General features: G+C 40.5%; 1 protein-coding gene across 2 annotated transcripts; it reads right to left on the bottom strand.

The window, feature by feature from the left end:
* Positions 1-86,494: 86,494 nt before the first annotated feature.
* Positions 86,495-252,142, bottom strand: tafa3 (TAFA chemokine like family member 3). Of its 2 annotated transcripts, none has more exons than XM_008109846.3 (6): positions 251,864-252,142; positions 206,528-206,616; positions 204,195-204,310; positions 132,664-132,813; positions 102,745-102,869; positions 86,495-88,496 (listed from the first exon to the last, which is right to left on the bottom strand). In XM_008109846.3, the coding sequence occupies exons 3-6, from the start codon at positions 204,307-204,309 to the stop codon at positions 88,485-88,487; spliced, it is 402 nt and encodes a 133-aa protein (XP_008108053.1). In that variant the 5' UTR covers position 204,310; positions 206,528-206,616; positions 251,864-252,142; the 3' UTR covers positions 86,495-88,484. The 2 variants fall into 2 exon arrangements, with proteins under 2 accessions (XP_008108053.1, XP_062834735.1); XM_062978665.1 differs by lacking the exon at positions 251,864-252,142 and adding an exon at positions 251,102-251,323.
* Positions 252,143-288,358: the final 36,216 nt, after the last annotated feature.

Below are 288,358 nucleotides of genomic sequence, written 5' to 3'. Positions count from 1 at the left end.
ATAGCAGCGGTGAAGATGAATATTCTTCCAAGAATGCTATTCTTATTTCAATGCCTCCCCATACTGAGATCTAATAAAAGTTTTATACACTGGAAAAGAGATCTAAGCAGATTTATCTGGCAGGGAAAGAAACCCCGAATAAAAATGAAGAGTCTAACAGACGATAAGAGAAGAGGAGGCCTCGCGATGCCAGATTTAAAAATGTATTACGAAGCCAACAATTTAATTTGGATAAAAGATTGGATACTCTTAAAAAATAGGAAGTTACTAAATTTAGAGGGATGGGACCTTAGTTCCGGATGGCACTCATACTTATGGTATGAGAAAACTAAAAAAGAGAAGAGCTTTAACAATCATTTTCTCAGATCATCGCTAATCAAAACATGGAGTAAATACAAGTTGAGAATGTACAACAGAACACCCAGATGGCTTTCCCCCCTAGAAGCATCCCAGAGAAGACTTCTCGGGTGGACAGACTGGCCTAGATATGGAGAAATAATAAAGAAAGAGAGACAAGAACATGAGCTATTATCACAACAAGAAATAAAAGATAAGTACAGTAATATTACGTGGTTGCAATATTGGCAATTAAAAGAATTCTTTAATAAGGATAAAAGTCACGGCTTCATGGACAAGGAGAATAAGTGGGACAAAGTATGGATCTCAGACAATAGAACTCTCTCAAAAATTTATAAATATCTAAACGGGTGGAATACTGAAACTGAAATAGTGAAAAACTGTATGACTAAGTGGGCTAAAAATATTGGAAGGAGCATTTTAATGGCAGAATGGGAAGACTGTTGGAATAGGAAGATCAAATTCACGTACGCTTATAGTATGAAGGAAAACTGGTGGAAGATGTTTTATAGGTGGCACTTTACCCCTAATAAATTAGGCTCAATAAATAAAAACAATAGTACAAAATGCTGGAAATGTGGAGAGACAGAAGGAACATACCATCATATGTGGTGGACTTGCAGAATTGCAAAGGAATTCTGGATAAAGATTCACGAATACACTCAAAAAATATTAGGCAAGAAGCTACCCAAACTGCCAGAAATATTCTTATTAAATATATCAAGAATCCAAGCAGGTTCGAATGATGAAAAGATCTTAACATTCCTTTCGACTGCAGCCAGAATAGTGTATGCTAGATATTGGAGACAGAGCAAAGGTCCTACAATAGAAGAATGGCTAATAAAGGTAGCGGAAATCAAGAATATGGACAGATTGACCTATTTATTGGCCAAACAACAAGGAAGACCAAGAAAGGAAATGGATTGGAATAAAGTAGAAAGTTTTTTAAATAGAAAGAAAATCTTATAATGCATGAGGAAGAATTAACCTTAGGAAGAAGTACCGGACCGGAACCAGAGAAGAGACAATTGAAGACAGCGGATAAGAAGAAGAAAAGAAAGGTAGAATGCAAAATGACCCCGGAGCAGTCCTGGAAGTACACATCATCAAATGCCTCCCCCCGCACACTGACCTCATCCATACCCGCACCCTCTCCCCCCCCCCCCAGTATACCTATCCTACCCACACCTACCCCTTCCATGCACAACCCCCATGGACAATTCTTTTTTGCTTCTTTTCTTTTAACATCTGTTAATAACTAAAAGTTAATAAAGATTATTTTAAACAACATGCAATGCAATGCCTTTTCAGTTGACTGCAATTGATGGTGCAGTTCTGCAAAAGCCAGCCACAGCTAGCTGGAGCCCGAAGCCCAACCACCCACTATGCGCATGCCACTTGGGCACTTTTCAAGGAGACCCGTACGGAGGCACGCGAAGGATGTACAACCTCCCCCCCCCCTTACATTAACTTGCACTGGTCAGGGAGGCAAGGCCATGCTAAGCTGCGCTCTGCTCCCAAACAAGTTTGGTTGCATTAAAAATAATTTTAAAAAATATTTTTAAATTTTTAAAAAACATTTTTTAAAATTAAAAAAAACATTTCCAATCAAATTTCAAAGCCACTTAAAACATTTGGCTAGAACACTTCGAAATCGATTTTAATCCGAATTATGAGGGATCCGATGATTTCGCTCATGCCTAGCACTCATTAGTTGTTTTTTATATACCACTACACCCTATGCTCCCATGTTTTGTTAACCAGTTGATTTCAACCATCAGCTTTTCATAGTTGAAAACAGGGATATGCTTGCTAAAGATCCCTACACAAGGACTATTGTTGTATTCTAGATTTATTTAATCTGCGAGACCTTACTCTTCAATGCAGTGTTTATTCTTTGATTTAAGGGTATAAGAAAATATTCTATTTTTAAAGAAATTGTTAAGAAAAGAGTTAACTGAAACATGTGGTGCTCTCCCATTCCATCTCTTTGTTGGAGGGTCTAAAAGTTCTTTTCCTTAGGCATGTGTGTGTATAGGCCTGCAAGTCACCTGTTGATTTATGGCAATACTATGACTTTCACGGGGTTTCATTAGGCTAAGAATACTCAGGTGTCATTTGCCAATTTCTTGGACTTACTCCTTTGGTTATCTACCATTGCTTGGTTATGGGAGACTTCAACAAACCATTCAAATACTACCATATCATGATGAATGCACTTGATCTCATCTGATTTTGGGTGCTAAAAAGACCAGACCCAGTTAATAATTGACTGATAGACCACTATGGCTTACCAATTAACTCCAAGTAGGCTAGGAAAGAATCCTGTCTGAAATACTGAATAGTTGCTGCTAGATTCAATTAATGATCCTAGTGTGACTGAACCTACAGTCTGAGTCATTATTATGCAGAGTCCTGTACACATATGTTTGTATATTTATTTCTGTATTTAAAATATCCTGACCTACATCTGTAAAATGTTAAATGGTTTAGGTGTAGACCAGGAGAGAATAATAGTACAAGGCTTGACATTTATGTGGTGATCAGCTTCTTATCTTCTTCAACCATAAACAGGCTAGAAGGGCTGCTTTTAAACTCCAGATAGTGGATTTCTGGAAGAGGGAGAAAGGGAAATTTAATTCATTATTTCTTGAGAAGAGATCGTAGCTAAGTAATAGAACAGATTCCCTTCATACACAAAATATCAGTCCAATATCTGGAATGTCCTATTTAAAAGATTAAGTAGCAGATAAGTCTAAAGTTACAGTTCTAGGATAGATGAATTAAAGATCACATACTCATACATACTTTCTTTCTTTTTGGAAAGAAATATTATACATTTTTGAATTGAAGGATGAAGAATGTTTGGCATACATGTATAGCTAGAAACTCAAATACCATACTGTTGGTGCTGGGAATTTGTCCCTCCTTTATATAACCTTTTTCCATGTGTTTACCCCATCTGTGGTCCAATGTCAAGTACTGCCACTCGTTCCTCATTTGACATAAGGCCTTGATTTTAGGGTTGTTTCATTAATGCTGAATTTATTCCACCGAGTGTTTAAAATATTCATTACTAGTCTTGTCACCTTTAAAATTTTGCTCTCCCAGTGTACTGTCAATAATTGTTCACTGCAGGGAGAGAACTTTAGAATGTCAATACCATAGGAAAAAAAGTCTCAAATGAAAAAGGTGCTAAGAAAAAAAAAGTCAATCAAAAGTTGCCAAAATAGCTCATGTTGGAATGAATTTCTACTTGGGTGCATTCTGAGCAGAGAAATTATTAGCACATGCATCTGGAGCAACTATATTATGAAGCAGTCTGTAGAAAGACAAAATTAATATATATGTATATTACTAAACATATGAAATTGTAAATAAAAACACTGAGCAACAGGGCAGAAATAATTCCAAATGGATTCTTTGAAAAAGAAATAAAAGCCTCCTAGCTGCCGTCATGAATACCAGCCAAAAATGGCATATATGCCTATTACAACTATTATCCATGGTGAGAATGCTACCACGCTTTTAAAAAATTATTTCATGCCATTTTATTTTACTTAGCAGATTTGGGTTCTGCCCTTTTCCCAAAGAATTCCTGGGCTGGTTTGCAATAAATTAAAACAATCAAAACAAATGAAAGACAAATGGTATAATCAATGTTATACTTAAATAACACTCAGGTGTTATTTGACAATAAAAAAGCATAAGATCTGTGTAGATTAAGCAATTACCAAAAAAAATGGTTTTATAATAAACATGGTATTGTTCAAATAGGGTGGTGAACAGGAGGCTTCCATTTTGCTTCCAAACTAATGCAGCAATAACATGTAGTTAAAAACGCAAGACATAACTAAACAATTGAAGGTTCTGCTGCTAAATGCTAGGTCTATGAATGGTAAAACAGCTGCCATTCAAGATTTAATCCTGGATGAAGTAGCAGACCTAGTATGCATCACTGAGACCTGGTTGGATGAGCTGGGGGGGGGGGACCTCATCCAGCTCTGTCCTCCAGGTTTTGGGGTGCATCAGTAGGCCAGACCTGGGGGGCAGAGAGGCAAATTTGCAGTGGTCTATCATGATTCCATCGCCCTAACCAGGTGCCCTGTTCCTCAATTTTCTGGGTTCGAATGTGTCCATCTGAAAGTGGGTAAGCGGGACAGTTTGGGGCTTCTGCTTGTGTGCCGGCCACCCCACGACACAGCAGTCTCCCTGCCAGAGCTTGCAAGGGTGATCTCCTACCTGGTGTTGGAGTCTTGATGGCTAATCATGCTGGGAGATTTCAACGTCCATGTAGTTGGCCACACTTTGGACCTAGTTTTCATTGCAGATGGGGGAAATGTCAGTGTGGAAGAGAAAAAATTCTTCCATTGTCATGGACCGATCATCACCTGTTCAGCTTTAGACTCACCGTAGCCTCTAATCTCTACAGGGGTGGAGGACCCATTAAGTTGGTCTGCCCCAGGAAACAATTGATCCAGATGGATCCCTGGGGATTTTCCTGCCATGCTGGCTGACGATCCTGTCAATGCCCTGGTAGACCTCAATAACTTGGAGGTCTCTAGGGCAGTAGACACGATTGCCCCTGAGTGTCCCCTCTTGTCACAATGGTCCAAACCAGCCCCCTGGTTTACCAGGGAGCTGGTGGTGATGAAGCGTATGAGGTGGGGGCTAGAGAGCTGCTGGCAGAGGACTCAGAGAGCATCCAACCGAACACGGGCTAGAGCCTCTCTTAAAACCTGCTCCATGGCAATGCGCACAGCCAGAAAGACTTTCTCGACTGCCCGCATCGCGTCTGCAACCAATAGACCGAGAGAGTTGTTTCAGGGAACTCCTCCATCCCCTTGAGTGGGAGGGGCTCCCTGATCACCTGACAACTCAATGTGGCGACTTCACACATCATTTTGCAGACAAAGTCACTCGAATACGCTCCAACTTAGACACCTGTGTTAGTGCAGAACCAAGTGATGTAACTGAGGCAACTGTCTGTCAGGTTTTGTTGGATTCATTTTGACTTGTTCAACCTGATGACGTTGACAAGTTTCTTGGAGCGGTGAGGGCAACCACTTGTGCTTTAGACCCTTGCCCAGACTGGATTACTGCAATGCTCTCTACATGGGGCTGCCCACGAAGACGGTCCAGAAATTCCACTCTACTGTATATTTCTAATCTTATATTATCTGCTCAGAACTGGATTATATGAGGCTCCTTCTTCACAGCTGTATAAAATGCACACTGAAGTGGATTATATGGAAGTGTGGAGTCAAGATAATCCAGTTAAAGCAGATAATATAAGATTATAAATGGGTTATATAGCTGTGTGGAAGGGCCTTGAGTCTACACTGCCATATAATCCAGTGCAAATTAGATAATCTGTGGAAGAAGTCTAAGTGAGGCCTAAATTGGCCTGTCCCCTAACTGAAACCTGGCTGTCCCTTGGTTGCTAGGCAACCAAGTGGGCAGAGATTAGCCCTCTAAACTGGCAGCAATTGGATAAAAAAAATTATTGCTCTCCCTCTAATTAGGACTTTATTTTTCTTTTCTTTTTGTTGTATCAACCTTGAGGCGTGGATGATGGGTTGTGTTGTCAAATTTTGAGGTTGGGGGGCCTGTAGTTTTGTTGTTTTGTGAATTGCCGTGATGCCATCACTCTTTTATTTATATATATATATATACACACACACACACACACACACACACACACAAGATCAGGATACGTGGATCCACTTTTCTTGTACTTGCAAACAATCACAGTAATCAAATAATCACATACAGAACATAGGCAGATACTCACACTGAGCCACACAGGAGATAGAAAGATGGATTCTTCTGCTGATAGGTCATCAGTAAGGGACACTGGCTGATGCAACCTTTTTGCATTAACCCTCACAAGGTTATAACTGAGTCTCTTCGGGTGAGAAGGGCGGGATACAAATATTGGAAATAAAATAAATAACTCAGCCATGACCACATTCCTTTAGGTCAGCATTTCTCAACCTGGGGGTCAGGACCCCTGGGGGGGTCACAAGGGAGGTATCAGAGAGGTAGCCAAAGACCATCAGAAAACATATTTCTGATGGTCTTAGGAATCCCTTTGGCAGAGAAGGTTGACGGGTGCAGAGCCATTTGGGCTGGGTTCAGAGTGCGCTTTGATTTTAGGTTAACAATCCCAGCAACTCCAAAATGTCAAAATCAATCCCTGCCAACCCCACCAGTATTCAAATTTCGGCGTATCAGGTATTTGTGTCAAATTTGATCTAGATCCATTGTTTTGGGGGGTTCACAGTGCTCTCCGGATGTAATAATAATAATAACAACAACAACAACAACAACAACAACAACTTTATTTTTATACCCTGCCTCTATCTCCCCAAAGGGAACTCAGGGTGGCTTACATGGGGCCAAGCCTGAATAAAAACAATAGCAATATAAAACACAACAATAGACAAGAGACATGCACAATTATAAAAATTTAAACATTAGCCAATAAAAACAAATGCCAAGAACTAATAAAAACATGGATTAAAATGGAGAGGTTGTAAAAGTAGACTGGGTAAGGTGCACCATATAAATATTGTAAACACGAGGTGACTGATAAAGTGCTGCAAATTCTTGGAAGTGCAAATTGGGATGGGAATAGACCCTATGTCTATATCAAGTTGACAAAGGTAAAAAGTGCAAACCGGTACAAGAATGGTCACAGATACAGATTGTTGTGGGGATGAGCAATAATTATCTAAAGGTCTGAGTAAAGAGCCAGGTTTTCAAGCTCTTTCTGAATACTACCAGGGTGGGGTCTTGCCTGATTTCCCTGGGGAGCGAGTTCCAGAGCCGGGGGGCCACCACGGAGAAGGCCCTCTCTCTCGTCCCCACCAACCGTGCTTGTGACGGAGGTGGGAGCGCGAGGAGGGCCTCCCCCAACGAACGAAGAGATCATGCAGGTTCGTAGAGGGAAATGCGATCACTAAGGTAGGAGGGTCCCAAACCGTTCAGGGCTTTGTAGGTGATCACCTGCACCTTGAATTGGGTCCAGAAGGTGAACGGCAGCCAGTGGAGCTCCTTAAGCAGGAGGGTTGAACGCTCCCTATAATTAGCTTCAGTTAGAAGCAAGGCTGCCGAACGTTGGACTAGTTGGAGTTTCCGGGCTATCTTCAAGGACAGCCCCACGTAGAGCACATTGCAATAGTCCAGTCTAGAGGTAACTAAGGCATGGACCACCATGGCCAGATCAGACTTCACGAGGTAAGGTCACAGTTGGCGCACGAGTTTTAATTGTGCAAAGACCCTCCCGGCCACCGCCGACACCTGAGCATCAAGCGTCAGCGCTAAGTCCAGGAGGACCCCCAAACTGCGGACCTGCGCCTTCAGGGGGAGTGCGACCCCGTCAAGCACAGGTTGCCACCCAATACCCCGATTGGACATACGACTGACCTGGAGACCTCTGTCTTGTCGGGATTAAGCTTTAGCATTAAGTGAACTACAGCTCCCTAAATCACTGTCAATTCCTCCCAAACCCCTCCAAATCCCTCCAGTATTTTATGTTGGTCATGTGGGTTCTGTATAGGAAGTGTGTCCCTATTCTATCATTGGTGGGGTTCAAGGAGCTCTTTGATTGTAGGTGAACTATACATCCCATCAACTACAACTCCCAAATGTCAAGATCTATTTTCCCCAAACTCCACCAGTGTTCACATTTGAGCATATTGAGTATTCGTGCCACGTTTGGTCCAGATCCATCATTGTTTGAGTCCACTGTGCTCTCTGCATGTAGCTGAACTTCAGCTCCTAAACTCAAGGTCAAAGCCCATCAAATGCTTCCAGAATTTTCTATTGGTCATCAGAGTTCTGTGTGCCAAATTTGGTTCAATTCCATTGTTGATGGAATTCAGAATGCTCTTCGATTATAGGTGAACTATAAATCCCAGCAACTACAACTCCCAGATGATGAAATCAATCTCCTCCCCCCCGCCCATGCCAGCAGTATTCAAATTTGGGTTTATCAGGTATTTGTGCCAAATCTGGTCCAGTGAATGAAAATACATCTTGCATATCAGATATTTATATTACGATTCTTAACAGTAGCAAAATGACAGTTATGAAGTAGCAAAAAAAAATTATATGTTTGGGGGTCATCACAACATGAGGAACTGTATTAAAGGGTCACGGCATTAGGAAGGCTCAGAACCACTGCCTTAGGTATTGCATTATGACATTCACAGTCATACCCAGGTGCTATCAATATACTACATGCTCATCAAACAATATTTTTTATTTAATTAGAGATGCTTTATCATTTCTGTATCTAACATGGATACGGATTGTTTTTTATTAGAAATATTTTTCTGCTCTGCAAAAATTGAAACCTCTTAGGAGACCAGTGTGTCCTGTGCTATAAGCATCTGTTTTATCGCAGATTTATTTAAAGCAGCACTGAACATATATTTTGACGTGAGGCTGACCGGATGGTAATCCTTTTTTCCACTTCTTGAAAATAGGGTGTATTAGTTAAAAGAGCAATGTTTCCAAACTAAATGATAAAAATGCCCCCCCCCCCCAATATACATACACATATGTCATGCTGCAGGTCTCTTGATAGGTTTATCTGCTTGACATATCCATAACAAAACCCCACCATTTAAAAATGGTTCATGAACAAAAACATGTGTATGTATGGAATTTGAATGACTCATCTATACTTCTCAAAAAGTTTTTTAAAAAGTCTCCAGTAAGTGGGAAAAAAGATGGAATTAACACCAAAAATGCAGGATTACAAATAGATGTCATCATTGCATGAGTGTACAAGTCATGGGGATTGAAAAATAAATCCTCAACAACTAAGGGCCAAAAGTGGTGAGGGAGGAGTCTATAATTTATTCAATTGCAAATTTAAATTGCAAATTGGGTTTGAAACTACTTATCCAAAAGGTATGGAAATGGCCTACAAATTTTGAAGCAACTGCCTGTGTGCCTTTAATTCAGAGAAAATGTGTCCTTGACTATTTCCCACAAATATCTAAACCCAAAGGATTCTTTCATCTATTATATATCTAGGGGCAATTTAACAATGATTACTCAGACAAATTCAAAGAGCTAATGAGCCCAGAAGCCATCCTCACCCATAGACAGTGTGCCAATTCCTTCAGGGTAATTTCCATTTTGCTTTCTGATAAGAGAGAGGGCTCTTTCTCCCCATTTTTTTCAATCAGAGTTTTCCTTGAAAAGGATTTTCATTGGGTTAAAGAAAGCAACAAAGTCCCTGCAGTGACCAGGGACAGGGAGTCGTATAGGTCAGCTAGCAGTGACTTGTTTAAATAGTGTGAAATTGTTCTTTATGAGGCCGCTCACCTTTTGGCCAGGGAAGCTGGCCTTTCACAGTATCTAATGTTCTCTTTTATCCTAGATGTTATTTGTAAGAGAAAGGACAAGAAAGCAAAAAGAGAGTCCAATTTAGGCCCAGTTGTTCAGCATTTAGATTGCTAAATGTTAAGAGCTTAAAGATAAAATGGCCTGCATTGTAGGTGAAAGATTGACAGGTATGGAATTCACGGGTGGTTAATCTTTCGGTTCCCTGCTGGGGATTTTAACAGCATTTCCTTTTTAGAATTGCAATTTGTACTGTTTATTGCTCTTGTATTTGGTGTCTTGTAGCATCTTTAGATCCAAGCAGAAGGGACTGTAGAAAAGACGGTCTTTCAGTTCAGTGAGAAACAAAGCACAATCATTTGCCACAATATCTTTGTCCTTTTAGGACAGGCATTCCCCCAAAACCTCAGGCAAAACGGATGAATGCTACTAAGAACAAATATTAATAACAATTCTCATTGAGGCAAGGTCACAGCTCCAGTTTTTGGCTAGGATATGTGAAATGTTTGTGTAGGATAAAGCAATATTAGGTTAAGATAAAGGTTATGCTTTTTTATTCTATACTTACTTATGTAAGAACCATATCAATGCCATCAGCAGAGGTAAGCCTGCCACTGTCCTTTAAGGCATTCATATAACTTTAGAAACCTAACATTGCTCCTGAATCACAGCACTAGGATCTAGCAGAGATTTCTAAGTCATTAACCAAAACAAATATTCCCAATTTCATATACTAGAGCTTTTGCAATTTACTTAATTTATGTATCTACACTGGACAATTATTGTGGTTCAATCTAATAACTTAATTGTGGTGGAATGGAATTTTGGTGAGGTAGTTAAAAGTTTGGTGAGATAGTAATTTTTTTTCTCAAAGTTCTGTTTGTGTTTCTGTAAAATACTGCAAATAATTCTTAATACCTTAGCCAAATTACAAATTCCAGGATTCCATAGAATGGAACAGAGCTGTTATAATTGTATCAAATAGCTATGAACTATACAATGTGGATAAACCCAAAGAATCAGTCCCATAGCCAGAAAAAATGGGGGGAGGGCACACTCAAGAGTGCAAGTCCAGTCAGTCTTTCTTGTTTCTTATGTACAGTTTCAAATATTTAAGAGTTGAAAACAACTTTCATTTGTAGCTGTTGACACTGGTAATATTGCAGAAATCTGAAGAAGTTTCTTCACATTTGGAAAAACTGTCTATGACAGACAATATATGCTTCCAGTGCATTTGATGATTTTTCTGCATGTGTAGTCTTTTTCATTTGCTACACCACAGGTCAAATTTCTTCCATCAGTGTGTCAGTATCTTGAAGGAATTCATAGTAAAGTTCTGTGCACTTGTTCAAGTTGGATTTTAAATGGCCACAATTAATAGAAAGGAATACTAGCAATTCCTAAACTACTTCCCTGTGCCTTATAAACCTTTCTTGAAGCTGACTGAAGAAATGTCCAGAAATGGTCTGTACACATTTAGCCTATAATATTCCATTGCTGTTGATGAAGTTGCCTGGATGTTTCTTTTACAAGTCTGTCTTGAACAATTGCGAGGAATCCTGACTGCTCCTTCCAGAGACTCCACCTGTCAAGAGTCAGACGCCAATTAACAAACAAAACAGAGTTTATTCAGGAGATAGGCCAAAAAGTAAACATAAACACAGAAGATAGCTTTAAACACTTAACTATCAGTGTTTAAAAAGCAGTCCAAACAAAAATATATATCAAAAGTATGTTTTAGCAAGCCAACCGGATTATCCACGCAAGTATTAAGATAAAACTAAAAAGATGCTTCAATTCAGCTTCAAAAACAAATTGAGTTGGCTTATAAAAATAGACAAAACAAACAAGGACTTGGAACCTTACAAAAACCTTCCAAGAGCTACAATTAGTAGCTTAAATCCAGAACAAGAAAATAAAGCCAAGGAAAAACAAACTTAGAGCCGGTGCAAAAGGCACTTTGGGTCCAAGCCCTTACTGTGGCAGCCAGCCGGCTCTGTGGAATTAAAGGGACAGTTCCCAAAAGAATCTCTAAACTGGTCTGAGAACAAATAAACAAGAACTGCAGCAAACTGCTTCAACGATGCTGAAAATGCCAGAAGCTCCAAGGGAAAGGCGAAGAGGCGTCGTCAGGGTGATCCAGGGTCAGGGCAGGAGACAGGAGGGCAAGCCAGTGGTCAAGAGCCGTGAGTAGTCATCCATCAAAGGGCAAAGGCAGAAGCAAGGTCGAGTAACAGTCCAGGGTCCAAAAGGGTGCAGTCATCAAAACCAGGTCCACGAAATGGCACAAAGAGCCAAGGCAACGATGGTAACAGCAGATCAGAAGCAAAGTCCCAGTCCAGTCTTCTTGAACGAACAGAAATCCCAATGGCGCTTCAGCAACACCTTGCCACACGCAAAGTGAAGTGACCAAACATTCCCAATGTATTCCCCTTCCTCTTGGGTGTCCAAACACTCACACCCAAACAACAAGTGTCCCAGATCTTACTCAGAATCAGAACTCCACACAGCTAGAGCTCGTGGATCAGGAGTGCCTAATTGCTCATCGGAGTTCCAATCATCCTGCCCATACTCAACCCCATGCACACTTAAAGAACCATCCTCCAAGCATCCCAAGTGGGATCTGCTCCTGAAGATACCCCAGGTTCAGTAGTATCCATAGGCCCCAATTCCCCAGACATCTCCAGTGGCTGTGCCCATTCAGTGCCCACTTCCCCAGCCACCACCTGTTCACCAGCATCCATTTCTTCCCCAAACTCCCCATCTGAATCTTCCTCAGGAGATTCCCCATTGTCAGGACCCAGGCTGCAGAGCACCAATAACCATGCGCAGAGACCAGAATCTATCTAATATCTTTATTAAAGGAATATATAAAGTCAATAAAAACAAGTGAAGAATATAGTTCAGAAGTAGACCTTTCAGGAAAGGTCAAAAATAGTCCAGGGAAACAATGTCCAATATGTGATATTAGAGTCCAAAGTTGTAATCCCAAAACCGAAACACACACTTTGCCAAGCAAAGTGTGGGGAAATGACAGGGTCCTTAAGTCCAATGGAGCTTGACAACAAGGCTGGAAGCAAACTAGACTCTTGGCAAACAAGGCTTGATACGTGGGTACAAAAGACAAGAAGCAAGAACAGGGTCCGTGGCGAGGTCCGTGGAAACAAGGAAAGCTTGATGCTAGAACAAGGTCCGTGAAACAAGGCTTGGAACTTGGTCCTGGAGGCAAGGGTCTGGAGTAGCGTAGTCCACACACGATCTCACTCCACAAGGTGACGAATTGACTCCGCAAGGATTTCTTTGCGGGCAAACACCTATATAGGATCTTGTTTTCCCGCCAAGGAACACTTTCCCTGGGGAACAAGAAACGAAACCTATACTGTGTCCAGATGCATGACTCCTTAAAGTTTCCCAAGGGAAACAGACTTAATCAGCTAATTGTCTGGCAGCTATCCTGGCGCTCCTGCGAGTTGCCTCCCGAGCGCTTCTATCTTGATTATAATAATCCCGGCGAGAAAATGGGGGAGATTTCTGCTCAAGGCTTGTTTGGCTGACTTCCTGTGGACAAACATCTCACAGGTGCAAGGGCTCCAATTCTGGCTGAAACGGTTGGAAACCCAAGTTTTCCTCTTCATCAGCCACAATAGTACTAGGAACGGGACTACATGGCCCATGAGTCATCACACCCATTGAGCTCTCTAATCCGTTTCCTGCGCAACTCCTCCAATGAGCCCTCCTTGCGAGGGTTTTTCCTTCCTCTTCTAATCCCACCACCATCATCCATAATCTCCGAAGGCGCAGTCACAACACCACCATTGATCTTGCTGTGTCAAAGATGTCCTGAAATGTTTTCACAGATTCTGTGCACATATCCTGGCTTTTTCTAAGAGACTATTGACATGTTGCAGACTACCTTTACCCCCAACATCTCCCCCAAACACCACGCTGTACTTACAGAGTGCACCTTGTACATGGAATGAGTAGGCTAACCAGGGAAATCTTTTGAACCATTTGGGTTGAAAACTTAGATGCTTCTTTTTATCCAAAGGAAATGCATATCCTAGCAATGGAGTCTGTGGATTTTGCACTAATTGAGCTTTCACTTGCTCACCAGAAACAGTCTTGTTCATATAAGGTCCAAGATATAACAGTGACATAGCTTCTTGTCTTTGCTCCTCTTCCATGGTTTCTTTAGCAGCACTTGGATTAGATGAACCTGTGGTAGACGCCTCAGTTTCCTCAATTTTCACCTTCAGTTCAGCTGTGTATGTTCTGGGGTCTTCATCAGTACTACCTGCTGCAATGGTTATCAACCTGCTGCCCTCTTAGTCTTCTATGTTTGGCCTTTTTTGCCATAAAGTCAAAAATGTTCAGTTGCTTTGATAGATATTTAGTCATCTTTTGGAGTAAGGTGGATGAAAGGAAACACTAACAGCAACTAACAGGACTTTAAGTCTTAGAACAGCAACCCACAGCTGCTTTCAAGGGCATGTGAGAGAGAGCTCTGAAAGGGAGAAGAGCAAGAGAGCAATGACTACTTTCAGTTGTTTTTAATAATATTTCAAAAACTATTAATGATAAAAACACAGGGTGGAAAACAAATGAAACTGCATACTAAAATCCATAATTGTGTTCAAATTTCATTAAAAATGTTGATTAGAATCAAATATACAGCATTTTGAATGATCTCATACATATATTTTAATTTTAAATTGGAATATCTAAAATCAAGTTCTATGACCCACACATATTATTACATTTTTAGAAACTACATAAAATACCTTTAATCTGCTACCTAGTTATTCCAAAATAATTGATAGTTTAGGAGAAATTGAAGTATAAACTTTTAAAGCAGGCAGAAATTATGATAGTTGTTGTATACCCAGAAACATCATAAATTGTATTTAAACTTAAGTTTTTCTTATGGGGTTTAACCTGTGGAGTTTGATTCTGATGTCAGTTTCAGTGGATTATGTCGTCTTCACATCAAAAATGTTGATTAAACATCTGTGCCATCAAAACTTGGTCTCTTCCACGATGTTGGTTATTGCTACTATTGCAATGTAAATTGGCGAAAGGTATGAATGATAATGTGAATAAATTATCAATATTTGGTTGAGATAATGCTTGCAGTTCTGGAGGAACTCTAATGTTTGCCTCTCATAGACTTAGCATGGGGATTTGATTAACCAGTTAAAATTTATGAGTAAACCAGGGTGTTTATTTTAGCCTGAAAAATGGGGGGGGGGGGGCTGAATCCATCACACACACACACATACACTCACACCTTGGCTACCGGCGTGCCAAGTAGCATCAATAGACTCTAGCTGCATAATGTAGAATACCCTCTAAGGATGATGTGGAGCCTTAATCGTACACTGGAACATTAATCATACAATGACTTGAAAACCAGTAGTAGTAGAGTTCATTCAGACAAGTTTACTAAGCATACAACATACCGTATATACTCAAAGATAAGCCGAGTTTTTCAGCCCTTATTTATGAGCTGAAAAAGCCTCCCCGGCTTATATTCGGGTCAAGGTCAAGCCAGCAGCGGAGCCTGGAGGCCACAGTATATTTTATTTTCCAAAACCTCCCTTCTTCGCTTCTCCTCCCAGGCTGGTTATCTTTTTTTGAGAGAGAGAGAGACAGAAACAAGAAGCAAATGTTTTCAAAAGCGAAAGGAGACTGAGAGAAACCATTGTATGCCAGATTGCATGGGTAGAAGGGGGAGAAAAAAAGATATTCTTGCAAATTTGCACAATTCATTACTATTACTATTATTATTATTACTACTACTACTATTATTGCAAGAACATTTGAGTCCAAAGGGAGGAAAGGAGGGAAAAGAGAGCAACAGAAGGTGTGTATTTCTTTTTATTCCTAAGGAAACAAAAATTGGGTGGGGTTTTTTGGGAGGGGGAGAGAAGTTTTAAAAAGCCTTTTCTGGCTACTTTTAGAGTTTGAAAAAGGGAGAAAGAAAAGAGGTGGGAAAGGGCAGGAGAAAAAGTTGTTTTTAGGGGGACTTTGCTTGCATTTCTTCCTTGGGTAAATGCATGCCCCAAAGCTTCTAAATATTTATATAGATGTTCCCCCTACAAATACATTAATATATGAATTTTCCCCTCATATGTTTACAGGTCTTTGCAAATCCGATGTAAATATAGATAACTTGAGATTTCCATGTACCTGTATATCTGTTCCTATATGTATACATTAATTTTATATATGAATTTTATATGAATCTTACCCTCACATGTTTGCAAGTGCAGAGGGAAAATGCGCATAAATAAGGCTTGGAAATATTGCAAGAGGAAAATGTACATAGAGGATTTGCAAAGGTTTCAGTATATATATTGAAATTAGTATATATAATGATAGATCTATATCTAGCCCTGCATTGTTTATGTAGGCATTATATGTTTGCCTGTTACTATGTTGGAAGCTGGCCTGAGTCCCCAGGGGGAGATAGATAGGGCAGGGTACAAATGAAGCTGTTGATGATGATGATGATGATGATGATTATACGGTTATTGTTGCTTTTCCACTTATAGAGTTAGTTTACTATTTTTCTTTGAAATACTGTAAACATTCAAAACATTTAACCCACTGATGCCTCAATTAATATATTTTTTATTGGTATGTAATTTTATTTTTGAAATTTACCAGAAGCTGCTGCATTTCCCACCCTCAGCTTATACTTGAGTCAATAAGTTTTCCCAGTGTTTTGTGGTAAATTTAGGTGCCTCGGCTTATATTCAGGTCGGCTTATACTTGAGTATATCCGGTACATTGTAAGAAAAAGATCACTTGGGTTAGAGTGGAATTTTTCCCAGACTATGAGTCTCCAGCAGACTTTGCTCTTTATTAGTAATGAAAATACAGTATGGCTCCGATTCCTCTCTAGGAATCTTCTAGTCCTCCAGGGAATCTATTTTATACTTCTGCCAGAAATTACCATCGAGTTGATCAGAAGGACCTAGCAAATTCCTAGAGATGATACCTCTCTGAATTTTCTAGATTCTTCAGGCAATTTTATGGTAAACTCCACAGGGAGTCATTAATTGTAAGAGGGTTTGCTGTTATCCATGGTTTCCAGTTTTCATTATAAGTTAAAGAACATATCCTCCACAGATAAAATGGATGTATTGTATTTGGCCTTGTCTATACTGGATCCTATACCCAATTTAGATCAAAAGTTGAACCTGGATGTCCAAACAACATCCAAGGACTTCTGGTCCATAACATAAGGTAAACTAGGATAATTTGTGATAAGTGGAGTTAGAGCATGCTCCGTACTTCAAGGTGAATGTGGATACCACAACCACCTCTAATATGAACCAGTCTGTTGTCCATGTGGGCTGGCATTGATATCTCCTTTTCCCTGTGCTTGGTGATGCTGGGTAGAGGGAATAAATAAAGCCTACATTATCCCTCCCACTACCACCATCCCCGCATTGTGGCAAATGGCCATAGATCTTTGGGGAGCTCCTAGCCATCCCTGCGTGCCTTTACTGGCATCACCTAAGGTGCATGCATGATCAAAGAGCTGGATTGGTAAAGGCATCTGGCGATGGCCAGGAACTGTCCCTGAACTCTGTGACCATTTCGCAGCAGCAAAGGTAACAATAAGTGTAAAATGATAGTCCGGTGAGGCCAAACTGGTTTTGGCCCCATTGGATAGTCTGGACTCTGCTTTGCCACTACTGTGGGACAGACCCAGTTCAGTCCAGAGAATTTCTACTGAGGACTGGCCTGAGATTTAGTGGTATATGTACATAAGCCATTTGATGGGACTCTCCGTCCTGTTTATTTGAAGATAGTTTAAGGGTTGGGAACTAGTCCTCTCTATTTCTAACATGCTCTTTTGCAGAACTAGCGGAAACTATAAAAAGGCAGATTAGATGTTTAAGTAAATATAATGTTTAGCTGCCCTAAACATCCTAATGGAAGAATGCCTGCTTTCTCCATTCTAGTTGTGGCCCAATCTATTTTTTTATCCCTGTTTTCAATGATATAATGACACTGCAATTTGATCCTGTCTTTGCAAAATAGGATACAGATTTCATTCCTCATATTTATTTTGTCTGGGGACCTGACAGACCTGGCATTCCACTTTGATCAGTAAATCATTGGACTGACCTCTCAGGCCCCCTCACTTGATTCCTTTTTAATGAAACTGTCCTGAGGAAAACAAAACTCTTTAAAATTTCTGGCAGAGACAGCAACATCATCATATCGGGGGAGCACATATAGATATACCCTCACCTTACATGGCCTCGTATTCTATGCATCTGAAAGCAGCACTTTCTATTGTCAGCCCAACTTTTGTATAAAAAGATGCACTGCTGAAATGAGTAAAAATGTTGAAGTTGTGTGAAAACTAATAACAATGAGCCACACTTAGGGTACTTTCACAAGTCACATTGTGCAAACAGCAGGGAATGTTTCTTTTCATTGCCTTTTGCAAAAAAGCAAAAAAAATGTTCAGGAGATTTAGCAGCTGTGAAAGTTGAAGAGACTATCTGGTTCTCATAAACTAGAGAACTGGGGCTCTTGCAAACACCAGAACTATGAACTAGTGCAGTATTTTCAAATTTTTGATTTTCCATGCAAACAAAGGAATCATTTGTGGTGGCAGAGGCAGCTTAGTTTCATTTTCAGCACAAGACAACATATTTTGGGAAATTGATGTGGATGTTACTGCAAGAATTTTGGGCAAAATTCAAGGCCAATTATAAAGGAACTGGTGGTCATGCATTTTACAATGATATTTTTGTGAATGGTTTCAGCTCTTTGTGTGTGTGTGTGTGTGTGTGTGTGTGTGTGTGTTTATACATATCTATATCTCTATCTCTATCATCTATCTATAATCACAAACACATTTTTCATCAGTACCTCTTTTGCTTACATATCCTGTATCAATATATCAACAAAGTTAAAACTTGTTGTTAATTTGAATGCCCTGATATTAAAAAAAAATCCCAAAAGCAAACCTTGATTTTGCCATTTTATATAAGGGACATGGTCATGCCATTGTCTATAAGAGGACTTGAGCATCCATGGATTTTGGTATCCATAGAGGGGAGGGGTCCTGAAACCAGACCCTTGCAGATACCAAGGGCTCACTGTACCAGTCTCATACTTCCTAAGCTGTTGAAGAAGTTAAGCTGTTGAGTAAGGAAAAGACAACAAATCATCTAAAAGTGTTTCTGCTTTGAAAGTGATATTCAGATTCATAACCTCCCACTGATTTACCAACAAAATATTCTCAAAATCCACCAGGGTGTCTTGGCAAAGAGTAAGTCTCTTTCCTTCTATTTGTCAGAACTGTGTGAACATGGTACATAGCTTGCAGGGCCTATAACCACAGACTCACTCACATTTAGTACAGAAACAGATGAAAGCATTTAGCTAAATGCATAGTGTATGGCTGGGGTTTGGAATACTAATAACTCAGGACAGCGGTTTACAGAGATGGCGATCTGCCACTCTGGCTCCTTTTCCTGAAATAAAGCAGCAAATTGCAAAGTGGGTAAGTCAAGTGAATGCCAAAAATTAAGGTCTGCCACCTGTCTGATGGCCTTAAGCCAAAATGACTCTTTCTCTTCTTTTCTTCTACACGTCAAGGGAGTACTTTTATTTTTGGTTGTTTTATAAAATGAACTTGTGAAAATTAGAAAAAGAAAATGCAGAAAACTTATGGAAAGAGAGAAACAGGGCAATGTATCAGAGGCATAGTTCAAAAGTAGATGTAGGCAAATAAATATTGCAACTCTTACCTATTTCAACCAGCATGATCAATGATCAGGATTATGGAAGCTGCAATCCAAAAACATTTGAAGACCACCAGAGTCCCTCAAAGAAAAGTCTATCCAAAACCCCATATCAGCCATTGTTCCAATTGATGACTTCTGGCAAGTCACTTATTGACACTGCATCACCCACTATTGCTGCTTCACAATCTGGAGATAATAATCCTATAATATAAAACCTGCTATAAGTAAGTATAGCATCTAAGCTTAACACTTAGGTTGGTATGGAAAGTGATCAGTCCTGTGGAGTCTGATAGAAATTAAACTGAGGCAAAGCTACTTAATGCTCCTTTATCCTGAGTTAAAAATAAAACTCCTGAAGCAGGTGTTGGGTTGTTCCCCAGGTAAGAGACAGTGCAGAACCATCTGCAGATGTTTTGACAGCCACCCGCACCACTTGGGTGGCCTGGGAATATGGACTGGCAATAATAATAATAATAATAATAATAATAATAATAATAATAATAATGTCACTATCTCCCATTGGGACTCAGGGCAGCTTACAAAATAGCACACAAAGATGCCATACATAAAATACATAATAGATAAAATAAAATACATCAACATGAAAACAATAATAACATTACATAAATATAATCATAATTTCTCCCCAGCCCAGACTCATGAGCCATTGAATCTAATATGCACCTCAATTTTCAAAACCCTGAAGCCAAAACAAGTATTTGCTGGCGAATGTAATGTGCAGCAGCAAAAGGTGTACTCTTTGTCTTGTGGCCATTAGAGTGACTGCCTGCTTAGGATTCTTTCTTTAAAAACAAAAGTGTTAGGACACTTCAGCTTCCAGTTATGGAAAAAAAAACCTTGGGGTGCATCTATGCTGTAGAATAAATCCACTGTAACTGCCCTGGCTCAGTGCTATGGGATCATTGGGGGGGGGGGTGTAGTTTTACAAGGTCTTGAGCCTCCTCTGCCTCACCGAACTACAAATCCCAGGATCCCATAGCGTTGAGCCATGACCATTAAATGTGAGATGACACCCCTCAAAGAGTAGCTTCTGAAGCAGCATCCCCTTTGGCTTTGGCTCAGATTATTGCACTACACGAATCTAATGTGCACCCTAATTTTGAGAAGATAATTTAGTCAAAAAAAGATAAGTGTTAAGATTCAGTAATACACATGGTTTTAATGAGGCAGGAACAAGGCTAAACGGCGAGGCTGAGTCAGACAAAAGGCGTGAAGAGGAGAACCAATGCCCGGCCACTGCCCAACTTTCACATTCCTTCTCAATAACAGGAGGGGCCTTTGCTTTACCTGAGGCACAGGGCAGAGCCATTCTGGAAAGCGATGACAGAAGCTATCCCCTCCCATTCATTCCCCAGTGTTGCTGCTGGCTATAGCAGCAACATGAGCACCTACCTAATCCTTGGGGCTTTTCCTGCCTACTACCAGATCATCCCTCTCCCTCCTCCCATACTCTTTCATGGGTCACATGACCCAGGAGTAGGAAGTAGAACCCCCCAGGATAAGGTAGAAGGTTGTATTGCTGCTATAGCCAGCAGCGACATGGGGGAGGGGGAAGCAGTTGGGCTCCTGCCCAACCACACCAATCGTTTTCAGCACAGCTGGGCCATGGGAGCTTCCTGCTGCTGCACAGAAGTACCTGTCTGGCCCTGGGACCTGACATGTAGACTTTGTCTAGCAAATGGTTTTCAGGTCTCTCCCCTTGACCTTTTATCTGGAAATGCCAGGGATTATACCTTTCCACACTTCACAGATGAAAACCAGGGAACATGTGGTGAAGCAACATTAAAGTGTGATTAAGATAGACAAATTATTAATGAGGAAGCCAGGAGAAATTGCTGCAGTTTGCTTTTGCCTGAGTCTACAAGGAAGGGAAATATTTCTTTCCATCATCTCCTTTCACACAGCTGGGTTGAGTGCAAACTACTTTTGCACATTGAGCTTCAAAAAATTGAACTAAGCCACGAAAGTGAGAGGAAGACAGAGAATATGAGACATTTTGAAAACAGCTGAAAGATTGGACGAAAAAGGTGTTAATCAGTATGGTCCTTGTTACTTTTGGGAAAGTTGGAGTGTACGTTGAATCTGGAACCTTCTGAATAGTTTGACCACTGACCTATTTTCCCATAGTTCTTGAAGGAATCCTGGACGTCGAGTCAGCCTGCCCAATCCTTGATGTATTCTTCTGAACATCTGTCTTGAAAATCTATCCCATTCTACTTCATTTGTTTTGAGTAGGTATGGAAGGAGACTCCCCCCCCCCCCCCCCAAAAAAAAAAAAAAGCAGTAGCACTCCAAGCCTAATACCAGGCTTTCACAGATTTATGTGCTGTTGTTTGGGCGTGCATTTGGGAACAGGCCCAGGTTATTTTCATATGGGAAGATTTTAGTGTGCATGTGTGGTATTATTTTCCTAAGTGCTTAGAACTGGGATATTAAGCAGTTGAAATCTGTCAAAGAAAAAAAAATCTGTCAAAGAGATAACCAAGCAAAAGAGACACTGAGGTCTATTTTAAACATGCTCAGGCATTTTTTATTTCATATGACCTACTTTTTTCTAAAATAATTGAAGGAAGCAAGCATGTGACTCCCATCCTCATGGGGAACTACCAGTACCTTATGCAAACCAGGCCTGTCATGGTGACTTGTGAATAATGAGCCATGCTTATGCCTTGGGATGCAGATTCAAGAATGTTATTGTGACACTTTTTTCCAATTTTTTTAAAAAGTTCTAATTTGGATGTATTCCTGCCATAAGTGGCAGAGGATGCCATAAGTGGTAATCTGGATGCAAAATCAAGCCAACCATTTTCTGAATAACCTAATTCAGAGTCAGCCGCTAGGCAAATGGTCAAGGAAGGAAGCTATAGCTTTACAAAGTAAAGCACAATCACTTTTCAGAACTACATTAGACAGAGACATAAAGAAAATCTTATATGAACATTTTTTTAAAGTCAACCTAACCCCAAGCACCCAGAGTTCACAACAATCCCGGAAGTCTATTGAAACAGTGTTCCATTGGAAGAAGTAATGGGTTTTGGCATGTCCATTGCCTAGTGTTGTTTATGATGGCTCTTATGAGACCAGTTATTCATTTCCTGAGGACACTTGTAGTAAAAATGTTTATTTGCTGAGACAATGAGCTGAAGAAACATCTTCAGGCACTTGATAAAGGATGAAAACTCTGCTTTAATTCCCCTTCTAACTTAAACTTTACAGGCAATGCAATGGCCCTAAATGACCACTCCTTTAAAAGATTAGGAATAACCCATGTTACCTGGCAAAATCCGCCACCAAGAAATAACATTTAATAAGGGAATCATAGAGTTGAAAGAGACCACAGAGTCCATCCAACCATTTCTCTGTCATGCAGAAACACTCAATCAACGCACTCCTGACAGATGGCCATCCAGTCTCTATCTAAAAATGTCCAAGGAAGGAGATTCCATCAGACTTTGAACAGCTCTGACTATCAGGAGGTTCTTCCTAATATTCAGATGGAATCTCATTTCCTGCAGTTTGAATCCATTACACTGTGTCTTAGGGCAGTTCTACACTGACCTCTTTGGTTGTTGTGAAATCAGCAGAGAAGGAAGCATGCACTGTGCAGATGATTACATATGAAGTCCTGGAACTAGTTTCAAGCCTGAATGCTGCTTATACATACCTCACAGGCTAGCTTTGAACTTGTTCCAAGATCTGCAGTATCCAAGGCTTCATGGCTGTAATGACCTACAAGTCTTATTATCCCTATCACAATGCACATGTGAGGAACACTGAAGCACTCATCCTTTAATTGGTTTCATCATGCAATGTGGTTTACACTTAAGTGTGCTGATGCCCATTACGGACTCTGTTTTGGAATATCTCCCAACTTTGCTTCTCCCAGTTTAAAGCTCTTAATGTGCATCATCTCAATACTGTGCTGTCAAGCTGTCTTCAAATTGTATTGAGTGTTCACTGTAGATGTTCCCAAAGTATCTAGTGCAGTTGAAAACAAGCTTGGTCCATCTTCAATATGACATCCTTTCAAATGTTTAATCGTGGCTATCATGTTAGCTTTTAAGTTTTCCTTCTCCAAACTAAACATACCCAGCTCCTAAACCACTCCTCATCATGTCATTGCCAACTAGTTAATTTAATTTGTATTTCAAAAATTTCAAAATTCTCTTTTCCTCAGATACCCTTGTTGTCTTACATGTGTTTTATTGTATCAAGAAATGAGAATCTTTGTTGTTATAAGAAATGTATGGAGTTGCTCGGAAACCTCTCAATAAAAATTAATTAAAAAAAATCAAAATTCTTGGTGTATGCAAGTATAGTATTCCAGATATTTTTGGAGTACTGTTCCAGAATCCCCATCTTGATGTTTTCATTATGTTGATAACTTGGGCAGAAATATATTAATTTTGGGAAAACATTGGCTGCACATTTGAGTTCCTCTGCACGTCAATATCTAATTAATCTTCAAGAGGTTTTGGAATCAGAATTGGTCTCTGGAGGAACACAGCTTTCATTAGGACTTCTCCTGAATGTGTTTGAATAAGCCAGGGACTGGAATCAGGCAGCCTTCCAGATGTAATTGAATATACCTTTGAGCATTCCTCATCACTGGTTTTGCTAGCTTGGACTGTTGGAAGTTGCAATCCGACATCTGGAGACCTGCAGAATTCCCGATCTTGAAATAAGTCTGATTGGTTAGAGGCTCAACTGAATCTGAAGCACCCTCCTAAAACCTTGGTATCCATTTTCATCAGGCAGTCCTCAATTTCATCGAAGTGTGACAGGGAGCTGCTTGTTAGATAAGGCTATGAAAGAAAGTTGATGTTTTACTTGAGGATCAACTAATTAACCTAGTGTTCTTTTCAAACAAAATATCACAGCCTTTAATTATTTCTTTCCCCTGCTAACTGTGTGCAAATATTATCCATTACTTAAACATGACATAGCTGCCTTTTTGTGAGTCACTGGAATCATATTCAGTGTCACTCTTTGACAGGAGGACGGTAAAACTGCATTATTCAAATTGCATATCAGTCACAAAAATTGAAGAGTAATTTGTCAAAGTCACAGCCAGGCTCAATAACCATTTGGAGACGACTAAGTAATTAATCAATAATGCATTCTCACCTTTTCATTTCCCTAGACTGCAGGCACTGCTGCGCTGGATGCCTTGAAATAACAGGATGAAATGCTTGATGTCTGCTGTGTTGGCAGTTCAGATTTGCAGACTGGAACATTTAAGGCTGCTTCCTTACACCGAGGACTAGGATGTTGTTAGAATGCCATTTGTAATTTTGTCGTCATAAAAATATCACGATCACTATTAGTTATGGAAACTAATTCAATAAAACATGCAACTAAATGTTTCCACTGATTCTAGTGGGGTAGCACTAGTATCTAGTCATATCTTTTTTGTTGTAATGTATTGCATCTAAACTGTTTATCAACAATATTAAGACTCCATCTACTTTTTCCAACTATTTCCTGATTGCTGATTGTGTTGTATCCACTAGAAAGAAAGAAATGAGACTGTTAGTATCAATGCAAACATTTCTAATGGGATTTTAACACTTTTAGTCATGTATTATCATTACATTTGAAATGTTCAGGGGTGACCTCTTGGTGCACCCTTGTAAATTCTGAGACCATATTTACTGAATGTTATAATCTGGATTAAGGATTAACGGATATATATAGATAAATATATAAAATGGAGAATGCCTAAAATAAAAAAGCTGTAGAGAAAAAGGCTCTTTGAAAGATGTCAGTTTTGTGTTTTTAAAAGAAATACATTCAAATGTATACTTTCAAACACTTATAAAGATTTCCATATAATTGACTGTAAATCTACCATATAAACTTGAACTTTAGTATGAGATGTGCATAAGACACAGAATCATAGAATTATAGAGTTGTAGAGCTGAAAGAGATCAGAAGGATCAGCTAAAGTCCAGTCTCCTGACAGTGTAAAACAGCCATTCAATCTCTGTTATAAAAAACCCATCACGGCAGAGACCATCAATTTCCAAAATAGCCTATTCTACTATCAAATAGATTTTATCATAAGGAAACTCTGCTTGATGTTTAAGAAGTGGGAATCATGCCTTTCCCAGAAGACTCAGGCAAAAGCAAACTGCTTTCGTTCTTCCATATCAGGGGTCCCCAAACTAAGGCCCATGGGCCGGATGTGGCTCTCCAAGGTCATTTGCCCAGCTCTCATGCAAAACTTTAGACTTAAAGTTGCCCTGAGCCTGAAATAATTTGAAGGCACACAACATTCCTAATTAACTTGACTATCTCTCATCAACCAAAAGCAGGCTCACACTTCCCATTGAAATACTGGTAAGTTTATGTTATGGTTGAGCCTTATGGCTCCGATACTGGGAGACGTGGTCGTAAGACACCTCGGGAGTCAGACTCTCTTGAGGAGCGAGAAAGGAAACGGCTGCGGGACTTATTTGCAGAACCAACTGACGAAGACTCCTTTGAGGGTTTTACCGAGGGAATGGAGGAAGAGATGGTTAGCTCAGAGGAGGATGATATGGAATGGACTCGTGTGAGGGAGGATTTGGGTGCCACCGGCAATGATAGTATGGGAGGCGACTGGGGGGTTGCAGGATTAGACCCGTGGACGAGCTGGAGGGATGGGACGGGATCCACAGCTGGGGATGCTGTGGGGCGTAGTCAAAGGTGTTTTAGCTCTGATGAGGAGGAGGATGATGAGGCACCTGGAATTAGGGTAACAGCTGACAGCGATGAGGAGTTGTAAACTGGCATAAAATGGGGTCTAGAATCCAGGGCTAATTGCGTTGGGCAAGGTAATCTGGACGAACGCTTGGGCTCTTGTTGGGAATTTCCTGAAGACGGGTGTGATTCGTTTGCTGAATACGTAAGTTACCAAGGACACTGGGCATAGACAGCGGGAGGAACTGTGTGGGCTTTTCCTGTGCAACTTGTGTTTAATCTTAATAGCTTGGACCTCCGTCGTCTTTTTGACGGACATTAATTGCCTACTCTGGATTGACGCTGGACTGACTGACTGACTTCGACCTTGGACTATCCCTTCTGTGATTATCGGTGGAACTGGTGAACTAAAGACGTCTGTACCTGGCCTTCGACCTTGGACCGGATTGGGACCCCGCTGACTGCTTCTGCCCTGATTGATGTGTTTGGACCCGGAGTTCGCTTGCTGCTCGGAGGAGTAACAACTTAGTTAATCAACCACAGCTGTTGAGTAGCAGAGAGTAATCTGCTGCCAGTTATTTATGTTTCATTGAATCTTAGTTTACCAGTTTTGTTTTTTTTAAGAGCCAGGCTGAAGTAAGCATTTTTGGTTTAACGGGAGTTTAATCCGGTTTATCTTTTGAACTGTTTTTTAGTGTCTTTTCATATTGAAGGCGAGTTTTTGCCTAGCCCTTTGTCTTTTACGGGCATTTTTGGTTCTGTATCTTTAATAAACTGTGTTGAATCTTATCTGGTGGCGTTCTGTCTGTGACAGATTGCCCAACGCCAGAAAAAAAAAGTTTTCTAGTTAGGTAATTACGTCAAGAAGACGATGGAGGAGCTTAAGGCTCGTTTTGACCAGCTGCAGGCTGCATTTTACGCTGCACAAGCAGCACAGCCAGCTAAAGGACATGTAATGACTCCCGAACGTTTTGACGGGTCTCGAAACAAACTGCCTACTTTTTTGGCGCAAATTGAACTTTATTTTTCCCAGATTAGTGCACAAGCTTTCCCTACAGGCACCAGTAAGGTGGCATTTATTTTGAGTTTACTGACCGGTCCTGCAGGACAATGGGCCACTAATTTGATTTTGGGTAATGACCCAGTCAAGGACAATTTAAATGATTTCAAAAAATTATTATCTGACACTTTTGGGGATCCCCTCCGTATGGAAAATGCTAGCTGGGCTCTTTATCGGCTAAAACAGGGCAAGGGGTCTGTTTTGGACTATTTAAACAAGTTTAATTCTTATCGGCATCAATTAGACTGGGGGGAGAACGCGTTTATGCTTCTGTTTATTGCTGGCTTGAATGACTACCTCCAGGATGAATTGGCACCTTTAGAGCCGGCAGAAAGCTGGGACGCTTTGGTAGCTAAGGTGTTGCGTTTGGACGCCCGGTTCGAATCTCGCAAACAGTCTAGGGCAATGTACGCGCCATCTGTATCTGCGCCTAGGGCACCTGTGACGAAAGGGGAGGAACCTATGGAGCTCGGAGTGTTTAGAAAACTGTCTATGGCAGAAAAAGACCGTAGGAGACAATTGGGATTGTGTTTGTATTGCGGGAATGCTGGGCATTTTGCTAGGAATTGTAATGTTAAGCCTTCTCAGCTTTCAGGAAAAGGCCAGCCCTAGTGCGACGTGAGTCCAACGCATTAGGGCTTCTAAAGCAGTCACTTGAGGGGAAGAAACATGTCTTTGTACCCATTTCTTTATCTGTTGGGGGAAAAGAACTTGCTTCTACTCTGGCACTGCTGGACTCAGGGGCTACGGTCTCATATGTGGATGTTGGGTTTGCAAGGAAGCATGGGCTTCCTACCGTACGTAAAGCATGCGATATATGGGTGGAAGGAGCGGATGGGAAACTACTGGAGTCTGGGGTGGTTAATCGTGAGACCTCAGAAATAACGTGGGAGGTACAAGGAGTAACTGGAAAGTTTGTATGGGACATTACACGGTTACCAAGATACAATGTAATCCTGGGAATGGATTGGTTAACTTTAGTAAATCCTCAAGTGGATTGGGTGAAGCGTACTATAGCTTTTAAGAGGCAGGAATATTTTGCTCTTAATCCTTCTCAGCTTGACATGGAGGGAGTGCCTGCTGAATATAGAGAATTTCAAGACGTGTTTTGTAAGAAGGAAGCGGATAAATTGCCGCCTCATAGACCATACGATTGTGCCATTAGACTAGTAGAAGGCGCTAAGTTGCCAGCAGGAAGGTTGTACGCGTTAACGGTACCAGAAAGACAAGCCTTGAGGGAATTTCTTGATGAGAACCTGGCTAAAGGGTTTATTCGCCCATCTAGTTCTCCAACTGCTGCACCTGTGTTTTTTGTAGCTAAAAAGACAGGAGAACTCAGATTAGTATGTGACTACCGGATTCTTAACAAGCACACCATTCGTGATAGATATCCGCTACCTTTGATTTTGGAATTACTGTCAAGAGTGCAAGGGGCTAAGATTTTCACCAAACTTGACCTACGGGGGGCGTATAACTTGATTAGAATACGGGAAGGTGACGAATGGAAGATGGCATTTAACACATGTTTCGGATGCCAAGAGTTCCGTGTAATGCCTTTCGGACTTTGTAATGCGCCTGCTGACTTCCAAAGATTCATAAACGATGTGTTTAGAGATTTAATTGACCAATTTGTAGTAGTTTATTTGGACGATATATTAATTTTCTCTAAGGATGAAAGAGAACACCAGCAGCATGTTAAGCAGGTATTACACCGTCTACGGGGTAATGGGCTTTTTGCTAATGCTTCCAAATGTGTTTTTCACGTGCCTGAAGTTGAGTTCCTGGGACATGTAGTTTCGGGAAAGGAACTAAAAATGGATCCACATAAAGTTGACGCAGTCAACTCATGGCAAGAACTCAAATCCAAAAAAGATGTACAGCGATTCTTGGGATTTGCTAACTATTACCGAGAGTTTATCCCAAACTTTGCCAAACTCACTGTACCTTTAACGCAACTTTTGTGTAAGAAACAACCGTTTGTGTGGGGACGGGAGGCTCACGATGCATTTCTACAATTGAAGTCTAGTTTCCAGGCTGACAATATACTAATCCATCCAGACATTGATAGACCATTCATAGTAGAAGCAGACGCTTCTAGCTATGCGCTGGGGGCTGTATTATCTCAAAGGGATTCATCAGGGACTTTGCGTCCCTGTGGATTTTATTCCAGACAACTAACACCTTTTGAACAAAATTATACCATTTGGGAAAAAGAATTGCTGGCAATCAAGGTGGCTTTTGAGGTGTGGCGGCACTGGTTAGAGGGCGCACGTCATCAAATTGTGGTCAGATCTGATCACAAGAATTTAGAACATTTACAAACTGCCAAGAAATTGAATCAACGTCAGATTCGATGGGCTTTGTTTTTCTCTAGGTTCAATTTTAAAGTTCAGTTTGTAGAAGGGAAGGTAAACTTACGGGCAGATGCGCTATCTCGTAAGCCTGAGTTCAAAACCTGCGAGCAGACAGTGTGCCAGACCATTTTGCCTACTGCCTCTTTATGTGTGGTGAAAAATGAGGCTGGGTTACATGCTCAAATCTTAGAGACTCAGAAAGAGGATAATTGGACTCAAGAGCAACTCATACTACTGTCGGTAGGGAATAGAACTATGCTGCCTCATTTACAAGACCAGGAGGGGGTATTGGTACGCAATGGACAGGTTTATGTACCGGCAGGTGCACTTAGGTTGGAAGTTATTAGGGCACATCATGATGAACCAATGGCTGGGCATTTTGGCAGGTTTAAGACCATACAACTCATTACCAGAAACTATTGGTGGCCAAAAATGCGACAGGACATTCTCCGATTTTGTGATAGCTGCGCAGTTTGTCAACAAAGTAAGACGCCGGTCGGGCGCCCTAGGGGTTTATTATCTTCCTTGCCTGTTCCTGATAGACCTTGGCAGATTATTTCCATGGATTTCATTTCTGATTTGCCTAGGTCTGGGGGTTATACATGTATTTGGGTGGTGGTGGATCTGTTTTCTAAAATGGCTCATTTTATACCATGTTCAACAATTCCAGCGGCTCCTACATTGGCTTTACTATTTACCAAACATATTTTCCGTTTGCATGGGGCTCCTGAGGTTATTATTTCCGACAGAGCTCCTCAATTTGTGTCTCGTTTTTCGAGGCATTTCCATGAGTGTTTGGGAACCAAATTGAATGTCTCCTCTGCTTTTCATCCACAAACGGATGGTCAATCTGAGAGAGTTAATGGGTTGTTGGAGCAATATTTACGTTGTTTCTGTCTGGAACAACCAAGTGCTTGGGTAAAATGGCTGTCGGTGGCTGAATTTGCCTATAATAACGCTGTACATACGTCTAGTCAACACACCCCATTTGAATTAACTTACGGTTTCCATCCATGGGGAGGGGTGGCACCGTCAACCAATGTGGTTTCCTCTGACCCAGTGTACCGTTCCTCTGAAATGGCTGCCTTACATGATGTTGCTCGTCGGTTGCTATTAGAAGCTAAGGCAGCGCAGAAAACTCAAGCCGACCGCCATAGACAAGCCGGGGAAGAGTTGGAGGAAGGGGATCTGGTCTGGTTATCCTCTAAATATATTAAACATGCTGGGGGAAAGTTTGCGCCACGGTATTTGGGACCTTTTCCTATTATCAAAAAAATCTCTTCTGTGGCATTTAGACTGCGTTTGCCTTCTTCTTTCAAGATTCACCCTGTCTTTCATCGTTCTTTGTTGAAGTTAGATACTTCTGGGCGCCGTAACACTGTAGCTGAGGAAATCACTGCTGTATCTCCACCTTTGGAGGAGGAGGCCTTTGTGAGAGGGGATAGTGTTATGGTTGAGCCTTATGGCTCCGATACTGGGAGACGTGGTCGTAAGACTCCTCGGGAGTCAGACTCTGTTGAGGAGCGAGAAAGGAAACGGCTGCGGGACTTATTTGCAGAACCAACTGACGAAGACTCCTTTGAGGGTTTTACCGAGGGAATGGAGGAAGAGATGGTTAGCTCAGAGGAGGATGATATGGAATGGACTCGTGTGAGGGAGGATTTGGGTGCCACCGGCAATGATAGTATGGGAGGCGACTGGGGGGTTGCAGGATTAGACCCGTGGACGAGCTGGAGGGATGGGACGGGATCCACAGCTGGGGATGCTGTGGGGCGTAGTCAAAGGTGTTTTAGCTCTGATGAGGAGGAGGATGATGAGGCACCTGGAATTAGGGTAACAGCTGACAGCGATGAGGAGTTGTAAACTGGCATAAAATGGGGTCTAGAATCCAGGGCTAATTGCGTTGGGCAAGGTAATCTGGACGAACGCTTGGGCTCTTGTTGGGAATTTCCTGAAGACGGGTGTGATTCGTTTGCTGAATACGTAAGTTACCAAGGACACTGGGCATAGACAGCGGGAGGAACTGTGTGGGCTTTTCCTGTGCAACTTGTGTTTAATCTTAATAGCTTGGACCTCCGTCGTCTTTTTGACGGACATTAATTGCCTACTCTGGATTGACGCTGGACTGACTGACTGACTTCGACCTTGGACTATCCCTTCTGTGATTATCGGTGGAACTGGTGAACTAAAGACGTCTGTACCTGGCCTTCGACCTTGGACCGGATTGGGACCCCGCTGACTGCTTCTGCCCTGATTGATGTGTTTGGACCCGGAGTTCGCTTGCTGCTCGGAGGAGTAACAACTTAGTTAATCAACCACAGCTGTTGAGTAGCAGAGAGTAATCTGCTGCCAGTTATTTATGTTTCATTGAATCTTAGTTTACCAGTTTTGTTTTTTTTAAGAGCCAGGCTGAAGTAAGCATTTTTGGTTTAACCCGGATTAAACTCCCGTTTAATCCGGTTTATCTTTTGAACTGTTTTTTAGTGTCTTTTCATATTGAAGGCGAGTTTTTGCCTAGCCCTTTGTCTTTTACGGGCATTTTTGGTTCTGTATCTTTAATAAACTGTGTTGAATCTTATCTGGTGGCGTTCTGTCTGTGACAGTTTATGTTGGTTAACATTGATCTTCATTTTAAATATTGTTCTTTCATTCTTATTTTTTGCACTACAAATAAGATATGTGAAGTGTGCATAGGAATTTGTTCTTTTTTTTCTTTTTCTTTTTCCAAACTATAGTTCTGCCCCCCAACAGTCTGGGGAACTGTGAACTGGCCCTCTGTTCAAAAGGTTTGAGGACCCCTATTCCATATTAATAATGTTTGCCATCTTGATCACGCTGGTGTTGATCAGATGTGTCCCAGTTTGAACCCCTGATTTGGATCCTCTGAAATAGCAGAGAACAAGCTTGCTCCATCTTCCACATGACAGCCCCCCAGTATTCAAAGATGTCTATCATATGAGCTCTTCATATTTTCTTCTCCAGGCTAAACATAGTCATCTCCTTTAGCCAGTCCTTATGGTGCTTCTTTACAGACCCATCATGGTTGGAAGAAGTCAGACTCTGCAATTTAAGTACTGTGCAAATTTCACACAAATAATGACTTTCAATCTATTTTTGAACATTCCTTTTAGGCCTTCTGGAGCTATGCACAGCTTTTCTACGTTTCCTCATAACCATAGACTCTGTTTAAGGTACGTCAGCCAATTTCCATTTTTTGTGTAATTTCCCCCTAATCCAAGTTCTCTTGGAAAGCTTTTTGCATGCTTTTGGAGGACAGCTGCATACAAATTATTTAAACCAGCCAGAGATAATTAAATCGAATGAATCTAGATTCTGCCCAGGTTATAGCTCTACTAAGGCATTAATCTTACTAATTAACAAATTTTACTAACACTCTATTCAGCGAGTTCAAAAATGCATTCAATGAATTTAACACAGTGGAATGAATGTATCACAATTGATTTTTTTTTTTAGTTTAAAAGCACTTTGGAATTGCAAATCTCAGTATTTTATTAATCAAATCATCACTTTTAAGAGTATTTGAGACAAAATGTCTCACAGTGTCAAATGCAAGATCATTTTATTACTATAGTACATTATTCTACTTCAGTACATTAAAAACTAAATAATTCAGTTGCATTTAACATCCTAGCTATTAAGATAACTGAAAGAACTAAGAGGTTAAACCATTGTTTCATCACTATGTTTTCAGCTTCCACTTCCATATTACCTTCTGGTGGCTGGTGTGTTTCTTCATTGTAGGGGAAAAAAATAGTAATGTTAATTTAGTATTTCCTTTGGCCAAAGTGCAGTTATGTTTTCTGTACTTGAAACCACATTTGCTTGGAAATCTAATTATTTCAGTAAATTAAAACTGTGCACCTAGTATTCCTCAGCTTTGGTTAGTTTGGCCATAGCTCCTGGGACTGAAAGGGATTTCAGTTTTGGTATACCTGATTTAGGCCTTTATGCCTAGAAGTCTATACATTTTGCAACTCGGAAATCTGGTGGATTGATGATTAACTCCCACACTGAATTTTTCACGCCTCCTCTAGATTGCTACACTGATCAAAACAAAAGACTAGACAAATAGAAAAGAATGACATTTTTGCTTGGCAGCTTGCACAAGATGCAACCTTCTCCAGTGATTCATGAAGGTGAAACTAGAGATTTGTGCAAGAACATTGCGCCATCTGGACCTGGTGAAGAGAGGTACTTAGTCAGGAGAACATCCTCCACTGAGCTCATCCTTGCAGACTTTCTTTCATCAGTTTGAAAAACATCTGATGCATAGCTCCATAATGTCCTTTTGGGTTGGTTTTATGAAGATGCATGTCTCAGGCAGGGCCTTCCACATGCTGTTTGACTTGGTTCCTTCTGCCGCTTTGGAAACAGAGGGGTTTTTTAATGAAAAGATTAATCTCTTCAAAAGGCTAGGAGGGAATAGAGAAGGATGACAGGTAGCAAGCATGAGCTCTGTATGAAGATCAGTTGCGTGAATAGCAGCAGCAAGAGTAGGCATTTTTCTGCAGAACTATTGCAAGAATAAAATAAATCCATCACCATTTATGCTAACTGGGCTTCCAGGTTTCTTTTTTTGAAAAGAGTTTGTTTTTCAGTTGTTTCTGAATAACATTTCTGATGTTTTAGCGTATTTTGGAAATCCACTAGCTTTTGAAAGGCAAGAAATGGGATTTATCCCCTTATACCTAAATGTAGGTTGAACTAAATAAGGGCAGCTTATCTTCGTAAATTGAAAAAAAAGTTGTGTTACCCTTTTTCATATTTTAAAAAGGTAAGAAATATTTATGAAGGAGGAGTATTCTGGCATCTTTAATTCTTATTTCAGCCTGAACTTTTGTGGATTGCAGTCCCCTTCCTTAAATGCACTGATGCAATTAAGGAACACTCTTCATATTTGTAAAAAAAAAAAATCAAGTTTACAAAAGAATACAGCAATGTAATTTTTCTCTCCTGAATTCCATTGATTCTATCAAAGCAAATGTATTTGCAAACATTTTGTGAGCCATTCTAATAAGTCTTTGGATTGTCAGATAACAACAGTACACCACAGAGGCAACCTCTACACTGTCCTTATATCCTAGAATCTGATCCCAGCAGGCCTGTAGTGAGGGGGGGGGGGGGGGGTTTAGGGGTTCACCCGCCCCCTGAAATTTTTCAGGTTATAAAAAAAAACCTGGTTTACTCATGAATTTTAACTGGTTAACCAAATCCCCATGCTGAATCTATGAGACGCAAAACATTAAGATTCCCTCCAGGCACTATCTCAAGCAGGTATTGACAGGTTTGTAGCGGGGGTGGGGGGTGCTAGGGGTTCAACCCCCCCCCCCCAATTTTCAATCCCTCCCCCCCCCCCCCCGAATTTTTTTTCTGGCTACGGCCCTGGATCCCAGGTTATCTGCTTTGAACTGAATTATATGAGTCTCCACTGCCAAATAATCTGGGATAAGAAGATAATCTGGGATGAGATTCTGGGATACAAGAACAGTGTAGAAAAGGCCTGAGATGTGTAAGCATTCACACATATTTTTGTAGTTTTGTAGTTACTGTCAGGTTTTTAGTATATAACTTTGGTGGCAGTATCATAAGTATAATGCAGGCATAGGCTAACTTTTTTGCCTTGGGGCTGCATTGTGGGCCTGACTGAGTGGCCGGGCCGGGAGGGTGAGGACCTGTGAGATGGCAGGGCTGGGAAGGGGTGTGGCAGGGCCCAGGGCATCCTCAGGTTATCCTCCTGGCATAAGGATGGGGCTGCAATCCTTAAAAAAAGAGACATGCAGCAACTGCCCCGATCCACCTCCCTGATCCTCTTCCCCCAATCTTTGGGCTGTCCTCTCAGCATTATGTTGGGAGGATGGTGATGATATCGAGCTAGAATTTGGGGGTTCCCTTCCTTGGGGAGAGAACCCTAGCTTCTCCCACAGGCGCAGGTTCAGCAATCCTGGCAAGGGGGAGTCGCTAAAGATCAAGGTTCCCCACTTCAATGATCTCACCCTCAGACGTGAAGAAAGAAGACCGAGTTGTTTATTCAGTCCAGCTGAAAAGCATGACACCCGCGATCGTTCATCAGGGAGCCATAACCCCCAGTACCGTACAGCAGTTTTTATAAACAAAAAGACAGGTGGAGAGATTTAAATTTCTCACCTGCCTCCCTCCTCCCTGCTTTGCGCTGATTGGCTCTCAATCGGACAGTGCAGAACCTTGTCCAGTCAGAGGGCTTCCTATGGTCCGGTGTTTTGGCCAATCAGAGACGAGGGGGCGGGTCAAGCCACAGACAATAGATGGCTAAGCTGATTAAATGAGTCAATGGGTATCCCGAGAGCTCAGCCTGTGCCCTCAAGGTGCTCCTGAATGGGGGTAATCTGCATATGTGTCTGACAAGCTTGTCTGATACCGGGAACCTGTTGTGCAAACTTTACTTTTGAAATTAGTCCAGTCCATTGACAAAAGGCTGAATAATCCGAACCTTCCTTTCGGATGTGCAAATGAAATGTCAACAAAAGGTGGGTGATCTCCCCACTTGATGGTCTGCTCCCAGGTCAAGCAAAGGATTACTCCAATTTTTATTGTCCATGGGCGATCTCCCCACTGATGGTCTGCTCCAAAGTCAAGCGAGGGGATAACCCGATTTTATTGTCCATGCAAGATAAGCATCTGAAAGTCCCTTAAGGCAGGAAGCCCAGCCATCCAGTTCATGTAGCAAAGGCAAATCCTGGTCACTTCTTATAATTCTTAATATTATTAAGGGAATTCTTAATAAGGGAAAAGGGACATGCAGAACTTGACAGGGAAGTCCACAGGATCAGACCACCCAGTCATTGGTTCAGTTCATTGTCCTTGCAGAGAAATATGAAATTAAAAGAAATATGGGCTTTTAATGGATATCCGCAGGGGAGGGGGGCATATGGTCAAAGCCAGTGGGGAAGGGTCTCCGCAGTGGGGACAGATAGCCCGAGGCATCAAAGGACTTCTGGATGACCCTCACTCCATGACTGCATGCAGTCCGATCCTCTGCAGTTTGAGTTCCATTGAGAAAAGCAGCCCCCACCAAGGGAATCTCTGGTTTTGACAATCAGCTGTTTTCCTTTTTTAAACTGATCCGATCTTGGCGCTGGTGATGGCCCCGAGACCAGGGGGTCAGAAAAGTTATTAAAATAGAAAATGGACATGCTACATGCAGTTTTGGAAAGTTATGACTCAAAATGTGCGCCCACCATGTTAAGTAATAGCAGTTCCGTTCCGGAGAGAAAAGAGAGATTTTCATGCAGGGAGTCAGGAAAGAGATACAAGATGACCACTGTGAGAAAGCTGAGCTAGAAGGAAGTGATACTTTTTATTTAGGGATTTGATACATTGTCAGGGGTTAGTAAAAAGGGTTCTTTAAGCTGCTGCTGAGACATTTTTCATTCCTTTTTTCCCCCAATTCCAGCATGGTTCTTGCAGCTCTGTGGAACTCCCTGCTATAGGTCAGATTAGGTTTAGTGCAGATGGCCACTGGTCGACCACAGTGAGACAGGTGACGGCCAAGAGTGCTCCGGAAGGCTCTTAGCCACTGCATGCCTTCCTCAGGCCATCCACTTGGCATAAGAATGTCCTTATGCCGGGAGGAGGGTGAGACATGCTGTGGCTGAGAGCATTTCAGAGGGTTCTCGGCTGCTGCATGCCTTCCTCTGCTGTCCTTTCTGCATATAGATGTGGCGGGTCACTATGTCCTTATGTTGAGAAGACTGGGAAAGTGAGCAGAGCCAGAGGTAAACACCCAGGGGCTGCATCTGGCCCCTAGGCCTTAGTTTGCCTATGCCTGGTATAATGCAACTTTTGTTGGGGATTAGTGAGTCCCAAAAACCTTTTCCTTTCAATTAGATACTAGAAACAGGAGATCCAAACTACAGCTTTATTTGTAATCAGAAAACACTGAAGGTGACCAGCAAATTGTGCCTCATGAGCCGAGTTCCAGCTCAGTACTTTTTATAATCCAAAGCAAAACATGCACAAAAACATGCACATGCAAGCCTTCCCCCATTCACAATTCTTTTGATGTCTTTTCCCACCCTTCTATCGGGCATCTCTTTTCCACCACAATTTCCCCTCTTCCTTCACTTCCCCTCCTTTTCCTTCAGGTCTTAAAGTCCATTTAAACTCTTATATATATTTTCAGCTTTCAATTGCCTATCTAAGGAATGCGATTTTCCTGCTTCTTGGCAGGGGGTTGGACTGGATGGCCCACAAGATCTCTTCCAACTCTATGATTCTAAGGCTCTTTCTATGTTCTGGTTTGTCTAGCAGACTGGCAGAGTGAAATTTAAATCCTTTTTCAAATTCTCCAATTCCTCCTCCCTCTTGTCTCAATCTTTCCTTTTCTAACTTTCTTAAAACTTCATTTTTATCAAAATTCACACTTTAAAATGTCATTCTTTTCACTTTGTCCCATGGAGCTGAATTGTATGATAGCTCTGCTGACTATGTTATATGTTTTGTGATTCCACCACATCTAAAGTAATATAAAATTTCTTAAAAGCATACATCCGTTATGTTTTTGTTATGAATGGAAGATAATTTCAAAACATTTTAAAACTGTGATGAGATGCTCAGTAAATTTAAATAATTGATTATCTTAGGCATTTCACACTAATACAAATGCAACAACCACTATCTAATTGGATCCCTGCTTGATCCCAGCATTGTGCTATCCCTCACGTTCCTTGCAAATCAGTTTTACATTTTATTCTGTATATATTACATTTCTAAGGCTATGTCTTTGCAGCAGCTCAAGAGAGATTATGTTAAGTATTCAAGCTACATCATGACAGCTTTGTTTCTATGACACTGTTAATTTGTGTATGCTCATTTTATTTAAGCATTCTTAATATTTAACATTAAGACTAACTTGAAATGAAACAACTGCCAAAGTTAGTTGAAAATAACTAGAGGTGAATCACAGGATATGAGTATGGTTTGAATTCTGGAAATATTCATTTGCTATTCAGCAATTTCAGAGGGGTGTATGTGGGTGTGTGCATGTGTGCTTGATGGTGGTTTGGTTTCATATAGAAAAGACTCACTATTGTGGTTGCCATCATAAGCAATGCTACAACTGAAATGGGGAGCCAGACATGTGAGTCATTAATGCTCACGATATGAATCATAGAGCTCAAATTATGAGTCATAGGGGCGGTGCAATGGGCTACAATATACAGGCAGTCCCTGAGTTACAAACATCCAATTTACAAATGACTCATAGTTAAGAACAGGGGTGAGACAACAGAAAGTGAGAGAAATCTACCCCTAGGAAAGGAAATTCACTCCTGTAAGAGTTACCATGGGGAAAGGGTGTCTCCACTGTAGCTTTGTCGCCAATCCTTGTTTCCACAACATGCCAAAATTTTCAAAATCCAATTACACAGGGACAGAAAGTGAGGTGAAATCTCCTGAACAAGGGCACAGACTGCCTTATTATGATGAACATGCCCACAAGGAGACATTATTCAGAAATGGTTCAGATGCTCATCAGCTCATACACAATCTTGCCATAGGAGGGCTGCCAGTAGAAATTGCCCATAGCAAAGCATGCAGAGGTCCTGGTTATATTAACTGGTGCATCCATGCAGGGACTTATGAAAAACTTGACTTTACTGATTTCCATTTGAAGAACAAGCAACATTTCAATTTTGTTGGCCTGAAAGCTCTCCTTACATATTATTTAGATGTCTCTAGTCCAAATCTCAGCTTTTCCACCCATTCTGCCTACAAGGCATCTAATTATTATGGAAAGAAACAGAAGTGCAATTAATTTTCTCTACTGGATAGACGAATAAGACAATGTGAAAAGCAATTCATTCAAATTAATCTTCATAAGCATGCAAAATGGAAACTTTCTTTGGTTAGAAATTTTGCCAATTGCTTTTCAAAACCACCACTTGGGTTTGACATAATAGGAGTTTGATAAACTCTGCTCTTTTCTTTTATGCAACGCTCTTCTGGGTATATGGTCTTAGAATCATAGAATCATAGAATCATAGAATCACAGAATAGTAGATTTGGAAGAGACCTCATGGGCCATCCAGTCCAACCCCCTGCTAAGAAGCAGGAAATCGCATTCAAAGCACCCCCGACAGATGGCCATCCAGCCTCTGTTTAAAAGCCTCTAAAGAAGGAGCCTCTACCACGGCCCGGGGGAGAGAGTTCCACTGTCGAACAGCTCTCACAGTGAGGAAGTTCTTCCTGATGTTCAGGTGGAATCTCCTTTCCTGTAGTTTGAAGCCATTGTTCCGTGTCCTAGTCTGCAGGGCAGCAGAAAACAAGCTTGCTCCCTCCTCCCTATGACTTCCCCTCACATATTTGTACATGGCTATCATGTCTCCTCTCAGCCTTCTCTTCTGCAGGCTAAACATGCCCAGCTCTTTAAGCCGCTCCTCATAGGGCTTGTTCTCCAGACTCTTAATCATTTTAGTCGCCCTCCTCTGGACGCTTTCCAGCTTGTCAACATCTCCCTTCAACTGCGGTACCCAAAATTGGACACAGTATTCCAGGTGTGGTCTGACCAAGGCAGAATAGTCTTCCAGCGCTTGCTCACAGAAGTTGCTCATCCCTGCTTTAAACTACTGTAATCATTCTATGCCATGCTGTACACTAAAATGCCATAATAGTCCTTACATAATTTTTTATCTGGACATAGTAAACATGGAAAAAAACATGAAATATATTATCTTAGAATGACAAGACTTTTTGCAATTTGGAACTTATTCTGCACAACACTTGTGCACTTTTTTAAACAGAAGAAACATTTTCTGTGCAGAAAATCTGTACAGAAATCAACACCTCATTTGCAAATTTTGCACAGAATGTAAATAGAATGTGAATAGTTGATATACTGTAAACTGCAGTTTTCAAATTCTTTCTTACTTTGGGAGAAAATTCTACGATTTTCTCCCAAGGTTTTCCCCAGATTGTTACTGGGGAAGTATTGATCCAACTGATATTATCTATGTGCCTGCCCTATACAAGAATCAATGAAAAGATAATCCACTCTGTCACAATATATTATGGGAGTAGGGCTCGATTAAAACAGAGAGGCCCTGAACTATATTAATCTTAAGAAGCCTCGAGGCATTGCATCCAGACTCCTCATGTCTTTGATATTGTTGTTGTTATTTAGAAATAATCCTTCATAATTTGAATCCCCAAATAATATCTTAATTTCTATGTAAGTTCAGCACTGAATGAGTAAATCCAACTGATTAGAAAAAAAAGAACCCTTATATAGTCAATGTTTTCCTCAGTCATTGCTGAGAGAGTCGGTTTTTGTAGCAATAGTGAAAGGGAGGAATTGTAGCCTGAAGAAGGATGAACTACTGTGCAAGTGGATCTCTGGATCTCAGTCTTCATGATTTATTCATTCAAATCTTTCTTTCCAACCCCTTCTTGACAAATCATATGCTGGTCCTCATGCTTTTATTGTTGTCTCCTAAATGAGTTCATAATTCCAGCTATTATTTACATCTTTCCTTAAGCAGCACAGAGACAAGGCTGGCAGCATTTTGATCTGAAGCTTGTTGTGGCATTATTATGTGCTTATTTCTAAATGAGAAGGTCTGCTGTCAACAATAACATATATCATCACATATATTTCTATTCATTCTCCCAGCAGAGTGAGTTTTCACAATTTATCAAAGAGGATCTATTAGAGTCAAGTGAGGTTGGCTATATATTTCAGACTCTCTGTGCTTAAAAGCAAAAGAATGAAGGTGCTGCCAAGCTTCTTTCGCTCTCGGGGCATATCACATTTTGCTCTTTGAACAATTTGGTACAAAGATTAACTTCCAAACCTGCTAGTATTGTTACCATGGTTCAAATAGTTTCCCTCACTTGAAAATGTGGTTGGATAGAATGAAAAATAGGAGCCCTGCTGATCTATTGTTGAAAATCAAGGCTTATTTTACCAAAAATGGACTGGGTTCAATCTACTCTACCCTTCTGGGAAAGTTTCTGGGAAAGAGCTGCTTGCTGCCAGTGAAGCAGTGGTGGGCCTGCTGGCAATGGGGAGAGTATCCAACTCTCCATGCCTAAGATAGTGCAAGATCATTCCCGATCTTCCAGGAAGCTCCAGAGTAAATACTATGTTCTGCTGTCATAAAATATGCATCACTGGGAATCAGCACAGCAGCTGAGCAATGCATCCACATTATCTGGGCCATGTAGATGTGGCCTAAGTTAATGGTCAGCATCATTCCCTGTGGAAATGAATTCCCATATTCTACCCAGAAATTAAAAACAGCATGATGCTGCTACTCACCCCAGCGAGTTATTTATTTAGAAGATCCTTCACCCTGGCCAGATTTAATGTGTTGCCATCAGCATTTTTCCAAGGTAGGTTTACAGGCACACTATACCAGAAACAAGTATGCCCATGCGGTATAGAAAAAGTAGATGTAGAAGGCCACACATGTCCTTCTATACTGCGACTTCTATAGAGATATCCCAGCTGTTTTTATTACTCCCATTGTACAAAAGATAACTGGTAGAACTGAAAATTATTATCTAAAATATCTCATCAATGATAGGAAACCATCAATTGCTTTTAGGGTGGCCAAGTTTTTTGCGGCTGCTATAAAAATAAGGAGGCAGATTGTGGATGATGGTGGATGATTTTAAAGGATAAAGGTTTATCCTACCCATTTTAGTGTCCACACTCACAGATTTTATAAGAACCGATCCAGACGACCACACGTTGGGGACTTTCTGCTTTCAATGTTTTGAATCATTGATCTTAATGTTAATTTTTTTATTTAAAAACACCTCTGATTTTAATGTTTTAATGCTTTGTATTCATGGTCTGTGACCATTACAATAAAATTCATTCATAAAATTCATTCATATGATGAAGGGTTTCTTTTTCAAAATTGGTCTTGCTGTCATTAAAAACTGGGATATTGTGCATGGGGACTTTCTGCTTTCAATGTTTTGAATCATTGATCTTAATGTTAATTTTTTTATTTAAAAACACCTCTGATTTTAATGTTTTAATGCTTTGTATTCATGGTCTGTGACCATTACAATAAAATTCATTCATAAAATTCATTCATATGATGAAGGGTTTCTTTTTCAAAATTGGTCTTGCTGTCATTAAAAACTGGGATATTGTGCATGGAAAGTGTGTATTTCCACTGCCGCACTCGCTTTCAAAATTCTATCTTGATTTCCCGAACAAATCTAAAATATCTATAAAAGCTCTAGACAAAGTTTATAAAGCCTGAGCGCTTACTGAGTCCTTCCCTCCCCCATCTCCGCCCAAAGTGGGGAGAAAGGAAATAAGAAGCAAAGACATTATTAGACGCAATGGAGCATGTACTAATTTGTTCATGTTTCCCGTTAACAGGCATTTACTAAGGATTTCTAACTTCATCCATATTCAGGTCAATTTAATAATATTGTCTTAGTTTCAAATGATATCCCTGGAAACAATAAAACTCTTGCTATGTTTTACAAAAGGTAAAATAGATTTCTTCTTATGCTTTCCAGACTCAATAAGATATACCTTGTTAATTAAATGGGGATGTGTGACATATAGAAATTCTAATTTGTCTCCTCCCAGCATGTGTGTATCTCTGTGTATGACAGAGTGAGAAGGAGGGGGAAGGGAGAGATGAAAATGAAAGATGTTTACTAACATGTCCTTGAGAAAGGGTTATAATTAAGTGTAGCTGGGTACATTGTTGCTGTAGGAGATGAGGCCTGCCACCATGGAAAAAAGTTAAGATATGTCTGTTTCTTAACAAGCTTACCATATATTGTGTGAGGGCTACTATGTGGTCACATAAATTGTGAGCTTCCTTTTCTTGTAAATTGAGACAGTTGCAGACATACTCGGAGAAAACTTATTGACTAGACCAAGGGTTTTCAAAGTTTTTCAGTCATGGAGCCCTTTTTGAAGCAAAAGTTTTTTTTGAAGCCCCAAGAAATGTTTGTATATTATATATGATATATAGATATCAGGCATGGGCCGGACCAGTGGCGGATGAATGGAGAGAGTTTGTGTGAACTAATTCACACAGTCCAAAAATAAATAATACAATATTTAAAATGAAGAACAATGTTAACCAACATAAACTTAACAGTATTTTAGTGGAAGACCCCAGGGCCCATCCAGTCCAACCCCCTTCAGCCATGCAGGAAAAGCACAATCAAAGCACGCCCAAAAGATGGCCACCCAGCCATAATTATAATTATAGCAGAAACCGCAGAAAACTCATTCGGCCATGCAGGAAAGACCACATCTGCTGGTCTAGACCAGTGCTTCTTGTATTCTGATGTGAAAGATTGGCATTTTTTTCCCTAATGTGTCAGGATGTTACTTGCTATGTTGATCCCAAGAATATCATGGGATTTCTTAGGCAAGGAATAAACAGAAGTGGGCTTGTCAATTCTTTCCTTTTTCCACATTCAGAGGAGGCCTTCTCAGATAAGGAAAGGAAAGATGGAAACCAAAACAACAGGCTCCAGCCACAGGAGGCTGGAAATCCTGTTTTAGAAGTGGAACCCAGATCTTGAAGTATGGCCCCTTCCACACTGCCATATAAAATCCAGATTATATGTTCTGAACTTTACTATATGGCAGTGTAGACTCATATAATCCAGTTCAACACAGACAATCTGGATTATCTCCTTTATAATCTGGATTATATGGCAGTGTAGAAGGAGCCTACGACTCCATGTAGACCCTGAAAAATGGAAGTCAGACACTGAGTTACTTCACCTTTCTGTGAACTGAAATGACAACAACAAAAGTGCAGGAAAGACTTCAGCTTGGTTTAAAAAGAAAGTGCTATGCAAATTGGACCAGATGTGCTGTCTTACAGCTATGATTTAGAACAGGAAAGGCTGCTTCCTTGGCTCCTTCTACACTGCCATATAAAATCCAGATTATCTGTTTTGGTAATCTGTATTATATGGCAGTGTAGAAGGGGCTCTTGTTGTGAAATCACAGCTCAAAAAACTCAATTTGACCTATTTGACATTTCTTGCTCTCTTCTTTCCTGAACCTACACTTGAGTTTTTCTCTTCAGTGACTCCTTAATTGCCAATTTGCTTAGGCTGCCTTTCTTCTTTAAACCATAGACCGCTTCAATCATACTTCTGCTCTTGTTCTCTGTACATGACCTGTAATAGCTTTATTTCTCCATTCTTTGTTTCTTAGACAATAGGTACATTCACCTGGACACTTGCCACCCTAAAATGGGACACTGTGTGGCTGGGTTTAAGCTTTTGCTACTACTTTGCCAAGTCCTAAACAACATCTGAAGGGATGCCTCCATTTCAGAAGCCTTATGGTTCTACTTTTCTGCATACATACAGACACTAAACTGAAAAAATGATCGACCCAGTGCTTGCTGTACGTACATCTCAAGGAAACTCCTTTAGGACACTTCTCACCATGAGCTTTGATCATATCCCATACATACACTGGATATTAGTTCTAAAAATGAAGCCTTCATTTCAGAACCCCTGCTAGCCTTTGTTATTCAAATGTGCAGTTATCCACATACATAAACTGAATGTTAAAAGACAAACATGACCACATTTGCCAGACTATAACAACCAACCACCAACCTGTCCCACCCTCCAACCATCTCACCACAGCCCAATTCCACAGGGATCCCAGTTCAGGGCACAAGGTACTCCTGAAAATAAGACAAATTTTCCTAGAAACTGCAGAATAAACAGCAGTTTTTATTTTTTTAATGTCATCAAAGCTTTCAGACATATAAATGAAGTGTTTTGCCTTTAAATATGAAGGGACATCATGTATTCAAAAAGGACAAGGATCAAGGTAAGGGTGAAATATCGCAAACATGGATTGAGGGAAAGCAATCAATTCTACATCCTGGAGTCTCTGTTTAATTATTTTAAAAAAGAAATCATCATTATAATTATAGAGGTAACACTTAACATTTTTCAGAGTTTCTCAAGTGCATCTGGGTGGAAGGCTGGTCCATTAAATTGTATAAATGCTATAGACTCACTTGACAGTCATTAATCCTGGGGTGGGGGACATGTGAGGACCACCAAGATTCCTTTGTAGTTGCTTGACAAGATTTATTCACAAGGTGTTTGCATTTGCCTTCCTCTGAGGCACAGAGAGTGCAATTTGCCCACAGTCAACTAGTGAATTTCCATGGCTGTGAACAAATTCAAACACTAGTCTTACTGATTTTCTTTTGTCCCCAGCTTATTTCAATAGATTCAAACTTAATTCCAACTGCAAAAATAGTTTGCACTCCATTAGCTAAGCAGAAGGGGAGAGAAGAGGGTGGAATCCTGCTTTTCCCTACAGACTCAGATCAAAGTAAATTGCTGCAGCCTCCCCTAGTTTGTGTTTTCCCTCATTAATAGCTTTTGCAATCTCAACCATGCTCAGTTGTTGCTTGGCCGCACATGTCTCAGTTTCCATCCGTGAAATGATGGAAGGTATGCTGTTGAACTCAGTGCTAATATTCATCCTTAGCATTCTCATTGCATCACAAAACACAATGTCACTGAAGAGCTGACACTGGAAATAGATAATGCTTTGCCTGATCTTTTGCCCAGGATGGACTTGTCTTTTTCCTTATGCTGCACTGCAGAGAGCTGTACAGATTGATGGACCTCTCTATATAAATAAATAAATAGAGCAATAAATGAAACTCTTTCTTTCCTGCCATTTCCTGTCTCCCTCTGCTTTGTTTTCCAATCTCCTGTGTTACACAAGTCATCAGGGTTTTGCTGGAGAAGAATCATGGGGGAAAGCACAAAGCAATTCTTCACCTGGGCGTGATAAGATTTTGACTGAGCGGCTGCAGAGTGTGTGTGTGTGTGGGGGGGGAGCTGGAACCTTTCCTGCAGTGAATAAAGAAAATGAAAATGAAACCAGTCAGAAAGATATTTTCTTTTACTCTTCTTGATGAAACCTGAGACACTTAGAGTGAACTAGGGGACAAACTGCCTTCTGCCAGAAATACCTGTCCAAGTTCTGAGTCACATAATAATCACTGGACTTCATCAACAAGAAAAAGCTGGTACGAACCTCAGGAATCAGAATTTATAATCCTCTGGGGATCATATCTACATTCAAATATCTTCAGTACTAATATTAAGGAGAGAACAACTAGTGGGATACAATGGGTTCAAATGGCACCAAAACTAAATTAGCATACATATTAGCCCCTCAATAGCAACAGCAATAACATTCTGTTATTAGTACTACTACTTTTACTACTAATTTACTACTAATAACACTTATTAGTAGTAAATGCCAATAATCGCTATCACTATAAAACAAGACAAGCAAATGGAATGATAGATTCCATCAACCATAGTGTTGCACCCCAAGGCAGCGTGAGCACTAGAAACCAGACAGAGACCAATAATCATATAATATCTTTATTAAAACAATTATAAATTCAGGAAAGAATAAGTGGAAAGGTTGAGTGGATAACAGGCCTTTATAAAAAGGTATGAATTAGTCCAAGGAGTTAAAGAGAAATGTCCAATATTATTGTCCAAAGTCCAGAAACCGAAACACGCTCAAAACTGTTGGAAAGTTCTTGAGCGGGGAACAACAAGGAAGCAATACTGAAGTACAAAGTCCAAAATCACTTGGAAGTCTTTGATATCAAGGCAGGAACGAGATGAGGCTGAGGCCAAACTTGATTCAGGAACAAGGCAAGGAAGTAGACTTACTCCAGGTCTACTCGGGAGTCGCGGCTCGGCTTGGCCACCAGGATCAGGAAACTTGGCTTGGAGAAACAGGAACTAGAGTTGGTGAACCTTACTCAGGAAATTGCTACGTTGACACTGCAAAGTGTTCATGGTGCAAGACACTTTTATGAAACTTATATCTGATCACAAGAAGGAAAGCCAAACTCCCTAAAAGTTTCCAAGGGAAAATCTTCTATCCATTATCCCCTCGAGATGCCAAGTGGTTACTCCTGCGGAGCCCTTGCTTTTCAGATCTCTGGCGATGCAGAAACTCCCTTCTGTTGAAGGACACATTCTCTGGGGAACTCAGAACATCTGGTTCAGCCATGGGAGTAATATTTCCAGTATCTCTCCCAATTAAGGAAGCATCCGAGCTATCAACAGCTGGGAGCTGTAATTGGAAGGAGCTCTGTGGACTAGGTAAAAAGTCAGAATAAGCTTCATCCTGGTCAAAGTTCATTTCTGAATCAGGTTCAGAAACCAAAGGTGGCTGGGTTATGACACATAGTTAATATAATAGTCAATGGTGAAGACTCATGAGACTTCAGTCCAAAAGCATCTGGATCGTCACATATTCCTCAGTCCTGATGGTTAACATTATTTAGGATATTAGGGCTATGGGATGTTGATGGGGTTAGTTATTTGCTTGGGCCATTGTATAGTAGTGGTTTTCAGTGTTTTGACTAGAACTTCAGGATATCAAGGTTTGAATCCCTGCTCAGACATGGAAACTATCTGTGTGGCCTAAAGTACATTCTCTCAGCTAAAAGCATAGCAAATCTCCTGTGCCATGAGTATAAGCTGTATTAAAATATCAACAATTTCTCTTTTCTTTTTTTTTTAAAAAAATACAATGTACTTTCCCAACTTAGATACTGTTCTCAAAATGGTTAATTGTATATGTATATCCTGTTGGAAAAAAAATAGGTATGGATGTCTCCAACCCAAGGAATGGGAAATTGTTAAATTGGGTGGGGTGGGAGGAGGGGAGAGTATAACCAAATACACACAATGTATAGAAGTTAAGAAGTATTGTACTGGTTCATGCATAGAATTGAAAGAGACCACAACGATCATCCAGCCTAACCCCCTGCCATGCAGGAATATATAATCAAAGTGGCCATAACAAATGGCCATTGGTCTTTGTTTGAACATCTCAAAAGAAAGAAACCACCAAATTCTCAAGCAGCATATTTTACTGTCAAACAGGAAGTTCTTCCTAATGTTTGAATACAATCTTTTTCCTTGTAGTTTGAATCCATTGCTCAATGACCTAGTTTATGGTGAAGCATAAAATAAGCTTGCTGTATCTTCCATCTGACATCCTTTCAAATATTTAAATATGACTATCATGTCACCGCTTAATGATCTCTTCACCAGGCTAAGCATACTCAGCTCCTAAGTCACTTCTTGTTTCCAGGCTTTTACCATTTGGTCAGCCTCCTCTTGACACCCTCTAGCCCAGTGATGTCAAACCTTTTAGAGATTGAGTGCCCAAACTGCAACTCCAAACACACTTATTTATCTCAAAGTGCCAACATAGCAATTTAACTTGATGCTGCTACTCTTGCTGCTGCTGCTGCTGCTCCTCCTCCTCCTCCAGTTGTTGTTGTTGTTGTTGTTACAAAGGCTGGATGGCCATCAGTTTGGGGTAAGTTGATTGTGCTTTTACTGCATGGTGGAAGGGAATTGGAATGCATGGCCCCTGGGGTTGCTGCTAGTGCAGCTGTTGTTGCTGTTGCTGTTGTTATAATTACTACTACTACTACTACTACTACTACTACTACTACTACAAAGGCTGGATAGCCATCTGTCTGGGATACTTTAATTGTGTTTTTCCTGCTTGGTGGAATGGGATTGAACTGCATGGCCATTAGGGGTCTCCTCCAACTCTGGGCTACTGTGATGGTGCTTTTCCTGCACACAGAAGGGGGTTGGATTGGATGGCCCCTTGTGATCCCAAGGCAGTCTCCACTAAGAGGGGAAGTGAAGAGAAAGTCAAGAGTAAGAGGGTGCATTGTCGAATGACTGCAATTGTTTAACTTACCTAAGAACTCGAGAGCCATAACCTCTTGAGAATGCATAAAGCCTCTGAACTGAATCAAACAGCTAATAAGATAAGAAGTGACCATAGTGATGTACCTTAGGCTAAAACCATAGAGAAAAGCATGGAGGAAACTATAGAGTTTGAGATACAGCTTGAAATACAGAAAGTAAGGAACAACTAAAAGGGCAGTACACCACAGCATACTAAAAGTGAAAGTGGCAGAAGGAGACACTACGATAAATCTTCAAAAATTTAAAGGACATCTTGATTACAGGAATGTCTGCAAGGTCAACAAGACAAAGATTAAAAGGCCAGAAGGACCAGATAAAAGCTTCCAGGAAATAATCTCTTCCACAAGAAGAACATCCAATGATAGAAATCTTGATGAAATTAAGAACCATTACAGATGGAATGAAAAATTTGGAGGCCAGGATTGACAAGAGAATTACACAGGTTGAGGATTACAGAAAGGGCAACAAAAGATGAAAAAGGATATGCAACACATGGCAGACACAATGAGTGGTATTTTGAAGCAGCAAGAACAGAACATACAGAAAATAAAGATAATTGAACAGGCACAAAAGAAAATGCAAATAGATTTCCAAAGAGATTCAACCCAACTACAAAAATTAGAATATTCTCAAAGAGAAAATTATTTGACATTGAGAGGAATACCAGAATCTGTTCAGGTACTTGGTATGGCAATAACCGAAGTTGTGGCTGGAATCCTTGGTAGACCAGAGCAAGTTGCCGAGACTCATATTGACAGGACCTTTAGGGTCCAATCCCAACATGCAATAAGGAATAAGCTTCCAAACGATGTGATTGTGTTGTTTACAAGAAATAAAGTAAAACACCAAGTTTTTCAAGCCTACACCAAAATCCAATTGAAATAGGCGAAAGAGAACATCTGGGAGGGCAGGAGGAGATGGCAACCTCAATAGATCATGGATAAAGAAGATGTTCAACTATAGCAGCAAGTCACACATAAAGAAGAATTAAATCACCATGAATGAGGATCATGAGGATACTTTCTTTAAATATAAAAGGAGAAGAGCTTTTCATCACTTTTCATTATTTGCAATTACCGGAATCAAAAAGAAATTTCCACTCAAGATTTATGGATGACAAAAATGATGGATTTGGCAGAAATGGACAAATTGATCAGACTTATACAATCCCAGACATTCTCAAACTTGAAGAAGAAATCAAATACAGTAATAATTAGAGATGGACAAACTGACTAGACTTATACAATCACCAGATTCTTCTAAATTTGAAGAAGAATAGCAGCCTTTAATTGACTATTTAAAAGAAGAAAAACAAGGAAAATATTGGGTTTTTTATAGCATCAAGGAAAATTAGTGGTACAAGGATGTAGGAATAACAAGAAAATAAAAAAGAGAAGTGACAAGAATAAAAGTATTCCATATGGTGGGATCCTGGAAAATTAATCTACCAGAGATAAGTATTTTGTATGACAAAAAATAGATTTTTTGATTATGAAGGGGACAGCAGAGATAAGGTAGAAAGTGTTAATTAGGGCTTTCTGTTTTCCGTTTCTTAATTTTTCTATCTGTTTCAAAACACTGTATACTCACTTTTGTATCCTTTGTTTAAGATTAGAAAATAAATTTTCTTTTTTATTTCTCTTTTCTTTTTTAACATCATAGAAATCTTTTTCGTTTTAGACAGCAATGGAAGAAGACAAAATGTAAGATGTTAAAAATGTCCTCATTCTATATCCGCTCTTGCACCCCACCCCATTCCTCATATATTTGCAATATGGAAAAAAGATGTTCTGGGTCTAGGACAAAACACTATCACACCCCACTAGTTACTTTTATCCAGGATGAAGAGGGGCCATTGGTAAGTACCCTTTGGATTTGGCTAGTTAACCAATTCCCAATCTGCTTAACAGTAGCATTGTCTAGTTCACATTTTATTCACTTCTTTCTGAGAGTATCATGGGAGACCTTTTCATTGGGAGAGAAACCACCTTCCATGAATTGCTTCTTGCATTCTTCACTGTCTGCTACAATGTCCAACCAGACTTAGGAAAAGCTGCCACCTGACCAGTATATTTTGAAGAAAAAAAAAACCCTGAAAAACGAATGATTCTTTGTTACTTTGAAAATGTTAAATGGTTTTGAGCATAAGGACAATATTGCACATAGATTTAGGAACATTCTTGATTTCTGAGCATCCTGTACTCTGATTTGATCTCATGGTCATCAGCTTTATTCTGCCCAGTGCCTTCTGCACATTCTTAAAATATGAGAACAGAAGCATGACATCAGAAGCAACCCAAAAGTGCTCCAATAAGTACAATCTCCTGGGGTTCTAGGAAGAAAGGTTATTTCTTGAAACTTACTTCCTTTTGGAATGGTCCTTATTACCTACCATTGAGTTCAAGTGATTTTTCTGCTTGAAACAAGACATTGTGGACAGTCCCATTCTTTAACTAATGCCTTTAGCCAAAAAATACGAATAAAAAGCAAAGCAAGAAACAAAGTAAAGGGCAGAGCAAGGTCCAGCTGCTTTCTGAAAGAATCTATTTACTGATTGGATCAAGGAATAAAGCAGATGTTCATTTTGATAGAGTGATTTCTAACCTTGTTTTCTCCCTGCTCTAGATGGACCTAGAAACTAAACCATTGGCTTGGACAAGACACAATTTAATTTGTACATTTCCCAGCCTATTGTTAATCTTCTGATTTATTGCTAGCATTTGATTCCTGCAGCATTGTTCCATAATAAAGGTATTAACAAGAACTAGAAGTCTCTCATACAATGCTCATCTGCTGAGGATTACATCTCCGTTATGTAGTTAATTAGTGGATCATGGAAATTATACTATAGGCTTGGAAGTGAACAGCTTGAGAAAGAGGCCAGGCAAGATCATATTCAGGCTCTAGGGGAAAAAAATAGTAGACAGAGCTCCCCAGCTGTGGGCTACTGTAAGACAGCAGACAAGATAAGCATCTCTGGTTTTGGATTGAACATGAAAAGGTTTCCCAACTGCATGAAAGGAAGGGCTCTATGAAGGGGGCTTTGCTTCTGGTCTCATCCTGTCTTCTATCTCTGATTTCTTGCTGAGCAGAAGGTAATGCCTGCAGTATTCCCAGTAGCATGAAAGGTGGACAGACAAAATGAGGCATGGAAAGAGTGATGTAGTCATTGGTTGCAGCAGGTAAGGAGGAACAATAGAATGCTTCCAATGACTAAGCAGCCAGGAGACTGGCTCAGCTGGAGTTAGGTGTATTCTGCTCCCATGGGTAAGCCATGTTGTTTAGTAACTATATGGCTTGGGTCCAGGCTTTTTAAAAGACTGTAGTTGCCTGGTTGGACCGGAGATGTCTAAGAGTATTTTGAAGACCCTTGTTCCTATGGGGCAAGTTGGAGCTTTAGAACTCCAAATGCATCGGAGCCCTAGTTTTCCCTCGGTCTCCAAAAATATTACTCCAAATATCAATAATTGCATGTGATAGAGAGATTTATATACTAAGCCACTAAGTCATCTGATAATCTATAGCAGCGGTTCTTAAACTGTGCTCCGCAGAGCTCTTAGGGCTCCACAAACCACAGTCAGGGGCTCTGAGTGGGTGATCCAAAGATACAACTGTTCTACAACTTGGACTCACAAGTATCAATAGAAAGTGTAAGCAATTGACCTCCTACCTTTATCTTACTATGATATACAGTAGTAGCAATGGAACTGCTGTTGTTGCTGCTGTCTGGGGTACATCCTTCTCTCCACCTCACAGTATTTTACCATAGAAGATCTGGGACAAAGGTTAGTTTTCTCTTATGGAACAACTAGTTGGATGCCATATTTCTTGCTCCCTCTAATTCTTCTTCAACTAGCTAAAAGCCACTTTTAAAAAAACATTATTAGGAATTTGATCATTTCTCCGCTAAAATAGAAACAATCAATAATAGTAGAGATAGTAGTAGAGATAGGAGACTTGACAATTGTTATTCGTGCTTGGTTAGGTGCAGATTAGATTACTGCAATGTACTGTAAATGGAGCTGTCTCTGAATACTCTTCAGGAACTGCAGTTAATCCACAACATAACTGTAATGATATTAACAAACCATATCTCACTAGTGCATGGCCAGACACTCTGAACACTTGTTCATATTCACAGGCACAATTTAAAGTCTTAGTGCTGAATATTTGAGTATACTAGCCTGGTCATTTACACCAGCCTGGTCATCTACAGAGAAGGGCATTTTGATCCAAAGGAGGAGCTTTTTCAGCCATGGCAGCCCACTTATGAAAGACTTTTCCTAGTCTGACTGGTACAAACTGAACTGTCATTCCAGCACCAGACAAATGCATTTCTCTTTGCCCAAGTTTTTATGACAGCTTTACATTGTTGTTTTGCTTTCCTGTTTGCCTCGACATAGTTTTTATATTTTATATTGATGCTTTCTCATCTCAGTTCTACATCACCTTCTGATCATTTTACTGAAGGTCGACCTTAAAAAAAAACTTTAAAATAAATAAATAAAGAGCCCAGAGAGCTACATGAACAATGAGGTGGTATATCATCCTTCTTTCCTGGCAAAAGTTCATTAGGTTTGCCTTATGTCTTTCATTTTTGTTATGGCTGAAAACGTGAGTAAGGCTATGGGAACCTTTTTGCAACTGAACCATACATAAGACTACTTTACTGGATATTGATCAGCGTGGTGAAGGCAATATGTGTGTTCTATTCTCTTCTCCTAGTGGGGATGCCCTCTGGCTAACAATGCTAGAGGCAAATCTGCCTGAAGAAGGATGGAAGTGTGAAGAAAGGCAATCCATACAAGATGCAAACTATTTTCAGCACTTTCTAACAATCGAAATACCTCTGTTCTCTCATGCAAGACTATCACATATGTAGCCCATTAGCAAAGCACCATAGTCCATATGGATTGCTTTTAACCACTAGAATGTTTCAAAGATGCTGCAGCCATTAGTGTCCAATTTGGATTCCATTTACAGAGAACATGGAAGCCAAACATTAAACGTTTGGAGATTCAGGGTGGAGCTTTTAAATTGGAAGCTGTCCTTCAGCTTCCTTCCTTTCATCAAGAACTGTCATCTTGAGTTCAGAAAAAGAGGATGGAATCCTGCATTAGGAGATTATGGAATCGCAGAGTTGTATGAGACCATAATGGCCATCTAGTTCAATCCCCTGACATGCAGGAATTTACAGATGGTCATTCAACCTCTGTTTAAAAATATCCAGAGAAGGAGACTCCACCACACTCAGAAGCAACATATTCCACAGATGCATGAATGGCATGTAGCATGGTCAATATAGCTACATCATCCAAAGCTGCCTTCCCCCCACCCAATCTTTCAAGAGAAGATGGCATCCTTGCAGCACTTCCAGCTATAGGAAAATAGCTGTGAACATCTTTACTGATTCACTCACTCTCTAATGACATGGACATAACTGTGTCACAGGGGCTGGGTTTCAGAATAAATTTTTCTTGTTGCACAGTTGGTCAAGAATTCCAACCACCTTAAAATTTTAAAAATGATTTTCAGCCTTAGAAATCTGACCTATGCCAAGATAATCCAGCCAATGTCCTGACTAGTTTTCTCATAACACCAGAGCATGGGTCCACTTTAAATCTGGTTTCTGCCTCCTGCAGAATTTTTGGGTTTGTAATTTACAGAGGCCCAGGATCTCTCTGGCTGTGCAGTTTAAAGGCCCTTCTCTGAACTACAAGCCCCAGAATTCTGCAGGAGGCAGAAACCAGATTTAAAGTGGATTCATCCTCTAGTGTGATGAGGTCTAAGTGGCCATACAGCCCAGAAAACACACAACAACCCTATGATTCCAGCCATGAAGGCCTTCGACAACACTATGAATACTTTAATCTCCCAAATAAGCTATATCTGTCAAAACTAGAGTGAGAGCTTGTTTCCAAAATAGAACCACTTCTGTCCTATATTCAGACAGAATTTACATTTCAAAAAAAGTGAAAAAGTCATAGTTGATATCTACATCGGAAGCATAGGTATGTTGTTGTAGCTATGTACCATCTCTTGATCGAGTCCTTGAAACCACCTTACAAGCCAGTCAGCCATTCTGATTGTTTGACTTCTGTAACTATAGGATGACATGACCCATTTCCTCCCACCAGCAAGTGATGATGCAATGAGTTGTGACAGGACCCTGCAGCGATGATGCTTCTTCTTCTTGCACCGCTCACTTGTATGCCTCATACTGCGGAACTACATTGCTTGGGATAACTGACTGGATTTTAGGTGGGTTTCAGGAGCACTGATAATTATAACAATTGTACCATGGTCATAAATGTGAACAAGGAACAGTAATGTGATCATAAGCTTAACTTACAACACTATATCCACCTAACAGAATGCAGCTAGGCAGCCACTAACCCTATCAGAACAAGAACAGGAGATCTGTTGGTTAAATTTCTTTGCCATGATCTTATCCCTAATTATGAGAACCATAGCTGATCAATTTACAATTTGAAAAAAATACGGTTTGGATTATCTATGCAGAACTTTTCAATTTTTCCAGAACCTCTGATCCTCCAGATGTTTTGGTCCCTAACTTCCACAGGGTGACCTATAACTTCCCATTGGCCATGATGATGGAGGCTAATGAGTCCTGTAGGCCAAAGCAGAGTCTCCATTTCTAAGTTAGCTACAAATACATATTGAAAATTGTGTAGTTTGGCATATTTACTGTTCCAACTACAAATAAACAACCATTTCTTGTTTCTTTTCACACAAAGTGTCACGTGTCTCTCTCTCTCAAACATCCTAATAGAGAAGAGGCTCCTGAATAAAGCATTGGTGGCAGCATTTGATAGACATAGCGAGTTCAAATCCTCTACATATTTGGTGGCAGCAGAAATTGAAACCCCTGCAATTCTGACTATTTGAAAAATCCTTCCTATTGCACATTGTTTAAGACCCCCCCCCTTCCTCCATACTCGTCTTGCCAGCTGCTATCAGTAAATTTCCAAAAACAAAGCAGATTGGTATGGCCAGCATTGTGATTATCTATAATATGGCAGTCTTTTTAGAGCTTATGAAAACTGCAATACTGGGAGTGTTAATGCGCCTCAGAAAAAGTCCAGAAGAATGTATGCTTGGATGATGATTCATATATGGTACCACCTCTTCCTATGACTTTTATTGCATCATTACATTTGAGCATCAATATTTCATTCACTCTGTTCCATGAGAACATCTTCACTGATATGCAGCTTAATAAAACATGAGACCATGTTTTTGGCATCTCTTTGGTTGCCTCCTGAATATGCCCTATCACAATTTCATTAAGCAAAACAAACACTTTGGGTTCATATCCTTAATAGCATTGTTCTGAAGGAGTTGCATGCCATGTAATTGAACAGCAAGAAGTGTTTCCTGGTAGCCTAAGCTGTGCTGCAATAGTAAGATGTGTGCAGTCATCAATAGTAGGGCAAAATATGCAGCCCAGAAGGTATAGAGATGAGATTTCCATACTTGGCTTTCCTGAAACACTGGACACATTGTTGATACAGCTTGGGCTCCTTTTTATAGTAGTGGCCACACACACACAAAAAGGGTGGTGGTGGATTGAAATAGGGCAGTCACATATACATTCCCGAAAAAGAGAAATATGTGACCAGAAACAAAGAAGACAACATTCCCATTATGTTAATATCTAGACACTGACCCAAATTTTGAAACAACTGCTATAATTCAAATGCATGTATCTCATGATAGTGTAATGATTTCAGCTAGGACCACAGATACGGAGGTCCATGCCTGGTGAGCTTCCTCTAAACCAGATCAGCACAGATTGAGAACAAGTACTCCAGGTTGAAGGCAAAGCTACAGAGGTTTATTATGATTTGGCCAAATGGGATGCAACTACAAGCAATAAACTTCAAATTCACAGCAAAATAAATGATATTTTATGCAGTTTTGACAGCTATTCAGACTTCCTGCACCCTCACCTGATTGGCTGAAAGAGGGGCTGGCCAGGATCCGCACCGAGATTGACCGGGGGTTCCGCTGACATCACAGATTGCAGGAGGGGATTCCCATGGTGGGTGGGTGGGTGGGTAGTTTGAAGATCCAATCCATTGCAGATATGCCCTCCGAGAGGGCACAAACCTGGAGGAAGTGGTGACATGGATATGCAAATGACCCCTTAAGCATCCAGCTCAATTAAAACAAAGGGTACAAGACTCAAGAGACAAAGGTGGTAATTCAAATCAGGGTCTTGGCTGCTTATTCAGAAAGTTAATGAGTTCATGTTTTCTGACCCCTCTCTTCCACGAGAATGGCATACTCTCAGCCTCAATTAAGTGGAAAAACATCCTGAATTCATATTGGTGATAAAGGAGATCATCTATCTTGCACGCACACACAAAGGTTTTGATATTTATCTGAGGGTACATTTTGATACATTTCTACATTTAGGAATTGACACATTATACAAATGATACAAGTTATACACAAAATATAAAATTGATACATTTATTAAAGGGTTAGATATTATAATTTTGTCAGGATAGAGCTGCTGCTAGGTCCATCCTAAAACCTTCAGAGCTGTGGAAAATGTTTTAAAATATATAGAAAAAATTCTATATCTTGCTTGGCATCTGTTTAATATCCAGAAACCTTTGGGAAATGGGGTGCCATGGCTTGACAACAATAGTGAGGAGAGTGCACAGTCTCAAACCAGGCCCATCAGGTGCTATGTGCAGTCACTAGGTTTGTTGAGAACAGGAAAAGACACTGAAGGAATCTGAAGATCATATGTCCCCAGCACCACTTAAGACAATAAACTAATAACACACATTTTACATCAAATAACTTCCTTTCCCTCCTCTGCCTGCTTTTTGTTATAAGTTTTCTGTAAATGATATATGGAGATTCCATAACACTGCATAGATTTATCTGTCATTTTTATTGGTCTATTAAAGGTATGAATTCTGACATTTATCTTATGGTCACCACTGCTTTTTTGTATTATTGAAATTGAGCATTCCATAATAAAATTGTTTCATGTAAGATCATGACCGGGGGCGGGGGGCTAGTAGGGTGTATCTAGATGCTGTTTTATGTTTTAATATCTTAATGTTAATGGTTTTAAATTGTATTTATATGTTGATTGTTTCTATTGATTTTATTTTATGTTTTATTTGCTTTGTATAATGAGACACTGAATTTTTGCTTAGATGTATGTTGTATGCCGCTCTGAGTCCCCTGCGGGGTGAGAAGAGAGAGTTAGAAATGAAGTAAATAAATAAATAAAATGTAATGGTGAATGGTGGCTTTCATGCCAATGGAACAATGAATATGCTGTAGGTTTTAATCTGAGCTGTGAGGCAGGTATGTAACATGCTGAACCCATTTGGAGAATAAAGATCAGAACTTTGGATAGCAGCTTCAAAATGTTGACTGTGCGCCAGAGCAAATTCACCATCCCACTAAAATGGAAATGACTGATGTCACTGATTGCAGATCCTATTTATAATTTTTATATTTATTTATTTTCCAGTGTGCATATGGTAAGTGTGAGAAGCACATGCAGTTTATATAGTCATCACACTGTTCCTGTGTATGTAAGCCTTGCTATTGTAAGAATGTGCGGAGTGACAGAGGAGAAACATTTGATTTCGGTATTTCAAACAAAACGGCTAAGTACCATCAAGTTGGTAACTGACCCGACCATCTTATATAAAGTAGTCTCTTGTCCTTAGTTAAATGTGGATTATATCAAAGAGACAGTGTTTTATAAAGCAGAAATAAACTGGAACTATCCAAATCATTGCATCTAATTTTGTCTTCCATTTCAGTTTTACATTTTTCATCATAAAGCTGGGTGGTTGATTATGTCTCCATCTTATTTCTGGGATAATACTCTTCTTGTTTTTTCGCTCTCAGCTATTCAAAGACTTTTTTCATTTTACCTTTCATTTCACCTCCGTACAGAGCTCTATATTTGGTTGGCTGATAAATTGGGGATATTTTATACACTATGCCTTTATTATTGTGAAATAAAATAGAATCCTTGCCTTTTAATTCACTTACTATTAACCCTCCATCAAGGCTTTAATACATTTTCCCATCCACCCCTACCTAAAACTAATTGAATTGAGTATAATTAGAGGACCCCAGGAGCTGATAGTGCATTTTCATTGTAAGACCTCTGTACTTAAAATTTTCCAAGTTGCCACGTCAGTTAATGAAAACAGGTTTATTCAGTTATCCATTTAATGCAGTTATAGCCTATCTACAACCATACCAGTAAAAGCTCACCTTCAACAGAGTTGACAACTGTAGCAAGCAGCCTCACTGCAACATATTCTCCATTATGGGTTAACTGTGTGATCAAGTTATTTTAAAGATCTGGCCTATATTCTGACATTAGAAGATAGTTTGTTCTTGGGCATCCACTCAGTGGTTTAAAGATATTCCAAGACCCATTTTTTAATCACCAATTTTAAATGGAACAATTATTCCTTATATCTATTTCTACCTTTCTCTCTTTCCCCTTCTTGCATGGGCATGTATGCATGTGTCTATCTTTCACTTTCTCTGAAGACAAAGTACTTCACCTTTATTGGGCTGAATGAAAAAGCCCTGACAGAATTCCTATAGCAGAAGTTCAGAGAATTTAGTGGGCTATGGATCAAAGCACCTAGCACAGAATATTGACCATCAAAATTAGCTCCCCCACATTCCTCATGACCTCATGTTTAATTTCCCACTTGATTCTCTATCATCCAAAGCTTGGGAAGCTACTTTTAAAAAGAAGAATCCCCCAGTTAACATGGGAGATTCTGGCCTAGGGATTCTGTGAGGTGATCCTAAAAGTCCCACTACATTTAAGACACAATCAAATAATTGAGCCACAGGACTTCAGATACATATTAGAAACTTGCCAATTTACAAGAACATTCTTAATATGATTGGAAAGGCATTGCCTTATGAAAGAAAGAAGAAAGAATTAGTCATAGGAAGGCTGATTTCGACAGGTCATTGTGAGCTGAGTTTGCTAATAAGTCATGATAATGCAACTAATTTGGCTTTTCTGGATTGGATATAGTTTGCATTGTGGTGAAAGGGCCAAGTGGTTAAGATATATGGTTTAAGATGAAATTCTAACAGTTGTGTGCATAATGAATGTCTTACCTGCATATACATACACACTATTTTGTGTAATAAATGTCTTAACGGCACATGCAAACACAAAATAGTATCATGGGTGTGCAGAAGACAGATGACTTCACCAACAGTAAAAAGATGTCGTACATGCAAACTGGATTTTAACTGTGTTTGTCACTAACAGAATGCCAGCTATTATTCTAATTGTTTTCATCATTTTAGGAGCCCCTGAGTTAAACCGCTTAGCTGCTGAATTTGCTGACCAAAAGGTTGGCAGTTCAAATCCAGGGAGCGGAGTGAGCTCCCGCTGTAAGCTCCAGCTTCTGCCAACCTAGCAGTTTGAAAACATGTAAATGTGAGTAGATCTATAGGCACCGCTCTGATGGGAAGGTAACAGCATTCCACGCAGTCATGCCAGCCACATGACCTTGGAGGTGACTACGGACAACACCGCCTCTTCGGCTTAGAAATGGAGATGAGCACCAACCCCCAGAGTTGGACACAACTAAACATCAGGGAAAAACCTTTACCTTTTTACCTTTCATCATTTTTTACCTTTACAAAACAGTGGAGAACATGGTGTGGTAATGGAGTAAGCAACAGGCTTCCCCTTCTCCAAGAGCAGCTTTGAACTTAGTTACATTCTATCACAAAAGCTGTTGATTTTCTGTGTTCATATGTATTACTTTGGTGGCGGTGAGAAAGATGCAAGGTCAGCACTGAATGCTGGCACTAAGGGTCTATTGTGCTGCTAAACAACTGTAGGAAGCAAAAAGATAAGTCGTAGAGGTGGCAGTTATGTGAACAATAAAATGTTTTATAACAGGAAAGTCAAATCTTCTGAAGAACAGGTCCTTGGAATCATAAACAGGTTAAGCGCACTGCATAATCGTGCACCAGTTTGGGCTGTTAGGAAAAGGCACTGCTACACATGCATTGGAACAGAGATCAATAAATATTTGCAACATTAAAGTGCCAAGAACCAGCAATGATAGGCAACACAGATGTGCTGGCTATCATTAGTTCAAGATATTGTCTTGAATAAGAAAGAACCAAGAAGAAGATAACACAAAAAGCTATCTCTATATAAGTTATATGTACACTCTAGGGATGCAGCATTTATCAATGAATGCAAGGAACAACATTTTAAAATGTGACTTATAAATACAAGACTATTATAGTGCCAGAACACTATTGGAGACAAGTTACATATGTCTCCTAATTCAAAAAAGTATAAACTTGTATTTTTCAACAATAACAAAAATTTGTAGGAAAAAGAAATATATCTTCATTTAAAAAAAAACCTCACCATCTGAATCAGAAATTATGTTACTTTTTTGCTAATTAATCATTTAAATTATTAGTCAAGTTCAATAAAATTGAATGATTAGTCACGTTCAATAAAATATAGCACTATAGGTGTTATGTGCCTTCAAACAATTTTTTATTTATGGTGACTCTAAAGCAAATCTATGGCTGCATTTTCTGTGGCTGAGAGTGAACCACATGTCCAAGGTCCCCCAGTAGATGTCCATGGTGAGTAGCGATTGAACCTTAGTCTCCAGAATCATAGTCTGACACTCAAACCACTACACCACAGGGCTCTCATTCAAAAAAGCTGACCATATTTCCAAAACCCCTTTTTTAAAAATTGTCATCTATAATAATAGTCAAAGCAGTGATAATTGCATAATGGATTGCACAAACCAAGCAAAACTCATGTATTTGTATTTTAGTAGTCTTCAAATGCCCACTTCAAATAATTTGGAAAAAGTAGTCCTACCTCAGAAGAAGAGAAAATCTACCAGCTCCTTCCTCTGCCACAGGAAGTGCCACTGTTATCACATCTGCAGAAGTATATGCTCAGTGTTAAAAGAGACTAATTAGCTGTTTTCTCAACTGGAAAAAGTGTAGATTTTTTTAACATCTGAAGATAAAAGAACAAAAGCAGAAACTATGCACGACAGCAGCACAGTGGAACACATGGCAGGCAGATGCATGTTGGAGAACCCTTTGATTGCCAAAAAAGGCATTTGTGCTTATTCACCGCCTAATCTTCAAATAAATGTTCCCCTTGTTTAGTGAAAAATTCACTCAATCAAAAAGCCCAGTGCTTTTTCTCACCTATCTCTACAAAACAATAAAAGTGAGGACAGCCTAGTAAACTGTTCCTGCCTACATTTACAATGATATGGAGGTTAGTAAAGTTACTTTTTGAATGCTAGTTCCAGGATCCTCCAACCAGCATATCCAGTGGTCATGCTAGCAGGAAATACTTAGAACTGTAATTCCCCCTGCCCCCCCCCCCAAAAAATAATAATAAACTATATAAATAAATGTTCACTAAAAAGTAGCCATTTCCATCTTGACTTTTACTTTTGTTCTTATTTATGTGTATCTTCAAGTCATTTCCAACTTATGACAATCCTAAAGTGAATCTATATGGGGATTTTTTGGCAAGATTTGTTCAGAGGCAAGTTTGCCTCTGCCACCCACTGAGGCTGAAAATGTGTGACTTCTCCAAGGTCACCCAGTGTATTTCCATGGCTGAGTAAGGATGTGAACCAGTAAACCACCCTTTCCCTTACCAGGTGGCTCTATTATCAGGTTGCTAAATGTCAGACTAAGAAGATTCACCTTGTTGTATTTTGCATATGTGTGTACTAGACAAAAGGTAAGAGGGTCTTCCTTATTGTTTTTACAAAAGAAATATGAGATGATGTTTTTATGAAATATTTCACCATTTGTTCAAGGTCTTCCAAATTCAAACTATTGATTGGCAGATTACTAATCTGTCAAGGCTGTTTGTGGTTCAAGAAGCCTACAGCTGCCCCCTCTTGAGTATCCTGGAACCAGTCATTCATTGAATAAAGATTAACCCCCATCTGCTCTTGTTTTCATCACTGAGATTTTGGAAAATCTCCTCACACTTGGCTGCCTTCATAGTTGGCTCCAGAGGACAAAACCTCCGTTGTATAATGGTACCAGCAGAACTATCTGCCTACCTACATAAGTGTCTTTTCTTTCATAGCATGGGTTGTGACAGCTATTTACTGATGGCATTTTATCAGATGAAGGAAAAGCCTTCTCCTGAGTTTGATGTCTTTCTGATACAAATCCTACTGTGAAAATTCATATTTTAAATCTGAGATGGACCAAGGCTCCATCTGCACAGCAATGCACTGCAATTTCTGAATCCAGATTAACGTTTTTGAACTGGATTATATGGCAGCGTAGACTCATATAATCCAGTGCATGTCTGGATTCAGACACTGGATTATATGAAAATTTAGATCCAGTCATAGTAGATTTCCAAACAATCTTGAACTACAGCTCCTGTGAGTCCTACCAGTGGAGACAGCTGATGAGAACTACAGTTTGTACAATGATGATGAGGAGAACTGCAGTCTGTACAATGATGACGGATGATGGGAACTTTTATACTTTTATACTAACACTTTTCAAACTTATAGTTTTATCTATCTACATTTCTGGTTGTTGGTTTATTGGTGAGATTACTGCATCTGCTCAAACCTTTGGGACACTTTGTCCTTTTTTATCAGACAACTGCTCGAGACAGTTTGGAAACAAGGCTGACAGTATTCTGAGCTACACAAGCCTTAAAAATCAATTGAACTTATAGAACTGTTCATTTGCATTGTGTTCTTCAAGAATTAGGAGTTGGACTGACTCTCGTGTATCCACTCAGCTATAATCTTTTATTAGGAACGTATTTTCATATTCTTATCTTCCACATTTAGGATTACAGCTCCTATCATCCTTAACCAGTTACCATGCTATCTGGAGTTATAAGTTCAGCATCTCCAAGCCACATCTGTAGTTAAGTGAGACCTCCATCCTTGTACATAGACCTTTCTTAAACAAATATATGTTTTCTCATTAATTCTTTTTAATGTATTTTTTTAAAAAAATAATAATTCAAGGCTCATTTATTTTTGAAAAGGGTTATACACAAAGTACAAGATAAAATAAATTGATTGATACAAGTTTCTATTAATGCAGAGAGCTAAAAGTAAATTTCAAATTAAATGCTCCCAAGTCAAAACCTAACTGATCCTAGTACTAACACCCAGATGGGTCAAATGAATAACTAACATCATTACTTATTTGAAAAATAACAATTAGATGAGGTAGGACATAATCGTGTTTTATACTTGTGTAATCTAGGGTTACAAAAGAGTAAGATGCTGGAACATCTCCAATAGGTTTTTTTTTGGTCTGGAAAAGCATGGCAGGCACCAAGGAAATATCTGTTGTGATGATGATGATGATGATGATGATGATGATGATGATGATGATGATTTATTTATTTATACCTGCTTTTTTCACCACAAGAGGGCTCAAAGCAGCTTATGTTAAAAGCATTTCAATTCTGTTGCAAATCTACAAATATTAAAACAGAATTAAATATAATTGGTATTAAAATTCAGTTAAATACATAAAAAATATTCAAAACTAAAAACCTTTCTTCTTTAAAAGCCTGCCTGAATAAAAAGATTTTAGCTGAAAGGACAGCAGGGAGGGAGCTATTCTGGCTTCCCTGGGCAGGGAGTTCCAGAGTCGAGGGGCAGCCACAGAGAAGGCCCACTCTCTCGTTCGCACCAACCAATCTTGAGATGAGAACTAAACTTGATATCAAGACAAGGGCCTGGGCAGGTTCATACAAGGAGATGTTGCTAAAGTAGGCCATCAAAATCTCCTTGCACAACCTCCCCCTTTCCGCAAAAAGCAGCTGTAAAGCATAGGAGGTTCACTGGAGATCTGGGTGGTGATGCAAGATTTCTTTTCCTCCAGCCAGATATTTCCTTGGTGCCTGCCATGCTTTTCCAGACAAGAAAAAACTATTGGAGATGTTCCAGCATTTCAAAATTGCTTTTAGTTTCAGAATAAGACAGAAGTGTGTGAATGGAGCATAATACTTTGCCCAGACAATGTAGTATTCCAGGCTTAAACATAGTTTCCACCTTAAATTGTGTGCATGTGAGTCCTTTGTTTGGTTTGGGACTACAACTCTCAAATTCCTTGTTTTGGGGACTACAGTTCCAGAATCCTCAACCAACTTTCCCAAATTCTCTATCCATCCCTACTAGGTTTGTTTTGAACCACTTCAGAAACCCTGAAAATCAGCCAGATAAATTATGTACACTTAAAAACAAGTGATCAATGCAAAAGCGAGGCAGATGTCATTCCCTATATAAGATTACATCTTTTTGAAAAGTCAATGGTAAACAACATCTACAAATGTTTCTCTGACTGTGGCCTCATTCAGGAAGCTATTTTGGGGTACTGAGGTAGTCTTATCTGAAGCAAAGACATTAACATCAAATAAGCAACTTTGCCATTTGTGTTGCCCCCCTTCCCAAAGCAAAGCAGAAAATGTAGTTTAATCAATGCATAAATCAAACAGTATTTTGTTTCTGTTATGCTAGGGAAAGATTAAACCTGATGACTTCCTGTCCAATATGTAGCAGGTTCTTAGGCAAAAACAGTTCAGAGATCTTTGTGATAAAAATATTTTAAGTAAACAGACATGCAGGACTCATGCAATATGATCTAGAGATCTTGGACTATAACTCCCAACAGTACAACTAATTATGATGGATTATAGGAGATGCCGGCTTCATACTCGCCATTCCTGTCACAGAGTAAAGTACAACTAACAAGTGTATTTTAGAATCTGAGGCATTATAAATAACACTCCATTTATTATCCTTTCAGTAGCAGACTTGGTCTTTTTAATATTGTTGCTGTCAGAATTTATATGTTTAAGCACTTCAGCAGAATGCATATCTATTTGTATGTTGTGAATTACAGTACAATTTGTCAAAACTGGGACACTTGTATACTCTCTTTCAGCACATTACATTAAATTGAAGAGCAATAAAAGATATCTTTTATGGATGAAACAAGTAGCCAATGTGACTTCACAACTCTGCTATTGCTGTTGCTACTACTAATTTATTTGTATTATAGATGTGACGATATAAAAAGATCTCTACTGGATTAGTATGAGAAGCCACCTACTTTAAGATTCTGTGCTCAGTGGCCGACCAGATATGCATAGAAGCCCACAAGCTGGATATGAGCACAATAGATATCTTCCCATTTCTATTCGTTGGAGAATAGCTATTCAGAATCTGACTGTGTCTAATGCTAGAAGTAGTACATAACAACGAGTTGTGAACTTTATTCTCCATTAATTTATGTAATCTGAGTTGCAAGCCATCACTACATTTTGTGGAAGTGAATTCCAAGTATGCATTGTGTGAAAACTCACTTTTTTTCTGTTAGCCCGCAATTAGCTCAATTGGATGAGCTAGGTTCCCATATCAGTTTCCTTTTTTTTCTAAGGTAAAACCCCCAAATATTTTTTTAAAATATGAAGAGCCATGCTGAATCAGAGGAAGGTATGTAGTCCAGTATCCTGGTCTTGTAGCAGTCAACCAAACAGAATAATAGAATCATAGAGTTTGAAGAGCCTTCTTGTTCAGACTCCTGCCATGTAGAAATATACAACTGCCATGTAGGAATATTCCCTGATTGATAGCCATCCAATCTCTGTTCAAAGACTTCTGAAGAAGGATGTTGAGGCAGTCTGTTTCACTGTCAAAAAGTTCTTTGGGTGGAATTATTTTTTCTTGTAATTTGAATCCATTGGCTTGTGTTCTAGTTTCTGGATTAGCAAAAATCAAACTCATTCCATTTTCTATATGATCTCCCTTCAGCTATTTAAATGTGGCTGTCACATCACCTCTTAGTCTTTTCTAAGTTCTCAGCTTTGTCCATGTTTCATGGCAATAAAGATTGGGAGCACACGACCACAATGTCTGCACATAACTTATTTAGAATATAATGAGTTTGGTTTTTTTCAGATCAAGAAAAGTAAAAATGTGGCCCCTTTTGTCTTTGCCATGGAAAAGTGGAGAGAAAATTATTTGTCAGTTTTACAACTGCAAAATGACATTAGAAAATTTGTTTAGTGAGCCGGGAACACTAGGGAGTATTTTTATACAAAATACTGTATCTCGTGAAATGTCAACTACATGCTTTTGTTGACTCAAACAATGCAAAATTTAGATGAATACTAACATTGTTGGCAGTACATGAAGCTAGACTAAAAAAAATTAAAGGATACAAAACTTTTATGCAGCACCAGAGCACTGGATAATCACAATGAACCAATAAAGTTTTATGGAAACATTAAGCATAGTGATGTTCTGCAGTTCCTCATAAGGGCAGTGCAAATTCTCGAAAGTGTCCTAAAGGAAAAATTGAGAACTCAAAAAAGCCCAACTTTCCTACTTGGAATTGGACAATGTCTACTGTAATCTCCAAAGACTCAAAAAAGCTGCACATACATATACATTTCTTTTTCATTTGGCTTATAAGTGATCGCAATGTCCGGAGAACATTTAGCCCACCATTAGGAACTTCACAAATCTCGCTTTCTCCTGCATAGCTGGGGCTATAGAAATAGAGGAAAAATATAGGGAATTCAGAGCAAATGTGGCATGGTGGTTTCAACACTGCATTATGATTCTGGAGAACAAGGTTGAAATCTTTGTTTGTCAATTGAAATCAAATGGGTGACCGTGGGCAAGTCACACACTATTAGCCTCAGAAAAACCCATGACAGATTTAGGGTCACCATAAGACAGAAAATATTTAAATGCATACAACAACAATGCTTTGGGCACAGTATATGGCTGGTAGCATTTGGTTTAGTGAATTACAAATGGTGCAGAGGTGATTTGAGTGATTCCCAATCTCCTGCTGCCTAGTAAAGAGCAAGACTGCCAGAATGAAAGTTGAAAAAAATGTAGATATGTCTTTAAACAATCTGAAATGAGAGAGGAGACAATGGCAGATTTTTCTTAATGTTCAAACTTCTATGATCACTTCTCTAACTGAAATTAAAACAGTGTCTTCTAATACCCCAGCAATGATTCAGAGAAAGGATTATTTTGCTAAATTTGCTAGGTAAATTTAGCTGGACATTCTATGATTATTACCAGCTTATCAAATTTAACGTATGATTTGGTGCTTTCTATCTATGTCTGCAGTCCCTATCTCACAGAACAAAATGTTGAGCTACAGTAATATAATAATGGAACTAATAACATAAATAATGAAATAAAAATGAGCACTGAACAAGTCAGAAACAGTACAAAATTGCCCAACCATTAAATGCTGGTGAGAGAACACAGCAAGGGACAAAGAATATGTGCATAGCTAGGGAATACTCTTAGATTCATCCCTATCACTGGAGGCCTAGGGGCCTCATCACATTGATGGGTTCCCTCATGCCGATTCTCCAGCCTCCATAGCGAATCGGCAAGGCAGTAGGGCAATCCCGATGACCTGTGCCTTGCCAGCAGCAACGCTTCCCTATCGTATGTGGGGAAGTGTTGCAGCACAGCTTGTCCTGTTGTTCCAAATGGAACACAGGGAGGCTCCTATATGGGTGGAGCAGTGTCTTACCACATTTATTCATTTATTTACCACATTTGTACCCCGCCCTTTGGGGGACACAGAAAGAGCCTCCCCGAAGATTGAGTAAGATTCAGTCGGACGTCCCCTGGGCAACGTTTCTTGTAAGCGGCCAATCTTTCCACACCCAAAAGCATTGGATAAATGGATGAATACCAAAGGTCTTTATCAAGACCATTGCTAACGATTATGTCTATTAATATAGAAGGTTTGTCACTTGCTAAGGAAGAACTATTAGCCAAAATGTCTGAGGACATTTCGTGTGACATCCTATGTATACAGGAAACACACAGAGACATCACGAGAAGACCAAAAATTCTTGGAATGCAACTGGCAGTGGAACGACCTCACAGGCAATATGGCAGTGCCATTTTTGTACGATCTGGTGTAGCAATCTCTGCAACTTCCCTCACAGAAGCGAACAACATTGAAATCTTATCTGTGGAACTTGATAGTTGCATGGTATCATCACTCTATAAACCACCTGGGGCTGATTTCTATTTTACGCCCCCAACCAATTGCCACAGTCATGAAGCCCATTTTGTTGTGGGAGATTTCAACAGCCATAGCTGTGTCTGGGGCTATGACAAAGTTGATAGAAATGGCGAAGCAGTTCTAACGTGGGCCGACAATAGTAGAATGAGCCTCCTCCATGACAGTAAATTACCACCATCTTTCAATAGCGGCCGATGGAAGCGTGGTTATAACCCTGATCTGATTTTTATAAAGGAAAGCATAAGCCACCAATGTGTCAAAAGGGTATTAAACCCGATACCTAACACACAACACAGACCAATATGCTGCGTAGCATATGCAGCTGTAAAACCAAAAAGTGTCCCATTCCGCAGAAGATATAACTTCAATAAAGCTAACTGGACAAAGTTTACAGAGACCATGGAAGCTGCTATTTCTGATATAGAACCTTCTATAGAAAATTATGACCTGTTTGTAGAAGCTGTGAAAAGATCCTCAAGGCTCTCAATCCCTAGAGGCTGTCGCACAAGCTACCTACCAGGCCTAAACGAAGAATCGCTAAATCAGCTACAGGAATATCTCAGACTATTTCAAGAGAATCCATACAGTGACGGGACTATAGCAGCAGGTCAAAAACTATCTACAGCCTTAGCTAATGCTAAGAAAGACAGTTGAATAGAGCTGCTTGAGAACCTTGACATGTCCAAGAGTAGCCAAAAAGCCTGGCAACTGCTGAGACGCCTGAATAGTGATCCTGTGGTCAACCATGGACACGCAAACGTGGCACCAGACCAGATAGCTCACCAGCTAATTCAGAATGGGAAAACCAACCACAGTAGAATAAAGATGAAAAGCAACAGGGTGCCAGAACTTGAAACCCACCAGTTGTCTTCTCCTCTAAACCTGAAAGAACTCAGAGAAGCCATCAAGCGATGTAAGACTGGTAAAGCACCTGGCCTAGATGACTTAATGATGGAGCAAATCAAACACTTGGGCCTCAAAACTGAAAACTGGCTTTTGAAATTCTACAATCAATGCTTGGCACACAAACAGATTCCCAGAGCATGGAGGAAAACTAAGATCATTGCCATTTTAAAACCTGGTAAAGATGCCTCCAATGCCAGGAACTATCGACCAATCTCCCTCTTATATCATCTATATAAAGTCTATGAGAGGGTGCTATTAAATCGACTAGGACCCGTTATCGAACCCAAGCTTATTCCACAACAAGCACGTTTCAGGCCAGGGAAAAACTGTACAGGTCAAATTCTTCTTCTGACTGAGCATATCGAGGAAGGCTATGAGAAAGGCTGCATTACGGGAACAGTTTTTGTGGACCTTACGGCAGCCTATGACACGGTGCAACATAGAAAAATGCTGCATAAAGTCTACCATATTACCCGGGACTTTGATTTTACAAAAACTGTCCAGACCCTCCTAGAAAACCGCAGCTTCTATGTGGAGTTTCAGGGCCAGAAAAGCAGATGGAGGAGGTAAAAGAATGGTTTACCCCAAGGCAGTGTTCTTGCACTGACCTTATTTAACATCTTCACGAACGACCAGCCTCAACCACCACTCACAAAGAGTTTTATATATGCTGATGACCTTGGCCTCACAACACAAGCGAAAGATTTTGAAACAGTTGAAAAGCAACTCACTAATGCCTTGAAAGATCTCTCCAGCTACTACAAAGAGAACCACCTGAAGCCTAACCCTGCCAAGACACAAGTGTGCGCTTTCCACCTACGTAACCGTGAAGCCAACAGGAAACTGAAAGTTACTTGGGAAGGCCAAGAGCTCGAACACTGTTTCCATCCTAAATATCTTGGTGTCACCTTAGATCGAACATTAACATATAGGAAACACTGCATGAACACCAAGCACAAAGTAGCTGCACGCAACAACATCCTGTGGAAACTGACTGGCAGTTCATGGGGTGCAGACCCACAAGTAATAAGAACATCAGCCCTGGCCTTGTCTTTCTCAACTGCTGAGTACGCCTGTCCTGTCTGGCAAAAGTCTGCCCATGCGAAGCAGGTGGACATAGCACTAAACGAAACATGCAGAATAATCACAGGATGCCTTAAACCTACACCTGTTGATAAACTCTACAAGTTAGCTGGCATTGCCCCTCCTGACGTGCGACGGGAAGTTGCTGCTAATGGTGAGAGAAATAAAGTTGAACACTGTGAAAGCCACCCACTGCATGACTATCAGCCTCCTCCCACCAGACTCAAATCAATGAAGGGCTTCATGAGAACCACCACTCCTCTTGATGTTCCTCCAGCAACAGCAAGGGTGTCCCTCTGGGCAGCTAAACCTGGCAATTCTAACTGGATGGCCCCCCATGAGGGTCTTCCTCCAGGGGCAAACCAAGAATGGGCAACTTGGAAGTCCCTGAACAGACTCAGAAGTGGAGTGGGCAGATCTAAAGACAACTTGGCAAGGTGGCACTACCTGGAGGAATCCTCTACCTTGTGTGACTGTGGAGCAGAACAAACAACTCCTCATATGTATGCTTGCCCACAATGTCCTGCCTCATGCACGGAGGAGGAGTTGTTTAAAGCTACGGACAATGCGGTTGCTGTTGCCCGTTTTTGGTCTAAAACTATTTAGTTGCTTGTGATTTCCTTTTTTCCCCCCATCATTTTAAAATGTATTTGTTATGCAATGCTTTTGACACGGAATAATAATACCCCGCCCTTCTCAACCACGAGGGGGACTCAGAGCGGCCTCCCATACCACCAACAATTCAATGTCTTAAAAACAAACAATTGATAAAACATCTACATTAAAAACAGCACATTAAAACATATAAAAACAGTTATTAAAATCACATAATTCAAAATCATAATCCAGGGCCATTCCAAATTGTCACTGCACAGATTCTATGTTCATTTATTGCACTGCAGTTATTCTCCAAAAGCTTGGTCCCATAGCCATGTTTTAACTTTCTTTCTGAAAGCTAGAAGGGAAGGAGCTGATCGAATACCATACTGCTGGCCTAGTTGAGCAACAGAGCCCCATCAGAAGTGAGGCTATGTCGTCTGATGGGTGGCGTGGGGCTCCATCATTTAGCTGGAGTGGCAGCACCATAGGACACCAAAATTAATTGGTGATGAGGTTGTAGGTGAACTCTGTAACTTGGCGTACCTGGAAAAAACTTCAGCTAGCCCATGAATGGTCTTGGAAGAAATTGGCCTTAGATTCAGCAGATTGTTCACCCCTGCCACAGAAGTTCTTAAAATGTTAACCAGCGGACCAAGATTGCCCATTAAGCACTGTGGCCTCATACCACTTAATGCTTGATGGCTTAAAGACAAATAGAGCCCCCTTGATATCTATGGGTAGTCAGTGCTGATCTATATTCTCTGGTGAAATAAGTTTGGGTTAGCTGCTATAATTTTCAGTAGTTTTGAGAACAGTTTTCATGGGTAATTCAATGCAATACAGTGGTCAAGGTTGTCCATTGACAGGGCACAGATAATTATAACAAGAAGGACCTTACTTTTTACTTACTTACTTAGGCGATCCCTCGTAGTTCAAGGACGATAGTCTTCCATCCTTGGTGTCTTGGGGGTGGGTTCTTAGATGGCTGAAGAGACCTATTCTTGACCCGCATATTCTCCCGCAGTGAGGACATCGGTTTCCAGGTGGAAGGCGGTCCCGGTCGGGGTTGGCTTGACGGGCCTTCCTCTTGGCACGTTTCTCCCTTAAGCCCTCCGTTCGTGCCTCTTCAAACTCCGCAGCACTGCTAGTCACAGCTGACCTCCAATTAGAGCGCTCAAGCGCCAGGGCTTCCCAGTTCTCAGTGTCTATGCCACAGTTTTTAAGGTTGGCTTTGAGCCCATCTTTAAATCTCTTTTCCTGCCCACCAACATTCTGTTTCCCATTTTTGAGTTCAGAGTAGAGGAGCTGCTTTGGGAGACGATGATCGGGCATTCGGACAACGTGGCCAGTCCAGCGGAGTTGATGGCGTAGGAGCATTGCTTCAATGCTGGTGGTCTTTGCTTCTTCCAGCATGCTGACATTTGTCCGCCTGTCTTCCCAAGAGATTTGCAGGATTTTCCTGAGGCAACGCTGATGGAAACGCTCCAGGAGTTTGGTGTGACGTCTGTAGACAGTCCACGTTTCGCAGGCGTAGAGCAGGGTTGGGAGGACAATGGCTTTATAAACAAGCACCTTGGTATCTCTACGGATGTCCCGATCATCAAACACTCTCTGCTTCATACAGAAAAATGCTGCACTTGCAGAGCTCAGGCGGTGTTGTATTTCGGTGTCGATGTTGACTTTTGTGGAGAGATGGCTGCCAAGGTAGCGGAAATGGTCAACATTTTCTAATGTTACACCGTTAAGCTGTATTCCTGGCTTTGCAGAGGGATTAGCTGGTGCTTGTTGGAAGAGCACTTTGGTTTTCTCGATGTTCAGTGAGAGGCCGAGCTTCTCGTATGCTTCTGCGAAGGTGTTTAGAGTGGCTTGTAGGTTTCCTTCTGAATGCGCACAGACTACGTTGTCATCAACATATTGGAGTTCTATAACAGATGTTGTGGTGACCTTGGTTTTGGCTCTCAGTCTGCTGAGGTTAAATAGCTTGCCATCTGTCCGATAGATGATTTCCACTCCGGTGGGAAGCTTCCCATCAACAAGGTGAAGTATCATAGCGATGAAGATGGAAAATAAGGTGGGGGCAATAACACATCTCTGCTTGACACCTGATTCCACCTTAAATGGGTCACTTTGGGAGCCGTTGCTGTCCAAGACTGTTGCCATCATGTCATCATGGAGGAGCCGCAGGATGTTCACAAATTTGTCAGGGCACCCGATTTTTTGGGGGGATGGTCCAGAGAGCGCTGCGATTCACTGTGTCAAATGCCTTTGCAAGGTCAATGAATGCCATGTACAGAGGTTGGTTTTGTTCCCTGCATTTTTCTTGGAGCTGTCATGCAGTGAAGATCATGTCCACTGTTCCTCTGGAGGGGCGGAAGCCATTCTGGGATTCTGGGAGGGTGTCTTCTGAGACAGGGAGAAGGCGGTTTGCAAGGATTCTTGCAAGGATTTTCCCGGCGGAGGTTAGAAGGGAGATACCACGATAGTTCCCGCAGTCTGTTCTGTCCCCTTTCTTGAAAAGGGTGATGATGGTGGCATCCTTGAAGTCAGCTGGGATTTTCTCGGTCATCCACACCTTTTCTATGAGCTGGTGGAGTTGTTGTATCAGCTCAGGTCCACCCTCTTTGAAGATTTCAGCAGGAATCCCATCAAGTCCGCTGGCTTTGTTGTTTTTTTGTTGGCTGATGGCATTGCTGACTTCTTCCAAACTAGGCAGTGCTGCAAGCTCATCCCTGGTTTGTTGTTGCGGGATTTGTGAGAGGGTCTCTTCGGCCACATTGGAGCTGCGATTCAGCAGGATCTGGTAGTGCTCTTTCCAACGTAGTGCAATTGATGTTTTGTCCTTCAGAATTTTGGTTCCATCTGATGAGCGTAGGGGCTGTATGCCATGGTTTCTTGGTCCATAAATGATCTTTGTGGCTTTGAAAAATCCCTGAGCGTCATGGGTATCTGCAAGGTGTTGGATTTCTTCAGCCTTCTTTGTCCACCAGATGTTCTTGAGTTCTCTGGTCCTTCTTTGGACCTCAGCTTTTGCACTGGCATAGATCTTTTTCTTGGCAGCACAGTTGGTGTCTCTCTGCCATGTTTGGAAGGCTTTCCTTTTGTTATCAATCAGCTGTTGGATCTCTTTGTCATTATCATCAAACCAGTCTTGATGTTTCTTGGTTTGGTATCCAATGGTTTCTTTGCAGGCTGTGATGATGGAGGTCTTCAGTTTGTTCCAATGTTCCTCAACATTTTCGGCGTGTTCTGTGGGTAGATGATCCTTGAGTGTTGTTTGGAGAAGGGCCCGTTTGGAGTGCTCCTGGAGGGCTTGGGTGTTCATTTTGCGCCTTGTTTTTCTTCCTTGGAGTCTGCGTTTGGGGACGATCTTGATAGCCATCGTGGATCGGATTAACCTGTGGTCCGTCCAGCAGTCATCAGTACCTGTCATGGCTCTTGTGAGAAGCACATCGCGGCGGTCTCTGGCACGTGTGATAACATAGTCCAAGAGGTGCCAATGCTTTGACCGAGGGTGCTTCCATGATGTCTTGAGATTGTTTTTCTGGCGGAAGAGCGTGTTGGTGATGACAAGCCTCCCTTTTCTTCCTTCAGCTGTCCCTCTCCTGCTCTCCGGGTCTCCTGAAGGGCTGCTATGTCGATCTTAAAGCGTCCCAGCTCCCTTGCAATGATAGCAGTCCTGCGTTCGGGGCGTTCATTGTCAGTGTTATCCAACAGTGTCCGTACGTTCCATGTTCCAAAGTTCATTTTTCTTTTTTGGCCGCAGAGCGGTGACCCCTCTGGATGCGGCAGTCCAGTCAGGGTAGGAGAGGCAGACTATGTTTAGGGCACCTTTTCTAGCCACTTCCCCGTGTGGGGTGAGCAGAGCGGATCCTAAAAAGGGCTGCTCAGTCATGGATACAGCTGCCGGACTACTCAACTGCCTCGGTCCTTGAGGTAGAATGATTGAGTCCATATCCACCGCCCATGTGCCAGTCTGTGACTAGGGGCTTCCACATTTCACATTCCTGCCCCCGTCACCACTCGCTGATCGCCATGGGACTTTTGTAGGTTTGTTTTTTTTGTTGGAAGATGCCTGTGCGTGATTTTTTTTAATGTGTGGAGATCGGTGCACGGCCGGTCAACACACAGTCTTCACAGAGTGAGGTTCCAGCAGTGGTGTGGTTAACACAACGAAAGTGGCTTCTCAGTCTGTTGCAGCCTTCTTCCGCCTTCACAGTCGTTGTAACATGTACCATGTTATCCTCCACCTGCTCCGCCGTTGAGGTCTTTGGGTCTTCGGATTGTGCTTGGTCTGGAACCTCCCCTGCGGCCACTCCTGGGAGTGCATCACTCCAGTGGTTGTGCCCACAGGTTCATCGGAACACGCAAGCCCCCTCACCACGGCAAGGTGACAATCCATCGAGGGGGAACAAGAAGGACCACAAGTGAAGTTCAAGTGAAGTTGATAAAATGTGCTACAAGCCACAAATGCTTTTTTGGGTAATATTCAGCAATGCTGGATCTAAAAACAAAACAAAGCAAAAACCATTCCCACCCTAAAGACCTTATCCTTTGAGAAACATACAGTTGGATCTAGCAATTTATAAATCAAGTATATTTTACCATACTGTCTTGTCCATTCTAACAAGCAAGTTCTCTCTTGCATTCATGCTTTGTGCTTTGTCCTTTTGTGCAAATGTAGTGTAGCTAGAAACTGCATGCTTTCTCTGTAATTTAATGGAGAAATTATTCAGCAGCAGTACTGTGCCCATTCTATACAAAATGGGCAAAATCTATTCCTGGCCACAGTCTACAAATCTATAGATTTAAAAACTCTAGGTGCATTTTTAACTACTCAACTTCCTCTTGAAATAAAAGTAACCTTAATGTTCCAGGATATTTAAACAGTCAAAAAGAATCCAAAATGCAACACTGGACCATGATATCTTATAAGGTCACAGGGAAAACTAGCATTCCATGATTTTATATGGAATTTTTTTTTACTATTTTCATTCAGTATTTCAAAAGATAAACATATGGAAAGGAGCTGTCCCACCATTTCCAAACATCAGCATTACAAAATCACCAAGCTGCAGTATTTTCCTCAGCAAAAAGGGAAGTGATTCAGGAATAATCTGGCAGGGAATAATGTTATCTGTTCTTCCTGCAGTGAAACAAACTTTGAGCTTGAATTACTAAAGCTTTAAACATTTGCAATCAGAACATGTTGTGCCATTCCTTTTCTGCTATGAACCCCGGGAGCTCTAGTTGTGTGATTTATTTAAAGTATCAGTTTCCTTTCCTGTCTGCGCATCAATCAAATGCCAAAACTGGAGGGGAAGGGAACTGTATAAAACTACAGAATGCAGAAAAGTTCTTCTAAAGTGATAGCTCTGAATATCCAGTGCACTATGTTACACCAAAGAGTTTAGGGGGGGAAATTCCCCCTTATGTAGTCCCCCCCCCCCCCCATATTGGATATAGGGCATGGGAAACACAATTTTCAGTAACCACATCAATCTACAGTTTCCATGAATCCTTTAAAAAAAAAAAAGACAGACATGAGTATAAAATAGATTAGGCAGCAGGGAAATTCATATGGAAAAAACAAACCCAAGATCTGAGACTGGTTTTAAGGCTTTAAAATAATGTCAGCATAACATCACTTTGAGTAAGACCTAGCCAAAAAACACAGCAACTGCCATTCGGTCAACACTGGTTCAGTCGGTTTCTTGAGATCAAAACTTGCTAATAAACAGAATCCAACATTATGCAGTGGTTTTACTTCTTTATCACTGCACATAATGAATTAAAATATAGTGGTCCCTTGGTAGCCACTGGAGTTGGGTTTCTCTATGGATACTAAAAGGCATGGATGTTCAAGTCCCATTATATACAATAACATCCCCTATATAAAATGGCAAAATTAAGGTTTGCTTTTGGAGTTGTTAAAAATATTTTAAGCCATGGTTGATTGAGTCCGTGGATATAGAGGGTCAAATGTAATGGATGGTCCTTTGCTGTAGACATTCCAAGATCTATTTCAGCAGACACTGAACATTTCAAATTTTCTTGGCAAGATTTGTTCAGAGTGGAGTTGCCATTGCCTTCCTCTGAGGCTGAGAGAATATGTCTTGCCCAAGGTCACCCAGTGAGTTGAACAGAGATTCACCCAACTTTGGGATGGACAGTTTACATATTTAAATGAATAAAATCAGTTTATTTTCTCAAAAACATCTCTTCAAGTGAATTTATATTGCAATCTATTCAAGAGTATCCTTTTTCAAATTACTCTGAATTTTGGCACTCTCAATGAGTTAAGCCTGGATGATAAATTGGCAGTATTTTCAAAATAAAAAAGTAGAGGAAACTTTTCATTGTCAAAGTACCAGGACCATGTTAAAAAAGGTTACATAGAAAAGCATTTAATTGTGGGTACGCATGTTTGTGTATGTGTGAGAGAGTGAAAATACCATTCTCTCTAATTAACTCAGATGGCAACTACAGAAAGACCCAAATGTTCAGTACATGCCATATTTGACTATAGGGAAGGACAAACATCCAGGATATTCTGGAAAAAATACTTATATGAAGGAGCAAACATTATATCCTGCTGCTACTGCTTCTAAACTCAACTGAAGAAATGGCTTTGCATCCAAACATTCTTCATCATCTAGGCAAGAAATTTTCAATCACAAGTGAAATAAATAGTTTTATTTTTATACTCAGTTTCACACTCCAGAGAGAGTACTAAATCAAAACATTCATTGTTCATTTGCATTTTAAGTAAGCATTGTTTATGGAATAAGTTCAATCATCTGCATCTAGCCTTTCATTCTTTCTATGTCATTTTAAAGTTTACCTTAAAAGCGGAATGTAAGACTCGCCATTAATTACTCTTTCTAGCAAGATTGATTTTTATGCTAAAGAAACATGTAGTGTAGGTATAAGTTCAGGAAACTTCCAAAGTCTGTTCTCATAGTAGTTTGGTAGCTGGAGTAGCACCCTCAATCAAAGAAGCCTGACTACTTCCTTAGTAGGGGAATCCTTGTTTGGCCAGCTTGAACTGCACTGTATAGTCTTGCAGCTTAAAAGCCTGGCTGCTTTCTACATAGGGCATCCTTTCTAGGCCAGGTTGTATGGGACAGAATAGCCTTGTGGCCTGAGAGCTTGGGGGTTTTCTATCTAGGGAAATCTTGGTTGGCCAGGTTGAATAGCACTGAATAGCCTTGCTGCTTGCAAGCCTGGGCACTTTCTACCTTGTGGAATCCTTGGTTAGCCAGTTTGAATAGCAATTAATAGTCTCAGTGTGGCAGGTATGAATGCTGCAATTAGCCACCTTGATTAGCATTTAATGGCCTTGCAGCTTCAAAGTCTGTTTGCTTCCTGCCTGGGAGAATCCTTTGTTGGGAAGTGTTAGCTGGCCCTGACCGTTTCCTTTCTGGAATTCCCAATTTCCTTCCTTTCAGAGTGTTTATTTACTGTCCCGGTTTTAGAGATTATATTGTTCTGTATTATTATACCACAGTAATTATTTCATATTACAGTAGAGTCTCACTTATCCAACATTTGCTTATCTAATGTTCTGGATTATCCAACGTAGTCAGCCTTTTAGTAGTCAATGTTTTTGTAGTCAATGTTTTCAATACATTGTGATGTTTTGGTGCTAAATTCGTAAATACAGTAATTACTACATAGCATTACCGTGCATTGAACTACTTTTTTTGTCAAATTTATTGTATAACATAATGTTTTGGTGCTTAATTTGTAAAATCATAACGTAATTTGATGTTTGATTTTTCCTCAGTCCCTTCTTATTATCCAACATATTCGCTTTTCCAACGTTCTGCCGGGGTGTTTATGTTGGATAAGTGAGACTCTACTGTATATTTATAATCTTATATTATCTACTTAGAACTGGATCATATGAGACTCCTTCTACACAGCTGTATAAAATGCACACTGAAGTGGATTATATGGCAGTGTGGACTCAAGATAATCCAGTTCAAATCAGATAATATAAGATTATAAATGGATAATATAGCTGTGTGGAAAGGCCTTGAGTCTACACTGCCATATAATCCAGTTCAAATCAGATAATCTGTATTTTATAGGCAGTGTGGAAGAGGCCTGATTGAAGAGGCCCTGGGTGCCATTAAATGGCTGAATGGGTTGCTAGGAGACAAAGTGGGTGGAGCTTAGCCTTCTAACTGGCAGCAATGGGGAAAAAACAGTTATTCCTCTCCCTCTAATTAGGACTATATTTTTCTTTTTTTCTTTGTTCTTTTTTTTTTTTTTACTATATTCCCAACTCAAGAATGGGAAATGTAATGTTGGTGGACAGGAAAAGAAATTTAAAGATGGACTTCAAGCCAAACTTAAAAACTGTGGCACAGACACTGAGAACTGGGAAGCCCTGGCCCTTGAGAACTCTAACTGGAGGTTAACTGTTACCAGAAGTGCTGCAGAATTCGAAGAGGCATGAATGGAGGGCTCAAGGGAGAAATGTGCCAAGAGGAAGGTGCATCAAGCCAACCCTGACCAGGACTGCCTTACGGCTGGAAACCAATGTCTTCACTGAGAAAGAACATGCAGGTCAAGAATAAGTCTCCACAGCCAGCATCCACCACCAAGACATTACACGTGTAGGGCCATCATCCTCAAGCTATGAGGGATCGCCTAAGTAAGTAAGAAATATGTTATACTTCAAACATATGCCTTTCTGGAACTGAGGCTTAAAAACTCTAGAAACAGATCTCAGTGGCATATGATGTGTTTCTTATGCATAAAGCCTCACACTCAGTTCCTTGCATCACTAGGAATTTGGGGGGTGGGCAAGTAATAGGAAGTCCTGGAAAGCTTGTGCTGTCAGAGCACATAATACTCAGGCAGATTACTCAATAGTTTATAATTTCTGTATTCTGAATTTAAATTGTGATATATATTACGGACTGCTTTTTCCTGAAACAAAATTACTCCTGGTCCCTGCACCCTTCCGGCATCAAACTTTTAGATGCAACTACAGGAAGCCCCAAGTTACGAACAAGATAGGCTCTGTAGATTTGTTCTTAAGATGAATTTGTATGTAGGTCAGAACAGACACATTTTTAAAGTGTAACTCCAGCCATATAAAGGAGGGGGGGGGGGCAGAAGGAGAGAGAGGGAGAGAGAGATTGTATAGCATAGGGAAAGGTTAACACACCTGTGACATTTGTTTTGCTGTCTGTGCCCCTGTTCAGATTTCACCTCACTTTCTGCCCCTGTGATAATTGGACTTTGAAACAATTGGCTTGTTGTGGAAACAAGGACTAGTGATAAAGCTTCAGTGGAGACCCCTTTTTCCTGCGATAACTCTTTCAAGACTGAATTTCCCTTCCAAGGGGCAGATTAATCTCACTTCCTGTTGTCTCACCCCCATTCTTAACTATTAGTCATTTGTAAGTCAGATGTTTGTAACTCAAGACTGTCTGTACTGAAAGAGTGATTGAAAACCAAATTCAAGCAGGCTGAGTAGTAAACTTAACCAAGTGCTATGGCTACTGAACAATGCTTTGATAACTTGGGAGACATGGAAGATCACCATATTTACACCCCATGCCAGTGTCAGTATTAAACTAGGGCCGTTTTCATGGTGTGAAAAGTAGTAATATTACATCATTTTCCTATTTGAGCTATTACACACATTGATTAAATAATGGAAATACTGTCAATATAACTATATTTTACTGCTGTTTCTGATTGTATGTTAAGGCCATCTAGAATAGCAGTCAGCCTTACTGCTGTCACTAACCATGCTCATAAACCCATAGGCCATCCCCATTAGTCCTACCTTATACCCAACCTACCATCTACACCCCTCCAGGAGCCACATGCTTCACATTAATGAGGAATATGCATATACATCTTATTTGTGATTGAAAATTGTGGTCTAATAAGGGTTACTGTGTGCAAAGAAGAATTGGACATAGATACACAAGGAGACTCTTACTTATTTAAGACTAATATACAACTGCCAGGTGCCTTTTAATATTTAATTCAGAGTCTGCCTTCAAGGACAGTTAAATAGGGATTTCTGTGTAAACGATTAGACTATGTTCTACTATGCCATTTCTGAATAAATATATAATGTTTGTATCTCCCTGGATTTAAACATAATATAGCCAGAAGGCACTTTTCCACTTCTCTTGCAAGGAAGTGTATGCACAGGAATGAAACGGTCCTACACGGTAACTCCATACATTAACTATAGTATTGTAGGAAGTGCTCCTCTTGATTCACTCATGTTGATGAACACCAAAGGGATGTATAAAAAACCATTCAAGATTTCATTACCCTCAATAACCTAAGTCCTACTCAGGTGTTATTGAATGTGTGAAAATAAACACAGAAGGACAGCAGCATGTGAGCTCTACTTCCATGCATCATTGATTGTGTCATTCTATATACATGGAGGGCCAACACTGAAAAAGGAGAACCTCTGTTATCTCTGGATACTCATCATGTGATTTAGAGCCCTGGCATATCAGGTTTAAACCATCTTGCCCTTGTTTTTCTTTCCCCTTTTTTTTACTCAAAAGGCATAACTGATACCTCAAACCTTAAGTAACACATACATTTCACCTGAGATTGACTGCATCTTCTAAATCTCTGAGGCAGACCAGAGACTCCAAGACAAGTCCTACTCACTTTGAGACACTTGACAAAACCTGAATTACTCCAAACCGGACCACTTCGGTTTTGCTAATTAAATGAAAGCTACTATCTGATTAATGTCTTTACAGCCTGTTGAACTTCTTTTTTTTTTCTTCCTGAGCCTATCAAGGCTCACTATCAATATTCTCACCTGCTAGTCTTAAGTACATTTCCTTTCAATTAATCAGAATTCCCAGGGCAACAATTTTAATCATAGAGCCACTAGTGACTCATCTACCTTTTTCAAAAGTACAATTGACTCCTCACACATGAAGAATTATAGATGAAAGCAAATGGAGAAAAGGCCTGTTTACTACCTCCCATCACTTTAAACTATTACCTGTTTTCAGACTTAACAAAATTAAACTGATATGGTTTGATACACTCTAAGCCCACAGATTATTCAGCTGAAAGCTATTCTCAGAGTAGCTGAGAGAGCATATGCATATCTTTAGGCTTGTTCACTGGTCCATTCATTTGTTTTAAAAGCTGCCTTAAAGATTAATGAAATTAACACAAGCCTCACACTTTTTCCAGATTTCCCCAACGGCAGTGATGTCTTTTGCAAAGTATTTCTGTGGGATGCAAGAATCCCAGTGCAGGAAAATAGCCTCAATTTTCCCACACAAGTGAACAGAGGCCTGAACTGAGAATCACAAGAGAAACTAGAAATGAGATCTACAGGGGGAAGGGTAAATGAATTTGTCTCACTGGTTCTATAATAATCAGAGAAGTAATTACAGTTCATTACTTTTCATGCCAATGGTAAAAACTCTTTCAGGGATGAATGAGGCATGATAAGCCAACAGTCAATCTAAACCTGGGATGAAATTTCTCAGATGTTTAAACAAGTCTTTTGAAATTTCTTTTTTTTTTTTAGCTGTTTCTGTTTTCCAGCATCTAGTATTGAAAGGAACGTTACCTTTAATACTGAGTGATACATAGCAAGAAATTCAGTTACCTCTGTTACAAATGCAAAACATCACACAATCTTTACAAATACAGAAAAAACATTATTTCCCCCAACCCCAAATTCAATCTCCATCACCACGCTACAACCAGATCAGTGATCATGTATGAATAAGGTATAAGATAGTTAGGAAATTTAAGTTCACCACAATACCTATTATCATCACAGTCAGAAGGCAAAGAGAACAATAACACCACAATCCAAAATACGTATACAAAGGTTGAAAGAATCTCCATTGGAACATCTGTTGGAGAATAGACAAGGTATTTTAAACTTCCATAGAGTTTCCAGGAAGTGAGCCAAATGTCAGTCCAAGATCATTTGGTAGATTTCTGGTAAAGAATTAACATGGTTACTACACTAAGAAAGCATGTCTCATTGATCTTTTTTTCAGAACTTGATTATGTATATTAGTAGGATCTGTTGAGACAGTGTATACAATGGGATTTTGATAAGGCTCCTGACAAAGTTCAAAGTACAGTCAGCATTCATAGACCAAATGGGTATTTTATGGAATTATTGTTAGGGGAGGGAGGAGGAAAATATAGACAAAATAGAGAGCTAAAATTAACAGTTTTGACAGAGGAATGTTTCTAGAATCAACATGAAAGATAACTGCATTCAAGATGCATAAATAGCTTGGATTTAGAGTGGTAAATAGGGACAGTAAAATCTCTAGAAACTGGAAGCAATTCAAAGGAACATACAGTATTACAAATGGGTTGAATTAGTAACAAAAAGCAGGTACAATTTAATAAATACAAAGCAATACATTACATAAAGCAATCACCCTCTTCCTGCCATGGCACATGAGCCACATAAATTTAAGAGAAGAAATACAGTCCTATATTTTTAATCAAATGCATGTTTATAAACATATAGCCTTGAACACATGCATGGTGTGCTTAGCACTCACAGAAGGATCTGTGCCCCCAGTTATGGAACCTTCAACGCCATGGCATACAAGGATCATCTACCAGATTATAATGAGGAAATATAAAGTTTACACATACATCTCAGATTAGCTCATCCTGTTTGCTTGGAACTTGCATTCAATGGGCTCTTCCAGACCAAGCCCAAAATGTGGGTGTCCCCATATCATTGGATTTTTACCAGAGGCATCCAAATAATGCCTCCGGTAAAAAAGGATTAATTGGGGTCCTGATTTAATTTAATACTCATTATATCTGGGGCTTCCTGAAAGGCCTGAGTCTAATGGGGTATGGGCCTTGTGGGGACTGATCCACTGGACTGCTTCCACAAACTCAGGGTCAGTCCCCACAGCCCATCTCGGTTCTTCAGGCTTCCAACAGCCTGGAGAACTGAGGAGGGCACACCTCTCCCCAACCCCCCTCTCAAAGGCCTTTAAAATAAGTACAAACTTACCAGGCCACCATGAGGCCTCTCCAAAGGCCTCCTGGCATGTAGAAATGGCATGCTAGGACGTGGGGGGGGATTGCTCCTGGCCTTCCCCCTCACCTCCTGGCACGTCATGTCTAGGCTCCAGAAGGCCTTCAGAGATGCGTCATGGCGGACTGGTAAGTTTGTACTTATTTTAAGGGCTTTTTTTTTGGAGGGGGGAGTTGGGTGGCCCCATGCCATTGCAGTACTTACCTCAATGATATGGGGACACCCAACCGGGAAAGCCCATTTTTGAGGGGCAGGCATGGGGACAGCAATGTGTGTGAAAACAGGTTATTTAAACCTTTTTTGCACACATTAAATTATTGTCTGGAAGCATCCCTTGACTGGATGGGGAGGGAAGCTGGATGGAAATGTTGGAGAGTTACACAGGCTTGTTGCTCGCTCCTGAGAAGCTGGTGCAATGTCTGAGTACATGTTGGAGTGTGTTAGAGTCAGGGTGTTCTGTTGCTATATATAGATAGCTGCTATAGAAGGATCCCTCCATGGATAGGTGTTGACTTGCAGTGTCTTAGACTGAGTTCAATGCAATTTCAGTCACAAACCCATGAAAGCTGGCTGCATTTTGCTAGGCATTTTGTTTTCAAGGAAATGTGAAGTACAACAAACCCTCCACATTTGTGGGCATTGGGGTGCATAAACACTGTACAAGTGGGAACACTTTTTTTTTTTACCTGAGAGAACATTTTGCTAGGCATCTCTTTGTCCTCTATCATGATTCCAGTGGTCAACTTCTACCTGATGTTAACAATAGAATAGCATTGGCAGACCAAACAATGCCCAGAGAGAATAGTTCTTGAGGTATGGCTAGATTCTCCAAGCAATTCTACAGTCATCTTCCAGGGGAACATAATAAAAATCACACTGGAAACCTAGAAAATGCCTAGACAGAACATGTTTTTCAGTTACATATAGGGCAGCATCAGAGGTGGTAACAAATACAACAACCATGGATAATAAGAATCATGAATGTAAAACTCACATAAGTAACAATCCAACTGTGTTGTACCACTGCTAGAATATCATGTAGACCTTCAGATAGTGTTGGACTGGAAGCCCAGGAGCCCTGTCCATCATAGCCAATTGTTTCTCCCAACATTTGCAAGACCATAGCATCCCTATCCCCAATATAAGGTAATAGAAAGCTGAATACATGAGCATGTTATAACATTCTCTTCCCTGCAACCCCCAATTGAAAATGACTTCAGATCTCAGTAATTTTCCTTCAGCACAATCTAAAAGTCATCTTATATTTAAATCAATGAAATCATTTTGCAGAGATTAAAACAAACTTTAATATTTCACAGTCTGGTATTTACATCGCATTGGAAGCAGGTATAACATAGTCTATTACAAAAACATTTAGGTAACAAAGTCAGCAGGTCATACAGTCACAGCATGGAAGCCAGGCCACTGTAAAACATGGCAGGGCAGAGTTCTCAAGTGCAGTTCTTTATCTGCTCCATTTTCCCTGGGTACTCCAGAAATCCTCCTCATTTTAGTTGGAAGGAAATGTTCAACTTTGGGTTATACTTACAAGGTGCTCAATCATTCTCAGCCCCAGCCCCAAACTAAATAAACACACCTTCATGAATCAAGGTAGCCATAATAAGACAAAATATGGAACAGGTTTTATGGATGGTAATTAAATTGGGGTGGATGTCAACAACCCCCTTGGAAAAAATTAATCACTAATGTTAAAAAAACACTATCCCTTCTAAGCCTGGCATTACCTTTTACAAATACTAAGCAGGCTCTGGCATTTATTTCTGTGTTAAGAACCAGGTTTCCTGCATATCAGCAACTGAGAATTTCACTACCTATACCAGTTTTCAATGTCTCTTGATTTTCTTTACTGCCAAACATTGTCCTAATTTGCTGGAGTCAAGGAAATGCTACTCCTACCATGTTGATATTAGTGCAAACAGAAATGAAATCACAAGCTGACATTTTTATCATAGTCCTCAATATTTTCTTGTTTGGAGAAACATATTACTAAGAGCAATGATTTGGTTCCTGAGAGGAACCTGTGATTTATATCGTTCCTAGGTACAAGTCTTGATTTAGTACTATATATTAACTAGGTTGTTTCAGCCCTCCAAGAAAAATGCAGACTCTACTAGACCCAAGATTTAAAAAAAAGATAAGCCCCAGTCTTTGTAATATTTTGAACAAAATTTTAACAATAATTTAACTGAATTACTTTGAAAAAAACCCAGAAAAGACAAGACTTTATGAACTTGATCAGAATAAACAATGATGGCAGGTAAGGGGAAGCTGTGAAAGACCAGGAGGGGGCATTCTTTGTTCCTTATGGAAAACAAAGGGAACACATTATATTTGTTCCTGTGTTTCAAGCATGATGTAATATACTGTTTCTTATACTGTAGATTCTCACATATCCTAGGAAAAGAATCTGAAGCTTGTAGTTGTATAAATGTTGGAGTAACTGCATGGTCTTTCTTAAAGTTCCTCTAATTTTTTATCACCAAGGATCAGAATCTGGTTTCTTGTTTCCAGAATCCTAACACAAAGTCTGTCTGCAAGAAAAGCAACAAATTGGGAAAAATTTTGTAAAAACACTAATTTTATTTTTCAAATCGAATGTGCATACAACACCCACTCATCACCTTGATTTTTTCAGCAATTGCCTTAGCCAACCAAAAACACAGGAGAAGTAAAAGGAAGGAAAGCTGTTTTTTCTTTGTTGCCATCATGAGATTCTATGCAACTCCAACATTTAACTGAGCAGGAGGGAAAGAAATAGTACATTTTTCTCACAGATATGTCCATGGTATAAAAGGAAAATGTGGAGAAGGGAGTTCTTTTAACTGCATTCAAGACCCATAATTGAAGACTTAGTAGCAAGTGGTGGTAAAATACCTTAGAGGCTGCACTTAATCAGTAGCTGATGCAACATTTTATCTTGAAATCCAAGGGAGTTTTTTTCACGCTTTCACCCACAGATGGGGTATCAACCCTTTTCTGTAATCCTTGGTGCTGTTGCAGCAGGAGGGAGCAGATGGTGATTCCACTCCCTTAGCAGATGTAGATAAGGAAGAACAGTAAAGCGCCCATAAAAAATAGACATCCTATATCACAGCTGCATTTTATCCTGTGCCAAAGAAGTCCTCCTGTTTCCAACTCTGCAGAGCATAAAAGCAATATCTTGCACCTGAACAGAAGCCATGTTGTGCCATTTTCACAATGCTGGCCATGTCAACGCAGTGTATACCAGCTAAGTGTAGATCTTCCCAAATCTACCGGGTAACCTGTGAAAAAAAGACAAAGCATCTGTCAGACTCCTGCTATCCTTATGAAACACATACTCCAGAGCTTAATGTGTGCTGAAGTGCATACACAAACATCTATGGATCCTGTGAACTCCAATAGTAATGGTGGTAGGAGGCAAATATATTTATACCTCTTATCTTTCTGATTGGATAAATAAAGACATTTTGATAAACAAGTACTGGAAAACAGGCTGTTTTGTGTTCATACTGGAATCCCTACTATACTCAGAGATTATTGGAATGGGGAAAATGAGCCATATTAAAAGGATGCTTAAGTTATTTTTCTCTCCACAGATACATCTCCTTTTCCTTACTCTCTCTCTATCCAATAATCTATATAATACATATATCGAGCAAACAGCATAATGTAAGTTCATGTATGCTTGAATGTGAACATACACAGAGACATTTCATACACTGTTTTACAATACAAGTACAGGTATACTTCCGTTAAAAATATATCTGACAAAGAAACTTCTTAATAAAGTCTCCAATTTTTCAATGTTGTCCTTTGTCTAGTTTGGAGTATTTTAAAGGTACTGTCAGTGGGAGGATGTTGAGGCTAGAGACACACAGACTTTCAGCATTGGGTTGCAGAAATACAATTGTAATTAACAATGCAATAAAAGCTTGAGCTAGTAAGGAATTCTAGCCAATCTTACTGTAGCTGTGGGTTCCTAGCTAGGACAGACAGTGTACCTCACAGTACCTCGCACTACTGAGGATATGTGACCAGCAAAACAGAGAGAAAACCGGAGAGCAAATATGTCTGCCTCACCAGTTCCCTGCACATGTTAAAGAAGCATAGATCTATAAGCCTGGGTACCAAAATGAAAATCATATCTACAGTAGAGGCTAGTGAAAGAAAGATAATGCCTAGATGCATTTTGAGAAGTTTCGAGTAGTCTCTAAAAACTTATTTACTAACACAAGCCATACCTGGTTTTTCATTTTACATGTGCATTTTGTTAGTTCTAGATAAAAAGTCTGCTGAAACATGTTGAACTGCTGCCCCTAATCTTTCCATGTTATTTCTGCTTCTAGTACCAAATTTTGTACCAAGAACACACCTGCATTGTTAACTGAGATATATTGTACATGTTTTAGGAACTCATCACATTAGGCTTTTTGCCTGTCCTAGTACGCTGCCAAAGTGCAGCCAAGACAGAACATGACAGAGCCCATCACATGATGCAGGGTTACTTCCAGTGGGGCTCCATTCCGACTCTTGGCAGCATGCTAAGAAACAGCCCTGAGAACACGTATGACTACAAGGGTGACTACCCATGTCCTCATAGAGTATGCCGGGGACAGCGCAGGACCAAGCCGAGTACACCGGGAAATGATTAGCCATGTTAATCTATGACAATATATAGTGATATGTCACAACTATATAATGAGAGAAAACATTCATTGAGGGTGTCATATATGTTGAAATTTTGCATGAGACGGATGGATTTCTTATTATTTTTATTATTTCTTTGTATCTTACTTTTTTCTGACAATTAGAACTCAAAGTGGCTTACAATTTGAAAGAACAATATAATTAAAACATTCAAGCCTCAATTTAAAATAATAAAGTGCAATATTAAAAGATTTACACAAGTTTATTTTAAACAGTTAAATTTAAAATAATACAGAACCCCCCCCCCCCAGGTCATTCATTAAAAACTTTCCATTTTAAAAACATTTTGGAATAAAAAGGTTTTAATCTAATGACAGAAGGACACATTTTTGGCCTCCCTGAAAAGAGATTACCAAAGCCATGGGGAGGCCACCAAGAAGGTCTTCTCTCACATTCGTACTTCAATTTGTTTGGAAGGAAAAAGGAAGAGAGGCCGACCAAGGGCAAGATGGATGGACGGTATACTTGAAGTGACTGGCTTGACCTTGAAGGAACTGGGGGCGGCGACGGCCGACAGAAAGCTCTGGCGTGGAATGATCCATGAGGTCACGAAGAGTCGAAGACGACTAAACAACTGAGCAGCAGCAGCATCCAGTCCACTTAATAATACTAAATCTAGTGCTATTTTACCATGATCTTCACTATCCACTGAATGTATTTGATGAGTAGTTTCTCACTTTGCAACAAGATGGGACTGAGAAAAGGGACTTTCCTGATGACCTCATGCCTGGTCAGGCTCATATAGCAGATATAGATAGCCTTGATCTGAACTACATAGAACCTTACAAGTTATAACCAGCACTTCAAATTTTGCTTGAACAAACTGGTAGCAATTGTTGCTATTTTAAAAAGGAGCATAAATAGTTCGGACTATGTCACTGTTTCTTAAACTGTGGCCCCTGACCCTAAATGGGGTCCCCTTGGCTCAGTGCTGGGTTCAAGAAAAAAAATGGCAACACTAAAACGTTTCAGAACACCACACACTTATACAAATCAGTTGGTATGAACATGCAGTGTTTACTGTGGAGTGTGCAGAAAATTCTTCAGCTATATTCCACAAAAGGGAAATCAGCTTATTTAGCAAGCTTGCAAGTTGTTGAAGCCTGTGAAGCCTCTGAGGATAAGGATGAGGATGAGGATTTTCTGGTTGAGCCTGGTGTTTCTGTGTGGGAAAGCAAAAGTGTTTTTCGAGATGATGGGAATGTTTTGGGTAGATCTGTTGTCCGGGAAACAGCCAATGATTTTCATGAGAATCAGTCAGCAATTGACTCTGAAAGGAATGTGGAAGAGACAAGAGGGTTATAGATAACCCAGCATTTACAAATCAAAAGGGACATTGTGAAATAGAGACAAATCTGGAAGATAGGAAGGGAAGATAGACAAAGGGAACCCAGGTGTGAGAAAGGGTAATGTCAAGAGCAAGAGGAAGAATTCTTAAGGAATTGGAGTCAATGTCCAGGAAATCAACATTGGATTTTCATGAGTTAAGTTGCCTGTTTTGGGAGCTCTTGAGTTAGGAGTTCTGTTTTTGAGTCTGTATCTTGTTTTCCTGTTTACGTTCCATGCCTCCTGTTTGGATTACAAATTTTGTTTCAAGTTTCAAGCTTTTGGGATTATAGTCAAATTCAATGGTCATGTCGATGCTTTCAAGCTTTTGGATATAATTCTAGTTTAAGTGCAACAAACCTTGGATTACAATTTCTTGCTTTTACCTTAAGTGGTTTTTGGAATTCCTATTCAGAGTTGGTCATTGCTTTTTGTTAAGGTTCTGGGAATCTAGCTCATGGATGTATTTTGAAACTGTTTTTATATTAGGTACTCTTTTCTTACTATTCTTGTTCATCTGTGTGGTGCTTGGGTGAAAAAGGGGTCAAGTAGGAGGCTGGACTGCAACACAAGTGGTAATTTATTATCAGCAAATGTTTGATTTTATACTATTTTATATACCTACACACCTAGGGTCATGTAAAAATGTATTTGGAGGAGAGGGTAACAAGTGGAAACGGTTTAAAAGCTTTGGTCTGTGTAAATTGAATTGCTTAATGATCTGGCTGGAAATCTTTGGACCAGATGAAGTTTCCAAATATTCCCAAGTAAAGCATTACAGTAGTCCAAACAGCATGGAACTAAGTCACCATGGCCAGATCATTCATTCATTCTTATATATATATATATATATATATATATATATATATATATATATATACACACACACACACACACATACATGTGTGTGTGTGTGTGTGTGTGTGTGTGTGTGTATATATATATATGTGTGTGAGACTAATGGTGCCCCCCCTCCACTAAACAAAAAAAGTACAAGCCCCAGAACCTAGAAATTTGGCAGCACAATCTTTGCCCCTAGGTTCCGACAACAACAAAAATAAAAATAAAAATAAAGTCCTAATTAGAGGGAGAGGAATAATTGTTTTTATCCAATTGCTGCCAGTTAGAAGGCTAAGCTCCACCCACTGGGTCTGCTGCCAGTTAGAAGGCTAAGCTCCGCCCCACTTGGTCTCCTAGCAACCGACTCAGCCCAGGGGACAGGCAGAGTTAGGCCTCACTTAGGCCTCTTCCACAGATTATCTAATTGGCACTGGATTATATGGCAGTGTAGACTCAAGGCCCTTCCACACAGCGATATAACCCATTTATAATCTTATATTATCTGCTTTGAACTGGATTATCTTCAGTCCATACTGCCATATAATCCACTTCAGTGTGCATTTTATACAGCTGTGTAGAAGGGACCTCATATAATCCAGTACTAAGAAGATAATATAAGATTATAAATATACAGTAGAGTCTCACTTATCCAACATAAACAAGCCGGCAGAACGTTGGATAAGTGAATATGTTGGATAATAAGAAGGAATTCAGGAAAAGCCTATTAAACATCAAATTAGGTAATCATTATACAAATTAAGCACCAAAACATCATGTTATACAACAAATTTGACAGAAAAAGTAGTTCAATGCACGGTAATGCTATGTACTAATTACTGTATTTACAAATTTAGCACCAAAATATCATAATGAATTTAAAACACTGACTACAAAAACATTGACTACTAAAAGGCAGACTGTGTTGGATAATCCAGAACACTGGATAAGCGAATGTTGGATAACTGAGATTCTACTGTAATATGAAATAATTACTTTGGTATAATAATCCAGAACAATATAATCTCTAAAATCAGGACAGTAAATAAAGAAGAACACTCTGAAAGCAGGGAAATTGGGAATTCCAGAAAGGAAACAAACAGGGCCAGCTAACACCTCTCAAGAAAGGATTCTTCCAGAAAGGAAGCTGAGAAGAGAGTGAAGCAGTGCATATTACTGAAGTCATTATTATTATTATTATTATTATTATTATTATTATTATTATTATTATTGTGTTGCTGTGAACCGTGAAAATGAATACAATCTGGCTCCAAGTATTCAAAAACACTAAAATCAGAATATATAAAAATTACTGTGGTATAATAAAACTGAACAATACAATCTCTAAAATCAGAACACTAAATAAAGAACAACACTCTGAAAACAGGGGAATTCCAGACAGGAAAAAAATCAGGGCCAGCTAACACCTCCCAACACAGTATTCCCATCACCAAAGTCTGGCAAATCCTCTGTTTTCTCAGGGCCACAGACTTTTTTTTGGGGGGGGGGGACTGTGTGCGCTCAACCACTGCATATGGGTACTTCTTCATCTATATAGACAGTAGAAGCACATAAAATATTGCAAAGGACACCACTCTGAAAACAAGGGAATTCCAGACAGGAAACAATCAGGGCCAGCTAACACCTCCCAACAAAAAATTCCCTCAGGGAGGAAACACCCAGGCTTTAAAGCTGCAAGGCCATTACATGCTAATATTTCACCTAATTTCAGCATTCATACTTGCCTCCAACAGACAAAAAAAAAGAACAAACAGAAATATAGTATATTCACAAGCTTTAGCAAATAATATCCCCTGATGGCGCAGCAGGTTAAAGCACTGAGCTGCTGAACTTCTAGACCGAAAGGTCGCAGGCAGGGCCGGCCGGAGATATTTTTTGATGTAAAGCGGGGGTGCTGAAAAGCGCCCCCGCCACCGGCGCCCTGGCCCCGCCCAGCGTGCCCTGGCCCCGCCTCCCACGCTGCGTGGGAGGCGGGGCCAGGGCGAATAGTGAGGGGGCGGGGCCAGAGTTGGCCCCGCCCCCCGTGCCCTGGCCCCGCCTCCCACGCAGCGTGGGAGGCGGGGCCAGGGCACGCTGGGCGGGGGGGCGGGGCCAGAGTTGGCCCCGCCTCCCACGCTACCCCCGCTCGCCCGTCTGGCCTTGTGTAGCAGGCCAGACTCAGCGGAGGTTTCTCCAGGCCGCGATTGCGGCCTGGAGGAACCTCCGCTGAGTCTGGCCTGCTACAAAAGGCCAGACGGGCGAGCGGGGGTAACGTGGGAGGCGGGGCCAGCTCTGACGCCGCTCCCCCCCCCCCCCGCCCAGCGTGCCTTGGCCCTGCCTCCCACGCAACGTGGGAGGCGGGGCCAGGGCACGCTGGGCGGGGGGGCGGCGTCAGAGCTGGCCCCGCCTCCCACGTTACCCCCGCTCGCCCGTCTGGCCTTGTGTAGCAGGCCAGACTCAGCGGAGGTTCCTCCAGGCCGCAATCGCGGCCTGGAGAAACCTCCGCTGAGTCTGGCCTGCTACAAAAGGCCAGACGGGCGAGCGGGAGTAGCGTGGGAGGCGGGGCCAGCTCTGACGCCGCTCCCCCCCCCCCCCCCCGCCCAGCGTGCCTTGGCCCCGCCTCCCACGCTACCCCCCGCTCGCCCGTCTGGCCTTGTGTAGCAGGCCAGACTCAGCGGAGGTTTCTCCAGGCCGCGATTGCGGCCTGGAGGAACCTCCGCTGAGTCTGGCCTGCTACAAAAGGCCAGACGGGCGAGCGGGGGTAACGTGGGAGGCGGGGCCAGCTCTGACGCCGCTCCCCCCCCCCCCCCCGCCCAGCGTGCCTTGGCCCTGCCTCCCACGCAACGTGGGAGGCGGGGCCAGGGCACGCTGGGCGGGGGGGGCGGCGTCAGAGCTGGCCCCGCCTCCCACGTTACCCCCGCTCGCCCGTCTGGCCTTGTGTAGCAGGCCAGACTCAGCGGAGGTTCCTCCAGGCCGCAATCGCGGCCTGGAGAAACCTCCGCTGAGTCTGGCCTGCTACAAAAGGCCAGACGGGCGAGCGGGAGTAGCGTGGGAGGCGGGGCCAGCTCTGACGCCGCTCCCCCCCCCCCCGCCCAGCGTGCCTTGGCCCCGCCTCCCACGCTGCGTGGGAGGCAGGGCCAAGGCACGCTGGGCGGGGGGGGGGAGCGGCGTCAGAGCTGGCCCCGCCTCCCACGCTACTCCCGCTCGCCCGTCTGGCCTTTTCTAGCAGGCCAGACGGGCCAGGGCGCACTGGGCGGGAGGCGGGGCACCGTCAGGGCGGTGCCCCGCCTCCCGCCCAGCCTGACGGCGCCCCCCCGGGCCTGCGCCCGAGGCGGCGGCGTCAGCTGCCGCATTAGTGGGGCCGGCCCTGGTCGCAGGTTTGAATTGGGGGAGTGTTAGCCCCAGCTTCTGCCAACCCTGAAGTTCGAAAACATGCAAATGTGAGTAGATGAATAGGTACTGCTCTGGCGGGAAGGTAACGGCGCTCCATGCAGTCATGCCACATGACCTTGGAGGAGTCTGCAGACAACACCAGCTTTTCGGCTTAGAAATGGAGATGAGCAACAACCCCCAGAGTCGGACACGACTGGACTTAATGTCAGGGGAAAACCTTTACCCTTTACCTTAACTACCAACAATTCCTCAATACTTTATTTCCCATACCACCATACTTTGCCACAGCAACGCGTGGCCGGGCACAGCTAGTATCTATATATTAGATATAATATACTGTTTCCTAGTTTTAAGTTAAATGTGTAAAAGCATTCCTAGACACCACAGAAACCTGGGTCTCCAGTTTTAAAGCCGAATCCAGCAGCACACCCAAGCTACAAACCTGGTCGTCAGAAACATCTAACACAGGCTGAATCCCCATTCCCTGGTCTGCTTTTCAACTGACTCGGTCTTGTCCAGAAGCTTCAATTTATTTGCCCCCATCCAGTCCACTTCAAATGATTAAATCCAGTGCCATTTCTAACAACAATCACCTTTGTCATCCACTGAATGTATTAGATGAAATAGATTCTTACCTACAAACACTCAGTTTATGATCAATAACAAAACAACCCCTTATCAATGATGGCTGGAAGTGACAAATCCACAATACAGTAGCATTTCACAGAATCACAGTCGGAAAGTAGAAAAAGACAATCTAATGCAGTCACCTTCCTGAAGACAGAGTCTGCCATTCTCCACGTAGACATGACTTTATTGTGAGTTAACAATGCTCAAAATAGCACAGTTCTGTAGACAGCTATCACTTCATGTCCAAAAATGCATTCTCCTACATATTTACAAGGGAAAGTAATGGAAAACACCACTCACATAAAAAAATGCCTATCATATGCCTAAATTCAAGAGCAACAGTAAAAGGGGAATAATGAACTGAGGAAAAATAGGCATGACATTTATATGGGAGCAGGTGGAATCTGTTCCAGAATGTTTAAATATTAACTTTTCTTAAAAATTTAATACCTGCAAGCACTTCTGGGCTTCAAAATCCAAGATTGCCTTAAGTGACCTTTTTAGCTGCCAGGGGGCAAGGTATTTCTTTTTATTTAAAATTCATCGAGCATAGCTACATTTGCTTTGTTCTGTCTGAAAAGAAAACCAAGTGAGGGCAAGCCTTTCAAAAGAATTTAAGGGATGTGCATATGCATTTTACAAGATAAATCTTTTAGAAAATCCCTGGGAGGTGAGCCAAAGAAAAGGTCTGTTCTGTGGGCAGATAATTTATGTGAAGCTCAATGCTTTCCCTTCTTTGATTCCACATGCCCTATGTACACAGCAAATAGCCTAAACAAATTGTTCTTAAGTAGGAGTCTGAAGATTGTGCCTCAGCCTTTGAAATGCTCAGTTATTCTGATGGCTGTGGATGATTTTATAGCCTTCAGACAATCCGTATCTTATTTACCCATTACAATGTCCTTTCTTGTGAATTTCACAGTAGGGTTAGTGATTTCTGTCAAGGCAGCCATCAGAATCGTGGATGCATTTGAAATATTTCTATTTAAATTCTATCCCTGATCTTGTGTGCATGCCAAACAAGAGACACATTCAGTGGGAACAATTTAGTAAATCCATTGCAAAATGGCAGGGAGATCAAACTGAGAGTACTGGAGGAAAGAAAGAAAAAGAGCTCAGTTTATAAGCAACAGATACCCCCACAGTTAAGAAGGGAAGATATGCTTGTTATTTAACTACCCAGTTATAGTACCTTAGCAGTTATACCCCAGGCTTCAAAGAGGGCAGAACAAACAGAAACAATGTACTTTAATGCAGAGGTTCAGATGATCAGAATGGGAAAAACTCATAAAACTAATATTGCTCTGTGAAACTATCAGGGGGCATGCAGAGATAAGGTGAGCTGGAAAAGACAAAGTCCTGTCCAGTTTTCAGAGGAAAGCAAAGTTCTTTGGCATCTACATATTTCTTTTCAGGAAAGTAAGCCAATTTCCTTCCCCCCCCCCCCCATGCCAACTATACATGTTAGAGCAGATATGGGCAAACTTTCTAACTTAGGGGCCGCATAGCAGGCCGAAGTGAGGTGGGTCGGGAGAGGGTTCTCCCCAAGTCCCCTTCCTGCCTTTTCCTCCTCTTTCTCTTCTTTTTTGGAGACAGAAAGTGAAGGAAAGATGTGGACGTTTGGATCCCAAAAGAATTAGCCTTAGTCAGGATGAGATGGCAGACAGGAGAAAAAAAGTGTATACATCAGACCCTGTATTGCCCACTCCTGGTATATAATCCTAGAATCCTAGAGCTGGAAGAGACCCCCAAGGGCCATCCAGTCCAACCCCCTGCCATGTAAGAGGGCACAATCAAAGCATTCTCAATAGACAACCTCTGCTGAAAAACCTCCAGGAAGTTCTTCCTCACCTTTTCAGTCAAATCATTGTCCCTGTCATTTGAACTCTTGTGCCCTGGTCTCTAGAACAGCAGAAAGTCAGTTTCCCCCTCCCTCCTCCTCAATGTGATGCCCTTTAAACTCTTGAAACATGGTTCTCATGTTCTCTCTCGACCTTCTCTTCTCCCAGCTAAACATCCCCCAGGAGGAAGGGAGGAAGGAAAAAGAGAAGGAAGGAAGGAAGGGAGGGAGGGAGGGAGGGAGGGAAGAGGAAGGAAGGAAGGAAGGAAGGAAGGAAGGAAGGAAGGAAGGAAGGAAGAGAAGGATGGAAGGAAGGAAAGACAAAAGGGAGGGAGTAAGGGAGGGAGGTTAGGAAAGGAAGGGAGGGAGGGAGGGGGGAGGGAGGGAGGAGAAAGAGAGAGGGAAGGAAGGAAGGAGGAAGGGGAAAAGGGAGATAAGGAAAGAAGGGAGAGGGAGGGAAGGAGGAAGGAAAGAGAGAAGGAAGGAAGGTTAGGATAGTGAGAAAGGGGAGGGCCTGAGAAAAGAGCCCAAAGGGCCACATTCGGTCCCTGGGCCTGAATTTGCCCATACCTGTGTTAGAGCAAACAAAGAGGCAAATGCCTCAGGCATTAAAGCAACTTCAACCCCCTCTCCCAAACCTCGACCTTTCAGCTGTTTCTCTTATGCAGCTGGCCATCCTCCCATGTTGTCACCTCCACCATATTGTCACCAACCACCTCATTCACCCACTTCTGGAAATGTATTGAAATCAATCAATAGATATGCATGCTGATGCTGCCCTTTCCATCTCCAGTTCTGAGTCTACAAAGAAAAGCTATCATTCCACATGAATATTTTCCATACATTGATAACCTGCTTCCACAGGATCCCTAATCATGTGTATAGTGTAAAAACAGCCTACTTGGTCCCTCATGACTTTCCATGCAAAGAGTGAAAGAACTTGAGATAGAGATGGGACTAACATGATCCCTTCTTCCCATTCTAGTTTTAAGCAAGAATTTTAAACTCGTGTCTTGTGTTTCATCTGTGTTCTGTGTATTTAAATATTATTTTATAGAAATACGTTTTAATATGTGTCTTTTATAGAAATACTGGCAAGATTAATTTCTGATATTACAGTCGACTGTTCTGGGAATGCTTTTATCTAAGTGTAGTTATTTCTTGCTGACGTTTTAATAATGCTGAATTTTACTTGGTTTTTAACTCTGCAAGAGCTATTTCATACAGTATTTTATGTAACATTTTAAGGGTGCATTTCACCATTGACTTATGTAGCATTTAATGGTTTAAATAGTATTTTAATGGTGTATTTTGTATTGTATTTAATTATATGGTCTTTATGTATTTATTTGTTTGTCCTATATGTGAAAGACCTATGGTCTAAGCATTAAATAAACTACTACTACTACAATATGTATATTTGTGGAGTTTTTATAATGTTTATGTGTTTTAATTATGCTGTAACTGGCCTTGAGTCACAAGGAGAGGCAGGCAAGAATAATAATAATAATAATAATAATAATAATAATAATAATAATAACAACAACAACAACAACAACAACAACAACACAGTCCTAGACACTTGGGAAGTGTTTGACTTGTGATTTTGTGAAACGAAATCCAGCATATCTATCTTGTTTGCTGTGTCATACAATAAAATAATAATAATAATAATAATAATAAAAACACATTTCCAAAAGATTGAACAAGACTACTGTGTAACTACAATTCAACTGCTAATCCAGTCAGCTTTTTTACGTGCAATGCAGAGGGGATGCCATTATATCCTTTGTCTTCCTTTGCTTCAAGAAACAAAATGTCCTGCTCTAGATTTATATCTAATCCTACTGTAAGTGTGCAATTTTCAACTATCTTCATTTGCAGTTACTACACCATAAGATTAGCAAATTAAAAGGTATATTTGATAGAAAGACACACACTACATGAGGACAAGGGGAACACAAGGAAGGAATGTGCATGCATGAGTTTCCCTGTGCATGCTCTTGTTCACTTACTCATGTAGAGAAGAATGGGATGTAGGAGTACGAGGAAGGATGGCATAATAATAATAATAATAATAATAATAATAATTGTTATTATTATTTTATTTTTGTACCCCGCCACCATCTCCCCAGAGGGACTCGGGGCGGCTTACAGATATAAAACCAACATACAATAATATCAAATACAAAATCACACAAATAAATTTAAAAGGCATTAAAAAAATCACAATCATTATAAAACACTTGAGAAACACAGCAATAAAAACATAAAATGAGTTGGGCAAAGTGCACTGAGTGGAACTTGTAAACAAGAAGGAAGTTAAGGTGCTACAAGGTCATGGGAAGAGCCTTAGACTGGGGTGAACACTGAGGCTATGTCAAGGAGTTAACCAACAGGTACAACTGGTCAGAAAAACCCGCTACACATGCATTCACTTGTGTTTCTGTGTTAATTTATTAGCATGGACAAATGGATAGCTTGGAAAAATGTGAAGAGGGTCAGTATGAGTTTTCATGTGCATTCACTCACTTGTATGGGTGTAGGGGGCGGGGAAAGTGTGAGGAAGGCAGATGGGTCGGCTGGGTACATGTCTTCAGGGTAGACAGAGACAGGGTAGACAACTTGATATAGACACAGGGTCTATTCCCATCCCAATTTGCACTTCCAAGAATTTGCAGCACTTTATCAGTCACCTTGTGTTTACAATATTTATATGGTGCACCTTACCCATTCTACTTTTACAACCTCTCCATTTCAATCCATGTTTTTATTAGTTCTTGTCATTTGTTTTTATTGGCTAATGTTTAAATTTTTATAATTGTGCATGTTTTTTGTCTATTGTTGTGTTTTATATTGCTATTGTTTTTATTCAGGCTTGGCCCCATGTAAGCCGCCCTGAGTCCCCTTTGGGGAGATAGAGGCGGGGTATAAAAATAAAGTTGTTATTATTATTATTATTATTATTATTATTATTATTATTATTATTAGACAGAAAAAGTGGGACAGGGGAGGGGAGGAAGAAAGAGCGGTGGGATTCCCTCTCTCTATGCCAGAGCCCCTTACATCACCTGCCCACCCTCCTCCCTCTTCCCTCATCCCATCATGCATCTACTCACTCACCTAAGTGAGTGAGTGGATGCATGGGGGAACTCCCACGTGGCCAGACCCAGCCATCCTACCATCACAGTTACTTTGTTTGTATGTGTGTGTTAAATGAAGTTTGAGAGGCCAATAAACATTCATGGTTTTATCACTTTTGTTGGTGTCCTGTGACTCTAACCCCTGTGAAGGTAGAAAACCAACTGCAGAAAGATTCAACTTCAATACTGTAACAGGGCAGTATCAGTTGTCCAGTGGGGTTTTATTATATCTTTCAACTAAAGTATTGGAAGGAAGAACATTAAACCTTATCAAGAAGAAAGCCTTCCTGTGTGTGGGGGTAATTAATGAACCCAGTTAGGCCATTTCTTCTTTATAGACCCAAAGAATGGAAAAACAAGATTAATGTGCTGCTCTTTCAAGCTCTTTAAGATCTAAATCCAAATGTCTCTGTTTGACTACAGATCTGACACTTAAGTTTAAAGATAACAGGTGGGAGACAAATAACCTTGTAGGTGGGTTATACACTTGTCTTTTCAGTTTGCTCATAGCGTTTATTGGTTTCCTTATAGCTGCATTGGTCTATCACCCTTTCAAATTTGCCATTTTTGTGGCAACAGAAGCACCAAAGACTGTTGGTGTTTGGCTACCATGAATAAGCTGCCACAAGCTGTCCTAACTAATGAAGAATGGGAAATGTTCCAATGGTTGCTCTTTACAATACGTCACAGGAGTACATACAATCTAATATGATCAAGGCATTAGTGTGCCTTAGATGTGCCATGAACAGAGATGTTGTTTCTTGCTGGAGGTGAATGCAGCTGTGAGCAAAAACAGTTATTGCCAAGAGCTCAGCATTCAGTAACTTTAGGTAACTGAAAACTACAGAAAAAGACAATAGTGAAAATAAAAAGTGGGAAATGAACAAAAAGAACTGGGTAGTGAATAAAATGAAGCTCATGAAAGTGGTAGGATTACTCAGCGATGTTTTCATGTTTGAACTAATGCAGGCTGATGTTCTTTTTTTAAAGCAATTTAGTGTAAACATATTATTTACAGAGGAAAAGATAAGGAAAAAAACAAGACACTGCTATTTTGCAAAACAATTTTATAGGGTGTTTTGTGTGGAATGGAGATTGAAGTTGCAAAGCAAGCAAAGCTTGAAGAATAATTATACTCCACTGTATGAACAATGATTACAAAATTATGCAACTGATTAACCATGACATACATGTAATTACTAATGAGTTTGATAAAATTTTAATTATACCTTGTTCTTCAGGGTATTCAGCAAGCCATGAAAATAATAATCATGTAGCTCTCTGTCACAGATGATTGCTCCAACTGGAGGAGCTGTGACAGGCTGGAAAGTCCTTGGCTGGATCATGATGCAGAGAACAGGAAACCTGCTCCAATAGGCAATGGCTAACAGAAGCCTTACAAATCCACAACATGCATCACTATTACATTTCATTGGCATATTGGGATGAACTCTGTCTATAGATTTATTGTTTCAACAAGACAGACTGTATTCAACACCCATAAAGAAAGACCAATTACTTACCTTGGGATTTTTAAAATTTTTGCCACCAAGAGGATTCTGATAAGAGAGCTAAAGTTTCAAACGGGCCCCTCTCATTCTCCCTCTCATACACACATTAAAACTACTCCAAACAGCATAAAGAAGGAAATACCTTGGTTGTCTTTACTTTGTTTCCAGTACTGCAGCTCCATCCAGACAAATCTGGTAGCACCTTACACTCTTCTCCTTCTAGACATGGTTGCATTTGGCACCACCACTTCTGAAGCACTATTGATGCTAGAAGAAAACAAAAGGCATATCAGAGAAAAAATATCTTTGGTAACAAACTAGGTATTATACTTCCATGTTCATTAGGAGAATTTGAATGTAGCCAATGAAGAAGATAATCTCTCTTTTTTGCAACAAAAGTAATTTTAAAAAAAGGTGGGAACAAAAAAAGCATCTTTAGGACTAACAGTTATGCTCAACAATGTATTATTTATTTATTTATTTATTATTTACAGTATTTATATTCCGTCCTTCTCACCCTGAAGGGGACTCAGGGCAGATCACATTATGTACATATAGGGCAAACATTCAATGCCCATAAACACATCGAACCGAGACAGAGACAGAGACAACAGACAGACACACTCAGAGGCAATTTAACCTTCTCCTGAGGGGATGTTCGATTCTGGCCACAGGCGGGAGCAGCTGCTTCATCATCCACTCTGATGGCACTTCCTTACTTCCTCATTCCAACGTTGTAAATTAGTTAAACTTGCCTCCCCACTTTTATAAGTGGTACCTTATTTCCTACTTGATAGATACAACTATCTTTCGGGTTGCTAGGTCAGCAACGAACAGAGGCTATATTTTATTTTTAATTGACTGGTGCTCACCCCGCCACAGGCTGGCCTCGAACTCAAGGCCTCATGGTCAGAGTGATTTATTGCTGCAGCTGTTTACCTGCGCCACAGCCTGGCATGTACATGATCAACTGGATTATAATCCATGAAAGTTCATGCTAAAATAAATCTGTGACTCTTGAAAGTAGCATAAGGTTCCCCTTTCTCCATTTTTCACCTCCTACCATGTTTCCCTGAAAATAAGACAGTGTCTTATATTATTTTTTGCTCCCAAAGATGCGCTAGGTCTTATTTTCAGGAGATGTCTTATTTTTCCATGAAGGAGAATTCACATTAATTGTTGAACAAAAAAATGAACATTTATTATATACTGTACAGTAGTTGTCATCACAAACCAGCATAACCAAACTGTTAATCTTATCAAGAATTTCTTGTTACTACCACTATTTCCATGTACAACAATGTGTGGTGCTTACATTTACTGATCCTGCCTGCTCTGGTGTTCTGTTTGGCGGGCATGCTTCCAAACAAAAAAATTTGCTAGGTCTTACTTTCAGGGGAGGCCTTATATTTAGCAATTCAGCAAAACCTCTACTAGGTCTTATTTTCTGGGGATGCCTTATTTTCGAGGAAACAGGGTATTTATACCACAACAGATTAACAACAGTTATATTTTTGAAAATTGCTACAATGGAAGTAAATTAAGACTCCTTTCAGCAAAACACTGACAGAAACACTGGATGCGGTTAATCTTTATCATGTCTAGGGTTAATCCATCTTGAAGATTCCAGTCACAGCTTATTATTGAAAACATGAAGACACAAAGAACTATGCAGAAGGCCAAAAGCAGTTCATCAGTGGGTATGAGAGTAGCTGCAGAGGAGCAACAGTGAAATCAGAAGTGGATTCACCACTTCCATTGGCAGTGAATTGATTGACCATCCATTGTTGTACTTATAAATACAGTTTTACATTTGCTTGTTCTATCAATCAATCTATTTATCTATCTCCATCTATCCAATGAAATTTTGAGCAAAACCAGATTTTGCTTGTGAAGCTTCCACCAAATGAGAAAAAAATCCTACCAAGACCATTACTATTCCTTTGGGAGATGAAAGTGAAATAAACTGGAGCACAGAAAAAAGAAAAATGATTTATAATGTCAGACAAGTCAACAAATGAAAACCAAAGAAGGGAATTCAGTTTATTGAAACATTTTCATGCTAGTATGAACATACTGTATATAAGCATGTGTCTTATGCCATGTCTTATGCCCACTGTTTATACTGACTGCCAGCAGACATTCATTGTCTCACACAGAAGAATATATGACCCATGAGATCTTTTCTGGACTGAATGTACTAAAGGCTGGACTAGAGATTTTCTGCATGAAAAACATACACTATTGTCACTCAGCAACGGCCCTTCCCCAAATTCCTAAACCAAAGAGGTAAAAGAATCACAAAACTGTAAATCTGAAAGATAATCTAAGGGCCATTCTGACCAACCCCATCAATGAAAGCAATCCACAGCCAAATCTTCCTTGACTGATAACTGTCCTATTCACTTTTAAGAAACTCCAATAGGACTCATCAACCCTTGAGGCAGCTTGCTACATTGTCAACCAGATAGCAGCTAGAAATTCTTCCTAATTGTTACTGGTTACTAGGCTTGTGCATTTCAGCTGAATCCCGATCCGTTTCTGCTGGCCAGATACCGGTAGACTCCATATCCGTTTTCGCGCACCTCCCAAAAATGGGCATGAAGCTGGATGGCCATTTTTGGACCACAGATCTGGCCCATTGGCAACAATGGGGAGGCTTCCCAGGGTCCCCTTCCCATCATTTTTAGGGTTGGGGTTGGGGTAGGTAGGTATGTAACTGTAGGTAGTAGTTTTCTGAGAACGAGGGTTTTCTTTGTGTTTGCTGGAATTATCATCATCATCATCATCATCATCATCATCATCATCACCTTTTAGAAGTATTTCCTGAAGGAGAGGAGGGAAGACAATGGATTCTGGGCAAGTTTCTCCACAGATTGAAGCTCAGCTAAGTGTTGTAGTTGGTCTTTGTAGCAACAGTCAGCCAACACTTATTATTATATTTTTACTAGAAAATTCTGAAGACAGAGACGAGCAGCACAGAGAAATATATAAAGAGAGAACTAGTTTGCAAAGGAAGGTGGTAGGTAACTAGGTAGTTGTTTTCTGAGAATGGGGTTTTTTGTTTTAATAACAATAATAATTTTTAGTAGTATTTTCTGAAGGAGAGGAGGGGAATTAAAACAAAGTGATTTAAAGCTTACAGAGCCACTCAAATATTTATTTTCTTTTTAAAAAATATTTTAATATTATAATACACCTACAATACACATAGACAAACATGTACATATATACATACACAGACAACACACTACTCATGTTGCAGTTACCCCTCATCCTGCTTCTTGGCAGGGGGTTGGACTGGATGGCCCATGAGGTTTCTTCTAACTCTACTATTCTATGATTCTATGATCCCACCCCACAGTGCACCCACCACTCTAAGAGCCACCCAAATATTTCTACAGAAAAACACACCAAAGAGAAACAAATGCTCTTTCTTTCTCCCAAGTCCCCAAATGCACGTGCCACACACCCCATCCATCCCACATGTTCCCAACTCCCAGTCAGACCCACTAAATAAAAAGAACCAAGAAAATAAAGAAAAATAAAAAAGATTCCAGAGAGAGATCAAGTCAAGACAAGCCAAAAAATCAAGCTGAGCAGCAGCAAGGCAAGGCAATCGGACTGAAGCACAAGGATGCAACTGAGAGCAATGGAGGTGGTCAGCCCATTGACACAGTTTGTGTAAGACAGGGGTCCCCAAACTTTTAAAGCAGAGGGCCGGTCCAAAATCCCTTAGACTGTTGAGGGGCCGAATTATCATTTGAAAAAAAATACAAACAAATTCATATGCATACTGCACATGTCTTATTTGTAGTGCAACAACAACGACAACGAAAGAATACAATACTTAAAAATGAAAACAATTTTAACCAACATAAACTATTAGGATTTCAATGGAAAATGTGGGCCTGCTACTGGCCAATGAGTTAGTCAAGTTAATTAGGATTGTTGTTGTTGTTGTTGTTGTTGTTGTTGTTGTTGTTGTGTGCCTTCAAGTCATGTCAAACTTTGGCCGAGCCTAAGTCTAAAATTAATTATTTATTTACTGCATTTATTTACTACATTTATATCCCACCCTTCTCACCCCGAAGGGGACTCAGAGCAGCTGTATGTACATACAATATATTATTGTTATGGTTGAGCCTTATGGCTCCGATACTGGGAGACGTGGTCGTAAGACTCCTCGAGAGTCAGACTCTCTTGAGGAGCGAGAAAGGAAACGGCTGCGGGACTTATTTGCAGAACCAACAGACGAAGACTCCTTTGAGGGTTTTACCGAGGGAATGGAGGAAGAGGTGGTTAGCTCAGAGGAGGATGACATGGAATGGACTCGTGTGAGGGAGGATTTGGGTGTCACCGGCAATACTAGTGTGGGAGGCGACTGGCGGGTTGCAGGATCGGACCCGTGGACGAGTTGGAGGGATGGAACGGGATCCACAGCTGGGGATGCTGTGGGGCGTAGTCAAAGGTGTTTTAGCTCTGATGAGGATGATGATGATGAGGCACCTGGAATTAGGGTAACAGCTGACAGCGATGAGGAGTTGTAAACTGGCATAAAATGGGGTTTAGAATCCAGGGCTAATTGCGTTGGGCAAGGTAATCTGGACGAACGCTTGGGATCTTGTTGGGAATTTCCTGAAGACGGGTGTGTTTCGTTTGCTGAATACGTAAGTTACCAAGGACACTGGGCATAGACGGCGGGAGGAACTGTGTGGGCTTTTGTTGTGCAATCTGTGTTTAATCTTATTAGCTTGGACCTCCGTCGTCTTCTTGACGGACATTAATTGCCTACTCTGGATTGACGCTGGACGGACTGACTGACTACGACCTCGGACTACCCCTTCTGTGGCTTTCGGTGGAATTGGTGAATTAAAGACGTCTGTACCTGGCTTTCGACCTCGGACCGGACTGGGACCCTGCTGACCGTTGCTACCCTGATTGATGTGCCTGGATCCGGATCCCGTTTGTTGCACGGAGGAGTAACAACCTTAGTTACTCATTTGCAGCTTTCGAGTAGCAGAGAGGAATCTGCTGCCAGCTTTTTATGTTTCTTTCAGTCTTTGTTTATCAACTTTTGTTTGTTTAAATTGCCGGGCTGAAGTAAGCATTTTCTGTTTAACCCGGATTAAACTCCCGTTTAATCCGGTTTAGCTTTTGAACCGCCTTAGGTATCAGCGGAGTCTTTTTTGTGTACCTTTTACACTGAAGGCAAGTGTTTGCCTAGTCCTTGTTTCATACGGGCACTTTTTAGTTCTGTAACTTTAATAAACTGTGTTGAACTTTATCTGGTGGCGTTCTGTCTGTGACAGATTTCCCAACGCCCATAAAAAAGTTTTTTAGTTAGGAAATTACGTTAAGAAGACGATGGAGGAGCTTAAGGCTCGTTTTGACCAGCTACAGGCTGCCTTTTACGCTGCACAAGCAGCACAGCCAGCTAAAGGACATGTAATGACTCCCGAACACTTTGATGGGTCTCGAAACAAACTGCCCACTTTTTTGGCGCAAATTGAACTTTATTTTTCCCAGATTAGCGCACAAGCCTTTCCTACGGACACCAGTAAGGTGGCGTTTATTTTGAGTTTATTGACCGGTCCTGCGGGACAATGGGCCACTAATTTAATTTTGGGAAATGACCCAGTCAAGGACAATTTAAATGATTTCAAGAAGTTACTATCTGACACTTTTGGGGACCCCCTCCGTATGGAGAATGCTAGCTGGGCTCTTTATCGGTTAAAACAGGGAAAGGGGTCTGTTTTGGACTATTTAAACAAGTTTAATTCTTATCGTCATCAACTTGACTGGGGAGAGAATGCATTTATGCTCTTGTTTATTGCTGGCTTGAATGATTATCTCCAGGATGAATTGGCGCGTTTAGAGCCGGCAGAAAAACTGGGACGCTTTGGTGGCTAAAGTTTTGCATTTAGACGCCCGGTTCGAATCTCGCAAACAGTCTAGAGCAATGTATGCGCCAACTGTATCTGCGCCTAGGGCACCTGTAGCAAAAGGGGAGGAACCTATGGAACTCGGGGTGTTTAGAAAATTGTCAACGCAGAAAAGGACCGTAGAAGACAATTAGGACTGTGTTTGTATTGCGGGAATGCTGGGCATTTTGCTAGAAATTGTAATGTTAAGCCTTCTCAGCTTTCGGGAAAAGGTCAGCCCTAGTGCGACATGAGTCCAACGCACTAGGGCTTCTAAAGCAGTCACTTGAGGGGAAGAAACATGTCTTTGTACCCATTTCTTTATCTGTTGGGGGAAAAGATCTTGCTTCTACTCTGGCACTGCTGGACTCAGGGGCTACGGTCTCGTATGTGGATGTTGGGTTTGCAAGGAAGCATGGGCTTCCTATAGTACGCAAAGCATGCAATATATGGGTGGAAGGAGCGGACGGGAAACTACTGGAGTCTGGGGTGGTTAATCGTGAGACCTCAGAAATAACGTGGGAGGTACAAGGAGTAACTGGAAAGTTTGTTTGGGACATTACATGCTTACCAAGATATAATGTAATTCTGGGAATGGATTGGTTAACTTTGGTGAATCCTCAAGTGGATTGGGTGAAACGTACTATAGCTTTTAACAGGCAGGAATGTTTTGCTCTTAGTCCTTCTCAGCTTGACATGGAGGGAGTGCCTGCTGAATATAGGGAATTTCAAGATGTGTTTTGTAAGAAGGAAGCAGACAAGTTGCCGCCTCATAGACCATACGATTGTGCGATTAGATTAGTAGAGGGCGCTAAGTTACCAGCAGGAAGGTTGTACGCTTTAACGGTACCAGAAAGACAAGCCTTGAGGGAATTTCTTGACGAGAACCTAGCTAAGGGATTTATCCGTCCATCTAGCTCTCCAACTGCGGCACCTGTGTTCTTTGTAGCTAAAAAGACGGGGGAGCTTAGACTAGTATGTGATTATCGGGTACTTAATAAAAACACCATTCGTGATAGATATCCGCTACCTTTGATTTCGGAATTACTATCGAGAGTGCAAGGGGCTAAGATCTTTACCAAGCTTGACCTGCGGGGGGCGTATAACTTGATTAGGATACGGGAAGGTGACGAATGGAAGACGGCATTTAACACGTGTTTCGGATGTCACGAGTTCCGAGTAATGCCTTTCGGATTATGCAATGCACCTGCTGTCTTTCAAAGATTCATAAATGATGTATTTAGGGATTTAATTGATCAATTTGTAGTGGTTTATTTGGACGATATATTGATTTTTTCTAAGGATGAAAGGGAACACCAGCAGCATGTAAAACAGGTACTACACCGTCTACGGGGTAATGGGCTTTTTGCTAAGGCTTCCAAATGTGTGTTTCACGTGTCTGAAGTTGAGTTCCTGGGACATGTAGTTTCGGGAAAAGAATTAAAAATGGACCCGCACAAAGTTGACGCAGTCAACTCGTGGCAAGAACTTAAGTCCAAAAAAGATGTACAGCGATTTTTGGGATTTGCCAATTGCTACCGATAGTTTATCCCAAACTTTGCCAGACTCACTGTACCTTTAACGCAACTCTTGCGTAAAAAACAACCGTTTGTGTGGGGAAGGGAGGCTCACGATGCGTTTCAACAGTTGAAGTCTAGTTTTCAGGCTGATAACATACTAATCCATCCGGACATTGATAGACCATTCATAGTAGAAGCAGACGCTTCTAGTTATGCGCTGGGGGCTGTATTATCGCAAAGAGATTCATCAGGGATTCTGCGTCCCTGTGGATTTTACTCCAGACAACTAACACCTTTTGAGCAAAATTACACCATCTGGGAAAAAGAATTGTTGGCTATCAAGGTGGCTTTTGAGGTGTGGCGGCACTGGTTAGAGGGCGCACGTCATCAAATTGTAGTCAGATCTGACCACAAGAATTTAGAACATTTACAAACTGCCAAGAAATTGAATCAACGTCAGATTCGATGGGCTTTGTTTTTCTCTAGGTTCAATTTTAAGGTTCAGTTTGTGGAAGGGAAGGTAAATTTGCGGGCAGATGCATTATCTCGTAAGCCTGAGTTCAAAACTTGCGAGCAGTCAGTGTGTCAGACTATTTTGCCTACAGCCTCTTTATGTGTGGTGGACAATGAGGCTGGGTTACATGCTCAAATCCTAGAGGCTCAGAAGGATGATAACTGGACTCAAGAACAACTCATGCTACTTTTGGTAGGGAATCGTACTATGTTGCCTCATTTACAAGACCAGGAGGGGGTATTAGTACGTAATGGTCAGATTTATGTACTGGCAGGTGCACTCAGGTTGGAAGTTATTAGGGCACATCATGACGAACCAATGGCTGGGCATTTTGGCAGGTTTAAGACCGTACAACTCATTACCAGAAACTATTGGTGGCCAAAGATGCAACAGGACATTCTCCGCTTTTGTGATAGCTGCGCAGTTTGTCAGCAGAGTAAGACGCCTGTCGGGCGCCCTAGGGGTTTATTATCTTCCTTGCCTGTTCCTGAGAGACCATGGCAGATTATTTCCATGGATTTTATTTCTGACTTGCCTAGGTCTGGGGGTTATACCTGTATTTGGGTGGTGGTGGATCTATTTTCAAAAATGGCTCATTTTATACCGTGTTCAACAATTCCAGCGGCTCCTACATTGGCTTTACTATTTACCAAACATATTTTCCGTTTGCATGGAGCTCCTGAGGTTATTATTTCTGACAGAGCTCCTTAGTTTGTGTCTCGTTTTTGGAGACACTTCCATGACTGTTTGGGAACCAAATTGAATGTGTCTTCTGCTTTTCATCCACAAACAGATGGTCAATCTGAGAGAGTGAATGGGTTGTTGGAGCAGTATTTACGTTGTTTCTGTCTGGAGCAACCAAGTGCTTGGGTTAAGTGGTTGTCGGTGGCTGAGTTTGCCTATAATAACGTTGTACATACGTCTAGTCAACACACCCCATTTGAATTAACTTATGGCTTCCATCCGCGGGGAGGGGTGGCGCCGTCAACCAATGTGGTTTCCTCTGTGTACCGTTCTTCTGAAATGGCTGCCTTACATGATGTTGCTCGCCGGCTGTTATTAGAAGCTAAGGCAGCGCAGAAGACTCAAGCCGACCGCCATAGACAAGCCGGGGAGGAGTTGGAGGAAGGGGATCTGGTTTGGTTATCATCTAAATATATTAAACAGGCTGGAGGACAGTTTGCGCCACGGTATTTGGGACCTTTTCCTATTACTAAAAAGATTTCTTCTGTGGCATTTAGATTGCGTTTGCCTTCTTCTTTTAAGATCCACCCTGTCTTTCACCGTTCTTTGTTGAAGTTAGATACTTCTGGGCGCCGTAACACTGTAGCTGAAGAAATCACTGCTGTATCTCCACCTTTGGAGGAGGAGGCCTTTGTGAGAGGGGATAGTGTTATGGTTGAGCCTTATAGCTCCGATACTGGGAGACGTGGTCGTAAGACTCCTCGAGAGTCAGACTCTCTTGAGGAGCGAGAAAGGAAACGGCTGCGGGACTTATTTGCAGAACCAACAGACGAAGACTCCTTTGAGGGTTTTACCGAGGGAATGGAGGAAGAGGTGGTTAGCTCAGAGGAGGATGACATGGAATGGACTCGTGTGAGGGAGGATTTGGGTGTCACCGGCAATACTAGTGTGGGAGGCGACTGGCGGGTTGCAGGATCGGACCCGTGGACGAGTTGGAGGGATGGAACGGGATCCACAGCTGGGGATGCTGTGGGGCGTAGTCAAAGGTGTTTTAGCTCTGATGAGGATGATGATGATGAGGCACCTGGAATTAGGGTAACAGCTGACAGCGATGAGGAGTTGTAAACTGGCATAAAATGGGGTTTAGAATCCAGGGCTAATTGCGTTGGGCAAGGTAATCTGGACGAACGCTTGGGATCTTGTTGGGAATTTCCTGAAGACGGGTGTGTTTCGTTTGCTGAATACGTAAGTTACCAAGGACACTGGGCATAGACGGCGGGAGGAACTGTGTGGGCTTTTGTTGTGCAATCTGTGTTTAATCTTATTAGCTTGGACCTCCGTCGTCTTCTTGACGGACATTAATTGCCTACTCTGGATTGACGCTGGACGGACTGACTGACTACGACCTCGGCCTACCCCTTCTGTGGCTTTCGGTGGAATTGGTGAATTAAAGACGTCTGTACCTGGCTTTCGACCTCGGACCGGACTGGGACCCTGCTGACCGTTGCTACCCTGATTGATGTGCCTGGATCCGGATCCCGTTTGTTGCACGGAGGAGTAACAACCTTAGTTACTCATTTGCAGCTTTCGAGTAGCAGAGAGGAATCTGCTGCCAGCTTTTTATGTTTCTTTCAGTCTTTGTTTATCAACTTTTGTTTGTTTAAATTGCCGGGCTGAAGTAAGCATTTTCTGTTTAACCCGGATTAAACTCCCGTTTAATCCGGTTTAGCTTTTGAACCGCCTTAGGTATCAGCGGAGTCTTTTTTGTGTACCTTTTACACTGAAGGCAAGTGTTTGCCTAGTCCTTGTTTCATACGGGCACTTTTTAGTTCTGTAACTTTAATAAACTATGTTGAACTTTATCTGGTGGCGTTCTGTCTGTGACAATTATATTATTAGCATAACACAATATTAGCATTATATATTACTATATTGAACTATACCACTATACTATTATATAATATGTAATATATAACATATAATTAATATAATTATATGGTATTACTATTAGCATTATATTGTATAACATAAGCTTATTATCAATATTATATGTATATACAATATATTATATTATTAAAACTGATATAAAAATATCTATATATATAAAAGAGTGATGGCATCACGGCGACCCACAAAACTACAGGCCCCCCAACCTCGAAATTTGACAACACAATCCATCATCCATGCCTCTAGGTTGATACAACAAAAAGAAAAGAAAAATAAAGTCCTAATTTGAGAGAGAGGAATAATTGCTTTTATCCAATTGCTGCCAGTTAGAAGGCTAAGCTCCTCCAACTGTCTCCTAGCAACCCAATAAAAAATAATAAAAAACACTAAAAATTAATACAATAAAATACTATAATAACAGAAAATAACTAAAAATAATACAAGAAAATAATAAAATATAATAAATAAAAATATAACTTACAATAAAATTAATAAAAAATTGCAAATAACATCAAATAAAAATTACACAACAATTTTTAACCAATACCACCACCACTTTGCCACAGCAACGCGTGGCCGGGCACAGCTAGTTATATTATAAAACTGAGGGCGGGGGCCAGGTAAAAGACCTTGGAGGGCCTTATCCGGCCCCCGGGCCTTAGTTTGGGGACCCCTGGTGTAAGACATGTCATGATGTTCTTCTATTCCAATTGGCCATGGCAGCCTCTTTGTGCACTGCGTGCTCCAGAAAAGGAGAGGAGGAGATGTGATCTGCTGCCACATGGTCCCGTTCATGACAGGAAACCATGATGGCTAAGCCCTTGACGTTACAGCCATCTGACCAAGCTGAAGAAGATGGATTGGCCAAAGGAAAATTGATTGATTTACTGCTGTATTAACTCTTGTTTTATTGTTTTACTGTGTTTTACTATTTTTTGTATATTGTTTAATGTTTTTATGCTGTTGTTTTTGTAAATTGTGCTAGTTGGGCCATGCCCCATGTGAAGTAAAGTATGGTTGCTTTAAGTATGGAAACCGTGTTTCTTCGAGTGGTGATCTGTGGAATCCACACAAATGGTAGTTACCTGCACCTGTGCAGCATTTCGGAACTATCATAGCTGTTTAAAATTGGCCATCACCCCGCCCTTCCTCCCCTGAGGATATATAGCACACAGGCGGGGTTATGGCCTTGTTCCTTGCCAACGCAGTGGCTGAAGAAAAAAGCATAATGTTAGCGTGGAGGAAGGGCGGGGTTGTGTGGATTCCACAGATCACCACTCGAAGAAACACAGTTACAGGTAAGCAACCATACTTTCTTCCTTCGTGGTGTCTGTGGAATGCACACAAATGGTAGACTAGCAAGCTAATCACCATGGATGGCGGGCATCATGCCAACGTCGAAGATAGCACGGCTCTCCCGAAGGCTGTCTGACGCCTGGACACGAGATCCACTTTGTAGTGGGTCACAAATGTCAACGGTGTGGCCCAGGTTGCCGCACGACAGATGTCCTCCAAGGGAATCCCACGGCAAAAAGCAAGGCCCGTGTGGAGTGGCCTTTGAGTCCAGCCGGGGCCTCTTCACCGGCCAGCTGGTAGGCTAGCCGGATCGCTGCAACGACCCAGGCGGAGAACCTTTGGAGGGCACCGGCGTTCCCCTGGTGTCAGCTCGATATTGCAGGAAGAGACGAGGAGACTTCCTAATGTCTTTGGTACGGTTAACATAATATGCCAATGCCCTCCAAACGTCGATCATGTGGAGGGACTGTTCGAGCTGCGTGGATGGATTTTGGAAAAATCCCGGGAGCATGATGTCTTGTGAGACGTGGAACAGTGTGGCAACTTTAGGCAAAAAGGCTACGTCTGTCCGCATGACAACTTTGTCCTTATGGAACCGCATATACGGCTCATCTGCCCAGAGAGCACAGAGCTCACTGGCTCGGCGAGCAGTGGTGACAGCGACAAGGAATGCTGTCTTCCATGACAGAAAGGAAAGGTCAATCGAGGCAAGTGGCTCAAAGGGGGGCGTCGCCAACGCAGAGAGCACCAAGTGGAGTCGCCAAGCTGGAGGCAGTGGGGCTCGTGGCGGGTAAGTATTTTTGAAACCCTGAAGGAACACTTCAACCAATGGATCCTGGAAGCAAGAAGACAGACCTTGGCGCTTGCGATACGCCGAGATTGCAGACAAATAGCACTTTATCAAAGAAAGGACTAACCCTCTACGTCCTAACGACGCCAGGAGATCAAGGAGTAGCGGTGTAGGAGCCACCAGAGGGTCGGCGCCCCGGTCCCTTGCGAACTTGGTGAACTTGGCCCACTTGCGATCATAGGACCGCCTGGCCTGTGGGCCGCCGCCAGGATGTCTAAAACTGCTGTGGAGAGTGGCTGGGCTGGATCCTCCACACAACAAGGTGTAGCCAGGCGAGATCCGGATGCCGAAGGGTCCCGTGCTCGCTGGTCAACAGGTCTGGCCAACGAGGAAGGTCGCAATACTGGCCCACTGCCATTGATGCCAGGAGAGGGAACCATGGCTGGCGGGGCCACCATGGTGCTACCAGAATCACGTCCACGCTGTCGTGGTAGATCTTGGCTACCACCCTGGACAGTAATGGCACTGGAGGGAAAGCGTAAAGGAGGGGACCTGTCCAGCAGAAGAGAAACGCATCCCCTAGGCAGCATGTCCTAAACTGCCTTGCCCCCCCAAGCGCAAAAGTGCCGGCATTTGGAATTGAGGCTTGTCGCAAAAAGGTCCACAGTCGGCTGACCCCACCGATGGAAGAGGGCTTCGGCTTCGGCCAGATGAAGGGACCACTCGTGACTGGTGCTGTGAGATCGACTGAGCTGGTCAGCCAGCATGTTCAGATGGCCCGGAACGTGTACCGCTATCAGGCAGATGTTGTTGCGCAGACACCAGTTCCACAGGGTCAGCGTGAGGGCGAGCAGCAACTGTGATCGCGTCCCGCCCTGTTTGTTTACGTACCACGCCACCGTGGTGTTGTCTGTGCAAATTTGCACAGTGTGACCATGGAGAACGTCGCGGAACACTTGCACCGCCTTTTACAGAGCCAGCATCTCTAAGAGATTGATGTGACAAGTTTGTTCGGACGGCGACCAAAGTCCGCGTACCGAGAGACGGCCGGTGTGAGCTCCCCAGCCGTCCAGGGAGGCATCTGTAGTCAGCATGCGGGATGGCTCGTGAGTCCGAAAAGGCATGCCGCGGCACACGTTCGCTCGCACCAGCCACCAATGGAGCGAGAGTTGGACTGAGGATGGTAAGTAGAGACGCATTGAGGGGTTGTCTCGGAGAGGGTGAAAGACCTGCAGAAACCAAAACTGCAGGGCCCTCATCCTCAAGCGGGCAAACGGCCGTAGTCGATGCCATATATCCCAGAAGAGACCTTACATGGCTGGCTGAGACGCAGGGCTGGTGTCTTGCTCGGAGAGCCGCCTTGCGAAGTACTGCAAACCGGTCGTCCGGTAGGTATGCCCTGTGAGTGGCAGAGTCCAAGACAGCCCCGATGAAGGCGATGTTCTGAGAGGGCCGTAGATTGGACTTGGTGTAGTTGACTACCAAGCCGAGGTCCTGAAGGAGTGAGAGTGTAAACTGAATGTCATGAAGGAGTAAAGAACGAGATCGTGCCACCAACAACCAATCATCGATATACGGGAACACCATGACAGAATGAGTGTGGAGATAGGCCGCCACTGCCGCCATCACCTTAATGAAGACTCTGGGTGCCGTAGAGATCCCAAAGGGGAGAACCCTAAAACAATATGCTTCATGACCAATAGCGAATGCAAGATGTCGCGGAGAGATCGCGACGTGAAAATATGCATTGCGCAAATCAACAGTCGCGAACCACGCTCCTTCCGGCAGGAGTGGGAGGATGGTTGGCCAAGTCACCATCCGAAACGTGGGCAACCAAATGTGTTGATTCAGGGCCCTGAGGTCCAAAATTGGACGCTGGCCTCAGCCCTTTTTGGAAACCAAAAAGTATCGCAAAAAAGGCAGAAGAAAACAAAGTAGGGTGCAAGGGGACTATTGCCCCTTTACTCAGCAGAGTGCTGACCTCCTGGTTCAGGACCTCCGATGGCTGTGTTACCTTCACATAGCCAGTCCTTGTCCGGGCACAAAAAATAAATTTCATAGCCAAACTGAGTCCAGTATATTCAGGACCCACTGGTCCGTGGTAATGGCCTGCCACTTGGGGAAAAAGGAGGAGACGTAAGAGGAGGAGAAGTGACGGCGCTAAAAACGCCGTATGGACCTCGACTGGTACCGTCCTCTGCTCTGCTGCCGCAAGCGAGGAGGCTGCGTTTGATGTGAGGAGTGGGCCAAGGTGGTCTGCAGGAAGGATCTCGATCCCCCCATATAGGGTCTGCGAGTATAGGAGGAGGAAGAGGATGGTGTCCACCTACCCCTGCCATAGGAAGTATTCTGTGTCGTATAGCCATACTTATGAGCGGCTTGGCACACGTCTTGCTTATGCTTAAGCTTGTCGTCAGTGTCGGGGTTGAATAGGCCGGAGTCATGGGCAGGCAAATTCTCAGCTAAGGCCCTGCCTGCATCTGAAAGCGTAGACGCCCTCAGCCATGCATGGCGGCGAATGGTAGTAGAAGTGGCAAACATGCGGCCTGCTGCATTGGCCATGTGTTTGGCCATGTCCTTCTGGGCCCTTGCCACCATCAAGGCCTCTTGATGAATCGCAGAAGCGTAGGCGCGATGATCTCGTGGCAGGTTGGCAATATACGCTCCCATCTTCTTAGACAGATACTCTTGATAAGAAGATAGATAAGCCCCATAGTGGGCTAAGCGAGTCACAAAGGCCGCACCTGCATGGACTTTTTTCCCTAGGCCTTCCAGCTTATTGCCTTCCTTATCGGATGGCGTTGTTTAAGTTGTGGCCCTTCTCCCCGTAGCCATGTCAGCGACAATGGTGTTGGGGCTGGAGGCTTAGCGACCTATGGAGCCATGGAAAGGTCTATTTTATACAAGAGATCAGCTCTCCTAGATACGGGAGCCACCACAGGGGGAGCCATGTCAGGAGTTTTGGTTAATTGAAGAAGGTACGGAATCGCTGGTAGGACCGCTGCAGGCAGAGGAGCCTGCTGTTGTTGGTCTGAAGGAAAAAGAAAATCCTCTACAGGTTTCTGAGGAGGCGCGACCGGCACCTTCAATGCCTTAGTAAGGCGAGACAATAAAGCTGAAAAGGCTGCAGTGTCAACAGATCCAACCGGTTCAGGCTGGTCCTGAGAGCATGGCTCTTGTTGGAAGTGAGAATCTTGTGAGGCTGAGAGAGACTCCAAAGCCTCCACATCCAAGGCCTCAAGCTGGTCTGCTGTGGCCTGGTCTTTCCCCTGAGGGGAGAGAATAGGGGGCCGAGAGTGACTGCGCTCCGGCACCAACACAGGGCTAAATACATAGGCTCTCCCTCCTGGGGAGCGATGCACAAAGTCCTCCCAGACTGGGGTATAGGCCTGAGGCCCACCCTGCCAAGTCACAAGGCTGCTGGGGATGCTCCGGCGTCTAGGGGGCGACACAAATTGAGAAGAGCCATAATGGGATGGGCTGCAGGACCGGCCCAGTGATGGAGAGTCAAGTAAGTCATTTGAAAATGCAGCCACATTCAAGGGCAGAAACGGGCCCGAGGGGGAAAGCTCACCACAGCTTACAGCCTTCGATGCTGAGGCCTCCGGCAGCCGCCAGGGCCTGGAGCCCAGCTCCGCTGCTGCCGCCCTCGGCAGAAAATCAGGCACTCCAGTGCTCTTGCGGGGGCCTGCCTCCGCTTCGGGGAGGACTGCCACTTCCGCATCTCGCCCCGGCGTCCTCGGCATGAGGTACCCGGTCTCGCGAGACTTCTGAGTCGGCGTGGGTGGAGCTAGCAAGGAGCCGGATGGACGCGGCTCCTTCTGAGGCCTTGTGCGTGCTGCAGACGCAGCTGAGGCAGATGCCTCTGCACACTTCTTTTTCTTTTGTTTCCGGCTGTGGCTCTCCTCAACCGGCCGGGAGGAGGACGCAGGAGCCGGAGAAGCGGAGCGTGGCCGCTTGGCTGGAGAGGTAAGGAGCGGCAAAGCTGGAGGCTCTTCCGGCAGGAGGGAGGTTGAGGCCTTCTCCGAGGGAGGTAAAAGCATGCGCTCATAAAGGAGCGCTTTAAGGCGCTTCTCCCTGTTTCTTCAGGCCTGCGGGGTGAAAGCCCTGCAGGCCTGACAAGTTTTAACTGAATGTGCCTCCCCCAAACAGAGGAGGCACTTGTCATGGCTATCTGTGTTGGGCAGGTTCCCGGCACAGCCGGTACACTTTTTAAAGCCCAAAGCCATGGTCCTAACAAACAAAAAACCAAATAACTATTCAAAAAATAAAGAAACAAACCTAGAGAGTTCCCTAACAGCTAAGTTCCAAGCTGCGGCAGAAGAAAAAGGAACAAGGCCATAACCCCGCCTGTGTGCTATATATCCTCAGGGGAGGAAGGGCGGGGTGATGGCCAATTTTAAACAGCTGTGATAGTTCCGAAATGCTGCACAGGTACAGGTAACTACCATTTGTGTGCATTCCACAGACACCACGAAGGAAGAAATAAAGTATTATTATTATTATTATTATTATTATTATTATTATTATTATTATTATAAGGAAAATGACTAAAATGGATCTGCACACATGTCTAGTGGTTACTCACTATACACAGAATGTAAGCATCAAGAAAACCATGGATTAGGGTTAATTTCTTTTCCATTTTCTATAGATTGTTCCTCTTCTCCCCAAACATTTAGATTCATAGGGATTTATTAAAAACCTGTTATTTCAAATTAGAAACAACCAACAATAACAATTAATGAAGACCTTGGGTCTCATACAGGTAAACAGCTTGACATAAATAAAGTAAGTTAATAAAAAAATATAGACAGATAAATTTCAAACCCACAGTAGAAGATCAAAAGGAGTTTCACTATAGAACATTAATACACCTAGGAGAATATAAATGTGCTGATTTGCTATCTGAGAATCCAGGTAGATGTCACACAGTAGACAAACATAACAGCCTTCTGTCCTGACAGATTTAATAAACAGTAGCTGCAAAAGGCAGCAGTGTTGAAAGATTTGTAGCTGTGGCTATTTAATCTTTTGCCACTCAAAAAGTTTGTTTTCTACTTACAAGGAGAAAGTTCTGGGGCAGGGATTAAAAAGACTGAACCCAGAACATTCTGCTTGCAAAATTTTTCTCCTCATGGATAGAAAAGCAAACGTTCATAACTTTATCCTCCTACTCACCTTTGAATAACCCATTTGGAAGCCTGTTAGTAGACAATAAACAAAGAATACCATCCAGAATCAGAAATCTCAAACTCAAAAAGAACTCCAGACAGAACTATGAAGTGCCAGTTAACACCTCCCAACAGAGGATGCCTCCAGGCAACAAAGCCCAGGCTACCTCTATGCACACCCTCACTGACTAACTTTGCAGCTTCATAGCTACTCAATGCTATTCAAGCTCGCTAACTGCAACATTCACACTTGCTTCAACAGACAAGGGTTCTTTCTCCCACCCTGGACATTCCACAGACGTATTTATATACACTCCATTTGCTTCATTGCCAACAGAACCTCTGAAAATACCAGCCACACATGTGGGCAAAACGTCAGGAGAGAATTGTCTGGCTAGACTTGGAAATCCCAAGCAAAATAGTCACTCAACTTAATGGTCTTAATCCTGATAAACGATCTGTCAGGACTCCTTTTCCCATAAGGAAAACATTTCAATCTTTTTAAAATGCATGGAACCCTTGAAAGAACTGCATACATGATTTACAACAAATTACACATACAGGGTAATTCTAATTAATTATGTATGAATTGGACTGTATGTATGCAGACTCAATATGATTTGCACATGAGAATCATATGTTCTCCTAATGCAAAATGTTGCATGTGAAGCATAACCTAATTTACAGGATTGTTAAAAGGATAAGAGAGATAAAAACGGGGAAAAACACAGAATTGGGGGGGGGGGTGATAGAAATAATAAACAACCAGATGGATAAGCAGCTAAACTCAGTTGGCTGAAACTAGCTTAACTCCTCCTGAGATCAGATTATATTTCTGACAGCACTCTCTTTTGGAGAGCAATATCTCCATCACATCAGATTGGAGCAATCTAAAAACAGACAGCAGTGTGAAGTTCTTTCCAGAGGAGCATCATAGCATTTGGCCCCTCTCCGCAAATCCAGCGCTGGCTGGAATCTAATTCCAAAAGAGCAGCCCCAATCTTACTTTATCAGTTATTTCTCTACAGAGTTTAGAGCAATCAACCATGTCAATCTGCAGCAGGATACCTGAATAATCTAAAGACAGGGACCATAAGAAAGCCCATCTCCTTAGCAACCTAAAGCTCAGCATAACATGATCAAAGCAGGAAGAACCATCAGTGAAACCTTTCCAGGGCTAAAGAGGAAGAAACACAAAGAAACATCACTAGTGCACCATTAATAAGGAAAGAAAGAGGATTGAGTGAAGTTGGCAGGAAGCACACAGCATGACAGAAGTCGGGGGAAGAGATGTCTTGCAGCATTAGGGCTTCCTGGTTTGTGACAGCTTCAAAGACAAAAGACATGTTAATGACAACCGACCAAGAGCAAACAACCATGAGAGGCTAATTGCAGTGGGGACTGTGTGCCTAATAGTACCAAGGGTCCTTATTAATCACATTGATCCTTGATTTTCTCATGGCCTGCCCCCCCCCCCTCCATGACACAAATAATCATCTCCCTGGTCTTGGAAACAGGACAAAAGCTAAAGTTTGTCATACTAATGGATGACAAAAAAAGAGGAGGACTCAGCCTGTGTCAGGACCCAGGCTGCAGAGCACCAATAACCATACACAGAGGCCAGAATCTATCTAATATCTTTATTGAGGAAATATATAAAGTTAATAAAAGCAAGTGTAGAAAATAGTTCAGAAGTAGACCTTTCAGGAAAGGTCAAAATTAGTCCAAGAAAACAATGTCCAATATGAAATATTAAGGTCCAAAGTTGTAATCCAATAACCGAAACACACACTTTGCCAAGCAAAGTGAGGGGAGATGACAAGGTCCTTTAGTCCATGGAGCTTAATGCAAGGCTAGGAAGCAAACTAGATTCTTGGCAAACGAGGCTTGATTCAAGGCAACAAGAAGCGAGGAGCAAGAACAGGGTCCGTGGCGAAATCCGTGGCGAGGTCCGGGGAACAAGGCAGGGCTGGAACGAGAGCAAGGTCCTGGAAACTGGAGTAGCGTAGTCCACACACAATCTACTCCCGAAGCTGACGAATTGACTCCGCAAGGAATCCTTTGTGGCCAAACATCTATATAGGATCTTGTTTTCCCGCCAAAGCACACTTTCTCTGGGGAACAAGAACCGAAACCTATACTGTCCAGATGCGAGAGTCCTTAAACTTTCCCAAGGGAAATAGACTTAATCATCTAATTGTCTGGCAGCTATCCGGGCGCTTCGGCGAGTCGCCTCCCGAGCGTGTCTATCTTGATTATAATAAAGGCGGCGAGAAAATGGGGGACATTTTTCCACAAGGCTTGTTTGGCTGACTTCTTGTGGACAAACATCCTGCAGCTGCAAGGGCTCCAAATCTGGCAGAAACGGTGGGAAACCCAAGTTTTCCTCTTCATCTGTCACAACAGTACTAGGAACGGGACTACATGGCCCATGAGTCATCACACTATCCCCCTCCTCAAGGCCCCCCTCAAACTTGGCCTCTCTCCTCGATTCGCGGGGCCGCGGCTTGGCAGGGTAGGCCTGATGGAAGCGGCGGACTAAATCAGGGGCATGGACTGTGGAGGCATCTTCCCAAGAGCGTTCTTCGGGTCCAAAACCCACCCAGTCAATGAGATACTGAAGGCGGCGGCGGTGGAAGCGAGAATCCAAAATGTCCTGAACCTCGAATTCCTCCTCCCCATCCACCAAAACAGGAGTGGGGGCCGGCCGGTCTGCATCAGGGCGCACACCATCCGCCGGAAGGAGCAGGGAGCGATGAAACACTGGATGAATGCGCATAGAGCGCGGAAGTTGGAGTTTGAAAGTCACGGGGTTAAGTTGCGCCACCACTGGATAAGGACCAATGAAACGGGCATCTAGCTTCCGGCAGGGACGGTGGGAGGGCAAAAAGCGAGTGGACAACAGTACTAGGAACGGGACTACATGGCCCATGAGTCATCACAGCCTGCCTGATCTCAAGCTGTACTATGAAGCCTGCAATTTGGTATGGCTGAAAGATTGGACCACTTTGAATCAAACTAAATTACTAGTACTAGAGGGCCATGATTTAAGATCAGGGTGGCATGACTATCTCTGTTATAATAAAAGGAAAACGGAAAAAAATTCGGAAGTCACTTAATCAGAGCCTCCCTAATCAGAATATGGGAAAAATACAAACAGAGATTATATGACAAAACCCCACTATGGATCTCACCAACAGAGGTGAAACACAAAAGAGAATTGGCCACAGAAAACTGGCTTACTTACCAACAACTACTAAAAAAAACAATAGTCAAGAATTAACAATCAAATCACAAGAAGAAATTATGCAGGAATTTAAAAGACTAACATGGTTCCAATACTACCAAATAAAACAATGCTATAAAGAAGACACAAAAATAGGCTTTAAACAAGAACAAGGTCTATGGGAAATAATAATGAAGAAGGGGGAAAAATCCTAGGAACAATATACCAACAACTACTCCAATGGAACACAGAGGACGAACAGATCAAAGACTGTCAAATAAAACGCTGATGGAAACGCTCCAGGAGTTTGGTGTGACGTCTGTAGACAGTCCACGTTTCGCAGGTGTAGAGCAGGGTTGGGAGGACAATGGCTTTATAAACAAGCACCTTGGTATCTCTACGGATGTCCCGGTCATCAAACACTCTCTGCTTCATATGGAAAAATGCTGCACTCGCAGAGCTCAGGCGGTGTTGTATTTCAGTGTCGATATTGACTTTTGTGGAGAGATGGCTGCCAAGGTAGCGGAAATGGTCAACGTTTTCTAATGTTACACCGTTAAGCTGTATTCCTGGCTTTGCAGATGGATTAGCTGGTGCCTGTTGGAAGAGCACTTTGGTTTTCTCGATGTTCAGTGAGAGGCCGAGCTTCTCGTATGCTTCTGCGAAGGTGTTTAGAGTGGCTTGTAGGTCTTCTTCTGAATGCGCACAGACTACGTTGTCATCAGCATATTGGAGTTCTATAACAGATGTTGTGGTGACCTTGGTTTTGGCTCTCAGTCTGCTGAGGTTAAATAGCTTGCCATCTGTCCGATAGATGATTTCCACTCCGGTGGGAAGCTTCCCATCAACAAGGTGAAGTATCATAGCGATGAAGATGGAAAATAAGGTAGGGGCAATAACACATCCCTGCTTGACACCTGATTCCACCTTAAATGGGTCACTTTGGGAGCCGTTGCTGTCCAAGACTGTTGCCATCATGTCATGGAGGAGCCGCAGGATGTTCACAAATTTGTCAGGGCACCCGATTTTTTGGAGGATGGCCCAGAGAGCGCTGAGATTCACTGTGTCGAATGCCTTTGCAAGGTCAATGAATGCCATGTACAGAGGTTGGTTTTGTTCCCTGCATTTTTCTTGGAGCTGTCAAGCAGTGAAGATCATGTCCACCGTTCCTCTGGAGGGGCGGAAGCCATTCTGGGATTCTGGGAGGGTGTCTTCTGAGACAGGGAGAAGGTGGTTTGCAAGGATTCTTGCAAGGATTTTCCCGGCGGAGGTTAGAAGGGAGATACCACGATAGTTCCCGCAGTCTGTTCTGTCCCCTTTCTTGAAAAGGGTGATGATGGTGGCATCCTTGAAGTCTGCTGGGATTTTCTCGGTCATCCACACCTTTTCAATAAGCTGGTGGAGTTGTTGTATCAGCTCAGGTCCACCCTCTTTGAAGATTTAAGCAGGAATCCCATCAGGTCCGCTGGCTTTGTTGTTTTTTTGTTGGCTGATGGCATTGCTGACTTCTTCTAAACTAGGCAGTGCTGCAAGCTCATCCCTGGTTTGTTGTTGCGGGATTTGTGAGAGGGTCTCTTCGGCCACATTGGAGCTGCGATTCAGCAGGTTCTGGTAGTGCTCTTTCCAACGTAGTGCAATTGATGTTTTGTCCTTCAGAATTTTGGTTCCATCTGATGAGCGTAGGGGCTGTATGCCATGGTTTCTTGGTCCATAAATGATATTTGTGGCTTTGAAAAATCCCTGAGCGTCATGGGTATCTGCAAGGTGTTGGATTTCTTCAGCCTTCTTTGTCCACCAGATGTTCTTGAGTTCTCTGGTCCTTCTTTGGACCTCAGCTTTTGCACTGGCATAGATCTTTTTCTTGGCAGCACAGTTGGTGTCTCTCTGCCATGTTTGGAAGGCTTTCCATTTTTTTATCAATCCGCTGTTGGATCTCTTTGTCGTTATCATCAAACCAGTCTTGATGTTTCTTAGTTAGGTATCCAATGATTTCTTCGCAGGCTGTGATGATGGAGGTCTTCAGTTTGTTCCAATGTTCCTCAACATTTTCGGGGTGTTCTGTGGGTAGATGATCTTTGAGTGTTGTTTGGAGAAGGGCTCGTTTGGAGGGCTCCTGAAGGGCTTGGGTGTTCATTTTGCGCCTTGTTTTTCTTCCTTGGAGTCTGCGTTTGGGGACGATCTTGATAGCCATCGTGGATCGGATTAACCTGTGGTCTGTCCAGCAGTCATCAGTTCCTGTCATGGCTTTTCTGAGAAGCACAAAGTCAACCCCTTATCCTTCCCTGGCATGGTAAGAGACTGAAGCGGCACACAGTGATTTCACACAGCCTGCCTGCTCAAAGCAAGGCAACCCAACTGCCATCAAAAAAGATGAGACTAAAGGAAATAAACCTCTGGAAAGATAAACAGAGAAGAGGCTAGCCAGGTTCTTTTCAGTTGCTACATCACAATTTGCAGCAAGCCGCAGGCTCACACACTCAACCTTCTCCTACAGTACAACCAACCCCATTTCCTATTCTAAATTCACTCATTAAATCTGAACTAAGGGAATTCTGGTTAATTCAAATTCTGGCTTTTTAACAAGGCTGTCTGGTTCTGGTTTTCTTGAAGCCAGAGGTGAGGAGAGAAGGGAGCATAGAAACTTGAAAATCACTGATTACATGATGTGTGCTAACCTGTAGCTTAGCAGCACATCCAAGAAGGTTCAATGTAAAGTGGCCAGACATACTTCCCAGGCTAAACAGCAGGTGTGGCTAGTATAAATGCCTCACCAAATGCTCCACATTTTTAGTTTTATTTTTTTCAAAATTGATCAGCTGAGGATTTTATTAACATCTTCTCCCTAAGAATCTCTAGATTCTCCTGCACAATTTTATGGTCAACATTTTACAGAGTCTCCTTCAGAAAAGATAAAATGTATAATAATAATAAAATAATAATAATAGAAATTAACAGCAGAGTTGCCCTGGAATACCTAAAGATTCCTAAAGAAGTGTTCTTTCAGGTGGGTTTTTTAGTTGCACTTTCCCCATTTTTATGAGGGTTCTGCCTTCCTAACCATTGTAAAACTGGAGTGCTTACTGTACTATTATTTGAGAGCCTAAATACATAGGTTAGGTAAAAGTTTTGCTCTGACATTAGGTCTAGTCGTGTCTGACTCTGGAGGTTGGTGCTTATCTCCATTTCTAAGCTGAAGAGCGGGTGTTGTCCGTAGACGACTCCAAGGTAATGTGGCTGGCATGACTGCATGGAATGCTATTACCTTCCTGCCAGAGAGGTACGTATTGATTTCCTCACATTTGCATGTTTTCAAACTACTAGGTTGGCAGAAGCTGGAGCTAACAGCAGGAGCTCACAGTGCTTCCCAGATTCGAACCACCGACCTTTTGGTCAGCAAGTTCAGCAGCTCACTGGCTATTTTACCAAAATTATTTCTTAGGCACTCTCCAGGCAAATCCTGTTGAGCAAGTTATAGAATAAAACCACACATACACATAAACAAAATTAAAAATAATCTAAATAAATTACCATATTACACCAAAATTAGGATGCAGTTATTTATACAAAACCAAAGCTCCAAAATGGGTGTGTTTGGAATCAATGGTGTCCTAGAATCACTTTAAAAAAAAAAATATTGTACTTTGCTGATGGCATTACTGCTTCAGTTTGGGTGGGAACATTGATTTTGAAAAAGAAGGTTTAAAAATATGTTGGTCTCCTTAAAATAAGGGATTTAAAAACAGTGAAAGATCCTCTTGAAAGAAGTAGTTTTAAAGTTTGTTGGCCTTCTTGAAAGAAGGGGTTTAAATATGGTGGAAATCCCCTTGTTTTTCCAAAATTGGAGCTCCAAAAATGGGTGTGTGTCTTGGAATAAATGGTGCCCTAGATAAAATGAAATACAGTAATTATAACTTTGGGAGAACATTCATATACATTTTTAGAGCCAGGAATATACAGAAGCAAGTGATTGTACTGCTTTGGGATATTGTATACTAATCAAAATGCAGGTTTATGATAGGAAGACATGTGAGGGAGGTCATTGAAAACCCTTCCGTTCTGGTCTCTATGTGTCTGTGTAAGCGTGTATCTAATCTGGCAGTTTGTCATTCTTTCTGCTGGACCCACTTCACAGACAATTTGTGATTTCTCTTATGTGGAAAGTTGATCCCTCTTCCTTACATGGAGTTTTGACCCCCACCCCCCACACTGAAAAAAGAGCCTTGAACAAAAGTGAGAGGATTCTTCTGAGCAAGAGAAGGAATTTCCATATTTTCATATTTTCTATAATCAAAATACTATTTTTTTTAAATGCTACAATAGCAGAATTAATTTATTCACAAATAAAATGACAGAATCACTATGCTCTTAATGCATTTCATGGACCAGAGTACATAGAGAAAACATCATATGCACCTTCCTCGTCTGATCTTTGTGGCCTGCATGAGGTATTCCAGGAGCCGTGGTGGCGCAATGGGTTAAACCCTTTTGCTGGCTGAAGTGCTGACCTGAAGGTTGGGTTACTGACCTGAAGGTTGCCAGTTCGAATCCACGAGACGGAGTGAGCTCACATCTGTCAGCTCTAGCTTGTGGGGACATGAGAAAAGCCTCCCAGCTAATACATCCCGGCGTCCCCTGGGCAACATCTCTATAGACGGCCAATTCTCTTACACCAGAAACAACTTGCAGTATGTTCTCAAGTCACTTTTGACACAATTAAAAATGAGGTCTTTTCCCATCAACCGAGATGTTAGAATGCTTCTGGTCATTTCACATTTCAATCACAACAGATTGAGAGATGGGATGACACAAAGGCAACATTCACATTATAACATTGTAGTGTGTTGGGAAATCAGCAAATCTCTTTTTTTCTGCTCTGTTTGCATTTTAGTTGCAGAGGTCTGTTGAGTGTCTATAAGAACTTTATGTCTGGACTGTAACTCATGCCTGCATGATCATTTCAATGAAATTTCAATGGATAGTTTTAGGGGAAATGCTTTGTTCACACAAAAGTAAGCACCTTGGTGAGCTGCCTGGGGATGCAGCCTTTCATGGGAATTGTATCCTGTGTTTTTTAAGTAGTTTCTTGGCATCATATACAAATCCATTTGCACCCTCCAAGCTGCCAAGCCAATCAATAATGCACCAGCAGAGGCTTCCAGCCACTTCAGATAGATCCAGAATGACACGGCGCAATAAAATATAGATGGGCTGGAATTTATTTTATTTTTTGTAGTACTTTGCACAGGTGATTAGATGGTGTGTTTTATTCTTATATTCTGTGCCTACATCGCAGTAACAGGTTTCTTTTTTACTGAGTAACAAAGTAAAAGAAAATCAACAATAGAACTTTTGGGTCAGGAAGCCTTTGATACCAAGCCGACAAAAAGGGAGATGCAGATCTGTGATGTGAATCCCTTTTGGAAACTAAAAAGTATTCATAAAAGGACATTAAATATTGGTGCAAAGCTGGCCAAGCCAAGTAATTAAGGTTTCAACCCAGAAGCCATTTATTTCAAAGCCACATTATTAAAAATCCATTGGTATCTTTCACTGTAAGCAGGGGGTTGATTAACTTTGCTGCGCTAACCAATTAATTGGCCAATTAAAATATTAAAATCTGCAATAGTACAAACTTTTGAAATATCGCCCAGAGATTGCATCTACTGCTTATTTTTCTCTCTCTTATATATGCTGGGTTTTTCAAGTACAGTAGAGTCTCACTTATCTAACACTCGCTTATCCAACGTTCTGGATTATCCAACGCATTTTTGTAGTCAATGTTTTCAATATATCATGATATTTTGGTGCGAAATTTGTAAATACAGTAATTACTATGTAGCATTACTGCGTATTGAACTACTTTTTCTGCCAGATTTGTTGTATAAAATGATGTTTTGGTGCTTAATTTGTAAAATCATAACCTAATTTGATGTTTCATAGGCTTCTCCTTAATCTCTCCTTATTATCCAACATATCTGCTTATCCAACATTCTGCCGGCCTGTTTATGTTGGATAAGTGAGACTCTACTGTAATGTGTCCTGTTTTGTTTTGAAGAGAACAGAACACATCTGAAACTACAACTATGACTCTACTGTACCTTAACATTGTATTATAAAATGGATAACACATTATTTGAGATTAATGATTAAGTGCCTGTGATGGAGTGGGAAAAGTATAGCCCTCTAGGTGTTGCTGGATTGCCATTTTCAGGATTTTTCACAATGGGTTGTGCTAGCAAGATTCATGGGAATGAAGTCCAACAATATCTGGAGGGTCATACTTTGTCTAATCTTCCTATAGCTCACTGTATTATTGAGAAAGGCTATGTTTCCTGGGGGTTTTTTTAGTATCTAGGAAGAGCAGACAACCGCCAACAATATCTCTACAACACACATATCCAGTGTGAAATGGAAGTGATCTACAGGGCCAGTGGCTTTCAATCAGTTACAAATGTATCATTAGTAAGATGTAAAAGCAGGGCACCGTGACAGAGTGGCAAATACTGTTCTAGAAAAACTTGTACACAATAGCAGATTTTTATATGGACTAGAAGAACAAGAATATTTTATTCTATCTGGTACCCATGTATGTCTTTGGGTACATCTACACTGTAGAATGAGTGCAGATTGGCACCACTTTAACTGTCATGATCCAATGTTAGGGAATTATGGAGTTGTAGTTTTCCAAGGTCTTTTGCCTTCTCTGTCGAAGTAGACAGTCCGGCTGCATTAATTCAACAATGTAGAGGCACTTTTTGTCACCAAATGGTCAGTCACACTGGACATGCTAGAGACACAATGGATTAACAATGGTCAAATGGATATTGAGATAACACTATGTAACAAAATTTGAAAATGTTTCGGTTCCTGTTTTGAAAGTGTTATTTCCTGTTTAATTGTGTGGTATTTACCTTGAAAGTACAGTAGTTTTTTTACTCCAGAAACTTTATTTTTGTTGCTGCCACAAACTATGTTGAATTGGTTGAGACTCTATGAGATATTCATGGAAAAACTATTGCAAAATGTGCTGCAGGATGTCCCACAAAAACAAAGTTTTTCCAGTTTAATACACTTTTTCCATGTTTTCATAATACAGACAATTAGGAAATGACATTTATAACCCAGGAACAAAAATGTGTTACATAGTGTAATTGCCTCATATTAGTCATTTCTGTCACTATTATTATAATTTGTTCATGTTTTCAATACTTAGCACTCCAATATTCATAAATAAAATATTAAAATGTGAAGGAAGGAGACATTTGGGAATTATTATTTTATTTTGTTAGTCAGATAAATTAAATTAATTCTCAGTAATATAGGACAGATTCCACTTAAACATTAGGAAGACTTTCTGACAATAAGAGCTGTTTAACAGTAGAATATAGGGCCTTTGAGTATGGTGGAATGTCCTTTTCTGGAAGTTTTTAAACAGCAGCTAGATGGCCATCTATTAGAAGTGGTTTGATTGTGCTTTTCCTGCATGCCATTGGGTTGGACTGGATTGCCCTTTTGGTCCCTTCCAACTCTATTGTTCTACATTAACAATGTCCACTGAAAAAATATTAGCTCATCCCTAGGGAATTAAGCAATGATAACAACTAAGCAACGCTAGATTTAGTGAAAGGTGCAATGGCTGGGGAGGATAAAAGTTGGAGGCCAACACAGCTAGACTGGATGAATACTGATCTGTAGTGACTGGCAATAGCTATCCGTGTCTTCTCTATCTTTGTTTAAAATGGACAAAAATTGGAGAAGGGCTATTCTCACCCTCATCCTTTTCACAGTCCTCAAAAACTGTTATAACAACTGGTTTTCTTAAAACAATGTGTGGTGGTTTTATAAGAATTTGACTTTCGATATCCTAAAATGAGTTGCTGCATCACATACTTGCTTCATGTTTGTTTGTTTTTTAATTTTGTAATATGTGATTGATTCCTTGGGGGAGTAAAGATTAGGCAGTAAGAAAGGTGTTATAGTCTTCTTATAGACTTTGAAAACACTTTAATTCGCTGATATGAAACATAAAAATATGTTTACAAGCACTAAAAATATTGTAGAGGAACATCAGCATCTTCCCTTAATCAAAACCAAGTAACAAGTGAATTGATAAAAAATATTGTTTTTCAAGTCCAGCACCCACAAATGCATTAAAAACAGTTGTGGTAATGAAAAAAAGTTTTTTCACTGCAGGCCTGTATGATGTGGTTGCGATTCTGTCTGTGGTTTCAAGTCACTTCTGACTTGGCAAGATTTGTTCAGAAGCCTTTGGCCCCCTCTGAGGCTGAGTTGTGTGACTTGCCCAGGGCCATCCAGTGGATTCTCATGGATAAGCAGGGATTCAAACCCTAGTCTCCAGAGTCCTAGGCCAACACTCAGACCATAATACTATGTTACTTTTCCCCCAGCTTTCAAGTTAAAAACATTTGAGTCATTTTTTGCATTTAAAGCATCTGCAGTACCATTAAGCTTCCCCAATCTCATTCTAACCCTGACCTCAAATAGATACTATAATGCTTGTACAAATTCAAAGACAAGAATGAAAAACAGCACAGACAGACAGAGTTATAGCACATACAATTATTTGAAACTGGCTGGGCTGAGTTGACAAGGCTCGCTTGATGACCATGAGCTGGCACCTGAAGGTATTTATGTTCATTTGGATAGAATGTTATTCAAAGTTAAATGAGCTATCAGAGTCAGTCTCTCCAGCTTGCATTCATCAGTTGCCAAATGTAATAAATGTGATCAATTTGGGAAGTGCTTTATACTTTCATAAGGACCCTGTTAAGAGCTGAAGATTAGTACTGACTGTGTTTATTGCAGCTAAATATATAGCTGACTTTGCTTAAACTATAGGGCTTGAAGTGTTTGATGTACATCTCTGGTTCAGCACACTCAGTCAGACTTAAAGGCTCAAGAGATATGTCTATGTCTCCCCATTCATTCTGCAGCTGCACTCAGTATCATTTCATGGCGCGCTTACCGTCTACACATGAAGGCGCAGCATGCGTGGTCCCAGCAACTTGACCTGGAAAGCAGGAACATTTCACTGTTTGTGAGCGTTCTTCAATCTTGTTCTTATTGCAACATCTATGGGCAGCAATGACTTCGCATGTGCCAGGCTCTATGTGCACTGTAAGGAAACAAAGCATGGCAAATTGCACAAGGCTGTGGTAGTAAAATGGGATTATGCATTCACATTATGGAACCAAACAGGCAGTATAGCACTGAGCATACTGTGACATAGTTTTAAAGGGATTAACTGGACACATAATAAAAAGGCAAATAGATTTTCAAATCCCTCCCCATTAATTGAAAGCCACTGTATGGAAGCCTACACGGTGCACTGTTTTCAATATCCAAGTGTCACGAAAAGTAAGAAATGGTCCAAAAATCTGAAAATACTATTCACAAATTGTCACTGGGCAGCTAGGACTAAGCAGACTTTGGGAAAATAGCTGGCACCGGTAATTTAAAACCAGGATGAAGCAGAATGGTAAATATGCAATACAAGAGTAAATAAAAGATTAATTTGAAAGGCAGCAACCATGGCAAACATGGGGTCCATATAAAGTCCTCTCAACAAACCTGCCAGAGGGTTACTGGTAGAATGACCTTGCCATGATCTCAGCAAGATCACCATCTGCCTATGTATAATGAACACTATAAAAATACTTTGGTATACCAACTATTAGATTTAGACAAACATCTTGTAGATTTGAGTAGGGAACTCTATGAACTCTATGAAGGCCAGGGATAAATTTTCCGCCCAGACCTTCAGTGGCTTCATGCCCCCACTACCACCACGTTTCCATACAGTCCCTCTCAAAATGGTGATAGCAAGTAATGCCACTGATTTTCTATCACCACTTTGAAAGGGACTGCAGAGAAAAATCGTGATTTGGGGATATAGTACAGGGTTTGGGGTGCTTATTGGGAATTGTGTGGGGGTGTTTTGTGTTATTGTGTATTTCTGAAAATCACATATTTTCTTTTAAAAAATGAAGAGATTGGGTAGGTTTTGCTAACGTTGGGGATCTTGAGGTCACAAAAATGATGCACAGTAACTGTATCAGGCCCAGAGGCTATGCTGTGCTTACTCCTGCTGTCGATTATTTGTGCACTCTTTGTTTGTTCCTGACTTCTCAAACTGCCTTTATTCTGATGGAAAACTTCATGAATTGTCCCCTTAGAACAGTGGTTCTCACCCTGTAGGTCCCCAGGTGTTTTGGCCTACAACTTCCAGAAATCCCAGCCAGTTTACCAGCTGTTAGGATTTCTGGGAGTTGAAGGCCAAAACATCTGGGGACCCACAGGTTGAGAACCACTGTCTTAGAGCCTTCTAATGCAATGATTCCTTATTTAAGTATGCTGTAATATAGCTTCCTCGTGTGTGTGTTTTTTCAAATCCAGAAATGGTCTCCCCCCCTGTTTTTTCTTTAAAGGGGAGTGTCTTTTCTTTTTAAAAAATGAAATCTTTGGCTCGCTACGTGGACTCCAGAAATGACTCAGAAAACTGGCCCTTAGACCTGATAAGTTTCCCACCCCAATACTTTATTCCAAAAGTGATCAGAAATTTAGAATAATTGCACCCTGTAACACTGGACACTATGAAAATGAAGTCAAAGAAAGAGTTAAGGGTACTAGTTCACCAGAAGCACTTAAAGTTAGAAATTCCCTTGCCCACTTCCAGTTCTTTTGTTGTCATTGCTTTCTCCTGCTTTCCTTTCAGCTTTAATTTAAATATCCTTTTAAGTCTGATGGCCATAACAAGATTCAGGATTCCACCTAGAAGTACATTTGTCTTACTTAGAACGTCCCACATTGGCAGTTCATGGATGCCATAGAACTTAACTGGTCTTCTATATTACTCTTCTCTCTTTTCAGTTGGTATCAAAAGTGCTCTAAAGCTTAGGATTCTGCACTTTGCACTATTAAATTCCCCCCTCTCTCTGGTGTTCAGTTCATGAATCATCCAATACATTATGTATACTTTCTTAGCTCCCAACTGAATTGACTGTTCTTTGCTGCTAATTGTTATTTCATTGGCGTATTTTTACTCCTATCACTAAAGTTGTCAACAAAAATACTAAATAAAGCAGGCTTGAGACTGGCTCTTGAGAAATCAGCTAGGGATCTTTTCCTTCAATTCAAAAAATGCTTTTTATTACTGTTAGAGTATTCTTCATTTAAGGAGTTATATTTCCATCTCAAAGACCATCTGTTCCAATATATTCCTCACAATATTTTACTCAGCATTCTGCAGGTCTGCAAATACATTGGACTGATCTCATTTCCCTTGCCTTAATTCCTTGTCCTAGTTCTTTTAAGGGAGGGAGGGAGGGAGGAAGTCAGGAAGACCAGCTAATGCTGATAAAAGATTCAGGGATTCATAAGTCCAACATACACAAAGGCCACTAGACTGGAGAGTGATGATCCAACCCCTTCCTTAGAGGCCCATCTTAATTGTCCTCTTCATTCAAGTTCAAGCTGTTCTTAAAGAGTGACCACACAAAACACCCTCTCTTTTCCCTCTCACTGCAGCCTCACTCCATGATACCCACGCATGACTAAATGTGGATTTTAGTGGATTTTTCTACTCTTCTATAATTCCTAGAAACACCAGTTCAAAATCCTTGCCAGCATTCATCATTAACTAAATCCAAGCAATCATTGCTTATTCAGATTACACACTAAATCTCATTAACCATCGAGTATGGGGTCGTTTACTCCATAACAGGTTGCTTCTGCTTCTACTTGTACTGAAGTCCATTTTCTTTTGCCTAGCAAAAAGCTTTCATTAAAACTGAATTATGGCAGTATTTAAAAGACAGAGTCAAATTTATGGCTAGGAATGTTATTACTAAATAGTTCCAGGTTAGATAATTGTGTAATTATTATGGGCAGAAATGAAAGTGATGGTTCATTAGTATAAATGTCCATGAAATAACAATAAATAAAGCTAAATGACACTGGTCCTAATGCATAACCTACAATGAATCTGAACCAAAGGCTTCTCTGGGCTCTAGTCAGGCAGCTTTTAAACTCTGGTTGACTCCTGTAATGGGTAATTTTGAAATAGAGTAATATTGGTTGGGCCTGTCTACCACAGCAGTAACTTCTACTCAGGTCATGGGACTTATCCCCTAGTAAGTGCGCATATGGTCAATGTTTTTTTTTCTAAATGCCTTCAGTATAAGTATTGGATCTCTCTCTTGTATTCATGAAATTATACTTTCTTCTATGCTATCGATAAAGATTAAATGAGATTTCTATTTTATGGATGCTAATAGCCCTAAACTGTCAGCAACTACTTGTCTATGAGTCTTTAGGAACATGATGCCTGAGTCAGACCTGGAGCCTGGAGGTAGAATGTTAAATATCAGTGCTACCCAGAACATATTGCTTCAGGAAGGGGTAATGACACAGTGGCATCACTAGGAATGGTGTCATCCAGTACTGTAACGCATCGTATCAGAACCATAGACATCCTCCAGTACAGAATGCTTATTAAACATTTGAACTAATACTATTTATAAATCGTAATTCCCATATATCACTGAAAGTATTGACAAAATCAGCGATTATAAAAAATGAAAACAACAGTCAGGCATGTAGCCCCGGGGGGGGGGGGGGGCTTGAGGGGCTTCAGGCCCCCCCCCCCTTGAAGTTCTCAGGGTGGTCTGCGAGAAGGCCTTACTAGTACGTGGCATATTCATATCATGATCTGATTACCATGCTCAATATATCCCATATGCATGGGGGTATTGGGATAACAATACAAAAGGTAGATCCTCTCTCACTCAGACTCCCCCCCCCCCCCCCCGGCGGAATCAAAATCCTGGCTACGGGCCTAACAACACTGAATGCTCATAGAGTATGCAGACTAAATCATGCTATGTAAAGTGTCATTGTAATTGGGTAAAAATGACAGCTCTGACTGGAACACATGCACATGAGAAGATTCAATGTGCCTTGTAGGTATATTGAAAAAGAACTTACAGGCTGGTCTTACAAAAACATGTTTATGGTTATACCTAACTACAGGGATATTTTTCTATCTATATAAATGTTCTGATAGTTTTTCCCTTAACTTAAACAGCAAAACTACATGACCAAATCACACCAAATCTGGCCACAAAAGACATAGCCATCCGGTCTGTGTTTTTACACCAAAAAAGAAAGAAAGAAAGAAAAAAAGTCCTAATTAGAGGGAGAGGAATAACTGTTTTTTTCCCCATTGCTGACAGTTAGAAGGCTAAGGTTCGTCCACTTTGTCTCCTAGCAACCCACTCAGCCATTTAATGGCACCCAGGGCCTCTTCAATCAGGCCTCTTCCACATTGCCTATAAAATACAGATTATCTGATTTGAACTGGATTATATGGCAGTGTAGGCTCAAGGCCCTTCCACACAGCTATATTACCCGTTTATAATCTGATATTATCTGCTTTGAACTGGATTACCTTGAGTCCACACTGCCATATAATCCACTTCAGTGTGCATTTTATACAGCTGTGTAGAAGGAGCCCCATATAATCCAGTTCTAAGCAGATAATATAAGATTATAAATATACAATAGAGTCTCACTTATCCAACATAAACACCCTGGCTGTTACGAGTCAGACGCCAGCCAATATAAACAACACAGTTTATTGCAAAAACAACACAAAAGAGCCTAAGAAACAACCAAAAGGAGCCTCAAAACACTTTCTCTTCAGTGTGAGGTAACAATGTCCAAAAAGAACTCAAAAGACCCAAACTTGGGGTATAACCTGGATTATCCTGGGAAATAATCCAGATTAAAACAAACTGAGTTGAAAAGGCTGGAGACTCACTCCACCTGCTGGTTGGAGCTAAACAAACACATGAAAGCTACCAGCAGTGATCAATGGCCACACAATGCCCCAAAACGTTGCTAAAGGAAAACCACATTGTAAAGGAGAAGTCACAGCTGCCACGTCCCGTCCACGTCGTTAGGGAGAAGTCACAGGCGTCGAGTTCCAGTCCAAGTCGTCAGGGAGAAGTCACAGTCACCGAATTCCAGTCCAGGTAGTCAGGAAGAAGTCACAGTCACCGAATTCCAGTCCAAGGTAAACACAAAGAGCCAAAGCGACAGAAGCAAGCCGGCAGCTAATGCATAAAACCAACAAAAGACAATCCAGCGCAAAGCCACACAATGTCAGCCCCCGTTGCCACTAAAAACCCAGGTTAACACTTACATCCCAAAGCAGCCTTCCAAACATGTCTTCTGAAACAGAGATCTCGAAAAGTGCCCAACAAAACACCTTGCCGATTGCAAAGTTACATTAGCAACAAACTTACTTTTATCTACAAGTCCTCCTCTGAACTTGAGCCTGCCAACGCCCCATCCACAGCTGGTTGCTGCAAATCCTCATCAGAGCTGGAGTCACCCAATGCCCCACCTCCAGCTGCAGCCCTTCTACGATCTCTCCAGCCAGACCACCTTCTATCCAAACCCATAACTCCCCAGCATCCATCTGTATCTTCTCCGTGCCATCCCTCAAATGTACCACTGCTTATGGGCTCCTCAAGAATCTCCCGGATCTCCTGAACCTTAGTCCAATCCATCACCTCACTCCCAGAGTCTGACATCCCATCCTCCTGACTCCCAGTCCCACAATCCCCTTCAAAACCCTCAAAGGTATCATCATCAGAGGGCTCCATAAGTATTTCCCGGATTCTCTTCCCTTGTTGCTCCTCATCAGAGTCTTGCTCACGAGCAGTTTTCCTGCCTCTTCTGATACAACTAGTAGGATCTTTACTTGAAGACTCCATCACAACACTGGCAGAACGTTGGATAAGTGAATATGTTGGATAATAAGAAGGGATTAAGGAAAAGTCTATTAAACATCAAATTACGTTATGATTGTACAAATTAAGCAACAAAACATCATGTTATACAACAAATTTGACAGAAAAAGTAGTTTAATGTGCGGTGATGTTATGTAGTAATTACTGTATTTACGAATTTAGCACCAAAACATCACAATGTATTAAAAACATCACAATGTATACAAAAACATTGACTACTAAAAGGGCGACTGCATTGGATAATCCAGAACATTAGATAAGCAAATGTTGGATAAGTGAGACTCTACTGTAATATGAAATATTTACTGTGGTATAATAATACGGAACAATATAATCTCTAAAACCAGGACAGTAAATAAAGAGCAACACTCTGAAAGCAAGGAAATTGGGAATTCCAGAAAGGAAAAAAATCAGGGCCAGCTAACACTTCCCAACAAAGGATTCCATCAGGCAGGAAGCAAACAGGCTTTAAAGCTGTAAGGCCATTAAATGCTAATCAAGGTGGGTAATTGCAGCATTCATACCTGCCACACTGAGACTATTAATTGCTATTCAAATTGGCCAACTAAGGATTCCGCAAGGTAGAAAGCAGACAGGCTTGCAAGCAGCAAGGCTATTCAGTGCTATTCAACCTGGCCAACCAAGATTTCACCTAGATAGAAAACCCCCAAGCTCTGAAGCCACGAGGCTACTCTGTCCCATACAACCTGGCCTAGAAAGGATGTCCTATGTAGAAAGCGGCCAGGCTTTTAAGCTGCAAGACTATTCAGTGCAGTTCAAGCTGGCCAAACAAGGATTCCCCTACTAAGGAAGTAGCCAGGCTTCAAAGCGGCTCTGATTGAGGGTGCTACTCCAGCTACTCCAGAAAATGGCCAGGCTTTGAGGCTGCAAGGCTATTCACTGCTATTCCACCTGGCCAACAAATGATTCCCATAAGCCACAGTAACGCGTGGCCAAGCAAAGCTAGTTTTTTATAAAAACCCATACACTTCTGCTGAAACACTGCAAAAAATTATATAGACAGTCATTTTGGTGTCACCTGTTCTGCTGATGTCATCTGGTTCAGTTTGAACTCCTTGGACCCGCCAAGTGATGGCACTGCATTAACATCATAGAATCACAGAGCTGGAAGAGACTACAAGGGCCATCCAGTCCAACTCCTTGCCATGTAGGAATACACAATCAAAGCACTCCTGACAAATGCCTATGGATTATTTTTAAACCTCCTTTGCACTATTACAGCAACATGAGGGGGTAGGGAAGGGACTGCAACAAGTGATGAAGCAAAACATGGCTTATAAGTAACTTTCAAAACTGAAACCATTGGATCATCCACTTGTCTGAAACCACTAGCTCTCCAATCTTTCTGACAGGATTCTTGTTTATTTCTACATAAGGCTGTTAGTAAAAAAACAAAACAAAAAACAATGTGAACGCTGGATTGTCATGCTTGCTTTCTGCCACTGATCATGCTATCCTTTATGGGAGAAGTGCAATAAAGCCATCTTAAATGTCTTGCTCAAGCTTACACCTTGAGATTCTGAAACTGACTTTTTTTGAAGTCACCATGGCAAATTTGAGGCAGTATATAGTCTGGCCAGGGTCCAAGCAAATCAGTTTCTTAACAGGTCCCTTGAAATCATCCACAACATGATCCATTTAAAAAAAATCTTGCATTTATGTTTGGAACTTATGTCATTGAATTTATTTCTGGTGTCTGCTTTGCATCATGTGGGCTAAAATGATGGAAAGCCTTTGCTTCTTTTACATTTTCAGGTTTTTACCAAAAGCAAAATGTTACTTACATTAAGCAAAAGAGGATGAATTTCTGATGGGCTGCTGAATCTTATGTAACATCTTGTGTTTTTGTTTTTTAATAAAGGTAAACACTAAATATGTTAAATTATAGTTCTGAAACAGTTGCTGAAGTTTTAGAACTGTGTTACTGGACTGGTTGAATGCTTCAGCTGATTTTTATAAACTACTAGCTGTGCCTGGCCACGCGTTGCTGTGGCGAAGTATGGTGGCGTGGGAAATAAAGTATTGAGGAACTGGTGGTAGTTAAGGTAAAGGGTAAAGGTTTTACCTTACATTAAGTCCATTATAAATGGGTTATATAGGTGTGTGGAAGGGCCTTGAGTCTACACTGCCATATAATCCAGTTCAAATCTGCTAATCTGTATTTTATAGGCAGTGTGGAAGAGGCCAAAGTGAGGTCTAACTCTGCCTGTCCCCTGGGCTGAGTAGGTTGCTAGGAGACCAAGTGAGCGGAGCTTAGCCTTCTAACTGGCAGCAATTGGATAAAAACAATTAATCCTCTCCCTCTAATTAGAACTTTATTTTTCTTTTCTTTTTGTTGTATGAACATAGAGGCATGGATGAGGGGTTGTGATGCCAAGTTTAGTGTTACTGGGATGTGTAGTTTTGTTGTTTTGTCCTAGGTCGAAATTTCATTACCCTTTTATATATATAGATTGTGTGCATGCTCCCATTTATCAATCCTCTATAACCTCATAATAAGCACATTTGAGTAGGAGAGGCAAGAAACAATATAACTGGAGAGCCTTTTGGTAAACTAATTCTCAAACTTCTGAAGTGTTACATCTACCCCTTGAGCATACTGCATTAGAGGTTTAAAAGAAGGATATTGTACATGCTCTCAAAGAAATCTTGATAGAAAATATTAATGAAGGAGACTCTGTACTATTGTGATTTTGTACAAAGGAAATACCTTTTACAGGCTTGCTCGACCTTTTCTGTATTAGAGCTAAAGCCAGACAATTGTTCAGCTTCTCATCAGTGGCGATTACATGCACCTTCCAACCTATTTTCTTTCCATACACTCTGCTGCCCACTGGCTGATCACTGAGGAAGATAAGTACGTCCAATTTCCCCATCTTATCCCCCTGTTGACTCTGTGGAAAAAAAGCCCTTCAGAAGTTCCTTTGGAATATTGAGGGCCATTGTAAAGATGACGAATTTGTCTGGCTGAAAAGTTCTGCTCAGTTCTTTCAAACTTCTATTTTCTCAATCATTCTGGCTGTTCTTTTAAAAGTTTCCTCCCCACTAGTTTAGTATTCTCCTTGCTTGCTCTTTGTTTTCTGCAGAACCCTTTGGTGAGTTCACATATGGATAATGTCATGCATAACCTGCAATCTAAGGTAAAAAGTAGTTAACTTTAGATTTATCTAACCTTCAGCTTAACAACAACAACAACAACAGGTAAAGGTTTTCCCCTGATATTAAGCCTAGTTGTGTCCGACTCTGTGTTGCACCCCTAGGCTACGTAGTCACCTCAAAACCACACTGGAGCCCCAGAATAAAGCAAGCAAGTTGTTTATTGATGATTATATGCAAGCAAAAGAAAAGTATAGTTCAGAATCAGTGAATTAGATTTAAATCCACAAGAGCAAGGTACTTGAAATTCATGAAGCAAGAGTCTATAAAACCCACTTGAAGAGCATGGTCCAAAACTGGATTAATTTCAAGGCATGAATCAAGGATAACCACAGGAAAACAAGACTAGAGTACAGGATTAATTCCAAGGTAGTCCACATGTAAAGTCAATGATGAAACACAAGGAAAAGGTCTGGACTGGAATAAAAACCAAACAGCAAAGTCACTGGAATATTCAACTGGATTCGCAGCCAAGCCTGAAACTTGAAGCAAGATATAGGAACACAGAAAAAAGATCCTTCTTTCTTGAATAAGCAAAGTCGCCACTTCTGGCTGTGGCAGAGAAAACAAGGCATTTTAAGGAAAACCCAAGGTCTTTCTCTCATGAGAAAACTACTCATTAGAATGCTTCAAAAGCAACCGTCTGCTTCTTCGCAAACATTCTCGTTTCCTCCTCCGGTGAGTTATCACTGCTCTCCTGTCAAACTCATTATCCTCCTCTAAACTAGAATGTCCATCTGACACCTGGTGATCTGTCCTTGACTGCTGGGAGGAATGTGGTTCAAAATGCCTGCTTGCAACCATTCTGTCTCTGCTCCCAGAATCCACTGGGACAGACTCTGGCTGCATCTCAGACCCAAACCCAGAGTCCTCTGGCAAAGGTGGCTGCATCTCGGGCCCAAACCCAGAGTCCTTTGGCAAAGCTGATGGAGGGACACTGGCTGAATGGGCCCAATCTCAGGCTGGGCTACAACACTCTGGGGTTGGTGCTTATCTCCATTTCTAAGCCAAAGAGCCAGCATTGTCTGTAGACACCTCCTAGGTCATGTGGCCGACATGACTGCATGGAGCGCCATTACTTTTCTGCTGAAGCGGTACCTATTGATCTACTCACATTTGCATGTTATCAAACTGCTAGGTTGGCAAAAGTTGGGGCTAACAATGGGAACTCACCCCGCTCTCCGGATTCGAACCACCGACCTTTCAGTCAGCAAGTTCAGCAGCTCAGCGGTTTAACCCGCTGCAACACTGGGGGCTTTAACAATAGTAGTAGTAGTAGTAGTAGTAATACTTTATTTCTATCCCACCCCCTCTCCCCAAAGGAACTCGGGGCAGCTTACAACAAGAGGAAACAATATACATAATATCAGTCACACAATCCAAAAGAGGTTAAATCAAAACAAACAAATCTAAAAAGACAAATCACTACACATAGAAAAAAATCCCAATAGCCATATTAATCATAACTCATAAACATCACCCATATAAGTATAACACTTTACAACAATTAAGACACGTAGTACCACTAAAAACATCACAGAACCTACTCTTGTTGGTAAAATGATAAATCCCAATTAAAATTAATCTCATTAAAACCTCTATCTCTTGGTTTACGTTTAACCATTTTCAAATGCCTGTTTCCAAAGCCATGTTTTCAACTGCTTCCTAAAGATCATTAAAGTGAGGACCAGTCTAATCACCTTGGGGAGGGCATTCTACCCTCCTTTGATCCAATTTGTTGGTTTTATCTAAAGAGCTGGAAAAGTTACCTTTTTATTACAACTCCAAAGAAAGTATTTTTCCAATGCTCTGGAAAAAGGGATACAGCTTCCTTTTTCCTATTTCTAAGCCTATTCCGAGATCTATAGAAGAAGCCCTTCTCTCAGTCCCACCATCTTCCCAAGGACAAGTGAGGTGTTCTCGGTGTCTATTTGCAGGCTTTGGAACTCCCTCCCTAAGGAAGCTATAGGTATATGCACTATAGAATTAATGCTGTATATTCTTATACTGGCAATTTTCAACCAAAGCCTCTCTTCTTCTCTGCCATGAAGGTAACATCAAATCTTAAGCTGGATCTCCATGACTCTTTCCATTAAAAAAAAGGAAAATATGAGATTATGCACATTCTGTGGACTGCATCCCAGATAAGGTTGCACTAACACAGTGCATTTACAATCATGCAAGGTCTTCATGACTGTAAACTATACAGCCATTATTATCAGTTGCACAACATATGCCAATGAATTGTTTTTGCTTGCTCCTATTAAATGTCCACTTTAAAACTAAAGTTTATAAGCAAATATGAGGCAAACACAAATTTGCAACAGCTCACAATTCCTTTGAAGAATTCACTCATTCTTAAAATACATAACCATTTAAAAAGCATTTCATAAGCAATTAAACTGCAATCTGGACAACCATTTTAAAACATTAAAACTGCTTTGAAATTAACAAGAGCAAGTGAGTGCTCTAATGTGGTGAGTGGAGTGGCATGATCTTTTATTAACGATTAAAGGCAGGGAAAAAAGGTTTGCATTTGTTCTGTTTTGCTATTCACTAAGGTTTCCTCATACCTTTTCAAGGGATCCAGCACTCAGCTTTTAAAGTGGTTAATTATTTAGTAAAAAGAGCATTTAAATGCAGCTCTTTGGAACACTTAGTACCTGGGATGGTTCTTCACAATGCATTTAAGATTTTATTTTGAATGACTAATATGTCAAGTTGCTTCTGGTTTTCTCACGTTGTTCATAAGTTTTTCTGAAGTTCTCTGTAAAAGGTGATAAGAGTGCTACCATTCAGTTGAAGATGGGATGGCCTCCATCTCTTTTTGGTCATGTCCACAGGCACAACCAAATTTCATGAAATGCCCAGGCTTTACATTTGCAGTACTGTGATGCATCAAACTGTTTAGTACAGGTTGTATTATCCTGTTTGGGGAAAGGCTGTTTGATGATGTGGAAATTCTTCCAGTCAGCTACACAGCTTTAATCTGCAGTTTGACAGATGCTCAATTTAAATAAACATCTGGGACAGAATATTTTATGCCATTCCTTTGCTACCGTGATAATTATTTATTAATACAGCAGTAAGGAGGATTTGGTATTGGAAAAGGTACCATAGAAACTTCTGCTGTCACTATGAGTGAAGGTCGACAAGGATATGATGGAGACACCCAAAGACCATTTCATATCATACAATTAAAGCAGTATGGGGTTTTTTTTCGTGCCAGGAGCGATTTAAGAAACTGCAAGTCACTTCTGGTGTGAGAGAATTGCCCAGGGGATGCCTGGATGTTTTGATGTTTTTACCATCCTTGTGGGAGGCTTCTCTCATGTCCCCGCATGGAGCTGATAGAGAGAGCTCATCCATGCTCTCCCCGGGTTGGATTCAAACCTGGCAGCCTTCAGATCAGCAACCCAACCTTCAAGTCACAAGGCTTTAACCGCCACCAGGGGCTCCAGCAGTATGGTGTCACAGTAACTGCCATGGCAGCATCCTATGGAATTTTGGGATTTTCCATTCACAGAGCAGTATTTATAATTCTCAGCTACAGAGTTCTAGTGCCACACAAAACTGTAAATCTCATGGTGCTACACAGGACTGGCCCTAGATAATTTTCAAGTGTAAGTGAACAGAATTTTGGCACACACCCCCCCCCCAAAACCAATCACTGAAAAATAAAAGCATTGGATAAGTGAAAATGTTGGATAATAAGGAGGGTTTAAGGAAAAGCCTATTAAACATCAAATTACATTATGATTTTACAAATTAAGCACCAAAACATCATGTTTTACAACAAATCAACAGAAAAAGCAGTTCAATACATGGTAATGTTATGTAGGAAGCACTATATTTGCGAATTTAGCACCAAACATTGAACTGGGATATAGGGCAGTGTGGACTCAGATAACTCAGTTTAAAGCAAACATTGTGGGTTATTCTGCTTTGATATTCTGGGTTATATGGCTGTGTGGAAGAGCCCTGAGGGTCCTTCAAAACAGCCATATAACCCAGAATATCAAGGCAAATAATCCACATCATCAGCTTTGAACTGGATTATATTGAAGTGTGGACTCAGATAACCCAGATCAAGGCAGATATTGTGGGTTATTCTGCTTTGATATTCCAGGTTATATGGCTAGCCCTGAGGTTCCTTAGGAATCCATAGGAATTAAAAGGCCACCGAAAGGGAATCTGGCCCCCGGTATTTAAAAAACTCTAAAATCAGGACAGTAAATAAAGAACAACACTCTGAAAACAGGGGAAATCCAGACAGGAAACAAACAGGGCCAGCTAACACCTCCCAACCAAGGATGCCCCCAGGGAGGAAGCAGCCAGGCTTTGAATCTGCAAGGCCATTAAATGCTAATCAAGCTGGTCAATTGCAACATTCATACTAGCCTCAAACAGACAAGAGCTCTTCCTCCCACCCTGAACTTTCCACAGATATATAAACCCCACTTACCTAGCTTCCAACAGACCTCACAAACTCTGAGGATGCCTGCCATAGGTGTGGGTTAACCGTCAGGAGAGAAAGCTTCTGGAACATGGCCAGGCAGCCCGGAGACCTGGCCTCGAGGCCGAAGGCCAGGCCATGGCTGCGGAGGTGGGCCAGGCCATGGAGGTGGGTCAGGCCACGCCCGCGGAGGCAGGCCAGGCCGTGGCCCTGGAAGGAGAGGAAGGCCACACCTGGACGGAGGGCATTGCGGGGGGAGGACCAGGAGGGAGGCCCAGGCGCGGCAGTGACTTCCGGGGAGGGGAGGAGGTCGGAAGGCACAAAGAGGGCGAGGGAGCCAGGGAGGGGAAGGGAAGGAGGGAGGCTGCGCCCTTTCAACTCAGCAAGCGCGTAGTTTGTCTAATGGTTGAACTGCCCCTGGTTTTACAAGACATAGTCATGCAACTAAAGTGGGATCAAAGTGCTGTAATTGCATAGCATGCTAGAGCCCCAGCATTTAAGAAAACAAGTGTATTTTAAAGATTCATATCCTGAACTTTAGATGACTGAACTCAAGGTAAGTTTCACATTTACTGAAAGCAAACCTTCACACAAAGTTGGTATTTAAACCCAGGAATGAACAATGATAAACTCATGTTAAAACATTTTTCTTTTTTTTTTAAAAAAAACCCAACAACCCATAACCCAGCTGCAGAAACAAGACCAAAATCTTTTGTTATTATGTGTCTTCAAGTCAACTCCAACTTTAGATCATTTTCTTGGTAACATTTATTCAGAGGTTTGATTAATTCAAGGTTGCCTGGGTTTTGAAGATTGGGTGGAAATTTGAATACTGGTTTCCTAGAGTCCTTGTCCAACATTCAAACTACTAAATGCTCACTAAAATCCCAGATTAAATAAATAGTATGTAACTGACTGCTATAAACCAGAGTGGGTACCAAATGGTCAAAAAAGATAGAGGAGAGTGATTCTATCATTGGTAACACTCAACCTAACTTTCTCAAGTTTTGGAGCAGAGACTGATGAAAATCTTCACAACTGGATTGCCCTGTAGCAGGTAGTCCTAACTCTGTTGCCTTTTAGAACTATATGTGTCAAAAAAATACCATAATAATGTGTGACCACAGACAGCAAATCAGTACAATTTATCAGGGACACTTTTTTTACTCTATACATTCATTTTTAAAGAAGACCTAGAAGATCAAATGTAAGTTTAAAATAGACATGGAATACTGTTCTCAACAGGATGCTTGAGGATCCTTAGACACACACCTCTTCAGCTACTCAAAGTAATAAAGCCTCTTTAAAGTTTGTAAGGTTTGTTAAGGAATCAGAAGATACTGAACACTGAACAGCATGAAAAGTCACAGCCATAGGGTATAACTTCTAGGAGCCACCTGTCAGCATAGTCACAGGGTCTTTGGGAAACACACTGCAAAGAATAACCTCTTGAAGTCCTGGCAAAAAGGCATAGTTGCTCATGAGGAAGGAGAATTGTTATTTTCCATGACATGATGAATTATTTCAACATGCAAACTCTGCATCCTCACCGAGAAGTGGTAAGTTCTTGGGAGCACTGTGGACATGCTTATACTCAGATTTAAATAGACTCTCAAGGCAAACATTCACATTCAACAACCCTTGTTATTATCAGAACTGGACATTGGCTACAAGGTTGTTTTAGGAAAAGATAAAAATTCTGCTGGAAGAATATTAGTGGTGCTGATCCTATTAATTAAGTGGCCTGTTTGATTAATTATCTGAATGCACTTTTCTAAGTGTCACTGACAACACTTTGTCCGGCATGCAGGGCAAAAGCAATAGATTATCAAATCAAACAAAGTTTGAATTTTGCATTATGGGAAATGCAAACCTAATTTAAAACACCACATGTGCAAATAACTGTATTCATTAATTGAAAGTGTAAAATATGAATTTGAGATATGGCTGTAATTGGAAGTACATCTTGTAAAAGTGGGTGTTCAATGAAGACCGCAAAGTTGTAAAAATCTAGACCCACCCTGTTAATCTAGGCAATGTTTAGTCACAACTCAATTAACACACTCAGGCAACTTGTTCAATGAGAAAAGTACAGCTTGGAAGAGTAAGATAGCAAAAGAAAAGAAGATGAGAATAGCTGGGTTTAAATCCTGTTGTGAAGCCTTTGACAAATCAGAAACATTCAGTTATGCATTTTTTAAAAATAACAAAAGGTTCCCAGGAACAAGATGGCACAAATCATGTATCACAGTCAGGGCCGTAGCCAGAAAAAAAATTCGGGAGGGGTTTTGAAAATTTCGGGGGGGGGGTTGAACCCCTAGCACACACCCCTCCCCACTACAAACCTGTCAATATCTGCTTGAGATAGTTCCTGGAGGGACTCTTAATGTTTTGCATCTCATAGACTTAGCATGGGGATTTGGCTAACCAGTTAAAATTCATGAGTAACCCAGATTTTTTTTATAACCTGAAAATTTTCGGGGGGGGGGGGTTGAACCCCTAAAACCACCCCCTCGCTACAGGCCTGATCACAGTACTACATTATAAATAAAATTTGAAAGCTGTCTATCGCATTTAAACAGTTTGGAGAAGTTACTTGCTTGGATTATGGCTCCTAGAAACCCTTACTACCCTAGCTTCCTAAAAAAGGAACTTTTATCAGGTTATACATTTATGTAAGCATATTCCACATGCCAGTAACCAAAGCAAGATGAATACTGTCTTACAGAAAGTACCACTTTCTCCTTTCCAATGAGCATTTGGGACATGAGTTAAATACTGCATTCCTTTTTATCACCATATAATTTTATTGCAAATATATAGAGCGGGGGGCATTTTTAACACCTTACATTTTTGTCTTCTTCCATTGCTGTCTAATACTAAAAAGATTTCTATGATGTTAAATTGATAGCAAAAGCCATGATTTTGGTTTTATTGTAATTAAGTTGGAGTTGCTCTGTTTTGCAGTATTGTGTTAGTGTTCTCATTGCTCTTTCAGACCAATGGGTGTTCTTGAGAGTACATAACTTACATTAAATAAGGTGGAAATATGTTTTCCCGCCAGTTTTGGGGGATGGAAATCCATGTTTTGAAGATGGTCCACCATGGAGTTGATGCAAAAGTTAAATGGTCATCCCTGTACTACTGATTTTCCCTTGGTGTTATAGAAAACCCAATATTTTCATTTTCTTTCCTTCTTTTAAATAGTCAATAACGGGCTGCTGTTCTTCTTCACATTTGGAAGAATCTGGCAATTGTATAAGCCTAGTCAATTTGTCCATCTCTAATTATTACTGTATTAGATTTCTTCAGGTTTGGGAGGGTCTGACAATTATATAAACCTGATCAATTTGTCAATTTCTCCCAGATCCATCATTTTTGTAATCCATAAATATTGAGTAGGAAATTCTTTTTGTTTCCGGTACAGTAGAGTTCCAGTTATCCAAGTTAAATGGGTGGGCCGCATCTCAGATAGCCGGATCTGTTGGAAAAGCCTCTTCAGTAAAGGCCTGACGGGGATTGGGAAAACGTGACTGATGTTAACCAATCCTTTTGTTGTTTATAAGATATCACCAGTCCTTCCGGGTTTTCCCATCTGTACCTGTAGCTTTTCTTCTTAAGTTTATCTGTCAGGGAGAAGTAATCTTTTCTTTATTGTCTGAGATGGAAGTTCTCTTAATTCTGCAGCCATGGTATTTCCTATTTCAATTGGATCTTTGGCATGGGCTTGCAAAATTTGGTCTCATACTTTATTTCTTGTAAACAACAGAATAACATCTCTTGGAAGTTTATTCCTTATTGCATGTTGGAATTGGACCCTAAAGGTCCTGCCAATTTGAGTATGAACCACTTGCTAGTCTACCAAGGATTCTAGCCACAACTTCGGTTATTGCCATATCAAATTCCTGTACAGATTCCAGTATTCCTCTCAACCTCAAAGAAATTTCTCTTTTGCGAATATTTTAATCTTTGGAGTTGGGTTGAATCTCTTTGGAAATCCATTTGCATCTTCTTTTGTGACACTTCAATTATTTTTATTTTCTGTTTTTGCTGTTCCATTTATTATTATTATTATTATTATTATTATTATTATTAATAATAATAATAATAATAATAAGAGTAATAATAACAACTTTATTCTTATGTCCCGCCCCATCTCCCCGAAGGGACTCAGGGTGGCTCACATGGATACTAAGCCCAGCAATACACAATAAAATACAATCACATAAATACATTTAAAACATATAATACATTGAAACATACTCAAGTAATAGCTATTGGTCAAGTGCAGTGAACATATTCCACTGGGGGTAAGACAAATGTTGTCTGTGTACAATATCTTATAAATCTCTATTGAATGGAGTGGAAGGAAAGCAGTAACTAGGTCTAGGTGGAGGTAAGGAATTTATTGTGTCTGCCATCGGTTGCATATTTTTCTTCATATCGTGTTGCCCTTTATCTAAATAATCTTTAGCCTGTGCAATTCTCTTGTCAATCCTGGTCTCCAAATTTTTTATTCCATCTGTAATGGTTCTTAATAGAGTCAAGATTTCCCTAATTGGATGTTCTTCTTGTGAAAGATATCCTTTCTTGAAATATTTGTTCTGTCCTTTTTGATATTTGACTCTTGGTCTTGACATTGCAGTCATTTTTATAGTCAAGCTGTCTTTTTATTTTTTAAAAACAGACGTCTACTTTTCAAAGACTTTTATAGCCACTTTCACTTTTAGTATGTTGTTGCTTACAGCCCTTTTATTTGTTTCCTTGCTTTCTGTATTTCAGGCTGTATCTCAAGCTCTATGGTTTTCTCTATGCTCTTCTCTAAGGTTTTATTTCTGTGATTCATCTCTATAGTCACTTTCTGTCTTATTTGCTGTCTAAACTCAGTCCAGAGGTTCCATACAGTCCCAGGATGTTATGACTATTGACTTCTTAGGGGCTGATGGCTCACTGATGAAGCAGAAGGGATTGTGTGATTTCCTGGGGTTCAGAGTGATGAAGATTCAGGCCAGGTTCAAAATGTTGATGATTCAGGCCAGTGAAATGACACTGACTCAAACAGTGTAGATCTCCAAGGTCGAACAGTGGAGCCAGAACCAACATCTTCAGATAAGGGATGAGCTAATTTGAAATGGAACATTCTCAATGAAATGCACCCGGCGTTACAGAAATTAGCAAAGGCCTTTATTTACAGTTCAGAGCTTAGAATCGGCTCCATAGATCTGAGAGGTTAAATGGGAAAGAGATTGAGAAAATTTGTGGGAAGAGAAATGATTTCATGAGTGCTTATTAACAGCCTGTTGTTTACCTCAGAATTAGTTCAGGCAACATTGACTTTCAAGGGAGAGGCTAGGCCTGAGTTCTTTGGTCTCTGTGTCAAGTACTGGTTTTGGACTCAAATAGCCTGGAAGTTCTATATTCTTGTTCTATGATTCCTGCTCAAGTTTTCTAAGACTACCTTTTGTTCATGGATTTATGCTGTACTTGTGATTTTTGGCTATTTTTGGACTGTGTTACCTTTGGATTTTTATGAGACATTTAGATTCCTGTGTGGATATCTTCTTTTGCTAAACTTTTTTTTAATCATATCTTTTCTTTCTTCATTCCTGCTTTTTGTATATTTTTCTGTATTTCTACAATAAACTGTTTGATTAAACTCTGGATTCTTGTGTCTTGCTGTGGTTATATGTGGCTCCAGGCCTGGGGTGCAACAGGTATGTTGAACAATTTTAATTCCCACTGTTCTTATAGCATAATCTTTAACAAATTAATTTACTTTCACCCTTTGTAACTGGTTTCATCAGATAGTTTCATCAGGAAGGATAGTTCTTCTAATTAGATTTTAAAATCCTTTTTTTCACAATTTCCAACAGAGGAAAAATACTGTTTATCTCTCAGATATATTCTGTCCACAAAGTTCGTAAACTTACAGCAGATTTAACAGCATCTTTTTGTTTTTCAGCCTTGTGTAAATATAGTATTTAAAGAAGTGAATCAGAGCTGCTTTTGTCTGTATCTGTTAGTATGACAACATATTTCCCCTTCTCCTGTTTCAGTGGGGAAGGTGAGGTCCTTTGAGTCTTGAGAGGTTTGCATTTGTCCTTTTTCCCCCCTGAAAATGTATTTCTCAACTCCATACTGTTGATAACCCCCAAGGAAATTCCAGTGTTCAGCTAGCTTGCTGAGACACTGTTCACAGCTCCATTTCTTCACCAGAAGTCAAGTACCACTTTCCTAGTTGGGTAAGATGTGGGTGGACTATACATATTTAAGAAAAAAAACATAATTTATTATGGACCACATAAAAGAGAAAAGCCTGAGGATGATTTCCCACAAGGAACATATCAATTCAATTCAATCACTCAGATGAAATACTGTAATTACTTCTGTTTAAATGTCACTAAATATCACCTACATTGTTTGATTGTTGCATTTATTTTAAAATGAGTTGATATGTTAATCTGATGAAAGTGAAATGCATATCCTCCAACTGTTCAGCAGAGTTAAACCCTGCTACCTAAAGGTTTTTGCTTTCAGATAAAAGCACTGGTTATCAGCTTGTCTGCAATACCTTATTCCTTTGGAGAAAGGAGATTCTACCTCAAGGTGTTCACTGAGGACATTATAAGTGGTTCACCTTTTTTGCTATTGATCTTTGCACAGACTAAAGTGCAAATTTTCTTCATGAGGATTGGTCTAGTACACTATGGCATGAGTCAAAATAGAGACCTTTGAAAGAAGGATTCAAAATAATATGAAATTGTCTGCAAACTGTGGCACAATGCTATTAGGACCATGGTAAAAATATTAACAGGCTACAAAGAATTTCATATCCAGTTTAACTGCTGCTGTACTTTTTATTCCTCCTCCTCCTCCCAAAGGAAAATAGCTCATTGTTCAGCTATTTATCTATTTACTTTGTTTTATATCCCGCCCTCTCTCCCTCGTTGTGGGACTCAGAGCAGTTCACATATGACAGCTATTCAATGTTATGTAACTGCACCACTCGATTAATAGCAGTCTGATATCACTTTATCTGTCATGGACCACTCTGAAAGTAGCCTAGGATTTGGAACTTGCTGGAATATTTTAGAGGATTTTCCTGGCCTACAGCACTAGAGCTCTCTAGCAGAGAATTCCCTGGACCCTTGCCAAACTAAAAACCCCAATATTCCATGGAAAAGATCCATGTTAGTTGAAGTACTATCAAATTGCTATGGCTGTGTGGTGAAGGTGTTATTTTACAGTAGGATCCAATTAAATTTCTCTACTGCTGGAAGTATTTCCATCCATGATACAAAAAACGTGATTTTCTTTCCTAGCTGCAGCCTCCTGCTTCAAAAGATTTCCAGAGTTTTGAATCAGTTTGGATTTGAAGTTTTGGACATGTATGGACAAGATTGGGCAGTTGTACAGAGTCACAGGAGGTAGAAATTTGTGCTGTATAAGAAAGACATTAGGCTTTACCCTAACGTATTTGTTATGGCACCAATATTCTCCTCTAATTTTTGATAAGAATCTTCTTTGGACAAAGATGCCTTTTTTTCTATTATGTTGCTACGTTCATTGATCAAGCAACCTGAAAATATGCAGGAGTGGTTTCTTAATTATTTTGTTCTTTTTGAACAACAAGTGAGATAGAGGGTGCATAACTGGCCATTAGCTTGTGAAGGTTAACAAATAAAGCAACAAGATCCAAGAAGACTATACACATTCAGTAGGTTTCTTTACAAAATTGTATTTGTGATCTTTCCCCAATGTTGTGTCATGCCTAATTTTAGTGACTTTATTTTTATTTCATTTTTATTTTTAATTCCTAGTTGAAATAATGCACACACTTACATTTTTGATCATTTATTGTATTGCAGGTTGCATTTAAAAATGCGCTTTCTTGCTGCTTTTTAACCATCAGCCAACTATTGGCTGACAATGCATGATTTAAGATAGCCACTTCCTAGCCAATTTTGTGATTTTCATGTCACAGAAGTAGTACCTGTATGCTGTCTCTGTGTAGTAATTTCCCTTGACTGAAAAAAGGCAGAATAAACATGAAATCAAAAACAATGTCTTGAGGAAATGATATTATGCACATATGGGGTGTTGAAGGTATTTTTTTTTCTTGTTCATTTTTAAGGTTCTGGTCTAACCCAAGGACTATCAAAAGCTTTAGTAGTCACAAACACTTTTGTGTCAAAGTTGAATAGTGAAGAAACCTAACTGGAAGAAAATAAACTCATTGAAAATGTGGTGTTGGTGGAGTGGAGATACCACGAACCTATACAAAAACAAATGAATGGGTCTGGCAGCAAATCAGGCCTGAACTCTCACTAAAGGGCAAGGTGAGGCTATTATGCTTTAGAAATGTCATGGGATGAGATGTCCCACTGGGGAGAAAAGAGATAATAATGCTTGGAAAAATATAGTGATGAGGAGGTTGCATTACTGGTGGATTGATTAAATTACGGAAGTCACAGTCCTGAGTTTCCAAGACTGATGCAAGGCAGTTGATGACTAGGGCTTTCAGAAATCTCTCATTCATGAGATCACCAAAAGACAACTTGACAGCGGAGAAGGAAGAGAGCACAACAGATGGTGCAGCATGCAAAGCTCTGTCTTGTAACACAGGAGCTTAACCTTGTGAAGAAACAGCTGGAGGGGCTGGCACTGTTATCCATACAACACACACACACACTAGCATCTGGTCCCTGAATCAGCTGCCTCACTCTGCCTAATATTAAGGCCAGCCCTGTGCAGAAACAAAATAATGAGGCTCAGAAAAAAGGAATTGGACAAGAAACTGAGTACAAGGAAGAAATGGGATCTGACACACATAGTACTTGCTTCCACAATGAAATATGGAGTATTACTCAAGGAAATACAGGTTGACAAAATCCCACCCCCAAAACAAACCCAGAAAATCACTCCTGAACTATTTTAAAATGCAATAAAATATACAGTAGAGTCTCACTTATCCAACATAAATGGGCTGGGAGAACGTTGGATAAGCGAATATGTTGGATAATAAGGAGGGATTGAGGAAAAGCCTATGAAACATCAAATTAGGTTATGATTTTACAAATTAAGCACCAGAACATCATGTCATACAACAAATTTGACAGAAAAAGTAGTTCAATATGCAGTAATGCTATGTAGTAATTACTGTATTTACGATTTTAGCACCAAAATATCACGATATATTGAAAACATTGACTACAAAAATGCGTTGGATAATCCAGAACATTGGATAAGCGAGTGTTGGATAAGTGAGACACTACTGTACATGCACACCAACAGAGAGACAGTAAGCAAAAAACACTTTCTTACTCCCAACCATTTCTTTTTGACCACCTTTGTGGGAAGGGTTAAGGAGAACATCAAAATGAAGCATTAGGATGCAGCCAGACACATTTCTGTTTTCTAAGAACACCCTTTCGGTCTAAAGAAATAAAGACTGTCCTGAGGGCCATCACGTCACTTTGCAGCATAACCATCTCACATTTTTAAATAAAAAAAAGGCAGGAGGGCAAAGAGCCAAGAAAAACATATGCAGGATTCACTGGTGCCCACAGGCACTATAAGCATTAAGCCTTCATTGTGTTCATCCTTTGCGGACTGAAGAATATCCCCAAAGCACTGCTATCTCTGTGAAAGTGTAGCCTTAACAGTGACTACTTTTGTGTTTTCTTCACAAACCTTCACATCTTAAGATGCACAAATGATTATTGTTTGATTAGTAATACTTTATGTGATAATGGGCTTTTAGCTAATACAAATGTTTAGCATCTTGAGCATCTCCACCTTCTTCTGTGAATATAATAGGCTGGACCCTGGCTTCTGTTTCCTTTGTGTTTTCTTCAGACACTTGGAAATAGGAACAAACTGATTCAGGACATTTCTGGCCCTGTGGGAAAACAAGGACAATATCTAATGACATTTTAAAAACTTATCATCTGGTTATGGCATGAGATGTCATAGATTAAAATCACTTCATCACATCCAAGAGAAGGGGAAATTATTGTAGAATTGCCTAGTGTGATAAGGGTTTGTGCATGCATAGGTACATTTGAATGTCTTTCTACTTTAAGTAAGATGTGTTTGGGAAGGGGGGGAACCCTGGAATCAAACAGAAACTAGGACGAATCGATTCTGAAAGACAACTGTTTCTGAAAAGGTTAGATATGAATTAGATGAACCATATAACCAGGAGGTTCAATGGAAAAAACAGCAATATCTTAAAATGTACACTGCAGAGATCTGACCTCTACATACCAAAAAAGCTGGGGGAAATGCTTAAAATTGTTTCCCCTATACCTAACGAGATAAAGAATAACCTTCAAAACAATATTACCAAGATAGGAGATGTGGGCAGGGAGGTAAAACTATGTTAAGAAAATTAAACTATAATAATAATAACAACAACAACAACAACAACTTTATTTTTATACCCCGCCTCCATCCCCCCGTAAGGACTCGGGGCAGCTAACATGGGGCCAAGCCCAAATTCCACAATGAACAAAGTAAAAGTACATTCACAATAAAAAACAGACATCATCAACATTTAACATTACACATATTAAACTAACATTTTGAGAACAATATAATAGTAAATAAAACTGCCAAATAAGAACAATACAGCAAGTTAAAATATAAGGCTGGGCAGTGGTCCAAAGAATACTTTACTAAAATCTGTTGAAGTGCTTAAAAGTACTGTAATAAAAAGGGAAATTCGAGGTGGGATAAACGAGGATAAAGATTACCAAGTAAGGACAGAAAAAACAATGCATCAGGCCCAGTAATATCAGGACTGAGGAATTTATTCAAATGATCAATTATTGAAAGCACACCGGAGGAGCCAGATTTTCAGCTCTTTCCTAAAGGCTGCCAGGGTGGGTGCCTGCCTGATCTCCCTGGGGAGGGAGTTCAAGACCTGAGTGGCCACCACGGAGAAGGCCTTCTCCCTCATCCCCACAAGCTACACTTGTGATGGGGGTGGGAGTGAGAGACAGGCCTCCCCCAACGATATAAAAGACCCCATAGGTTAGTAGGAGGAAATGCGATCACGAAGGTAGGCAGGTCCCAAACCATTCAGGGCTTTGTAGGTGATAACCTGCACCTTGAATTGGGACCGGAAAATGATCAGAAGCCAGTGAAGTTCCTTAAACAGGAAAGTTGACTGCTCTCTGTAAGTCACTCCAGTTAGTAATCTGGCAGCCAATCATTGAACCAGTTGTAGTTTCCAGTGGCATCTTCAAGGGAAGCCCCACATAGAGCGTATTGCAATAGTCCAATCTAGAAGTAACTAAGGCATGGACCACTCTGGCCAAGTCAGAATTCACAAGATACCATCGCAGTTTTAATTGTGCAAAGGCCCTCCTGGCCACTGCCGACACCTGAGCATCAAGTGTAAGCGATGAATCCAGAAGGACCCCCAAACTGCGGACCTGTGTCTTCAGGGGGAGTGCAACCCCGTCGAGAACAGGTTGCTACCCTATATCCTGATCTGACACATGACTGACCTGAAGGACCTCTGTCTTGTCAGGATTGAGCTTCAGTTTGTTCGCCCTCATCCAGCCCATCACAACGGCCAGGCACCGGTCCAGTATCAGGGGGGCTTCCTTGGAGTTTGGTGGAAAATAGTAGTAGAGTTGAGTGTCATCTGTGTAGAGATGGCACCGTACTCCGAAATCTTTGATGACCTTTCCCAGCGGTTACATGTAGACGTTGAACAGCATGGGGGACAGAATGGAACCTTGCGGGACCCCACAAGTCAATGGCCAGGGGTCCGAGCAGGTGTCCCCCAGCTTCACTGATTGGGAACGGCCCTCCAGGAAGGACTAGAGCCACAGCAAAGCCATGCCAAGACCCAACCCAGAGAGCCGACCCAGAAGGATACCATGGTTGATGGTAACCAAAAGCTGCTGAGATGTCCAAAAGACCCAGCAGGGTCACACTCCCCTTATCTAGTTCTCTTCTGAGGTCATCGACCAAGGTGACCAAAGCTGTCTTGGTACTGAATCCAGGCTTGAATCCAGACTGTGATTGGTCTAGAGAATCGGTGTCATCCAGGAATCCCTGGAGTTGGGCCCTCATTATGAACAAGGATAAATCCAAAATTATGGTATTTGGAAAAAACAGGAAGTGGTACACTTGGACCCTAAATGGTGTACACTTGGAACAAACTAATAGCTACAAATATCTAGACATTACGTTTTCATCATCTGGTGCTTGGTCTAATCATATTACTCATAGTACACAAAGAGCAACAAAAGCAGCAGGTTCCATTTACAAGCTGTACTATCATAGATACCCAGGCACAATCAGGCCTGCCCTGGAAGAAAAAAATAATGCCAACACTCATATTTGGGGCCGAAATATGGCCAAGATCGAAGCCTTCCAAGTTAAGCAGCTTCGCATTCTCCTGGGACTTTCCAGAACAACACTGATGGCTGCTGTAAGGGCAGAGCTAGGAATTCTCCCAGTAAAAGTTCAAATTTTAATGAGACAATTCAATTACTGGTCAAAGGTAAATCAGATGAATTCCAGTAGACTTCCTCACCTATGTTTAGAGGATCAAGACCAGCGTGCCCACAAGTCATCATGGGTAGTGGCCTTAAACAATGAGATGGCTAAAATTGGCCTTCCTTTACAATTTTTGAATGATCTAGGACCTAGGGCAAAACAAGTGCTTATGCAACGCACTCATGATATCTATGCTCAATTGGACCTAGCAAGTATAGGTAGGTCTTCTGCCACAAAGTTTTTAGCCTCCCACAAAATGAATACTCATTTAGAACACTATTTGACTATTCCAGTTCCGTTACCCTTAAGAAGAATATATACTAGGGCCAGGTTTGAACAACTCGGTATTATGATGCAAACTTGTCGCTACTGTAACATCCCAAGAAATGAGAGATTTTGTGTCTGGGGAGATCAAATAGTGGAAGATATCGAACATTTTTTGATTGACTGCCCAGCATATGCCGAACTTCGACACAGTTATTTACATCCATTACTATCTAATTTTAGGTCCCCCAACAGAAATGATCTTCTGACAGTCCTCTTGCAAGGACAAGAAAGATCCACCATAATTAGAGTAAGCCTTTTTATCCTGAAAGCTATCAAGAAAAGAGCACATTTCCTGAAAGAAGAATCAGGAAAATAAGATTTTGTCGGCAAACAGATGGTCAGCTGCCTGTCCTCCCATCCTTTTTGCCTTGTTTTTATTTATGTTGCACTTTGAAATGGTCATATGGCTGGTCAAACAAATAAATTATTATTATTAGTGTCTGCCCTGGAGCTGGGAGGCCACCACTCACTCTAAAACCTTGCCCAAGAAAGGGAGATTAGAGATTGGTCTGTAGTTGTTCAGTATCGAAGGATCCATGGACGCCTTTTTTAATATTGGCTTCACTATCGCCTGTTTAAGGCTGGATGGAAAAGTCCCCTGATCCAACGATAAGTTTATTATCTTTACAAACCAATCTCCAAGTCCTCCGCTGGTTGATTTAATTAGCCAGGAAGGGCAAGGATCCAGAGTGCACGCGGTCGCCCTCACCGCTCCAAGGATCCTGTCCATGTCATCAAGTTGCACAAACTGAAATGAATCCAGCAGAACTGGACAGACAGGTGCCTCGGTTACCTCATCTGGCATTGCACTAAGGATGACGTCCAACTCGGAGCGTATCTGAGCGACTTTGTCTGCAAAATGGTGTGCAAAATTTCTGCACTGAGCCACCGGGGCCCTCCCCACCCCCAGGGGGGGTGAAGGAGCTCTCCAACAACCCGGAACAGCTCAGATGATCTATTTGTTGCAGACACTATGCGGGCAGCCGAGAAAGTCTTCCTGGCTGCCCACAAAGCCACGGAGTAGGCCTATGTTTGGTCAGGGACGCTACGAGTTATCCTCCAGCAGAGCTCTAGTCCCCTTCTCGATGGTTTCATCGCCACCAGCTCCTCGGTGAACCAGGGGGCTGGGGCGACTCTATGTGTCATGAGAGGGCATTTGGTGGCAATCGTGTCTACTGCTCTGGTCATCTCACTATTATAGTGATCAACCAAGGTGTCGACAGAATTGTCAGGCTCCATGACAGGAAGATCCCCAAGAGACCTCAGGAATCCTTCTTGATCCATAATCCTCCTGGGGCGGACCATCTTAATCGGTCCACCACCCCTGCAGAGGTTCGAGGACATGGTAAGTCTTAAGTTGATGAGATGATGGTTGGACCATGATAATGGAAGGACATTTTTCTCTTCCACTCCGACCATGTCACACTCCACAACAAAAATTAGTTCGAGTGTATGAACAGCCTGATGGGTGGGACCAGTTATTATCTGGGACAGTCCCATGGTCATCATGGCAACCATGAAGTCCTGAGCTGAACCTGTTAGTGTGGCCTCTGCATGAATGTTTAAATCTCCCAGCACTACCAGTCGCTGGGAGACCAACACCAGGCTTGAGACCACCTCTGGTGGCTCAGACAGGGAGACTGTTGTGTCACCTGGTGGACGGCACACCAGCAGAATCCCCAAACTATCCTGGGTTCCCACCTTCAGGTGGATACACTCAAAGCCTGAAGTTAGCGGAATGGTGCATCTCATCAGGTAGATGGACTGCCAAAAGACAACCATGATCTCTCCTCCTCGCCCCCCAAGCTTGCTCTGCTAATGCACCCCGAAACTCGGAGGACACAGCTGGGTGAGATTTATCCCCCCCCCCCCGGCTTGTCCAACCAGGTCTTGGTGATGCAAGCCAGATCTGCTTTTTCAACTAGAGTTGGTCAGGATGAAGAACTGAATGCAGGAGAGATTGACAGAATGGAGGATAAAGAAAATTAAAACCCTTGACCAGAAGAGATGAAAAGAAAGAAGATAAATTATTAGTATAAATGATAAGATGGAAAATATTTGGCGATTTTTAATACATACCCAACTAAAGGCCAATTGTGTGTGTGTAGATTTCATCCAGTGCCCAGAAAGGGACACCCATTCAGTAATGGTGCACATGTCAAGAACAGTTCATCTTGCTTTATTCTACCTTTCCCCTAATTGTCCATCATATACTGTTAAGAACTACTGTGTATTTCCCACATCAATACATGTGCTTTCCTTTTCTGCAGTTGTGGACAGACTGTTTTTTTTTAATAATGTTGAACATGTAGAGTAAATAAGTAAAGTAAATGTATGTAAATAGAGTAGAGTAGAGTAAATGTATGTAAATAAAATTGGTGTCAATGGGAAAAACTGATAATGCATTGACAATAAAGAAGAGACCTAGCAGTATCATTGTGGAATCATGCATGTTTAGGATTAGAAACTACCCATTTATCCCTGAAAAGAAATTTATTTCACCAGTAACTGTAGGAAAAAATAGAAGACAACTGGTGAATTAAGGATCCAACTTTACAGGGGGGAAATGCAGACAAAAATGTATAGACAACTGCAACGTGCTTTACATGGGGTTGCCTTTGAAGACGGTCAGGAAGCTTCAATTAGTCCAACAGGCGGAAGCCAGATTTTTAACTGGGGTGGGGTACAGGGAGCATACTACTCCTCTGTTACGTCAGGTCCAATGGCTGCCAGTCTGCTACCAAGCCCAATTCAAAGTACTGGTCTTTACTGTTCTGGTCCAACTTACCTGGTCAAACGCATCTCCCTCTCTGAGCCTATAAGGGCTTTCGGATCAGCTGGGGAGGCCCTGCTCTCTGGCCCAACCTCTTCGCAAGATCAATTGGTTCGGATGAGAGACAAGGCCTTCTCAATGGTGGCCCCTAGGCTGTGGAACTCCCTCCCCAGCGACAGCAGGCAGGCGCCATCCCTCCTGGTTTTTAGGAAAAAACTTAAAACTTGGCTTTTCTCACAGACATTTGGTGAATAGGAAACTACGGAATGGGACTTTAACTGCCTGAATAATGGACTATGGATTTTGGAAAACGATTTGGACATGAGATCATGACTTGGCATTTTATATGGTTTTAATCTGTTTAACTGATTGATATGTATTTGAATTGCTTGCGTGTTTAGATTGCTTATACTTTGATGGGATATCTGTTATTGTTTACCTGTGTAGCATTGACTTTTTGCCGAATTTGTGTCCCCTCTGGGGTAGAGAAAGGCGGGATTGAAATGAAGTAACTAACTAAATAAATAAACAGAATTGGGGAATTTATACAGTCTGAATTGGGGAATTTATACAGTCTGAAATGAGGTTATACATGTGTTAGAGTAACTTTCCATATAACACTCCTGACCAGATGTTTACATTATCTTCCTAGGCCAGGCATCAAAATTATCCTTTTTCAAACTATTTCCATACACTTTGCTTTTGGAAGACCTTTATCCCTTATGTGTCATGGAGGAAAAGTCATGCTCAGTGTAAATCTAGCTGTATCAGCATGTTTTGCTGAGGAAAGTCCTTGAAAACAAGGCACACAATACCAAAAAAGCAAAAATTGCCTTAGCAAAGCCATGCAAGTGCTTTGTTTCTTTTCTCCTCATTGCTCATAAACATTCCACTAAGTAGATAAGTCAACTGGGCACAATGAATACAAAGATGTGTACGAATCGTGAGCTTCTACAAATTTCTAAAAGATAGAAAGCTGTAATAACAGAAATGAGAAAAGCCTAAAACAAAAAAGGGATAGGAAAATGTACCAAGAGTGTAGTGTTTAAAAAAAGGGGGGAAGCAGTTCTGTTGGAAGTTCTTTATTAAAGTGCTAATACTCAGGTGCAGAAGCTGGGAAATGGAGCACTGAGCAAAAATCATCAATGATGGAAACATGCTGAGTTCACTAGTTTTTCTGTATTCTACTAATGAACTGCACAGAAATGAGCTGATTCAGATGTATAAGATGTAACACACGGATGTATAACCATTTCAAACTATAACCTGATTTCTGATTCCTTTTTAAATAATAAGTACTATCTGGAGTTCACCACCTCAGATGTTGGGGAAACTCTGATCAGCATCCTACCACATCCAAAAAATTGGTCTTTTTTTTTTTTTAAAGTGATATACATGGGTAGGGAGAGGGTTTTAAAAAAAAACCCACGATAGCCAATGAATTGCTTTCAGTAAGACTTACTTTAGTATTGCTCCAGGCTATGGTTTGAAGGATCAACTTAACGAATGCTAAGTATGTTAAAAGATGTGTATAAACATAACTGTAATTTCAATATGGCAACCATATTGTCTTACACATTTAAATAAAGCACATTATGCAGTTTTCTTGGGACTTCTCCAATTTATCAGACATCACATACTTATACACACCTCTGTCACAGGATTTCTCTATCTGTACCCAAGGCTTACATATGCAAACATTTGTTTGCAGAGTATTGGACTGGATAGCCACTTTGGTCTCTGCCAACACTATGATCCAATTATTCTGTGTAATTGCTACACAATATTCAAAAGCAGTTAAGCCCAAAGAAGGCCTTTATGTTTCTTTAATTGTTTATTGTTTCTAATCAGTTCTTTGCAAGGACTTGTATTGCAATTATCCTGAAGCACTCAAAAGCTTTCTGTTATAACCATTTCCAATTCGAAATGCTCTTCTATCATAAATACAGTTTTCCCCTCTTTTACTCAACTTGTTATTATTGTGTGCTTTAAGTTGTTTCTGACTTATGGTAACCACAAGGTGAATTCATCATGGGGTTCTATGCCTTATTCTCAAACTACTCCCTATCTGCTGAACAGATAAGCAGCTGTCATAATCTCTCTAGTAAAATGTACAACAACAACAACAACAACAACAACAACAACAAAACTTTATTTATATTCTGCCCTGTCTCCCCACACCCACCATCAAAATCCTCCATCTAATTATTCTGCCCCAATTTCACAACCCTTGTGATCCCAGATAATTACGAGATATTTAAATCTCAACTCAGGAAGCCCAATGCTCATTCATATTTTAAAATAGTATTTTTCCAAGTCAATGGTTTTCTACATGATTTAATTCTACCTATATAAAGTTCCATCAAATTGATAAAGTATGAAAACTAGAGAGTAAGAGGAAGAGAATATCAACAATTTTGCAGAAAATAGCAAAGACCTGAAATGACTAATGATTGATTGATAAATTAATGATGTAAATAATAGTAATAATAATAAAATATAAAACATGTATAAGTAGATAAAAGGTTTAGTAGAGGGATCTGTAGTAAAGTTGTAATGGAAAAGTTAAAAACTGATAAGAAATACAGCTTAAAGATGTTCTTGATTTTTTTACTGTATACAATATATGTCTAAGATATCGTAAAAGGAGGAAAGAATGTATACTTATACATTTAGATTGATAAATTAATTTAAAAAATTAAAAAAGAAAAGAAAAACTGATGAAAATTAACAAAGAAAGTGGAAAAACAAAGTTATGGTTAAATATGGAGAAAACAAAAATAATAATCACAGATTATTCACTTAACATTAAAGTGGTAATAGAGACATGGTAATTGTTAAAATTCTCTACTCTATACCTTGGTTCAGTTATTATTCAAAGTGGAGACTTTAATCAAAGAATTAAAAAAGACTAAGAATTGGAAGGACAAGTACCAAAAAATATTGATAAAATACTACAAAATAACAATTAAATACCCGATTCAAAATCATCCAGGCTGTAATATTTCTAATTTTTGTATATGATTGTGAAAGGTAAAGGTTTCCCCCTGACATTAAGTCCAGTCGTGTCCAACTCTGTGGGGTGGTGCTCATCTCCATTTCTAAGCCGACAAGCCGGCGTTGTCCATAGATGCCTCCAAGGTCATGTGGCCAGCATGATTGCAAGGAGTGCCGTTACCTTCCTGCCGGAGCGGTACCTATTGATTTACATGTTTTCAAACTGCTAGGTTGGCAGAAGCTGGGGCTAACAGCAGGAGCTCACCCCGTTCCCCAGATTCGAACCACTGACCTTTCGGCTAGCAAATTCAGCAGCTCAGCAGTTTATTTCACTGCACCATCAGGGGCTCCCTTAAAGTTAGTTAGTGAAAAAACCTGACGAATGTAAATCGATTCATTTCAAATGTGGTGCTAGAGGAGAGTTATAGGACAACTATGGATCACCAAAAAGATAAACACGTGGATCCTATAGCAAATCAAAGGGTTATTCTAACCTCAAGAAACTTCTGGAACACTGGTCATTTTAAAAAGGGATGATGTATAAAATGAATGAGTTCAAGAAAGTAGTGATGTAAGTAACAACTGCTCGTCTAGCATAGACTGCAACTCCCAGCATTATTTATCACTGACTCTGTTGCTGAAGGTTGCTGAGAGATATAGTCAAACAACATGCATTCCTGTTCTGTTAAAACAAAGCCACTAAAAAAATGTGTTCTTGGCCACCACATAAAGCCCATAGAGCAGATTGAGGCTTCCTCTCAGTTCACAAACCTACTAAATGCTGCCTTTTTTGTGTGTAGCTCTTTCAAGCCTTGCCATTCTTTCATAGCTTTCAGTAATGGGTTTTTGGCCAGATTCACTCATTTGTTCATTACATCTGGCAAACAGGCTAGGAAGCAAAAAGAGCTCAGCTTAATGACAGGTGCTCAGAGATGTGCAAAATGCTGAGGAGTCTTGGTTGTTCAATGAGCCATAAAAAGCTTCAGGAATCCATTCAAGTGCCGCTACCTCAGCACAGCAGAAACACTGCAAAATGACAGCGAAAGGCTTACTGTAGAAACTGGTAGCTGAGTACCTTCTAGATAAGAGACAGAGCTAAGAAATAAAGACCCTCTCTCACACACACAGACACAGGATGGCTATACAATCCAATGAGTAAAAACCTGGAAGCAATCTAAAAATCTAAAGTTCTTCCTTAGGCTGTGTCTACACTTACCAGATTAAATCTGGTTTAAAGCTCTCCAGGCCTGCTTCGCTGCAGCCTAGAAGCATCCCCAGAGCCCTGTGATTATCCAAATGCCTCCCCGGGCCAAGAGCACAAGGGAATCATCACCATCATGCAGCTCCCTGGTAGAGGCATACTGGTGACATTGCATTCCTCGTCACATACCAGGGTGCCCTAGTGTAACATCACCAGTCTTTGTCAGGGAGCTGTTTGCTAGCGACAATGCAGTGGTGGGTCCACTGGTGAGATGGACACTGGACAATGGATTGGGTTAGCGACAGATCAGAAATTGTGGGATCACTCTGGAGGTTCCTAGAAGCCCATTTTCAGTCAGACTCACATTGACAGCTAGATGTAGCGGTTTTGCTGCACACCCAGTTAAACATTGTGTGGGCTCTACACAACAACTGAGTGATTAGTCCTCTTAATCTGGCCATGTAGACACAGTCTAAGATATGTATTACTGACAACAAAGTTTTCTTCTCAGCAGTGCAGTATCCTCCTCAAACCCCTGGAGGGACTGGGAATCGGAAACACTGTATTGCAGCAGTTCTGGTTGTACCTCTCAGCAGGGCCGTAGCCAGAAAAAAATTTCGGGAGGGGTTTTGAAAATTTCGGGGGGGGGGGGGTTGAACCCCTAGCACATACCCCTCCCCGCTACAAACCTGTCAATATCTGCTTGAGATAGTGCCTGGAGGGACTCTTAATGTTTTGCATCTCATAGACTTAGCATAGGGATTTGGTTAACCAGTTAAAATTCATGAGTAAACGAGATTTTTTTTATAACTTGAAAAATTTGGGGGGGGGGGGTTGAACCCCTAAACCCCCCCCCCCTCGCTACAGGCCTGCCTCTCAGGCAGGTTCCAGATGGTGGTGCTTGGGGATAGCTGCTCCTCAAAAAAAGGTGCTGTTATGTGGCATCCCACAAAGAAAAAACGGAGGTGGTTGCCATCAGGGATCCTAATCTGGGGATGGGATTACACTCTGCCTGAAAGACTGTGTTCGCAGCTTGAGAATGATCTTGGATCCATTTCTCCAAATGTCAGCCCAGGTAGATGCGAAGGTCTGGAGTGCTTACTATCAGTTTCAGCTGATACAGTTGCACCTCTTTCTAGAATCCGAGAACCTAAAAATGGTAGTGCATGAACTGATAACTTCAAGGTTGAACTTCTGCAATGCGCTGTACAGTGGGCTACCTCTGTACCAAGTTTGGAAGCTACAGTTGGTTAAAAATACAGCAGCCAGATTGGTTAGAGGAACATCCAGGCATGAGCATATTACACCTATCCTAAAGTCACTCCAGGGGTTGCCAATTAGTTTCAAGGAAATGTACAAGCCAAGGTGTTGGTTTGGGTCCTACGTGGTTTGGGTCTAAGTTATCTACAAGATCGCCTTCGTCCATAAAATCCGTCCCACACACTCAGGTTCTCTGGGGGGACAGCTACTCCAGCCCGCCAGAACCCGACCAGCACCCATCACCCAGAGGACCTTTTCATTGGATGCCCCAAGACTGTGGAACGACCTGCCAGAAGAGCTCCGACATTTAAATGAGCTGTAGGAATTTCAAACCCATCTAAAGACCTATCTCTTCTGATAGACCTGCCCAACCAATTTTAAGCATGAATTTTAAACTCGTGTCCTGTGTTTTAATCTCTGTCCAGTGTACTTAATATGTATTTTATAGAAATAATTTTAATATGTATCTTTTATAGAACTGCATTTTAATATGTGTGTTTATAGAATTTTTGCAATGTTTGTGTGTTTGACTGTGCTGTGACCCGCCTTGAGCCGCAAGGAGAAGTGGGTAAGGAATAAATAATAATAATTAATAATTAATAATTTCTGAATTAATCCAAATCACCATCCTACCCCTTACCATTTTTTAATTCATAGAATCATAGAATCACAGATTGGAAGAGACCTCACGGGCCATCCAGTCCAACCTCCTGCCAAGAAGCAGGAAAATCACATTCAAAGCACCCCCGACAGGTGGCCATCCAGCCTCTGCTTAAAAGCCTCCAAGGAAGGAGCCTCCACCACAGTCCGGGGCAGAGAGTTCCACTGCTAAACAGCTTTCACAGTGAGGAAGTTCTTCCTGATGTTCAGGTGGAATCTCCTTTCTTGTAGTTTGAAGCCATTGTTCCGCGTCCTAGTCTCCAGGGCAGCAGAAAACAAGCCTGCTCCCTCTTCCCTATGACTTCCCCTCACATATTTCTACATGGCTATCATGTCCCCTCTCAGCCTTCTCTTCTGCAAGCTAAACATGCCCAGCCCTTTAAGCCGATTCTCATACCGCTTGTTCTCCAGACACTTGATCATTTTAGTTTTTTCAATGTAGTAATCCTTTCCCTTTGTTTCATTTGCATCGTTAAGAAAAATGTTATATGATTTGATGTAAAAGATGAGCATCTAATATCATTATTACCACTACTTGATAATACCCTTTGCATGCATTATTTGATTTGTTTTATAACACTTCCTAATTCTATCCTTCTGTAAATTTCTGGAGGATCTTGTGTGTTGATCTATATTCAGAAGCCATGTGAAATACAAGCTGTATCTGCCATTTCTGTATTAAACTAAACTGCTGAGTTATTACCATACTTGGGGAACGTCGCTTAACAAGCAAGGTGATGAGGTTGCGGACTTAGGGATGGAGGAGGAAAACAGGGGTGTTTGTCCCCACTACTGCATCCTAATTTCACACACTATGATTTATGAAAGCTGGGAAAAGCTTATCTTAATCCCATCTCTAGGAATTATAAAATTCTTTAAAAACCTAAACAGGCTTTCATTTATGTTGAAAAAACATGTCCACTCTATCCCCAGATTCTCTAAATATCACTTAATGAAAACAAAAAAATGCAAAAGTATAGGACTGTTTTTGTTTGCTGGTCTACTGAGCAATGAAAGAAGAATAACAACCTTCACTTCGCTTACAAATTGGCAACCTCCAGATGGGTCATCATCTACGTTCAATTTTTTTAAAAAAAAAATTTGGTGCCAGGAGCGGCTTGAGAAACTGCAAGTTGCTTCTGGTGTGAGAAAATTGGCCGTCTGCAAGGGCATTGCCCAGGGGACGCCTGGATGTTTTTGATGTTTTTACCGTGCTTGTGAGAGGCTTCTCTCATGTCCCCACATGGAGCTGGAGCTGATAGAGGGAACTCATCCGCACTCTCCCCGGGTAGGATTTGAATCTGGCAACCTTCAGGTCAGCAACCCAACCTTTAAGTCACAAGGCTTTAACCCACTATGCCACCAGGGGCTCATACATTCCATCAGTAGCTAAAACAATTCTGAGTCACCTAAATAAGTAGCTTCGGGATGTGAATGACTGCCTTGGGGGATGCTGGAAGCAGCTATCAAGCACTTTTTGAAGCCGGTAGATTTGCCAGAGGATGGTGGGACATTTGCTGATTCTCAGTAGAGAAAGAGAAGATGTGAAAGTTACCATCTTTATTCAATTTTTGCAATATTTGTTTTATTCTGTTTTCATTCACATCTGTAGGAAATCCTTTAGGAAACCAAAGAAATTTAACAAGCAAAAAATAAATAGAAAAACATTCAGTGAAAAGGACTCTTCTTCTCAAGAGTAACATCCAACTTTCATTAAGAAGCTTGCATTTTTATGCCTCTTAATAATAGAAAGGTGACAATTCTACCCTTTTTATCCTTACCAGGGCTTACTATAAGAGCCTCTACACTGGTTCTGTCCTATCTTTGCTAATATTTTATGATAGCATCATTTAGCTTTTTCATTCAGTGGCACTCTTTTCTTTGAGGCTATTCAAAAGGCCAATGTTCTCCCACCACTGTCCAATAAGTGGTTCATAGTTTTAGGGACATATGGTCAGAACTTGGAAAACTTACTCAAGAGTAACATCCAACTTTCATTAAGAAGCTTGCATTTTTATGCCTCTTAATAATAGAAAGGTGACAATTCTACCCTTTTTATCCTTACCAGGGCTTACTATAAGAGCCTCTACACTGGTTCTGTCCTATCTTTGCTAATATTTTATGATAGCATCATTTAGCTTTTTCATTCAGTGGCACTCTTTTCTTTGAGGCTATTCAAAAGGCCAATGTTCTCCCACCACTGTCCAATAAGTGGTTCATAGTTTTAGGGACATATGGTCAGAACTTGGAAAACTTACTCATTTGAATAACAAATAGCTATCTGGCAGGAATATTGAGAGCCAGGTGTAACCAGTAAAGACAGGAAAAACTTTGCTCAATAGAATGTGGTCTTCGTTCTGCTTTGTGGTTCTCCAAGTTTTGCTACCTGGACAAACCCTCAGAATTGCCTCCCCTTAAAATAAGTAACTTATTTCAGGCATATGGGCTGGCATGCCTCCAAGGTGACTGTCGACTTCAGGTGACCCCATGAATTTCAAATGTTTTCTTAGGCAAGGAAGTGTCAGATATAGTTTCGACAGTTCCTTCTTCTAAATTACAGCATAGAGCACCTGGTATTCATTGGAGGTCTCTCATCTAAGCACTAACTAGGGCTGGCCCATCTTACCTTCTGGTGCCTTTAAAGCAGTGGTTCATACTTAAAATTTTATATAATGTGATTTTATTTTGCAATGGTATCTGTTTTATATGTTGTTTTGTAGATTGTTTTATATGAATTGTTGTTTTTACATTGTTTTTAGGCATTGATTTTTTGCCTATTTATTGTAAGCCGCTTTGAGTCCCCTCGGGGAGAAAGGTGGGGTAAAAGTGATGTAAATAAATAAATAAATAAATACTCAACCTGTGGATCCCCTGGTGTTTTGGCCTACAACTCCCAAAACTCCCAGCCAGTTTGCCAGCTGTTAGGATTTTTGGGAGCTGAAGGCCAAAACATCTGGGGACCCACAGGTTGCGAACCACGGCTTTAGGGTATTTATTTAGGAAAACTGATGTCACTTGACATGAGGTCCATACAAGCCTAAAGCAAAAGGGGGGGTAGGGTTAGATAAAGTGGCCAGCCTCATCCCCTAGGTTCAATAGGTAAGATATATATTTTTGTCTCAAAAACATGGAGGGGAGTCTTGGTCCTGGAACACCTTTTGATTATCCCATAGTAGATTTGCATGTTCGGATGGATATCTAGTTATAGACATATACAGCTGAGTCTAATAATCAATGCAGAAATGAAACAAAAGAGAAAGACACAAAATAAATGAAACATTATACACAAGAGAATGTAAGAAACAAAATGAATGGAAATGAAATGCATGAATCTGCTAGAAACTAAACAGGATGGCTAAGAAAGCAGTTTAAAGCCTGAAAATCTATTTATATTTCAGAACACTGTATTCTTCTTCACTCATCATTTCCAAAAAGAGATTCAAGCAGATTATGCCACCAAGGACTAAACACCATATAAAACAATAAGTGATTGCACGAATGACTTGTTTCAAGTAAATGGCAGGCAATGGGGAAGATTTAATATTTGCTTTTATGGTCTTGATATAGATCATGACCCATATCATTCATTTATTTTAGAAGGAAAGCTTCCACTGTTATAAGTAGGAGCTTTTATTGCAATGCCAAAGGCTCCTGATCTAGATTGGGACCTTGGTGTGCATGCATCTCATTTACTTTGCCTGTGCTGTGTTAATTCCATTGGTAAGAATTGTTTCTGGCTATGCAGATGACACTGGGGTGGTGAGGTTCTTCTGAAATGATCTTACTTCCAGGAGGAGTCTCATAGTTGCTAAAATATAAATATGAAATGTATCTGGAACTCTTTAAGTTTCACACTCATTGTGAAGCACCTTGATGGGAACAGTTAGACAAACACTAACATTTTAAAAGACTTTATGGAAGGCCAAATTTACTGGTGCTAGCATGCTAGGGTGGAAGAACATAATCCACATAATTTCCCCATAAATGTCTTTTCTAGCCAGAGGGGAAAGAACATGGCTTGTACAGAGAGAAAATGGAAATATTATGCTTTTCTAAACAAGCGGGGTGGTTTTGATCAGTGATTTGATAGGGAATCACCTAAAATCCTGTTTTCTGCCATACAGGATTCCTAGTCGATCTTTCATCCATTGGCTGCTGAGATCTACAAATCTTTGGTTTTTGCAAATGTCTAACCTGGAAAATCAACGCAGAAAATCCCACAATATCTGCTTTGAACTGGGTTATCTGAGTTCACACTGCCATATATTCCAACTGAAAGCAGATAATGTGGGATTTTATTCAGCTGTTTAGAAGGGACCTAAGAGAGCTTATCAACATTCCATGCCACAGTCTAGTGGAATGAGTGTCATCGGACTAGAGCCCTGACACTCACACAAAGAAACTCTCTGAGTGACCTTGAGCAAGCCACACTCTCTTAGCCATAGAGAAAGACAATAGCAAACCACCTAAATTTATTTTATCAAGAAACCCCCATGATAAGATTACCGTAAGTCAAAATCACCGATATGCAAGAATTCTTATTGTTTCTTCTCTTAGTGTTATCATCCCCATTGGACCATCTTCTTCAAACTCACAAGTTTTCAGTGGGACTAACTGAAGATGCCTACAGACATAGGCACCCCAACTCAAACCTTCAGTCCAATATGTAGAGACTGGGACTGGGCCCACAGTTACAAAAAGAGCCCACACCCAAAGTTCAGTTCATACTGCCACACATTTAGGAACATAGAGAAGACCAGGTGGAAAAGTGCTATGTAAAACCCAATGAAGATATCCATGAGACAGAATTAAATTTTTCAAATCATCTGAAAAATCTAATAAAAGAAAACCAAAACCTACATAATCACATGAAAATGCAATCAAACACATTATCAATTAAAAGTGACAAAACATAAAAAAACCATCAATTATAAACTAGTGGAACAAAATAAAAAATGAAAGCAGCAAAACAATTCCCTCTATACTACCTCCCAGGAGAAGGAGTTGTTTTCACACAGTGCCAGAAGAACAAGTGCATAAACTGATGGGGGCCCAATTGTGTATAGTGGCTCACTCATGAACAGTATGGAGCCCAATTATGTGGGTCAGCAGAAAGTCCTAAGATGGACAGCTGTATGTGCGATAAGATGCTTTTAAAGATATCCTGGTACTAGGTTGTTTAAGGTCTAAAGATCAATAGCAGCATTCTGTATTTGTTCTTGGAACCAATGGAGCACACAGTTTGGAACTATATTTTCCCTCCTGCTGGTCCTGCTGTATTTTGGTTCAACTGAAGCTTCTGAACACATTTCAAAGACACAAAGCACAGAGTATAACACTGGAATCTACAGAGGAATAAATGACTTTGACCAGATCAGAACTTACTAGCAATAGAAAAAGGCAATATACCAGCCCAAGCTAATAAAAAGCACCTCTGTCACCAAAGCCTCAAAGAGCATTGCTGCATTCAAGATGATCCCAAGATGTCTATCTGCCCATTTTAGAAGTTTAGTTTTCCTTCAGAATAGCTATCTTGGTTAATCACAAAGTAATAATTGCATTGTCTGGATTAAACTGCATTTTGTTATCCACCAACAAGGACTTACAAATCATAGAATCATATCTCATCTGCAAGTTGAGATCTTCATTATCATCTAGGAATCGGATCAAAAGAAGTGAGAGTTAAGTTTTATCCATGTTAAAAATGGAAATTTCACTTTTACAGGCGCACATTTCCGCCAAGATACTTCAAAGGCAGGCATTTTGCCTCCCACCCCACCCCATTCCAAACATAGTAGCTTGCTTTCCTCACCCTCGCAACAGTGAAGTCACCATAAAAAAACTCTTGTCAAAAATAGGTCAAAATCAAAACTAGTCATACTATCATACACTTTCATTTCTGGAAAAAAGCATCCATGCAGCCCACCAGGAGTGAACTGGTGCAAAAACAGGCTCCCACTTCCATAACAGTTGCTGTCTAAGATCAAGATCCTGTTGACAGATGAATCCAATGTTAGTCACTACTTTCTAAAATAGACCCAGTGAATTAAACCCACAAATTGGAATTGGGAAATGGGGCTGGGCTGGTGGGTGGTGATTGGCTATTTGCTAGCTTACAAAAGGCTGTAAGATTCTACTTCCCTTCTTTGTATTCTAGACACATGTGAATCTTTGAGTACTCCCTTGCCTTTAGAGTAGGGCAGTGGGGGCAGAGACTCTCATGAGGCAAGCATTTTAAGACACTTTCATATCTTAAACACTATTGAATTCAGTTCTGAATTACACCTGAGTAGTACTTGTAGCACTTTAGAGACTGTGAAAACTAAGTTGGTTCCCTAGCTTTATGTAGGTCAGGTCTATGTCCTCAAATGCACGGAGTGAATTGCCTGGGAATAGACTGTACATAGAAATGCATCCAGTAGGAATTACACTTGAATATACTTGGGTCCATCTCCAAGGTATCTATTTATGGTCATGGGAGTGTGGAGGGATGGATGTGTTGTTTTGTGGTGTGTGCTGCTGAAAGCATTTAATTTCATTGTAAAGTGTACAATGACAGTAAAGTTATTCTATTTCTATTCTATTCTATATACAAATACTCTATTCTAATATTTTTTAAAAATCCAAATTCCAAATCACTTCTGGTCGCAAGTATTTTTGAGAAGGGATACCTAACCTGGTCTTATTTTATATAAAAATACAGTGGAACCTCTACTTAAGAGAATCTGAACTTAAGAACTTTTGAGTGAAGAGCTATTGCTTGGCCCGGTTTTGCTTTGGGCTTTAGGGCTACAAGGAAGCAAACTCAATGCCTTATGCTCTTGTCCACTTGGGGAGATTGCTGTCGATTTCACTCTTGTCTGCTTTGAGAAACTCTGAGTTAGTAGATTTTATGTGGTTTTTGTTCCTGGTATATTTGGCTTCATGAAGGGGGGGGGTAGAGGGGGGGAGCAAGAGAGGAAGGGAGGCTGGAATGAGTATAGTCTGAAGAAAATGATGTTTCTGCTTCTTCACTTTGTGCTTTGCGCTTCCTTGCTACAACTTTGCTCTTCCACCATGCTGTTATTGTTCCATGTGAATGTGCAAGTTTTGTCTTGCTGTTACACTGGCCAACACACATTCTGTTGCCTCAAATGTGCTTCTTGCCACAACTTTGTGTTTCTACCATTTTAACATTGGTGTTTTTTATTTTACCATGTGAATGTGTATTTATACATTAGTTATTTGTAAAGTACAAATAACTTTAAAAACTTTAAAAACATTTAAAAATACATAACAAAAATAAGAGGTTTGGGGGGAGAATGGATTAATAACATTTCAGTGCGTTTCAATGGGGAAATTCACTTTGAGATAAGAATGTTTTGAGTTAAGGGCTCAGTCATGGAAAAATTAAACCCTTAAGTAAAGGTATCGCTGTACTAGCTTCCACAAATAATAAACAAACCTTTGTCGCTTTAATATTCTTCTCTTCAAAATCTCAGATAGACACAGAAGAAAAATTCCATCTCCACCCAAAGCAAAGAGAAAAAGGCTCGCTAACTGACCTAAAACACCTGCAGCAGATCTAAAAGTCTGAAAATAGTAGCTGACAGAAAAAGGAACTAAGATGTTATGATTGACAGTTAATGCTAAGATTAGCTGAACTGTGCATTTCCTCACTTTGTAGAGTTTTAAGCTGAAGAGTGTTTTAAGCTGAACTCCACATTAAAGGTTTGAAATAGGAAGTTAGTCTTAAAGGTTTCTGCTAGACATCAACATGTGGGAGATTTAACTTATATAAAACTGCATGGAAAGAGATCTTGCCTTATCAACACCAGGGAGGAGCTCTCTAAATCCTTCTACTTCATTTTGGGAGGCACAGGAATACAAAATGAATCAGCAGTAAATGCTGGTTCATTTTATATTCTTGTGTTCTAACACTCAATTATAAATAGAGTTGGGTAAAAGAATGAGACATCATAATTGCATTGTCTCCACAAAGTGTTGGCAAAAGCAGCACTCCTTCAGGGTAAATAGAGACACATTTTAGTGAGAATAGCTGTGCACAATGGGATGGAAAGCTCTTCTGTGGGTTTATTCATTGAAGAGAGGTAGAATGCAATTTGTTACAGATGACCATATCTAGAGATTCAGAGCTTTGAAAAATTGCTTTGTGATATAAAAACTTCAAATTATGAGTGTTTCAGTCCCTCCAAAAGAACTTTTACAAGCTCTGGAAAATTCAGACTAAGATAAAGTAGTCTATTCAAGCTTCTCAAAATGTTTTATGGCTGAGTAGAGTTTGGTATGTATTTTCCCCCAATCAAAACAACTGGGAACCTGACTTTACCACCCACTTATAGAGAAGGAGCATATTATTTAAGCTTTATATATTGCATACAGGCAGCCTCAAGTTACGAACAAGACAGGTTTTGTAGGTTAGTTCTTAAGCAGAATTTGTAAGTTGGAACAAGTACATTTTAAGTGTAATTCCAGCCAAATATGTATGTGTGTGGAGCCTCTGGTGGTGCAGTGGGATAAACGACTGAGCTGCTGAAAGGTCGGTGGTTCGAATCTGGGGAGCAGAGTAAGCTCCCGCTGTCAGCTCCAGCTTCTGCCAACCTAACAGTTCGAAAACTTATAAATGTGAGTAGATCAACAGGTACCGCTCCGGCGGGAAGGTAACAGCTCTCCATGCAGTCATGCCAGCCACATGACCTTGGAGGCATCTACGGACAATGCCGGCTCTTCGGTTTAAAAATGGAGATGAGCACCAACAGCCAGAGTCAGACACAACTAGGCTTAATATCAGGGGAAAACCTTTACCTTTACCCTATGTATATATAAATACACACACACACACACATGCTTTCAATAGCATAAGGAAGAGTTAACACCCCCGTGGTGTTAGTTTTGCTTTCTGTGCCCCTGTCAGAAGATTTCACTTCAGTCCCTGTAATACTTGGATTGGAAAACTCTGGCTTGTTGTGGAAACAAAGGCAGAAGATAAAGCTTCAGTGGAGATACCTTTTCCCCATGATAACTCTTTCAGGAGTGAATTTCCCCTCCAAGAAGTAGATTTCTGTCACTTCCTGTTATCTCACTCCTGTTCTTAACTATGCAAGTGGGATGTTTGTAACTTGGGGACTGTCTGTATTTATATAGTACTGATCCACTTCTGAAATACTATGATTTTTAAGACTTCACACCTCAACACATACTAGCTAAATAGTGACTTGTGAAAGTAAAGCAAGTGAACAGATTTGCTCAACAACCAAAGACATTAGTATACAAATCACTCATATATTCTCAAACGATATATGTGCTACTACAGATCATAGCTGAAGTCTTAATCCATTGATTTTAAAGAAACATATTTAGTTATTCCAGTTTAGGAAATTACAGTCTCATTGGTCACTCTAGAAATACTGTAGATAACCAAAGGTTTACATACCATGGAGGAAATTACTATATTACTTAAATTACTATATTACTTAATTACTTAAAACAGATGAAATGAAATCAGTGGCAGTTTTCACCATGGCGAGCTTGCTACACTTGTTTTAAAGAGTCCATTCAAAGAATAATGAAAAAGTCTCTAGTTCCAAACCATGGCTATGAACGGAATGTCAAAATATAAGATAAGAATCTCTCATTTACAATCCTAAGTTTGACAGCAATTTCTATGATTTCTCAGTTTGTTATTACAGAAAGTTCAGACAAGATTAGGATTTTATAGTGACACTACTGTTCTCATTTTAGATCTTCCTCAATTCTTTGAAGAACAACAACATATAACCATGAAGAGAAATACAGTGTTTGTCCTTTAGTGAAAAAAGAAAGTTGAAACATTATTGAATAGATGGCTATTTCTCTAAATGGATAGAGAATATTAATGTTCAGTAAAGAAGATGATAGTACAAAAAGACCACATTACAAGTGGTTAAACTCAATCAAGAAAGTCACAGCTCTGACAATTGAAACTGTAGGATATTTTGTAGATTCACTGTCAAAGGTCAGACGTCAGCCAGTTAGATAAATACAGTTTATTTAACAAACAACCCGAAACAGCTCAATAAACTGTCCAAGGAGCTTATAACACTTAAACTTCAGTGTAAATAAGCATTCAAAACAAAGAAATTGCCAAAAAAACAAACCAGAGTATAATCCGGATTAGAACCAAGGTACTTGAATCTAGTTCAAAATTGCAATGCAGACTCAAAACAGCAAAACAAACAAAGACAAATAATCCCAGAAGCTCAAAACTTCCCCAAAACTCAAGAGTACGGAAAAAACCCCAAAACACAAAAGAAAGCCCAAACCGGGCCAAAGTTTTTTGCCAAAAACGGCGCAAGCAAGCTAAGCTGGGAAACGCTGAAACAATTGCAACAAGTCGCCGCGGAGTTGAAAGCCAAGCCAGATGTCAAGGAGTGAAGCGTCGTAGCGAAGTCAAGCCGGTCTGAAGTCTGGGTTGGAGAACAGCATCAGAGTCGAAGACGAAGCCAGTAGTCAGCAACAGAAGACAGCCACGGAGATAGGAACCGACTTTTGGGAGTGAAGAGATATGCCAAGTCGAATTCCAGTCCAAGGTCCAAAGGGGTGAAGTCGTCACAACAGGGTCCACGTCACAGGATAACACAAAAAGCCAAGACGACGGAGGCGAGCAGCAGCTAATGCAAAATAGTAATAACAATGCAGTCCAAACAGAAAACCCACACAGTTCCAACCCTCCATCGTAGAATAACCCGGATCAAACTTACATCGGTTGCAAAGTCCCAAGCCACTCTTCGGAGTCAAGTACTGTGAGGACTCATGGGCCTTGTAGTCCTGTTCCTAGTACTATTGTGACAGACGAAGAGGAAAACATGGGGTTTTCGCCGGTTCAGCAAGAGCCGGAGTCTCTTCACCTGCAGGATGTTGATGTTTGCCCTCAAGAATTCAGCCAAACAGGCCTTGGGCAGAACTCCCCACCGTTTCCCAGAAAAGAATCTTATTCCAGAGAAAGGGGAGCCAGGGAGGCCCAACGGAGGAGTTTACGCTTAGCTGCCAAACATCAAGCTGATTAGGTCTGCTTCCCTTGGGAAATTCTAAGGAGTCACACATCTGGACAGAGTTGGGTTTTGTTTCCCGTTCTCTAGGGAAAGAGTTCTGTTGGCGGGAAAACGAGACCCAATATAGGTGTTTGGCGTGAGGGATTCTTTGCGGAGTCAATTGATCAGCTAGAGGAGAGAGATTGTGTGTGGACTTCGTAATCCCAGTTCCTTGCTTCCCGGATCAAGCTTCAAGCCTTGCCCTGTCTCACGGTTTTACCACGGACTCTGTTTCATGCTTCATGTTTGCCTCGTTTTAAGTCACGGATCTAGCCAAGAATCAAGTTTATTTCCAGCCTTGTTGTCAAGCTTCATTGGACTTTAAAGACTCTGTCATTTCCCCACACTATTGCTTGGCAAAGTGTGTGTTTCGGTCAAGTGGATTAAAACTTTGAACTCTAATATCTTATATTGGACAATACATTTCTGGACTATATTTGACCTCATCTGAAAGGTCTGCTTCTGAACTATATTCTTCACCTGTTTTTATTGATTTTATATATTTCTTTAATAAAGATATTAGATAGAGACTGGCCTCTGTGTAAGGTTATTGGTGCTCTGCAGCCTGGGTCCTGACAAGTACAGGAAACCCAATGGCGCCCAACAACACCTTGCCACACACAAGGAACAATGGCCAAAAACCCCAATTTATTTAGGTTTCCTTGGGCGTCCAAACAACCAACGCCCTAAGATCAGGTGTCCCAAGCTCCTCATCAGAATCTGAGCTCCAAACAGCCAACGCCTTAGGATCAGGCATCCCAAGTTCCCCATCAGAGTCAAAATTGCTCTGCCTACGCCCAACCCTGTCCACACCTGCGGAATTGCCCTCATTCCTCCAGGCAGACCATGTGGGGTCTGCTTCTGAAGAAACCCAAGTCTCTCCTGCATCCTTAGCATCCATGGGCCCAGTTTCCTCCCCAAAATCCTCCGGAGCCCGTGCCCAGTCTATGCCAACTCCTTCCGCCACCACCGGTTCCTCAGTATCCATTTCCACCTCAGGATCCCCTTCCAATTCCCCAAATGAATCCTCATTTGAGGATTCCTCATCTATCTCCCTGACTCTTTTCCTATGTAAATCTTCCAGCGAGCCCTCCTCGCGACGATTCTTCCTTCCCCTTCTGATCCTACCATTATCACTAACAGCCTCAGAAGAATCATTCACAACATTCATTGAGTTGCCATATGTCAAAGTCAAACTGGTAGCATTAACAATAAGAACTAGCCCAGATTTGAGCCATGATAATTCCTCCTTAGTTAAAAAAAACCTGTTGCAAGTTCTAGTGTAGTGGTAGCTGGTGCCTACTGTATCAGTGGGGTGGAACACAGTTTGTCCGCATTTTAAAGTAACTGTCCAAGGGGCTAAGCGCTACCTCCAACGTAGATTCAATATTTTGGACAGTTCCTTTATATTTAGACTAAAACTTTGAGCAGATTACCACCACACTGACATGGAAGATACCAGTCAAAGACTCTATGGACCTTCTGATTAAAGTACTGCCACACACACTTCCCAGCATCTCAAAAGAAGTTGCAAAAGATCCCTTTGCAGCAAAGGCATCAGGAAGGTCAAAGGTGCCAGAAACTCCCTGATCAGTGAACAAATCCAGGCTACTTGGGAGGCTACTCAAGAGTAAATGTATGGGAACCTCTCTTAGGTATTGGAGCACCGCAGGTGAATCCTAGATTCTTATTGCTGCTATTTATCCTGACTGATTTTCTGCCGTTGTCCTCTGCTATTAACTTCTTTATGGGGTCCTTTCACACTACACAACTATAGCACTATGATTCCACTTTAACTGCAATCGTTTCATCCTATGGAAACTTGGGATATGCAGTTTGGTTAGATACTAGAGCTATCTGGCTGCGAATTTTAAATGCACCTCTCCAAACTGAAAATCCCAGAATTCCATAGGATGGTGCCATGGCAGTTAATGTAGAAAGGTTTCCTGGAATCCCATCTTAGACCATTCCATTGTTTTTGACCACAGCTTCATTTCATGACACTGCTATTAGGCAAAGTATATTTTCATGGTTCTTTATCTCAGCTTCTCTTTGAAGACCCAGAGTTTCTATATTGGACCAATACTGCAACACTCTGGGGCTTAGCCGGTCCTGTATCCTAAGTCTAGCTTCCTCCTCACTTCCCATTCAGAGACCAAGTTGAGACCTGATAGAGCCAGCAACTATGTGATAAACCTGATATTTGCAGAATTTTTCAAGTCATTCAAAAGCTAAAAGTTTTAGAAACAACATCATAGGCAGTTTCTGGAAAGTATCACTGATAGACATACACCCCAAATACACTTTTCCATCACAACAACACAAGTGGTACTTTGAGTATGTGGAATTTCACATTATGGCAGGGACCCTCTTAGTGTTAAACTAAGTGGCTCTTAAGAAAGCTAGTTATTGCTTCAGCTAAAATTGGAATTGGAGGAGGGATTTCATAGAGCTCGAATGGCTTTTTAAGAAATTATTTTGAGATAATTCTTGGTCACAACAGGCTTTGCAAAACCTCTTCCGCCAGTAAACTGGGCTTCTTCCAAACTGTCATCTTAGAAAGATACACAGACCATGTTTCATTTGTAGCTGTAATAACAACTGAAGAAAGGGCTGAGCACAGAAAAGAATCAATAGACAGCATAAAGAGGTGCTAGAGAAAAAGAGACTTAGGTAATAAAGAACAGATATCTATCCAAAGCTGGATAGATACTATGGGAGTTGCTATTTATCCTGATGCATTTTTTTTCTTGGGACTAATTGCATTTTTCCTCAATTTCTAATGAGCTTCAGATCTCCAGGCAAGAAGCCATGAAAAATCCAAATAAGTCCCAATCTTCATCAGAAAGCATACAAACAAGCCAACCTTGGGTCAGCTGACACAAGCAAATCAGGCATCTGGCACAACATGGCACTAAAGACCTTTTTTCCCTAAGAGGGAAACCTTAACAATTTCACTCTGATGATCCCATGCACCACCAGATTTTCTGCTAGCTCTCTCTCTCTCTCTCTCTCTCTCTCTCTCTCTCTTAAATTCTACTTCCCCAGATGTAACACACAAGATCCTAATGATAATAAACAGTCCTTTTTATTTTTATTTGCCCTTCTCAATTTTAGCATAAATTAATGATTTTGTAAAGATTTCAGCAAGGAACAATTTAAAAGGAACAGATCACCACTATAGGAACAGCAGCTCAATTGAAAATGAAAAATAAAGCATAACCATAACCAAAGAAGATTTTTTAAAAACAAAAAATGATTTGTTATTATTCACGGGGGGAAATGCCTCCCCCTACATTATGTAGCAGGTATAAGTTAGATATCACCATACATTTACATTATGTAGCAGGTATAAGTTAGATATCACCATACATTTTGACTGACACACTTAATTTCTAGCACTTCACCCTAACTACTCACCCTTACTGGCAAATTATCTCTCATGTTTCTCCCAGTATTTTTGTTATCTAAACAGGTTAAGAAATGGATTATGTAGAAAGGATTATAGAATTATAGTTTACCTTACATAAGGTTTCAATGATCAACTAACATGTAAAAGGGAAAATTGTTCTTGGATTCATTCGCTTTATGGAACGTTTTCAGCACCTGCTCTTTACAGCCTTGGCAAATATATTAGGATGCAAGGACTCAGAGCTCCCATTCTTTTGAATACTAGTCTCTCAAGATGGGAAGCAGATAGGCCTTTCTTTTTCTAAATAAAGTTGGATTCTTGATTCCCCAGCTTGGTCTGCTAATCTTTTCTGATTCAACTTGGAGAAACAATTTCACTTTAGGTAACTTCTGGTTTGTTGGTTTGTTTGTTTTTTAAATCCCCTGAGCAAAATGTCACATGGTTGAACTTTTTCCAGAAATGGGAAGAAAACTGGAAGGTTCTTATGGGGCTGCTTTAGGGGCTCAAAAGACAGCTAGGGTGCACTTTCTCCACTTCTGGAATAGATGGGTCCAATAATAATCATAACAGTGAAAGATTTTGTTTTTAAAAAATGGTGGGCTGCTACTGTTCTTTCAGTCTACTTATGTGTGCTCCCAGCTGGTAATTTAAGTGATCTGCTTTATTGTTTTCAATGGTTAATAGAAGCTATATTGACTACTATAAAGTGTGAAAAGCAATTTAATATAATAAGACATTATGCAAATAGAATCCTAAAAGCGATGCCAACAACCCAGTGAAAACAACAACAAAATTCAAAATATTCATAAATACAATTTGGTTTGATCTTCAAGCTTTGCTGCAAAGTAAGGGGAAATAATCTGAAGAGAACATATAGGGCCATGTTCACAAACTTTCCCATCCCAAACAGCACCCAAACCTGTCAGGCCTTAAGTACAGCAATGAACTCCACCACATCCTGACATATCTGGCCAGTTTGCATCAAGTCCATCGGAGATCAACAACCAGTCATACTGTTTTTTTTGTTTGTCACTAAAACTGGATGGAATTTGGATGGATGTTTGCCATGTTTCATATAAACCCATTCTGTGTTTTCTTTTTGTGATGTGTCTTTAAGTTATGAGTTTTACAATTTCTTAGCCAAATTGATGTAAATTTAGAATAATAACTTTCCTATATGAGTAGAACGAACATGCAAGTTTATAAATGAATAGCTGTGTGTGGGTTGTTGAAGAGAAGTGTTTATAGTTTGTGAGCTTCAAAAAAGGCACACTAAATTATTAAGGTTTCTAATCATAAGGGAGCTTTTAGGTTTATTCAACTGAATGTGCTTAGTACTCCCTTTCAGGACACCAATCTAGGTGTCCTGAAAGGGGGGTTGAGTTTATTATCCTTCTCTGCCACACTATCTGATCTCTATATTTCCAAACAAATATTTTCTGCAATCATTCTTAACTCTATGCTTTAAAAACAGACACAACCACACCATCTAAAGGAGCCTAAGGTGGCGCAGTGGGTTAAACCCTTGTGCCAGCAGGGCTGCTAACTGATAGGTCGGTGGTTCAATTCCAGGGAGAGCAGGGGAGCTCCCTCGGTCAGCTCCAGCTCCCCGTGTGGGAACATGAGAGAATCCTCCCACAAGGATGGTTAAAACATCAAACATCTAGGCATCCCCTGGGCAACATCCTTGCAGATGGCCAATTCTCTCACACCAGAAGCGACTTGCAGTTTCTCAAGTCACTCCTAACAGGAAGAGAGAAAAAACCTTTTCCACATCCAGTGCTAACACAGAAAAGGTCCTGAATATTTGGATTCACCAGATTTCTTTGCACACTCAGCTACAGCAAGCATCAGGACAATTTCGTACAAGGCAATACACTTGTATACAATAATATTGAGATTAAAGTTGGCAATATAGAATTCAGGCGGATTCAGAGCTATCTCATTAGTATTAGCTAATGCTGCCATAAAGCTCCCATGATCTTCACTGGCTTTCATATCATTCATCTTTGCCAGAAGAAGTCCCTGCTCTAGAGAGCATGTATAATGAGTGTAATAGGATTTGTTTTCTTACAGCCGCCCCCTTTCCTTTTCTTGCTGAGCCGGAAGAAACCTCCTATCAGTTTTATCTGAAAAGGCAAATCAGAGCAAGTGTTTAATGCTGAGCAGCAGGAAACCCTTTGAGAGTCCAGGACAATTTCCTGCACAGTAGGCAATGCTTTTCACTCCAGTTTTAGCTGTTATTTTCCTTACAGATCTTTCCCCCTTTTTTCTTTTAAATGAAAAATCTTATCTTGCAGCAGCATACAAGCATTGTGAAAGTAGAGTGCTTGCGAATCTTGTGTGTGTGCACAAAAACTAAAACCTAGTCCTATTCTAGTTGACCTTTAAATGAGCAAGGAAAACAATTATTTATGGCATCACCTGGAACGACATAGGCTGCCTATTTCCAAAGATATACAATTACTCTTCCAGTCATTTGACAATACATGAATTTTGCCCCTCTTTTATCTCTCCAAAGAACCTTAAACTTTACACCTGAAGTTCAACCTCCAACATGCATCAACAGTCATCTCTAAACTGCCATCAAAAAGGATGACAGAAGCAAATGATTTTCTAAAAACTTGCATATACTTATTAAATGTAGACTTAGAAATTTTTAACTGAAACAGAACCATAAAAGCACTTCTTGTATTGAGAAAGATTATGACCAGATGACTCACAAACTTCTTAATCCTACTATTGTTATTGGGAATCTTCAACACAACTGAAACGTCTCCCTTTTTATGACTCAATTATCTTAAAATGATACTTGAACTGGGAAACCCTTAAAAAAGAAGGCTGTCATGTGATGGCACTTCAAAAGAGATATCAATTTTTCATAGTAGGGCACACTGACTGACCTGCATCCAAAAGGGATATGTACCAAGAGCTACAGAGATCAGTACAGGAGTCAAGACGAATGCAGTTGTATTCCTGGCTCTGCTGATGTACTTTTCATTTTTTCTTTACTGATTTTCCTATTATTGCTTTATTCATTACACAGAGATTTAGAGCTGATATGGTCCAAGAGTTGCACTTGCCTCTGGGTTCAAGGTGCATCTTAGGGTGAATCTACACTGTAAAATGAATGCAGTTTAACACTACTTTAACTGCCATGCATCATTGTTATAGAATCATGGGGCTTGTAATTTGGTGAGTCACCCGCACTCTTTGGTAGAGAAAGGTAAAGACCTTGGAAAACTACAAGTACCATGATTATATAACACTGAGTCATGACAGTTAAACTTGTGTCCAACTGTATTCAATCTATAGTGCAGATAGACCCTATACTTGTGGTCTGGCTTAAATGACTTGAGCACAACAGATCCACATGGGCACTAAGGTCCTAATTCATCAAATGGAAATATTTTCCACCTCACAGGACTACTATGAGGTGGAAATCAGTAAAATCTATGCTGTACTGTTCAAATTATACATGAATATATAGTAGCACATCTATTTAGTTCATCTGTTGCATCGCTGTGTAAGCATAGAAGTTGGAATCTAGGACAGGATTTAGTGCTAAGACTCAACTTCTTAGCTTTAAAAGTAGCCAACTAGTTTTGTGGCTGAAAAAAAGATATTTCAGGATATTTCAAAAGCCAAGGTCACTCAGTAGGGTTAACTCTTTTTTTTCCCATGACAAATGCTTTCCTTTTGCTTTTTGGGTGATCAGACCTACATCTTCATATGCAATCTGCACCAAATATAACTATATACGCACATTCATTAAAACAGACATTTACTCTTCAATATTAAACTCTAACCACCAATCCCAAAAATAAAATAATTTGGACTTGAAAGCTTTGGTTTCAATCGGGAGACCCACAAAAGCCTCAGTGACAGCTAAGCACAGTTACAAATCTTTCTTAAAAAAATTTATAAACTATTTTATTAAAAGCAAAAACAGCTTAGCACATGTTTCAGCATAACAAAATAAAAGCACAGCATACCCTATTAAATGACTCTTTCACCACACAAGGGCGCAAATAAAAAGGTCTTTGCTGGCAAAAAGAGCCAACCAAATCTCCCATAGGAGGGAGTTCCAAAGTCCGGGAAACGGCTATTGAGAAACCCTCCTTGGTATCTTTGTCAAATGTGCCTGTGATGATGGAAGGATTTCTCAAAGATCTTAAAACCCACCTGGCACATATAGGGAGTTATGGTCTTTCCAGCGGTTTAGCCCCAAGCAGTGTAGGGCTTTAAAGCACTTCAAATTCTGCCTTGAAACAGACTAGAATAGGACTATGTTTTAGTTTTTCTGCTCACACACAAGATTCACAAGTTCTCTGCTTTCACAATGCTTGTATGCTACTGCGAGATAAGATTTTCCCTTTTTTTCAGTAGGATGGAGTTTTTAAGGCAAATCCCTCAACAGCCTCTTTGGAGCAGGAATAAAAACTGCTTTGTTGCACTGAGATATAACTCCTTTGCTGCACTACTCTCCTCATCCATTGGGCCAGTCCCCCTCTGGCTGTTTCAAAGCACCAAAATGATGGCTCTCACCATTCTAAGGGTCTTACAAGATCCTATATGAGCACTTGCTTCTGTCTCGTCACCATTAATATATGGTATTTCGTATTGGACTGAAACCAGGAAATTGTTTTGCCTTCTGATTTAGAATCATAGAATCATAGAATAGTAGAGTTGGAAGAGACCACATGGGCCATCTAGTCCAACCCCCTGCTAAGAAGCAGGATCTAAAGCTAGTAAATATTTCACATTTCTGACTGAGATTACTAACATGACTATTCCCTTCAGCAATAAACTGCGGGAAATTGAAACTGAGAGCGATAAAATGCAATCAATGTCACCATGTTTTTTAAACTGTGGATCTTTTACAATGCCAATGGGATTTCAAGTTCATTTTTAAAACTTTAATTGGGAAAATATCTATATTCTCAATTCCTATTAAACTTCTGGTCCTCTGAGAAATCTTTGATCTCCGTATTCTCAACAATAGGGCAATATGCAAATATGTTTTAGAATAACTTGTTTAGTAAAATAATAAGAAAACTAATTAGTACTTGGCTTTAATAAAATCACTTATTTATTTTAATTCTTCTTCGGTGTTATAATTGACTGATTTTTAGCTATATCTAATATTAATTCATGTTGTAAGTTGCTGCAGGTTCTCAGTAAGAAAAGGTTGAGCTATAAACAAACAAACTAAAAAAATACTTTACTTATTTGGCTCTCGTAGGCGTAATACAATTTAGGACATAAATACAACTTCATGAAAAGACAAGGCTACAAAGCACCTTCTAAACAAAAGATATTAAAATGTATTAGTGTACCATTCTAAGAGTATCAGGGTTGGTGCCCATTCCCCATCCCAGATAAAGAATGCATGCATTAAACCAACATTCAAATTACAGCTCTCAAGGGTTTGTAGTTAGATTTGAAATCTCACGGTTGGTACCTGAAGTTATAACCCCTAAATCAAACTATGAGGAATTTTGCCATACTCTTTGCACTTGAAAGTAGCATTAGGGCTGCTTTACAGTATATAGATACAACAAATTGGCACAGCGGCACCCATATGATGCTACTTCTTCAGCTGTTCCAAGCTGCTGACCTGGGATTTTGGAAACTTCTGTTTCTTAACTATCTGACAATCAGTTCTCATATCAGAGAACTAATTCTACCAATTTCCTCCCCAGCTAACTGCCAAGCAAGAAATCTGTATTCCGTGCTCGGCATGGTACAATGCTGCTACTAATATTCAATGAATAATTAAAATTTTTAAACTCACTTCTGCCTTTCCACATATATTATTAAATGCCTACTAGAGAGAAGCAGACCTGCTTTATTGCTCATTACCACCATACCTTAACTGACTGCAGAGAGGGAAAAATGGATTTTTATCATCTTGTCTCATCAAATCTGCAGAGCATATTGTAAAAAATGATCCACATGGGGCAATACATTCACTATCCTGTTCCGCTACCGTTTATATGAGGTAGCAGCACAGTTACAGGTTTTTAAAATCTGGGTTTAATGATGTTATACTCAACAAGTAGTATCTCAATTCCTTCAAAATCTAGTAAGTCATCCCACTGACTCTAGGACCTGAACTTCTGCTCCAACTTCTGTCCTGACAGCTACCAATAATAATAATGTGTGAACATTTAATATCCTGGCAAAATGAATGTAAATAAAACCAAAACCGGTCTATGCCTGAAGCTTGTTAACATTCCTAGTTTACCTCTAAGATAAAATATAGATAGAACACATGAACTTTTTGTCAATCATTGTTTTCATGGAACAGGGTCATATATGTGCATGCGTTTTTGTTTTAGGAATATGTAGTAAACCCTCCTGAAACAAGGTACAGCAAAAATTGAAACCACAATAAAACAACAGTTAATAAATAATTAAAATGTGAACTGCATTTGACAAAGCAGAAGAGATCCAACAGCTAAATCAGCTGTCAGAATTTAAGACACTACTGAAGAACTATCTCCTCCAGCAAAAACTACCCAGTTAGTTTTAATTTGCAAATTTTAACCTGCATTTTATTGGTAAATTTTAAGATGCATTTTACCTGTGTGTATTTGTTATATGTATTTTAATAATGCTTTGTTTTACAACACTGTTTGAACTGTCATACCATGCCTCAAGCCTCAAGCCTCAAGGAGAAGTGGGTAATAAATTATTATTATTTATTATGATAATAATAATATATTAATGGTTGTTTCAAACTATTTTAAACAAAAATATTTTCTTAAGGAGGACCCTCAGGAAAATAAACTTTCTAGACTACCAGATTTTAGCCAAAATTATCTATGCTCTTTGATGGAAAACATTTCATCTCCCCCATCCCCCTCATGTGCACAAACATATAGATAGAGACATCCATGAGACTTAAAATGCTGAGCCAAAGTGTCTCCTTTTGTATGTCTTCATTCGTTATGTGTGTGTGTGTGTATAGCTTGTCCTTTTCATGAACCCTGCCTGAAGAACTTCATTAAGGGAAATATATGTCCCCAAGGCAGGCCTGAACTTAAACATGATGGATTAGCTAAATTATGCAGGTAGGCTAGGTCAGATGAGCATGCGTACTTGTGTTTTAGAATTTTTCTTCTCATTGTTCACTGAAAGATATACAAAACTTGTGTGCACGATATAAACCTGCCCCACTCACTTTCATACTGTGTAACCTGAGAAAGGTCTGACCCTTTTGATCAAAAGACTTGTGTGTGTTTCTTTTCTGATCAGGTTCAAGGTTTCTTAAACAGCTCCACACCTACTCAAGATGTAGAAGGCACTTTTGAAAATTGCCTATATACACATTCAGTTGGCTTTCCACATTTACAGGTTTAACTTTTATGGATTTGATAATTTGTGGATTTGATTAATCTGTTCTTTCTAGGAGTCTTCAGGGTGACTCTAGAGTGCAGCTAAATGACCTAGAGATAAATTCTTTGGGAATTTATAGGTTCTAGAGCACAACTGTATAGTCAGTGTCCAGTGGATTTGATGACAAAGTCAAGATGGAGGTTTGAGAGATTCCTCAAGAGATATTTTCTCAGGTTGAAAAAAATATATATATTTAATCCAGGATTTCCCACTTTCACAGAGGTCCTGTATCTCTAACCCCACTGAATGCGGATAGCTCACACAAATATGAATTAAAATTCAAGAATGGTTTTATAAAGCATTTATGAAGTGTAATGAGACAAGATGGAGTGTGGTAAAGTATTTGCCCATTTCATAGTATGCTAATTGGAACATTAAATTTATTTATTTCCATCATTTCTATCCTGCCCTTCTCACCCGAAGGGACTCAGGGCAGCCAAAGGGGAATCTTACACTTTTGCCAGAAATAAGCCTCCTAGATCCTTCAGTCTTTAGTCAATGAATGAAATTTCAGAGTTTCGTAATTATTCTAAATTGTAGAAATCACTATCCCAATGTTATGGATAAATGTTGTAGTTCTGAAGGAAAGTTTAGTATCATTGCAAAAAGGAGGGCTTTGTTTTTTTACCAAGTTGCTTGCAAACAGTGCATAGAAAAGAGCTGAGAAATAAGAAGAAATAAAGAAAATGTAGAAAATGCAGAACAAAGTACCAGAGCAAAGCAGGGTAAATGGCATAATGAAACTATTAGTACTTAAAGTGCTGCCAAGTCAATTGTTTTCACTTTTACAGACTTGACATTATATTATTCATCTTTTCTTGGTTTCCAAGGGTGGAAGTTGGGGGTGGGAATACACATTCTACTTTATTTGTTTAATCATTTGTTTAATCTCTGTTTGGTGTATTTTAATATGCATTTTATAGTGTATATATAAAAAATAGAAATACACTTTAATATGTGCATTTGTGGTATTTCACAATGTTTGTTTTAATTATTCTGTAATCCGCCTCGAACCACAAGGAGAGGCGAGTAAGAAATAAAATTATTATTATTATTATTATTATTATTATTATTATTATTATTATTATTTTCCCTACATTTTATGGCAGGTAAACTGGATACTACCAAGATGAAAGGAGTAAAAAGCGAAGACAGACAGAGAAGCTTATTGGTCAAAACGGAGACTTACATTTCTGGAAGATAATTCCAAAAAATAAAAAAATTGTAATGTCATTTTGGAAGAATTAGTTTCACATTTACTTTTATTAGAGATATATGATTTAGTCCCCACTCAGCCATGGAAACTCACTGGGTGATCTTGTGCAAGTCACACTCTCTCAGCCCTGAAAAATCAAAACCCCTTTGGCCAAATTGTGCCAAGAAAACCCCTTTAGGATTGCCATGAATCAGTAATAACGTAAAGGCACAAAACAACAACATGTATAGGAGGATTTTATACTGAAAGGTGGAAATGCAATATGTGAAGAAAGTGTTAAAAGGAGGAAAGTGGTCTTCCATATCAGTTTGATACTTTTAGATTCTATATGGATTTTGGTACATACAGGAATTCCTTTCAAAACTTTCAGGGAAGTATTAAAATTAGTTTATTGTAGGACAAGCAACAAGTAGTCCTATAGCAACTAAAAGAATAGCTAGGGTTTATTTAACATAAAATTTCATTGAAAATAATGGCCCAAGCAACCACAGTGTCTTGGGTAGAAGGAAAAGCCCTAGGGCTACTCTTGTCTTGCAGGGAGAAACAGCATCCTTGTTTCCAATACTGGAATGAACCGGCCAGTTCTCTGCAGACAGTGGTGGCAAGGTGAAGCATCCCAAATTCTAAATACAACACCAACATCTGAGAGAGATTTTCAAATTCCAAGGGCACTTGCTGAATTGGAAGGTTTACAAATGCCCATGAAAAAATAATAGTACCGATTCTGAGTACAGCTCTCCAAGCTGAGTTCTCTACTGTAAGTGGTGACTTCTAGGCTTGAGTCCAACTTTAAACTTAAAGGGCACATAATAGTCAACCCAACACTGAGTGCCATAAGGCCCACGATTTCCTTTTGTATCTTCTTCACTTCCTTTCAACAGCATTTATCCTGCTGAAGCAGGTGTGGAATTCCTTCCCTAAAGAGGAAAGGAGATATATCCTTTCTCTCTCCAGAACTGGTGGTTCCAGCTAAAGCAGATCAACAGAATCTATTGCAAAACAGTAAAATCAGCCTCTATTGATTATAATTTATTCAATGGGGTTCCTCTAGTTTTGATTACCTATAGAATTCAGAGTTGTGATTCCTTTCGCCGACTTCTACCACAGTTTGTATGAAAAGAAAAACACTGATATAGTTTTCAGGATACATAACCATTTTTGTTAACTTCCTACAGTTCTAAACTTGACTTGCAAAGTCATAACTGATCTGAATACAAAACCACTTATTTTTAGTAATGTATATTGAATTCAAGCAAATTCAAATTGATCTAAGAGATGGAAGACTTGTCCATCACTAATTCTACACCATTTAGAAAGAACCAATATCTTTGACTGTTGTGTTTATTTACTTTATACCCCGCCCTTGTCACCTCAAAGGGGACTCAGAGAGCTTGTGTGCCTTCAAGTTATTCCCAACTTATGGAGATTCTAGGGTAGAGCTATCATGGTCTTTTCTTGGTAAAAAATTGTTCATAGGTTTTCCTTTGGCTTTCTCCGAGGCTGGGAGAATGTGACTTGTTCAAGATAATCCAGTGGATTTCGAAGGTTGAGTTGGGATTTGAACCATGAGTCCTGAGTCACAGTCCAGCACTTAAACCACTTCACCCACTGACTGTTTTCTTAGGAATGCACAAAGCAACCATCAGAACTTTTACATAACCAGTTTTCAGTTCAGGTGTAGTTGTTCAAGTGCAATCTTTTTAACAAAATCTCTTTTCTGAAATTGCATATAATGAGCAAGTCCTGAGTAGCACAGCAAGAAAGCATGATGAGGCAGCAATTAATGCCACTTTCAGCAAGCAATTGCATTTAAGTGGATTCATATATCGAACAATGTGATTAAAATATTTCCACATAAATTAGTGGTAGCATCAGGCTCACAAAGAGGATGAATTTCCAACTTAAGTTGCCAAAGGTTGGCTAAATGGATGCAGTCAGCAGCTTCCATTTGAGATCATTAGTCAGCGTCACAAGACTGTGCTTACTTAAATAAAAAATTCATAACTAATTACGAGAAGTGGTGAGTGTGTGGGTACATCTTCAAACAGGTTTCTATTCTGCAGCAGGAAATGTATATTTTGAGAAGTCAACTTTTCTACATAAGAGTGGGCAAATTGCAGGGGGCCCTTCACACTGAGCTATGATTCCACTATATCTGGTGGGCCAGCTCTCTACAAACCCAATAATCACTAATTCACAGAGCCTCTTGTCTTATCGGAATTCATCTTCAATTGACTGAGTTTCTGAGAGCCTGCATGGTGTACTGGTTTGACAACAACTCTAGAGACCAAGGTTTGAATCCCCATTCATGAATGGAAACCCAGGTGAGCCTTAAAGGAATGCAAGGCAAACCTCCTTTGAACAAATATTGACAAGAAAACCTTAGGGCAGTGTTTCTCAACCTGCGGGTCGGGATCCCCGGAAGGTTGCGACGGGTTGTCAGAGCAGTCACCAAAGACCACCAGAAAATACATTCTTTTGATGGTCTTAGGAACCCCTTTGGTAGAGAAGGCTGATGATCTCTCTGTCTGTCCTATTCTTCCTTTTTGGAAACAGATGGCAAATTCTCCCACTAAAAGCCTTCCTCCCGCTGTGATTGGCTGGCCTCTCAGTCATAGGGATGACTGTTTCTGATACACCAAGCACGGAGGGGAGAGAAGGTGTGCTTGACGCATGGCAGCATGGTATGTATGCTCGGGCATGGGAGAGTGCGGTAGGCTGGAGGGAGGCTCACATCCCTTCAAAGGGGGGAGGGGGGGAGCGCCCACACAATGTGGGACTAAGAGTGGCCCAGCAGCATCAGGAGGAGCAGGAACAGTTTAGGTAATTTGTAATGGTATTTATTAGAAAAAAGTCAGTATTTCCTTTTGTTTTTTATTAATGCTCCCATTAGAAGATGCATAATGATGTGGGTGGACTACAACTCCCAAAATCATAGGTCAATCCTCCCACAACCCCACCAGTATTCAAATGTGGGTATATCGATAATTTGTGACAAATTTGGTCCAGTGAATGAAAATACACCCTGCATATCAGATATTTACATTACGATTCATAACAGTAGCAAAATTACAGTTATGAAGTAGAAACAAAAATAATTGTATGGTTGGGGGTCACCACAACATGAGGAACTGTATTAAGGGGTTGCAGCATTAGGAAGGTTGAGAAACACTGTCTTAGGGTCACCATTAGTTGGAAACAGTTTAAACATACACAACACAAGATTACTAAGTAATTTTCATCTAATCCATTACAACTTCTAGGCACTGCTCCAGTGAATGCAAAGTCTCAGCTGACTCAAATGACAAGAAGAAATAGAGCTGAATGTCAGAGAAGGCTCTATCGGTATATCCTATCTCAATTATTCAACATATTTATTTCCCATGACCTTTTGGGTTTGTAACATTTGTTTCCAATTAGTGCTTAACTCCATTATTTTATCTTTCATACAAAATGACTGAGACACCTTGGGCAAGTCATAGCCTTTCAGACTAATGCACCTCACAAGGTTGTTGAGAAAATAAAAATTGATGGGGCATGTACATCCTCTCGAGTTCCTTGCAGCAAGGGTTGGATACAAATGTAAACAAAAAGGAAAAATGCTAGAGGAGGATTCCATTTGCAGCACATACTTTCTTCTTGCTAGGTAACACTGCAAAGCAGTGTTTTCTCTTTCAAAGGATTGAGGCAACAATTGCTTTGTATCTACAGAACCGTCTGGATATACGACACTATTCTTGTTATGACTGAAAGTTTTACTTTTCCTGATTACTGGAATTTCATGGATTATCTTTCCTCCGATCCTTCATCCTTTTTTCTGTTGTCTGAAGGCCACATGACAAGTTAAGGCAAGCATATGTTTCACATTTTGTGAAAGTATCAGCAATTTGGACTCTTGACTGAAGAATGAAACATTCCCTGGATGCATCATTTCTATGCTTAACCATTCTCACTCCTCCGCTGCCTTTAAAAGGTTTGGTTTAAAAAAGAAGAAGAAAGAACAACTGACTCAGAATTCCTGTCTCAAAATGCATCCCTCTGTGGGCGTTTCCTAGATTCAGATATCTGAGGACATGAAGTAAAGGTAATGAAATTCTTTCAGCCCAAATCTTTCGATTTCATATAACTTCTCTGAAGCCATACAGTGCATTGCAAAACGCACACACACAGAGAGAGATGTGACTTTGCCACATTTTGATGTGTTACACTCAAGGAGCTGGAAAGGATTTAAATGTTATCAACCAGTACCAGATTGTTTTTGTTGATTTCACTTTTGTACTACAATACATGTATTTTGCAATTTCATCATGTTGAATATCATGCATATGTCACATAGTAACAATGCTAATTCAATTCATATCACTTCTAGATTATAACACAATCACATGTGGAAAAAATCAGTGCAAAACATTGTATTCAATCTGTGACCAAGGTCATAAGCAAAAGATTGAAAACAAAAATACCAGCACATTTTAATATATAGATCTTGCTGCCATCAACCAGCCTTATGAGAAGCCTTTCAACTTTTTTTGAAAGAGAAAACTCACTTCTAAAATGTGGGAAACTGCAAGGCAATGGCGTCATTGGAAGAAGATTGTGGACACCTAGGGAACCCCAAAGATTAGACTGGGGCTTCATCTATACTGCCATATAATGGAGTATAGACTGATATAATGCACATTGTAGATAGGGTCTGGGGCCCAATATTCCATCCCTAATGTAACACAAATTTATATTACAACAGAAATCACTAATCCCTTAAGCAGAAGGCCATTTTCTCTTTACTCTGCTTCTTAAGTAAAGGTAAAGGTTTGTTTTCTCCTGACATTAAGTCCAGTCGAGTCCTACTCTGGGGGTTGGTGCTCATCTCCATTTCTAAGCCAAAGAGCAGGCATTGTCCATAGACACCTCCAAGGTCATGTGGCCGGCATGACTACATGGAGCACTGTTACCTTCCCGCCAAAGTGGTACCTATTGATCTACTCACATTGGCATGTTTTCAAACTGTTAGGCTGGCAGACGTTGGGGCTAACAGCAGGAGCTCACTCTGCTCCCTGGATTTGATCCACTGACTTTTCAGTTAGCAAGTTCAGCAGCTCAGCGATTTAACCCGCAGTGTCACTGGGGCTCCTTAGTGCAGGTCATATAAAACCCAACATTTACTAAGCAGTCTAATTTATAATAATCTGTTATAATAACCCGAGCATTATAGTCAAACAAACAAAATAACTGAGCCTGAAGATTCACATTGCACATCTTTCCTTCCTACAAAATTCATGCTTGTTCTATACTATGGGAAATATTACAAATCTTTCCTACCCATAAAATGCATGCTTGTTTCATGCTGCATAGCAAAGGTAACTTTTCTTTTCATTCCAAGCAAACTTCCTGACAGATCACATCAATGAAATCACTCAGGGAAGCAGTAGGTATCTTTGCCAATATGGCGCTTCTTCTAGAAATAATACTACAAATTATTATAGAAGTTAAATCTTTATATACGCTTAGCTGAAGGTCAGCAAAAGAATAAAGAAAACCAAAACTCATAAGTTGCTTGATATGGACACATTAGTCACAGACATATGCTGATTTTAAGCAATAGGGGGATTATAAGATTGGAATTCTTCATTGGAAGATGCCTGGCTAGATGCTGAAAAGTCAATAGGTGTGTGCCATATATTACCAAAGGTAACTGCAATTTAATTCCACTGTATCTTCTGTTTTACAATACTCTCACCAGCTTCCACTGCTAGAAGCATGATTTTTAAAGTGAATGTGGTACCCAAACAATTCCTTGAACATACTGCGAAAATTAGCAACTACCATATTCAGATTCAATTTTGGATATAATTACAGACTAAGAGAAATTGGGCTTCTTCCCCATGCAAATTATTACTATTCAAGCATGAGACTGACTCCCAGATACCTAGGATGTCTGCACTATGTGCCAGGCAGAAAGTAACACAAAGGCAAACTCAATCCACATTCTACCAGTATTACAAAGGCAGTAAAAATTACAAGTCCTTCATTTAGCTACATGACCTTTCAATCGTTTTAGTTATGTGTTTTTCCCCCAGATGGCATTGCACGGAATGCAGGGGCAGAGGATCAGTTCACAGAAAACCTTGTTATTCAGTAATGAGCAGAACAATGGAAGCACATCCACTAAATTAAAAATAGAAAACTGTAAACCACTGCTCAGAGTATTCTCCCAGATAACATAAGCAGTGCTGCACTAAATTTGGAAATTGCCATATGCCCCCAAATGCTGCCATCTTCTAGTTTCCCATGTAGGGGGGAAAGCAACAGAATAAATCGACATGAGGAATGAGAACACTCATCTAAGAAGGCTCCGCAGCAATGTGGCTTCATGTTACAATCTTACTGTTCTTTATTTGGTGCAGTTACTTCCCATTTTCCCTTGGGATAGCTTATAGTAGCTTATAAAGGTTTCTAGTCAGTCGCTGAAAGAATTTACCAGGCTAAGATCTGTTCAACAGCAACAGCTTCTATGGGCTTCCCTTGCTGCTATTTCCAAGTAGCAAAGTACTCCCATGAGTAATTTTTGTGTCTGAAATGTTAACATGACTCTTAAGAAAATACAGTACTATTGAAATCCTCTTGGAACATCTTGGCAACACCTGTATACCTTTCTTAAAACCTGGCATGCATTGTTGGCTCTCCCACACTAGGTTATTTAAATCAGAAGCAATTGGGAAAGAGGTTGCCATACTATGTCAGCCAAAAATGGGCAAGAAAGGCCTATGTAGTGCTGACAAGCTCTGCTGCCTTAAAACAAAGCACTGCAGCAGAATTTAGAATTATTCATTTAATGTGAAGTACCAATGTGCAGCAAACAGGCATGGAATTCAGATCCAAATCAGTAGACATTTTGCTCAACCTCCAACAGTAACCCCCTCAAAAGAAAGTACTGTATTCTGCTTACATGCAGCTCGAGTTCAGACTATTTGAAGGGCTATTATCATCATATATGAGCCTGTCTGACATCTCAAGAGTTTCACAGGAAGTCTTCTCTCTGCTCTATCATGTTTGGTAAGAACATGAGAGATGGCTTTCTCAGGATGCATCTGCACTGTAGAATTAATGCAGCTGTACATCACTTTAACTTTCATGACTCAATGCTATGGAATCATGGGTGTTGTAGTTTTGCAAGGTTTTTAGCATTCTCTGCCAAAGTGTGCTGATGCCTCACCAAGCTATAAATCCCAGAATTCTATAGCACTGGCAGTTAAAAGTGGTGTCAAGTTGCACTTTATTCTGCAATGTAAATGCACCCTCAGCGACACTTCCCAGACTGCAGAATTCTCTCCTTAGGCCCCATCTACACTGACCATTTCCTTCAGTTTGAAGCTAACTTCATACTCTGGCAGCCAGACAACAAACACTAAACAAGTACAGGAAAGAAAGCTCTTAATGCGCACCAGGGCTCTGTGGTTTGTGTAATCACCACCCAGATCTCAAACTGATTCCAGGATTAGTAATAACCTTCATAGTGAAACCACTTTTTTAATACCTGTTCGAAACTGCATATATAATCCGTATAGATGACGCCTTAGAGCAGTGGTTCTCAACCTGTGGGTCCCCAGGTGTTTTGGCCTACAACTCCCAGAAATCCCAGCCAGTTTACCAACTGTTATGATTTCTGGGAGTTGAAGGCCAAAACCTCTGGAGACCCACAGGTTGAGAACCACTGTCTTAGAGAGATTAAAATTGTTCCATTCTTTTTCCTACAACTGAAAGGGAAAATATTCTGATTCAACAGGCTTTCAGGAACTGACTTCAATGAGTTATTAATGTTGTGTTGGTTTTTATCTTGTCTTTTAATAACATGTTAAACAGTTTAAACCTGTAGACTGATTAATTGTATTTTAAAATAGGTTTCATGTATTTTTATTGATGATTTCATGTGTATTATAATCTGTATTAGTTTTAATATTTTATAAGCCACCTTGAGTCTCTGGATTGAGGAAACAGAAGCATCAACAGAGGAGGAGGTGGTGGTGATGGTGCTATTTGGAAAATAACTTGAATACAAAAAATGTCAGAACGGCATTTACAACTCACAATAAAGATAAACTTCTAGATCAGGAGCAACAATTGCTCCTGTTCTCCACAGGCAGGTGCTTATAATGCATTTCTTGATATTTCTACTTCTTTATAAATTCCTGCCACACTCCAAAATATACACTAGACAGAAGCAATGGGATTTGGGCCCCTGCTGTAAACTAGAGGGTTCTCTATGCCTGTGCATAAAAATAGCAGCAGAAATTTCCTAAGCAGCCACTCACTTTTGATTGCTCCGTAGCGCATGCAACAATTAGGGAAGTCATCAGATCTCCCATAACACATGGTTCAAAGATAGCCAAAACAGTGGGGGAGATTTTTTTAGCATACGAGATAAACTAGTGTTGCTGTGTTAACTATGTACAAAATTGACTCCTTCTGTAGGGGAAAAAATCCTCATTCCAGTAGAAAACTTTCTACAAACTAGAAGCTCATCTCCCACATATCTCTTTCTATTTATATACCCATAATAGATACTGACAATATAAACAAATTTGAAAATCCTTTTTTTTGTTTCTAGATGGAAAAATAGGTAGACACTTCACATTGTTGTTTTTAAGAGTGAGTATATTTCAGAGAAAGTAACTAGCAAAACCATCTGAGTATTCCATGCCTTTAAAAAAAAACCTTTGGAGTAACCATAAATTGAAGGCACAGGTATACAACATATTTCATGTCTTATATTCCCTTGTTTGCAAATCTTAATCTTACATAGTTCCAAGCTGACCTCTTCATTTTATTCGGCGTAATTCCATGGGCACCTTTGTAAGCATGCCTTAATTTCTAGTATCAAAATTTTGAAAGCCTCACGTTTAGATGAAACAGATTGAAAAGAAAGCAAAAGGACAATAAGGTTAATATTCAAAGCTCTTCTCACATTGAGAGCATACAGATCACTATCCAACCTTGTCATTTTTCTAGAGCAAATTAAACTCTGTTCGTGTCACATATTCCAGCTGGATGGGGATATATTCGCCAAACCAATTCATTAGCAGAGGTATGAAAAGAGATAATGGTTTCTTGGTACACTATCTATATTAATATACATGTTCTCATGACTGCAGTTTAGCTTAAGAAGTCTCAGAGAAGGTTCAGATTCCAAGGAAGTGACCTTTTGGTAAGCAGATTGTTTTCGTGCCTCTGTACTACAGACCAGTTCCTTGAAAAACTTGTAGTTAATTACTCTTTGAAGTCAGTGTCATTCTTTCTGTATTCTATTGCATTCTGATCACACTCCAATAACTATATAACTGTGTTTAAATACTTGGGCTGTAATATTGTATACCAACACATGCGAAAAAGTGGATTAATATCTACAAAAGCATATATAGAAATAAACCATTAATTTTGTTCATGGACTCCTCATTCTGGACTTTGTACAAGAAGTAAGTAAACTTTTATTATGGTCAATGACCGGCTCATATCAAGGGCACCCAGTCCCGTACATCCATATGAAACCCGAGAGGTTATATACTTCAAAATTTATAATACTCCTATAAAACTGAATCATTGACAAAATTTAAAATCTAGGCTAAAAACTTCAACATTAATAAAAACCATTATAAAATTGAATCATTGACAAAATTTAAAATCTAGGCTGAAGATCACATACCAATATCACTAAGACCCAACTCAAGAAGAAATTTCAGTTTGGTTTTCAGCTGCATCACAATTTATGCCAGCAAAAGCATGCTAGGTGACCATAAGAACAAATGTGCTGTTGGTCCTCACAGAACTGGAAAAAAAACAATCACCACATATTTCTATTTGCTAATAAAATTTAGGCTGTAAGGACATTCTGTGATAACAGAGTGCATAGAAAAATGAGAAGGAGGATTGCAGCAGCAGGACACATTTCCCAAACTAAAGATATTATCACACGAAGCTTGCAAACAGGTATTGCAGTAGATAAACCCCAATTGTTGCCACTAACTACCACACAACATCATATGCATCCTGCTGCCAATTTACCTTCCCTCCATGAATGTAATACTCAGTCATTTCCATTAGGAAGTAAAACCTTCCCATTATTTTCTTCTGCTTCTTTTTCAATATGCCAGAAATCATGTGATATCAGTGGGCATGATTCTCCTCCTCTCCCTCTCTCCTCCTTCCCTCTCACTATACGCAAGATGTTTGATATTCTCCCCTTCCACTACTAACTCCTTTCTTTCCTATTTTTTTAAAATCCATATTGCTGTAATAGCAAAATTGCAGTAAAATTAAAACTAAAACAAATTATAAAAATGCTGGGCAGGACAGATTATGGAGACAGCTGAGAAGAGAGAATGTCAGACCACAGATCACCAAACCAGCACTGTGACACTACTGCAAAAACATGTGAAAGTGAACACATTTATCCAAGGATGTGTCATGTAATTTGATAAATAATATCCCAGGATGTTACCATTGCCTTAACTAACATGACAGCAAACTAGTGTGATAATTTCTTTTCTCCATTGAGATAGCTGTTAAACTGTTTTTCTGCCCATGGTGTAGAGAATGTTGAATCCATTTACATACATCAAAAGTTGGAGTGCTAGCATGACATAATGGTTTGAGGGTTTAACCAGGACACAGAGACCAGGATTCAAATGCCTGATCAGCCATGAAAACCCACCACATTCTCTAAGCCTAAGCGGAAGGCAATGATAAATCTCGTCTGAATAAATCTTGGCAGGAGCTGCAGTGGCACAATGCGTTAAACCCTTGTGCTGGCTGGACTGCTGACCTGAAGGCTGGGTTGCTGACCTGAAGGTTGCCAGTTCAAATCTATGAGATAGGGTGAGCTCCCATCTATCAGCTCTAGCTTGTGGGAACATGAAAGAAGTCTCCCAGGAGGATGGTAATGCATTTTTTTAAAAAAATTCTATCCCGCCACCATCTCCCCAAAGGAACTCGTGGTGGCTAACATGGGGCAATGCCCAAAACAAAACACAATAAAGCAATTACAACGAATATCAAAACAAAAATAGTAATAACATAAATCAAATAAAATTAACAATTTAAACATTTTAAAAATACAATAAAACACATAAAATCAGAACAAATGAGTAATATACAGCATCAGCCACTGGAGATAAAAGGGGCCGGGCATATAAAACTCAATATCCACAATATGGGATCTATCATGTTGGTGAATTAATCAAATGCACACTGAAATAGCCATGTCTTCAGTAGTTTCACAAAGGCAGACAGGGTTGGAGTCAATCTAATCTCCAATGTGTTGTCGAAGGCTTTCATGGCCAGGATCACAGGGTTGTTGTATGTCTTTCGGGCTGTGTGGCCATGTTCCAGAAGCATTCTCTCCTGACGTTTCGCCCACATCTATGGCAGGCATCCTCAGAGGTTGTGAGGTACCTCACAACCTCTGAGGATGCCTGCCATAGATGTGGGCGAAACGTCAGGAGAGAATGCTTCTGGAACATGGCCACACAGCCCGAAAGACATACAACAACCCTGCAATCTAATCTCCCTTGGCAGGGAATTCCAAAGCCGGGGGGCCACCACAGAGAAGGCCCTCTCCCTCGTTCCAGCAAGCCGAGCCTGCAATAGAGAAGGGAATGTCCCCTGGCCAATTCTCACACCAGAAGCGACTTGGCAGTATGTTCGCAAGTCACTTTTGCAATGACAAAAAAATATTGGCAAGAAACCCCTACATAGGGTTGCTATGTGGACTCAACATGAAGGCACATAATAACAACCAGAATGCAGAAGAAGCTTCAGGCTGCAGATGTTAGTCTACAATTGGTAGCAAAGGGATTCTGAAAATTGGAAATATGTAGCATGCATCAGCCCTGTGATCAACACAAATAAAAATTTAATGTATAAAGCACTTCCAGTTCCTTGGAATATAGTGCCGTTTTCTTTTTAAGAAACAGATTTAAATCTACCAACACTCCTCATATATAGTATATACAACCATAGGGAGTTGAATAATCACATTGGAAAAATGTTTACCTCTACAGAATTCCCGTTGCACACAGTATATATGCCAAAAACATAAACAATACAAAATTAAACTTAGCTTTAAGCCTTAAAAAGAGAAAAAGAAACCAACTTAATAATTTCTCAATGGTGTTGTTTTTCATATAAAACACAATGTTGGCTAATATCTTACTTCATGCTTTCACTTTGAAAATCTACATTCACATGGTTAAATGGTGGTTCTGTTGCTCCATCCTTCTGCTGAATGCCAACAGTTCAGTCATTCTTGGTTTTGACTTTCACGAATTTGGTTATTCATGGAATTGATTAAAATGATTTCTCTAGGAATCTTTAGATCCCCTAGTGTGATTCTATAGTCAACTTTCTCTGGTCATCTTGGAAGACCTAGAAATTTCTAGAGAGATTGCCTCTCTAGCAATCTGTCCTCCAATGTGATTCTATGTTCAGCTTCCAATGGAACTTGATTGTAGAAATGTGCCAGAAGATCTAGAAATTCCTAAATTTTAAAAAATAGCAATATCTTTCATGGGTTTTCTGGGCCCATAACCATTAAATGTGGAGGGCTCACTGTAGCTATTTCGACAACCCTAGCATATATATGCCACAACTTAGCCACTTTTGACCCAAGAAAGACCAGAAATTAAGGCTCTATATTATGTCAATCCTGCCAACCTAGCAGTTTGAAAACATGCAAATGTGAGTAGATCAATAGGTACCGCTCCAGCACGAAGGTTACGGAGCAGTCATACTGGCCACATACTGGCCATGCAGTCATACTGGCCACATGACATTGGAGGTGTCTACAGACAATGCCGGCTCTTCGGCTTAGAAATGGAGATGGGCACCAACCCCCAGAGTCGGTCACGACTGGACTTAACGTCAGGGGAAAACCTTTACCTATATTATGTCAAATTATACCTTTCAAAGGTGATTATCCTATACCAGGGACAGGCAAAATGTGGGTCCCCAGAAGTGATTCTCAATGAGTCCTAGTTAGCATTGTTAATGGTAAGCTACAGTTCAACAATTAGAAGGCCCCACACTCCCCATCCCTGATCTGTAGCTCCCACAATTATCACTTCAGCTCTTTAGAAAACATATACATTCACAGAACAATAGTTCATGTTTCAACAGATTAAGACAAAGACAAGAGAACAAAAAACCTTCAAGGCCTACCTGAATGGCTTCTGTGATGTGATGAGGCCAGTGTCAGCCTTCCCCATAGCATTATAAGGCAGAGAGAGAGCACCAATACCCCTTTGCTCAAGCTTTGGATGTCCCTCTCACTCATTCTGGTGAAGCAAAAGAAATAAGATGCATGTGAGATAGAAAACCTAAGAGCCAAAAGGAATGACATGACAGTATTCTAAGAGTATGTGAACTTGGTCTGTTTAGCAAACACATTTATTTTTTTATTTCACCCCACTCATCAACCCTCCAAAAATAAAGTATTCCAGCAATTGCACTTTCAAGCTGATTCTCACCTGCAAGAACCCTATCCTAGGGGTTCCTTATTGTTGCATGCCTTTAAGTCATGCTGAAAGAGTGTGACTTGCCCAAGCCACTCAGTGGGTATCCATGACTGAGAGGGAAATCAAACTTTGATCTCCAGAATCACGGTCCAATACTTTACCATGCTGGATATTGGCAAGTTTTATCACAGGAGACTTGTCGCTGTCTGAAGCAGAAAGAGCATGACTTACCCAAGGCCACTCATTGCTTTTCCATGGCTCAAAGGAGATTTGAATTTTGAAGACCCAGTCTTACGCTAAAACCACTAAACCACTAAATCCCTAGATTAAAAGAATATTTTTAACCAACCCCTATAAACCAGAGTGGACTGCAAATGGACAGAAATGAAGCTGGTATTGTAATTATAACTGTGCATGTATACACATATCCATCCATATATTATATAATCTGCAATACATCATACTATGAGGCTAGGCAATGTACTGGAATTCATAGATATTAGACATTTCAATTAGATATTAAACTTAGATATTTCAAATGCCTCATTTTTGGCCTAATTTAGTTGTTCAATTAAAACTAAACTGTGTGATAGCAATGTCTGGATAATCAGATGTCATTCACATCTACAGGTATGTGGAGACAACCATTTTCACTATGCCACTCTCAAACAGCAGTGCCTCAAGCCATTAAGAGGGGGTGACAAATACAATTTAATTGATGTTGTTGTTGAAATGTGAGGTAGCTGGGAATCCAACTTGTCTATATCATTGTAAGAGCACAAGATAGGCTGTACTAAACTATCCAATCTAGTATTCTGTTCCTACAGTGGCCAACTAATAGCTGACAAGAAGCCCAGAAGCAGGGCATGAACCCACATCCTCCATCTTGCATTCCCCACATTCCCCATAAAGGTACACTGCCTCTAGAACCAGAAGTGGTATGTCACTATCTTGACTAGTAGACATACCAGGTAAAACATACAAAAATACCAAAGATGGAATCTCCACATCAGCAATTTCTCCCTTGAAGCAGCTTGAAATTAGACAACTTTGCAGCTACTTCTGCAAATTAGTCTAGTCTAGAAAATGAGATGTTGGAGCTAGAGTGCTGCTGAAAAAAGCCTGAACACACAGGAGTGATCCATTTTTGGGATTTCAACTGAATATTGTCCCAAATATCCATCACATCACAGTGGCCTAGCCAGTCACAACATAACAAAATGCATTGAGAACAGCCCCATGAATCACCTATAAATTACATGAATGACATACACAATATTTCCAGGGTAAAGTTCAAAGACAGGGAGAAGTAGCAGTAGCAGTTTGAACCTTGGAGTAGGACTTTAGAAATTAAGATTTGAATGTCCACTCCATGGTGGAAACTCAATAGAGTAAATCACACTCTATTGGCCTCCTATGCAGAAAGCAACCTATGATAAATCAGAAAAGACTTGAAGGCATACAGCAGCTACAACAGAAATCCACAGCTCTCAAAATTCAAGGAATCAGTTTGCTATTTATTTAACAAAATGTCTATATATTGGCCTTTGGGCATCCATTTATAGAATCAGATTTAGCCACAGTTGCATAAATGCAGACTCTACTCATTTCTATTGATAGCTGAGAACTTGCATGCCAAATGGGGTGGTGAATCCACTCTGAATTTTAATCTAAAATTTAAGGTTGCTCTTCAAAGTGCTGAACCTATTTTGGAACCTGAATTCAGCATCTTGGCTATCTCTTTTAAAATTCAGACTAAAATCAGAACTACTTTTTTACTTCTCCCAATGTGGAAGCCACCACCTAGCACTGCTAATTTCACAAAGAAGCAAAAACATTACTAAAGAAATACATCTGAAATTCAGTTCATGAAAATGTTTTGACCCAGGAAAGCAGCAGGCATGCCAAATCTCACTGTTTTCCACACAGTTCTGATATTGTTGTATAGCCAAGAGTCCTTTAGGTTTTTTAAAGCATTCACCATGAAGACACCAAACAGTCCACAACTAAAACAAGCTTTTAAGTCATTATACATACCTCCTATTGGGGCTTCACAGCTGCTGTCTGTGCATTGGCCAATTGCAGATAGACTCGGTATTTGCAGAGAAGGGCAAACATCAGGGCATCTGAAAATGATGAGACAGATACTTAGCATTTCAGCTGATAAATCCTACATGAAAGAATAGGTGTAATTTTTCATTGACTTTATTCCTACCTGCATAAACTGTCTTGCAAATAAGTGAAGTTATGGGAGCTATTGTGCATATTAAGGTTTTACTCAAATTGGTACCTATCTGAGAAAAATTCATTTGCAAAAAAAAAAAAAACTTTCAGATGCAATGTTGCTACAAAAATGCATGAAATACAGTGTTTCCTATGCAAAAAAAATGGTTTGGATACAAGAAACCAATTCTGTGCATACAATTTCCCCACAAATAATAAGAAAAGTCCAAAGCAAACAGAAAGATACAGTGGCAGTTGACCATTTTCTTGACAGGCCCTATATCCCAGGATCTGATCCCAGGTTTTCTGCTTTAAACTGGATTATATAAATCCCCACTGCCAGATAATCTGGGAAAAACAGAAAACCTGGGATCAGATCCTGGTATATAGGGCCTGTCGGGAGGGCCCTTCAGTGTGACATGACATACTTTTTCATTAGTCGTAAGAAGATCTGTTGGTATTATTTTCATTTCTCTCTAAAATATATATTTCTTCAGAGCAACTTGCAAGTATAGGAAGCAAGTCACCCTGTGAGTTAAATGTCTAATATGTAGCCAGTTGTCCCTCTTCCCACATTTCACTGACCAAATATACATATTTCAGTCAAGCCTGAACAAGCTAGTCAAAAAGACTGATGCTCACTTCATTCTCATATTAAAGTTTCATTAATGTTTCTCCATGCATTAGCTCCCCACATATTTTAGTCCAATGATAATAAAACACTGATATTTCAGCCATATCAGAATGAATCTGTTTATGTATGTCAGTATATATGTTTGACAATATGTATATGAATATGTGTGTGCATGTGCAAACGGTTCACAATCTAGCAAAATGTTAGCTTGAGTCATTAGAGTATCTCCCGAAAGCTTTCAATTCATGAACCTCAAGTTGCATATCCCTGGCCTCCTGAAATGTAAACCCTGTTGCATGAGATAAGCTTTCTAAGCTTCTCTCTCCCTCTCCCTCTCCCTCTCTCTCACACACATACATACACACACACCTTTTCCTTTCTTTGTATTCATTCAAATTTTGATTCTTTCCATCTGGAACATCTCCAGAAGCAAGAAATAAAAGAGACAGTAAGCAGTCAAAAGAAGAAAAAAAAAAACCCTGCCTACACAAACCCACTTTACCAGGTTCAGAGAAAATGACAACTTCACAGCCTTGTATATCACCTGCTGGGATTTAACAGGGTCCAGAGAGTGAACAACCACAGAAGCCATAAAACTTTAGTGCCCTATCAGAATTTATTAACAGCGAGCTAGATAGTGAGTGCATGTTGTTTGTGATGATATACAGCCCTGGCTTGGCAAAGGGCCAGATCCTGACTTTTCCTGTTCAAAAGGCACATCAGATTGCTAGGGAGTTATCTATATGTATTTAAAATCTTTTGTCCTGTTGCTGCAGTTCCTAGGCTATATTTTATTGACTCTCCACATTTGTTCTTTAGAAAGCACTGTATTTTCCACAAAGCTATGTGAAAGCCTCCTGACTTAGAATTCAAATCTTCCTAAAACCAGGTACAGCTGCAGCAAATGTCCAAAAAGATAAGAAAGAAATGCACTCAGGCATGTGTGTAATGGTGTCTATGTGGCAGCACCATGTGAACACCGTTAATTTTAGACATTTTGTCAAAGCTGAATATGATTGTGATAGGTTCTTGTGGATGTTTTCAGTCTAGAGTTTTCATGAAAAAAATTGCACAAAAGCTTTCTTTTCATGCAAAATACATTGTTTTCTGTACAGAAATGTTTTTTGCAGAAACGTTTAGCAAGAAAAAGTTAAATTATATCACAATAGATGACTATTTCTTCACTTGAGAATCTCAATATGTAAATGGATGAGGAAATCCATAAGGATTGTTTGCATCCCTATTGCTGAATTACATTTATCAGTCAAGGCCAGTACTTGTACAGGTTGCTTTTGGGAGACTGTATTTCTCAGAATCCCTTGTGCATTTGGCCACTTTAGTACATGGTTTAGGGGGCCATGCAAACCTAGAAAGCCCACTCTATCCTATTTTTCCATCAACAAGCCAGATAAAGAACCAAGAATGTGATTTAAGGTTTCTTTCTCTGACTTGTTACAGTTGTAGGTAAAGGCTAGAGGGTGAGGAAGCAAGAGTGCTGATATCTACAAAAGGTAAAAATCAGTAGCACACACCAGAATTCACACAGTAAACTAGGCTCCCATGGATTCTTGGCTTCCCACAACATGCAAACCAAAGCCCTGATGTGCTGAGAAATATATTTTTCACTTAACTGTAGAAAACATCTGAACTTCATCTGTTCCTTGTCTTTGCATAATGCGTGAGAACAAGTCGTGCCTGGGTAATCAATTCTCCATTGTTTATACTAGCTGTCACAGCTGTAGAAAGTAATCTAAAACTATACTGAATTTTTAAAATTCACTGTTATAAATCTGCAGTCCACATTTGCTTCTTCTTTAGAATCTTTGACAATGGTTGCAAAGGGACTGGAAACGTGTTCTGCCCAAAAGACAGATTTGATCTCCATAATTTGCTAATATATTATTATTCAATCCAGTGGGGAGGATGTGTCAATTCAATAATTCTGCATCAAGATATTGAAATGGTACAGGCTTGACTAAATCTTAGTAAATTCAAAAAGGAATCAGAGTTCTTACTTTCTGAAAAAATGACCTTAATTATACCTGAATTAGGAATATGTTCCATTTGTTCCAAAATCAACTATCAACCCCTGAACTTTTATGCAGACATGGCCAGCAACTATAAGTTCAAGCTGGGGCACTTCCAGACAGCACCAAATCACAGGCTTTCCGTGAAATTTCCCTGGGACCTGAGAGCAGGTCAGTACACAGATCTGTTGGTCCCGGGATTTCTGCCTGTGATGTCCAAACTTGCTGCTTTGTTATGGGATTTCAAAGCCCACAAGATGGCTGCTGTGAGACATCAGCCAGAAATTTTGGGGCTTTTTTAGAAAAACTTTAAATGTGCAGATGTGAATATGTGCATCGTTTGTATGAATTTTGTTCCTGGGTCATGCATATCTATTCCTCATTGCTTTTATCCTGAAACGATGGCTAGAGGGCAAAAACTTTGTCCTGGCAAGAGAAACTTCGTACTCCACACATTTAATTAAATTTGTGAAGTAGGACCACTACTTTCAAAGTCAGGATTACTGTACACTATTAAACAGGAACTGACACTTTCAAGCCAGGAACAGAACTTTGTCATCATCATTATTATTATTATTATTATTATTATTATTATTATTATTATTATTATTATTATTCAGAGGCTGCAGACAGGTTTGGTAGTGTACTTGTGCCTGGAAACAATGGGGTGATGTTCCTGGATTGTACATGTCTGTTCCTCATTGCTTTTATCATAAAAACATGGGGAAAGTTGATTACATGGCAAGACCTTTGCTTGTGTGTTAGAAACATCATTAAATGTGTGGAGGACGAAGTTTCTCTTGCCAGGATAAAATTTTTGCCCTCTGTTGCCATGTTTTAAGATACAACCAATCAGGAGTCGACATATATAAGCTGGGAACAAACCAATATAAAAATCCCATATTTTCTGAGTTTAGGGACATACAGAGATTCAAATATCCACATTTTTCAGCCAGAACCGAGATATTCCTGCAACTGTAAGTCTCACGTTTTTAGCTCTTTATAGCAATTCCTCCTGTGTTTTCAGAGGACATTGCTGGGCAACCTGCCACTTTGAACCGAGAGCTCCTGGGATAAAGATACTGTGTGGATGGGCCCCTAGTCGGCAAATGAGAGGTGTAAACTAAATGCATCTGGGAGGCATCAAGTTAGGAAGGCTGAGATAGATACAAGCAATATGCCCCATAAGGAAATAAATCAAGAGTTAACAGATGAGAAGCTAGAGTCAGAGGAATAGTATAAAGTTAATGAAAGGACAGCCTATGAAAAAAGGTTTCACTGTAAATCCTATAGACAAAGACTAGAATAAAGGTTTTCTTTGCCTAAAGTTTGAAGGTTTAATTCCAGATTGTGGTCCAAGTATTTCTATAATTGTAGAGGGAGAATTTCACCAGCTAAAAAGTCAGACTCTCAGCTACTGCCAGATTTAAAGAAACCATGAAGAAAAGGAATAAACATGTTACAAAAATTCCAGGATCCAGGCTGACCCTTCCTCCCAAATTGAGGTCAAAGAATCACACAATCTGTGAGACATGGATGCATGACTGTCGCATCAAACCATGTGCAATACAACTGAAGGAAGATAAAACAAACACACTCTGTTGTAACTATGAAAGAGACTATTAAAGGATCCAGTATATATCCTTTCTGTGTAATATATCAGCAATTCAATAGGCAATCAGAATTTATTAAAATCTAACCCGATGGGCAAAATGCCACAGATTTCCTGTCAAATATGCAATAACTAGCTGTGCCCGGCCATGCGTTGCTGTGGCAAAGTATGGTGGTATGGGAAATAAAGTATCTTATATTATCTGCTTAGAACTGGCTTATATGAGGCCCCTTCTACACAGCTGTATAAAATGCACACTGAAGTGGATTATATGGCAGTGTGTAGTCAAGATAATCCAGTTCAAAGCAGATAATATAAGATTATAAATGGGTTATATAGCTCTGTGGAAGAGCCTTGAGTCTACACTGCCATATAATCCAGTTCAAATCTGATAATCTGTATTTTATAGGCAGTGTGGAAGAGGCCTAAGTGAGGCCTAACTCTGCCTGTCCCTTGGACTGAGTGGGTTGCTAGGAGACCAAGTGGGCGGAACTTAGCCTTCTAACTGGCAGCAATTGGCTAAAAACAATTATTCCTCTCCCTCTAATTAGGACTTTATTTTTCTTTTCTTTTTGTTGTATGAACGTAGAGGCATGGGTGAGGGGTTGTGCTGCCAAGTTTAGTGTTTCTGGGATGTGCAGTTTTGTTGTTTTGTCCTAGGCCGAAATTTCATTGGCCTTTTATATATATAGATGTACAAACAGATCATTGAATCCCTTCAGATTTTAAGAAGAGGCAATAGAGAACTCAGGAAGAATGGAGAGAAAATTCTTAATACTATGCCAGCATGCTGGAACAAGTTTGCAGAGAGAGGAACTTTGGGAACGGAGGGATTATGAAGTGTAGATTTCAGGGGCTAGTATAGGCTTTAGCAAAAGGAAGAGAAGGGGAGAGGGGAATGGAATGCTCAATCTTTGGATATAATTACCAGGCCTGCGTTTGTGTTGCTTCAGGATGATGCAAGTGTAGCGAACAAATCCCTAGACACAAAGACAAGGATTCACATACTCATCCCTATTTTGAGTGGTCAATTCAAAGACTACAGCATCCATAATAGAAAAGTAGAACTGCACACAGCTAGCCCATTGACTTGATTCTTCTCAGAGCCCATCTGGGGTATTTCTTTTACTTCCTACCTCATCAGCTCATCTGTTACTCATATTTTGAAAAGCCATCCATTTCATCCAGGATGTTTTTGTCTTCTTTGTGATGTAAGATGTAAGTTCTGGGTGCATCTGCAAGCTCTGAATGATTGTTTGGAAAGTAAGAACAATCATTACTGGTCAAGACCGTTGGTGTCCTCCAAGTTACAGTATATTTAAGGGCTAGAGTTCACAATTTGAGACTTGCAAAGATCTCTTCTCTGTCAGGTTCTTCGCTCTTTCCCTCTCTTTTTCTCTCTCACAATCTCTCTGGATCCCTCAGGCCATACTTCTGCTGATCACATACACCCCTCTCAATCCCACCATTCCAAATCAACATTGCAAATGACTATATTGTTTAGCCTTTTGCTGAATCAGGTTCTTTGCATATTTGTTAAAATATTTTAATACTGCCCTCTCTTGCTTTAAGATCTGTCAGCCTTAAGGCATTGATTTTAACAGACTAGTTATCCATGCATGTGTGCTGTCTCGATATGTCTTCAAAAGTATATCTTTCAAATTCTACAGTAGTGAAAGGGAAAAAAATAAAATTAATGACCCAACAATGAGAAGGAAAGTCATCTGGAAGAGCATGGGGCCGGGCTGTGGCGCAGGCTGTTGAGAAGCTGCAATAAATCACTCTGACCATGAGGTCATGAGATCGAGGCCAACCCGTGGCGGGGTGAGCACCCGTCAATTTAAAATAAAAAAATAGCCCCTGCTCGTTGCTGACCTAGCAACCCAAAAGATAGTTGCATCTATCAAGTAGGAAATAAGGTACCACTTATTTAAAAAGTGGGGAGGCAAGGTTAACTAATTTACAACCTGGAATGAGGAAGTGCCATCAGAGTGGATGATGAAGCAGCTGCTCCCCCCTGTGGCCAGAATCAAACATCCCCTCAGGAGAAGGTTAATTTGCCTCTCCGTCTGTCTGTCTCAGTCTCTGTTTGATTTATTTATTTACAGTATTTATATTCCGCCCTTCTCACCCCGAAGGGGACTCAGGGCGGATTATAATGAACACATATATGGCAAACATTCAATGCCAACAGACAAACAACATACATTAGACAGACTCAGAGGCATTTTTAACATTTTTCCAGCTTCACGATTCCGGCCACAGGGGGAGCTGTTGCTTCACCGTCCAGTAGTGGCTGTACTTCCGCATTCCTTTCCTCGTGTTTTGCTGGCAGTTTTATGGTGTTGTAAATTAGCCTCCCGCATAAAGCGTCCCTAAATTTCCCTAATTGACAGGTGCAACTGTCTTTCGGGGCTGCATAGGTCAACAGCAAGCCGGGGCTATTAATGGTCGGAGGCTTAACCCGACCCGGGCTTCGAATTCATGACCTCTCGGTCAGTAGTGATTTATAGCAGCTGGTTACTAACCAGCTGCGCCACAGCCCGGCCAATGTTTATGGGCATTGAATGTTTGCCCTATGTGTGTATAATGTGATCCACCCTGAGTCCCCTTTGGGGTGAGAAGGGCGGAATATAAATACTGTAAATAAATAAATAAATAAATAAAATGATCACTGATGGTAGACGCTCCATAAATACGTCTTATGATGACCCTCTACTACTTGCTTACTCTATAGTTCCTAGCATCCTTAACATTGACTATCGTGCATAGTTCCCACTTTGATCTAATGTCTATCACTAACAGAACAGATTATTTCTCTAAAATAACTAAATATTTCTCACCATTGTAACAAAGAAGCAATGGGAAAACACATCCAGCAGTGGGAAATGCACAACCCTGTTCAAGTCTCCTAGGCAAGTTTTTTTAAAAAACATTTTTATGGAATAATGAAAAAAATAAAGAAATATAACCTACTAAAAATCTAAACTACTTAAATACAGAACAAAGCCTACAATTACCAAAAGAAAGAAAGAAGATGGCTTCCAACTAGCCATTCTACAGTTATCTTTTAACCTTTAAAGCACCAGTAATCTATTCTTACCAGAATGTACACTTCATCTATGCATGTAACCCATATTACACAACAAGTACGCAGTATTAGTGTGCCACAATCAGCATTTAAATTATTTTCAAAAATGGATTTGCATAACTTTACTGACCTTCACTGTCAGCTTCTGAATGAAAAAATGAAAGGGCCCATTAAGACAAGCAAGAGCCCAGTCAATCATTTACATTGCAAAGGTGTCCTGAGTCATTCCTTCACTCTGACTCTTCTAGATGAAGCAGTGGGCAATCTGGGACATTTTAAGGCAAAATCATTATTTGAAAGAAGGATTTCACAAAACTTTGTTTTGACCCCTTGAGGGCCAAGGATCCAAGCATGTGGAATTGTCCTATACACCCCTTAGAGAGTGTTTTGGAGCAAAAAATCATTTTCTAAAAGTTTGGCAAAACTTTTGAGGCACCCTTGGGATTTCAAAAAATAGCCATGGAAGCCATATGTGGCTCACAGGCCACACTTTGCCCACCCCATTCTAAAAGATCCTTAGTTCCTTGCCAAGTGGCTGTTATAATATAGACTCCATCTCAAGGTGGAAGGGGGCCATGGAGTCTTCAAAGTTGCCCTTGGATCCCTTGGCTAGTACATCCTAGCTCTAAAGAGTAACTCACAGGGTCAAGTAACACTTAACCCTGCTGTCAATTCCTAGTGCCTTAAAGAGAAAACTACTTTTCACTGTCTATCTTCTAGTCCACACAGGAGACGGCTCATCCTTCTTATCTAATGACAGCTATCATCTTGTGAAAACACAGTAAAATGGAAAGGAGGCAGTAGAAATAAGACTATTAATTCATCAATTCCAAAATGCACATGTCAATCTCACATGGTTACATGCACACAACACTGGGAACCATTGAAGTAGACTCTACTGGGAATCCTTTAAGAATGGGCCACCATTTTATTATTCCCAGCAATTTAAAAAATCTATTTTATGCTACAACATCCTAAGTGCCCATCATAATGGTACAGGATTCAAGGTTAATTTTGTTTTCCTTCGTGCAATCAGTTTTTCATTATTTTTTTGCATATAACGTTATTTGCAAATCATTAATCCTAGCTTATTGACCTTTCAGAAAATGCTAGCCAAAGCAATTGCAAACCATATATATGCCTTCATTTCAACATTAGCTTAGAACTGTGTAGTATAGAGATTCTTCTCCACTTGCACTTACATTATTTGAAACCTGGAGAGAGGAAAGCAACTACTTTTATCTGTCATTCTATGCCTATCTGTCCTTCCTTCTCCTCGTTCCTCTTGTCAGATGGCAACTAACATGATGAAGCACCAAGAAACTTGAAAGAAATAAAGATCATAAAGATGCACCCATTACTACTCTGAATCCTCCAAAGAAGGAAGGATGAAAAGCAAAGAAATGCCACTCACTCAGGGATGAATCTAGTGAGTTCTTGGGATGACTCTTGTCACCAAAAGATGAAAAAAAGTTCTTTCCATAAGAATATTTTCATGCAAATATAATACTGCCAATCAACAACCTGATTCTACTGGCCTTTCAAAGTGGATGTCTACATGAATGAGGGGGCCTGCATAGTTCCTGCTCTGCAAATTTCTCTGCAGGGTTGCTTGCCTAGGGCTCAGTTTGATTAGGTTCAGGCATCAGGGTTTTTTTTTTAAAGTTATCAGTCCAAGATTTTAATGAGATTTTTTAATATGCTGCTGTTTTAATGCTTGTGCTACTTTACTGCTTCTACTAATATTTTAGCCTGCTGGTTGTATGAAGTATATTTTTAATGTTGTTTTATGACTTAGTGTTGTTTTAATTGAAATTTGGGAAGCTCTTCTGACCTTTTAGCTTTATTCTTCAGTGCAGGGAGTCTATTACAAATCTAGGTAGCAAGCATTCCTTGATTGGCTGTATATTACTTGTTGCATGATAAACCAAAACTGGAAAGTGTATGAACACTGTCACATCACATATCATATATTATTATTATTATTATTATTATTATTATTATTATTATTATTATTATTATTATTATTATTATATCTATTTATACCCCGCTTTATCTCCCCCGAAGGGGACTCAAAGCAGCTTAACATAAAAATATTAGCATAACCATTTAAAATATATACACACAGGAGCATTAAAACAGAATTAAATATAAACAGTACTAAAAATTCCCAATTAAAAACTATTAAAACAAAGTTTAAAATTAACTTAAACACCTTTATCTTTAAAAGCCTGCCTGAATAAAAAGGTTTTAGCCTGCTCCCAGAAGGACAGCAGGGAGGGGGCCATTCTGGCTTCCCTAGGCAGGGAGTTTCAGGGTCGAGGGGCACTTTGAATTGTGCCTGGAAATAGCACTAGTACACACATATATTACAGCACTACGTGCATACTTGTATGAATAGAATCTTCTCGGAATCTGACAGCTACACACATGGAACAAGAATTCAGATTATGAGACATAAATTTATCTAACGCACTAGCAATCCATGGTCCCAAACAGGCTGGGGCATCTCGTTCCAGCACTAGGATGCAATCTACACACATACTCACCACTATAAGGATCCACAAGATAATCCCTGTTTGACACATGGCTGAGTTGCTTGCTTGCTCCACAATTCCCCAATATTTCTCAAGCAGCATATCAGCAGAACTATCACCACACAAGAGAACATTTTTAAAACTTTCTTGTGCTTCACTTCTAGGCTTAAAAAAAACTTTCTTAACTAAAAACTTAACATGTAAAAACATCATGCTAAAAATGAACCTCAAATGGAGGATTGCATCCACCTGACCAGGTGCCCCGTCCCACAGTCGACCGCATTTGAATGTGTCTACCTAAGGGTGATTGACCAAGACAGAACAGGGATTCTGTTGGTGTACTATACACCCTGCTGCTCAACAGTCTCTCTGCCTGAGCTGGCCAGAGTGGTCTCGGGCCTGGTGTTGGAGTCCCAATGGCTAATTGTGCTGGGGGACTTCGAAATTCATGCCAAGACCGCCTTGTTGGGTGCGGTTCAGAAATTCATGGTCACCATGACAACCATGGGGCTGTCCCAAATGGTTTCTGGTCCCACACAGAGTGCTGGACAAAAGTTAGGCCTGGTCTTCTGTTCGCAAGGAGACAAGGGTGACAGTATAGTGGAAGAGCTGTCTACAGCTCCTTTGTCATGGATCGATCACTACCTGGTCAGGTTTAGATTCACTAGGGCTCTGAACATCTGCAGGGGTGGATGACCGATTAGGATGGGTCACCCCAGGAGGTTTATGGATCTGGATGGATTCCTGATGGCTTTTGTGGATTTTCCTACCACTTCGGTAGATGATTCTGTCAAAGTTCTGGTGGGCCTCTGGAATAGGGAGGTTGCCAGGGCAGATGACACAATCGCTCCTGAACATCTCTTTTCACAGAGCAGGGCCAAATCAGCCCCCTAGAATTCCAGGGAACAGGCAGCAATGAAGCAAGTGAAATGGAGACTAGAGCAGCATTGGCGCAGAACTCGAAACGAATTTGACCGAGCATGGGCTAAAGCCTATTTAAGATCCTATTCCTTGGCAGCACAGAAATCATTTATTGGCGCCAACATTGCATCTGCAAAAAACCACTCAAGAGAGCTGTTTTGAGTGGTCAGAGGACTACCAAACCCTGCTCAGGCAATCGGCAGCTCATTGTGATGAATTCTCTAGGTCACTTGCAGATAAAGTCACTCAGATCCATTCCAACTTAGACGCCAGTATTGAGGCAGTCTCCATTGAAGCATCTGATTGTCTGGTTTTAATGGATTCTTTTCCATTTATACAGCCTGATGACGTGGACAATATCTTGGGAGATATGAACTCCCTCCCCAAGGAGATCAAAATGCCCCCCCCCCCTTAACTCTTCTTCAAAAAACAGCTTAAAACTTTCCTATGATCTCACGCATATACTGAGGAGGAGGTATACAATTTGTAGTATGGACAAAATGGAATTGAATTAGTATCACACTCTGCTAGGCTGGATTTTTAATTGTTATAATCTGATGTTTGTGAATTGTTTACTTTTAACTTCATGTTGTCTAATGTTTAGTGTCGTAATTTAATTTCCCCAATTTTCTGTTTAAATTTTTATGGTTATTGTCTTTTGATACTGGCATTGACTATTTGGTTTTGTTTTCCGGAAACCACACTGAGTCCTTACAGGAAGATAGGGCAGGATATAAAAAAGTATTGTTATTATTATTATTATTATTATTATTATTATTATTATTATTTCCTTTCCAACCTAGAGCCTACAATACTGCACTGAAAGTATCCATGCTGCAGATGATTTAGGAAATAGGCATGGACTTTAGCTTCCTTAAGAACTACATTTCCAAGATTCAATGGTCATTAGAATGCAATATTCATGGCAGGAAATCACCTAGCAAGACCTCCATCATTTTTTAAATGACAGGACTTGCACATAAGCATCTGGAAAATCCTTGCACTTGTCCTGCCAACATCAGGTATGCCAATCCCGGGGGTGGTGGCAGGAAAGATGTAGTACTGCAGAGTTTAGGTAAGAGAAGTGACATGATGGAGAATTTCAATCCTGTTGTGTTCCTAACGATGTTCAGAGCACATCTGAAATCAGAATGTGAACCAAGCAACAATAAAGGGATTTGTTGAGAACAGCTCATTTTACCATAACCTTTTCTGAACTAAAACAAGGAGTCATCCACCACTAGTTTTTGTGCATTCATATGAACACATCTAGGAGTATATCGTGGATATGCAGGTTGTCAGGAAAAGAAAAGGTGGAGGATAGAACTGTATTAGCTAATGCAGGTAAACTGATCCTCTGAAGGAAAAAAAAACCCTATCACACATATGAGATCTTGGTTACACAAAGGCTTCCCACTGCCCTGCCAGTGTAAAGAGCCTCAGAGCAAGTGTCAGTGTCATTCCATTCCTTTATGTGGGCAGAGAAGTGAAATGGGATCTTGTTGACACTGACCCTTAAGCAAAAAAGCATATCCTGTCCTGCAGGAATCTGTTTACCCTGAAAGATCTGGACAGGTCACCACCCTCCACCCACAGGACCCCTCAAGAATGATTATTATCCTACCCAACATACAGGCATTGCTACATGGCACCCTCACTTAATAAATGATTCAGCTGGAGCTAAGTGATGGTATGGGTAATTTGCAGCAGTAAATGAAAATGTACACTATATGCCATTCTGGACTATCAGACACTGCTTTCTTCCTTGCTGATGAATTTATTATAGCACTGTGAAAGAATAAGGAGATAGAGAGAAGATAGATACACACTCAAAAATATATTTATGAATAAGGAGCACACTAGGTAGCTGTTTTTGAAAACTGGCAACAGAACAGGATGTTTGGATTTTTAGACCTGGGGGCACCTCAATAATTTTTCATCTTCCCAAGCCAGTTCAAAAATCAAAGTTACTTCAGATATTAATGTATCTAATGTAACAACATGCATATTATTTGGAATAATCGAAATGTTTTTCAGCTTCTCTAAAGGTAATCTTAAATTAGACTATTCCAAGAAAAGAGATCTAAAATGAGTTAGGGATGCTTTTTTTTAAAAAAACATTTAGGTAAAACAATTAAGAATACAACATAGCAGTGCATCAACCCAAAAATGAAGTAAATGATAAATAACAGGTGATTTACTAATCTGCAACAAAACTGAAGATCTTCTGAAATAAGAGTATTACTGACTCCCAAAAACCTCCTAGGATAATTCCAAAGTCAAGGGCACTCATTAAAAAGAAATGGTTCACTTTTTGGAAAAATGAAAGAACACAAAATCATTTCTCAGAGCAACTGAACTTCTCGGTCAATGTACCATTCTGATAACATGCTTATTACAAATCATCAAAAATATTCAACTATTCAGAACTGTAGAAAGGCTAATTTTGACCCATTCTTGCCTCTGTATATGCGTGTGCTCAAAAAAATTAGTGGACTATTGGAGTAGATTAGAATTGGCCAGATTTCTACCTATTTCCATTGCCTTCCATTAGCTATACCTTTTTCATCAAAGGAATGAAATGCATACTCTCAATCATAATTCTCTTTCATTACAAAGTCCTAAACTATGGACTTTATAATGAAAAGTTTGGAGCTTTACAAGTCTTAAACTTTAGGACGTGCCTAAAATGATGTATAGCAAATCAAAAGAAGAACAATAATGCATCTATTTAATACAACATATATAAAACAAGCAGCTGTTTAGAACTAGCAGATATAAAATCTTCATTGAAATTATGTTCAAATTAGCTTCCCACCAGTATGATTGTGAAAACCTATTTAAATTCAGGGAGGAAACACATCCAAACTACCATTGTAAGAGACCCATATTATTTCTCACAATACTAACAGAAGCAAAGATACCGAGTCCCTTATCTGCTTGACTGCCATCTACTCTGAAAGCCTTTAGGCGCTATAAAAACACTTCTCTATTGTCCAAGCATCCAACAGCATGCAATGTGCTTCTAAAATGATGCAGCTATTTGGATGTGCTATAATGTTTTAAAAATATGTTTTAGAAGTTTTTTAAATAACCTGACTAGACTGCTTTGGACAGTTGGGGGGGGTGGGGGGAATCACCTCTGTATGTTTGTATTAATTTTCAAGGAACTATCCAAGGTACTGAACCCAATTTCCCTAAAATGGATCTGGAAGCCACCAGCCACCAATGGAACATAAGAAACTATATTCAGACACTGAAATTACTGACTATCAGTGAAGATGGGTTCACTATCTCCAGTTTCATCCCACTAACATCTTTGATGCTCCTCATGAAATTGAGAAAACACTTGCACCAAAAAGCTCTATTAGCTCCACATTCAGTTTAGCACCTCAATTTGATCACAATTGTGCAGTGGGCTTAAACAAGTAGAAAATATTCGCTCGTGTAGACAGTCTTATACTCCAACTTGTAAAGAGTAATGAGGATGGTGTTGTCACAATTGGGGAAGACAGATCTTGTGCAATTAATTTCAACATCTAGATAGGGATAGATAGAAAGAGAGATGCAATGTAATATTTCAGCTGCATTCTGAAATGTCATCCATTGCCCAGGAAATCTATGGTGTGTCACCTTTTTGCTATCAACACAAATTTGTTCTTATACCTAACACCAGGGGTCCCCAAACTTTTAAAACTGGGGGCCAGTTCACGATCTCTCAGACCGTTGGAGGGCCGGACTATAGTTGTCCAGGTGGCCACCGAGCAATAATAATAATAATAACAATCCCAACCCCTTTCTGCCTTTGTGGACCAAAAGCACAAGCAAAGCACCTCTTACAGATGGCCTCCCAGCTTCAATATTATTATTATTATTATTATTATTATTATTATTATTAATAATAATAATAATAATAATAAAGATGGTTGGAAGAGACCCCTTGGGCCATTTAGTCCAACCCCCTTCAGCCTTTGTGCCGTGGGGGCCGGATAAATGGCTTCGATGGGCCGCATGTGGCCCCCGGGCCGTAGTTTGGGGACCCCTGCCTAACACAGCCCTGAAAATTGATATTTTCATTCAAAATAGTCAAATATGAAAAGACCAACCAGTATAGCATTCCACTTAAACATATGGATGACTAATTTCCCTAGAAAGTTTACTATCTCTAAGCCCAGAGGCTGCCTTTAGCCATAACCAGTAACCACTGACAATGGTATTATCATTAATTTATCTAATAGCCTTTGATGGCCTGCTTTGTCAATTGGCTGGCATTATATATAGTAGAAGTAAATTCTATAGATCAATTATGTGTTCTGAAGCAAGCAAGTTATCTCTAATTCTGAAATATTGTAAACTGTTTATATTCTTTTTCTGGGACTCAAATAAACTTCTCATTAAGAATTGACCAAGCCAAGTTCTACACAGCGTATAGCTTACTTTCAGGACTGAACACAGGGAAATCTACAAAGAGCTGCTGCTGTCTACATGGACTTAGAAAACTAAAATTCATAAATCCAGTGAGCTGGGTCCCTACCTAGTCAATGAGTCTTGACTAACTGAAGTCCCATTGAGTCACATCATCTATTCAGAATTCAGTTCCAGCTTTGTATGATGGAACTCAAATAATCTGAGTGCAGCAAGTCAAGACATTATACATTAGGTACAAAATCATGAGTACCATGTTCATCATCATATTCATTTATATTCCAACTTTTCCCAATGGTGTGATGAAAGGCAGTTCAAAGAATGTTAAAACCAGAAGGGATTAAAAACATACAAAAACATCAGGTCTGTATATGTGTATGTACATTTTAAAAGCAATTGAAGTAATTTAAAGAACAGGATCTAAAAAAACAACAAAACAACACACCATTAAAAGCCAACTGTAATCATTTCCACAAAGTGGCAAAGCAGAAAGTGTTCACTTGGCAACAGAAAGAGAGCAAGGAGGGAGCCATCGGAGTCTTTTTAACATGACCTACGTAACTTCAGAAATCTTGCTTCATCAGGTAGAGTAGGCCTCCATAATATTTGGAGGGTCTGCTCCAGGACGATTCATATAATACAATTTTCCATTTATCTGGAAACCATTTTTTCTTACAGGAAATTAACTGTGTCCTGGGCTTTCCACCTTTAGTATATCATAAAATTGCTCTAGAGGACCTAGAAAATGCCTAAAGAAGTATTCTCTCTAGGCCTTCAGCACGATTTCTGTGGTCAACTTCTGGCAGAACATCCAGCCGACATTGACCACAGAATTGTGCTGGAAGCCTAGGGGCCTTCTTCAGGCACTACTAGGTACTGCAGAGTGGTTCTATGGTATTCAAAGCTCTTTGAATATAAACCATAATAAGTGGGCTACTGAATTTTCAGTTTTCTTTTATGTGTTGTTGTCTTGCTTTGTTTTCAAAACTCCAGTATAGATTTGCATTCTAGGGGATTTGCTTACATCAAAACCTGAGGACACTGTAATCTACTAATTCAGTATTTCTGGTATGTATTATTATACACCATAATAGAGTTGAAATAATCACGATTAAAATCAAAACAAAGTGTCAATTCCTCCCATTACTTATTACACGACTGAACTATCCACAGAAAAATCTTTATTCTTGCTCTGCATTGCAAACCCCTTCCTGTTTGTCACATTGCGTATCATTCCACTGGGAATTCTTGCTCCCCCTTTTACAAACTATGGATAGATACTACAACCTTTCCCAAAGCCCAGATGACAAGATAAAGGAATCACAGCTTGAATGTTTGCTCTAAAAGCCTTCCCACCTCCTTCATCTCAGACAGATGTTTTTCAAGAGCGCTTCCAAAATCCCCACACAACTGATTTCAGGCTCAGCAGAAGGTGGGTGAAGGGAGTGGAACCGGGGAGACCGATGGCTAGTTTATGAAATGTGGTGTTATTTTTAAGAGAATAAACTTGAGCCGAAAGGCAATACAGTTGAGCCAGGGAGATCCCTGGGTAGAAACAACAGGGAAATGCCACTTCTCAGGAAGTGCTCATTATATTTTAAAACCATAAGCCTTTGCTTTTTCTTTATACTGCCAGCTATAATTAACTGGCTACAACATTTCTAGCTTGATCATTTGTTCTGTGTTAGAGATGACAGTTTTCTATTTGAGAGGCCATGAGAAGACAGTCTTCTATTCAGGTAATACTCAGATACAAAAAAAAAATAACATTATAGAAAGAAGAGCAGAGGCTATGAACTAACATTATCTGGACAACACTAGAGTCAGTAGACACCTAGATGATCTTCCCTATTTTAGTGGCATCTACTCATTTCTGCAAACATCTATATTTGCATAAATAATGGTATACACATTTTATGCAAACTTCCACCCTCTTTTGTCCTCTTCAAGGTCATGGATGTCTACTTTTCTGCAGATGGGTAAATAGCAGTGGAGAATAGTAGCCAAGACAAAATTAGTTGTGTGCACAGACAGTCTGTCCTCAGGCATGGCAGCACTGGCATGCAACATATAAATAGTTCAGTGAACTATTTAGCTTCCTGGGTATGTAAACTGAACCTAAATTCAATACAGAGGAGAAGAAAATGGAGCAAAGTTTGATTGAGATGATAATGATTGCAATGCTAATGATGATGACGTCTGTTATTTTAAAAGATCAAACAATGAGCTACCTTTTCGACAGTGTTGTACAGAAAAAGCAATATAAACTCCAATAGCATTTTACAGACTAAAAAATTATTGTGTCACATGCTTTCATAAAGTATGCAGAAAGGGAGGGGATTATATGTCCCATTCATGATTCTCTTATGTCAGTCTTTCACATCTGAGAACAAATCAAAACCAAGAGACAGCTGCAGCCAACTCAGTTAGAATTCCCATGCATCATTTCCTCCAGGCTTGATCAGAGCTAGAATTCACCTGAATTCAGCTCTCAAATACATTTTATGCCAGATTTAATCCCTAGCACATGTGGAATGGGATACTAATAATAGATCTTTTTATTTCTAACCCACCCACCCCCTCCAAAATTTGTGTATTTCATCCATTTTACAAAGACTTCAGGGTGACAAAGAGAGAGGTTACCTGATTGTGTCTTAAAGGCTTGACTGAGATGCATGGGTGATTGGGCCAAGTTAATTCAAGATCAGCCTAATGGGAGGAAAACACCACCAAGAACAGGGGGATTCAAAAGCTATTCAGGTATTAATAACTGCAATCTCTTAAACAGAAGCAAACAAGGTGGGACACACACTCACATACACACACACACATATCACACACATATACATACTTGTGAGGTTTGTCACAAAAAGAAACTACACTTGGAAGACATAAAGCAAATGTGGTCCCTATTTTCAAGAAGGGAAAAAAGGATGACCCAAACAATTACCATCTGGTCAGCCTCATGTCGATACCAGGCAAGATTCTGGAAAAAATCATTAAGGAAGTGGTCCACAGACACTTAGAAACAAATGATGTCATCGCTAATAGTCAACATGGATTTATTAAAAACAAATCATGCCAGACTAATCTGATCTCTTTTTTCGATAGAGTTATGAGCTGGGTAGATGCAGAGAATGCCATGGATATGGCATATCTGGATTTCAGTAAGGCCTTCAACAAGGTCCCCGATGACCTTCTCACAAACAAGCTAGTCAAATATGGGCTAGGCAAAACTACAGTTAGGTGGATCTGTAATTGGCTAAGTGAACAAACCCAAAGGGTGCTCACCAATGCGTCTTCTTCATCTTGGAAAGAAGTCATGAGTGGAGTACCACAATGTTCTCTCCTGGCCCCGGTTCTGTTCAACATCTTTATTAACGACTTAGATGAAGGGTTAAAGGCATGATCATCAAGTTTGCAGATGACACCAAACTGGGAGGGATAACTAATACTCCAGAAGACAGGAGCAGAATCCAAAACGATCTTAACATATTAGAGAGAGGGGCCAAAACTAACAAAAGGGAGTTCAATAGGGACAAATGCAAGATATTCCACTTAGGCAGAAAAAATGAAATGCAAAGATACAGAATGGGGGACGCCTGGCTCAACAGCAGTGTGTGTGAAAAAGACCTTGGAGTCCTCGTGGACAACAAGTTAAATATGAGCCTACAATGTGATGCGGCTGCTAAAAAGGCCAACGGGATTCTGGCCTGCATAAATAGGGGTATAGCATCTAGATCCAGGGAAGTCATGCTACCTCTCTATTCTGCCTTGGTCAGACCACACCTGGAATACTGTGTCCAATTCTGGGCACCGCAATTGAAGGAAGATGTTGACAAGCTGGGAAGTGTCCAGAGGAGGACAACTGAAATGATCAAGGGTCTGGAGAACAAGTCGTATGAGCAGCTTAAAGAGATGGACATGTTTAGCCTGCAGAAGTTCAGGCTGAGAGGAGACATGATAGCCATGTATAAATATGTCAGGGGAAGTCATAGGGAGAAAGCTTGTTTTCTGCTGCCCTGGAGGCTAGGAGGCAAACTCCAGGAACGGAGATTCCACCTGAACATTAGAAAGAACTTCCTAACTGTGAGAGTGTGGCTGAGGCTCCTTCTTTGGAGGCTTTTAAGCAGAGGCTGGATGGCCATCTGTTGGGAGTGCTTTGAATGTCATCTTCCTGCTTCTTTGCAGGGGGTTGGACTGGTTGGCCCATGAGGTCTCTTCCAACTCTATGATTATAGGTGGAAATTTGAATATTTCTCTCTCTGGACCAGATGAAACCCTCTCAGCCTGGGATGGGAAATTTTCAAAAGTCCTGAAAAAGTTTCTCTCCCAATCCCATTAAGAGCTATGAATGCACACACAAACTCATAAACAATGGCTGTAACAAAAACTCTTTTCTTTTAATTTTAAAACATATTACACATGTTTGGTGAGAAGGGCGGGATATAAATATTGTAATAATAAATATGTATCCACCACATTTCTGAAGCTAACTTTCGTCTTGGAAACTACCTGGAGATACTATTTTGATAGGAATCAAGATCTGTGGCCATTTCAGTAGAGGGGTGGGCACTGGGGGGTTTAAGAGCTGCAAACATGAGCCAGGTCCTCCTGTGTTTTGCCACTCATATGCTAGACATTACATTACATAATTCCTTTTCTTCCCAAACATATAAGTTGTGAGTGACTGCGAGCATGTTTGTGTATTAAAAGCAGCGAATCACAGAAGACCTCAATGTCATATCTTGTGAGCTAGTCTTGAATTCTCTTGTTCACCCTAAGTTAACAGTTATTGCTAACAATATATCAAGAGAAGTCTGTATATGGCAAAACAATGCTGAACATGAAGAAATTAGGGGTTAATAAGAAAGGTAGGATTGTACATAGGTAAGCAGGCTAAGGCTGAACTCTTACTTCACAGAAGGTAGTTAAGAAAGCTGCAAGAACAGCCATGGTATGATATGGGATCAGACAATAAGAAAAAGCAAGATACATATAACTGATCTTATTTGAATCCTAGATGTCTGTAAGCAATGGTGACAGAGAAAGTGTTCTAAAGCAGAAGGTTTTTGGTGGCTCACTACAATGAAATTCCCATGAGGCTGGCTCTTTCTTGCCTTCCACCAATCTCCTACTTCCTTTGCATAACATCAAATATCAGTGAGAAAACCAGAGCTAGAAAATACTGCTATATGGAAATTTCAAGCAGCTACAAGACAGCTGAGCAAACAAGACTCTCACTCTCTTCCCTGCACACGCTCACACACAAACATGCAAAGAAATAAAATGAGAAGGAACATATTCTATATATTCTATAGCAGAAGGCATAGACATCAAGGAAAAAATGTCCCAGCAGAGAATTGCTAAAAGTTCAATTCTGGAGAAGGTGAGGCTTCATTATATCCTTTCCTCTGACCTATAGGTGAACAGGAAGGAACTGACCGACTCACTACACAGCCCTGGGCAAATCATTTACTACATATACACCTCCAATTTCCCCTGAGACAAATGAGACCAGATGAAATATGCATGGGCATTTAACTAAGCTTCTCTGTGTGACAGCCTGTATTGTGCATAACCACCAGAGAGGGGAAAAGATGGGAACTGCGAAGCCTGAAAACACCACTGCAGAGATGTGATTAGGACAGAGCAGAATGGTGAGAACCATCTCTTGTCTTCAGCAAGTGATTTCATCCAGCTAGGCAGGGCTATAAGAGCCATCTCTTTCCAACTGCTTCTGCAAGACTAAACACCTCATCAGCAGCATTTGCCAACCTGCCATCAGACACCAGCTTCTGTTGAAGTTGTATACAGTTCAGTGGTATAAGAAGGATGTTGCCATTGATTTATCAGCTTCCCATCAGGGCTTCTACATGTCTGTAGGCCAGTGAAAGAAGAAATTCCACTGAGTGACAGTCTCTCCATGACTCACCTCCATTAGCATAGCTTCGAAAGGAGGACTTATCTAAAAGTGTTCAACAAACTCTGCAAGCCCATGGAGATGGAGCAGAGCTTAGAAAGTTTACTTTAGGGACCACAGTTCCCCAAATTTGTTCACCTACATGGCTAGTGTCCATTTGAAGAATTCGGGTATTGAAATTCAAACAAGTAACACTCAGGGCAGATTTCAACCTTACAAGACCATTTACCATATATACTTGATTATAAGCCAGCCTGAAAATGAGCCAAGACATCTAATTTTACCACAAAAAATGAGGAAACATATTGACTCAAGTATAAGATGAGGGTGGGAAATGCAAAAGCTACTGGTAAATTTCAAAAATAAAAATAGATACCAATAAAATTACATTGATTGAGGCATCAGTAGCTTAAATGTTTTTGAATATTTAAATAAAACTGTAATTTAAGATAATAAGACTTTAATAAGATAAGGCTGTCCAACTCGTTACCTATATATTCGAGTATAAGCTGACCCGAATATATGCCAGCCAAGTTCCTCACTCGAGTATAAGCCGAGGGGGCTTTTTCAGCCCTAAAAAGGGCTAAAAACTCGGCTTATACTTGAATATATGCAATATTTGTTTACAATATAACTATGAAGGTCACCACCTGGATCCAAGTGAAAATTAGCAGCTCAGACAGGGGAATCAGTAGGAGAACATAGTCTTTAAAGAATCTCTCCTCCCACCACCCCAATATAAATATGTTATTGCAGCAAGAAAGAGAATGTATTAACTAAAAATTGAAGAAAAGAGCTCACCTGAGCACATGCTCTACCCAGAAATCTGTAAATGTTACCAGGATTCAGCTCACAGAACCCATTCCTAGCTTTACCCCCACACATCATGTGTTGCTTTTGTGTAAACTGTGCTGGACGTACTCATTGCTAACAATTCAATGGAATCCCTTCCCTGAAGGAGCAACCTACATATGTCCAAGGGGAGGGAAAATTATTCAGAACCTGGGACACAGCTGAACAGGTCCAGTCCTCTGAGGGTCATGAAAACTGATAAAAAGACAAAACATCCAATTAGCAAAACTGGAAAGAGCTATTAAAACCATTTTAAACAGTGCAGAAGGATCCTATAATCAATTTAAAATATTAACTGCCTCACCTGGACACAGGAAAAACCATTTCCTTTTTTCCACCACTGGAAAAAGTCAAGAGGAAGAGGGCAGAACCCTCCAAAAAAAACATCCCGAAGGGGTCAAATATGGATCCCAGGCTGCAATTTCCCCATCCCCCTTTTAAAAACAGTGATATTGGAGTAGTTTGAAGAATCTGGGGGCTTAATCTTCAGGAGGTACCACACTCAACTGCAAAAAAATATTGTAGCAGATTAGGTACATATTCTTAAATTTCTAAACAGCTATGGAAACCAGTGAGCTGTCCACAAACTTTGGTGCTGAACACAGACAGGACAATGCCTTATGGCTGTAAAAGAACAGTGGGGGGGGGTGGAGGTAAAAGAACAATTCTGGACTCAGTAATCAAAGTCTCAAATAAACATCGGACTGAGTCTGGGGGAATCAAGCAAGCAGGGGATTCGCTCTTGCCAAATAAAGCAAAATAAATCATATCATTTGCACATGAATGAGCAGAATCTTTCTTCCCACTTCTCCCATTATACAAGAATGTTCATTATACGGGAATAAAACTGAATAGAGAGATGCAGGAAGGATACAATTGTGGAATTTAATACTTGAAGAATATAGTGGCAGCTGCTACTTTGGAAAACTTGAAACAGGGATTTGACAAATTAATTGAAATGTTGCTATCAATGGCTATATATTGCATGCGCTGTGGGTTTCCCATAGCTAGTATCTGCTTGATCACAGTGAGAACAGAATGCTGACCTACACAGACTTTTGAGCTAATCCAGTGCAACTCTTACATTCTTAAAAACAACATGACAATGTGGATGAAGCAACCTGTGTTGACATACAGAAGATATTCATATTTGTATGCAAATGGAAAAGGACTAAATACTGTATAGAGAATTTTAACTGCGGATTTCACCTCTTTCCCCCAGTGCCATGCAAAATAGGAGACCTGGACAAAGATCATGTTGTAGTGCATATAACTGAAATCAATCTCTCTCTCCCCTCTCTTCCCTAATTTTCTGTCTCTCACACACACATTGAAGAAATCTATCCTTTTTTCGAAGAAAACACAAATGCTTCCTGGTTCTCTCACCATTTATGAGTATTATGGGGCTACAGCAATAAGGCATAATTTCCAGAGCATCACTAGGAAGGCACACTATTCTCCAAGCTTCAAGCAGTGTGGCACTAGTAACAGTTATAAGGAATTCCCAGCTGTCACTGCTTGGGTGCCTCATCCATCTGCTGAAGGTCAGCCAATAACAGCCAGATGTTCACAGATCCTCCAGGCAATTGAAATGTGAATCTCTGTCCTTGAGCAAGTCAGAGAAATCCTTATCACATGAATTAATTACTTGCACACCATCATCTGCATATAGAGTAGCCAATTTCCCATTTTTCCCAGAGAGCCAGATTGCAAAAACAAAGTTAGTTTACCACATGTAGAACTGCAATCTATAAGGCTCTTGCTAGATCATGCTTTTATCTTCAAACAGATTCATTTGAACTCCCACAACTCAATCCTTGTATGTAAATATTCATAACTATATCCCACAAATTTAGTGAAGTGTAAGCTTTATTCTCTAGCATGATGATTGGAGTGTGGAAATTTTAAAATGATGTAGTTCAACAATGTAACATTTTAAAAAAATGATACCATAGGGAAACACTGAGAAGGTAAGCCCTATCCCATTCTGTAATGCACAGGAACTGGCAAAACATCAGCTACTATTAGCTGATATATCACAAATTAATTTCATATTGACAAGAATTCTGGCACCTTCATGTTAAGAGTATTTACTGTTGAGCATTAATTTTGCACTGAATTGAGCAAGGGAATGCTGGGAGAGGGTTAGCCTCGGGCCTTTTAACTCAGTGAAAGCAACTATATGTATTTTTTTCCTTTTTTGCCCCTAGCTGGCTTTGGAGACTGGCTGGACTTGAGCAATTCCATACAGATTCCCTGACTTGCTTTGGCAAATAATTTCTTGATATCACTGTCCTCCATTTATAAAACAGACACATAGAATAACATCTCTATGTTTAATCCTTTGGTATGCTAGAGCCTTAAGAGCTGACCTGACCTGTCACTTGCCACACAACAAGAGATGTGTTCTGTGTGTATTGCTGTTCACTGCCACTGTTTCAATGTGCATCTTTTAATCTTAGCCTCACTATCCAGAAACTATACAACAGCTGCACATTTTGTAGAAGTTCTTAATATTTCAGACTTTCATGACACATGAACTACACATCTGCTTGAGGTACCTTCTCTGAAGCAACGTTTAGTTCTTATTTTGAACTCATGAAATGTTGCAGTTTGTGATTAACTCTGGTAGCCCAATATCATTTATCTATAGTATTTTTGTGTGGAATAAACACCTCAAGGAGTTCCAAGGCCAATAGTCATCTGTCAGCTCCTAAGACCCTCTTCCAGATCTCACCATATATACAGATAAGGTTCAAAAAAAAAGACCAAAGTCAGACATAACACTGCCCATATATTTTGCATTAATCAGTGTTAATCCAATGGTCATATGTTGAGTATAATCCAAATGCAAGGTTGTAGATGTTAATTTACACATACAAAGGAAAGATACATTTCACAATCATGAATATAAATACAGCTTTGTTGTGATCTGAGTACTATGAAACATTAGCAAAATATTTATTCCACTTTAATTTTGATTTCCTTTTTAGTCTCCCATCCTGTCCTAGTCCATAGCTAATAAAAACACAGTTCAAAACACTGGAATGATCTGTCCATAGCCAACAGCAAGCAATGCTTAGTTTAGCATAATGGCAAAATGTATTGAATTATATTTTTCTCACATACCTTCAAGTCATTTCTGTGAAATTAAGGTGAGCCTATCCTGGAGTTTTTGGTAAGAGTTGTTCTGAATGGAGCCATTTGCCTTCTTCTTAAGCTAAGAAAGTATGGTTTGCCCAAAGTCAACAAGAAGATTTCCATGTCTGAGTAGGGACTGGAACCCTTGTCTCCAAAGTCCTAATCCAGCAGTCACACCGATGCAACACACTGTCTTTATATGGGATTATAGATCCTCATTATTCATGGAGAGTCACATTCTCCCAGCCTCAAAGGAAAGCAAAAGCAAACTTCCTCTGAACAAATCATGCCAAAAATAACCTTAGGGCCACCACAAGTTGGAAATGACTGAAAGGTACACCATCACCACCACAACAACAATTATTATTACTATTACTATTAGAATTGCTGCACTCTGTCTTTCTTATTCAATTCTGGTGAGTGATGTCCTTTAATATTATAGCAATACCAAAAAGTAATAAGTATTTCCAATGTCAACATTTGCAATTTCAATTTCTTGCAACAATCAATATTTGCAATTTCAATTTCTTGAGCTACCAAGAAAAGTTAGCCTACTTAGTCCATGATTTAAAGAACCAAAACATGTATCTGCATGTCTGATATTACACTTTTAGCCCTTCAGTTCTTAAGTCCTTTTTGAAAAGAGCTGCAAAAGGGGCAGAACATAATTTCATGCTCTTGATTGGTCCTCTAGATTCCTTCCAAGAGAGAGCCCTACTCAGTACACATTTTTACACAAAGCTGCCTCCCTCCCTCCCTCTTCCAAAAGAAAATAAAATGCAGGGGGAAAGTGACAGCTCACCCCACCTCTCATCCCCAGCTGCCTCTGAGACCTAAACAGGGATGGCATAGCCACTGCTGAAATGCTATGTTGTAATCGGCAAATGAGGCAAACCAGGCATAGAGCCCTGACTGCAAACTAGACAATGTGCTTCATGACAATGCCAGTTAAGATACTGTGGGCTCCTGTCAACTCCATTGCCAAAAGGGATTCTAACATGAATACTAAAGAGAGAAAGGGGGAGAGGCATAGTACTTTGCAGGACTTGCTCTCCCTCGCAGTTTTTCAACTGACTTTTATGATTTTCATGTGCTCATCCCCCAACAATTTACTGCTCCAGAGTGCTGCTAGCATCACTGTCAGACACAGATGAAATTATATTATTGGAATAAAAGGATAAACCATATTTGGTGCTCTCCTCATTCTAGCAAAATTATCAATCAATTGAACAGTATTCCTTAAAAATGCACAGAGAGACACACATTCTATTTCCCTTATCCACACAATCTCTATGTGGTACGTTCATGAACGGTTTTCTCTTAAATTTGCAATACACTCTTTTTTAAAGCCACAATAAAAATAAATTGTTACACCGAGTTAGCAGAGGCTAATCACAAAAAAGGCAAGGAAATCATGATCTTAGCATGAAAATGTTGAAAAACTACATGGTTTAGAATAAATAAGTTTTTAAATTTCATTTCCCCCTCCTCCACAAAAAACTCTTGACTTATCAAATAGAAATTCTATTTGGCAGCCACTATGTTGTGTTAATAAGGGATTTTCTATCACACTGAATTACACTGTGTTTCCAAAAAGAACCCATACCATTTACACAGGTCTGTATACTGCAGTCAAGAAGACTAATCCTTACTATTACTATGTATATATGGATTAAAGAAAATGAAGCACTACAGGCACTGGTTTTATACAAGTGAATATCCTGGTTTGTCTACCATCATTTTTATATTCTGAATTTATGAGCATTCATGGACACTGAAAAAGTTGATAGTTTTTATGTCAGGAGGGGAGAAAATCTGCACTGAGCTGTAATTCAGATTTTAAAGGAGACGTCTGAAGTAGTAAACTTTATTCCCAAAACAGGTGAACCCATTGACCAACTCCTGATGTAGCCTAAATGATGCCAGTGAAGATAGAAGTTTTCAAAAACTTGGAGACTCAGGATTTGCAGAATTACATTTCTAGAAGGGAAAAAACAGACAAGAGGGAAAACTGAGCCAAGTGTGAACTGAATTGTCTCAGAAACCCAGGTATGCTGGCTGATTGTTTGGAGAGAAATGCTAGAAAACCAGTGAAAACACAAGAATGGTGTAGTGAATCTTACCTGGTAGGCCGGAAAGGGAGCCTGGATAACAGTATGGCAGGCCTCCATGTTGGGAGAGAATGCCCGGGAGGCAGCCATCTTGAGTGAGGAAGGTTGGAAAAGGGGAGGAGTTAGGAGACTCCTAGGACTGGCCAGAGGAGTGGGGAGGGGCCGAGAGGGAGAGAAGAGGAGAAAGTGGGAAGTGGAGAGGTAGGAGAGAGAGCTGGTGTGTGAAGGTGTATGGTTTAAAAAACTGGGTTCACAGGGAGAGAGGGGAGTGCTGTGAGTTGACAGGAAAAGGTCAGACAGCAGTTTGGTTTCTTGTGAGAGTTAGCACAAGAGACTGACTCTCCAGGCCGGGTTAGTTAATAGGAAGAATTCTAAGGTAGTGATAGTAAAGAACCCAGGGGGCTAGCTAGATAGATTAGTCAAACTCGTCACTATTCTCTGAAATAGAGCGAAGGTTTTGTTAATAACAGTTAGATCGGTTTGTTTAGATCTGTCTATAACAAAGTGAAGAGAACTGAACAAGCAGCCAATTCAAGCTGAAGTGCTTTTGTAACAAATCACGGTTTTTTGTACCTCTCAGGAGTGGTTAGTTGTCTGTTTTAAAATAAATAAATCTTATTCTATTTAACTGTCAAAAGGTCTCTACAGCTCATCATTCCATCGTCAAGCCTTTGTGATAGTTCCATCATTAGCAACTTCCAGTTACTACAGAAAAATCTCTTAATAAACAGTTGTTTGGGAGCCAGGGGTAAAAGCAGTGTTGGCAGGAGTGGGAGCAGTTTACCTCAAATACATTGGAAAATTCCTAAAACCTATTAGGTTGGTGGCAGCTTTAATTCAAAACAAAGTTTAAAAGACAAGCAGAGTTCACTTTACCCTAACACATAACCACCATTGTCCTGCTATCATATTGTAGGCACAGGGGTGGGATCTTTTAGGTGTGTGGAAAGGTTTGCCCTGCCTTAATTATAGTTGTCCGTGTCCGTGATCTCTCTTCCCCTTTGTGATAAATGGGAAGGACTATCGCTGAAAAGTATAACTTGTTGGCTCAATCAACTGCACCATAATGAACTATGACAAACCTTATCCGTATGTTATGATAAAAGACACTACAGAGCCCATATTGGTTTAGTACCCAATGAGGAAAACTCTAGTAGCTATTTTCTCACAGAGATTAGTCAGTAGTCTAGTAAAGAACCTGTAACACCCCAAGGCAGCTCGAACACTGGAAACCAGACAGAGACCAATAATCATATAATATCTTTATTAAAACAATAATAAATTCAGGAAATAATAAGTGGAAGGGATGGGTGAGCAATAGTCATTTAAGGAATGGTATGAAATAGTCCAAAGCGTTGAAGAGATATGTCCAATATTATTGTCCAAACTCCAGAAACCGAAACACTCTCAAAACTGCTGAAAAGTTCTTGAGCGGGGAAAGCAACAAGGAAGCAGGAGTAAACAACAAAGTCCAAAGTCACTGAAAAGTCTTGGGTTACAAGGCAGGCAAAAGATGAAGCTAAAAGCAAACTGGATTCAAGAACAAGGCAAGGACGTGAATTCACTCCAGATTAATAACGGGAGGCGCGGCTCGGCTTGGCCGCCAGGAAACAGCAAACTCGGCTTGGAGAAATCAAGGAACTGGAAACGATGAAGTCGCTACGTTGACACCACAAGAAGTTCACAGTGCAAGACACTTTTATAGAAGTTAGATCTAATAACAGTGAAGGGAACCAAACTCCCCAAATGTTCCCAAAGCAATCTGCTATCCAGTATCTGCTTTAGCAGCCAATCACTGACTCCTGCAAAGCTGCTGTGTCTGGGATCTTTGTTGCTGGAAAGACTGTCTCCTGTTAAATGATGCATTCCCTGGGGAGCTTGAAACATCTGGTTCTTCCACAGGAGTAGTGTTATCAGTATCTCTTCCAATTAAGAAAGCCTCGGAGCTATCCACAGCTAGGGTCTGTAATTGGAAGGAACTTGAAGGAGAACTGGATGAAATGTCAGAATAAGCTTCATCCTGGTCAAAGTTCATTTCTGAACCAGATTCAGCACCCAAAGGCAGCTGGGATATAACAGAACCCAACTCAAATTTGGAAACCAGCTGCCCAAGAGAATACCTATATTTTGGGATTCTCATTCATTCCAGTGGAACTTGGGCCAAATATACCTTTTGGCTCCCACCTTAAAAGTCTAATTATACATTTCTGGAACCTTCTCATTCGCAATATCACATCTGGCTTCAGTGTAAATCTATCAGAAACTTTCATGACACAGTACATAGGTTCCATTAGCCACCTCCAGTTTTCAAGGACATCCTGACCATGAAGCTTAATCTCCTGGACAACATAAGATAAACTAGCCATTCTCTTCTAGAGCACATTTGTATTACTATTCTATTTCCTTTCAAATTCAGCTAGAATTTTAAGAAAAGAACTAATTTGCTCTGGCTTTTCCTCAAAGAAAGAAAGAGGGGCATGACATGCTATGAAATGAAAACTGGATAGGTGGGATGCACCATGCTTTTTTTCATAATTGTACAATTTCTCACACCCCGTTGGACTCATCTGTTCTTACTGGATTTTGCTCCAATTCCCACAGTAGCTGAAGACCAAATGAAAAATTTTCTATTACTTCTGTACTGTTATGAACTAAAACAGCAATACATTATTATGAGTAATCCAAAGAGAAGATGAATCCAGATGTTAGGAATTATAACTTCTGGAAATAGTTTTAGACCAACACAAAGACCTGTACTTCACAGTAGTTTAGGGCTCTAGGTGACTAGATTCCAAATCCCCACTCAGACATCAAAATCCATTCTTTGATCTTGGACAAGTCGCACTATCTCACCCCTGGTGGAAGGCAATAAATAAATTTTGCCAGGAAAAAAACCTGATAGATTTACTTAAGCATCACTATGAAGGTGCAGAAGAAGAATGCGAGTGCTTATATGGAGACTATCCTGGCATGACCCTACAATTCAAAATTCAGCACTACATCACTGACTAGGAGAGAAGGTAGTAAAGTCTCCTGGGAGCCATGAAAGGAATCAGTTTGATTAAATGAGAATGGTGAGAATAGTTGGAGAAGGCAAGTGATTGAAGCAAAGTTCATGTCATGAATAAGAATATCACTCACAAAACTTCAGACACGAGCATTATCAGAGGTTTTCAGGCTAAGAGGCAAGACTCTCCCCAAGTCTGCCAAGGAACATTACCTTGGTTCCCATCTTTTTAAGTTTTCTATTTTGTTCTCCTCAGGCCCCCCTCTTTATTCATTTACAGTAAAACTGAACCCAGAAGCAGCAGAATATGGAACAGGAAAAGTGCACTTTAAAGAAGAATCCAATGCATTTCTCAAGGAAATGTTTAATGGTGGGGACAACCTTTTATTGCAGTTATAGTAACAACTTCAGCAGTAACAACTGGACAGAAAGAACATAAGATTAGTGGTAGGCAATGCAAGGCTGCTCGTTTTCTTATGTATTTCATTATTAATTCAAAATGAACACACAATAGAAACCAAGCCTTAAGCATCTAACTGACCCAGAATGTGGCCTTCAGCCCAGCTGTAGTTACAACAGCAAGGAAACATTTCTTCGGAACAGACTACTTCAACTTCTCTTCAGATCTAATAACTGCACAATCTCAGTTCTTCCCCCTGTATCAGGATTACTGATGTTTTGAAAAAGCAATAATGAACATATTGGGGAAATAGATTTGACTGGCAAAATTGGAAAGATTTATCCATAAATGGAGGGGGCATATAGCTATGGAAAAGAATTTTTACACAACTCCACATAGCATGATATCAGCATTGGATTTTTATAGAACCTAGAAACAACATTTAGAAAAACCTCTGTAACAGAACCTACAAACAATGCATCATTTCCTGTGGCTCCTAGTAAGTGCGAGAAGCCTAGCTGAAAACATTTTGGCAAAATTAAAAATAATTATTTTCTATCCCACACCACATTGGGGAATGGCATTTTCCTAATTTTTGCTCTAATTTCATTTTTGTTTTGCTTTATATTCTGTTTAACACTGCACTTTTCAAGCAATGATCCTCTAATCTGCTATCAGTAGGATATACACTATCTACTTAAAATAGTATCACCATACTGCCTTAGAATAGCACCACAGATGTGTTGGCTTAAGCGTAGTTGCTGCTCGGTGTACTTTACATGTTTCAATATCTATATGGTTGGACATCCGTATCCATGGTTCTGCATCCACAGATTCAACCATCCACAGTTCAAATATTTTGCTCCTTTATATAAGGAACACAAGCATTCACAGATGTTGGTATTCACAGATTGGCTGGAACCAAATCCCAGCAGACAGCAAGGGCCCACTGTATTCATGTGTATACCATAACCATAAATAAGGACATAGTTTTCTGAAATCAGATTCACTGGGAAAAGCAAATCCACTTTTGCTAACAAACAATGATTACTTAGCCAATCACAAATTATAATGCAAACCCATAGCTTCCTGCTGATTTATGAACTCTGGCTTGTCGAAACCAATGCCTGCAGCTACAACCTTAGTTTGTCCCTAACTTGTTTTGCCAGCTTCCCATCTTTAAACACATCGCAGAAAAGAGGCAGAAAAGAAACAAATAAGAAATGGGGAATACAACTACCATTTGTTTAGACATCTGCTATGCAATTCATGGTTTAAGAAACAATTTATTTAACCCCACTATGTAAACATTTGGAAGCCAATTTCTAACTACTGTTTAATATTCTGACTTGCTTCATAGTCCATTAGAGGGCATTTTGAAATTAGCTTTCAAAGATGATGTTTTCTAGATCAGATTAAAGTTGTATTTGATATAATGGGAGAAACTAACCAGCTGCATGCATATCCAATAGCGTGTTCTTTTTCTTTATCAAAGATTTTGTTAATCTGGACACACCTTCAGATAAAAAAATCTAAAACCAAAGAAGAGAATAATTAAATACAAGGGAAGTGGGAGAGGTAGACAGCATATAAAAGTCAAATCAAACCCCGAGCCATGATTTGGAATGACAGACAAACCATCTTCAAAACACATTTACAGCTTGATCCTGTGCCCATTTCTTCAAGTAAATCATACTACTGTATATTCAAAAAGAGAAGAACAGAAAAATGTTTTCCCTTGAGTGCCACAACTGTGTGTGTCTTCAGCCCTCGTTTTCTGCATCTTACCATCCACTACTTTTTAAAATACCTCACAAAAAGCTTGCTTGACAGCAGAAGAGAGAGATACGGTTAGTCTTATCTCACTTTGCCACTCCAGAAAAGCATAACATCACATGTAAACAGGTCACCATTTGGACTAGAAAGAAACAAGATAGTAGTAAAGAACAATAACATGAAGATACATTTGATTCTTAATGTTCTTTTCTAAGCTTTGTGATTCTACCTTGCAATTTTACATTTCTGTTTAACTACATAAAAGGAATTAATGATTGATGAGATGAGACTCCCTCCATCCCAATATACTGCATTCATTTAGTCTATAGCCTAGCGTAGCTGCTGTTGCAAAAAAGAGAGATGCCATGACAGCTGGTGACTTCCATGGCGTTCAGCTAATGTATTCACTCCAGGGCTTAGTCTAAAGAAGCTCTCCAAGGTGCTAAACCTAGGCCAGAATTACCACCCCACTAACATAGAAGGCATCACCTGCCACTCAGATTAAGGTGACTAATTTCATATATCTTTATGCAATGAGATTTTAAATTCATATCCTCCATTTATTTTTGCTATCCTATCTCAAGTGCCCTGCTCTCTGATTCCACTCATGACTAGCTGGATGCTTGGATATATGCCTCTTTCTTGAAATTAAACTATTTGGAACATGTTGCAAAGAAAACTATAAAAACAGTTTTATGCAACAGTATGCAATATATTTCAAGTCAATATATCTTTTTGTACCACTTTTTTCTTTGAAAAACATCGTTAATCACCAAGATTCTACTTAACGCAGAGGTCTCAAGATACCTGTGTTTTCAGGTAGCTGAGGCATTAAAATAGATTTCTTCAAAAGCAGACAGATATTTGGTATCCTGGAGCTGTTCAGTAAGGCTGGTAAACAACAGAATGAAGTTCCAGTAGATATTTCCAAGAAAACATATATGAGGTTTCACAGGAATTATGTGCCTGCCTCATGCAAGCCATTGTTTTGCATGCAGCTCTCGCAGGCAGAATGCTGCTTTTTTGGTTTGGCATAAACAAATCTCTGTATCAGCCTGTGAGTCATGGAAATCAGGGGATTCACACCCAGAGGCTGCAAATACCACTTTTTGAGGCTATATTTCCCATAATCTCCCAGCAGTGTGGCCATGCCAACTGTTGGATTCTGTGAGCTATAATCCAAGCAAGTAATGATTCCAAGCTTGGTTCACATCAACTCCCATCAGGAACTGAGAAAAGCTAACCTAATAGCCACATTTTCCTCTCAAACTGGCATACGGACAGTGTCTATCACCACCTCTGAAATGTACAAGACAGTATTCCCTGTGTATAAAACAGAGTTAGGAATCATGCAGCCTTTAGGATAGTTTTGGACTATAATTCCGAGCATTTCCCACCAACAGCAGTACCAGCTTATGTTGCTAGGATCTGCATCTGAATGCCACTTGATTCCCATCTGTGAAATAAAACAATATATTTGCATGCAACCTTTTGCAAACTCATTTAGAAATCATGGGCTGTAGGAGATAAAGTTAGACCACAAAATGCTGCAACTCTTTCACATATTTGAGCATAAGTGAGTTGGTTTGTTAGGTGCAAGTGCTTCCTTCTTACCCCAATAGTATCTTTTTAACTTCAGTTGCAGATCCATCATATAAAATAATTTAGTTTTACCCAACCTGGCCAAGGATGATAAGCATTACAGTCCAGTACTTCTGGAAGGCACCCAATTAAGTATGGATGAAACTGACGATTTCTGAACTCCATCTGCTGGATTCAAAGCAGGCATTTCACTTTAACTTGCCTTTGCAAGGCTCAAGCACAGTAGTCACTTTTTGCATTCCTAAATATATATTTTTCTAAGAAGGATACAAAACTGTCCTTTTAGAGTGTATGAGAGAAGATGACTTGCAATGTGAGTTCAGCCATAGAAATCCTAGCTAATTCTTTGAGGCCAGTCTCTCCCTCTCCTCCTTTCTCGATTTTGGGAACATTGAGTTAATAGTGTAATAATATGGATGTGGAATATTAATTATTTTGTTTTCATTTTACTTAAAATATTTATAGTGCATTTTTCTATTAAAAACAAAACAACCTCCTTTATAAAATAATAACACACACAATTTTAAAAGCTGGACTAACAAGAAAATAGTCTAAAATTAGACAAAATTATAGGAACAGCAATGCATAAAAACACTCTGGATTTACTGGGTTGGTCAAAGATTCACTAAAAGCCTTGAAAAATAAAAAGGTCTTGACTTGTGATTTAGAAGATGCCCAAAGTGAGGGCGCTAACTCAAATCTGTTTGGGGAGGTCATTCCACAGCCAAGAAAGTACCACTAAAAAGACCTTTTCTGCTGTCAGCAAACAAATCTTAAATTTCAGCCAGGATGATATGGGAAAAAGTATCTTCAATTTGCCAGATCTCAGTGTACTTAAGCTCTAGAGGTCAAAGCCAACACCTTAAATTATGTCCAAAAATTCACTGAGTCAATTAAGTTGTTTTAACAGTAGTCTGTGATCAGAGAGGGATATTCTACTACCAAGCTTATGCAATTTGAATCTCCTGAATTTAGAGTGATGCAATCATTTTGTCTCCAACTCTGAAAAGTGCCTTGGGTGAACTGATCATGCAGTTAGTTGGAAGGAAATGAAGGAACAAATTGATATTAGCTTTGATGACATTACTTTAAAAATTAGAACGAGAGTCAGACTTTTAAACTGTGCCTAATAACCAGATGAAAAACAATACATAGTAATCAAACCATAAGTGGAAAATAAATGAAGGTAATCAATTTTAACCAGTCTCCTTATTTAAAGCTGAGGGTTCTGTATATACAGCAAAAAACATCATGTCAGGAGCGACTTCAGAAACTGCAAGTCGCATCTGGTGTGAGAGAATTGGCCGTCTTCAAGGACGTTGCCCAGAAGACACCCGGATGTTTGATGTTTTACCATCCTTGCGGGAGGCTTTTCTCATGTCCCTGCAAAGGGAGCTGGAGCTGACAAAAGAAGCTCACCCGCTCTCCCCAGATTTGAACCGCCAACCTGTCAGCCAGCATTCCTGCCAGCACAAGGGTTTAACCCATTGCGCCACTGGGGTTCCTACAGCAAAATGAATTTAGATTTGAAAGTAAGGTTAATTTGAAATTACCTTTGGTTCCATACTGAAAGAAAGGTAAGATGGTAAATAAAAAGAATAGAATAATCCTATTTGTATATGAAGTGTGATATGACAAGAAGAGATATAAGATGAAAGTGTAAAGGAGGTAAGTCTTTGGCCACATGTTAAGAATCTGAAAGTATAAGAAAAGCTGTGTTAGAATGAACAAAGGTCTATCTGGTCCAATGTTCCCTTCTCACACCTAGATCACTAATGAAATCTGAAATAGTACCTTCCTATTTCTGCAACTGATATTCAGAGCAACATCAAATCTGATTAATGAAGGCAATATATAGCTATGATGACTGCAGTCGCTGATAGACTTATCCTCTGTGGATTTATCTAATCCCTTTTAAAAGTCTTCCAAGTTGGTGACCATGACTACATCCCATGACTCCAAATTCCACAGCATAACAATGCACCATATGAAGAAATATGTCTTTTTATTTCCCCTGAATCTCCAGTTGCTCAAGTGAAGCACAGAACCCCAGCTTCTGAACTGTTGAATAGAAAAGACAAACTTCTTCCAATAAACATTTCCAAAATGCTCTTATGCATTTCTATCACACCCATGTGTACTTGCCTTTTTTTTCCCCTAAGGTAAATGTCCCTGAGAGATGTAAGCTCTTGATAGGAGAACTGGTGTAGTCCTTCAATTATTCTGATTTCCCCTTTCTACATCTTCTTCAGCTTTACAGTATTATTTTGGAGGTATAATAATCAGAACGGTACACAGCAATTTCTGTGTATGTGTGTGTATGCATTGCATTGGATTCCATTCAGGTTCCTTTTATAAATGTAGCCTGGCATATACTAAGAGACAGGAATTCTTCAGATGTATAGTACTATCATGGCTGGTATGGAAACAAAGTATGGAGTTCCTCAGACTGTAATTTAGCTTTATTTTGCAGATAAGTAAGGAGAAGGAACTCCCCTCCTAGTTTAATAGGAGGCACAGGAGAAAGACATGGCTTAGAATCTGAGCAAAAGCAACCTGATTGCCAGCCCCATCAGAGTCAATAAGGTAGAGCAGTGTTTCTCAAACTGTGCTACTCCAGATGTTTTGGACTTCAGCTCCCACAATTCCTAACAGCTGGTAAGCTAGCTGGGATTTCTGGGAGTTGAAGTCCAAAACACCTAGAGGAGCACAGTTTGGGAAACACTGAGATACTGGAACATGCAAGATGGAGAAAGTGGAGGCATCAGCTCTGGAGGCTTAGGGACCACTGATAATTTTCACCTGTCTTTGGTTCTACCCAGAAGAATGAGGAAGATCAGGAACATTTCAGGGGTGAAGAACAAAGAGAAGTAAGACCTGAATCTCTTGATGGCCATACATTGTGTAAAGAGCAGCCATTGTAGTAGAATGATCAGACTACTGGACTGTGTCCATTCCTGGAAAAGGCTCGGGAAAAGGCGGGAGAGCAAGCCAGTGCAATTAACTGCAATGAATCACTCTGACCAGGAGGTCATGAGTTCGAGCCCCGCTCGGAGCCTATTTTTCTTTGTCTTTGTTCTATGTTAAAAGGCATTGAATGTTTGCCTATATGTGTAATGTGATCCGCCCTGAATCCCCTTCGGGGTGAGAAGGGCGGAATATAAATGCTGTAAATAAATAAATAAATAAATAATCAGAATTAAAAATATGGTAATTACATAATATTTGGATTATTATAATGCACTCTATGTGGGGCTATCTTTGAAAAGCGCTCAAAAATTCCAAGTGGCCCAGAGAGCTAGAGCATAGGGAGCACACAGTTTACTTGTTGCAACAAGTAAATTGTATAAACTGGTAATCAGTCTGTTTCTGAGCATAACTCAAAGTGCTGATGAGGACTTATGATGCCCTGTATGACTTGGGATAGCTCTAAGATTTTCTGGAGAAGCCTTCTCCCTATCCCTACACTTCTTCAAGTTCATTTTGAGAAAACAAGAGGCCTTCTCAGTAGCTGCTCCAAGATTTTGGAACTCCCTTCTTAGGAAGACCAAGATAGTCTCACCCTTATTTTCCTTCAATCAGCAAATTAAAACATAGATGCCATCAGATTTTTAGAAACTAATCAGGCTAGGTATTTAATGCTGAGAGTCAGTGTGACTTCAGAAACAACTTGAAGAAACACAATTTTAATTCATGTTAATGTTTTAACTTTATTAACTGTTCAATTGATTTTTAAATAACTTCATATTTCTAATTTTATTCAAGTTACTGTACATCTGTACAGCTTTTAAGTATGTTAGCCTCCTTCAGTCTCATTGTGGGAATAAATTATTCTAGAAGATGACAATGATAATAAAATAGTAATAGGACAGGGAATATCCATGTGCACTTGCATCTAGTACTACAATTTACAGGAAAACCTTGGCAAATCATTATCTCCAAACTTCACATCATAGAAATATAGTGAAATCAAAAAGAAAGGGGAGCATGCACATTTCCTCAAGCATCTCCAAGGAACTGGGGTATAAATGTTAGGATCCCAATGTAAAACATGAGCCTACAAAAGACTGATTAGTTCTGACTGGGATTAAATTTCCCTTCAGCTGTTTATTCAAATAAACCCTGTCTTGCCAGGGCAGGCAGCCTGGTGGCCCTCAGAAATCATGGATTACAGCTCCCAGACATAATGGCCAATGGCCAAAGATTGTAGAATGTTATGTCTCTGGTCAATAGCATCTGCAGGGAATTAAATTATCTATCCATTTGCATCCTTTCTTATTCTAGAAATACTCAATATATTTATGTTACAGACAAATTTTCATATAGCTGTCTACATGCCAGGTTGCCTCTTCTTACTGTCATGTAGCTAATGATCAACCATAGCTCTTGCCAAATTCAGAACCTGAGTGCCATCCTGTGGCAGTGAGTTCCACCAACTGCAGAGAGATATGCAGTGTGTCCAAAGTCCATCTCTAACTCAAGATGCCATGCTAACACATGGTATGCTCATGAATTCTCTACATCTAACAGAGAAGAAAGGGCAGAGGGAGAGGCAAACACTTCAGAAAATGTTGTTCCTATCAAAATTAGTCTTCACACTTCATGACAGCATCCATATAGGGGGTTGCGTGCTTTCCGGGCTGTATGGCTGTGTTCTAGCAGTATTTCGCCTGCATATGTGACTAGCATCTTCAGAGGAATCCATATATTTTATTGTGTTTTGATACATTCCCTTTAACCTGTGGGTGACTCTGGCTAAAGATAATGAACACAGAATTCAGAGGGATCATCCACTATTTTATTACTCCTCAGAATGGAATAGGGATCCTGCCTGTGCTGGATGGGGTTACACTCTCCCTGAAGACACAAGTCTACAGTTTGAGGGTCCTCCTGGACTCAGTGTTGAACCTGGAGGCCCAGGTATCTGCAGTGGCCAGGAGGGCATTTGCACAACGAAAACTTGTGCGCCAACTGCACCTGTTCCTTGAGAGGCTGGATCTGGGAATGGTGGTATATGCCTTAGTTACATCCCATCTGGATTACTGTAACATGCTCTATATGGGGCTGCTTTCAAAGAATATTCAGAAACTTCAGCTGGTCCAAAGAGCTGCAGCCAAGTTGCTGAGGCTGGCTACAGGGAGCAGGCAACCCCCCAGTTGAAGCAGCTCCACTGGTTTGCAGTTTGTTTCTGGGCACCATTCAGAGTGATGGTTCTGACCATTATGTTGGAATTCAACTAAGAAAGCAGCATTCCTGGTGAGAAATGGATAAAGCAATAGATAGGGATAAATTTGGTAGGGAAGCCCATTCCTGACTCAATTTCTATCTCTGTCTGTCCTGCCCCCACATTTGATATGTAGTCTGATATTGTTGGAACTCCTATTACTCAATTTCCTAGTCCCCTTCCAGAAATTTTTCATTCTTTTGTCCTCAGAAGACTGAGTTTAGACTAACCAGAGGTAGGACCTCAGTTGTTTCTTTTCTTATCAGTTATGTTGTTCTTTTGAATAAAGCTCCTTAAGTGTGATATGCACGTTGACCTCACTATACTCTGGTATATTCTGCTAACCCTTTAAAGCCCTATATGGCTCAGGTCTGGGATATTTGTCTGACCACATTGCCTGCTGGGTCCCTGAGATCTTTAGGAGAGGCCCTTCCCTCAGCCCCACCTCCATCTCAAGCTTGGTTGGTGGGAATGAGAGAGCGAGCCTTCCTTCTCAGTGGCTGCCCCACAACTCTGGAACTCCCTGCCCAGGGAAACCAGAATGGCCCCCTCCCTGCTGTCCTTCTGGCAGCAAGCTAAAACCCTTTTATTCAGGCAAGCTTTTAAAGAAGGTTTTTAAGATCAAGTCAGGGGTGCTATGATTTTAGCTTTGCATATTTTTTAAGGATCTTAACTGTTAATTAATGCCATTGTTTAATTCTATTTTAATGTTTGTATATATTTGGATTTAAAATTGTATTGAAATAATTTTAATGTAAGCCACTGTGAGTCTACTTTGTGGAGAGAGAAAAAGGGTATAAATAAACTTCATCATGATCTTGCCATGGCCATCATTATGAGGCAATGAATTTAAAGCTTTTCAGGCACAATAACTAGCTACGATGATTTGTGACAAGAATCGAGAGTGTTTTCTTTGAAATTTGGCCAAGAAAATTCACTCAACTGATTTTGTGGTGGCTACATATCTGGCAACTGAAGATATGTTGGCCTTGTGTAGAAGTCCATGACAGGTTTGGGGACCAAAATTATGGATTTTGTTATGATTTGTGGATATGGCATTGGTACAATTTAGGACTATGTAACAAAAAAATCTTTTCCACTTCTTTTAAAAATGAATAGAAGGAACTTATTTAGAGAACATAGAGATCTGTTAATTAGAGATGTTATATACAGACACATATGAGGGAAATAATATAAAGGAAGGGAGAAATGAGAATGAGGCCTGAAGAATAGCTACGTAGGTGGGGAGAGAGAGCAAGGAAAGTAGCCTGCCTCTGTTAAGAACTCAACACAAAGATAGTTAGAAGAGAAAGAGCAGAGATTTAATTCTTGGTTTGGTGAGGAATAGAAGCAGGACTCCTTCCAAATTCTCCCTCTCTCTTTCCAGTCCTCTTTCTCTCTCCTTCCCTCCTTTCTCACTTTCTTTTTCAGCTCAGGCAACATTCAGCAGCAATGTGAAGGAGGCAATGGAAATTTGAGTGTCTGAAATGGAGTGGAGCAGGCTTACTGTATAAGCCTTGTATTAGTCTTCCTATTAAAACGGCCACTGCTGATCCACTCCATCTCAAGCATCCAAAATGGCAGATGTATTATATTCTTTGGGCTCTGCCATGTTGCTGCTGAAAAGTGCCTGGGCTGAAAAAGAAGATGAGGAGGGAGGCAAGGCTGCAAGGGGGAAATTGACAGGAGTGCTTCTTCCATGCTCCACCATATGGGATGGGAATGCTTCTCGTCTTGCCTTCATGAGGGAACTCTAACAGAGGCAGGTTACTTTCATTGCTCTTTTCTTCTTTGTTTTCTTCCCAAGCTCTGCACCATACCCATTACCATGGATTTCCAGCATTGCCTTATGCATAAGTCAACCCAGGTTTTTTGGATCAACTTTTTGTCAAAAATGTTTTGGCTTAGACATGAGTATATACACTATACGCACATACACACAGAGACAAACCCATACGCGCGCACAGAGGCATTATCTGGCTGGTGGGCAGCTGGTGACCTCACAACATCCTCATTTCAGCATGGTCAAAAAGCTATGCATTTTAGACAGTTATGGAGAAGAGATTTGCACAAAGTTGCATAACAGATTAGCAGACAAGCCGGGTAGACAACTTAGGATTTCTAAATCCCTTTAAACCCAAGAATGGTAGTGATTTGGAGGGTTATGAGCCATTCATTTCAATAGGAGTGCCTGATAAAATGGCTAAGATGTACCTCCCGCTCTATAAAACATTTTGTGTAAGATAGCATTGGGGCTCAGCTGCTTCCTACAACAGGAGTGAGCTAAGGAAGGAATGTATTATTAGGATTCCACAGAAAAGACTACAAAACCTCATGGTCTTATCCATTCATTCAGAAAGGATGTCAGCATTATTTGTTCAATAAAAAAAACAGCTTTCTTTAATCATGAATGCACAAATTAAAGCTCAGCCCAGAATTCCCAAGTATCTAAAATACACTCTGTAGCTATATATGCATAAATGGACACAAAATTATGCAACATTCCTGAAATCACAAACACGGTTCCTGCAGATAAACCACTAACTCCAGTATATAAAAAGCTGAAATACAAAGTCAAAGAAGCTTAGGTACAGTAGAGTCTCACTTATCCAACACTCACTTATCCAACGTTCTGGATTATCCAACACATTTTTGTAGTCAATGTTTTCAATATATCATGATATTTTGGTGCTAAATTTGTAAATACAGTAATTACTACATAGCATTAATGTGTAATGAACTACTTTTTCTGTCAAATTTGTTGTATAACATGATGTTTTGGTGCTTAATTTGTAAAATCATAACCCAATTTGATGTTTAATAGGCTTTTCCTTAGTGCCTCCTTATTATCCAACATATTCGCTTATCCAACATTCTGCCGGCCCGTTTATGTTGGATAAGTGAGACTCTGCTGTATTATTAAATTCTATGAGCATGTGAATACTGGCAATCTAGGACCAGGCAAAAGGGCAAGACCAGAAAAATGGCAAGTATGTTAAGAACATAAAAGCTCTGTACCCATCTCATCAGAGATGTAAGCTACTTGCTAGTGAATAGCAGCAATCTGGAATAATGCACATTTCCCCCCAAAAAAATCCTTGGAGTACTTGACCTCTCATGCTTTGCTAGTGCAGATTCTCATTCACCTATCAGGCGGGGAAGGCTGTCATTAAGTTTAAATGATGGAGATAATAGAAAATCCTCACTTGGTCCTTTGACCAAGCAGTCAAGGCAGAATCTGTGTGTGTTTTTATATGTTTAGCAGTACATGGGGATTGCTCTTTTGCAGTCAAAAGAGGGAGAAGAGCAGAAATGGCTTTAGTGTATCATCCCCTCTGAGCATGCAATCTCTGAATCCATCTTCCCTCCACCAAAGCTGGTGATTATTTTAACGCCTCAGGCAAAACTATCCAGAAACCCACAAGCACATCTCTCCTTGATTTTGCGTACAAAGGTGATAATAATAAATAATACATTAAATAACCAAACCATTTGTTATACTTTTACGGCCAGCAGAATCTTTTACTTGGAGGGGCTTCCTCATTCTGTCTATACTAGCACTGGCCCTTGACTAACGTGTTAAAACAATGCACCTTCAGATACAAAGGCCAGTGCAGATGGGTCTGTTCTTTGTACTGTACTGCTTTCAAAGAAGCCTGTCCTCTGAAGAAGTGTATCAAAGGTAATACAAGGCAAAGCAATATAGACAGACTTTACGTTGCGATACACAGTCAGCATATTGTAACTCATACCCCCTACACAAATGGTAAGCATTTTCCTGAGACAACTTAATCTGTATCCTGTTCTCTCTTTAGAAGAAAAACAGAGGTCCCTTACAAAGATGGCCCATAGTGCTAAAAGGTCAGATATTCTAAGACTCCAAAAAAAAGGGGCACACAAAAATTGCTGGCTTAGAAGTGCATTTATTTATTGTGTTTATGTACCACACCATTTACAAAAAAAAAAAAAAATACTGGTTAGAACAGAAAAACAGATTAGAAACCAACGAGGAAAGCATTGGTAATCACAGGAAAGTTGGGGTGCAATTTAGGAAGAAGTACTACAGTCTTTTTATTTATACTTGGTCAATAACAGCTGAAACAGTGCCTTAACTAGCAATAAACCAGGACTCCACGTCTTAAGCATCACGAGGCTGTCCCTACCCACTGAGAGATCACAGACGCCAGTGGAAACAGATAGGCCACCGCTAAGGAAGGTGTCACTGGATGGCAGCCACGACTCCTCAAACAGACACTTGCTTCTCTCAAAGCTCATTCAACGCTCTGTGACACAACAAGACCCAGTTGTCCCTACAGAAGCGGCAGGGCAGATTTAAACATCAGAAAAGAGAAAATAAACAAACGTGCCAGCAAGCTGGGGGGCCCTCTGCCAGGAAATATATGGCTGGATGCCTCGCCTAGATGCTAAGAGGATCCTCAAGCGCCTGCCCTACACTCTGGGTTGTAAAGCCTTTCGCCTGCCCTACCACACCCCTTCTGGCACAACCACAGGGAACAAGAGCAAAACCTCACCGTATCCTGCCAGACTGCAAGCCTACAGTGTAAAGGAATCCACTGTCAGTGACCGGAATTGGGAAATTTTGAGTATTTGATAGCAAGCAATGCTTGCTTCAGGTCTTCTTTGCCCTTCCAAAGACATGGAGAGAGAGCAAAGACAACACCTTTGCTTTGGGAAAAGCAAAGAACACTTTATAAAAATTTAAGCAGTTGACTTTGGCAGGACTAGATCACAGAAGAAGTCAAGAAATCTTGGAACACTAGGAGTGGGCGGGTACAGGGAGAGATAGAGAATGTCCATCTACACACACACATGCAATGGCCCTTCTCCCTGTGGCTTCCAATTCTCTGCCTGCAGGTCTTCCTAATGAAGAGCGGGACTGAAAGGAAGGTGCATCCAAGTACATTCACACTTGCCTCCAACAACAAGAGTTCTTTCTCCCACCCTGGACCTTCCACAGATATATAAACCTCCCTTGCCTAGTTTCCAATGCACCTCACAACCTCTGAGGATGCCTGCCATAGATGTGGGCGAAACGTCAGGAGAGAATGCTTCTGGAAAATGGCCATACAACCCGGGAAACTCACCGCAACCCAGTGATTCCGGCCATTACAACCTTCGACAACACATCCAAGTACAGCTCCTATGGAGTTGTGACCTTTCTTCCTGGCTAGTGCCCAGTGGGGAACAAGGAGTGGGAGTGCTGCATGTCGACTGAGCCTTGAAGGGGCAGAACAGCAACCCCCTTGCCTGCCCCTTAACACGCGGGAAGAATGGAGAAGAGACACTGGCGCACCGTCCGCAAAGCGGGAGAGCGGGACGGTCAAAACGGAGTTGGGATGTCATTTCACAAGGCGACCCTGCTGGGGAAGGGAGCCATGCTGAAAAAGGGGGGGGGGGGAGGAGGGAAAAGAAGAAGTAGTAAAAGAAGACGAAGAGGAGGAGGAGGAAAAGGAGGAGGGAGAAGAGAAAGAGAGAAGGAGCATATTCCCCCAACTCTACCCCTTTCCGCAGATGCCACAAAAAGACTAAGCGGTTTTCGCGACGCTGCCAATGTCGAAAGCCTCCGTTTCTCCTTCAATTACAAAAACTGGGGAAAGGGAAAGGAAAGAAAAGCAAAGATACGATTTCTAGACCCCTCCATCTCCCGGAACCGAACCCGAAACTTTAGCCCCAAGCGAGCCATTGGCTCCCAGAGCTCCAAGTCAGAGAGGAAGCGAACAAGCCACGAAGTTCCCTGGATTTCGTGGGCAGACCCTCCTCCGCAGCCCAAGGAGCTGCCTCCACTCCACGCCCCGCGCGCGCCCGACCCCACGAACTTGCGGGGAGCAAACTTCCCGCCTGCTTACCCGGAGGCGCCCCTGCACAGCCGCTCCTCCCTCGCCCGGCGTGTCCTGGCTCCCCATCTTCCTCTTCGGGCGAGGTGCGCCCCGGAAAGGCAGGCCGTCCCTCTTTCCCTCCCTCCGTCTGTCGGTCGCTCTGTCCGTGGCTCCGGCTCCGTCAGCAGCGCCGCCACGCGTCCGAGCCCCCGCGGCTCTGGTCCCGGGGGCCGGTGGGCATTGCTCCGCCTCCTCTTCCTCCTCCTTCTCCTCTTCGGCCGACTCTGCTGCTGCTGATGGTGATGATGCGGCTTCCTCGCCGCGGTGGAGAGTCGGTGCGCCCCGGCCTCCGCCCGCCTTTGCTCCGCGCCTCTCGGGGTCTGCGGGGCAAGAGAGCCCTGCGCACGGAAGCGCCGCAGCGACCCCTAGAGGCCGCCGGCGGGATGGCGCCCCTTCTTCCCCGTCATGCCCAAGGCTCCACACCTGGCCCGCCGCTCGCCGGAGAAATTAAATCCACAAGCATGTGGACAATTTCAGCAGAAAGGAGGAAACCATCAAAATAAACAAAATCTACGTACCAGTATTTAAAAAACTCTAAAATCAGGAGAGTAAATAAAGAACAACACTCAAAAAACGGAGGAATTCCAGATATGACTCAATCAGGGCCAGCTAACGCCTCCCAACAAAGGATTCCCCCAGGCAGTAAACAGCCAGACCTTGAATCTCCTTTCCTGTAGTTTGAAGCCATTGTTCCCCATCCTAGTCTCCAGGGCAGCAGAAAACAAGCTTGCTCCCTCCTCCCTATGACTTCCCCTCACATATTTATACATAGCTACCATGTCTCCTCTCAGCCTTCTCTTCTGGAGGTTAAACATGCCCAGCTCTTTAAGAGTTTGTTCTCCAGACCCTTGATCTAGTTGCCCTCCTCTGGACACATTCCAGCTTGTCAACATCTCTCTTCAATTGTGATGCCCAGAATTGGACACAGTATTCCAGGTGTGGTCTGACCAAGGCAGAATAGAGGAGTAGCATGACTTCCCTGGATCTAGACATTATACTCCTATTTATGCAGGCCAAAATTCCATTGGCTTTTTTTACTGCCATATGACATTGTAGGCTCGTGTTTAACTTGTTGATCACAAGGAATCCAAGATCTTTTTCGCACATTCTGCGATCTAGCCAGGCATATTTGGCTGTAGCTGCAGAATGATTGCAGTTTGACAACTCCTGACCTGTCATTTTACAAGATCTTGAGTCCTCTCTGCCAAACAGTGTTGGTTCCTCACTAAATTACGAATCCCAGGACTCCATAGCATTGAGCCATGGCAGTTAAAGTGATGTCAAGCTGCATTCATTGTACAGTGTAGATGCACTCTCAGCCATATATGTATACCCAGGGATGATCCTGAGTCTGTAGAATATGGGCGAGCAACTATGGTTCTACTGATTTTGTTGGCTTGCAATTCTCCAGATTTGTCATCATAGGCTATGCCAGATATGGATGCTGTATCAGTAGAGATGAGGGGGTGGAAAACTGCAGCCAGTCAACTTATTTTAAATGGAAGTTGCTCCTCCTGGACTCTTTCAGGAAAGAAAATGCATTCCAGGTGGGGAATAAACTAGAAGTTGGAAAAGGTTCAGGGTCTCAGAAACCTTTTTGGGGTTGGGGAAAGAGAGACACACTAGCACTGCACTTTCCTTCCTAATATAAACTTAGATGTCCACAGTTAGGTAACTAGCATATGTATAAGCTCATATGAAGTAGTGGTTTGAAACTACAGTTAAACGTCATTATATGAATCTATACTGACTATATAATGCAGTTTCAAAGTGCATTATATGGCTGTGTAAATGGGACCAATAGCTCTGGAGACCAGGGTTCTAATTCCTATTCAGCCATGAAACCTACTGGGTGATTTTAGGCAAGTCTCAGCCTTGAACAAATCTTGCCAAGTAAACTCCATGATGGGGTTGCCGTAAATCTCATTGAGGCCAAAAAACTGTTTATCTCCAAGAATGAATCATTTCTTATCATACTCAATGCACCAATGCAGCATCTGCAACTCTACTAAGGGAATAAGGTGATTATGTACTGCCATTTTCTAAATTAATAAAAAGAACATTATGGAAAAATTATACACATTGTAGCTTCCTAAATGTATTAAACTTTTTACTGAGCTGCAAATTAACATATTTTAGTGACTGGATTTGTGCTGTTGTTCAAAAAATATGTAAATGTGATGTTATTCAGAGGGACTTTGTTTAAATCAATCATTTAAATAAGGATTTTTGCTTGATGGTGTAAATCAATTATTTAAATCAATGGCCCCTGATTCAAAGTCTTGGACTGGAGATGGAGATGGATTCTCTAGGACACATTGGTAACACCATGGGTACAATCTCTGGTTAATTCAGGATAGTTAATGCCCCTTGCTTCTGTGCTGACAGTCAATAAAATTGACAAAAATACAGCAAATATAAAATGAATTCCTGTATTTAAGTGTCCTTACCCATTTGCACATGGTTTTAGAGACTCATCTTTGTCAGTTTTAGAGTTATGGCAACATCAAGGTGAACTTATTATTGAATTTTCTTAGCAAGATTTCTTTAGAGAAGGCTTGTCTCTGCCTTTTTCTGAGGCTGAGACTGTGACTTGCCATGGTCACCAAGTGGATTTCTATGGCCAAATGTGGATTAGAACCCTGGTCTCCAGAATCATAGTCCAACACTCAAACTGCTATATCATGCTGGTTTCTCAGGGGATACAAATAGCAGGTGACCACTGTGAGATGCCATTGATTTCCTATATGACTTAGAATTTCTAGTACTGTACCAACTTCAACATTATTCTCTTTTCTGGAGATCTTTCATTTGTTTTCTGACTTCACTGGCCTTATAATGTTGTTTCTGCCATCCATGACTTTGCTAATCCCCCTTCTCATCTGATCTCATACCTAAATTAACCAAAAAAGAAGTTGTGTGCTCCATGATCTGCTTCTCTCTTGATCCCTCCAGTTACTTGAGTTTCTCATTTCCCCATCTTGGCACTACCACCATCATTGCATCCTTGATTATCTGGCCCTTTCAAAATAGCCATAGTAGTGTTGGTATTCTTCTGTTGAAACTGAACCAGTTCCATCCATCAACCTTTGAAGTTCCTTCTGAAGAGAGCTTCTCAGTGGCTACTTCCAGACTGTGGAACTCCAAAGACCTTTTGATTTAGGCTGCTTTTGAGAGTCTTTCAGTGGAATGTGCTGTGCTTTTCATCTTTTTTTTTATTACTATGAAAAAAATGTTTTAACTATGTGCCTTTTAATAGAGTTGATTATTTAATTGTTCAAAAATTTTATGTAATTATATTTTAGCTGTAGTTTATTTTTCACTTGTTGTAAGCTGCCTTGCATCCCATACTGGGGAAGGATATAAAATTAAATATATAAATAAGTAAGTAAGTAAGTTCTTTCCTATCACTTCCTCTCTACCTTTCTCAGGCTTTGATGTAGGCTTTCAATTCTTTCCTTTGTCTCCATCTAACTTCTTGGGGATGTCAACAGTCTTGCTTATCATCCCTCTGATCTGGCTGTCTCCTGTCTCCTCTCCTAAATCTCCTTCTCTGATCTTCACTGTTGGGCTGATTCCTACTGCCTTGACATCCCAGAACAGCGCTCTTTCTGATCTCACTACTGTGAAACTCCTGATATACATCTATTACCATATCTACTTTGGTGTCCTCCATCTTCCTTATACTTGCCCTTTGCTGCTTCTAAAACCCACAGTATATGGATATAAAAGTTTTCTCAAAGGTGTTGCCCCCTTCTCCTCTCTTCTGGCTCTCCTAAGGATTGAGACTTTTCTCCTTCAATCCCTCCCTATTTACCAGTGCCTCAAATTTTCATCAGAACAGTATTGCTGATTATTAAACTCCAGAACATTTCTCTTGGGGGTAACCATTTTCAGAATCCTACGTCCAAGATTTCCAGGGGCTGATTTTGGGTATTGACAAAAAGCAAATATTCCTAGCTTTGTTGAACACTCTCAGAGCCATTTCTTTGACGTAACTTGCAATCTTCCCTGCAAGATGGCTGGAGGGAGAAAGCATGATTGCTGTTTTGCTGTTTGGCTAATAATAGCATCAGTGGCAAATATGATTTAGAATGAAAAATTCTACCACAGCACAAGGGGGAATTGTGTAATGTCACTCAGATCCCTTGCAGTTAAAAGCATGGGATGTAGTCAAAGGACTTGGTGTGAGAAGACTTGATAAGGTGTTTTGATCAAGGGATGTAACAGTGATCACTGGTGGGCAGAGCCGGCCCTAGGTATTTTTCAAGTGTAGGCGAACAGAATTTTGCCCCCCCCCCTCCCAAAACCAATAACTGAAAAATAAAAGCGTTGGATAAGCGAAAATGTTGGATAATAAGGAGGGATTAAGGAAAAGCCTATAAACATCAAATTACATTAAGATTTTACAAATTAAGCACTAAAACATCATGTTTTACAAGAAATCAACAGAAAAAGCAGTCTCAACTGTGCCCCCGTATGTTTTGCGCCCCAAGCGACTGCTTAATTCGCCTCATTGTTGGACCAGCTCTGCTGGTGGGCTAGTGAATCTACACCAGTGGGTTAGTAAATCTCCCATGATTCTAATCTGTCCTTTAAGGAAACAATCCAACATGTTCCAGCTGTCTGTTGGTAAGTTTCAGCACATCAATGAGTTCTTATATAATTGGGCTGAAACACAACAGAATCACTGTCTCTCCAACACAGGGACGACCTGCCACCAATCATATACTGAAACATATACTGAATGCAGTTATAACCCTAGCTATAGTTATATGGGAAAATGACAGGCAGTAGTTCTCTAGGACTTTGGATTAAGGCTTTTCCCAGCACTGACCTTGGAGGTCCTTTTGATGGAGAGGCCAGGGATTGAACCTTTGGTACATGAGGCAAGTACTTCCTGACTTACCTGTGTCCCTTACCCTAGACCTAAACCTCTGAAAAAGTTATAGTTATGACAAATAGTGTGATCGTTTCCTATTAGCACAGGTTTATACAGGTGTATGTGTGTATTTAAATCAAATGTTTAGGGTCCCTGTAGCAAATATTTGTTCATTTCAAGCATTTTTGTCCATAGGGGCTACTCAAGCAGTATAAAAAAAAAATTTCCTAAAATTTAACAGGTGGTTGTGTGTGAGAGAGGGAGGGGAGGAGAGGCATTTTGGAAAATGGCTAGGAACTTGCCAAAGTAGTCCCTTGAAATATTTCAGAGGAAAGAGCTAATGCTGAAGGAAGCCCTCAAAGTCAAAGAGCAGCCAATGCAGTTGCTGAAAATACATTTGAGTCATTCTGTTTTGGAGCATCCTCCTGTGTACAGAATGAAGTAGTGAGGGCAAGGAAGGAAAATGTATGGTTGCAATCAAATTTCCCCGTAAAAGGAATCACATAAATTCTGCCCTTCTTGGTTATGGGGGACAGGCAAACCTTTGAACCCATTAAGGGCTGCTCCTTCTCTTGATGAATCATCAGAGCTATTTGCTGAGCTCTACTGTACTGAGCTAATTATAAATTAATATATTGCTCATTACACACTGATGTTGGGAAGTCAATTAATGCACTGCTCCATAGAGTCTATTTTGGAGCATCCCCCACTATTTTGATGATTTAGGGATTTCATTTATTTGTACATTGGTTTTAAAGCCAGCCAAGAACTATTCCCCACCCCACCTTTCAGCAAGTTTCTCAGCTGCCAGATAGCACTCTAAACTCCCCAAATAACTTTTGTAAACCATTGCAACTGTGAAATTTAAAGTGGGATGTTTTTGCATTGAAACAAATGTTTTTTTAAAGATTCAGTGGATGATATAGCTTCCATTTTTGTGTGACCAACTTTGACTCTCATCCATTAAAAGATATAAAAAAATTCTGTAGTGTCATTTTTACACTGTCCTCCTGTTTTGATGCTGAAACAGACTAACATTTCTTTGTCTTTGACACTACTCTTATACACCAGAATGAGACATTATAGTCAGTCAGTCGTATGTTTTGTTGTCGATTTCACCCAGAACCAGCATGAAAAGGTAGTCATTGCTAGTCATCTGATGACCTGCAAACAATGTTCCTGAGTTTTGGCGCTGTGCAACATACAATGTGCTTGCATTTGCTTTAGCAATAAAAAAGCAAAGGGCACACATATTGACCCAATGGATTGATTGACTTTTGCCAATATGACACATTTCTGTCCTAGCTAATATGACATTTTTCAGTAAACCATGATGCTAAAAGTGGAAGTAACATGCTCAATTGCCAATGGCTTGATCCTTTCAAAGGAAATGTTGGAAATCTCATTGAGTTTAAGGAATGCAAAATTAAACTCTTGCAATAACCCCTAAAAACGATGATAGCTCTCAAAGGAGGAAATCCACTCAATGTAATTTTAGTTTTTATGATGTGTTAAACCTAGTACTCATGGGCTAAAACAACTCTGAAATCTCTGGAACTCTCTGCCCTGGAGTGTGTTAGAGGCTCCTTCTTTGGAGGCTTTTAAAAGAGGCTGGATGATCATATGTCGGGAGTGCTTTGGATGCGATTTTCCTGCTTATTGGCAGGGGGTTGGTTTGTTCCATCTCTATGATTGTATGAATCAATTCACTGTGCATTGATAATAATAGTACAATACAGTGAGCTCCTGATATCTGTGGGGGTTTGGTGCCAGGAGCTCACCCCACATAGATACCAAAATCCATGGATGTTCGAGTCCCATTAAATGCAATGGTGTAGTAAAATTATGCCCCTTATATAAAAGAGCAAAATCAAGTGTGGCTTTTGAGTTATTCATATGACTCCCAATTATACATATCCCTCCCATTTTAGTGTCATCAAGTCTGCAGATGACATCAATTTGGGAAAGATAGCAAATACTCCAGAAGACAGGATCAGAATTCAAAATGAACTTAACAGATTAGAGAGCTGGGCCAAAACTAACAAAATGAATTTCAACAAGGAGAAATGTAGGATACTTCATTTAAGTAGAAAAAATGAAATACACAGATACCAGATACACCTGGCTTAATAATAGTACACATGAAAGAGATCATGGAGCCTTAGTGGACAGCAAGTTGAACATGAGCCAACAGTATGTTGCAGCAGTTTAAAAAGCCAATGGGATTTTGGGCTGTATAAAAGGAGTATTGTATCCAGATCAAGGGAAGTAACAGTGCCCCACTATTCTACTTTGGTCAGACCTCACCTGGAATACTGTGTCCAATTCTGGGCACCACAATTTGAAAAAAGATATTGACAAGCTAGAAGGAGAGTGACTAAAATGATCAAAGGTCTGGAGACCATGCCCTATAAGAAGCTAGGGATGTTTAGCCTTCAGAAAAAAACGTTGAGTGGAGACATGATTGCCATGTTTAAATATTTGAAAGGATGTCATAAGGAACAGGGAGCAGGCTTGTTTTCTGCTGCCCTGGAGACTAGTGACTTCATAAGAATTGACAGCATGCTCCACTTCATCACCCCTTTAAGTACAGAGCCCACTAGCTCATATTGCACATCACACTGCTACTTCTGGCAGGGCTCTGGGCTTGAAGGGGTGGTGAAGTGGTGCATGCTGCCACTGCAGCAACACAGAAGGCTTCCTGAGTTGCCTTGGATTAATGGGGGTAAGCGGGATGGTTGACACTTCCCCCCATGGGATCATCCTGCTGGTAAGCCAAATGATGTGATGGTGGTTGCCCAATTTGCCACAATGCGTGGTGATTCCGGCGGCCAGTGTGAAGAGGTCCTAGGGCTCGGAGCAATAGATTCAAATTACAGGAAAGGAGATTCCTTCTGAACTTTACAAACTATTTCCTGAAGGTGAGAGCTGTTCAACAGTGGAACTTTCTTCCTCAGAGTGTGGTAGAAGCTCCTTCCTTGGAAGCCTTTAAACAGAGGCTGGATGGCCATCTGTTGGGGATGCTTTGATTGTACTTTTACTGCATGGCAGGGAGTTGGACTAGATGACCCATATGTTCTTTTCCAACTCTATGATTCTATGATTCTCTATATATTCAAGTTGTGGGTGATTGACTTCATTGATGCAAAATCCATGGATATGGAAATCCCACTCCAGTAGAAGGTCTTTCATATCTACCCAGGTTAGGCATTGATTAGAATTCCATTTGCAATCCTTAGAAACCCAGGGTGACTCACCCACTTTTCCCTACTGACCAGTTGATCACAAACACTGGAGGAGGCATCTATCACCACAAACAGCAACAGCAGCAATCTTGATCAGAATTAAAACCTTCTCCCATTTACCTCTCTGCAATCATGATTTAGGTAACTGTTTCCTCTATTGCTTGTGTGTGTGTGTCTGTGCATCTTCCAATTGCTTGTTGATTTATGATAACCCTATGAATTTCATAGTTTTCCTTGGCAAGAAATATTCAGAAGTGGTTTTTCTGGTTCCTTCCTCTGAAGTTTAGTCTACAGGATCTGGTAACCATTGGGGTAGTCTCCCACCAAAATACTAGCCAGGGTTGTCCCTGCTTAGCATCCAAGATCAGACAGGATTTGGTGCCTTTAGGGTATTTAGCAGTGAGTATAAAGCAAACTTCATCAGATAATCTGAGAGTGGGAAGAAGTGGCTGAGTTCTCTCCAGCAAATCCTGATCAGGGTGGCTGGGAAGGATGCCAAGACAGAAGATTATGTGAAGGCATAACTAATCTGGATTAGGGGATCCTCCGTCTGCCCTCTTACTTAAGAACATAAGAAGCATTATGCTGGATCAGATCAAGATTCATAAATTTAGCATTTTTTCCTATGCAAGAATCCATACAAATAGTAAGCACTGCCTGGAGGACTCGAAATTAGGGATCTGCCTTGCAAGAATATCTGTTTGACTACACTTATGCTCAGTTTATGCATTTTTAAATAAAGGAAAAGTTATAAAGATTCAAAAATGCTCTTATCTAAAGGCAACCAGAACCAGATGCATCCCACCAGCCTTGAGTGGCCAGCAATTGTTCTCCCTAACATACACACATGAATAATAGAACTCCACTCATTGAAATAATGGCCTAGATTCAATTGTTAGAAGGTATATGGGATCAATGGGAGCTTGGCAAGCTAACACGCATATAAGGTACATTGATTTAATGAGACTACTCCTGTTGGGGATAAGAACTAAATTTAAACAGATGAATGAATGAATGAATGAATGAGCCATGAGTTTAATCCCGTCTACCTCACCATCTGTAACTGCTTACACAAGAGTGGGCAGTTGTCCATATACTTCACTATACCCCCAATATCTTCTAGGGAAAGCCCTTCCAGTTCACTTCTTCTTTTAAAAAAAGTATTCTCCTGATCCTATAATGACCCACAAGGGGCAAATATGTATAAAACGGAACCCCTAAAGAAAGCATTGGGGGATTTAAAACCACTGGGTCTTTTTAAACCTTGGGACCACAAAATAGGGGCCAGGTTGTGGTGCAGCTGGTTAGCAGCCAGCAGAAATAAATCACCACTGACCGTGAGGTCATTGGTTCGAAGCCCGGGTTGGGTTTAAAGCTCACGACCGTTAATAGCCTAGCTTGCTGTTGACCTAGAGCAGCTCAAAAGCAGATGTGTCTGTAGGTAGAAAATTCTAGGTACCACTTATGCGGGGAGGCTAATTTAACTAAATTTATGATACCATAAATCTGCTGACAGTGGGCGAAAAACATGAGGAAGTACTACCATCAAAAGGACTGGGCGTCACAGTGGATGATGAAGCAGCAACTCCCCCTGTGGCTGGAATCAAGCATATCCTCATGAAGCCAGAAGCTGGAAAATGGTTAAATAGCCTCTGTTTGTCTCTCTGTATATGTTGTATGTCTGATAATGACATTGAATGTTTGCCATGTATATGTGCATTGTAATCCGCCCTGAGTCTCCTTTGGGGTGAGAAGGGTGGAATATAAATACTTTAAATAAATAAATAAATGAGGATTTTAAACATGGCTTTGCTTTATTTCAGGCAGGTCATGCAATAACTCTTAATAAATAAACAGACACTTTAAGAGAAAATTAATTTGATTGCTCAGTGCAGTTTGCAACACTGGTGCGTTCTGACAGGTAGTTTTTTATATTACTTAGGCGATCCCTCATAGTTTGAGGATGATGGTCTTCCAGTTGTGGGGTCTTGAGGGTGGGTTCTTAGGTGGCTGAAAAGACCTATTCTTGATCTGCATGTTCTACCGCAGTGAGGACATCGGTTTCCAGGTAGAAGGCGGTCCCGGTCACGTTTCCCCTTGGCACGTTTCTCCCTTAAGCCCTCCATTTGTGCCTCTTCGAACTCCACAGCACTGCTGGTCACAGCTGACCTCCAATTAGAGCACTCAAGGGCCAGGGTTTCCCAGTTCTCAGTGTCTATGCCACAGTTTTTAAGGTTGGCTTTAAGCCCATCTTTAAATCTCTTTTCCTGCCCACATTATGTTTCCCGTTCTTGAGTTCGGAGTTGAGCAACTGCTTTGGGAGACGGTGATCGGACATTCAGATAATGTGGCCAGTCCAGCGGAGTTGATGGCATAGGAGCATCGCTTCAATGCTGGTGGTCTTTGCTTCCTCAAGCACGCTGGCATTTGTCCGCCTGTCTTCCCAAGAGATTTGCAGGATGTTTCTGAGGCAACGCTGATGGAAACGTTTGAGGAGTTGAGTGTGATGTCTGTAGACCGTCCACGTTTTGCAGGCGTAGAGCAGGGTTGGGAGGACAATAGCTTTATAAATGAGCACTTTGGTATCTCTACGGATGTCCCAATCATCAATTTTTTATATACTGAGCACAAGAAAGGGTTTTGCTGTCAATGTGCCTGATGCTTTGGTTTAGAGATAAACAGTATGCTTTAGCTAAGTGGAAAGTTACCTTGACATATGTACAATGTATGTGAATTTGTACCTTTTAGGAAAACTGTATTAGAACCTGCAAACTAAGAGTTCAAGGTTCTTATTCAGTCAACAAACTGCTTGCCAGAACATGGGAGAGAAATGGATTTTTTACAAGCAAGTTTAATATTTGTTTCAGTGATGTCACCTCTTGATCCATTCTAATGTAGATGTGGGGTCTACATGTGGCCACATAATATGCTTTGTTGTTAAGCACTGCCTACATTGTAACTTCCAACATTTTACAGATGAAAGCTGGGAGATGTGACACCAGCCAACATCACATTGTGGTCAAGGTGGCCAAAGTTACTGATAAGAAAGAAAACACAAGCTAGGAGAGAGCTAGTAGGAGTCCCTGGTGGCGTACTGGGTTAAAGCCTTGTGACTTGAAGGTTGGGTTGCTGACCTGAAGGCTGCCAGGTTCGAATCCAACCCAGGGAGAGCACAGATGAGCTCCCTCTATCAGCTCCAGCTCCATGCAGGGACATGAGAGAAGCCTCCCACAAGGATGGTAAAAACATCAAAACCTCCGGGCGTCCCCTGGGCAACATCTTTGCAGACAGCCAATTCTCTCACACCAGAAGTGACTTGCAGTTTCTCAAGTCACTCCTGACTCGGGGGAAGAAAAAAAAAGGAGAGAGCTCAGCAGATTGTGTTTCCCTGAAGCTATTGAAAAGGGTAAGATTATATCTTCTCTTATAATCTCCTCTCACTGAGTTGACTGAGTGTAAACTACTTTGGTGTTTTGAATTCAGTTTGCTCCAGGTGAAGTAAACCAAGGGTGTAGGATAAAAAGTGGAAGGAGAAGAAAGAAAATGGGAAATTTTAAAAGCATATGAAAAGGTTGGGTGATAGAAGATTAACCAGGACTATCTCAATATAATTGGGACAGTGTAATATATACTACAAAACTGGCATAGAACAGAACTTACTAGAAGTATTGATGCAGATACATAGGACTCCTTCATTCAACTGTTTTGCTCCAATCAAAGTACGCCTCATAGAAGTTAAAGTCCAGATCTCTTCTTATTGATTTTTTTTGGGGGGGGGGGGGGGAGTCCTGAGTCTATAATATCCCTGAGAGGTTGAAACATCCTGCAAGTTGGTCTGGAGGGCCAATGTACACCCCAATTGATCAAAGATGCTTACTCCTGACCAGGCATGTAGCCGGGGGGGGGGGGGGGGGGAGGGGGGGGGGGGCTTGAGGGGCTTCAGCTGTTATGTTATGTTTATTCATATCATGATCAGATCACCATGCTCAATATATTCCATATGCATGGGGGTATTGGGATAAGGATACAAAAGGTTTGCTAGGGTAGACCCTCTCCTGCTCAGACTCAGCCCCCCCCCCAACAAAAATCCCAGCCCCTCCCAAATCAAAATCCTGGTTACGGGCCTGCTCCTGACCAATGCCTACATGCATACATCAGAACCTATCAAAAACCCTTCCTTGCACTATCTGAATATGCAGGTACTGGAGAAGTGGTTCAAAACATCCATGTGCAATGGGGATAGGCCTAACCTGCAGATTGTGGAAAAGATACTTTTTTATACTACAGCTATGCCACTGGAAGAACTTGGGAGCTATACTCTAAAAACTTAAAATTTCCAAGGTTTGCTATGGTCCCATAGCTCTTCTCCCACATTTCTATCAGTGCATGGTAGCTTTTATAACTCTGTTGCATTTACGCAATGCAGTATTCTTTATATTTTCTAGCACAAATGTTAATGTCAGGGCAAGAAAGCAAGATGTCAGTCAGCCTCGCTTAGCCTATCTTACCAGATTGTTGTCAGCACAGAGGAAATGAGATGAAAAGATTAGACATTGTGACATTCAAATGTGTATTTTAAAAAAACATATACAGACAGACACACTCCACCAGCCTCTCCCCCTACCTTCAATTTTTTTGTTTTTGTTTTTTTTAAAAAGCCTGAATGCCAACAGTTTTGGGAAGCCTATTTTTCATCTTCCTGAAATACTATTGCACTTTGATTAAAGGTCTGAGCAAACTCAAGAATAAATAAATAATGCTAAGAGCTCTGGCAGTCCTCCTGCATGATCCTAGGATGTCAATAAACTAGCAAATGATACAGAGAGCTGACAGGGAGAAAATGGCCTATGTCTGACATTGCATTGCTGGTATTGTGTTTACATTTTCAGATTGCCCAAGAGAGCCTTGTGGAAGCAGTCAAAATCGTAGGTGGGGTGGGGGGAGGCAGAGAGAAAAGTAATTTAAGAGTGGCCAAAATGAAATCGAAGCCTGTTCATATTCTGGGGCCCATCGCCCCTTTAGGAGGTTTGGACATCTCATTATTATTTGTTCAACAACTCATCGCTTCTCCTTGGCACCATGACCAGTGGTTAAACGTAAGATGTTGGGATTTTTAATCACTTGTATAAATGCTGCTATGCAGGTGGTTGCCTTTTACTAGACATGGTACATTCTCCCTGTTTTCATAATCCCTGTTATATCAATACAGTATAAACCACCCTACAACTGGTTGTGATGTTTAAGAAGTCTCATAAGTGTAACACTTAACATTGGGTAGGGAACAGAGCCATTGCTATGCAGCAGAAGTGTGCACAGCTGTATTAGCAGTCATACAGTCATTTGTGAAATGGTTTTGTTGTTGTGTGCATTTAAGTTTTTTGTTTGTTTGTTTGTTTGTTTTTACTTATGGTTACCTTACAGCAAACCTATCTTGGTCCAGTAATTCCCGCAGAGTTATATTTAGATGGTTTTATGAGATGCAAGAAATAAATTGGATCTTGACCCCAAAAAGTAACTTGAGAGAATCATATAAAACAATCATTTCCTCTACTTTCTCCACCACATTGGGAAAGCCCGATTTTTGATCAGGTAATACAAAAGCAATTGAAAGATGTACTGTATTAATCCATGTATAAATTTCCTCTTTTAAGAGTCAATTATTAGACCATTTTTTCAATTTATATACAAGTATATTGCAGAGGGGCCCCCAATGGCGCAGTAGATTAAACCGCTGAGCTGCTGAACTTGCTGACCAAAAGGTTGGCAGTTCGAACCCGGGGAGTGAAGTGAGCTCCTGCTGTTAGTACCAGCTTCTGCCAACCTAGCAGTTTGAAAACATGCAAATCTGAGTAGATCAATAAGTACTGCTCCAGAGGGAAGGTAATGGTGCTTCATGCAGTCATGCCAGCCACATGACCTTGGAGGTGTCTACAGACAATGCTGGCTCTTCGGCTTAGAAATGGAGATGAACACCACCCCCCAGAGTTGGACATGACTAGACTTAATGCCAGGGCAAAACCTTTACCTTTACTATATATGGCAGTTTTTCCACTTCTGTGCATGACAGCTAATAATATGGAACACTGGAGTGAACAAAGAGATCTCAATGTAGCTACAGTATGCTGGAATGAGTGTGCCATTATAGGTTTGCCTTAGGGTCCCCATAAGTAAAAAATATGCTAAATTAGCTGTCATAGGAGGATCATGGAACGTGGATCTTGGCAGGTGAAGAAGATGTGTGTGTAGGGCACCAGGTTGGGTTAGGCTGCGCTAAACCTTATGGTCAAGTCAACCTCAGACACTAAGATACCATTTAGCAGTAGGTCTGGATTACATGTAATATATACATTTCATCCTGAAACAAAGGGATTCTAGAGATAACCTATAACTTTACTTTGCACTGTAGGAGGAAGGTGTCCTGGAATGCGAAGCTTTGCTTGTGAGTTAAACAATGTGTAACAGTGCAATCCTATGCTTGTATACCCAAATCTAACTTCTATTAAGTTAAATAGGATGTAATGCTAGATAAAGTCAGATATACCAAATACTGTTAGCATAAGACTACAGCCTGGATCTCTGGAACATGTAATGGATCCATCATTTCATTTAAATATGCATACTATTTTATTTGTAATTGCAGTGTCACCTCTTGATCCTCCAGAGAGAGACAGGTTTATTGGAACATACAAACAGGCAATTGGCATTTCAGTTGATCAACACTTATTTATTCAGGGAGGGGAAACCAGAAAAAAGATAAGATTAAAGGTGACTATCCATAGGACCCTGAGCTAAGGGCTCGAAAACTTTTATAATCAAATGCTTGTGGAGCAAGTTTTACATAAGCACCTGTGAAGAGGTTTGGTGCGGGGAAGGGGTATTTTGGTCAATTAAAGCTGAAGATGCACTCGGTGCATGGAGATGGACAGGCACCTTGCATTATTTAATAATATTACCTATTAGCAAAAGTATGCAGCCAGGATTGCCGGAGCTATCTCCTGGCTGTCCATCCTTTTTGTGTTTCATACTCCATTTTAAATCTTTGTTCTTAGCAAAACTAACTATATTACCAACAAAGCTTTCTACCTATTACAAAAAAAAAACATGAAATCTGCCCTGTGTTATGATTTAGAATTATCATTGTCAGTGTATAAAGCAAGAGAACACATTTTAAATTGTTAATCTACTGCTTGGCATAAGATCTGATTTGTCTTTATTTACATTCTCCCAACTTTTCATTTTTCAGAGAGAAACTGCAGATTGTTTTGCTTGGTTTGGCCTTGAAGCATATCGACATTTACACATAACTGGATTCAAAGCCCACAAACAAAAATTACTAAAGAGTTATTGTTTAAAAAATATTTATACACTTTTATTCAAAGGAAGCACATTCAAGCACCTTCCCCATCCAAACCCCCCATCCAAACCCCCCACTAAAATCATCATCAGCCACATTTTATTCTATTCTTTTTTATGAAGGGATGGGAAAGAACGGGATGAACAAATATGAATGAATACACAACAGAAAATGCAAGGGGCTAAACAGCCTCTCCTCTTGTTGATTTTTGTTCCCAATTTCAGCAAAATGAAACTACTTTAAATTTTAATTTTTTTAGAAAACATGAAAAACAACCATTATATGGAGTTTGGTGATATGACTGGAAGACAGAGCAGCTTTTACCTGCAGACAATATAATAACTCTCTCAGAGCCAATTTCATTGGATTGGACACATGAGGCAGGAATGCAATCAAAAATTCATGGAAACTGACACAACTAATTCAGTGAGAAACAGTCTCATGAAATGTTTTACTGATTCTTTATCACATTTAGTTGGGATCAAATCCAATTGAACTTAAGAGTTTGCTTTTGTTTCAAGAAACAGAGTGTTTCTCTTTTTTCTGATAACCCTGCCCTCTTCTTTTCAAAATTAAAAGTAAATAGATTTTTTAAATGACAGTATGCAATGTTTTTTCAGTTAGAGTCTACTTTTTCAGCAAAGTCTGTAGATGGTTCCATGAAGTTCAATGTATCTTCCCCTATGAACCGTCTCAGAGGTTAAAATCATCCAGGGAGGTTCTGCTCTTGAAATCACCCCCCTTTGCAGGCATGACTGGTGTGGAGGAGAGACAGGGCCTTCTCAGTGGTGGCCCCTTGGCTATGGAACTCCCTCCCCAGGGAAATTAGATCAGCTACTTCCCTCCTGACCTTCAGAAAGAAAGTGAAGATGTGGTTGTGGGCCCAAGCATTTGCACAATGATTCCCAGTGCAACAATGATCTTGCAATGCAAAAATGAGCAATGCAATTGACAATTGGAAAGCCTCCTGGTATATATTTTTGGACTGTGTGATTTGAAGTAATTGTTTTAAGTGATATGATTTAATTATGTGATTTTAAAGTATATGTTGTTTTATTTTTATATGTACTTATGACATGTGAAACGCCATGAGTCCCCTTCACAGTGAGAAGGGCAGGATAACAACAACAACAACAACAACAACAACAACAACAACTTTATTCTTATATCCCACCACCATCTCCCCATGGAGACTTGGGACAGCTTACAGATGGCACAAGGTACCTAAAAATAACATAAAACTGAACACAATATAAAAGACAATAAAATAAAACACATGCAACATATAAAATATCAATTCAGACTCAATCAGACTGTGATCCTCTATGCAGTAAATAAATAAATGTGTATTTCTGCATCTTGTTGAAAAATAGATGAATGGGGGCATTTTGGTGCAGATAAAATAGTTTCAAAATCATCGTTATTCTGAGCCAGTCAAAACCATATATTTATTTAAGAGGTGAAAACCTCATATGGATATGGAGACCCGTCTGACCTGAGTTGCATTCCTGGAGAAAAGTGGGATATAAACAAAATAACTAGAAATATAGCATAAAAATTAGGGTGGGGGAGGTACTATATAACCTTGTAGTACATGGAAAAAAAGGATACACATGTATAATGGGAACAAGAGAATGGCTTTATCTTGGAAATGGCTAGGTTTTTATGAAACAGCCCTCAACACCACCGTTATGTTTTGCTTCTTCATTTTTCTGTATTATGTGGGCAGTCCAAGAGGCACTGTATGTCCATTGTCTTCCACTTTATTACTCCTTTTGTGTTGGTTTACTGTTTCCCTCCTATTCTTCTCTCTCATTTGGAAGCCCTGCCTTTAGAGTGGCAGGTGCTTGGCTAGCTGCTCTGTAGGCATTGTGTATGCATGGGGGGGGGGGGGGGGTGCACTCTGCTACCTATTTCATATATTGGGTAGGGGGAGCTTAAGCCACTACCTCCTGCTATGAGGTACATATGCTCCTCACTTTGTGCTGTTCATTCTAGCTTGTGGCTTCATAATGCCTTTGGCATAGTCATCTGACAATGCTGGCAAGCCTCACCGTTCCTCTTTTTGCATTTGCCCAGGCTGTAAATAAAGAGAACAATGACTTGGCTCTTTCGATTCTCCTTAAATCACCATTTAGCCATGACGAGGAAATATGGAGCTCTCTGAGGATGCTGTGATACATTTCTCCAGAGCCAACATGCGTGAAAGTGGGTCCAGCAGCCTGAATAAAATTAATCCTCCAAATGACAGCTGTGCCAATAGGAGAAGATAGTGGTGCTAACAGAGGATACAGAGCAATAACACCAGACTTGCTTTCGAAACCAAGCTGGGTGCAATTAAATCCATTTAAATTACTGAGTTGAAATATATAGCTTTCTGAGCTGGAGTCTTAGAGGCGTTATGTGCATTGGCATCACAGGGGTTTTGCACGTTGGGTAATATAATTGCAGATTTGGAATGCTGGAGTGTATATGCATAAGAAACCGGAATGATGGGGTGCAGAATCTGGTAATTTTGGCCTACTCTGGTGCCAACAGGGCTGCCAACACAAGCATCTGGGGCTATGTGCTGCGTATATCATCTTTGTGAGCAATCTATGGCTTCATGACAACAGGTCAGTGATCCACTCACAACAGTTTACCCTGTATTCTCCTTTTCTGCAAACCTGCATACCTTTTCTCAGAGCTGGAAATGAAAACTTCCTGAATGTAGGATACTACACCTATGCAGAAAAAAGGGAAATGCACAGATACAAGATGGGTGACACCTGGCTCAACAAAAGTACATGTGAAAGAGGTATTGGAGTCTTAGGCCCTTTCCACACAGCTGTATACAACCCAGATAATCCAGTTCAAAGCAGATATTGTGGATTATCTGTCTTGATATTCTGGGTTATGTGGCTCTGTGGAAGGGACCTTCAGCAGACAACAAGTTGAACATGAGCCAACAGTGTGATGCAGCACTTAAAAAATCCAAAGGGGATTTGGGCTGCATCAAAAGGAGTTTCGTCTAGATCAAGGGAAGCAATGGTGCCCCTCTATTCTGCTTTGGTCAGACCTCACCTGAGATACTGTGGTCAATTCTAGGCACCATAATTCAAGCTGAATCATTTCCAGAGGAGGGTGATTAAAATTATCAGTGGTCTGGAGACCATGCCTTATGAGGAGCATCTTAAAGAGCTGGGAATGTTTATCTTGCAGAAGAGAAGGTTGAGGAGACATGATTGCCATGATTAAATGCCTGAAAGGATATTGTTTTCTGCTGCCCTGGAGGCCAGGACTTGGAGCAATGGGTTCAAATTACAGGAAATGAGATTCCACCTGAAATTTAGGAAAAACTTCCTAACCGTAAGAGCTGTTCAACAGTGGAACTCACTGCCTTGTTGTGGTGGAGGCTCCTTCTTTGGCGTGCTTTGATTGTGCTTTTTGCAGTATGGCAGGGGGTTGAACTGGATGTCTGTGTGGTCTCTTCCAACCCTATGATTCTATGAATCTCCCAGCAAACATGGCCATTGGGCAGAGGTATTATATAAAAAAAGGTATTTTTTCTAACTTCCACATCTTATTTCTTGGATATCTCTTGGCCCTTATTAGGAATATAAACCTCTGTTGACTCAGAAACCTATTTAATTTATAGAAAGGATGCCATAATTTCCCTTTCTCTAGAAGGTTCACCTATCACCATCTCTTTCAAGCTGTAGGCCAAGACGCGCTTTTTTAAAATAAATTAAAACAAACCAGGCTTTTAAATTCTACATGGTGTTAAATGATTTTGCCTTCCTTTTTGTAGTATCTCGATGTAATTGATCTGTATGGTTTAAAAAAAGATTTTAATCTGTATTTTTATTACTATTTCATTTATAAGCTGCCTTGGAAATATGCTGCTGAAATGTATGCTTCTTTTCAGTAAATAAAATAAAAGAACATTTATTTCTACAGTAGTCTGCTATTTTTAATAATATATTTGGAAAGCCTACAGTCTGCCAATAAATACCCATTTCCACAAGTGATCTCTTTTAAACTGTTGGCTTTGAAGCTAAGCCCGCATCCCACCTGTCAGCCACCTTTGCCAGTCATGTTTGAACAGCAGGACCCACCGGTCCACAGAGGCTGGCTAATTATCTCCCACCAACAGAGGCCAAGTCGGTTCACAAGCTGGCACTCACCCTTCACCCACAGACTCTTGCAACGCCTAACCCTGAAGGGCCCAGGCTTTGAGGCATACTGACTGTGAGAGATCAGTTGTTTCTCGAAAACAATAAATGATTATGCATGAGCTGGGGAGAAATAGTTAACCAAGCAATTGGGAATGAAATTGAGCAAGTTCTGTAGAAGCTGAAGATGAAGATATTCTTGATGTACTGACATGGGAGGGGAGAGAAGGATCTCTGAAGTAATGGAGAAGATGAAGACCAGCTCAACGGTGTGGGATGTGCATCCCATCAAGGGACATATTGTCTTCTATCAATGGACCAGGCTCAGAAGTGTTACTTTCAAAGTGTTATTTTAAATATGTTATGTTATTTTAAAAAATAATAATTTTAAAAAGTTATTTCTTGACATTAAATATTACCACCTCTCATAGTTCCAAAAGGTAAAGGTTTCCCCTGACGTTAAGTCCAGTTGTGTCCAACTCTCGGGGTTGGTGCCTATCTCCATTTCTAAGCCAAAGAGCCGGTGTTTTCCATAGACACCTCCAAGGTCATGTGGCTGGCATGACTTCATGGAGCGCCGTTACCTTCCCGCCGGAGCAGTACCTATTGATCTACTCACATTTCCATGTTTTCGAACTGCTAGATTGGCAGAAGCTGGAGCTAACAGAGGGAGCTCACTCCGCCCCAGATTCGAACCTGTGACCTTTCAGTCTGCAGGTTCAGCAGCTCAGAGATTTAACACACTGCGCCACTGGGGACTCCAATAGTATAAGGTTACATTATTCATTGCTAATACTCTTTAAAGAAAAAGTATAATATAGAATGAACTCTTGTTATCTGTTGTGGTTTGGTGTACATAAAACACTGTCTCAGCTCTGGGTTTTAATCTGAATTTTAAAGGTGCCGGAGTGGATCTGAGTCACAGATAAATTAAGCACCTTGGAGAGCTACTTCACAGTCTCAATTGGAATAGGAATTAATCATGGGACTGACATGCCATCACACGGAACTGCAATCAGCAGAGAGTCAGGCTATTCCTTCCCTTCTCTCCCTCTGTCCCAACCCCTCATGTCAGCCTTGTATTCACACAGATAAAACAAGATTCATGTTATCTATTCACAGTATCACTGTTTAGTTTTGCCCATGCTAATGCTTGAGCAACAGTTTATTTAAAAACCACATTTGCCCTTTTTTATCACTGGACCCAGCCGCAGGAGCAAAGGAATCAATTAGCACAACACCCTGGGAACCTTGGTGCATCTTGGACTTGTATGAAAGGAAATTGTGTTGTGCTCTTTTCAGCAGGGGAGCTGTTTCTTGGCTTCTCATGCTGATATTTCAGGGCATTGCATCAGCAGGAAATTATCAAGCTCTATGTACTTTCAGGCTAGGACTTTGACACTGTTTTGTGGTAAAACATGTAAGTGAAATGCTGCTACCACAACAAACCCAACAGTGCCAATGGTATCTTGGCATTAAATTCCAACTGAGATGCTGTGTAAATTCTAAGCAAGCTAGTGGTTAAAGCAGTGGCTCTCAGCCTATGGGTCTCCAGATGTTCTGGCCTTCAACTTCCAAAAATCCTAACAACTGGTAAACTGGCTGGGATTTCTGGGAGTTGCAGGCCCAAACACCTGGGGACCCACAGGTTGAGAACCACTGGATTAAAAGGACTCATTCCTGGAACAAAAATGTGTTAACAGGGACAGCCAATGTACCATGTGGGAAGTCCTCAGACCATTGTATATCAAGATGTGTATTTTGTCTTCTTCCCAGTAGTAGGACCAAGTCAGCTCACAATATGAATTAAAATAGTTTAGATTATTTTATTGGTTCACCTAATGTTACAAAAGGAACTTACCTGGCAGCCAGATTAATTACAGCAACATCTAGGTAAGCATATTGAACTTGTACTAAAGTCACTCCACTGGCTGCCAATTAATTTCTGAACAAAGTAAAAAGTGTTGGTTTTTACCTTTAAAGCCCTACATGATTTGGGTCCAGGTCATCTGCAGGAGCACCTTCTTCTGCACAATCTGCCCTTTAGGACACTGAGGTCCTCTTGTGGGCAGCTACTCCCATCAGCCAAAACCCAACTGGTGACTGTCACCCAGAGGATCTGATCATCAGCTGCCTCATGAATATGGAATGACCCGCCAAAAGAGCTCTAACAGCTAAACAAGATGTCAGAATTTAAAACACAATTTAAGACCCATCTCTTGCAACAGGCCTACCCAGTCAACTTTCAATCATGAGTTTGTATTCTATTACCACTATATGCCAATTCTATATCTGTGTTTGGTATAAGTTTTCGTGTCTGTGTGTGCGTGTGTGTATTTATCTGTGTAATTTAGTAATTTATTGTATTTTATATTCTTTGTTTTTTAATTTGTTGTACCCCACCTCGAACCATCAGGAGAGGTGGGTAATAAACAAAATGTATTATTATTATTATTATTATTATTATTATTATTATTATTATTATTATTATTATTATTATGTTACTGGGTACTCTTTAACAGGGAAGAAAAAGTAATGAAAAAGTTTTTGTTGGAGACTGACAACTCTAATGTCCGCACATCAATTAATCTGCATCAGGCTTTAGTGTGAACTTTAAAAGAGTTTTCGTTCTTTAGATTGCATCTTTCAAGTGTGGACTATAACCCAGATCACATCCACCTTCCAATTGATATGAGATTCACAACTGAGCAAAACAAGCAGCACAAGTGAGTATTCAATAAAGCTGAACCATACTGTAATGTATTTATCATGTTTGTATGTTCCATTTATTGTTCGTATTAATTAATTGAGTGCTGTTCATGTAGGTTTTTGGGAAAGGCTATTCAATCCTGGTCCATTTTTGGGCCAAAAAAAAGAAAAATCAGGAATATATGGAGAATTTCAGAGCCCCAAAATTAGCTCTCATGATAGTGAAGGGAATGATGTCAAAGCAGTTTTGTGTGATCGACTAAGTTTAGATTCAAAAGAACCCGAGTAAAAATAAAGGAGAAATTAATTTGCTACAGAAAATGAGGAAGGAACAGTACTTCAACATCTTTCAGCAAATCTTTGATCAAAATGAATACTATAAACATGTGAAATGAAACAACCAGCTTGCATCAATTAGCTTCCATTTTAATGTATTTTCTGCCTTGGGGGCTTGTGGTGTTTTAAGCATTAGCATGAAAAAAAAATGTGTGGTCAGGGCCTTTGGGAGCTTCTAAGGTCACATTTTGAAGGCCAAAGAGTCACATGCAGTCCATTGCCAAATATTGTTTAATTAAAATATTCCCCCAAAGCTTGAAAACTTTCTTTCCAAATTATTATCTATCTTTTACACACTTACTGCAATTTTCCTTCACTTATGTCACTTTTCTATATTTACAAAGCAGTTACTATCTAGAATGCTTAGACTCCCACTGCTATGAGTGCCTTGAAATATCTCACTTCCTGGGGAAAGAAAAGAGAATGTTACTGTTTATATCAAGATGCACAACCAACTTTATTTGGACATATGAAGCTAGAATCCTTAGCCTAACAATTTATTTATTTATTTCTGATATTTCTACCCTGCCCTTCTCCCCAAGGGGACTCAGGGCAGCTTTACCCAACTAACATATTGTCCTAAGAGAGAGGCAGCATTGTGTAGTAGTTTAAGGATTGGACTAGGATACCAGGAGATCAAGGTTCAAATTCCCACTCAGCTATCTAAACCCACGGGTAAACCTGAGCCTCAGCATCAAAGAAGGGCAAAGGCAAAAACACACTGAACAAACAAGATAACTCCATGGTAGGTTTGTCTTCTTGTCATCATAAGTCAAAATTACTTGAAGGCACAGAGCAACAACAGCAACCAACATAGCACATGATACACTTTAATGGCCTCCCAAAAATGTAGCAGTAGAAGGACTTTACTGCATTTCCCTGACAGTACCTTACAATAGCTGCAAGTGATGCATCTGAGCCATGACATCATTACAGAGGGCAAATACATTGGGAAGACACAGATATCTCCCACGCAGATAGGCTCTTGAACAGTGATTGCAACTCACCTAACTCAGAACAATTCTAGTCCTTGATGTCTCATTAAAAAGCATTTTGAAGCCCAGCTGCCACCCCAGCTGCCTGATTAGATTTCCACATATGCTGCTCAAAAGAAAATATTTGCAGAATGCACCACCCTGGAAACTTTTTGAACTCGGCATTTTAATCAGTTTTGCCACACAAACCCCAGGTCTTGCAATTTGGGATGTGTGGGTCTTGATACATGGGGCTTGTGAGAATTAGTGTGGACAACTCAGGGAAATAATTACGATCTTTTTTTGGGGGGGGGGGGGGAGAGATGCTGAAGTTCTGAAGCTCGATATGCATGATTAATTAAGATTGCAGGAATATGCTTGGGTCCTGCAGATCCTTCACATTTCTCTGATCATGTAACCTCCCAATCCTTTAAGGGGGGAGATAACATAGGGGGAGCATGGTTTGCCAACAGCCCATTCCCTTGAGTACTATTGTCTTGCTTACATGAAATGGCCACTAAACTCCATTTTACCCTCTTGCTCTCAATCATAGGCAACAGTTGGGCATTAACCTCATAGTGCAGCATAAGTGAGTAGGCAGTACTCTAGAAGGTTAAAAGGCAGTGGTCTATGGTAGAGCAAACCTAGCATCCTTTCACATTTAGAGTTTTATAGCACCATGCTTCCACTTTTCTGGCCCATTAAATCCTGGGATTTGCAATTTTGGGAGGGATATGTTGAATCTTCTGCCAAAGACTTCTAGTGGCTCCCTAAATTACAAAACCCAGCATTCCATAGGATGCCGCCAAGAAAGACATTCAATTTTGAGCTTAGATAAGTTACTTTTGGGGGCTACAACCCCACAAGCCATGTTGCCAAGGGGATTCTGTGACTTGTAGTCCAAAAGAGAAATTTTTGCTATCTCTTATTCATATCTCACTTCTGTAACATGTAAGACAACTGACTTTTATTGTGCAGTCCCCATTTGGTAAAATATGTGAGAAATATTTGCCAATTTGACTATATGTTGATGTTGCCTTACCATATATTTCCAAGTTTTCACCTGTAAAATGTTAGTGTCTATAGGGGGTGGAGCTAATCATGTGGCTCCAATGGCCAGCTGGAGTTCTGGTGAACAACAACTGAGCACTGTTATTGTTGTGTGTGAATGCTGGATGATTTGCTTCCTCCTTTCCTTTCCATGGTCTTGATAAAAAAATTCTGCCTCTGTTGCAGTTGAATAATTGGCATAAGTTGGTTAAATAAAAAGCCTCAAGCAAGAATACAGAATCTTCAGGGATAAAGATGCAGATCATGAAGCACCCTGTGACTTCCATGTCAGCAAACACTGAATCTGATATGGGGTTTAGAACACTGGATACCTCCTTTGAAATTTGGACTACATTCTATCCCCAAAAAAGGTTCAGCCCTTTGGATTGCTCCTTTCATATTTAGACCAATGCTTCCCAACCTTTTTTTGACCAGAGCCCACTTGAACAGGGACCAATTTGACTAGGGGCAGCTTTAGATTCGGTTTCATTATTTGGGGTGCTGATTCAGAAAATTGAATTAGATAGACCACATCAGCTCTAGTTTCTGATACAGAACACATGCCATCCAGCAGTCACCATCTGCTCACCCACAGAAAACCATATTTAATAATCTAGAGATGATGTGGTCTATTCAATGCAATGATCAGCTCTGTATAAAGGAATAGAAATAAAATTAATAAAATAAAATAATAAATAAACAGGAAGGAGGTTCATGGATTTTCATTCTCATGGCCCACTGCTGGGCCACAGCCCACAGGTTGAGAACCACTGATTTAGACTGAAACTCAAAGCTCATTTACCAACCCACTGACAGCTACCACTGTGTATCTCAAAAGAATAATACAAGGAAATGCATTCCATGCCTCCTCTTAATATCCATGATGCAGTATTTATGATCCTTGGGCTTGTGTGCTGCCCCTATTCTGACACAGCCAGAGGAAATAGCTTCTCTTTCTATTGTAGATTAACCTAGAATTTGGGAAGGCTACTCTTTGGATCACAACTGCCCTATTCCTCCAATCACTATGGTCCCAGCTAGGGATTACAGAAGCGATGGTCTAATTTTTTTTCTTGGTCTGGCTTAACCGTACCTTAGCCTTATCCCCAATGCGAAATAGTTGGTTGCATCAAGCTATAGGGATGAAGCTAGTTTTTTTCCCCAACATATCGTTGGCTGAATATCAGTCTATCTATTGACAACTGCTGTGGTTAATTTTAAAACGTGAAAGCTATGTCAAAAGATAAGGAACAGTTATTGAGACAGTAAATTAAAGTTTAATATCAGGTCTACACTTGCCCACTGGTTTTTTCTGTCCTTGTGCAGTGTTATACTAAACTCAGAGCCAACTAATGTTTAAAATGGCACCAGCTTCTTCATGGTTTCTGAAAACACCTAAAACTTGTTCTCAAAGCACTTAAATCAGTTCAATTTTTTGAAAAATTGCTAGCCTGTTTGCTGAAATTTGACTCCCCCCCCAGTTGTTTTCTGCCCTTCTCTTTGCTTTCATTTTTCATCCACAGAAATAGACTGTGAATAGACTTCTTCCTTCTGTGTGCCAACAAACTCACAAATGCAATGTCTCCCAAAGGCTATGCCTCTAATAGCAGAATATTGCTCATTCTCTATCCAATAACTCCCAAACTTCAAATAGGTAAGAGAGACTTTGGAATAAAGAGCCTCCCCCTTCATTCCCTCCAGATCAGTTTGGCTGTCCAAGCCTGTCTCCGAGTAAATGTTTCCAACAGCTGTAATCAAAACCATCCTGGCCTGTTTTGCTCTGAGACCTTGGTTCTGTCTGCCGGGGATCATCCAAGTAAATTGCAAAGCAGAACAAAGCTAAACAATACAAATATCTGTCATCACCGGGCTGAGTTGTTCCCCCCCCCCCCCCGCAGCCTTGCCTGTAAGAGCTCTCTGTTGTCAGCTGAAGCAAACGTAATATAGCAACAAACTAATATAAGCCGACTAAATGTCCCAAGGCTGCACAAACTATATTTCAGTCAGTGCTACTTTTATGGTATATTGAGGAGGCCAAATGACCAGTCATCTTCCTTGTGGCTGCACCATCACTCTCATTCATCTTCTGCTGAAAATTGAACTAGAAATTTTGCAACTAGCTATAGGGCATCTCTCATGAACTAGAATGGTAGTGGGCAAATTCTCCTCTCCTCGGTATATTGGCTTTTACTTCTGGTAAGGAAATGTGGGATGTTCAGTTCAAAACATCAGGAAGGTTGGTGGTTCCCAAGCCCTGAGCTACACTAGCCCTGAGCTCCTAATCTGTGGCACTCAAATCACAGACTCCATCACCATTGCTCATGCTGACTGGGGCTTCTGGGAATTGAGATCCAACATTTGGGGGCCCAATAAAAACTGTATGGATGGAAGACTTGCTCCTGGATGTCAACACAGAGTAGGAAGAGAATACTACTGGTTTTGTGATTAACTCAGGCCTGTGGCTAATGCATTTTGGAGCTGGTGGAAAATTCAAATGGAACCCCTATTATTAATGAATATGGCGCATAATCTACCAGAACAATATTCTTAAGTACTGCCAGACATTTTCAGTTGGGACTTCAATAGAAAACCTAATGGTGCAGTATACGCCACAGATCAATCCAGTATTGCCATCTGAAAACATATCCAAATTTTGCTGCATTCACCTTCCCACGTGATATAGCAGCCTCTGTCTCAGCTGCTTCTGTGTACCTAAAATAATTGTTGTCTATTTTCTGCAGGAAATGAGTAAAATTACTAACTACTATGTTCAGACTGTATTGACCAGTTTAACAAACTGCTTGAGGAAACCACAAAGAACAGAAAAGCAATATGTGAATGAAAATGATTCAGCTAATAGTGGGATCTTATATATATTTACTTGGTCCCATTTACAGTTGACCCTCCATGTTTGTGGGCTTAACTTTTGCAGATCTGATTATTCATGGATTTGATTAATATGTGCCCTCTAGGAATCTCTAGCTCTTCTATTGTGGCCATAGAATCACACTGGAGGATTTACAGAATCTGAGAGAAGTGTTCATTCAGAGGGGAAATACTAGTGGTTTTTTTTATTCACAGTATTTCCACTGCACAAAATGGAAGGTTCTGCTGTAATTGGCCTCCCTAATCCAGCAGCAGTGCCTTACTCAGAGGAAGGGTCTCGGGGCAAATATACTAAAAAGAAGCCTTTTTCAACCCTCTTACCCTGGAGGATCTCTTTAATGAACTTTCACGTCTCTGGGGTTGATGTTGTTGTTGTTATATGAAATGATTACATTATTATTTTTTCCGGTCACAATCCCTCATGGAGCCCATAGATATCTCTCACATAGCATCCTAGGATTTGTAGTTTGGTGAGGCACCAGACCTCTTTGTCAAAGAAGACTAAAGACCTTGATTTCCTGCCAGCTCAAACACTGTGGGTAATAGCTCTCATAGCCCGAAGAAGTAGAGGAAAAGAGAATGGAAGCTGGAAGTCAATCTAGAAACACAGCCAAGGCATTTCTAGTATTGTGCTCATGTAAGACAAAGTACATGGCTGTGCAGGCTCAGCTCACTAGCATGCCTGTTCCAGTAAGAGGAATGACATTTACAGTATTTGCAAATAATGCTTTTAGGATTAAAAGTTTCATGGAGGGCATTCATTTTAATTTTCCACAGCTGTATAGTTCTGAGCTTCTTCTAATATGCACCCCAATGAATTTGCAGGGATAGAGAAACTATATTCTGAGATTAAATGCTTTGTGCAGTTGGGTATATGATATGTAAGAAAACTCTCGGTTTCCTTTCCTTTTTGGAAAAAATTTAAAGGAATAGACAGTGAATATGAATACCATTCTTTTTATTTATCATTATCTAAGGATAGTGTAGGCATGCACCAAGAGTCAAAGGATCGGTTTCCACACATGCTGATACTGTATGGGGTCCAACCCCCTGCAAGAAGCAGGAAAATCACATTCAAAGCACCCCTGACAGATGGACATCCAACCTCTACTTAAAGCCTCCAAAGAAGGAGCCTTCACCACACTTCAGGACAGAGAGTTCCACTGCTGAACAGCCCTCACAGTGAGGAAGTTCTTCTAATGTTCAGGTGGATTCTCCTTTCCTGTAGTTTGTTCCATGTCCTAGTCTCCAGGGCAGCAGAAAACCAGCCTGCACTCTCCTTCCTATGACTTCCCTTCACATATTTATACATGGCTATCATGTCTCCTCTCAGCCTTCTCAGCCAGCTCTTTAAGCCACTCCTCATAGGGCTTGTTCTCCAGACCTTTGATGATATTTGATAAATGTGGGGAAGTTATGTTTCCAAACATTTACAGTTACTTTTATAAAGTTTTTTAAAAACAAAATCTGTGCTGGGATTTGGGAAGGGGAACAACATTTAGGTGCAAAGTTCTATATTTTGTGGTGGAAAAATAATTTTGAAGCAAAAGTTGCAGTGCCTAATGAGAGTTTATAATCTTGCAAGTGACCTCTAGAAGTTTGATACATGGGTGTTGCCTGTTGGTTTTTTTCCTTCTCATTTCTAGGATTAAACTTTACTGGCTGGTTCCTCCATTTGTTCTGCACCATTTGGGAAACAATTTTTACGCTTTTTGGAAAATGAAGCTTAGTCCCACTGTGATGGCTAGCAAAACAGAGGGCATGGCTAAGATGTCTAAACAATCACAGCTTATTGAGCAAAGGTCTAAGGAGGGGGGAAATGAGAGGGGAAGCGTGGTTGTTTAATGGCCAATAATATTCTGCAGTTTGGCTTTGGAAGGAAATTGAAAAAGGAGAGAGTAATGGTGCGTCTAAGGTGAAGGGGGAAGGAGAAACAAAGTAGAACAAACAGTATCTTTAAAATAAATAGTGGGTCAACATTTGGACTTAATATTTTTAAATAGCCTTTCTGCAATATACCAGCTGTTGTTATTTTAACCTTTGGTAAGGGTTCCTTATTTAAACTGATTGTGGGAAGAGTGGTTGTGCACAAACTGTATTCATTCAACAGTGTATATGCATTGTAGAACCCTTAAGGTAAGTGTGGGCAAAGTGAGGCCCTCTGAGCCCCCAGATGTCTCTGAAGTCTTCAAAAGTCCCTAATCACCCTAAATAAAATCTGGGCAATTTCCCCCCAGCTCTTACCCCAAACAGTTCAAAGCCATGTCAAAATGCAGCAGTTGTGTTCCCCCAAGTCCAATATAGATATAGAGATAGATATATAGACATAAACACACACACACACACACACACACAGATATATACATATATACACATACATACACACGCACATATGGAGCCCCTGGTGGCACAGTGGGTTAAACTGCTGAGCTGTTGAACTTGCTGACCGAAAAGTTGGTGGTTTGAATCCAGGGAGAGGGGTGAGTGCCTGCTATTAGCCCCAGCTAAAACATGCAAATGTGAGTAGATCAATAGGTCTGGCGGGAAAGTAACAGCTCTCCATGCAGTCATGCCAGCCACATGACCTTGGAGGTGTCTACGGAAAATGCCGGCTCTTCGGCTTAGAAATGGAGATGAGCACCAACCCCCAGAGTTGGGCATGACTAGTCTTAATGTCAGGGGAAACCATATATATATGCTGAGCTACAGTTTTAAAATGTCCCTGTTTCGACATGCACACAAATTCCACTTAAGAACAAACCTACAGAACCTATCTTGTTCATAACTTGGGGACTGCCTGTATTGTGAAGGGGCCCACAGACATACACATCTGGGTACAGCCTTGTGTTATTTTTAAACAATCTATGCATTTATTAATACAAGAATCAGGAAGGCAGGTACCACCTTAGTTACACTTATGGAGCTGGTTTCTCCAATATCCATAGGTAGGTAATTAAGTAAATCCCATTGACTCAATAACTGTGTTCTAATTCAGATGGCCAATAATATTTAGTCCTAAATTCATTATGGGTTTTAGCCAGAATTTTAAAGGATCCCTCTAAGACCCATCTTCACTGCCATATAATCCAGTTTCAGAATGCAGATTAACTGCTTTGAACTGGATTATATGAGTCTAAACTGCCATATAATCAATTTCAATGCAGTTAATTTGCATTGGGAAACTGGAATATGTGGCAGTGTAGATGGAGCCTATGGGGCTAAAACTGACACTCAAAGTAGATTCAGTACCTTGGAAAGCTCTTTTAAAGTTTTGCTTTAAATCTGAAATTGATTCTGCCTTCTTGATATTGGAGTTACCCCCTTATTCCAAGACTAATGCACTAATGGATCAATTAGATATTAGCCTTTGCTTCCTGGCTTCGAAACACTTGAGAGGAAATATACATTTCAATGTTAAAATGAGGGGTTTGAGGCTCTATAGAAGTGGTTCTCAACCTGTGGGCCGCGAGAATGAAAATTTGGTCTGCAAACCTCCTTCCATTTTATTTTATTTTATTTCCACTCCTTTCCACAGAGCTGACCATTGCAATGGATAGACCATACCAGCTCTATATTATTAAATATGGTTTTCTGTGGGCGAGCAAATAGCAACTACTGGATGGCATATGTTCTGTATCAGAAACTAGAGCTGATGTGGTCTATCCAATGTAATTTTCTGAATCAGCACCCCAAATAACCAAACTGCATCTAAAGTTGACCAAAAACTGATTCGTAACCCTTTGGTACTAATGTTGGAGAATGGCCCCAGTCAGGTGGTCCCTGGTTAAGTGGGCCCTGGTCAAAGTGGGCCCTGATCAAAAAAAGGTTGGTAACCACTGCTCTATGGTGTCTCCATAATTTTCTTGTTTAAATTTTTTAAAAAGGCTAGATGTTTCCCTTAAAAAAAAAACCTCACATTTATTCACCCTATAGTAGAAATGTGTTAATTATAAAGCCAACTCATTTTAACTATCTACTGTTTTTATGGGCACCTTCCTCTAAAAAGACCTCACCTTTCACAATACTTCTCAGAAATCTTTTGTGGCATCTAATGGTGGTTTTACTTCCAACAAAACCTTTTTATAGTTGTTTCATTTTCTTAAAATGAAGACAGTAAACATCCAGTTATGAACATCTTCATTGCCCTAGGAAGGAACTGTTAATAAAAGTACAAAATTGTTGCCTTTTACTGTAATAAAACCTCCACAGCCTGCACTTTGGTATGGAGAAGGAGAAATGTATGGGAAATGCATGAATATTAGCACTAGAGCTGCCTTTTAAAAATGTTTTACGCTGCATTTTTTCAAATATTTTATGATGTATGCCCACTTTGGACTTCTTTATATACCTCTCTGATATCTATTTAATGAAGGGTGGTTTACAAGTACTTAAATAAATGCAGTTAAAATTCGCCCAGTTCTGGTTGTAAAATTGCTCCACATTTTCTCAAAGATGTGAGGATTTAAACTTGAAAGTATTCAAAGGCCACAAAAAGCAGTTGGTTGCCATTATAACCACAATGTTAACAAAACTATTTACTCTTCTATTTCTCAATAGTAATTAAAATACTTGCTCTTTAAAGACATATCCAAACCTGATATTTAGCTGCTCTCAAATACCCAGAGAAACTAGGACAGTGTTGAAAACAAATATAGAGAGGCTAGAGTAAAATATAATGACAGAATTCACATGAAAATAGCATTATTTATTTACTTTATATATCCTATATGCCCAGAAATGAAAAAAGGAACAAATAGTAAAGATTACTATTTGCTATTCAAAATGTAAATTGCATTTCTATTTGGGTTTCTAGCCTTTCTATCTTTTTTTTTAAAAAAAAGGTTTTGTAGGGCAATGTCTATTTGAATGGGCTGTTGAGTGAAAAAATAAATGTTAATAAAAAACAAAGCATGTTTTAAATGTAAAATTTTTATTTTATTTTATTTTAAATTAGGGTTATGGCCTGCATGTGGACCCCAGACCAAACTTTCCCTAACCCTGCAATTAATTACCACATTTCACCAAATTATGGAAACAGACAGGGTTACGTAAAAGAAAGGAAATCCTTATCATCCATCTCTCATGTCCCTATTATATGATATAGTTGTGAAATATGAGATGTATGTCTTCACTGTGATTGCTGGAATACCCCAAGAAAATAAAGGGGTGCTTGAGATGTTGTTCCTTTGACAAGAAGTGCCATGTTCTGGGCCCTAAACATAAAACTGAACACAAAGTCAACTTTGTCAACTTTATTTATATCCTGTCTCATCTCTCCTTGGGGACTCAAGGCAGTTTTAAAGGCCATAGATCTTGCCAAAAAGAGTCAGAAAAAATAAGGTGGAATACTATAACAGGAATTTTGTAATGTTCCCCTCCCTGTAAATCTGAGAAGAAGCATGGCTCAATGCTATAGAATTATGAGAGGTGTAGTTTGGTGAAGCATCAGTACCTCTGGCAGATAAAGCTAAAAAATTTAAACTCCCATGATTCCACAGTATTGAGCCATGGCAGTCAAAGCAGTGCCAAACTGTATTATTTCTACATGGTAGATGCACCACACCTCGATGTCCATAATTCCTACATCTATATCTTTTGCTACCATCTGCTGGTTGGAGCTTCCACTGCAGCAGTCTCATTGTTGCTGTGGGAGCATCTGCAATGCTCTAAAACCATATCTTCTTTGAGGGGACCATAGAGCTGGTGGATGTTCTAAGAACAAAAGACAAAGACTTCCTCTTGTGCACATTTACCTTGGTATGGGATGCAAAACTAATGTCCATCTTCCTTGGTATGCTTCATTGTTTGCAAAACTGGATACATATCATTGGTACCCAGACTTCCCATTTGGAATCCCTACCTACCTGAGTAGAAAGGGCTTGAGAAACAAAACTTAACTTTTAGGACAGGGGTGCAGCTTATGGACTGTGGAAGGACCTTTTTGGTAGCCCTCAGACACTCTGGGGGTGAAAATTTTACTACCAAATTTTGAGGTAGCCATTGGCATTTTATATTAAATATATGAACCCAAACACAAAAGAAAACATCTAATAACAATGCTAAGCCCAAAAAGAGAGAATGTACTTTACAAAGGAAACCTCACTCTCCCATCCCCGTTACAAAATTACCAACTACTAAACAAATTCACCCATATTCACCCCTGACCACATCTACATTTACCTATATACCTATACATAATATATATCTGGACATATTGTGTCCATTGTTCCTCTGGCGGAAGCCATTCTGGGATTCCGGGAGAGTGTCTTCTGCGACAGGTAGAAGATGGTTTGTAAGAATTCTTGCAAGGGTTTTCCCAGCAAAGGTTAGAAGGGAGATACCTCAATAGTTTCCACAGTGTGTTCATTCCCCTTTTTTTGAAAAGGGTGGTGATGGTGGCCTCCTTGAAGTCTGCTGGGATTCTCTTGGTCACCCATACTTTTTCAATGAGCTGGTGGAGTTGTATCAGCTCAGGTCCACTCTCTTTAAAGAATTTAGCAGGGATCCCATCAGGTCCACTGCCTTTGTTATTTTTTTGTTGGCTGATGACATTGCTGACTTCCTACAAAAGCCAAAAACAAGGTCACAGCATCTGTTATAGAACTCCAATATGCCAATGATAAGGTAGTCTGTGCACATTCAGAAGAAGACCTACAAGCCACTCTAAACACCTTTGCAGACACATATGAAAAGCTTGGCCTCTCACTGAACATCGAGAAAACCAAAGTGATATTCTAGCAAGTCACCAGCCAATCCCTCTGCAATGTCAGAAATAGAGTTTAATGGTGTAACATTAGAAAATGTTGACCATTTCTGCTACCTTGGCAGCTACTTCTCCACAAAAGTCAGCATTGACACTGAAATACAACACCACCTGAGCTCTGAGAGTGCAGCATTCTTCCGAATGAAGCAGTGTGTGTTTGAGGATTGGGACATCCATAGGGATACCAAGGTGCTTGCTTATAAAGCTATTGTCCTCCCAGCCTTGTTATACACCTGCAAAACAGACATCACACTCAACTCTTGGAACAATTCCACCAGCTTTGCCTCCAAAAAATCCTGCAAATCTCTTGGGAAGACAAATGTCAACATGCTGGAAGAAGCAAAGACCACTAGCATTGAAGCGATGCTCCTACACCATCAACTCCGCTGGACTGGCCACATTGTCCGAATACCTGATCACTGTCTCCCAAAGCAGTTACTATACTCCCAACTCAAGAATGGAAAACGGAATGTTGGTGGGCAGGAAAAGAGATTTAAAGATGGGCTTGAAGTTAACTTCAAAAACTGTAGCATAGACACTGAGAACTGGGAAGCCCTGGCCCTTGAGCACTCTCACTGGAGGTCAGTTGTGACCAGCAGTGCAGTGGAATTCGAAAAGGCACGAATGGAGGACGAAAAGGAGAAATGTGCCAAGAGGAAGGCGCATCAAACCAATCGGGGACCACCTTCCACCTTCCACCTCACTGTAAAAGAGCAAGCGGGTCAAGAATAGAACTCCACAGTCACTTACGTATCCACTGCCAAGACACTGCACTTGGAAGGCCGTCATACTCAGACAATGAGGGATTGCCTAAGTAAGTAAGTAAGTAAGTGTCTGGACATATAGAAAATAGCCCACATTTGGACTATTTTATAGATATAGGAAATATCTTTTTAAAAAACACAAAATGAATTGGAGGTGATGTTTGCTATAGTTAAAAAAATCCTCTGGGTCTGAAACAGTACAGGAGAAGCAAAAAGCATGTCATCTAGGGTGCATCTACATTAATACAGTTTGACACCACTTTGCCATAGCTTAATGCTATGGAATCATGGGAGTTGTGGTTTTGTACGTTTTACCTTGAGCCTTCTCTACCAAAAGGTACAGCATGACACCACGAACCACCAACAGTTGCCTATACCTGCTTTAGACATAAAGGTTTGAGCATAAGCCAAATATTACAATTTGGCTTATGCTCAAACTATAGATCGCAGTGTCTGAGTGCCTCTTTAATACCGGTGAGAATGTCATGACTGACAAAAGATGCAATTGAGTTTACAATATAGTCAAGAACCAGTAGACTTCTCATATTACACACTTATACAGCTATAATTGTAGTTTAACTGCCATGACCACATCTTACAGAATTTGGGGGTTTGTTTTTTTTTGGTGAGGCAGCAGAGCTATCCAGCCACAGATTTGAAACACTTTGAAATTTCCATATTTGAAAATTGCCAGAATTCCATGGGATGGTGCCATGGCAGTTAACATGAAATCATGTGTCACTATAATTGTGTAACATGAATAGGACCCTGGTTCTTTTGAGACAGAACTGTGCTCTGATGGAGTCATCTTTCAGAAGAGGACCCTAACTCTTTCTTTAAAATAGTCTAGAAAATTGACCTTGATGGAAGTTAGACAGATATGGCTGATATTTTGTGACTTCTAACTACAATGTTTATTCATGGTGATCCAATACATTTCATAGGGTTTTCTTAGGCAAAGAATACTCAGAGGTGATTTGCTACTTCTTTCCTCCAATATAGCTATAGCAAATGGTATTTGAGAGCCAGCATTGGGCCGTTGTTCAAGCATTGGACTACAGCTCTGGAGACCAGGATTTGGATTGCTGCTTGGCCATGATACTCCTGGGTAACACAGAGAAAGGCAACAGCAAACTTCTTCTGCACAAACCTTGCCACGAAAACTCTGTGAGAGGTTTGCCTTAGGGTTGCTATAATTCAGAAATGACTTGAAGGCACATAAAAACAGGAACAACAATCTTGGTATTCATTGGGAATCTCCCACCCAAGTATGAACCAGGATTTACCCTGTTTGGCTTCCAAGATCAGACAGGATCTAGTGCTTTTAAGCTCTTCAGACCCTAGTTTA

This window comes from Anolis carolinensis, chromosome 4 (assembly GCF_035594765.1).
Source record: "Anolis carolinensis isolate JA03-04 chromosome 4, rAnoCar3.1.pri, whole genome shotgun sequence".
NCBI classification, from domain to species: Eukaryota; Metazoa; Chordata; class Lepidosauria; order Squamata; family Dactyloidae; genus Anolis; species Anolis carolinensis.
The sequence above is the reverse complement of the archived record's forward strand: the minus strand, read 5'-3'. Positions and strand labels throughout refer to the sequence as shown.

Bases quoted from the DNA above. Each gene is read 5' to 3' on its own strand.
- tafa3 (XM_008109846.3), bottom strand. From the start codon at position 204,309: ATGAGTGAGAGGGACATCCAAAGCTTGAGCAAAGGGGTATTGGTGCTC. The intron at 132,814-204,194 runs GTAGGCCTTGAA...GTTTCCTTACAG, and splicing joins ACATCACAGAAGCCATTCAG to TGCACATAGAGCCTGGCACA. The intron at 102,870-132,663 runs GTAAGCGCGCCA...GTTTTCTTCTAG, and splicing joins TGCGCCTTCATGTGTAGACG to CATCAATAGTGCTTCAGAAG.